The following is a 288,358-nucleotide window of genomic DNA, read 5'->3' as shown; positions in this document are numbered from 1 at the left end:
ATTGGAATGTTTTGGCTTTTGCTTGTGTATGCGGCACAAGCCTTGTGCACTGTACCCTTATGCTCACATAGGCTGCAGACCTAGAGCCCGCACTAGGTGCTTCTCGCCCCTGTTCCTGAGTAACCACTCTTTCAGGGTTTTCCAGCTTTCCCTTGCACCCCCATGGTCATTTTTACTGTGGTGTGCAGTTAAGCCAGAGGTTCAGAATTGGGGACTGTGCACAGGGAGTGACATTCAGCCTGTTCCCTTCTCCACCGGCCACCCTTACAGCGTCTGCCGTGTCCACAACTGCAGTTCCGGTGTCACACTTCCTGGGTGAAGTGACTAAAGGGGTGTCCCTGTGAGGGAAATACACTCTGCAGACTCCTCGTGGGTGGTCGTTCTTCAACGCCCATAGAGGAAGTGTCGTCTGGCGCAGCTTCTATTCCAGGACTCCACTGCGTGTGAGTTGACTGCTGTACAATGGACCCTCTACACCATCCATAGAGGTTGGGTCATCTGCTGCAGCTGCTCCCACGATTGACATATTGTAGGGTACCGAAGCTGCAGAGGTGACTGTTATTAAACCCTCTGCAATGCCCATGGAGTATATGATGTCCATGCCTGCAGTCCTGGTGCATGTGGGCATGTGTGCTTTGTCGGGAGGATGTCGTTCCATGCACCCAGGTTTCCCAGACATCCATGGGTGCGTGCTTTCCGCAACATCTGTGGCTGAATTCTGGACCCCTGGTACTGGTGGGAGACAACCAAACTGTGTCCCTGCAGATGCAATGGACCTTCTATGGCAGCAGCATCCACTTACATGGGTGATGTCCCGTTGGTTTGCCGTAGAATTGGTTTCTAGTACAAGGGATCCCAGTGGGTGACCCTGCGTATTCCTACGGCGCTCTGTGGTAATGGAATCCGCCTTTTTCACCCTTGGAGGGGTGGGGTGGGGATATCATTAGCCTCCTTGTGCCAGTGGTTTGCGTGTTTCCTGCTGTAGCTACATAGCAGAGGGTCAGTGGCGGGGTGCCTGCTCTAGCAGTTTATTTTCCCTCCTTATGGGTGGAGTTGTTTGCAGTGTCTCTGCTATTGCTGAGGTACCTTCATGTCAAGGTTTAGTTGGTTCTGCCTCTGGCTCATCCAGGGTTTCCATTCCCCACCCCAGGGAAGGCTCTTTAGTGGGCTAGGTAGGCCTTCTGCTCCGGCTATTTTCTGTCTCATTTTTCCTTCTATGGAAAGGGTGTATTAGTGAGATGCCTACTTTGGGATGCCTATCGTTGCTCATACGTCTTGGCTCTGGAGTTTGGGTGGAGTTTCCTAGGTTTCCGCTATGTCACGGCAGTCTTTGCATTTCTCCTCTTCTAGGCAGAGTGCGGTCAGTCTTCCTCCTGTGGCTGATTCAGCCATCTCGTTGAACCCTTCGGCTACCGGCTTGGGGGGTAGCTTATTGGGTGTCTGCTAAGGGGTTGTGTGGCCCTTGTTACGGTTCCTTCATTTGCTTTTGCAGCCGTTGTCCTCCAATCTCCTAGTATCAGAGGTTTTCTTTATTCCACTCCTGCCTTCGGAGTTCTGCTGGATTGGCTTAGTTGCAGCTGTTGCCATCCTAGCTTTCACATTGACCCTCTTTGGGGCAATTTTTTGGTCCTGCCGGGGAAGTTCCTGTTTTCTCCCCTCTTCCTCTGGGTGGGGTTCTGTTGGTTCTTGCCAGGTCCATACCCTGGCTTCTCCAGCCCCTTGTGTTGCCCCCTTTCTCTCTCCCTATCGGGGTAAGTCTTGCTTGGAAGCCATCCTGGTAGTCCTTGTGCTTCCTTCTGGATGTGGAGGCTTTGTTTGTTTGTTCTCTGCTCTTACTCTCCAGTGATCTTTCTGCATAGTGTCTCTAGGCCTTCCTCTTGAGGCCTTTCTGTTCTGGGTGCTATTGGCTCCCCTGGGTTCCTCGACAGTCTCGACTGTGGCAAGTCACTCCTCCTTTTTTGCAGTGTGTCCATTGTCCTGTGCTTGCCCGCCAGTCTAGGCGGGCTTCCTCCCGTGCCCTGGTAATGTTGTCTTTACCTCTCCTTGTTGCTTTGGTTGGGTTGACATCTCGCTGGGTCCCCTGTCTTTCGGTGACTGTCCTTCTGGGTTGTTACTCTCTCGGTCATGTGTAATAAAACTAAGTTTATTCCATAGTAATATGCAGTGACGGGTGCAGACAGGCTAGTTTACGCGTTTCAGCCCACATAGGTCATCCAGGTCATACACTCTCGGTCATCCAGTCTGTTCCGACCATCATTGACCCTGCTTGATCGGTCTTTTCTATCCCCTAGTCTCTTGTGTCTGCGAGTGCCGGGCATGGGGACCTCAGGGGTAGCGGTGCCTTTTTTCTTATGGCAACTATTCTCCCCTATGGCAGGTCACTCTTCCCTGGTGTCCCCAGAGTCATTTTGGTCCCTCTACCCTCGGTATTTTGCCATTTCGGGCTGCTTGACTTGGGCTCTCTTCCAGGTGGCCTTTCCATGCCTTGTTCTCCGTGGTGGTTCTTCCTGATGCTTCCACCATTCTGGGGGTTCTTGTTTCTGACCTCCAGCGGGGTTCCGGTCCCGCTCTTCTCTTCCATTTCTCTTCAGAGGCAGTCTTTGTTCGCCACTCAATGTCCTCACCCGGCCTAGGTGCTCGTCAGCCGGAGTTTCTCTGCCTCTTTTGGTAGGGGACTCCAGGGTCCCTCAATTTCTTCCTGGATCTGGGATCCTCTGTTTCTCTGGGTGACGGTTCCGGTGTTCTGGATGGCTCTGCTCCTTCCCTCCGGTCTATTTGCATTCCTCCTTCTCCCTCCAGAGTAGGAGGGGCCCGGATAGTAGGGTCTCAGGTAGAGGGCCTGGTTGCCCAGTCTGGCTGTACGGGCATAGTCCACCTTGTTGCTCTCTTGGCTATGCGGCCTACTTTGGGTTCTCCCTTCCTCCCGGTTTTTCGTAGGGTGGCTTTAGGATTGAGGAGTTGTCTGGCCCTCTTGGTTCGGGTGGTTGGCAGGTGCATCTGCTCTAGCCTTCTTCCGGGCGCTCGGGACTGTACATGAGTTTTGCTTTATTTCTTTGTCCCATTCTAGTGGGTCTGGTATCCACCTTCTAAACCTTGCCTTCTTGCTGGCGGTGTTCAGCTTTTATTTTTTTTTATTTTTTAAAATTTTGTAAAATTTTTTCTTCTCTCTACTCTGCCCTATGGTTGCGGTTTTGCGGTTGGACTCATGTCAGGGCTCTCCCTTCCAGCTTCTCCGGTGCGTTTCTCTTCTGGGAGTGGCGTTTCCTCGCCATGTTTGCCTTACTTGGACAAATTTCTGCATTAGGGGTTCTCTTATCTCTCTTCCGTGTTTGGGCCAGGTCTTGGTGGTCCTGCGTCTTGTCTTTTCATCAGAGGTGTTTTTCTTCTCTCCTGCCAGGACCGATTCGGCCCAGCAGGCCTCCAGGGCGACAATTTGTTGTCTTATTTGGTTGCCTGTCGGACTCCAGTCTCAGCACAGTTCCTTCTTTTTTGGGTGCTGGCTCACCCCTCATGTTTTGTGGGTGGTTGATTGCCGGATTCAGGTTTCCTCTGAGCCTCGTGAACTTTCTTGGGCGAATGGTTATGGCTCAGTCTCTGGCTTGACCTTTCCTTCTCTATCGGTTCTTTTTCCCACCCGAGGGACTGCTTTGGGACGTCCCATGGTCTGTGTCCCACAATAAGGCAACCGAGAAAAGGAGATTTTTTTTTTTTTTTTTATCACCGTAAAATCTTTCTCGTAGCCTTCATTGGGGGACACAGCACCCACCCATTTGCAGTTACCTTGTCAGGTTGTTTGTTGCCTTTTTATTACTTTTGATGTTCTTTGGATGTTTTGGTGGCTTCTCCTACTGCTTTGTAACACACAACTGATTAGCTCAGTGCTAGTGGGTGGGTGTATCCTGCTGGTAGGAGCTGACTTCTTTTTTTGCCTACTGTCAGCCTCCTAGTGGACAGCAGCATAATACCCATAGTCTGTGTCCCCCAATGAAGGCTACGAGAGAGATTTTATGGGGAGTTCAAAAAAATCTCCTCTTTGAATTTGATACAGCAGGTAAAATAGTATTTGTAATTTACTCCCTGTAAAAGAAAGCCTTGTCACTTTCATGGCCACTAGGGGTCTTCCTCTTTTTTTTTTTTTTTATGACCGTGCCAATTTAACTGAGTCATAACAAGTTGCCCCCTATGCACAGATTATATTTGCTTAAATGCCTTTTATATAAACTTATAGATCTAAGTAATGGAATATGTTAACCCCTTACCGGCTCCCGCGATATAACGCGGGGTCACGCAGTCATCTGGTCAGTCCCGGTGGCCATCAACAGCCGGGGCCAGAGGCTAATAACCAACATCACTGATCGCGGTGATGCCCGGTATTAACTTTTCAGACGCGGCGATCAAAGTGGATTGCTGCGTCGGAAATGAAAGTGAAACCTTCCCGGCTGATCGGGACCACCGCAGTGAAACAGCACTGTCCCGATCAGCTGTATGAATGCAAGGCGGTCCCTACCTGCCTCTTTGTTCTCCGATCGACAAATGACTGCTCCGTGCCTGGGATCCAGGCAGGAGCAGTCAAGTGGTGATAACACTGATCAATGCTATGCGACTTCATAGCAGTGATCAGTGTAGGAAATCGGTGTGTGCAATGTTGGTCCCCTATGGGGGCTATAGCATTGCAACAAAAAACGGAAAATAAAGTGTTAATAAATGTGATTTAACCCGTTCCCTAATAAGTCTGAATCAGCCCCCCCCCTTTCCCATAAAAACTATACGTAAATATAAACATGTGGTATCGCCGGGTGCGTAAATGTCCAAACTAAAAAATATATAGTTAATTAACCTCTTGGGGACACAGGGCGTATGCATAAGCCCTGCATCCCCGATCCTTAAGGACTCAGGGCGTACCTGTACGCCCTGGTCCCGTGTATGGTGTTCAAACAGTTCTCACCAGCAGAGAGCTGGTTAAACCCGGAGGATCCCGGTTGCCACTCGCAGCCAGGACCCACGGCTAATGCCGGACACGGCCGATTGGGCCGATGCTCGGCATAAACCGTTTAGACGTCGCAATCAAAGTTGATTGCGGCGTCTAAAACGAAAGTAAAAGAATCCCGGCAGCTCAGCAGAGCTGATCAGGACTATCGCCACAAAATCGTGATGTCCTGATCAGCTTACCGGACGACGGGAGGGTCCTCCTCTGCGTCGTCCGATCGGCGATCTATTGCTCCATGTCTGCGCAAGAGCAGCAGAGTGTCGGTTACACTGATCAGTGCTTTGCAATGGCTGAGCACTGATCAGTGTATGCAATCAGACTGCATGTTTTAGCTCCCTATGGGGGCTAAAAAAAAAGTGTAAAAAGAGAAAAATTTATAAGTTCATTAATCCCTTCCCTATTAAAAGTTTAAATCACCCCCCTTTTTCCCATTTTTTAAATAATGAAGAATAAAAATAATCATGTGGTACTGCCGCATGCCTAAATGTCCGAACTATTAAAATATTAGGTTAGCTAAACCACACGGTCGATGGCATACACGTAAAAATACCAAAGTCCAAAATTATGCATTTTTGGTCACTTCATATACCATAAAAAAAGTATTAATAAGCGATCAAAAAGTCCTATCAAAACAAAACAAAATGGTACCTATAAAAACTACAGATGATGGCTCAAAAAAATTTGCCCTTATACCGCCCCGTACACGGAAAAATAAAAAGTTATAGGGGTCATAAGATGCCAATTTTAAACATACTAATTTTGGTGCATGTAGTTTTATAATTTTTTTTCTTAAAGGGTACCTTTCCTGAAAAAAACTTTTGATATATTATAGATTAATGTATGCAGAATAACTTTCCAATAGCATGTTGTTAAAAAATATGCGTCTTTCTATTTAATTTTCCACTTTGAAAAAATGACCACTAGGGTCCCTACTAGTCCTTTTTTTTTTATTTTTTTTTATAGATTTCAGACTCATGCAGGAGTCCTAAATCTCAGACTGCATCCGGGACACAGATAAGCGCAACATTGCTCCCTGACAGTGAGCAGTGGTGAGTTTGTGTGTGTTCCGGATACAGTCTGAGATTTAGGACTCCAGCCTGAGTCTGAAATCTATAGAGACTGGTAGGGAGACCCCTAGTGGTCACTTTTTCAAGTGGAAAATTAAATGGACAGAAGCATATTTTTTAATAACATGCTATTGGAAAGTTATTCTGCATACATTAATCTATAATATATCAAAAGTTTTTTGATGAAAGGTACCCTTTAAGTATTAAAATGAAACCTACATAAACTGGTTATCCTTGTAACCGTATGGACATACAGAATAAAGAGAAGGTGTAATTTTTACCAAATATTGCACTGCGTAGAAACGGGAGCACTCAAAAGCTACAAAATGGTGTTTTTAATTTTTATCGCCCCACTTTTTTTTTTTTTTTTTTTTTGTTTCACCGCAGGTTATATTCTAAAATAAGTGATGACATTGCAAAGTACAATTGGTGACGCAAAAAACAAGCCCTCATGTGGGTCTGTAGGTGCAAAATTGAAAGCATCATGATTTTTAGAAAAGGAGGAAAAAGCGAAAATGCAACAAAACGAAAATTTGCTGAGTCCTTGTGGTGAAAATAGGCTGAGTTCCTAAGTGGTTAAACCACACGGTCAGTGGCGTACACGTAAAAAAAAAAAATCCAAAGTCCAAAATTGTGTATTTTTTGGTCACTTTTTAAATCATAAAAATTTTTAGAAAAGTGTTCAAATAGTCTGATCAAAACAAAATGGTACCGATAAAAACTTCAGATCACGGCGCAAAAACTGAGCCCGCATACATCCCCATATGCGGAAAAATAAAGTTAAAGGGGTCAAAAGAGGACATTTTTAACCCTTAAACCCCTTAAGGACAATGGACGTACTCATACGCCCCCGTTTCCGAGTCCTAAAGGACCGAGGAAGTATGAGTACGTCCTGTCCATTCCCGGCCCCCCGCCGCTAGCCGGAGGTGAGCCGGTGCCCGATACCTGCTGATATCGATCAGCAGGCATCGCGGCATGTCACCCAGGGGGGTCATGATGACCCCCCCCATGTCGGCGGGGGTCATCAATGAACAATTCAGCCCAGCGATCTGCGGCGGATTCCGGGTCAATCGGGTCTCCAGTGACCCGGAATTACTGGCTGATCGGGGCCTTCAGAGAACAGCCATAGCCAGCAGGGGTGAGGTGGCACTGGTGCCACCTCACGATCGCACTGATTCGTCGGCCGATTTACCGGCCGACCAATCAGGGCACCTGCTGCGGGTGTCACTCCCGCAACCCGCCCCGCCCCTCTTCCGGAGGACGTGATCGGGTGCGGGAAGAGGACCCCGGCAGCTGGGGACCCCGATCCCCGGTGTCAATGTTGGGATCGGGGCCCCAGGAGCGGAGGCGAGGGACTGACCTGCAGCGGCGGCGTGGATCAGCAGTTGGAGATGAGTGACAGCCTCCTGCTGCAAAAAGGGCATGCTGGGAGCTGTAGTTATGCAACAGCAGGAGGCAGACCACCACAATGGGCATGCTGGGACTTATAGTTATACAACAGCTGAAGGTACACTTTTCCATAGAAAAAATGTGTCTAGAGCTGTTGCAAAACTGTGCAAGCTGGGAGTTATAATCAGCTAAAGTGCATGCTGGGAGTTGTCGTGGTGCATCTGCTGGTTGCATAACTACAACTTTCAGCATGCCCGTTGGCTGTCAGTGACTGCTGAGAGTTGTAGTTTTGCAACAGCTGAAGGCACACTGGTTGTGAAACACTGAGTTAAGTAGCAAACCAGTGTGTCTCCAGCTGTTGCATAACTACAATCCCCAGCCAAAGTAGTATGCCTCCAGCTGTTGCATAACTACAAGTCCCAGCATGCCCTTCCACTGTCCGTACATGCTGGGTTTTGTAGCTTTTGCAACAGCTGAAGGCACACTGGTTGTGAAAAACAGAGTTTGGTAAACTCAGTGTTTTGCAACCAGTGTGCCTCCAGCTGTTGCAAAACTACAACTCCCAGCATGCACTGATCAGGGGTGTGGAAATTTTATAAAAAAACTACTTGTCCACGGGACTAAAATGGAGCAAAATCTACGATTGACGATCCACTTGTCCCGGCCAATTTTCGCTTTTACGCTCTAATTTTTTCCTCCTCGCCCTATAATGGCCATAACTACCTACTAGAATGACACCTTTTAATTTTTCAATAACATATTCTCTGAACCCAAAAAATATATATTAAGGGAAGTGAAATTGAAATAGTAAAAGATAATTGAGCAGATTTGGTGGTTTTCTTTTCTACGCCATTTACCTTGTGGTTGAGGTAACATGTTAGTTTTATACTTTAGGCCGCCTGATTACAGCGATACCAGATTTGTATCGTTTGTCATGTTTTACTAATTCTTAACTTTTTCTTATTTAATTGCCATTTTTTTAACCCCTGTAGCTTTATTTTTTTCCGCATACCAGGCTGTATGAGGGATCATTTTTTGCGCCATAATCTGTTTTTTGTATCGGTACCATTTTGGTATTGATCTGACATTTTAATCGTTTTTTAACTTTTTTTTTTTCTGGGATATTATAAAAATTGCAAATCTGTGGTTTGGTATTTTTTTTTACATTTACCGTACGGGATACATAATGTTACATAAATTACGCACGAAGCTATAACAAATATGTTTATTTTTATTATGTTTGCATGTTTTTTATATAGGAAAAGGGGGTGACTTGAACTTTTAACATGCAAGGGGTAAATGCAGCGGTCTTCAAACTGTGGCCCTCCAGATGTTGCAAAACTACAACTCCCAGCATGCCCGGACAGCCACCAGCTGTGATCTAGCCCACCAGGGAGCATACACATGTCCCTATAGATGCCGCTGTCAGCTTTGACAGTGGCGATCTAAAGGGTTAATAGCCAGCCGTGGCGATCGCAGCATGCTGGCTATTAGCGGCGGCCCCCGGCTACTGAGAACAGCCGGGGGCTGCAGAGTATTTAGCTGGCAGGAGTCCGGAGCCCACTCCATACTCCCCTGTGAGCGCCGCATGCATCTCCCCGTGCAGACGTGCGTCCGCTCCTCCCCCCAGCTCTCCGAATCTAGAGCTGGGGAGCGAAGGCAGAGGACACAGGTCTACACGGGGAGCAAGAAGCCACGCCCCCTCATCTCCCCCCGCAGATCTGCAGGGAAGAGAAGACAAATATACAGCTTCTCATCTCCCCTGCTCTGCTTCGGAGGACACAGTTTTTTTAACAGCCAGGGGCTGCAGAGTATGGAGCGGGCAGGAGTCGGGTGCCCGCTCCATACAGACTGCAGATCGCCACCGCGCTTGTCAGGTCCGGCCCTGCTTGCCCGAAGCCAGGCTAAGGGCCGGAAAAATTCACCTGCCCGGCACCACTGCATGTCCCGGGCGTCGGGCGATAGGAATTCCACATCCCTGACTGATAGACCGTACATGCTGGGAGTTGTAGTTTTGCAACAGCTGGATGTTTCTCCCCCCCCCCCCCCCAATGTGAATGTACAGGGTACACTCACATGGGTGGAGGTTTACAGTAAGTATCCAGCTGCAAGTTTGAGCTGCGGCAAATTTTCTGCCGCTGCTCAAACTGCCAGCGAGAAACTACTGTGAACCCCCTGCTGTGCGACTGTACCCTAAAAACACTACACTAACACACAATGTAATAAAACACTACATATACACATACCCCTACACAGCCCCCTTCCCCAATAAAAATGAAAAACGTCTGGTACGCCACTGTTTCCAAAACGGAGCCTCCAGCTGTTGCAAAACAACTACTCCCAGTATTGCCACTGACTGTCCAGGCATGCTGGAAGTTTTACAACAGCTGGAGGCACCCTGTTTGGGAATCACTGGCGTAGAATACCCCTATGTCCACCCCTATGCAAGTCCCTAATTTAGGCCTCAAATGCGCATGGCGCTCCTAAAGGTGACATGCCCCCCAAAAACCATTTGTCACTCCTTCCCTTCTGAGCCCTCTACTGCGCCCGCCGAACAATTTACATAGACATATGAGGTATGTCCTTACTTGAGAGAAATTGGGTTACACATACAAGTATACATTTTCTCCTTTTTTACCCCTTGTAAAAATTCTAAAATTGGGTGTACAAGAACATGCGAGTGTAAAAAATGAAAATTTTTAATTTTCTACTTCACTTTGCTGCTATTCCTGTGAAACACCTAAAGGGTTAAACCACTTACTAAATGTCATTTTGAATACTTTGGGGGGTGCAGTTTTTTATAATGGGGTCATTTATGGGGTATTTCTAAGATGAAGACCCTTCAAATCCACTTCAAAACTGAACTGGTCACTGAAAAATAGTGAGTTGGAAAATTTTGTGAAAAATGTAAAAATTGCTGCTGAACTTTGAAGCCCTCTGGTGTCTTCCAAAAGTAAAAACTCAAATTTTTTTTTTGGTTCACATATACAATATGTCTACTTTATGTTTGCATCATAAAATTTATATTTGGAATATCCATTTTCCTTACAAGCAGAGAGCTTCAAAGTTAGAAAAATGCAAAATTTTCATTTTTTTTTTTTCATCAAATTTTGGGATTTTTCACCAAGAAAGGATGCAAGTTACCACAAAAATTTACCACTATGTTAAAGTAGAATATGTCACGAAAAAACAATCTCGGTATCAGAATAAGTAAAAGCATTCCAGAGTTATTAATGTTTAAAGCGACAGTGGTCAGATGTGCAAAAAATGCTCTAGTCCTTAATGTGTAAAATGGCCTGGTCCTTAAGGGGTTAAGGAGGTACTCCGCCCCTAGACATCTTATCCCCTATCCAAAGGACCCATCTGGATATCCCTACTGCGGCAGCCCGCTGTCATTACAGCACAGAGCGAGTTCGCTCTGCACGTAATGACGGGCAATACAGGGGCCGGAGCATTGTTACGTCACGGCTCCGCCCCTTGTGACGTCACGGCCCGCCTCTTTCACGAGGGGCGGAGCCATGACGTCATGCTGTTCCGTCACCTGTATTGCCTGTCATTACGCACAGAGCAAACTCGCTCTGTGCTGTAATGACAGCGGGCTGCCGCAGCAGCCATCCCTGGGGTCCCCAGCAGCGGCACCGCGGCGATCTGACATCTTATCCCCTATCCTTTGGTTAGGGGATAAGATGTCTAAGGGCGTAGTACCCCTTTAAGGACCCGGGGTTTTTCCGTTTTTTTGCATTTTAATTTTTTTCCTCCTTAGCTTTAAAAAAATCATAACTCTTTCACTTTTGCACTTAAAAATCCATATGATGGCTTATTTTTTGCGCCACCAATTCTACTTTGTAATGACCCAAAATTCTACAGCGAAATGGGAAAAAAATTATTGTAAGACAAAATTGAAAGAAAAAACGCCATTTTGTAAATTTTGGGGGCTTTCGTTTCTACGCAGTACATTTTTCGGTCAAAATGACACCTTCTCTTTATTCTGTAGGTCCATACAATTAAAATGATACCCTACTTATATAGGTTTGATTTTGTCGTACTTTTGGAAAAATCATAACTACATGCACAAAATTAATACATTTAAAATTATCCTTCTGACCCCCTATAACTTTATTTTTCCGCATACATTTTTTGCGCCGTGATCTGAAGTTTTAATCGGTACCATTTTTGTTTTGATTGGACTTTGATTGCTTTTTATTCCTTTTTTTTTATTTTTTTCAATGGTATAAAAAGTGACCATAAATACGCTATTTTGGACTTTGGGATCCACCCCACTGAACCACCAGGGACAGGATCAAGGCACCTTTAGACTATCTAAAAGGTAAATAGCTGGCCGCGGCGATCATCGCATGTCTGCTATTAACGCCGGCCCCCAGCTACAGGAATCAGCTGGGGGCCGGCCGGTATGACGCGGGCTCGAGTCATACCCTATTAACGGCCATTGGACGAGCATAGACGTCCATGGTCGTTAACGGGTTAAACGTATTCATTTTACTGCATGTAGTTATGATTTTTTTTCCCAGAAGTAAAAAAAAAATCAAACCTATAGAAGTAGGGTTTCATTTTAATCGTATGGACCTAATAAAGAGAAGGGGTCCTTTTACCGAAAAATGCACTGCTTGTAAATGGAAGCCCCCAAAAGTTACAAAATGGCGTGTTTAAAAAAAAAAAAAAAAAATTATTTTGTCGCAAAAACTGAAGTCCTTAAGGGGTTAAAAACAGATCAGTCTCTTTACCAGATCAGTCTCTTTACCAGTGGTATGTAGACTTAGTGTCTGTTTTTTTTGTTTTTGTTTTTTTGAGGAGGAAAAAGTTTCAAAAGCAAATGTTAGTGACTTCCTGGCTGAGATTTTTAAGAAGATTGGGTCTAAAGAGAACACAAAGGAGGTAAGTGAAGTACAGACTATCTGATGCGTCTGAAATGCAGAAGGACCTTGTTGTTTAAAATATTGCCTTTTATAGGGTTTGGCAGAGCTGTATGAGTACAAGAAACAATACTCTGATGCTGACATTGAACCTTTCCTCAAGAACACCTCCCAGTTCTTCCAGAGCTATGTGGAACGTGGTCTCCGTCTCATTGAGATGGAGCGGGAAGGAAAGGCTCGCATTACCTCCTCTACAGGTAAAAGCCTTCAAAAAGGTGTCCTCCTTTTCTTATGTGGTTCAAGATTTCATTGATCTGACAGGCTGCTCTGTTACAGGTATAACTCCACATGTGACAGAAATAAATACTGGTCCACCAGTAACCAGTAGTGTTCCACCTGCTACAAATACTAATGGAGAGGAAGTGGGACCTTCTGTCTACCTGGAGAGGCTGAAAATCCTGCGTCAGAGGTGTGGGCTCGATAATGCCAAGGTAAAGACTACTTTGTGTTTAAAAGAACAAGTGAAAATCAGTTTAGCCTTTGCATGCGTTACTAATGTTTTATGTTCATTTACTGCTGTAAATGTTTGTTAAAATTACATTCCAACTACATACACAGCTTATATGCAGATATGTTTGCAGAGTTGCATTGGAGCAATAAAAGGCTGTAACTCCACTGGAAAACATTTTCTTTTAAATCAACTGGTGCCAGAAAGTTAGATTTGTAAATGACTTCTATTAAAAAAATCCCAATCATTCCAGTACTTATCAGCTGCTGTATAATACACAGGAGGTTTTCTTTTTTAATTGCCTTTGTCTGACCACAGTGCTCTCTGCTGTCACCTCTGTCCATGTCGGGAAATGTCCAGATCAAGAGAGGTTTGCTATGGGGATTTGCTCCTACTCTGGACAGTTCCTAAAATGGACAGAGGTGTCAGCAGAATCACTTGTGGCAGGCAGAGAGAAAATTCAAAAATAATTTCCTGTGTATTATACAGCAGCTGATAAGTATTGGGATTTTTTTTAATAGTTCATTTACAAATCTGTTTAACTTTCTGGCACCAGTTTATGTAAAAGGAAATGTTTTACAGTCGTCTAACCCTTTAAGCAAAGTTATTGTACCCTCTTTGCTGCAGTTTTTCTGTGCACTGGGCAGAAATGCTGTTCTGCACTCCACAGTTCAATACAAGTGAATGACTTAAAACTTCATACATACATGCAGGGAAGAATATTTGTATAGCAATGGGGAAATGAGGGATAGAGCTTGTCACAATTAATGGTGCAGATTTAGATTAAATCCAATCTGTGTGAACATGGCCTTTTTTTTTTTTTTTTTAAGGGGTTATCTGACCTTACAAAATTGATGCCTAGCCTCTAGATAGGCCACCAGTATTAGCTTGGTGAGGGTCAGAGTCTACATCTGCTCATCCTTGTGCTATTAGTACTGTACCTTTCATCACTGTAGCACCAATGCACGGACAAGCAGAAGTAAACACTGGCTGTCATTGTGAGAACGTGGCAGTCACTTCAGTCAGTTTTGGTATTTAATATGCTTTGTCTTATTTTAGCAGGATGAGAGGCCTCCCCTCAGCTCCCTGCTCTCAAAGACCTCTACCCCATCAGTGGTGTCCTCCACAGACATGCTACACAGTAAACTCTCTCAACTCCGAGAATCGCGTGAACAGTTCCAGCACTTGGATCTAGACTCCAACCAGACTCTTGCCAGCACCACATCATCCACCTCTTCCTTGGCCACTACAACGAATATCGACGACTTGAAAAAGAGACTGGAAAGGATTAAAAGCAGTCGGAAGTGATTAACCTGCACTAAACCTTATGCTGCTGTCTCTTCCTTTTACACTCTCTAGGAGTCTCGTTTTTGGCTCAGTGGCTTTGTCTAGGCCTATTGTAAACTATTGTTTTATGTATCATATTGTGCATTTCTTTGTTCTGGGGAAGGAGAGCAACATCTACTGTGGCTGAGTATTTGTAAATATATATATTGCTGTTCTAACTCCCCTATGTGTTTTAGTGTACAGACTGTCTACTTGTTCTATACCTAACTTTTTTTTTGTCTGGTTTTAATTGTCCATTTCCATGGCTCTTATATTTGTAGCTCCGTGGCTGTTTTGACTTGCTTTTAATTTAACATAAAGCAGTGGATCTCTGATTCTGTAGGGAATCTTAAGGCATGGCATGAAAATGTTTTTGTAAATAAAGTTTGAAATAAGTGAATGCATTTGTAAATTATCTTGTTTTTCAATTGCTCTGGTTTTTGTTTTGGTGTGTTTTTTGGACCTGTACATTACAGTAACTAATTTATAAAAGCCTTGTACCTCCAGCTAGCCATAAGCTCTTGCCCTGAGCCATAAAGTTTGGCATTTATTTTTGGGCCATTATAATCAAAAATATTGGTTTTAAAAATGAGAATTATTTTTTATTGATCTTGGTAATATAGGTACAGAATTCTACATCTGTATATACATGTTAGTTTCTGTATGCAAAATTGTACAGTTTACACTATGAAAATGAACCTCAAGAAGCAAAAAACATAATTTATATGGGAGCTACCTAATACGTGGCACTAGAGAGATGCCAGGTGATCTTCACAAATTGAAGCGATAACTAGTAGGTAGTCATTAGGTGAATTAAGTGCTCCAAATTCTGCACTGCAAACATCATGCTACATGTGGATGGGTTTTTGGAGATATGACCGTGACTTATAAATCTGGAGCATGCAAATCATGTTGTGGAAATGTTACTGATTTTCACAATGTATTTAATCTTTAGAATATTTCCTCCTGTGGATGTCTGTAGAAATTTACCTTCTGAGGGAAAGAGAATGCAAAATGGGCTCAAATTTCGGTTCTGCTCAAAGATTTTCTCAAATTGAAAGGTTCCTCAGCCTCCTAGTGGCAGCAGCATACATCCATGGTTCCTGACACAGATTGGCTTCTCAGCAGGACCATGCCAGCCCACTGGCACTGAGCCAAAACAGAATTCTCCAGACCTGGTCATTTGTTTGTGATAAGGGGGGGGAAATAAAACCTAAAACAAAAACAAACTCCCTGCAACTGGAGGTGTACCCTTGGTCCTGGTCCACAAACTGCCTCTGCTCACCTCACCACCTGTGGCCTGACGTGATGCAGCGTGGCCCCAGCTGGCTGAAGACATGGTGGGTAAATGTGCATTTCCCCCTTCTTCCCTGTTGCAATTCCCCTTTTGTGGACTTTGTCCTTTTTGCAGCTCTTTTTGTGACACTACTGCTCCGGGTTGTTGGACACCTCAAAGAGCCCTCCTTTCAATCAATGTGTGTGAGCTTTTACTTTCTGTGTTCAGCATTTGCAGACCCTCCTTTTATGGCCTTCCTGTTCAAGTCCAGGCAGACAATGCTACATCTGTTGTGTAAAGCAATCAAGGCAGCACTCACAGCAAATCAACCATGGCTGATGTGGTGAAGATTCTTGCCTGGATGGAACTGTGTCCTGACCATTTCTGCTGTTTTACATCCCCCAGAAAGTGTAATCTGCCTTAGTTTTCCAAAGACCGATTCCTGCCAATTACATCACCTGGAGGTTTTCGTTCAGATCTGGGATGGCTGGGGACGCCAAACGTGGACCTTTTTATGGGGTTTCTGCTGAATCGACAGGTTCTTTAGCTTTGTCTTCAGGACCCATCCTCTTGTACTGGTGATCCTGGGACCAAATTATCTCTCCCTTACCTGTTCTCCCCTCTTTCCCTCCTTCCCAGGACCTTGCAGAAAGGCTGAAGGAGTTCCCATCAACCTGGTGGCTCCGGATTGGTGCAGATGTCCCACTGCATCTTCTGTATCGACTGGACCAATTCACTCTGGGTTTCCTTCTTCACCCAAATTCTTAGCTGCTTCATTTAATGGTGTGGCTGTTTTTAAAGTATTGCGGTTTCTTGGATCGGGTTATCCGCTCACTATGCTTCCTGCCTGTAAACCTTCTTTCTTCAAAATCTACAGCCATAGAGCTCATTTCCAGTGGAGTGAGGACCTTGGCCTTTCTCCTATGGTCTTTTCCTTGCTAAATCTGCTGCCTTTGTACAGTCAATACAGGAAGTGAGTCTTGCTCTCCATTCTCTTAAAAAGGCACGTTTCAGCACTCTCCATCCCCTTCCAGAGGCCTCTGGCTTTAAAGGAGATGTCATACTGAAAAAAACGTACCCCCCTATCTGCAGGTGGTCAGACCTCTGGGACCCCCCAATCTCTTGTACGGCACCCTGCCAATTACATCACCTGGAGGTTTTCGTTCAGATCTGGGATGGCTGGGGACGCCAAACGTGGACCTTTTTATGGGGTTTCTGCTGAATCGACAGGTTCTTTAGCTTTGTCTTCAGGACCCATCCTCTTGTACTGGTGATCCTGGGACCAAATTATCTCTCCCTTACCTGTTCTCCCCTCTTTCCCTCCTTCCCAGGACCTTGCAGAAAGGCTGAAGGAGTTCCCATCAACCTGGTGGCTCCGGATTGGTGCAGATGTCCCACTGCATCTTCTGTATCGACTGGACCAATTCACTCTGGGTTTCCTTCTTCACCCAAATTCTTAGCTGCTTCATTTAATGGTGTGGCTGTTTTTAAAGTATTGCGGTTTCTTGGATCGGGTTATCCGCTCACTATGCTTCCTGCCTGTAAACCTTCTTTCTTCAAAATCTACAGCCATAGAGCTCATTTCCAGTGGAGTGAGGACCTTGGCCTTTCTCCTATGGTCTTTTCCTTGCTAAATCTGCTGCCTTTGTACAGTCAATACAGGAAGTGAGTCTTGCTCTCCATTCTCTTAAAAAGGCACGTTTCAGCACTCTCCATCCCCTTCCAGAGGCCTCTGGCTTTAAAGGAGATGTCATACTGAAAAAAACGTACCCCCCTATCTGCAGGTGGTCAGACCTCTGGGACCCCCCAATCTCTTGTACGGCACCCTGGCTCTTTCCGGGAATGCAGCATCCCATCCACTGCCTGAACCAGGTGCTGCCACGCCCACTCACTATCTCTATAGGAGAGACGTTCAGCTCACCAATAGGGATATATGGAGGGGGCGTCGTGGCGATGGTTGTGTCACTGCGTTCCCGTGGAAAGCTGGGCCTCGGTACAGGAGATTGCAGGGGGTCGGAGCAGTCCTGTGGCTAGGGGATATGTTTCTGTATGAGACTTTTCCTTTAAACTCACATATTTGGACCTTTTATGCAGGGTGTTGCCCATGAAGTTCCTTCCTATCATTCTCCCACTCCAGCCTGGGACCTCAATTTGGTGCTTGATGCCATGCAAGGCTCTCCTTTCAAGCCCCTGGTCACGATCCTCTATCCGAAGAGTTGCTTGCAGCTCGCTCTTGATGCTCTACCTTCCAAATTCTTCACCAGGACAAAATGGTCTTCACACAGTTCTGCCCTTCCTCCCAAAGGTAGTTTCCTCTTTCCACCTTAAAGAGTATATTGTGTTGCCTTTTTGCCCCGCCCCTTCCCATTCTCTGAAGCGTTCTCTCCACAAATTGGATGTGGTGGGTGCTATGCATGCATATCTCGCTAACTTTATCTTTCCACTGCATCCCTTTTCATGATGGCACCAGAATGGAGGTTGCTCCTCCCATCACTGTAGGGACAGGAAACAGAGGGTTAAAAGGGCCCCTCCTCAAACACACCCCAGTGTTTTTCCTGTCCCTACAGGGATATGGATGAGAGGGATGCATTCCAGGGCGGTGCTGCGACACGGGGATCCCCTTAAGTATGAGGCGGTCCCGGCTCGCACGTGGAACGCCACTGATCCATTGCACTGCTCAGAAGCTGGCACCATGAACGCTGGTTGTGCTGACCCTGAGGAATCCCAGGAGACGTCTGTAACAGTGAGTAAGGTGGTTCTCCACCCCCTTCCCCCTCCTATACACTGTTACTTATAGGCTTCTCTCTGTCCCTTTTTTTTTTTCTAGGTGGGGGGGGGGAGATGTGCTATGTGTTATTTCTCGAGTGCTTCATTGGATATACCCACCTCCTGGCTCTGAGCAACTCAGTTTTAGCTTAGTGTCAGCAGTAGTCAGACACAGGTCTGGAGTTCTCCAGACCTGGTCTTATTTCTCGTTTTTTTTTTTTTCCAATTTCAGCATCTAGTTAGTATTTCTCTCCTTTAGTTGTTTTTCTAGTGTGGGGCGACAGGAGCATGGCGCTGCCTGATTTCCCCACTTGTGAGCTAGGGGCACAGTGCATTGCTGGATGGGCCGTTAACACCTCACCACCAAACAGCACCTGGTGGTGTACCCCGGGTCCCCCTTTTGCCCCGGATTGCTAGTTGGGTCTGGCTTAAGGCCTGGTCTGGGGATTCTGTCTAAAAAGAAGCTTTGCTTAATTCCTTTCAGGGGCCTTCATAGGGCTGGGCGGTATACCGGATCATACCGAATACCAATTTTTTTAATATATTTTTTTTCCCTCACGATATGAATTTTGCCCATACCGCAATACCGGTTGGGCCCCTCGAATGAGTGAATTATCCGCCGCAGCGCGCTGTCCCCACATCGGAACTAATCATATTTGACCCGCGAGCGCTATTCTGCTTACCCGCCCCTTCCCCTGAATTATCAGCGCAGATAATCTGTTCCCACATCATGTCACCCGCGTGCGCTCCTCTGCTCATCCTCATACGATTTGCCGCTAGCTAGCGCTAGAAATCTGTTCTACAAATAACGCTGCAAAAATAAACAAAACAAACTTTAACTTGCCTTCCGACGTGGTCCCTCCGCTGCGGTCCTGAGGATGGGAACGTCACAGAGCCGTTAGCCTATCACCGGCTGCAGCGATGTCCCGCCTCGGCCGCTGATAGGCTGAGCCCACTGTCATGTAAGGAGCATACATGACAGCGCACTCAGCCTATCACCGGCCGCAGCGATGTCCCACCCCAGCCGATGATGGGCTGGCTCTGTGACTTTCCCGTCCCAAGGTAACTGCAAGAGGACAACAGCGCAGGACAGTGAAGACGGTAGCAGAGCAACGGGGGAACGTAGGCAGATTAGTTAAAAGTTTATTTTGTTTATTTTTGCAGCCCGGGAAACGTTATTTGTAGTATTTGTATGCAACTCATAGAAGGATGAGCAGAGGAGCACACGCTGGTGACATGATGTCCCTAGGAGCTATTGTCCCGCTTCCCTCAAATCAGGAAGGTCAGGGTCATTAATCCAGACTCTTTCTTGTGAAGAAACCGAATGGGTCTTATAGGACGATAATAAACTTAAAGCACCTCAACAAGTAGTCTACCGTCGCTTCAAGATGATGCAGAGAAGAAAAAACGACCCTTTAAATGGCGCTGCTGGTGTGATGAAAAGCAAATTCCAAGCCATGGATATTTTCAAAACACTGAAATGGTTTATTTGGAGCCTAAAACAATAAAAGTACAGATGACTCGTTTTGGGGGAGCCACCCCCTTCCTCAGATCAGAGACTGATCTGAGGAAGGGGGTGGCTCCCCCGAAACGTGTCATGTCTGTACTTTTATTGTTTTAGGCTCCAAATAAACCATTCCAGTGTTTTGAAAATATCCCTGGCTTGGAATTTGCTTTTCATCACACCAGCAGCGCCATTTCAAGGGTAGTTTTTTCTTCTCTGCATAATTTCCATCGGGATCGGTTCACTCCCTCTCCTGGGACCCGGGCTCAGCAGCTGGCTGTTCACATCTTGGCAACCCACTTGTTGGGTCTACATGCAAGTTTTCCTTTCGCTCATGGTAAGCGGCCACTACCTAAGGGCGAATACAGCCTAAGGACGGTGTTTGTCATTCTTTTATCAATCTATTTTTTGTGGTAACACACAAGGTGCCCCCCCCCCCTTTTTGGTCTCCTTTTCTTTCATTCCCAGGTTGCTTCAAGATGGAATCTCTAGCTACCATAGTTCCTCTGATTCCTCAGAATGCTCTGATGTGTTCGGTAGACTTGAAGGACACGTATTACCATGTCCCTATCCCTATTACCATGTCCCTGGTACAAGCATTACCTCAGGTTTGCAGTATCTCTAAATGGGGAAACTCACCGTTTTCAGTTATGTTGAATCCCGGGATCTACTCTGCCCCTCGCGTTCTTACCAAACTTGTAGTCTAGATGGTCGAGCACTTAAGGCAGCAAGGCGTCCAGATTTTTCCTTATCTGGACGACTTCCTCCTTGTAGCGAAATCTGGGGTAGAGATCCAATGTCACCTGTCAAAGTCCTTGGATCTCTTTCAGTTTCTGGGGTGGCAGATAAATTGGAAAAGTCAAGTCTAGCTCCCTCCATCCACAAGGTTGAGAATCTCTCTAGATTCAGTTGCCCAGACATCCTTTCTTTCAGAGACCAAGAAGGATGCTCTGGTTCTCAAAGTAGAGACTCTTCAGAAGAGGTCTCGCTCTTCTATCTGGGAGTGCATGAGGATCCCAGGTCTCATGACTTCCTGCAAACAAGCAGTTGCTTGGAGTCAACTCCACTCCAGACCCCTCCCCTCCAGGCAAATCTCTCCCACTGGGACAAGAGTCAGGAATCAAATTGTCTCGGGACGACTATCTCTTTGGTCACCAAGGGATCTCTGAAATGGTGGCAGGACAGGAGCAATCTTTCAGTAGAAGTAGTTTTGGTCCTGTTCCTCAGTAGTGACGTTAACTACAGATGCAAGCGGGATAGGCTGGGGGGTGATTTCCCAGTGATGCTCAGTCCAGGGATCCTGGACTCCAGAAATAAGGTGGAAATCTTCCAACTACAAGGAACTAAGGGCAGTTTGGGAGGCTCTTATGTCCCTTCAGAACCATCTTGTCGTGAAAAATTTTCTCAGACAACATGAGAACATGACAGCAGTTTCCTTCCTAAGACCTCAAGGAGACCCCAGACACCTTCATCTCCAGAGTGTCTCCAAGGAAATTTTTTCCTGGGCGGAGAAGACTGTCTACCCCTCTCAGGTGGACTGTGGAAATAGAGAGGACAATGTTCAGGCAGACTTCTTGAGCAGGAGGAGGATGGATCCCGGGGAGTGGGAACTTCACAAGGCCACGTTTGACATGATAGTCCAGGCTTGGGGAGTTCCTCAGGTAGACTTTTTCACTATGCGAGAAAACAGGACAGTACCAATGTTCTTTTCCTTGAACAGGAAGGACTTTCCCACAGATTTGGAGTCAGGACTAGCATTGGAACCTGGCCTATGCCTTTCCCCCTTTTCTTCTTATTCCAGCAGTTCTAAGGAAAAGGGAGAATGATTCTGGTCCAAGAGGAATAAGTTCCCTCTGTTAGAGACCCTAGCTAGTGCTCCTCCACTCACGCTCCCAGTCAGACCAGATCTTCTACACCAGGGTCCCCTATGGTTTCCATAAGTAGACAGACTCCACCTTGGCTTGGATTCTGAAGCAAAAGGGTCTCTCCGACCCTGTCACTTCTACAATCCAGTCAGGAAGAAAACCTTCTACAGTCTGTGTACACTAGAACCTGGCAAATTTAATTTCTGGTTGCGGAATAGACACTTTAAGATAAGAGGAATGTTAGGATTATCTATATCAGAGTTTTTGCAAGAGGGTCTACAAAAGGGTCTTGGTTGTAGCATCAAGGTGCAGGTAACAGCGCTATCTAACTTTCTAGGTATATCTCTAGCCGAGGATAGACTAGTAAAAAGATTCATTAAAGGGGTCAGTGTCATTAGACCCAGGTCCAGACCTTCAATACCTAATTGGAATCTCAATGTTGTCCTATCAGGGTTAACCAAAAAACCCTTTGAACCTGTCTCTGCTGCCGAAATTACTTTTCTTTCTTGGAAAGCGGCTTTTTTTAGTGGCCATCACTACAGCCTGCAGAGTGGGAGAAATCCAGGCCCTGTCTATTAGGGAACCCTTATTTAAGGTCTCAGACACAGTCAAGAGTTTTTTCCCCCCAAAGGTTTCTTCTTTTTTTTTTTCATAGAAACCAATAGATTATTTTACCTTTTTGTCAGAACCCCAAAAATCTAAGAAAAAGTTTTTTGTACCCTCGATGTTAGGAGGATTATTCTCAAATACCTAGAAGCTACAGCTGAATGGAGGTCAGATGAGAATCTTTTTGTTCAGTATGGGGGTAAGAATAGAGGCAAGAAGGCCTCTATAGATACAGTAGGCAGATGGATTAAAGGGGTACTCCGGCGCTAAGACATCTTATCCCCTATCCAAAGCATAGGGGATAAGATGCCTGATCGCTGGAATCCTGCCGCTGGGGACCCCGTGATCTTGCACGCAGTACCTCGTTATAAGTGGTCCCCAGAGCATGTTCGCTCTGGGTCTGATTACTGGTGATCACTGGGGCTGGAGCATTGTGACGTCATGGCCCCGCCCCTGTGTGATGTCATGCTCCGCCCCCTCAATGCAAGCCTATGGGAGGGGGCGTGACAGATGCGGAGGTGCTCTGATTCAAAAAAATAATCAATAGCAAGGAGCGAAGAACAAAAGATGTCGGCAACTCACCGCTTCTTCTCAATCTTCTTTATTGTTGAAAAATACTCACATTACCACAGATAGTGGAGTGGGACACATAACGGGGGGTTATGTAGAAGGAGACATCAGCCTTTGTTTCGCACGGGTTACGTGCTTCATCTGGCCTAGAGGTGGAATCAATTTTTTTTTTCTTAGTGTCAGCCTCCTGGTGGCAGCAGCATACACCCAGGGTTCCTGTGTCCCCCATGAAGGCTTTTTAAATCTCCGGTGATCATGAATGTGTGACTTTTGGTGAAAACAGGAATCATCATGTGACCATAGGGTGGCGAAAAAAAAAAAAAAAAATATATATATATATCAATGTTTTTCTATAGTAGGGAACCCACTATCCACTTATATCCGAAGGCATCTCAACACATCCAGAGTATGCAACTTTTTTTTTTTTTTATTATTATTCTGAGAAGGAAGGCAGGGTGAGGAGCCAGGACTGGCAGGGAGATGACTTGATTTAGATTCCTAAATGATGTTACCTTTGGTAGGTAGGTTGGAATAAACCTTAGAAGAACCCGGTCCTGGAGAATTTTGTATGAGGTTCAAAGGCTGAAAAGTCTGCAACTCACTCTCTTGGTCAATGTTATCGCCAGCAGGAGCCTCAACTTCCAGGTAAGGTACTTGAAGTCTCCTTCTTGCAAAGGTTCAAAGTGGGAGATGCAGGCCCCTTAAGAACAGTCAATAAATCCCATTCTGGAATGGGTTTGATGATTGTAGGCTTCAATCTTTCGACTCCTTTCAGGATCCGCTTGATGAGCGGGTCTTGAGAAATAGGCTTCTGCAGGCAAGCAGAGATAGCAGATACTTGAACATGAAGAGTATAAGGCAACAATCCCTTATCCAGGACTTCCTGTAGCAGTTGAAGGATAGATGGAAGGGGTTGAATGTGACAGGGTTCTCAAGACTGACTCAAATAGCCCCTCTAATCATGGAAGGGACTGGTCAACCTCTAGGCTGTCGGGTTGAACCTGGGCAGATCTGACAGCAGTCGCTGCTGTGGGCAAAGCTTCCAGTATTGCCCTCGAGTCATCTGAATGAACTGGATAAACCAGGATATTTTCAGCAAAAATTGATGGCTATGACAAATTTGATCCTGCCTGATTTTCATCAATACCCTAGGAATCAAGGAAAATGGAGGGAAGATTGAACCTCCAAGGAATTGACAGAACATCTACCTCCAATGGGTTGTCTTCCCTGTAAAGGGAGCAAAACCTCTCCACCTTGGCGTTAAACCGGGGTATAACACGCATCCGTCTATAACATGCACCCGAGGAAATTTAGGTAAAAAGGTTCTTTACCCAAATATCCTTGTTAAAATGAGAGTGCTTGTATACCCTGATAAATATTTCTGGCCACTGCGGTTCAATGACTTAAAGTAGCCACTTTAAATCAAGTAACTGCAGCGGCTTCTGCCAGCCAGAGTCGCGGTGAGGACGTCACAGCGAGGATGCCACCGGAGCCTGCAGGAGCGTGGCAACAGGTAAATATGAAAGCCAGGGATGGGGAGGGACTCTGGCCCTTAGAAACCGCTACAGTTACATGATTTAAAGAGGCCACTTTAAATCATTGAATCACAGCGGCTTCTGCAGGCCAGAAAGAGTTTATTGGCATATAACATGCAGATAGACTTTTAGCTTGAACTTTTAGTAAAAAAAAATGTGTGTTATATGCTGATAAATACGGTAACTAATGTTAAATAAACGTTATTAAAAAGCCTAACTATTGCCTCCACAGAAGGCAAGGACAAATGGTGGGCTAAAATTCAAATTTAACAAAGAATGAAGTGTGACAGCCGGACCGGGAGTGATGCGCAACGTCACTTCCAGCAAGATGGCAGGCCTCTGGAGCATGCAGAGCGGAGGAGAGAAACTGGCAGTCGACATAACAAAGGCATAAATAAAAAGAAATGGCCAAAAAGAAATAACATTCTCCAGAGGGAGATTACCACCATTCCACTGTCCGCAAGGACAGAAAAAAAACACAGTGGGTTGTGGGTGATCTCCCTCTTGATAGAGGTGTTAATGGGCATTCAATTAAACTTATTACTACTTAGGCTCAGTAAAACTTCCATCATCTTACCAGTCCACTGGGGTCAGTTAACCCCATCTGTGCTGCTGGTAGGATGAAAGGGAATGATGTATAACTTTATAAATGTGCGTTGTTCTTACAGCATGTTGCTTTGTAACAATGGGAGTTCTACAGGAGATGTGTTCTACAGGAGGGGTGCAAGCTGAAGTGCTTGGTGGGTAAGTAAATTAAAGCCATTGAAGTGTTTAAAATATTTTATTGATATGCACAAATACATAATTTGGTGGTGTTCAGTTGGATTGCTTTGAAAAGCCAAGTGGTTAAGAACCAGATGCTGGGAAATTAAATTTGATTTGAAGAATGGTATTAACGAGGATACTGCTCTATAATCTTCATAATCCATTTCCGCAAGCGATGTACATGGGCATAGAAGCCATACTTTCCATCTCGGTCGCATCCCTCACCCCAAGACACTATACCCATCTGGTACCAACGTTTGCTGATAGGATCCTGGAAAGAAAATTGACATGGAACAATTACATAATGTTGCCACACAGAACATTTATTGGTGTCATTGGCACCCAATAACCATTCGAAGAGGGGAGAATCCCATTAATTCCAGTTAAGTTGGTGCTAATCTTAATTGCTGGTATAAGTTTATCAACTGTTTTGCCATCAAACAATCTTGGCCATACCTTCATTACAAAGGGGCCACCGCTGTCTCCTTCACAGGCGTCTCCTCTCTTGCTGTCTTCTGGACTATAACCTGCAATAAATGCGTAACTCATAGTGACCTTGAATACCTCTTGAGAAAGTTCTAAAATTTTAAGGCATTTAAGATTACGCTTTGTATTGGTTAAGTTCTGAATAGAAGGTTGACCCACTATGACTGCTCAAAAAGCAACTAGATATTCCCCTTGGCACATTTACAGTCTAGATTGTTTTACACATCAAAGTCTTGCAGGTGCAAAGCTACTTACCTGCACAGAACATGTTATCTGTCACTTTAATCTTGGTGGAACTCTTGCATTTTTCCTGTTCAACCACAGGAAGATTTATTTGCTGCAGGGCTGAGGGTAACTGTGGTCCTCCTGTGCTCCATGTTTCCTGTAGATTACCCCAACCAGAAACACGTCCTTTAAATCCTGACTGCAGAAACCTGCAAAACACGGTCCATGTAAGGCATATGAGATTTAGAACTTCATATAAGAATGAAAAACTTTGCTTGGTATAATATGGTGGAGGCTCTTACTTCTGTACAATCTCCTTGGTAGGAAGACACACCGGATGAATATAGTTTGTGAAGGCCACTGGCTTCTTCAGCTGCATAAGTGCAATATCTCGGTCAAGATTTTCCTTCCAGTTATATTTGGGGTGGACAATGATCCGTTCAAGTTGCAGAATTTTTTCTGTTGTCCTCTCGTATCTGGATGAGAAGAGGAAATAGCAACTGGTAAAATTACATTCTTTAAAGAACTGTGGCTAGAGATTTGTGAAATTACCTGTTTTCAGGGGCGTAGTGGTGGCCCCCCTGATCCCTGCCCCCCAACATCCCCTCCACGTACCGCCAAGCTGGGGTGGGCCTGTAACTTTAAGCCAGCGCAACTGATCACTTGAAGACCTAACTATCGATTATGGGGTGTCTGACCAATGGGACCCAAAACACAACCCTCTTCCCTCCAGGACAGGACAAAGCCCTGGCTCTCAAAGAGACAGCATATGCTGTATGGGAGCAAAGATACCTTCTACAGCACAAGCTCTCTCTCAGAGCCAGTTCCCCATTCTGAGGATCATGGAGGGTCTCAGCAGTCAAACAATCCTCTATCCTGTGTGTGTGGGAGGGATCAGCACTCAAAAGTGCCTACGTAAACATGAATATGGGCCTACAAGGGAGCAGTCTCGGCAGAGCCAACACCAGAGCAGAGGACGGGGTGACACGTGACAGAGGTCTTCCACTGAGGTGATAGATCACTGTACATTTCTGCGGCCTGCCTTAAAAGGGTACATACTGTCTGCTACTGAGCTACTACTGCTACATACGGTCAGTACCTGACTACTGAAGCAAAAGTGCAGTGAGCTCCTGTGCTGGACTACCATCTGTGCTCCCCCTGGCTGTTGTAGTTTCAGTTAGGCTCTGCAGACAGTAGGAGCATATACGTCCTAAGCCTTGTAATTGTGGACCTCAAGCTGTTGGAAAATTACAACTTCCAGTATGCTTGGACAGCCAACAGCTGTCTGGACAAGCTGGGAGTTGTAGTTAAAGGAAATCTGTCACCAGTGTCACCTGCACTAACTTGTTGGTAACCACAGGTAGTGCAGGTGACACTGATGACAACTTACCTTGTCCCGTTCTGTGCAGAGGATCTCCGGTAATCTTGTCCGTTAACTTCAGCTCCGGGCACCCGGCTTGGGGCACAGGCAGAGCTTAATGACGTCACTGCTGCTGTTCTCTAGCAGGGGGACCCAGCAGAGAGCAGCAGTGAAGACGTCACTAAGCTCCGCCCATGTCCCAAGCCGGGTGCCCAGAGCTGAAGTTAACGGACAAGATTACCGGAGATCCTCTGCAAGGAACGGGGCAAGGTAAGTACCATTGTCTTCAGTGTCACCTGCACTACATGTCGGTACCGACAGGTTAGCGCAGGTGACACTGGTGACAGATTTCCTTTAAGCAACAGCCAGAGGTCCACATGGAATGTAGGAGGTCCACATATACTTCCTAGGTCAGTGATTTCCAACCAGTGTTCATCCAGTTGCAAAACTACAACTCCTAGCATGCCAGGACAACTGGAGGTCCACAGTTTGGAGACCACTGATATACCGCTCCTCTTGCCTCTTCTATACCGGAATAAATATTAGTATTACTTATAGATGCTCTTTATACATTATCTGCAGGGACGTAGTTAGCAGTTGCTCCGTGGCCCTGGTACCTAAGGGGGCCCAACAGCACATCTGCCCCAGAAGAGACCAGTATTATAATTGGCATATGGGGCCCTGTTTATGATTTTGCATCGGGGCCCAGAAGCTACAAGCTACGCTTCTGATTATCTGGGCATTAAAGTATGGGCATAGAAAATGACTATGCTAGCACTCTCCCAACAATTTCTCCTTCAGGGAATAATGGGCACTACCACAATCCAATGTCAATAATAGATTCATTAAAAACATACAATGTGTTTCTGGGCCGTTCTGGCCCCTTTCTTAGATATGACATACCAGACAGAAATCTGGGCAATGACATTACTGGAAGTGACATCACTTAAAAAAAAAAAAAAAAAAAAAAAAACACATTTCAATAGAATCACAGGAAAAATACATAAACACCAACAAAGAGGGAATCTTATTCGATTAATAGGATGCACAATTAAGGGACTGGAACATACTAGGATCTTCATTACTGGCACCCGATGGCTAAATCCACTGACAGTAGAAACATCTTGTTACGCCGGATCTGAATGTGCTGGCGTGTGTCTCACATGAAGGCACACTCTGTCCTCCCCAGCAACAAGTGCGATGACAGTTGAAATTGGAGAATCAGCAACCCTCTTATCACGAGAAGAGGAACTGACAACCCCCTATTAAGAGTAATCCCATTCAGATGCACTTACAGTTAAAAGTGCGACTCACCCACATCTACCGCAGTATTTAACTGTATGAGTGTCCTGAGGATGCCTATGCAGTCAATAGGGGCTCAAGGGGGTGGGTGAAACCATCTGCTTGTGTAACCCCCCCCCCCCCCCCCAGAATTAAACACGTGACCATTACATACATACACTTACTGTACATACATGCATATATCATATACATAAGAAATCCATGTGTGTAGTGCCTGCAGATGCTCAACCCAATCTGGTGAATGATCCAATTCCCCTGCTTGTTATTGACTGGACGATATTACACAAGGGAGTGTTCATTGTTTGTGAATATAATATTGCCATATGTATTCCATATAATACCACAATATAACATAGGAACCCAGTTTATATAAGATTTGAAACAAAACGAACACATAATTCCCCCAAATACTGAAATTCAATTCCAAATAAATGCCACTATATACTAGTTTTCAACTAGGTGTCCTTCTCTTTGGGAGGACATGGGCTATTGCCCTTCTTGGAGAAAATTCAGCAAATCTAGTGCAACGGAGAAGTATCTTACTTGGCACGATAATGTTTCCCTATCCGCACCAGGAGATCCTCAGTGGTGAAGTTTTTATCCCAAGGAGGATAGAAGATACAGTGGGCAGCGGTCAGCACCCAGCGGTCACTTATTAGACTGGCCCCACACAAGAGCTCTTGGGGACTCCTTTTAAACAACATCACCTGCCTAGAAACAGAAAATAGCAATGTTGTTAAAGACATTTCATTTGGCTTGAGCATCCGGTTATTTCACCTGTTTCAGAAAACTATGCATGATGTAATTCAAGAGACGAGAGGATGAAGAAACCAGCAGCAAGATGAATGATATTGCAGCTCAACCTTGAATTAAAGTTGGTTATGTAGTCCACTACGGTTTATCTACTTTTCTTTGCCGTTATGGCATATTTCATAGCTATGCTGTACAGTTAGAAATAATTATTCATACCTGCATTAAAACTGTCAACAAATAATAGGCCAGCTAAGTGCCTAAAGTTCAATAAATGTGTTCTCCCCGATAAAGGGAATCTGACATTAGGTCACTCATACTAACTTGCTACTAACTTTGTACTGGATAATAGAGCAGGTGATGGAAATCACAACAGGGTTTTTACTTTTTGCCTACTTTGCACCGTCAAGGATATACTGTATGGATGAAAATAGTTATATTTAAATTAGGATGCTTGGTGTGCTGGGGCACTCCCTAGCCTACACGACAGGTCCAGTAAGTGAACCCTCTAATAAACATGCATAAACTTTCTCAGCAGTCACATAGCTGCTATGTGCTGTCAGACAATAAAGAAAGTCATACGAAACTCGGCAGAGTTTTAATAGTCTTTTGGAACACCTATAGATGGCTTTTATTTCTTTTTTTCTATAAAGCTGGAGCGTTTTTAAGCCTTTTTTGAGTGTTGGAGTTTCCTGTTGTATTAGCCATCTGCTGTGCAAATAAGTCGGGTTGGCTGTAGTTCCCTGCACAGACAGGCGGCTGGGAGTGGAGCCATGCAGGAAAAAATAGTTAAAAGAATACAGTGCTGAATCAATACTGCGGTCTGTACTGTCAATGGGAGTCTTAGAGGTCAGATCCTTAACAATCATAAAGTAGTTGTGATATATCCTAACAATATGGCATTACTTGATAAGATGGAAATACTCCTTTAACCCCTTTACTCAATAGCCTGTTTTGACCTTAAAGCATACCCGTCATATTAAAAAAAAATTATAATTTTTGTTGGATCTATCACTCAGTACCTAATCCTGGCCATGTACATCAAATTTTTATGTGTCTAGCACCTTTATTTATTTTTTTATTACACTTAATTTAGCTCACTAGTCTGAATTCCTCTCAAAGGGAGGGGGCGTGGCCTCACTGTGCAGGTCTCCTCCCCCTCCCTCAGTATGCTGTCTGCTCACATCTCCCCTAGCATTAGAAAAACTACAACTCCCAGCTTGTCCTCACTGACATTAGCGGGACACAAGCTGACAGTGGGAGGTTTTTTTCCTCCAGCTGTGAGCCCTGCACTCACAGCTGTCAATCAAGGAAGTGTGTCCATGACATAGGTGATGACGCATGGACACAGCAGGACTAGTATGTGTCCAAGCCGGCAGGGGGGGCAGTTGTTTGACAGGCTTTTTCAGTATGAAATACTGAAAATTTTCTATTGAAAGCAATGGCAAAACCTATTGGTTATACATGCTTTACAACATATCAAAAGTTTTAGTATCTGACATATTTTGAAAATGTACCTTGGTCATTAAATGGGGACTGACATGTGTCCACATATTTGGTAATAACTTTGGAACACTTATGAAAGCGATTCTGAGATAGTTTTTTTGTGACATATTGTACTTTACATTAGTGGTAAATTTTGATTGATATATTTAGCTTTTTGTAAAAAAAAATCCCAAATTTTGCAAAAAAAATGAAAAATTGGCATTTTTCTAGACTTTACATTTTCTGCTTGTACAATAATATTTAATTTGGTGCGGTATAACTATTTAGTTCACAACTACAATATGTCTACTTTATGTTCCCATCATTTGATAAACATTGTTTTACTTTTTTGGAAAGTTAGAAGGTTTATAAGTTTAGCATCAATTTTCCAGATTTTCAAGTAAATTTCAAAATCAGATTTTTCAGGGACCAGTTCAGTTCTGAAGTGGAATTGAGGGGCCTGTATGTTAGACACCCCCATAAATCACCCCATTTTATAAACTGCACCCCTTAAAGTAGTCAGAATGACATTAAAGAAGTTTATTAACCCTTCAGGTGTTTCACAAATATTAAAGCAACGTGGAGGCTGAATATAAAAATTTAATTTTTTGGCAGATTTTTCATTTTAATCCATTTTTTTGTGTAATACAGTAGGTGTTGACAAAGAAGTACAACTCAAGATTTATTCCCTGAATTCTGACGTATTTAGAAATATCCCATATGTGGCCTTTGTGCGCTATGTGTCTCACACACAGGCAGGGCCAGATTAAGACTGCCTGGAAGACGGAGCACTTCATTATGTTGCCCCCCCCCTTCTTTCCCGTGTTTTCCCCTGCTCATCATTCTCCCCCCCCCCCTCCTACTCATCATTCCCCTCCTACTCATCATTCTCCCCCTGCTCATCATTCTCCCCCTGCTCATTATTACCCCCCTGCTCACCATTACCCCCCTGCTCATTATTACCCCCTGCTCATCATTACCCCCCTGCTCATTATTACCCCCTTCTCATCATTAAACCCCCTGCTCATCATTAACCTCCCCCCTGCTCATCATTAACCTCCCCCCTGCTCATCATTAACCTCCCCCCTGCTCATCATTAACCCCCCCTGCTCATCATTAACCTCCCTCCCTGCTCATCATTAACCCCCCCCCCTGCTCATCATTAACCCCCCCCTGCTCATCATTAACCCCTCCCCCCACTCATCATTCCCCCCCTGCCAATCATTCCCCCAATCATTGCTCCCCCCTCCTCCAGCTTTTTCTATATTTCATATTTCCTTACCTGGCCGCGCTCGTCAGGCTCAGGTGATGCGTTGGGTCTTGTGGGATGTGACGAGTAACGTATCATGCGGCTCATCGTTACCCTCCCCTGCTCATCATTAACCCCCCCTGCTCATCATTACCCCCCCTGCTCATCATTACCCCCCCTGCTCATCATTACCACCACCCCCGCTCATCATTAACCCCCCTGCTCATCATTAACCCCCCTGCTCATTATTGCCCCCCCTGCTCATTATTACCCCCCCCCCCCCCCGCTCATCATTAACCCCCCCTGCTCATCATTAACCCCCCCCCTGCTCATTATTACCCCCCCCCCTGGTCATCATTAGCGCCCCCCCCCCCCTGGTCATCATTAGCGCCCCCCCCCCCCCTGGTCATCATTAGGGCCCCCCCCCCACCGGCTCATCATTAACCCCCCCTGCTCATCAATAACCCGCCCCTGCTCATCATTAACCCCTCCCCTGCTCATCATTAACCCCCCTGCTCATCATTAACCCCTCCCCCCGCTCATCATTCCCCCCTTGCCGATCATTCCCCCCATCATTGCTCCCCCCCTCCTCCAGCTTTTTTTATATTTCATATTTCCTTACCTGGCCGCGCTCGGCAGGCTCAGGTGATGCGTCGGGTCTTGTGGGATGTGACGAGTTACGTCTCCTGCGGCTCATCATTAACCCCCCCTGCTCATCATTAACCCCCCCTGCTCAACATTCCCCCCTGCTCATTATTACCCCCCCTGTTCATCATTACCCCCTGCTCATTATTACCCCCCACTCATTATTACCCCCCCCCCCCTGCTCATCATTACCCCCTTCACTTTTTTTTTTACTATTATAGACATAATTCTGTGGAGTACACATCTGTACTCCATTGAATTATGCCTATGTCTGTCATAGACATAGGATAGATCAGTCACTAACTTAGGTAAAGACTGATCTGTTGCCATGACAACAGAGGACACTGTCAGTCCTCCGGTTGCCATGGCAACCATCGGCGCTTTGCTTTCACTTTGCAGAGCGCCGATCGGTGACAGAGGGAGCTCCCTCACTCTGTTACCCTAATAGATGCTGCAGTCACAGTGACCGCAGCGTCTAAAGAGTCAACTCAGGAGCGGAGCGCAGCTCCTCCGACAGGGCCCTCCTCACCACCGATTGCTTCACTGTGTGAAGTGATGGAGGAGAGGGGGAAGGAGGAGACCCCTGCCAGATCCCTGCTAGCAGTCCATCTGTACTGACGGACCAATAGCACCAATCGCCGGCCGGGGACCGCTGCGATTGGTCCCTGGCCGGCTTCAGGGAGGCTCGGCTGTGCAGCACAGCCGAGCTCTATAAACTTTCACAGCTCCATCAGGTATTTCCATCAGGTACATGTACCTGATTTTGCGTAAACGGGTTAAGGAGTTAATTATTATATAAGACCATAAGACCGGTGTTTAAAAATGAACATTATGCACTTACTACAGTACTAGATAAAAAAAAAAAGCAAAACAAATAAAAATAAACTGTCACCTCCTTGTTGATGGTTTCCACAATAATCAAGACAATATATATATATATATATATATATATATATATCTCACAATTATCACAAAGCTATTTGTCTATAAATAATAGTAAAACGTAGTCTCCTTAGGGTTACCATGGGGAACTGCCTTGTTCAGCTTCCTCTCCCTTAACAACCCGACCTTGGATGTAGGATTCCAGCAGCTCTGCCTCGCTTTTATCAGCTATTTTCTTCCCTTCAAAGAGTGGCCTTAATCCACAAACTGCAAATAAAACATAAGACAAAGATGACAACAGTGACGTCACTAATGCCTAAGTAGAATGATCTGTTTCACCTCTGTAGAAGGATATTACAGTCCATGTAGGATGTACTTATTTATACAGATGTCAAGTAAATTATCAACACCACGAAACATCTCTAAGATGTTCCATGGGATACCAAGGAAGGTTTTAGATTTGTTCTAAAGCTGACCATACTGATTAGATACATTTTTCTGTTTTTAATAGAAATGGCCAACCATCTAATGTGTATGGGGCCTCCTATCTCTCTCTCAGTGGAATGTGTAGAGGGAGAGAAGAGTCAGGCTTGGATTTCAATATGCCCCATCCTTTGTTTCTAGCATTATAATCCGCTGCCAGAGTTATGCCAGTTTAAAGCCATCATTTTTTATTTATTTACGACCCATAAGATATGCCAAATAAATCTGATAGAAGCTCCCGGCCACTAATGCAAAATCTGTAACTGAGCCCTCACTTACCATGTACATTTATAATACTGGTATCTTTTCATTTGGCAGACGGGTCTATGGACTCTCTAGGCACCAGGGTCTGAGTGCGACCTCTATACCCACTATAGTGACTACTGTTTCCCTACATCCCCATTGATTGGGAAAAAAGTAGTGCTTTCTAGGGCCATAGACAAGTCACCAGACAGGTAGGGATCCCACTAGTGGGATCTTATAAATATACGTTAAATACCCAGTGGTATTGGCCATATGGCTAGTCTCAAGGTAATTTCATTTTCCTTACCTGCTTCTCCTTGGCCAAAGCTTTTCTCATCAAAGAATAATTCATGTTTTGTTGAATCTGTTCGGCCTGCTTGGCTAGGAATGGGTTCTTCATCTAGAGGGCTATCTGCCAGAGACAGGGGTCAACCCAGCGACACAAGCAAAGTACAAGGTTTAGTAGAGATGGATTGATCATTCAAAATGAACAAAAGAGAAACAGTAAGATGAAAAAATGACAAATGATAATATATATATTGAGTGTTAACAGCAGTGCTCCCCAACCTCTGGCTCTTCAACATTTGCTAAATTACAACTCCAAACCTAAGGCTATTTAACCTTTTAGAGGTCAAGAGGATGACCCTACCAATTACCCCAACCCCCACTCCATTTCCTTACACAATGATCACAGGTGATCACATCCAATACACCAGAACAATACAGCAGTCTCCTCGTTGTCATCTCCATACTACATCTCTGATGAAGTCTTGGGACCCATGTAAATTAGTGACTGCTATCTTAGGCTAGGTTCACATCACGTTTTCTCCCATACAGGAGCGCATACGGTTGGGGGGAGCTGAAACCTCGTGCTCCCGTATGCCTTTCTATGCGCTCCCATATGTAATTCATTTCAATGAGCAGGCCGTAGTGAAACGTTTGGTCCGGTCGGCTCATTTTTACGCAGTATGCGCTTTTACAACCGGACCTAAAACCGTGGTTGACCACAGTTTTAGGTCCGGTGAAAAAGCTCATACAGCGCAAAAATGAGCCGACCGGACTGAACGTTTCACTCCAGCCGGCTCATTGAAATGAATTACATAAGGAGCGCATAGAAAGGCATACGGAAGCACTAGGTTTCAACACCCCCCTGCCATATGCGCTCCCGTATGGGAGAAAACGTGATGTGAACCCAGCCTTATTCTGCAGATGAATTACAGGATAAAGGGAGAAGATCAAAGCCAAACTAAAATGTGAGTGTTGAGAGTCAGATCCCACAAAGCGCCTCACTATTGCATTTCTAGTACTGATATGGCACCTACAAGAGGATGCATGTACATGTGAAGTCCTGAAGTTGAGGGAGAACAAGGGATAGATGGAGTAGGCAGTCAAAAGGTGCATATAGAGGGGGCACAATGGGGAGTGCATATAAGAATAAATGCTAGTCATTGATGCGTACATAATTGAATGTTACTTACCACAATAATTTAAGTTGCAGTACTCAAAGGTTGTGTTGCTGTGAGATACGTAGCACCATACGCCCTCATCATCGTTGTCGGGGTTCCTGCAGTAATTCTCTTTCAGGACTACATCTTTCCTGAAGTTTTTACGGCTGTACTCCTCCACGGATGGTGAGTTCCAGGGTAGACATGGAAGTCCTGACACTGTGACTGCCAGGGTGCCATCATAATCTTTTCCGCGGTCAGGCACACAGGGTAACTCCTCTTTCGGTGCAGTTTTGGCCACTTGTTGAACAATTGGCTCACTTGTAAACCCAGTTTTGCCTATGGGAACGATAACCAGGTATAAATAACTGGACGGGGCAATTTTTAATGCAGTGATCTGCAGCTTGAAGCTTTCCAGAAATTCTGGGCGTTGTAGTTTTACAACAGGTGGAAAGCCAGATGATTAGAGACCACTAGTATTATGGAAGTTACCTACTTGATGGTCATTGCATATGTAGTTTACCATTTCTTACGCTCAGAAAATCCAGTGCAGCAGAGTCTCTTTGGGGTCAGTGGGATTGCCCTGCACAGTGCACACTACCACCACCGTTGAAAGAATGCTCTTGATCATACATTGAGGTCTATGGGGACCGGCAATATATGTGCTGTCCTGGCAGATGCCCTTGGAATTTCAGCTGTTGGCTGCCTTTGGGATCGCTGGCTGGAATATTTCCTCAGTCTAAATCTAACCTTAGAAAACACATTTAAAAACTTGGCACCACTTACCACATAATGGCACTGAACATTCCTCTCTAGGTTTCTCCGGATCCTTGGTATAACACCAAGGCCCCAATGGGTTGTCATCTGGGTTTCTACAGTAGTTTTCCGTAAGGTTGTATTCTGGGTGGGTCGTTGGGTTAATCCTGATAAACAGAGACATTGGGGGAGATTTATCAAACCCTGTGCAAAGGAAAAGTTGCCCAACTGCCCATAGCAACCAATCAGATCGCTTCTTTCATTTGGCAAAGGCCTTGTTAAAAATTGAAGAAGCGATCTGATTGGTTGCTATGGGCAACTCAGAAACTTTATCTCTGGACAGGTTTTGACAAATCTCCTCCACTATTACATAATTTTGAAGGGACCTTGGAGTACCTGGTTTCATCTTACTCTGCACTTTCCACCAGACTGGCTGCTGAAAAAGTCACAGACAATTCCAAAATCCTGACCTATTCTTCATGATCTCTACCACTGAAATAGTACAGGGACGGGAGCCACTAAAGCAGCAACCAACCAGTACATACATGCATGCAGGTGAGTCACTTATCTTATCCCACATAGCATTACAAGAGAAAAAATCCCCACAAAAATATCTTAAATGTAAACTCATTCTAGGCAAGGAAAAATATAGGGTGAGATTTATGAAAACCTGTGTAGAGGAAAGTGGAGCAGTTGCAACCAATCAGATTTCTTCATTGATTTTTAAAAAGGCCTCTGAAAACTGAAAGAAGCGATCTGATTGGCTGCTATGGGAAACTGTACTATTCTTCCGCTATACAGGTTTAGATAAACACTTTTTTTCACACCCAAACGCAGTCACAAATTCTGGACAAACCATTCTGCCAACCCTTCCAAACTGACTGGAGAAGATTGACCATGAGATCTCCAGGACACGTTGAAGGACAAAAAAGTCACCACCCTCCCAATCTGGATTCTAAGCTTAGCTTTAGGTTTTATTATGTCATGTCATTTGTTCAAAAGCTAACAACCTCTCTGAAGGGTGTGTTTACTTTTGCATCTCCTTTCTTCAAAATATATCTAATGCATGATTGCAAATAGTTTTAAATTAAGAAGAGCTAACATTTTGTGTTTATAGCCCCCATGAAGACTACACTCACTACCTTTGTCCTTTTCTGCTACTGTCTGTGGGTTAGCATATATTCAGTCTGAAATCATGGAGGTTAATAGAATTACATAGGAGCTGTATGCACAAAACTGTAAGATTTTTTTACAGGTTTTTTTTTTTGGGGGGGGGGGGCATACTATTTTATTTATGCATAAAAGGTTACTCGCTGCAAAAATGTAGGATTTTTTTTTTTTGACGAATAGTAAATATGTACATTGAGATGAACAGTGTATAAGTTCTGCAAACCCAACACTTACTTTGTCCTATGTGGAAAGTGACTGGCCCAGTACTGACAGTCTCGCCCCGACCTGGTGACGCTGATGGTTCCTAGGTAATTCTGACCTATTCCCTCTGCACAATTACCTGTGAGTCAGGAATGAACAGAGGTTAGGTGGAGCATAGTATCATTCATGTACAGGTATCAACATAATGACCCAGATTTATCAAACTGTGTGAGAGAAATAATGGAGTTATTTTCCCACAGCAACCAATCACAGCTCAGCTTTCACTTTACCAGAGCTCGTTAGCTGAGCTGTGATTGGTTGCTGTGGGAAAATAACTCCATTATTTCTCTCACACAGTTTGATAAATCTGGGCCCATGTCTCCCACCATTATTATTATTATTATTATTATTATGACTACTATTACAGTTTAGTTACCATACAATGCATTCAGAAAGTCTTCACACACTTTCACTTTCTCATTGTTTTGTTGCAGCCTTAATCTGCACTCAATGCTCCATGATTTAAATCTTAAAAAAGCAGATTTTAGACAATTTTGCTAATTTATTAAAAAGGAAAAATTGAACATTTCACATTGACAAGTATTCAGACCCTTTGTTCTGACACTTGACATTTAGCTTTGGCTCCTCCCATTTGCTTTCTACACATTGATTAGAGTCACCTGTGGTAAACCTAATTTATTGGACAAGATTGGGAAAGACACAGCACTGTCTATATAAGGTCTCACAGCTGACAATGTATATCAGAACAAAAAAAAAACAAGCCAAGAGGTGGAATGAACTGCCTGTAGACACAGGATTGTTTGGAAAAGGTACCAAAAAAATCTGCATAGGCGTGCGCACGGGGTGTGCCGGGTGTGCACAGGCACACCCTAATCACCACGGCCCGCTGCTGCAGGACTTTTTTTTTTCCTCCCTACTAAACCCCAGCCACCGGACATCCCCGACAGTCACAATCATACATAATGGGGATGTAGTCCTGAGCTGTGAGCCTACATAATGTAGGCTCACAGTTCAGGACTACATCCCCATCATGTATGGCAGCAGGCAGCAGGGATAGAGCGGCCGGAGCCGCAAATAAAAAAAAAAATGCATTTTTAAACATCCAGTGTGCCCTGAAAGACTTTCAGGGCACACCGGATGTTTAAAAATGCATTTTTTATTTATTTGCGGAATTTGCGGCTCCGGCCGCTCTATCCCCTGTCCTCCGGCCGCTCTATCCCCCCCTTCCTCTGGGCCACTCTTTTCCCCTTCCTCCGGGCCGCTCCTCCCCCTTCCCCGGCCGCGCACACTGCTGCGCTAACTGCAGACGCAGGGGCTGCCCCGCAGCTGCGCACGTCTGCTTCCATTCCTGAGATGCTCCTGGCCGCAACTCCTGGCACCGAGTGTCCATTCCTCGGCATGAGGAAGAAGTGGGCGATGGTACAAAGTGTGCAGCAGATGGGAGTGGACGTGCCCGGCCTCTGACCCCAACATGGCTGCCACAGGTAAGAAAAGTGCACAGACCGAGAACGGGAGGGGGGTGGGATGTATGATGTGTGTATTATGTATGTATGGTGTGTGTAATATGTATGTATGTATGTATGGTGTGTGTAATATGTATGTATGGTGTGTGTAATATGTATGTATGGTGTGTGTAATATGTATGTATGGTGTGTGTAATATGTATGTATGTATGGTGTGTGTAATATGTATGTATGTATGGTGTGTGTAATATGTATGTATGGTGTGTGTAATATGTATGTATGTATGGTGTGTGTAATATGTATGTATGTATGGTGTGTGTAATATGTATGTATGGTGTGTGTAATATGTATGTATGGTGTGTGTAATATGTATGTATGGTGTGTGTAATATGTATGTATGTATGGTGTGTGTAATATGTATGTATGTATGGTGTGTGTAATATGTATGTATGTATGGTGTGTGTAATATGTATGTATGGTGTGTGTAATATGTATGTATGGTGTGTGTAATATGTATGTATGATGTGTGTAATATGTATGTATGGTGTGTGTAATATGTATGTATGTATGGTGTGTGTAATATGTATGTATGGTGTGTGTAATATGTATGTATGTATGATGTGTGTATTATGTATGTATGGTGTGTGTAATATGTATGTATGTATGGTGTGTGTAATATGTATGTATGGTGTGTGTAATATGTATGTATGGTGTGTGTAATATGTATGTATGTATGGTGTGTGTAATATGTATGTATGTATGGTGTGTGTAATATGTATGTATGTATGGTGTGTGTAATATGTATGTATGGTGTGTGTAATATGTATGTATGTATGGTGTGTGTAATATGTATGTATGTATGGTGTGTGTAATATGTATGTATGTATGGTGTGTGTAATATGTATGTATGGTGTGTGTAATATGTATGTATGGTGTGTGTAATATGTATGTATGGTGTGTGTAATATGTATGTATGTATGGTGTGTGTAATATGTATGTATGTATGGTGTGTGTAATATGTATGTATGGTGTGTGTAATATGTATGTATGGTGTGTGTAATATGTATGTATGATGTGTGTAATATGTATGTATGGTGTGTGTAATATGTATGTATGTATGGTGTGTGTAATATGTATGTATGGTGTGTGTAATATGTATGTATGTATGGTGTGTGTAATATGTATGTATGGTGTGTGTAATATGTATGTATGTATGGTGTGTGTAATATGTATGTATGTATGGTGTGTGTAATATGTATGTATGGTGTGTGTAATATGTATGTATGGTGTGTGTAATATGTATGTATGGTGTGTGTAATATGTATGTATGTATGGTGTGTGTAATATGTATGTATGGTGTGTGTAATATGTATGTATGGTGTGTGTAATATGTATGTATGGTGTGTGTAATATGTATGTATGGTGTGTGTAATATGTATGTATGGTGTGTGTAATATGTATGTATGGTGTGTGTAATATGTATGTATGTATGGTGTGTGTAATATGTATGTATGTATGGTGTGTGTAATATGTATGTATGTATGGTGTGTGTAATATGTATGTATGGTGTGTGTAATATGTATGTATGGTGTGTGTAATATGTATGTATGATGTGTGTAATATGTATGTATGGTGTGTGTAATATGTATGTATGTATGGTGTGTGTAATATGTATGTATGGTGTGTGTAATATGTATGTATGTATGGTGTGTGTAATATGTATGTATGGTGTGTGTAATATGTATGTATGTATGGTGTGTGTAATATGTATGTATGTATGGTGTGTGTAATATGTATGTATGGTGTGTGTAATATGTATGTATGGTGTGTGTAATATGTATGTATGGTGTGTGTAATATGTATGTATGTATGGTGTGTGTAATATGTATGTATGTATGGTGTGTGTAATATGTATGTATGGTGTGTGTAATATGTATGTATGATGTGTGTAATATGTATGTATGTATGGTGTGTGTAATATGTATGTATGTATGGTGTGTGTAATATGTATGTATGGTGTGTGTAATATGTATGTATGGTGTGTGTAATATGTATGTATGATGTGTGTAATATGTATGTATGGTGTGTGTAATATGTATGTATGGTGTGTATTATGTATGTATGATGTGTGTAATATGTATGTATGGTGTGTATTATGGATGTATGATGTGTGTAATATGTATGTATGGTGTGTATTATGGATGTATGATGTGTGTAATATGTATGTATGGTGTGTATTATGGATGTATGATGTGTGTAATATGTATGTATGGTGTGTATTATGGATGTATGATGTATTATGTATGACGTGTGCATGTGTATATTATGTATGTATGTATTATATATGTATGATGTTTGTATTTATTCATTATGTATGTATAATATATATATATACACATAATGTATAAATACAAACATCATACATATATAATACATACATACATAATATACACATGCACACATCATACATATATAGTACATACATAATACATATGCACACCATACATAATACAAACACAAATCCATAATATATACACATACACATCATACATAAATACATCATACATACACACAGTATATATGTACTGTATGTTATGTATGTATGATGTATTTATGTATGATGTGTATATGTATATATTATGGATTTGTGTATGTATTATGCATGGTGTGCATATGTATGTATGATGCATGCATTATCTACGTATGATGTATGCATGTATTATATATGTATGATGTATGTATGTGTGTGTATATATATATGTGTGTGTGTAGGTTATGCATGTATGATGTGTGTATGTATTATATATGTATGATGTATGTATGTGTGTATATATATATATATATATATATGTGTGTGGAGGTTATGCATGTATGATGTGTGTGTGTATATATATATATGTGTGGGTAGGTTATGCATGTATGATGTAAGTATGTATTATATATGTATAATGTATGTATGTGTGTGTGTGTGTGTATATATATATATATATATATATATATATATATATGTGTGTGTGTGTAGGTTATGCATGTATGATGTGTGTATGTATTATATATGTATGATGTTTGTATGCATATTGAATGTATTTATGCATTATGTATGTGTGTGTGTATATATATATATATATATATATGTGTGTGTGTGTAGGTTATGCATGTATGATGTGTGTATGTATGTATGACGTATGTATATATGTATTATGAATCAGAACAAAAGAAAAAAGAAAGTTTCCTCCAGCTCTTCCAAGGATAACAGTGCATGTAGTATTAAACCATCAAACCTTTAATCTGTATACATTAAAAATAGAAAAAGGTGGACATCATAAAAGAAAAGTGAAACTCCAGTGCGTTTTGGGCTACATATAGCCATGATTAAGAGCGACATTTTGCTCAAAACGTATTGGAGTTTCGCTTCTCTTTTATGATTGATGTCACCTTTTTCTATTTTTAATGCATACAGATTAAAGGTTTGATGGTTTAATACTACAAGCACCTTGAAAGAGGCAACTTTCTTTTTTCCTTTGTTCTGATACACGGGACACGGCCTGTTCTCTGCAGTCCGTGCTCTTCTACCAGCAAATATACTAAAAACTACTACAGCACCGACCCGGTAGCTGAAATAAAAATTTTAATGTATTATGTATATATTTTATATTATGTATGTATTATGTGCCCAATCCCCCACACAGCACCCATAGCACCCCTCAAACACACCCACACAGCACCCCCCCCCACTCACACACAGCACCTCAAACACACACACAGCACCCCCAGTGCAATATAATGGGAGATGTAGTTTTGGTCACCATATATTGTATCAGGGCATGCTGGGAATTGTAGTTGGTAACTGAAAATCCCAGCATTGCATTCCTTGAAGGAATGCAATGCTGGGAGGTGCAGTTACCAACTACAATTCCCAGCATGCCCTGATACAATCTATGATGACCAAAACTACAACTCCACACATCTTGCACTATATAGGAGTACAATTTAGATTATGGTGCAACATGCTGCAGCTGCAGACCCAAAACTACAACATGCACGCTTCTCCAAGCTTTCTGGGTGCCGCATCACTTTTTCAACCAATCTGGTGCAAAAAAAAATTCTATCTGGAATATTCCCCCCTCTGTGCCCCCATCTTATAGTAAAAGCGTTCTTCTGTTTGCCAAGTAAAGAAAAACATGAGTTTTACCATTCAACTTACAATTTTTTTTCAAATCCACATCAAATGCCTCCCTATAAACACCAGCAAACATACACACAAGTGGGAGGTCTAGTCAGGGCTGGTGCATGGATTTTTGACACTCTAGGCAAAACCTAATTTTGATAACCCTTTGGCTCCGCCCATTGAACCCCTTGGCAAATATAAGATCAGGGGTAGAATTAGTCCCGTAAGCATCATGGTAAATTCTAGACTTGTCCTCCTCCCTACAATTATAACTATACTGCACCTAATGTGGGGGAACTATATTGCACCTAATGTGGGGGAACTGTACTGCACCTAATGTGGGGGAACTATATTGCACCTAATGTGGGGGAACTGTACTGCACCTAATGTGGGGGAACTATATTGCACCTAATGTGGGGGAGCTATACTGCACCTAATGTGGGGGAACTATATTGCACCTAATGTGGGGGAACTGTACTGCACCTAATGTGGGGGAACTATATTGCACCTAATGTGGGGGAACTGTACTGCACCTAATGTGGGGGAACTGTACTGCACCTAATGTGGAGGAACTGTGCTACTAACTTAATGTGGGGAACTATACTACTAACCTAATGTGGGGGAACTATACTACCACCTAATATGGGGGAAGTATACTGCCAACCTAATGTGGGGAAACTGTACTACTAACCTAATGTGGGGGAACTATACTGCCAACCTAATGTGGAGGAAATATATTTCCATCCTAATGTGGGAGATTTATACTGCCAACCTAATGTGGGGGAACTATGCTGCCAACCTAATGTGGGGGAACTATGCAAAAATATAAAATTGTACTATTCTGACCCCTATAGCACTTTTATTTTTCTGTATATGGGGATGTATGAGGGTCATTTTTAGCGCTGTGATTTGTAGTTTTTATCGTAAAAATTTTTTTTTTTTTGCTTTTTAGATATTTTTTATGGTATTTGAAGTGACCAAAAATGTGCTAATCTGATTAGTGCACTATTACAACTTTTGGGACCCCACTTCTGATTTTGCCCAGGGCCATGCTAAGCCTAAAACCGGCCCTGGATCCAATCCTCCTACACTATGCAAGCAAGAGTGTGTGTGCGTATATGTATGTATGTATGTATGTATATATATATATATATATACATATATATATATTTATATATATATATATATATATATATATATATATATATATATATATATACACATAAACACACACAAACGCGTGCGTGGAGTGAGTTTGTGCTTTAGGGTGCACACCCTAATGCAGTAGGCTGCGCACGCCTATGAAAATCTGTGCTGCAAAATACCTACAAAACCTGTCTGGAGTTTGCAAATAAACACCTAAAGCCTCTTAGACTTTAATTTAGGTCTGAACTTCCTGGACTTAAAAGGGTAGACATTTTATACCCTATGCAAAGGATAAGATGTCTGATCACAGGAGTCCTGTCGCTGGGGACTCCCGCAATCTCGGTTTTGCACCCGGCGTTCATTTGAGTGCAGCTCTGGAGGCTCTTGACGTCACGGCCATGCCCCCTCAATGCAAGTCTATGGGAGGGGGCGTGATGGTGACGCCAGTCATCCGGCATGGAGCGAAGTTCGCTCTGTGCACCAGATGTCTGGGGTGCCGCAGCCGAGATCGCGATCAGACATCTTATCCCCTATCCTTTGGATGGGGAATAAGATGTCTAGGGGCAGAGTACCCCTTTAATTCTAAGCATCATGTCTAGAGGGACCCAGTACTGCTCATCACTTGCCCAGTACCATCTTTACAGTGAGGCATGGCGGGGGCAGCGTCATGCTGTATGGGTGTTTTTCAGCCATTGGGACAGGGGAACTGGTCAAACCTTGTGGCATTATCCCTAAAAAGACTGGAGGCTGTAATCTCTGCCAAAGATGCTTCAACATGTACTGAATAAGGCTAGGTTTCCATACAGGTATTTTTCTGGCAATTTTTGGAAAACTGCCACTACAGTTTTTGAGCCAAAGTGTATTCAAAAAGAATGGAAAATATACAAAAAAATAAAAAATAAAAGGACTTCCCCTTCCTACTGGATCCACTTCTGATTTAACCTGGGTGGAAACCCAGACTAAAGGGTCTGAATACTGAATGTAAATACATAGTTTAGTTTTTCTTTTCAATAAATTAGCAAAGATTTCTAACATTCTGTTTTTCTTTTGTCATTATGGGGCACTGAGTGTAGGTTGATGGATGAAATGGGATTTTTATTATTTTAGCACAAGGCTGCAAAATGTGAAAAAAGTAAAAGGGTCTGAAGACTTGCTGAATACGTTGTATATTTACTTTGTCTAATATTACTACTACTACTACTACTAATAATAATACAGAACTAGTGCCCTGCACTTACTGTACCAGCTTAACAACCCTCGCATGTGCATTTCAGAAATAGCCTTAGAGAACGCCTTTGTACTTCATGAGGTGGAATCTACCCAGAAAGATGAGGTCATGTGACCCACTTCCGAAAATGTGCATCAGTAGGGTAATAAAACCAGAAGAAAATATGAAAGGATGTTGTATTTTGAATGGCACTAAGACTAGAAACTAAGTTCTGGAAACCCTCTTTCAAAAGAGCTCATGTTGGAATAAAAAATTTTAATCATGTACTCATCTGCTGCCAATCCCATGCTGAAGCCATTCCCTATGTTGAGCTTTTCTCGCGACACATGAAAAATGCTCGCTCAGCCAGTCACTTGCTGAGGTGTGTATACACTACGGCCAGTGATTGGTTATGTAGGAATTTTCTGTGACAAAAGATGAGCATGACGTGCTTAGCAGTGTGGAGCCGCACCTGTAGAATGCACCGGTGAGGGATCAGCAGCAAGTGAGTACATGTGTTTTTACATCTTACCCGGAGCTCTTTTAAATAAAATAATATTTGTCAAGAAAACCCCTACTGCTCTTATCAATAGATACTATCAGTTTATTAATATTTACCACTATTATTTGTGTATATTTGCTGCTTCTACTATTAATAATTAAGCCACCTCCGATGATGATAATACTATTATATTACCTTAGGCCTCAGTCGACAATTTTTTTTTTTCAGCTTTCACAACAAAATCCACACCAAAAGCCACTGTGTACAGATGTGTCTTACAGATTTCTGTGGTTTTAGTATGTTTTATAGTAAAACAAGTGATGAAGAACAAACAGATATCTTCTCACCTGACATACAGAGATCAAGGGTTTCTCTTGGAGGCTTCTTTTCAGGTTGACAAGCTGTAGAAGTGTACAAAGCAATATTTTACTTCAATCCAATAATCATTACTTTTAGAAAGTATGGACAAATGACAGCCCTATATTACATAGAGTTGGACGCTAAGAATTTATAAACAACAATACACAAAAAGTGCATAGGTAACAGAGGTGTAGGCAGAGCTTCTGCCCTGAGTCTTGGTGCCAGCCATGTTCTCTGCCTTAGTGGATAAGGGAAGAAAATGACCCATGCATCAGGCGCTGTTCGGATTTCCAATATAAATGAGATCCAGATCCAAGTGTAGCATTAAAGTACCATGAGGCACTATGTTTATTTAGCACACCAATGACGCGTTTCGGAGGTGGCACCCTCCTTCCTCAGATTGGCAAGTCTATTTACAATGGATGCAAGTGGGTTATACACAAGCTGAATTTATGGACTGATACTATTATTTGATGATCAAAAGAAATTTATATTGTATTATGAAGGATACTATGTCTGAATGCATAATATTTATTTATAATTTTATGTATAATTTTTATTAGTACTGGATACTGATACAGTGGGACAAAAAAGTATTTAGTCAGCCATCAATTGTGCTAGTTCTCCCACTTAAAAAAGATGAGAGAGGCCTGTAATTTTCATCATAGGTATACCTCAACTATGAGAGACATAATGAGAAAAAAAAAATCCATAAAATTACATTACATTTTGTCTGATTTTTAAAGAATTTATTTGCAACTTATGGTGGAAAATAAGTATTTGGTCATTAACAAAAGTTAATCTCAATACTTTGTTATATACCCTTTGTTGGCAATGACAGAGGTCAAACGTTTTCTGTAAGTCTTCACAAGGTTTTCAAACACTGTTGCTGGTATTTTGGCCCATTTTTCCATGCAGGTCTCCTCTAGAGCAGTGATGTTTTGGGGCTGTTGCTGGGCAACACAGACTTTCAACTCACTCCAAAGGTTTTCTATGGGGTTGAGATCTGGAGACTGGCTAGGCCACTCCAAGACCTTGAAATGCTTCTTACGAAGCCACTCCTTCGATGCCTGGGCAGTGTGTTTGAGATCATTGTCATGCTAAAACACCCAGCCATGTTTCATCTTCAATGCCCTTGCTGATAGAGAGAGGTTTCACTCAAAATCTCACGATACATGGCCCCATTCCTTCTTTCCTTTACACGGATCAGTCGTCCTGGTCCCTTTGCAGAAAAACAGCCCCAAAGCATGATGTTTCCACCCCCATGCTTCACAGTAGGTATGGTGTTCTTTGGATGCACCTCAGCATTCTTTCTCCTCCAAACCCGACGAGTTGAGTTTATACCAAAAAGTTCTACTTTGGTTTCATCTGACCATATGACATTCTCCCAATCCTCTTCTGGATCATCCAAATGCTCTCTAGCAAACTTCAGATGGGCCCGGACATGTACTGGCTTTAGCAGGGGGACACGTCTGGCACCACATGATTTGAGTCCCTTGCAGCATAGTGTGTTACTGATGGTAACCTTTGTTACTTTGGTCCCAGCTCTCTGCAGGTTATTCACTAGGTACCCCTGTGTGGCTCTGGGATTTTTGCTCACTGTTCTTGTGATCATTTTGACACCACAGGGTGAGATCTTGCGTGGAGTCCCAGATCGAGGGAGATTATCAGTGGTCTTATATGTCTTCCATTTTCTAATAATTGCTCCCACAGTTGATTTCTTCACACCAAGCTGCTTGCCTATTGCAGATTCAGTCTTCCCAGCCTAATACAGGTCTACAATTTTGTTTCTAGTGTCCTTTGACAGCTCTTTGGTCTTGGCCATAGTGGAGTTTGGAGTGTGACTGTTTGAGGTTGTGGACAGGTGTCTTTTATACTGATACGTTCAAACATTAATACAGGTAATGAGTGGAAGACAGAAGAGACTCTTAAAGAAGAAGTTACAGGTCTATGAGAGCCAGTAATCTTGCTTGTTTTTAGGTGACCAAATACTTATTTTCTACCATAATTTGCAAATAAATTCTTAAAAAATCCGACAATGTGATTTTATGGATTTTTTTTTCTCATTCTGTCTCTCATAGTTGAGGTATACCTATGATGAAAATTACAGGCCTCTATCATCTTTTTAAGTGGGAGAATTTGCACAATTGGTGGCTGACTAAATACAGGGTGGGATATTTATATGGATACACCTTAATAAAATGGGAATGGTTGGTGATATTAACTTTCTGTTTGTGGCACATTAGTATATGTGAGGGGGAAAACTTTTCAAGATGGGTGGTGACCATGGCGGCCTTTTTGAAGTCGGCCATTTTGAATCCAACTTTTGTTTTTTCAATAGGAAGAGGGTCATGTGACACATCAAACTTATTGGGAATTTCACAAGAAAAACAATGATCTGCTTGGTTTTAATGTAACTTTATTCTTTCATGAGTTATTTACAAGTTTCTGACCACTTATAAAATGTGTTCAATGTGCAGCCCATTGTGTTGGATTGTCAATGCAACCCTCTTCTCCCACTCTTCACACACTGATAGCAACACCGCAGGAGAAATGCTAGCACAGGCTTCCAGTATCCGTAGTTTCAGGTGCTGCAGAATGGGCAAAGCAAAAATTGGAACAGGACCCTCAGTTTACGCAGAAGATTTTGTTCAGTGATGAGGCAAACTTTTATGTGAATGATGAAGTTAACAAACAAAACCACCACTATTGGTCTGGCACTAACCCACATTGGATAAATCCCTCCAAGACTGTTGGAACACAAAAATTGATGGTATGGTGTGGTATATGGGGTACAAAGATAGTGGGGCCAATCTTCATCAATGGAAACCTCAAGGCCACTGGATATGTGAAATTGCTACATGATGATGTGTTTCCCTCTTTATGCACTGAAGCTGGCACATTCCCTGAGTTTTTCCAGCAAGATGGTGCACCACCACATTATGGGTGTCCGGTCCGACCATTCCTAGATGAACAGTTTCCTGGAAAGTGGATTGGTCATCGTGGGCCAGTTGAATGGCCCCCAAGGTCTACCGATCTGACCCCCTTAGACTTTTATCTTTGGGGTCATCTGAAGGCAAATGTCTATGCTGTGAAGATACGAGATGTGCAGCACCTGAAACTACGGATACTGGAAGCCTGTGCTAGCATTTCTCCTGCGCTGTTGCTATCAGTGTGTGAAGAGTGGGAGAAGAGGGTTGCATTGACAATCCAACACAATGGGCAGCACATTGAACACATTTTATAAGTGGTCAGAAACTTGTAAATAACTCATGAAAGAATAAAGTTACGTTAAAACCAAGCAGATCATTGTTTTTCTTGTGAAATTGATGTGTCACATGACCCTCTTCCTATTGAAAAAACTAAAGTTGGATTCAAAATGTCCGCCTTCAAAATGGCCGCCATGGTCACCGCCCATCTTGAAAAGTTTCCCCCCTCACATATACTAATGTGCCACAAACAGGAAGCTTATATCACCAACCATTCCCATTTTATCCAAATAAATGGCCCACTCTGTACTTTGTTGCCCCACTGTATATGACTTTGCAAGTGACATTGAGAAAACAATTGTCTCCACCAAGCACATATTTTAGATTAAAGGATTACTCCGCCCCTAAACATCTAATGTCAAATCATGGGGTCTGGCCGCTGGGGTCTGGTACCCCCCCCCCTGCGATCTTCCCAGTCATCCGATGCAAAGAGCCAACTCTGCTCCATGCCGGATGACAGGCTATCACAGCTGTCATACCATACACTATCCATTCACGTCTATGGGAGGAGGTGTGGTGGCTATGTACTAGCCGAACCCCCCCACGATCAGATACCTTATGGAATAAGATGTCTAGGGGCGGATTACCCCTTTAAGTGCTTGGGTGATGAAGAGTGTCATCATATCCAGAATATGCCTCGTTGGCTCTACTTTTATGGGTACACTGTGGCTGCACTGTTATGGCATGGCTGGCATATGTACAGAGACTTGGATGTGTGGGAACTAGTATTGTGTATGCATGATCCTAAACTAGCTACACTTGACACCACTGAACAAAACAGGACATGCTGTGCCCATTACACAGACACATGTGTACTCCCCTGCATTGCTTCATAACAGTCCCTGGTGGCTTCTGAACTATGAGGAAATCAGTAAACAGACACCAGTGCACTGAGATGTTGTTTTCTCATCAATACTCACATTGATAACGGCGCCAGAATGCATCCTGTAACATAGAAGACACATAGCTGTAAGGCCACAATATATACCTTTCCACAGGCACAATGTGTTCTTGGCAAAAATGCCACAAGAACTGTTTCCTGTTAATACACATACAGTTAATCGCAAAAAATAATAAATACAAATAATAAATATGATCACCGTGGAGAGGTGTTTTTGACGAGTGTAATGATGATAACACTGATGATAATAATGACTACCTTTAATTAAGAAGGTAGTGAATGAGATACTTCACTGTGATGTCAGAATGGTTGGACTGGCCCACCCGATTACCAAATTATCCTTAGGTGGGCCCGAGCTCTGACAAAATAAAGAGCCTCAAAAGGTCCAACAGGAGATGACTTTGGAGCCAATCATTTGTCACTAGAGTTTATTTCTTATCCATTTTTAATTGCATCATCAGTACATGTGTATAGATGGAGGGTGGACCCTTAGAATCATTGATTCCAGCTGAATGTTTTTTATGTCTATGAATTATGTATACATATTAACATCACATAAGTATTATAACCTGATAATCTCACCGTCACAGTGTCAGACTCCTTAATCTCTCTTGCTTCCTCGTAGTCACATAATTCCTCCATACACTCTCTTTCCATATTTCCTTTTTTCAACTCTTCAAATATTGAATTAGCTCTCCGAGAACGTTTCAGGACCGACATTGCCTCTTGGTTGCTGATAAACACTAAAGAGATATAGTAAATTTATAACGTTGCCTTGATGTACACGGTGTCCCACTCACTGGAGGCTCCATCCATAATTCCAATGAAATCTATTATAATGATAATCTAGGACTGATGCATACTGGTCCACAGCCTTCTCAGAGACTATTCCTTTAGGTACAGTCCGAATGTAGGAGAAGAAAAGGAGTAACAGCCACTTTTGTTCCCTCATGTATTTGGTCTCTCAATAAAGCTTTGGGCCTGTGATCTTTGTTCCCTACCCCCTTCTTTTCCAACCTCCACCGCCTATCACTGTCAGCAATGCTTTATTGTTTTATTTTGTTTTAGAATGTGTGCAGGAATGTTAATGTAGCATGTGGTATGACGTATAGTGTAGGGAGACCTGTGCTGTATGTTGTACTGTTGCGCTATGTACAGTAATCATATTAATTTATTGTATGCTGCTTCCTAGCCTGCATTGCGTCGCAGTACATTGTATGTATGTTCATGACAATTGATTTCTAATAAAGTTATTTTCAATCAAAAAAGATAATCTTATAGAATACTCAATGAAAATCAGAAACCCCTCATAAACATGCACAAAGATTTTCAGATGCTTACATCTGCATATTGTGAGAAGTTACATAGCCGAATAAGTGATACCATGCCTTGTCTGTAAACCACGTTACAATATGAATATTCAAATTGTTGATGAAGAACACCTAAAACCAAGGGCAGTGAACAAGGAGATTGTTTTATTGGGACCTTAAATTCATGTACCTTAGTCACTCAATATGCATGAAGATGACCTTCCTATCTAGAACATGCTCTTGGATTTCCCCGTCTGCTGAGCCACTTTGTGTAAAGACTTTCTTGAAGAATCCAACAGTCCGTCTTAAAAGGGGTACTCCGGTGGAAAACAATGTTTTTCGAATGAACTAGTACCAGAAAGTTAAACAGATTTGTAAATTACTTCTATTAAAAAATCCCAACCCTTCCAGTACTTATCAGCTGCTGTATTCTCCACAGGAAGTTAAGTAGTTATTTTCATTCTGACCACAGTGCTCTCTGCTGCCACCTCTGTCCATGTCAGAAACTATCCTGAGCAGGAGAGGTTTACTTTGGGGATTTGCGCCTGCTCTGGACAGTTCCTGACAGAGCACTGTGGTCAGACTGAAAAGAACTACTCAACTTCCTCTGGAGCATAAAGCAGCTGATAAGTACTGGAAGGATTAAGATTCTAAAATAGAAGTAAGTTACAAATCTGTTTAACTTTCTGGAACCAGTTGATTTGGAAAAAGTATTTTTTTTTCCACCGGAGTACCCCTTTAATGCTGTGCATTTTAGACATTTTCAGCCTGTCTCCATTAGGTATGTTGAACAATGCTGGTCTGGGAGTCCATGTGTGTGTATGGTTGTGTGTCTTGGGCATTTTAAGCAGGACTTGTTGTCTTGGTATTTCTTTGTTTTTGGTGTACTGAAATGTTGCCTTCAGTCCTTTGCAAGAGGCCTTGCAGCCCTCCGACATATACCCGATACCTGACGGACACCTGCCTCCTGTTCTACACCGAGACTATAAAAGAGAATAGAGTTTCTTGTCTGAGAGCGCCAGGTGGGCAGCGTCTTTAATGTCATCCGTTTGCGTCAATCTTTTTCAATCTGTTTTTTGATCCGTTTTTACTTCTGAGCATTTTTTTGTTTGTTTATTAACTGAACGATAATGGATCCATACGGATACAAATGGATAACATCTGTTTGCCTCCGTTTTTGTATGTTTTTTTTTTTAAAGTCTGTTTTATTTTTGACGGGAGAAGAACGGGACGGGTCTAGACGACCGTGTGAACGCAGCCTTATCTTGTTTCTCAATGGAAACAGCACAGACTATATTGAAAAATGGCTGTAGGAGTACTGTACCATGGTATGGAGGGTAAGACTGCAGGCCTAGACACCCATAATAGCTGATCTCTCTACCTTGCTGGTGACCCCTGCCCTGCAGCAGTCAGGTGAGCGATTGACAAAGATGTTATGAGGGTTTCCTGTTTCCCATAAGTTACGTTCTGACTAAATTTCATGAAAATGTTCTCTTTGAATTGAGTGAAGCAACTTGTATAAAGAAAAAGTGTAGTTAGAACTTTATTTTGTATTAGTTGGACTGAACCATTGGGTTGTTTATATTTAGAATTCTTTTCCTTATTTCTCCAGAATGACATAAGTAGGGGTACAAAATTAATGAATTAATAATTTAATAATTATTAAAAAATAATTATAACATTTTGCTGTTTTACTTGTCACTAATCATAAATATCACACTTGTCCTGTAGAGATCCCTTTACAGTAATCGCTTAATTTGCATTAAAGGCAGGATAACAATAAAATGTAACCGAAATAGATATCAAAGGATCCCGCCATTCACAATATTACTGAAAAGACAAAAGAAACGGGGCTCTTAGTGTAGATTTGTCTGATCACCAAGTCAATAAGAAAAGAACATTTACAGGTTTGGACTAATTTTTATAGAGCGCTCACATTGTAATATCTATTGCTGCACCCTCGGGAGCCATCCACAGCATTACCAGCTGGGAGAGAACGTGTCATCAAACCAATGACAAGACCAGGCTGCAAAAATAAACTCCTCAAGCAAGATTAATGGGGAGATGTATCAAACCCTGTCCAGAGGAAAGGATGCAGCGCTGCTCATAACCAATCAGATCGCTTCTTTCATTTTTTGAAGGCCTCTTCAAAATGAAAGAAGCGATCTGATTGGTTTCTATGGGCAACTAGGCAACTTTTCCTCTGCACAGGTTTTGATAAATCTCCATATTTTTTTTCTCAACCTGGTCTTGGCTTTGGTTTGATGGCATCATTCAAAATAGGTGATGGCCACAGTTCCCTCCCCCACATTCCTGCACAATGCACAGATCTAGTAGCGGGCTACAGACTAGTCTGTCTTTAAAGCATATCTCAGAATACTATTAGCAGCTTAGGCAAGATGGCTGCTCTCATGATTATATAAAGAAAATAGAATGAAAAACAAATTACAAAGAATGAATGTCTGAACATCTGGTTTTCATATTATTTAAACAATAGAAGTGTTTTACATGCTTTAACTTACTGATTCTGTGCTGTTTCCACATCGATCCTGAAAGGGGTACTCCACCCCTAGACATCTTATTCCCTATCCAAAGGATAGGGGATAAGATGTCTGATCTCAGGGGTCCTGCCGCTGGGGACCCCTGCGATCTCCCTGTCCCGCTCGTGACATCTCGGCCACGCCCCCCCCCCCCCTAGACTTGCATTGAGGGGGCCTGGCCGTGATGTCACGAGCAGGGCATCGGATATTTGGGATGTCGCAGACGAGATCGCAGAGGGACCCCCGCGATCAAACATCTTATCCTCTATCCTTTGGATGGATTAATGGTCCTCAGTCCTTCCTGCTATCAATGACATAATGTCCTTGTGAATCTGGTGACCAGGTGACACCTGTCATGGTGACGTTTCACCCTTGTTCACTCTACAAGGATATCACATCATCCTACACTGTTTGTTAACAGTAAAATGCTAAGAGGGTTAAAGATCAGTGGTCCAAGGACGTAATTTCAAATGATGGCAATGTACCTGAATGCAAATCTCAAACATTGCATAACACCAAAGCTAAACCCTGCTCTTGTAATGCTTAAAGGGGTACTCCAGGGAAATATAAATGTTAAAAAAAGCCACCACACTTCCTGGATATGTTCTTTGTAAACCATCCTGCCTGATGTGCGTGGCTCCTGTGGCCTCTGTTGTCTTTTCTGGCTGCTTGATATTCTTTGTCATACTTCTCTCCCCTTGCCTACATCTTCCTGCAATCATTGCAGCTCTGCTCTGCCAGCCCCCACCCCCCCTGCTCTAAGCAGCAGAGAGAGATTCAGTGTCTGATTGGCTGCACACAACTCTCAATTCTCAGCACCAAAGAGAGCAGGACTCATCAGTGCACAACAGAAATCACATGGTCTGTGTGTCCCAGGAGGGTGAGGGCTGGATGATGTCATTCACTCACTTAATGCATGTAAGTGACAACCAAAAAGGGGAAACTGCTCTGTATAGCTAATTAAAGATATTTAGACAATAAAATAGGTTGATGAAAAGGAAAGGATGGGCTATGGGTTTATTTCCCCTTTAATTCCTCTTCTCGTGGAAAATGAACTCTTCCTGCCATGTTTACTCACAAATTACAGCTTATCACTGGAAGCTTCTGCAGGAATTTAAAGGGGAACACCAGTACTAGGCATCTTATTCTATCCACAGGATAGGGAAAAGGGTCTGATTGCAGGGGTCCGGCCACTGGGACCCCGATAATCCGATCTCTGCTTTGTGACGGATTACTTATTATGGTAAATCCGGAGATACACGAATGCTGTATTTCTGTCTTTTCCATAGACATGAATAGAAGGGGATTTCGACCACAGACACTCAGAAGCCTAGCGCAGTTGGCACCAGAGGGTCCTGGCAGTTGGACCCCCGTGATCAGACATCTTATCCCCTATTCTGTGGATTGGGGATAAGAAGTCTAGTACTGGAGTCCCCCTTTAATGATCTGTCTTATGTTAAGGAACCCATGTAATCAATAGGGATTGTCCAAAGTAGAGAACCCTTTTTGAAGGGAGGCTATCAGTATATAGGTTCACTTATTATGAACAACTAAGCTTTTCTGTGAAACACTGCAGCATTTATGGTTGATTGAGCTGTGGCACCAAGGAAATGTCTGAGAGGCGGAATCCCACCCTAGAGTCGGCTTCCTGGATAACCCCTTTAACTTGATTGATAGTTTCCACCTATATAGAAAGTCTCTCCAGACTTTCTATATAGGTGGAAACTATCAATCAAGTTAAAGGGGTTATCCAGGAAAAAACTTTTTTTTATATATCAACTGGCTCCAGAAAGTTAAACAGATTTGTAAATTACTTCTATTAATAAAAAATCTTAATCCTTTCAGTACTTATGAGCTTTTGAAGTTAAGGTTGTTATTTTCTGTCTAAGTGCTCTCTGATGACACATATCTCGGGAACTGCCCAGTTTAGAAGCAAATCCCCATAGCAAAACCTCTTCTAAACTGGGCGGTTCCCGAGACAGGTGTCATCAGAGAGCACTTAGACAGAAAAGAACAACCTTAACTTCAGAAGCTCATAAGTACTGAAAGGATTAAGATTTTTTAATAGAAGTAATTTACAAATCTGTTTAACTTTCTGGAGCCAGTTGATATATATATATATATAAATAAGTTTTTTCCTGGATAACCCCTTTAAGTCAGTCAGGGAGAAGGTGGGTAGACCGCCTCCCAACACTTCCCTGGTGCCATAGCTTGATAGATAGATAAATGAATAAATAAATAAAAAAGCAATATATCATTAGAAATCAGATGTACCAGACCTAGTGTCCACCATATGCCATTATATGGATACAAACAGCGTTCCAAACGATTCAATGAAAATGGTGTGAGATTTGACCCCAAATTTATAGGGCCTTTTTCTAGAAATACAAAAGTGTACATAAAGTGGTAATCTTTTTTTTTTTTTTTTTTTTACTAAATTGCTGTATGTCTCTATATGGATAGATAGATCTACATTTTGGGCCTTTGACCAGGGCCATATGGACTGCATGCACCACCCTACTTTTGATGTGCTGCTTTTCCCACTGCTAGATAGATAGATAGATAGATAGATAGATAGATAGATAGATAGGAAAGAGGGATGTAGCTAGGCTTGACTATCTGTATGTTTATCTAATCTGTCTATCATGTACCTTTCATATCTATCTATCTATCTAGTGTTGAGAAACAGCACTACCAAGATGCATAGGTGTAGGTGCCAGCAAACAAAACAGTCTTTGTCCAGGCCTCTTCAAAATATAAAAGAAAAAGTATTTGCAGCACTCTAACAAGGTTATGGTGAAAAAAAAGTGTGTAGCTTTATTCCATCCAAAGAAAGCGACATTTCAGCTGACTCGCTCTCAAGCCTTAAAGGGGTACTCCCGTGGAAAACTTTTTTTTTTTTTTTTTTTTTAAATCAACTGGTGCCAGAAAGTTAAACAGATTTCTAAATCCCTTCTATTACAAAATTGTAATCCTTCCAGTACTTTTTAGGGGCTGTATACTAAAGAGAAATCCAAAAAAGAAATGCATTTCCTCTGATGTCATGACCACAGTGCTCTCTGCTGACCTCTGCTTTCCATTTCAGGAACTGTCCAGAGCAGAAGAAAATCCCCATAGCAAACATATGCTGCTCTGGACAGTTCCTAAAATGGACAGCAGAGGTCAGCAGAGAGCACTGTGGTCATGACATCAGAGGAAATGCATTTCTTTTTTGGATTTCTCTTTAGTATACAGCCCCTAAAAAGTACTGGAAGGATTAAGATTTTGTAATTGAAGTGATTTACAAATCTGTTAAACTTTCTGGCACCAGTTGATTTAAAAAAATTTTAAGTTTTCCACGGGAGTATCCCTTTAAGGCTTTAGAATGGCTGAGTGAGTCAGCTGAAATGTCGCTTTCTTTGGATGGAATAAAGCTACACACTTTTTTCACCATAACCTTGTTTGAGTACTGCAAATACTTTTTCTTTTATATCTATCTATCTATTCATCCATCCTAACCAAAGCAGGGTGGATTGTTTCCGTGCCCCTTCTAGAACTAAAGTCATATGCCCAGCCAAATAGGTAGGTAGGTAGATATATAGATTCACATAATATATATTCTGCCACTGAGGCTGATTATATGAAACACCAACATAACAGGACCCTTATGATTTAGATCTACTAAGTATGACCCCACTCTACTGTTATGGGAAGGTAAAGAAATTTCAGATTACGTTTTTCATCTCCGGCAGTCAAACCTATCAGTCCACACTGTCTCAAAGTACAAGAGAACCAACCCTAACATGGCCATTTACATTCTACTGAGAATACTAATAAATTCCTTCTTTGCACACTATTCCCATTGTGAGACCACCCACTTCCTCTGGTCAGGACTGACATCTCCTTATGTTACAAAGTTGTATTCTTACCATTGTCTCCCAGAGCTAAAGGCAGAAAGGAAGCCAAAATTAATCCGCATATTATCTGGGTTCGGTGCGGCATTCTGGGGAAGAAAAGTCTTTGCATGGCAGCCCTGCAGCTGTAAGTCAACCAAGCACAAATTTGGAACATTGACCAGTGTCAGAAAAATAGAGACCCTCCTCTGGCTTTTTTCCCTCCCCCCTCATTCAGCCACTGGGGTCAGGACCAGTTACACATTGACCAGCAAACAGTGAGGCCGCTTCATTAACATAGTATTAACTGGTTTATTTACATGCACAAAGTGCCAGTCAGACAATTCTGTGAAATTACACCAATGGCTAATTTAGAATCCACCATTATACTGGATGAAGATGGACCCTACCACCAACCAGCTGCACATGTTAAGTGATGTCCATCTATCTACCATGGCATTGTTTCTACACTACTTTTAATAACAAACACAAATATAAGTACCATAAAAGGGAATAGAATAGTACATATTAATACCATATATTCATAGATAGGTTGCCCAGATGGCGGATCATGGTACCCTGCAGAACTGCCAGGTAATGTCGCTGTGCCTGGCTGTGGGAATGATGGTCTTCTTGGTTTTCAGCTACAACGGGAGATACAGATAATAAAGTGGGCACTGGAAGAGCCTCCAATGCTCTGACCGGTATCTGCTGGGGGAGAAAGAGATAAAAAGGGAGGTTTGGTGCCAGTAGAGTGGATAGTTCACGTGTAGAGCCTATTCAAGCTGCTCTTGACCTGTGCATTAGTGAGGTTATGCGACTGTTCCGCCTGGGAAGATTATAGTGTGCTGGAAAATAGTGCAAGCTATGGGTTACAGCATTAGTGGACAAGGGCTTTTTTTTAGGGACCTGTACAGAATATACATTATACTAGAGATACAAAATTGGTGTCAGCTGATGTCCAAAGGAGCAGCTCATCTTGGCAAAGCTAAAGAGTATTACAGAACTACGCAAAGAATGGTTTTAAAAAATAAAAACCACTCCATTTTGCCACCTTAGTTTATCTGGACTTTGCTGTTGGATCCATATACTATACAGCTAATATGTTTCTGTATGTGCAGTTATCGCTAGGGAACAATGACGTGCAGGTAAGCCATTGCTTGGAACCTCAGTGAGCCTATGTCATAGGTGTAGCCTACATCTTAGGGTGAGCATGCTTTTTACTAATGCCATTAGTTGTCTCTATGCCCTATATGTCACAATTTAATAGCCTAGGTTTTCTAAAATGTAGAAATGTTGAGGTGTTTCATACAATATGGCATAACCAACAAATAGGAATACATTCTGGGGTGCTTATGTACCTAAACACTTTGCTTCTGCACCCATTGGGATACTTTCACCATAGATCCACAATGTAGCAGCATGCAGAATTTTTGAAACTTACAGAAATTAGTTTCCACAGCTTTGCTTACAACCTGTGCTCTTCCATGTCTAACAGAATAAATATTTATTTTAGGACAAGAGGGAACTGACAGATGGGACAGAGGTCCAAAGAGCAGGGTCAGAACTAAGCCAGTGCAGAGGGCAGGGCTGGGGGGGGGGGGGGGGGGGGGGGCGCGTGTTTATGGGGCTGAATGTTGAAAGACTGTGCACCTACTAAATATTGCAGAGACACGTCTAATCCTATAAACAGGGAGGCATCTTAGGACTTGTACAGAGCACTGAATTTGTGGATAATCACAAATATAAAGTTGAAAAAAAACAACACAGCGATTAACATGATGACCCCTACCACAGCAGCTAGTCTTATTTACCACCCAATGGCAGTAAGCAGAAGCTGTAGATGCTTTTAGAGCTGCTTAAATGAGGAGCGGACACTCTTACCCTAGGCAATATTTGGAATTGTGCCATAATTGGAACCCCAAAGTATTATGTAAAGTCGAGAGCCACTTTAAACGGTGGGAAAACAAAACAAAAAAAAATCCACTGTAGTTGGAAAATATGTAAATTGTAATACAGGGGAAAAAATAAAACAATGGCCTTTTTAAAGCATCTGTAAAGTTAAGTCCCTAAGCTTTGGTACAGCCTACAAAAACACAGCTTTATTGGTAGTTCAGTGATGGCCACTGGAATTAGAGTTTGTCTACACAGTAGTGGATGTGTTCTTGCACACACATGCAGTGTCCACACATTCAACACCGGCAATATCATCTAATGAGATCTGTATAGTGCATACACGAATGTTCTTCCTAGTAAGAGGCCTCTATCAGGAGTGTAAACATGGCTGGCCTAATGTAAACCATCAAGTAGAAACCGTAAAGTCCTTGATACTAAGTCACAAGTAGGGGTGTGACATATCTATGGATTTCTTAAATGGTGAAATGGAAATCCGTACATGAATTTGTGTTACGAGTACCAGTATGAAGATACAATCAATATTGGCTATAAGACTCCAGGCCACTAGTTATTCTATAATCACGTCTTCCCTCTGCCTCTACCACCCATGGGCCTGGCTTGGATACTTGGAATGAAGGATATAAATTCAGTTAGTGACAAATGCCTGGTGTGCTTACTGGGGGGTCAAAATGTAATTTTGAGTGGGTACCAAGCTTTGTCACCATCGACCCCTGGCCAGGAAATTCTATTACTTATTGACCAAAGGAATAGCTAGGTTTTCTCATAATTGTATCCATTTTATTGTATCTGTTGGGTGTAAATAATCTGTTTAGTCATCTGTTATTTTTCTGTATGCACTGTGACTATTGTTTGTTCATAATAAATGTTCCTTTATTGAGTTTTGCCTGCGACTGGTGTAAAGGAAAAAAACAAAACACTCACATGACCTGAGTAGACCACATATAGATATGTTATTAAATAATAGTTTGTGGGGTTGTTCTAGTCTATTTGTTTGAGGGACCAAGGCCCCCCCCCCCCCCAGTCTTTAAGTTATATTGGTGGTGGCAGCGATAGTTCCTTGTGTAAAGGTGTGGGTGGTGTAAGTGGGATTTTTATCCTTAATTCCAGTCTAATGCAGACAAATAGTGAGTCTATAAACATCATACCACTTAAAAGATGTAATTTTGTGACAGATGGCACTTTGCCCATTTATTTGCAAGAGCCAGTGTGGGAATGGCAGACCAACTAATAGAGTGGTAGATGCTCTTACTTATGCCGTGGCTCATTTCTGCGATCCTCTGTACAACATCCATATGCTTTAATAGGGCTCTTGATGAGACAACTCCTTTAATTGTGTCAAGGTCTGAAAATGTGGTCAGACTATAAAAGTTGGTGCAAATAAAGTCCCAGCACTCTAGCCAGCAGAGGAAGACTACCTCCAAAACGCATCCTGTTTGATTTGAAAGATTTGCAATAAAGCTCCTAATTTCTGAATGTACTTGAGAAGTGCTGGGACTTTATTTACACTGTTTCTGGACCCAATACACCACGTGCACCACCCCCAACGGAAGTGGCGACCAACTTATATACTATAAAATTTGTGCATCCAACTTAGAACCTCAAACTATGGTTAGTACAGATGACTTTCTACAGACGCCCACATCTTTAGAATACATTCCTGTCTGATAAACACCTACACAATTCCAGTATCTGTGCCCGTTTTGTACCTATACCTGTTAATGTTTACATAGTGAAAGTGCGGCTTTCAGTGACATGGAAGAGATAGCAGTATAGGGAGGCAAATCAGTGTTTTTTTTCCACATTCATAGTCGTGGCAATATCTCCTAAGACCCTTCTGAATTTCACACTTAAGTTCACATTTGATGACCCCTCTCTGTACATACACCAATATACCAATTCTCTAATATATAATATATGAAACAAATTCCTTGCCCTGCAAGTCCATGATCTGACTGTGAAAATAACCGCCTATTCTCCTCCACATCTGATCTAATGCTAGAAATATATTGGGGATGTCTGAATTTAATAATATAGATAATTCATTAATATGCAGCCATACGGTTCCCATTGTATCGCCTTATATAGTTAGTACGGTCGAAAAAAGACATATGTCCATCAAGTTCAACCAGGGAATTAAGGGGTAGGGGTGTGGCGCGATATTGGGGAAGGGATGAGATTTTATATTTCTTCATAAGCATTAATGTTATTTTGTTCCATAAATGTATCTAATCCTGTTTTAAAGCTGTTAATTGTTCCTACTGTGACCAGTTCCTGAGGTAGACCGTTCCATAAATTCACAGTCCTCACGGTAAAGAAGGCGTGTCGCCCCTTGAGACTAAACTTTTTCTTCTCCAGACGGAGGGAGTGCCCCCTCGTCCTTTGGGGGGGTTTAACCTGGAACAGTTTTTCTCCATATTTTTTGTATGGGCCATTAATATACTTATATACGTTTATCATATCCCCCCTTAAACGTCTCTTCTCAAGACTAAACAATTGTAACTCCTTTAATCGCTCCTCATAGCTAAGATGTTCCATGCCCCATATTAGTTTAGTCGCGCGTCTCTGCACCCTTTCCAACTCCGCAGTGTCCCTTTTATGGACAGGTGCCCAAAACTGAACAGCATATTCCAGGTGAGGCCGTACCAATGCTTTATAAAGGGGGAGTATTATGTCCCTGTCCCTTGAGTCCATGCCTCTTTTGATACATGACAATATCCTGCCGGCTTTGGAAGCAGCAGCCTGACATTGCATGCTATTCTGTAGTCTGTGATCTACAAGTACACCCAGATCCTTCTCTACCAGTGACATCCTCTATAGACTGTACCGTGCTACAAAGCTTGGTGTCATCTGCAAAGATAGAAACAGAGCGGTTAATACCATCCTCTATATCATTGATAAATAAATTAAACAACAGCGGTCCCAGTACTGAACCTTGGGGTACACCACTAATTACCGGGGACCAATCAGAGTACGAATCATTGACCACCACTCTCTGGGTACGATCCATGAGCCAGTGTTCAATCCAGTTGCAAACTAAAATTTCCAAACCCAAAGACCTTAACTTACCTGTCAGACGTCTATGAGGGACAGTATCAAACGCTTTAGCAAAATCCAGAAACACTATATCCACAGCCATTCCTCTGTCAAGGCGTCTACTCACCTCTTCATAAAAGCAAATTAGATTGGTTTGACAACTTCTATCCTTAGTAAACCCATGCTGGCTATCACTTATAATACAATTATCCCCTATGTATTCCTGTATGTAATCCCTTATAAGTCCTTCAAACAATTTACCCACAATGCACGTTAAACTTACCGGTCTATAGTTTCCTGGGGAAAACCTAGAGCCCTTTTTGAAGATTGGCACCACATTCGCCTTGCGCCAGTCCCTTGGCACAATACCAGACACCAGAGAATCTCTAAATATCATGAACAGGGGTACAGATATTACTGAACTTACCTCTCTAAGAACTCTTGGGTGTAGTCCATCCGGCCCTGGGGATTTGCTTACATTTATATCACTTAACTTACCTTGTACCATCTCTACATTAAGCCAGTCCAGTACATTACATGATGTGTTACCAGCACTGACCTGGCCAATGTCAGCTCCTTCTTCCATAGTGTATACAGAACTAAAGAACCCATTCAGTAGCTCCGCCTTCTCTTGATCGCCCGTGACAACCTCCCCATTATCATTATTAAGGGGTCCTACATGCTCTGTCCTTGTTTTTTTTGCATTTATATATCTAAAAAAATATTTAGGATTAGTTTTGCTTTCTTTGGCCACCTGTCTCTCATTTTGAATTTTTGCTGTTTTTATTACATTTTTACAGATTTTATTAAGCTCTTTGTACTGTTTAAATGTTATCGCTGACCCATCAGATTTGTATTTTTTGAAGGCAATTTTTTTGTTGTTTATTGCTCTTTTAACATCATGTGTCAGCCATGTAGGATTTGGTTTTAATCGTTTATATTTGTTCCCCTTTGGTATATATTTAGATGTATAGTTATTTAGAGTTGATTAAAAGATGTCCCATTTACCTTCTGTATCAGTATTTGAGAACACCTCCCCCCAGTCTATGTCCTGTAGTGCAGCTCTCAGCCCAGGGAAATTTGCCTTTTTAAAGTTATATGTTTTTGCCTTCCCCGCCTGTCTTTGTTTTCTACATTTTAAGTCAAAAGTAACTATATTGTGGTCGCTATTACCAAGGTTTTCCCGCACAGTTACATTACCAATCAGCTCTGCGTTGTTGGAAATGATCAGATCCAGCAAGGCATCACTTCTTGTTGGGTCCTCCACAAACTGGCCCATAAAATTATCCTGCAATAAATTTAGGAATTGTCGCCCCTTTGTAGTTTTAGCCAACCCCGGACCCCAATCTATATCTGAATAGTTAAAATCTCCCATTATTACCACTGTACCTGCCCGGGTGGCCCTCTCTATTTGTTTATGAAGCCGAACATCTATCTCTTCAGTGATATTAGGGGGTCTGTAGATTACCCCAAATATTATTTTTTCAGTATTTCCCTCCTTTTGTAATTCTACCCACAGTGATTCCACCTCCTCAAAATCATCACACACTATGGCATTGTTCACACTGACTTTCATACCACTTCTTACATACAGACAGACTCCACCACCTTTTCTGTTTATTCTATCCTTGCGAAACAATGTAAACCCCTGCAGATTGACAGCCCAGTCATGCAAGGAGTCCAGCCATGTCTCAGTGACCCCAACTATATCAATATGTTCCTCCAGTATAAAGGCCTCAAGCTCCCCCATTTTATTTGCTAGGCTTCTGGCATTTGTGAACATACACTTTACATTTCCATCCTTTATGTTATTGGGGTTAATGGGATTCAAGGGTGTAAGTTTTATTTTCCTATGAAGCCTATTCCTATTAACTATTCTAACCCCTCCCTCCGCTCCACCCCCAGGTACATTTATAATTCCCACCTCTCTATCTACACTATCTTCCCCCTCTTTGCTGTAGGTTCCCTCCCCCCAAGTCCCTAGTTTAAACACTCCTCCACCCTTCTAGCCATCTTCTCCCCAAGCAAAGCTGCACCCTCCCCATTGAGGTGCAGCCCGTCCCTACGGTAGAGTCGGTAACCGACAGCGAAGTCAGCCCAGTTCTCCATGAACCCAAACCCTTCCTTCCTACACCAGCTTCTGAGCCACTTGTTTACCTCCCTGATCTCCCGCTGCCTCTCTGGTGTGGCTCGTGGTACTGGTAGTATTTCAGAAAATACTACCTTGGAGGTCCTTGCCTTAAGCTTGCGGCCTAAGTCCCTGAAATCATTTTTAAGGACACTCCACCTACCTCTTACTTTGTCATTGGTGCCAATATGTACCATGACTGCTGGGTCCTCTCCAGCCCCGCCCAGCAACCTGTCAACCCGATCCGCGATGTGCCGAACTCGTGCGCCAGGCAGACAACACACTGTTCGGCGATCCCGGTCTTTGTGACAGATTGCCCTGTCTATCCCCCTAATAATTGAGTCCCCCACCACTAGTACCTGTCTGGCCTGCCCTGTACTCCTCCCTCCCTCCTTACTGGAGCAGACACCCCCCTGGCGGTCAGAGGCGGTATCCTGCTGCAGTTCTGCTAGCTCTGTAATGGCATCCCCCTCATCTGCCAAGCGGGCAAACTTGTTGGGGTGTGCCAGTTCAGGACTAGCCTCCCTGACACTTTTTCCCCTACCCCTCTTTCTAACTGTAACCCAGCTAACTGCCTGACTGTCCTGCAACTCTGTCCCACTGTCCTCCCCCACCTCTATTCCCGAGAGTACCTGCTCAGTGAGCACGAGACTACTCTCCATGTTGTTAATGCTTCTCATTGTTGCCAGTCGCCCCTCTAGATGCAGGATCTGGGCTTCCAAACGGACAACTAGCACACATCTCGCACAACAATATGCACCCTCAAACTGTTGTTCAAGGATTGCATACATTGAACAGGATGTACATTGGACTGCATTTTCCAACATGGAGGCCATCTAGTTATGGGGATTTCACAAATGTATAGGAAAAAACAGACAGTCAAAATGACACTTAAAATTTTTTGTAGACCTTGTGGGTTCAGAAATTAACACTCACAGCGGTCTCAACCTCCTGCTTTCAAACTCCTGTTTTTGTAACTCCTCTTTCACGCCCCCTCTTACACAGCAACACTCAGAAGAGCATACGGATTGTAATATCTGATAACGGAAATCTGTTTTGAAATTGCATAGCATATGCAGGCAAGATGTTCCAATTATTAATGGATTGTTTATATGGTGCATCACTTACATAATTGTCGGCCACACATCCCGTTTACACAGGTGCATAAAAAAAAATAAAAGGAGTTCACTTGAATAGTATTGTAAAGCACCAAAGTTGTACAAAAATGAAAACCTTTAGGTGGCTACTAACCTCTGAGTTTTGTAAAACCATAGGCATAAGTCTCTGTACTGCCTGTAGAAACAGAAATCCAAGTGGGGTACTGCTACACATGCAGAAGAGTGGTATCTTTGTCCCCAGCCCTGAGTTGTAGTATCCATAAACCAAAACACAACAATCTAGAAATCTCCTTAATGCAATCAGGGCGCTTTGCAGACAAAAGGGATAAATCCTCATGTGGAGTCAGATCTTAATTCAATTTTTATAAATACCATAAAAACTCAACGCATTTTGACGCAGACTTTGTGCCTTCATCAGGGCCATACACTTCCATGTGAGAAATCAAACAAAGGAAGCATGACATCATGCTCTATGGCTTTACACATATAACATATGTAATATTTAGGATAAATTTAATGAAGAAAGAATTGCCACAAATATAGCAGGTGAAATCAATAATGAACGCCGCCATTTTTCTTACTAAATATATTTCCAAAGGTGCTATTGACCTGAAATTTTACCAGATTTTAGTAACAACCCAAGTAATACCTACATGCAAAGAAACCAAAACAGATAAGCTCTGAAATTAAGTTATGTGTAATAATGTGAAATCACAAAAGTATGTTGAAGCTCCTTTAACCCTTTAAGGAACAAGCCCATTTTAGCCTTAAGGACCAGGCCAATTTTATTTTTGTGTTTTCGTTTTTTCTTCCTCTCCTTCTAAAATCCATAACTCTTTTATATTTCCATCTACAGACCTATATAAGGGCTTGTTTTTTGCGTGACCAATTGTACTTTGTAATGAAACCTCTCATTTTACCATAAAATGTACGGCAAACCCCAAAAAATATTTTTTTAGGGAGGAAATTTAAATGAAAACCACAATTTTGCAAGTGTTCTTTATTCGGGATCCCCTGCATCACCAGCGCTCTCCTTCGTCATCATCCCGTCGCCACACACGCCATCCAGTAGGAGCAGCGTGCGTAGTGACGTGATGGCGGCGACGGAGAGCGAGGATCCCGGGGAAGCAGAGACGTCTGGAGCGTCGGGGACACCCCGGGGACGCAGCGACAGCGATGGAGGGCGACATCCAGGGCAGCGGTGACGGTCCGGAGCGGCGGGGACAGGAGAGTATAACTTCCTATTCTTTCTATTGCACAGATCCCTTAACATACGATGGTTTCAACAAACGATGGTTCATTTGGAACGGATTACCATTGTATGTTGAGGGACCACTGCATATGAGTGTATATATACAGTGGGGCAAAAAAGTATTTAGTCAGCCCCTAATTGTGCAAGTTTTCCCACTTAAAAAGATAGAGGCCTGTAATTTTCATCATAGGTATACCTCAACTATGAGAGACATAATGAGAAGAAAAAAATCCATAAAATCACTGATTTTTAAAGAATTTATTTGCAAATTATGGTGGAAAATAAGTATTTGGTCACCTACAAACAAGCAAGATTTCTGGCTCTCACAGACCTGTAACAACTTCTTTAAGAGTCTCCTCTGTCCTCCACTCGTTACCTGTATTAATGGCACCTGTTTGAACTTAGTTTAAAAGACACCTGGCCACCACCTAAAACAGTCACACTCCAAACTCCACTATGGCCAAGACCAAAGAGCTGTCGAAGGAACAAGGAACAAGGAACAAGAAACAAGACCTGCACCAGGCTGGGAAGACTGAATCTGCAATAGGCAAGCAGCTTGGTGTGAAGAAATCAACTGTGGGAGCAATTATTAGAAAATGGAAGACATGCAAGACAACTGATAATCTCCCTCGATCTGGGGCTCCATGCAAGATCTCACCCCGTGGTGTCAAAATGATCACAAGAACAGTGAGCAAAAATCCCAGAACCACATGGGGGGACCTAATGAATGACCTGCAGAGAGTTGGGACCAAATTAACAAAGGCTACCATCAGTAACACACTACGCAGCCAGGGACTCAAATCATGCAGTGCCAGACGTGTTCCTCTGCTTAAGTCAGTACATGTCCGGGCATGTCTGACGATTGCTAGAGAGCATTTGGGTGATCCAGAAGAGGATTGGGAGAATGTCATATGGTCAAATGAAACCAAAGTAGAACTTTTTGGTAAAAACTCTACTTGTAGTGTTTGGAGGAAAAAGAATGCTGAGTTGCATCCAAAGAACACCATACCTACTGTGAAGCATGGGGGTGGAAACATCATGCTTTGGAGCTGTTTTTCAGCAAAGGGACGAGGACGACTGATCCGTGTAAAGGAAAGAATGAATAGGGCCATGTATCGTGAGATTTTGAGTGAAAACCTCCTTCCATCATCAAGGGCATTGAAGATGAAACATGGCTGGGTCTTTCAGCATGACAATGATCCCAAACAAACTGCCTGGGCAACAAAGGAATGGTTCGTAAGAAGCATTTCAAGGTCCTGGAGTGGCATAGCCAGTCTCCAGATCTCAACACCATAGAAAACCTTTGGAGGGAGTTGAAGGTCTGTGTTGCCAAGCGACAGCCCCAAAACATCACTGCTCTAGAGGAGATCTGCATGGAGGCATGGGTAACAACAACAACAGTGTTTGAAAACCTTATGAAGACTTACAGAAAACTTTTGACCTCTGTCATTGCCAACAAAGTGTATATAACAAAGTATTGATATGAACATATGTTATTGAACAAATACTTATTTTCCACCATAATTTGCAAATAAATTCCTTAAAAAATCATACAATGTGATTTTATGTTTTTTTCTCATTATGTGTCTCATAGTTGAGGTATACCTATGATGAAAATTACAAACCTCTCATCTTTTTAAGTGGGAGAAGTTGCATGACTGGTGGCTGACTAAATACTTTTTTGCCCCACTGTAAGTATAGATATACAGTCATCGTTGTAAATGTTGGCCCCCTTGAAATTTTTCTAGAAATTTGAGTATTTCCCACAGAAAAGGATTGCAGTAACACAAGTTTTGCTATACACATGTTTATTCCCTTTGTGTGCATTGGACTAAACCAAAAAAGGGAGGAAAAAAAGCAAATTGGACAGAATGTCACATGAAACTCCAACAATGGGCTTGACAACATTATTGGCACCCTTTCAAAATTGTGGAAAAATAAGATGGTTTCAAGCATGTGATGCTACTTGCCCCAGGTGAGTTTAAAGGAGCAGGTGTGGGCCATATAAAAATCACACCTGAAAGCAGATTAAAAGGAGAGAAGTTCACTTAGTCTTTGCATTATGTGTCTGTGTGTGCCACACTAAGCATAGACAACAGAAAGAAGAGAAGAGAATTGTCTGACGACGTGAGAACCAAAATTGTGGAAAAATATCAACTATCTCCAGAAATCTAGATTTGCCCTTGTCCACAGTCTGAAACATTATCAAGAAGTTTACAACCCATGGCTCTGTAGCCAATCTCCCTGGGCATGGATGGAAGAGAAAAATGTATGAAAGGTGTCAACGCAGGATAGTCCAGATGGTAGATAAGCAGCCCCAAACAAGTTCCAAAGATATTCAAGCTGTCCTGCAGCCTCAGGGAGCATCAGTGTAGCGCAAACTATCCATTTAAATGACATGAAATGTTATGGCAGGAGATCCAGGAGGACCCCACTGTTGACACAGAGACATAAAAAAAGCAAGACTACATTTTGCCAAAATGAACTTGAGTAAGCCAAAATCCTTCTGGGAAAACGTCTTGTGGACAGATGGGACCAATATAGAGCTTTTTGGTAAAGCACATCATTCTACTGTTTACAAAAAACGGAATGAGGCCTACAAAGAAAAGAACACAGTACCTACAGTGAAATATGGTGGAGGTTCAATGATGTTTTGGGGTTGTTTTGCTGCCTCTGGCACTGGATTCCTTGAATGTGTGTAAGGCATCATGAAATCTGAGGATTACCAACAGATTTTGTGGCACAGTGTACAGCCCAGTGTCAGAAAGCTGGCCTGGCTTTCGAGATCTTGGGTCTTCCAGCAGGACAATGACCCAAAACATACGTCAAAAAGCACCCAGAAATGGATGGCAACAAAGCGCCGGAAAGTTCTGGCCAGCAATGAGTCCAGACCTAAATCCCATTGAACGCCTGTGGAGAGATCTTAAATTTGCTGTTGGGAAAAGGTGCCCTTCCAATAAGAGAGACCTGGAGCAGTTTGCAAAGGAAGAGTAGTCCAACATTCCGGCTGAGACGTGTAAGAAGCTTATTGATGGTTAGAGGAAGTGACTGATTTCAGTTATTTTTTCCAAAGGGTTTGCAACCAAATATTAAGTTAAGGGTGCCAATAATTTAGTCCAGACCATTTTTGGAGTTTGGTGTGACATTATGTCCAATTTGCTTTCCCCCCTCCTTTTTTGGTTTAGTTCCAACACACGCAAAGGGAATAAACATGTGCATAGCAAAACATGTGTTACTGCATGTGTTCCTTCTGTGTGCAAAAATTTCAGGGGTTCCAACATTTACAGCCATGACTGTATGTGTCTGTATTATGCATATATGGTTCTGTGTAAATATGAACATGTATTTATGCGTCTATGGGGGAGATTATCTCAGTCGTTGCGGTCAGCTTTGAAAGAGGAAATCTAAAGGTTTAATAGCCGTGGCCCCCATCTATTGAAATTAGCTGAGGGCCGCTGGATATGGCGCAGTCTCAAGTCAGGAGCCCGTGTCATACGTCTCCATGACTACAATTTAAGTCATGGGTCGCGAAGGGGTTAAAAAAAAAAAAGTTTTTTTTTGTACTCACCGTAAAATCTCTCTCGTAGCCTTTATTTGGGGACACAGAAACCATGGGTATATGCTCTTGCCACTAGGAGGCGCTGACACTAGGGAAAAAAAAGTCTGCTCCTCCCTGGCAGGATATACTTACCCACAGGAAGCGAGGTAATCGTTTTTTTCACAAAGCAGTAGGAGAAGCCAACCAAGAGACAAGTCCGAAGGACCCTAGAAAGGAATCCTGGAGAAACACCCAAGAACCGGAAAAGGCTATCTGGACAAGAATGAAGACATGGGTGGGTGCTGTCTCCCCCAATGAAGGCTAAGAGAAAGATTTTACGGTTTACGGTGAGTAAAAAAATAAAAAATCTCCTTTTCTAAGTCGCTCTTCATTAGGGGACACAAAGACCATGGGATGTACCAAAGCAGTCCCTGGGGTGGAAAGACCACCACCAGAGGAAGGGAGTCAGTCCGGAGACTGAATCCTAGTCGGCCGTAAGACTCACGATCGAGACCCTGGGCTAAAAAGGCAACCAAGGCCTGGAAATGAGCGTTTGACAGTTCCCACTGTCCATACAGATGGACTTGGATGCCAAGGAAGGGACCGTCCTTAGAAGAGACTCTAAACCAACAGGCCACAGAGAGAGACAAGAAGGGGCCATGCAGAGACGCGATGGGCCTAACCAACCTGGAAGGAGGTAGGAAACCAACTCCAAGAAGCACAGAACCAGATAGAGGGAGAGCCTGGTTGGAAACAAAAAAGGAAAGGGGAATGACAAGAGAACCCCATACAGAGGACCAACCGAAAACAGAGAACCTGAAAAGAAAACGCCAGGGAAAGCAGTCAAGATGAAGACCAGAAACTTCTGGAAAAGAGACGGGAACCATCTCCGAAGAGGCATGGTGCAGAGGATCCGAACCAAAAAGTTGTAGGCACCAAGGGGCACAGCGTGAGCACCCGGTGAGAAGAGCGGACTGGGAGAGAACGGCACACAGGCTGAACAGCGGGAAGAACCACAGCCATGCTGCAGCCGAAAAAATGGCCTGACTGAAACAACCCGGAAGACAGGCTTGCCGTCCTACCCCGGAGTAAATGGACCCCAAAGGAGGAAATTAAAAGTAAGGCGTAACCCAAAGTCTGGAACGGCAACATGGAACTTGAGACTCATGAGTCACCGGGATCCCGAACACGCAGCATCCCGAACAGCTTACAAGACAGCTGGAGCATCCCTACCTGCCTCCTCGCTGTCCGATCGCCGAATGACTGCTCAGTGCCTAAGATCCAGGCAAGAGCAGTCAAGTGGCAGAATCATCGATCAGTAGTTTCTTATGAGAAACCACTGATCAATTGTGCAGTGTTATAGGTCCCTATGGGAGCTATAACACTGCAAAAAAAAAAAAAAAAAATCATCATGAAGATCATTTAACACCTCCCCTATTAAAAGTTTGAATCACCCCCCTTTTCCCATATAAAAAAAAAAAAAAAAAATGTGTAAATAAAAAAAAACATATGTGGTATCGCCGTGTGCGGAAATGTCCGAATTATAAAAATATATAGTTAATTAAACCGCAGGGTCAATGGTGTACGCGTAAAAAAAATTCCAAAGTCCAAAATAGTGCATTTTTGGTCACTTTTTATATCATGAAAAAATGAATAAAAAGCGATCAATAAGTCCTATCAATGCAAAAATGGTACCGCTAAAAACTTCAGATCACGGCGCAAAAAATATGAGCCCTCATACTGCCCCATACGTGGAAAAATACAAAATGTTATAGGGGTCAGAAGATGACAATTTTAAACGTATAAATTTTCCTGCATGTACCGTATTTATCGGCATATAACACGCACTTTTTAGGCTAAAATTTTTTGCCTAAAGTCTATGTGCGTGTTATACGCCGATACACCCCCAGGAAAGGCAGGGGGAGAGAGGCCGTCGCTGCCCGCTTTTCTCCCCCTGCCTTTCCTGGGGTCTAGAGCGCTGCTGCCGGCCCTTCTCTCCCCCTGGCTATCGGCGCCGCTGCCCGTTCTGTCCCCCTGACTATCGGTGCCGGCACCGATAGCCAGGGGGAGAGAAGCGGCGCCGACAGCCAGGGGGAGAGAAAGGGCAGCGGCACGCATTGCCGGCGCCGCTGCCCCGTTGCCGTCATGCGCCGCGCAGCGCATAGCAACGACGCCGGGGACGCACGCCGGAGGCCTGCAGCAGCGCGGACCCGACCCAGGTAATTATGCCACCGGGGATAGGGGGAGGCAACGGGGCGCTGGCAATGGGTGCCGCTGCCCTTTCTCTCCCCCTGGCTGTCGGCGCCGCTTCTCTCCCCCTGGCTATCGGCGCCGGCAATGGGGCGCCAACACCGATACTCAGGGGGACAGAACGGGCAGTGGCGCCGATAGCCAGGGGGAGAGAAGGGCCGGCAGCAGGGCTCTAGACCCCAGGAAAGGCAGGGGGAGAGAAGCGGGCAGCGATGGCCTCTCTCCCCCTGCCTTTCCTGGGGGTGTATCGGGGTATACACGCGCACACACGCACCCTCATTTTACCATGGATATTTGGGTAAAAAACTTTTTTTTACCCAAATATCCTTGGTAAAATGAGGGTGCGTGTTATAGGCCGGTGCGTGGTATACCCCGATAAATACGGTAGTTATGATTTTTTCCAGAAGTACGACAAAATCAAACAGAATAAAGAATATGTCACTTTTACCGAAAAATTTACTGTGTAGAAACGGAAGCCCCCAAAAGTTACAAAATGGCGTTTTTTTTTTCCAATTTTGTCTCACTGATTTTTTTTCCCATTTTGCCGTAGATTTCGGGGTAAAATGACTGAGGTCATTACAAAGTAGAATTGGTGGTGCAAAAAATAAGCCATCATATGGAATTTTAGGTGCAAAATTGAAAGAATTATGATTTTTTAAAGGTAAGGAGGCAAAAACGAAAATTCAAAAACGGAAATACCCCGTTAGCCGCGTGGATAGGCGATAAGATGTCTAGGGGTGCGGAGTACCCCTTTAAGGCTCACTATACTCCTTGTTCTGTTCCATGAGGGGTTTAGTTTCCAAAATGGGGTCACATGTGGGTGTTTTTTTTTTTTGGGCATTTATGTAACGATCAGCCACCCCTGTGCAAATCAGCTCAAATGTACATGGCGCTCTATCACTCCTGAGCCTTGATGTGAGCCCGCAGAGCATTTTACGTCCACATGGGGTATTTCCGTACGCAGGATAAATTGCGTTAAAAGGGAATACTGGGAGTTGTTGTTTTGCAACAGCTGGAGGCTCTGTTTTGGAAACCGTGCCATACTTGATGTTTTTCATTTTTACTGCGGAGGGGTATGTGTATATGTAGTGTTTTACTTTTTATTTTGTGTAGCGTTTTTAGGGTACATTTACACAGGCGGGTTCACAGCAAGTTTCCTGCTGGGAGTTTGAGCTGCAGCGGAAAATCTCAAACTTGCAGCATGTACCCTGTACATTTTGCAACATCTGGAGGGCAGCAGTTTGGGGACCACTGTGCAGTGGTCTTCGATCTGTGCTATTCCAGATATTGCAAAACTACAACTCCCAGCATGCCCAGACAGTCCAGGCATGCTGGGAGTTGTAGTTTTGTAAACATCTGGCCCTTCAGATGTTGCTGAACTACTACTCCTAGCATGCCAGGGCAATCTGGGCATGCTTGGAGTTGAAGTTTTGCAACATCTTGAGGGCTACAGTTTGGACACCACTACTTAGCGGCCTCCCAACTGTTCTCCAATTTTTGCAAAACTACAACTCCCAGCATGCCCTACAGCTGTCTGGGCATGCTGAGAGTTGTAGTTTTGCAACAACTGGAGGCACACTGGTTGGGAAACATTGTTTCCTATCTCAGTGTTTCCCAACCCGTGTGCCTCCAGCTGTAGCAAAACTTCAACTCCAAGCATGCCCAGACTGCCTAGGCATGCTGGGAGTTGTAGTTCGGCAACATATAAATGGACCAGATGTTACAAAACAACTCCCAGCATGCCTGGACTTTCTGAGAGTTGTAGTTTTGCAACATCTGGAAGAGCACAGATTGGAGACCACTGCACAGTGGTCTCCAAACTGCGGTCCTCCAGATGTTGCAAAACTAAAACTCCCAGCAAGTCCAGGCATGCTGGGAGTTGTAGTTCTGTAACATCTGGCCCATTTAGATGTTGCCAAACTACAACTCCCAGCATGCCTAGGCAGTCTGGGCATGTTTGGAGTTGAAGTTTTGCAACAGCTGGAGGCTCACGGGTTGGGAAATACTGAGTTAGGAAACAATGTTTCCCAAACAGTTGTTGCAAAGGCTGTCTGGGCATGCTGGGAGTAGTAGTTTTGAAACTCCTAGAAGCAGCAGTGAATATCACTTTACGGCAATCTTCACTGCTGCTTCCACTTGCCTGCCGCCTCCACGTGTGCCTGCCGCCGGTCCCCGGTCCTTACTGCCGCGCCGTCCCTGCCGGTCCCCCCTCAGCTCCCGGGATCCTCTTCCTCCGCTCTTCCCGACTTCTAGGGGCGGTCAGAGTGGGGGATCTGAACTTTAACCGCCCCAGTCAGCGATCACTGTGATTGGTCCACAGGGACCAATGACAGTGATCACTGACCAGGACCAACCACAGATGGTCCTGGGGGAGCTTAAAGAAGTTGTGACCCGCTGGTAACAACAGGACTTCTGCCTGTTAACCCGTGTGATGCTGCGCATCGCCGAGTTAACTGCATGACATTTATAAATGTCATGATGCGCGAACTACCTGCACATCATGACATTTATAGATGTCATTCTGCGGGAACAGGTTAAAAGCTATATAAATTGGGTATTGCCATAACTGTACCAACCCACACAATAAGAATTTTTACCACACAGTGAATGCCATGAAAAAACACTGAAATTTTCTAATTTTTCACAATATTTGGGAAAAAACAAACAAAAAAACACATGTATCAGCAAAGATTTACTGCTTATATGAAGAAAAATATGTAACAAAAAAAACAATCTCTGAAATGTTTTTACTGAGTGAAGCAATTCTAAGTTATTACAACTTAAAAGGAGATTTGCAGCCATAGACACTTATCCCCTGGGGATAAGTGTCTGATCACGGGGGTCCAACCACTGGGACCTCCTGTGATCTCCTGTACGGGGCCCCAGCATGATGCCGTGGATGACACGCCCCTTCCATGTATCTCTATGGGAGAGGCAAATATGCAGCGTTCGTGCCTCCTCGCCTCTCCCATAGAGCTGTATGGGGGGGCATGTCTGTCAACCTCAGTAAGCATTAGCCTCAGTAGTCCCAGAGGTCGGACCCCTGCGATCAGACAGTTACCCCCTATCCTGCAGATAAAGGATAAGTTTCTATGGCTGCAGTACTAATTTAAAGAGACATGCTAGATTTGAAAAATTGGGCTTGGTCATTTAGGTAAAACTAGGGGCATCCTTATAACCATTGAACATTGTTTTGCTCTTGACACATATACATAAGTACAAAGATCATGTGTTCATTTATCTTAAGGACACAAGTTTACTTTTTTTCCTCCTCACCTTTTAATAGACACAATTCTTTAAATTTTCCACCTACAGACCAACACGAGTGCTTGTTTTCTGTGCAACCAAGTGCACTTTGTGTTGTTAAATGTCATTACAATCTACAGCGGGGGGGGGGGGGGGGGGGGGGGAAACAAAAGAAATTCTGCAAATATTGTGTGTAGGGTTCATTTCTATGCAGTGCACTTTACGGTTCAAATTCAATGCCATCTTTATTCTGTAGGTCAACACAATAACAATACCAAATTTATATTAGTTTAGGTTTTACTATTGTGAATTTTTTACTACTTTTTAAGCAAGTTAGCAATGCTTAAAATTGCCCTATTCTGACACCTATAAACTTTTTTAATTTTCCATATATGGGGCTGTATGAGGGCTAACTTATTTCACAGTGATTTGTAGTTTTTAGTAGCACTGTTTTTGTTTAGATGGGACTTTGATAATTTTTGAACAAAAATCAGCAATTCAGGCAGGGTTTATTTTTTTTTACATTTACTAATTACAGATAATAAAAGTTTTATTTCAATACTTTAGACTAATCTGCACGTGGCGATAGCACGTTTTATAAATAAAAACATGTAATCAAATACAAAAAAAAAAAAAAACATAAGAAACGTGTGTGAGTGTATGGGATTTAAATGTTTCTAAACCTTTTTTTGGTACTATTAAACTTTTTTTTTTTACGTCCCTATAGGGGATGATTATATGCAGTCTTCTGATTGCTAAACACTGTTCAATGCTATGACTGTACAAGCAGAAAGACTCGGAGGGGCACGGAGGTAAGCAGAGGGGCTCCGGCCGCTATCTCAGCTGATCAGGATCCTGCTTGGGAGGTCCTGATCAGCCCACCGGAATCCATATTTTTAGCTTTTAGATGTTACGAACGACATTGATCACAGCATCTAAAGGGTTAATGCAGGTCATCAGCCTGATTGCTGATGTCTTGCATTAGCGGCGAGCCCTGGCTGCTGATTACTCACTGAACTCGCTACAAAGTCCCTTAGCACGTTTAGGGGTTAAACATATAGCATGTCATGCCGTTAAGGGGTTAAACATATATCATACAAGTTTCCATGTATATATAGCATTTTTTATTCATGCAATATCATGGACTATATTGAAGAACATTCAGGTGCAAGAATGAAAATTTATTTGATATATCTTTCACATAATCTAAAAACACAAATATGTAAATATGCGTGTTTTTTTTTTTTTCTTTTTGCAATTTTACAATAAAGGAAAGGAATCCAAAAAACATTTTAAAACTCAGCCAATAAAGATATTCAACGATTAACTAAGTAGAACTAATAAGAATTGGTGGCCTTTCTTTCTTGCCACTATTACAAGGATGTTTCCCCACTGTATGCTGAGCAAAGCAGGCACAGTTTGTTTGAAGATTTACAATCAGTTGAGTTGTAGAGAGCCTGTACATGACTGGAAGGAGTCTAGTTTACCGAGGTGACAAGCCCCTGAAGCATGATCATCAGTCGTCTTGCAGACTTATGTAAGGAGGTATGAGGCTCCACCTGCAAGAACTGAAAGAGTTTCTGCCGCACTTGACTGATGATGCTTCCCATGTGATCTCTTGTTACAGGGTCGCTGTGATCAAGATGCATTACAGCTTCTTCCAAGTAGCTAAAAACACAAGAAAAAAAATAAAAAATAAAAAGAGGCTTATACAATATTTACTTAAAATCTTACAAACATGACCTCCCTTTCAAAATCCATGCAACCACACATAGCCTGTTACAAATAGACATATGAACCTCCCATGCTTAGGCTAAGCTTACATGCTGCAACAAATCTAAGATAGATTAAAAGGGTACTCCTCCCCTAGACAATAACAATTTCTGTCTATAACGTAACTGAAGAAAATCTTTGCAGAATAGAAGGCATGTACTCCACCCCTAGACATCTTATCCCCTATCCAAACGAATAGGGGTTAAGATGTCTGATCGCGAGGGTCCCACTGCTGGGGACCCCCTGCGATCTCCCTGCTGCACCCAGCATTCGTTTAGAGCATCGGGTGCAACACCTGAGTCTCGTGACGTCACGGCCACACTCTGGCATTGAGGGGAGCGGCCTTGATGTCACAAACAGTCTATGGGAGGGGGCGTGACGGACGCCACACCCCCTCCCATAGACTTGCATTGAGGGGGTGTGGCTGTGACTTCACGAGCCTCCGTCCCGCATCGCCAGTCATCCGGCACAGAGCGAAGTTTCCTCCGTGCACCAGATGTCTGGGGTGCTGAAGCCGAGATCGCGGGGGTCCCCAGCAGCGGGACCCCCACGATAAGACATCTTATCCCCTATCCTTTGGATAGAGGATAAGATGTCTAGGGGCGGAGTACCCCTTTAAGAAACCACCAACATGCCCTCTATTCTGCAAAGATTTTCTTCAGTTACATTATAGACACATTTTTATTGTACTGTATTATTTACAGATATCATCTTCTGTTAAGCTTAATATCTGCCACTATAGATTGTCATTTTGACATATTTGCCAACTTGGTCTTCAGAATTCTCAAAAAAAAAGTTTCAAGGGAATTTGTTATTGGCACTAACCTGTTTATTTATGGTAATAGTGCGGGTAATGCTAAATGTAATGCGGGTTATATATTTCTTTTTTATTCCGTTGTAGATAAATTCAAGCATGCAAATACTGGTGTTTTGTGCACAAAGGGCTGGCAAACAAAATGTTAAGCCCGCTGGGCTGGTCCTTGTAATCTGGCAGCTTCATATATGTTAATTTTCTGCATATATGTTATGAATATTTATGAAGGGTCTGGATTACAAGGGCCATAGGGCAGGCAAAACGGTGCACCAAGGAGCTGGAAACAACCCCCTGCACCAAGATCAGCATTTGCATATGATTTACTTTTCTCAGTAACAGCACAATGGAAAAAGTAACCAGCATTAGATTAAGTATCATCCACACTATTATAATGTATAAACAGGTTGGTGCAGGTGGTACTGTGGTATTTGATGCTGCTGGAGCGATTGAAAACATTCCAAAAAAGTAGGACTGCACGAGCCCTATAAATACATCTTTGTAGACATGCCTATAACACATATAATAGGATACATATTAAAGGGGTACTCCACTGGAAAAAATTTTTTTAAATCAACTGGTGCCAGAAAGTTAAACAGATTTGTAAATTACTTCTATTTAAAAATCTTAATCCTTCCAGTACTTATCAGGTGCTGTTTGAGCACAGGAAGTTCTTTTCTTTTTGAATTTCCTTTCTGCCTGACCACAGTGCTCTCTGCTGACACCTCTGTCCATTTTAGGAACTGTCCAGAGTAGGAGCAAATCCCCATAGAAAACATATCTTGCTGACAGAGGTGTCAGCAGAGACCACTGTCGTCAGGCAGAAAGGAAATTCAAAAAGAAAATAAATTCCTGTGGATCAAATAGCAGCTGATAAGAACTGGAAGGATTAAGATTTGTTTTTAATAGAAGTAATTTACAAATCTGTTTCTGGCACCAGTTGATTTAAAAAAAAAAAAAAAAAAAAAAAAATGCCCCTCTAAGGCTGTACTCCCACGTATCCTGCAAATATTTGATGTTGCAGATTTGAAGCTGTGTTCAGTCAATTGGTTTACATTGAAATCTGTAGCATCAAATTTGTGCAGGATACTGTAGAGATTGAACCTATCTATAACCATCGATCTGTAAGAGTACTATGCTGCCCTTTTTAACAAAGTTGTCTGACAAAATGAACATAAAAATAAATATATAAATAAGATCTTACTACACACATACATACATGTATTACACACATACGTGTTTGATTTATTTATGGAACACTTACCTAAGTTTGAGTTCAGTACGAGTACAAAGGTCAAAAGATAGCTGCTGGATGAGAGACAGCAGAACAGGTTGAGTAAGAGGGCAGGGATGCTGACCAAATACTTGCTGGAATCCACTGTCTCACAAACATAAAGGATCAAATTTAGATCTGAAGCTGTTAGAGCCTGTCAGGAGGAAAGAAAAATGTATAAATTAATGATATAATTCTGTTGCATACATAACACAAAAACTCACTATAAGTAACAAGGAGGAAACTATCACTGCTTAAAGCGTTACTGTCGTTAGAAACAACCGCTTTCCATTTAATACTTCCTTAACCCCTTAAAGGGGTACTCCGGCGCTTAGACATCTTATCCCCTATTCAAAGGATAGGGGATAAGATGCCTGATCGCGGGGTTCCTGCCGCTGGGGACCCCCTGTGATCTTGCACACCGGAACCAGTTAAAACCAGTCCCCGAAGCGTGTTTGCTCCGGGTCTGATTACTGTCGATCACAGGGCCAGAGCATTGTGACGTCACAGCCCCGCCCCGTGTGACGTCACGCTCCGCCCCCTCCCATAGGCTTGCATTGAGGGAGCGTAGCGCGACATCACACAGGGTGGAGCCGTGACGCCACAATGCTCCGGCCCCGTGATCGACAGTAATCAGACCCGGAGCGAACACGCTCCGGGGACTGGTTTTAACGGGGTGCGGCGTGCAAGATCACAGGGGTCCCTAGAGGTGGGAACCCCTGCGATCAGGCATCTTATCCCCTATCCTTTGGATAGGAGATAAGATGTCTAAGCGCCGAAGTACCCCTTTAAGGACCGAGGAGTACCCCTTAAGGACCAGAGCATTTTTTGCACATCTGACCACTGTCACTTTAAGCATTAATAACTCTGGGATGTTTTTACTTATGAATTTGATTCAGAGATAATTTTTGGTCGATACTTGCATACTTTCTTAGAAAAATGCAAAATTGTAAAAATGTCCATGAAATTTGGAATTTTTCACTAACTCTGAAGCTCTCTGCTTGTGAGGAAAATAGACATTCCAAATACATTATATATTGATTCACATATACAATATGTCTACTTTATGTTTGCAGTTGAGGTCTTCCAAAAAGTAAAAACATGTCAGGGGGCTTCAAAGTTCAGCAGCAATTTTCCAATTTTTAATTTTTTTTTCTAAATTTCTGAATTTTTCAGGGACCAGTTCAGTTTTGAAGTGGATTTGAGGGGCCTTCATATTAGAAACACCCCATAAATGACCCCATTATAAAAATTGCACCCATCAAAGTATACAAAATGATATTCAGAATGTTTGTTAACCCTTTAGGTGTTTCATAGGAAAAGCAGCAAATTGAAGGAGAAAATTTAAAATCTCAATTTTTTACACTAACATGTTCTTGTAGACCCGGTAAAAGGAGAAAATGCCCCCCAAAATGTGTAACCCAATTTCTCTAGAGTAAAGAAAATCCTCATATGTGAACGTAAAGTGCTCTGTGGGTGCAATAGAGGGCTCAGAAGTGAAGGAGCGACAATGGGATTTTGGAGAGTGAATTTTGCTGAAATGGTTTTAGGGGGGGCATGTCGCATTTCGAAAGTCCTGTATGGTTCCATAACAGCAAGAAAAAAAAAAAAAAAAAAACACATGGCAAACTATTTTGTAATCTACACCCCTCAAGGCACGTAAGAAGGGGTACAGTTGGCCTTAACACCCCACAGGTGTTTGACAACATTTTCGTTAAAGTCGGATGTGTAAATGAAAAAAAAATTCTTCACTAAAATGCAGTTTTTCCCCCCCAATTTACCATTTTTACAAGAGGTAATAGGAGAAAATGCCCCCCAAAATTTGTAACCCCATTTCTTCTGAGTATGGAAATACCCCATGTGTGGACGTCAAGTGCTCTGCAGGCAAACTACAATGCTCAGAAGAGAAGTAGTCACATTTGGCTTTTTGAAAGCAAATTTTGCTGAAATGGTTTTTGGGGGCATGTCACATTTAGGATGCCCCAATGGTGCCAGAACAGCAAAAAAAAAAAATAAAAAAAAAAAGGGGTCCAGTGAGCCTTAACACTCCACAGGTGTTTGACAACTTTTCGTTAAAGTCGGATGTGTAAATTAAACAAATTTTTTTCCCACTAAAATGCTGTTTTTCCCCCCCAAAAATTACTATTTTTATATATCATAGGAATAGGTTAGAGAAAAATACCCCCCAAAATTTGTAACCCCATTTCTTCTGAGTATGGAAATACCCCATGTGTGGACATCAAGTGCTCTGAAGGCAAACTACAATGCTCAGAAGAGAAAGAGCACCATTGGGCTTTTGGAGAGAGAATTTGTTTGGAATGGAAGTCGGGGGCCATGTACGTTTACAATTTTTCCAATAGATCACCCCTTGGGGCAATCTAATAGTACCCTAATTTCCCATATACCCACTAAAATATTTAACCTTTATTGTTAATTAAATCAAAAATATCCACACATTTAAAAAGTATCAGAGCAGTCCTCCCTGGTTGGATACAAACCAGGGAGGACTGCTCTGATACTTTTTAAATATGTGGATATTTTTGATTTAATTAACAATAAAAGGTTAAATATTTTAGTGGGTATATGGGAAATTAGATCACCCCTTGGGGCAATCCAATAGTACCCTATTGGAAAAAGTGATTGGATTAACCCTCCATATACTGGTCTTGACCAGTGCATTGATGTACGTTTACAAAGCCCCCCCCATGGTGCCAGAACAGTGGACCCCCCCCCCCCCCACATGTGACCCCATTTTGGAAACTACACCCCTCATAGAATTTAATAAGGGGTGCAGTGAGCATTTACACCCCATTGGTGTTTGACAGACTTTTGGAACAGTGGGCTGTGCAAATGAAAAATTATCGCCTCCACTTGTTCCTATATGTGTGCATATATATTTATTAATTTCTTTTTTCCCCCAATTCCGATTTTCTGATTCCTATAAGAATTTAGCTTTTATTTTTATGAAAGTGTATGGGGCTCAATTTGGCCCGATAATCTGTAGTTTTATCTGTACCAATTTGGCACTGATCAGACTTTTTGATAGTTTTTTTTTTTTCTCTTTTTTTTCTAGATGTGACCTCTAACCCTCCCCCCCCCAATGCCAGCATGTCTTTTATTAATTTATTACACTCACACCATTCACTGTATGGTTTTATTAAATATATATATATATTTTATATCTATATCTATACATATATCTATCTATACACACACACACAGACACACACACCCCCTCCCAAGTGAAGACACAGCATATGGGTGAGTATATGCTTGAGAAAGGCCATTTGGCCGAAACGTCGCATGTACTTGTTGGTGCAAATAAACTTCTAGCCACTTTATTCACCCATATGCCACTGCAGTTTGCTGTGTCTCCACTTGGGATGCAATTCGCTTGATCCAGCGTTGGCACGCTGGTTGGACACTTGCAGACGCACTGGGACTCTCGAGTGCTGACTCCTTTCTTTGCATTTATCAGTCAATTGCGCATGTGGCTAAATGTTAGTTTTTTTTTTTTAAAGTAGCCTGATAGGAGAGAAATACATTTTCTCTGATAACATATTACAAATCTCAGACTCCCTTGTACAATTGATTTATGAAAAGTTTGTTAAAACAATAGTGATCATTTTAAAATACCTGCCAAAGGGCTATGGGCACATTTAAATGGCATTTTTTATTGCTGTTTGTACTTACCAAAACCTGCTTCCAGCGTAGAGCCCTGCTTCCAAATTTCACATTTGCACTGTGCATACAAATTGTGCCCAGGTGTGGGATTTGGAAACAGGGCTCAGCTTTCAGCTGACCTTCAATCGAGCAGGGCAGGGATTGGAGGGAGGTGGGAACCAAGATGTTCCAAAGGCACTTTAGGTGCTTGGAAATGTCAATGAGAAATATGAAAACTGCATAAAACAGCCATCTTGGTATGAATCAATAGGAAAATATAAACAATGCTTATTGTGGTATTCAGTTTCTTCAGTTGTGGTATTTTTTTGTGGTTTTACAACAATTGAAAGTAGTCAGGATGCAGTTACATAGGCGATTTGTTTGTGTTCCCTTGAAAAATCTAAGGGGGAACACCAGTGGAAAACAGTTTTTTTTTCCCCAAATTAACTGGTTCTAGAAAGTTATACAGATTTGTAAATTACTTCTAGTAAAAAAATCTTAATCCTTCCAGTACTTATCAGCTGCTGTATATTCCAGAGGAAGCTAAGTTGTTCTTTTCTATCTGACCACAGTGCTCCCTGCTGACACCTCTGTCTGTCAGGAACTGTCCAGAGTAGGAGAGGTTTGCTATGGGTATTTGCTTCTACTCCGGACAGTTCCTGAAATGGACAGAGGTGTCAGCAGAGAGCACTATGGTCAGACTGAAAAGAACTACTCAACTTCCTCTGTAGTATACATCAGCTGATAAGTACTGGCAGAATTAAAGGACAAATGCAGTGAAATAATCGTATCCCCTATATAAGTGTCTGATCGGGGGGGGGGGGATAACTGCTGGGACCCCCGCAATCTCATTGTTGCGCTGTGCGCCGGCTAATGCTCGTGTGGTCTAGCTCATCCCCACCTCTCCCTTAGAGATACATGCTTTAAGAACGAATTATCTGAGAAATCATCTGCACAGGATTTTATTATTTGATTTGATAACTATGAGCTCCAGCTTGTTATGAAAAGATTTTCCACTCTGAGGTCTACTTTAGGTTGTACATACCTGCTGAAAAGCTTGGTTAAGGTGACCTTGTTGAAGTAGCTGCATGATGTGTGTCTGTTGTGACTGATAATCAAGATGGGAAGAAGGAATAGGTGTCCCTGCCGCAGATCTCATAGCATGCATAATGCTTGATGTAACTACTGCCTGCTGTTCCTTCATCGCATGATTTACTTCTTCTTTGATAATTCTTTGCACCTGAGAAAGGATAGAGTCTTGCATACTGCAAACAGAAGGAACATCAACATGATTTAGCCTAATGTATGAACTAAACAACCTACTTGAGTGAAGGAATCTTATTATCATGCAGCATATTTATGTTTGAACACACTAGTAATCTGACATTTATTGATAAAAATGACAGTATGTCCACCTTCACCATAAATGGTCTATTCACACGTACAGTATTCTGTGCAGATTTGATGCACAGGATTTTCTGCTGCAGATTTCAATGCAAACTGAACACCGCTTGAAATCCTGCGCATCAAATCTGCACAGAATACTGTACATGTGAATAGTCTCTAAAGGAAAACTGTCACCCATTCACCCACACTAAAGCCAATACATCCGGTTATAGTGCGGGTGAACAGGAGACCGATGCGGGGTCTCTGACTAATATACATACCTACAAGCCGACGCCCGTATCTGAAGACTGGCTTCCATCTGCGCTAAACTGTGCGCTGGAGGTGGGCGCCGCTGGCTGGATTTGAATATTCATGGTCGCTGGTCACGTGAGCGCTTGTGCCTACTGAGCACTCAATGTGACCAGCGACCATTAAATATTCAAATCCAGCCAGCAGGCCTGCTTCCAGTGCGCAATTCAGCTCAGAAAGAATCCGATTTTTAGAGGAATCGGGTGCCAGACTACAGGTATGTATATTAGTCAGAGACCCCGCATCGGTCTCCTGTTCACCTCCACTATAACCCGGTGTATTGGGTTTAGTGTGGATGAACAGGTGACAGTTTTCCTTTAAGTTTTATTATGTATAAAGAAAAAGATTAATGAAATTTTTTTTTTTTAAATAAAATATGACAATGTTGTTAAAGCAAGTTTTGGATATTATGTGGCCTTATAATAGTAGGATCACACAAAGTGAAAATGCTGTGGATTTGCAAGGAGCAAAGTCTGCAGCATTTACAACAGTAGTAAATTCAATACACATTAAGGGTACGGTCCCACATAGCGCTTATGCAGACTATTGTTACGCTGCGCAGACTGTGCTGCGCAGCAGGAAATACGCTGTGTATTTTGCCATGAGAATAGCTGGCGACAACCCTGTGTGTTCAGTGAAGTTTGGGGGTGGGGCAGTGAAATACACTACGTTCGAGCAACGTGGGATCGTACCCTTAAGAGACTGCAAATTTATTGATGATTTTGAGTTCACGGAATATCAATTTTGGTGCTGGATTTGCTGTGGATTTTCTCAACGGAACTCAAAATCATCAATAAGTTTACAGTCTGTGTTCTTGATGGAGAAAGTTTGCAGATTTTACTGTGGATCTTCAACACTCTACCCTAGTGTATTTTAATTCATTTTCATAATCTGCAAAATATGCAACACACCTGCACGATTTCTGCCACAGATGCTAATGCAGAAATCTAGTAGACTTTCTGCTCTGTAAAATCCGCAGCGTTTCTGCTGTAAATGGTCATACATGATGCAGCCATTGGCAGTAGTATGGCGCAGAGATAGCTATAGTAGAAATAGCATGTGAAGAAGAGGCCAGGCACAAAATGTGTGAAGTCCTTGTTCAGGGAGGGGTAGAGGAGAGACTATCAGGCATTTATGGGAGGTCTCACAAACCGTAAACACACACCAGGAAAATGGTTGTCTGATGGCATGCGAGACTGGCTTACACAGGCATTTTAGCACAAACATTTCTTATAATTTATATAACTTACGTTGCTACAACTACGTGTAATTGCTGCTGTACTTCAGATCTTACGTTTCCACTCAGGCTTGAAGAGAGCTGGTCAGTCGTAGATTGGAGAGAATCTATGAGCTGCTGTAGTTGTGCCACCAGGGGCTCTCTTATTTCTTGTTCATTTGCTTTTTTTGTCTGAAGGTGACTTTCCAATTGCTGCATATCTGAAAACACATAACACACACAGCAGATCAGCAGCAGAAGAAAATAAAAAATATTTTATTTATTATACAAGTATAATGTTACAAATATGCAGCTTATGATCCAAGCCATATAGGTGTGGCTCATACCCTCTGGTATATAATTAGTCCAAATAAAAACAATGGGATATTTCAACATGTTTTTGAAAGAATAGGAATTTTTTTTTTTTTTAAAGTTTTTATCAGTTAAGGTCCGAGTGTTCAGATCCCGACTGATCAGCAGGATCATACGGTAGAAGTGTGCGCTTTAAACATTATCTCTTAGCTCCCTATCATGTGGCTGGGACTGTCTCATCTCATTTTAGTTTGTGGAAATGTCCCGCTCACATAGGCACAGAGTGTGGAGAGAAGGATGGTCTATGTAGTCCAGTTAAAAGGGTACTTTGCCCCTAGACGTCTTATCCCCTCTCCAAAAGATAGGGGATAAGAGGTCTGATCGCAGGGGTCCCGCCGCTGGGGACCCCCGCGATCTCTCCTGCAGCATCCAGTCAAACGCTGCATAAAGCGAACTTCGCTCCGTGCCTGATGACGACGATACAGGGGCCGGAGTATCGTGATGTCACGGCCCCACCCCCTCAATACAAGTCTATTGGACTGGGCGTGACGTTACGAGGGTGCGGGCTGTGACGTCACTTCTCCGGCCCCTGTAACGCTTGTCAACAGACACGGAACAGATAACCGGGGGTGCTGCAGGAGAGATCGTGGGGGTTCCCAGTGGCGGGATCCCCGCGAACAGACATCTTATCCACTATCCTGGATAACTGATGGCCAATCCTCCAACTCCCCAACATCCCCGCCGATCAGTTGTTTGTAGGGGCTGAAGCCTCTTTAGGGTTTCCTGCGGCTCGTTGCCACACAGTCATACTTCTAGTAACAACAAGGCATAGTACTGCGGCTCTGTCGCAATTAACCCCTTAAGGACCAAGCGTTTTTCTGTTTTTTGCACTTTCCTCTTACCTTTTAAAAATCATATCCCTTTAAATTTTGCACCTAAAAATTAACATGAGGGTTTATTTTTTGCGCAACCAATTCTAATTTGTAATGACATCAGTCATTTTACCCAAAAATCTACAGCAAAACGGGAAAAAAAAATAATTGTCCGACAAAATTGAAGAAAAAAACAAAAAACACCATTTTGTAAACCGTAAATTTTTCGGAAAAAATGACACTATCTTTATTCTGTAGGTCTATACGAATAAAATTATACCCTACTTATAGAGGTTTGATTTTGTCGTACTTTTGGGAAAAAACTACATGCACGAAAATGAATACATTTAAAATTGTCATCTTCTGACCCCTGTAAAACTTTTTTATTTTTCCACGTATGGGGTGGTGTGAGGGCTAATTTTTTGCGCCGTGATCTGAAGTTTTAATCAGTACCATTTTGTTTTGATTGAACTTTTTAATCGCTTTTTATTCCTCTTTTTAAATGGTATGAAAAGTGACCAAAAATACGCTATTTTCGACTTTGGAATTTGCGGTACACCATTGACCTTACGGTTTAATTTAAGATATAGTTTTATAGTTCGGACATTTATGCACGTGGCGATATCATATAGGTTTATTTTTATTATGTTTATATATTTTTTATATGGAATTTGTGAAAAGGGGGGTGATTTAAACTTTTAATAAGGAAGGGGTTAATGTGTGTGTTTTTACACACTTTTAGTCCCCTTAGGGGACTTTTTGGAGGAATCATTTGATTCCTCATACAGGTCAATGGGGTTACGCATATTCCCATTGATCTGTGTGCTCTGCGCTGGATTGATAAAGCCTGGTGCTGCCAGGCTTTATCATTCTGAGCACCGGAGCCGCCGTGGAAAGAGAGGTAAGCCCTCCAGCTACCTCAGCAGTGGAAATCTCCCCCCCACCCCCCCCCCCCCCCACGATCACGCTGTGGGGGGGCGATCCACCCCAGTGGACCACCAGGGACGGGATACAGGCAACTTTAGACGCCCCTGTCAACTTTGACAGCGGGGATCTAAAGGGTTAATAGCCGTCCGCAGCGATCGCCGCACGTCGACTATTAACGCCGGCCCCCAGCCACAGGAATCAGTTGGGGGCCGGCTGGTATGACGCGGGCTCGAGTTGGGAGCCGGCGTCATACCCAGTTAACGGCCATTGAACGAGCATAGACGTCCATGGTCGTTATCGGGTTGAACATACAAAAATAATGCAGTATCTTGCGCTATAGCTACTAGAATTACAATAATCTGGACACGAGCAGCAGTAAACACTGAAGAGGCTGCAGCTCTCTCCCGAAAAAGAACCAATTGTGAGCGGCGGGGAGCAGGAGACTTCGTGTTTAATTCTTATATTGCCCTAAATAAGTTTATAAATTTATTTAATAGGTCAGGATTATTCATCAACATGTACCTCCAACATATTCCCCTGATATTTGGCACTACGCAGCCAGAGTGTGGTAGACATTGGTAACAATGTGAAAAAAAGGATACCTTTCAATGGATAACAAAATAAATAAAAAAAATTAAAAATGTTTCATTAAAGGCTTTGGAAACTGCTTATGATACTTATTTTGGAATGGTATCACAAAATATCTGAAGACACACAGATATAGATAGAGTATATATATATATATATATATATATATATATATATATAGATAGATAGATAGATAGATAGATAGATAGATAGATAGATAGAGAGAGAGAGAGAGAGAGAGAGATATAGAGATATATATATATATATATATATATAAAATCTATAAAGAACAGACATTTAAAAACTAACAAAACATATAGCCAACATATAGTGCTTATCTGTGAACTCAGGATGAATTTATTTACTAAACATATATATGTATGTGTGTGTGTGTATTTTTGTCATACCATGCCAGAAGTAATATATAAAAAAAAATTTAAATGTTTTTGTTGTATCCGACAGGTACGCTTTAATGTACTCTTTCCTAAGAACTTACACTCTTGGGTGCCTTGCTTGAAGCTGCCGTTTATTTGCTGGAACATAGACTGACAACCCTTCTCAAACGCTGGAAGCACGGTATTCTGGAAGGCTTCTCTGTAGGCTGTATGAATTTGTACATGAAGGGCATCAGCAACTGCTCGCCCAATAGCATCTGTAATGTTCTGAAAAGGCAAAAACAAACATTCATAGAAAGCCTAATTACAAAAAAAACTACTAAAGAAATCAATATAAAATGTGAAAAGGTTTTCACAAGTAGAATAACAACTATTCGTTACAATCACAATCACTAACAAGTATAAAGTTTTGCTTGGTATGACCTGTGTGTGTTTTTTTTTTTTCGATTTTATTGAAAAGTTAAAAATTACAGACATCACGGCTGGTTTCACACATTGTAGCTGTGAAACAGCCCAAAGCTTGTCTGTATGAATGTCTATATAATTTCCATATGAAAAGGCAGCTAAAAAAAGTTTCATTTTTTTATGGCCACATAGTATTACAGCTGAATAGTAGTTTATCGTATGTCCATCAACAAACTGCTTTTAGCTGCCGTCAACTTGAAAACTGGGCTGACCTAAGTTATCAGGATAGGGGATAATATATCTGATCGCGGGGATCCAGATGCTGATCTCCGGCCCGGCACTCTGAGCATTTATGTTAAGAATGCCAGCTGTGCTAGGCTTCGGGCTGCTGTGGTTGTAACGCACCCTCTATTAATGTCTATGGGAGATTTATGGAGGGGGCATGACAGCTGGGATGGCTCGAAATTTGGCATGAAGCAGAGATCGTTCTGTGTATATGGATTACTGGGGTGCCGGATGGAGATCGCAGGGGTCCCAGCGGCCAGACCCTCAAGATCAGACTTCTTATCCCCTATCCTTTGGATGTCTAGGGGCGGAGTACCCCCTTAATGTTCTTTTAGAATGATAAATAATCTGCTTATAACATGGTATTCAAACTATACAACATTTTAGACCATCATGAAAGACCTTTGTGAATCTTGAAAATTTTCCAGTCTCACCTGAATACAAGCAAATCCTGGAATAAAATTCAAATACCGTATATTCTCGAGCATAAGCAGACCCGAATATAAGCCGAGGCCCCTAATTTTACCCCCAAAATCCCAGGAAAAGTTATTGACTCGAGTATAAGCCTAGGGTGGGAAATACATCATCCCCCACACCCCCCCTTCATCATCCCCTTATCATCCCACACCCCCCCCTTCATCATCCCCTTATCATCCCACCCCCCCCTTCATCATCCCCTTGTCATCATCCCACCCCCCCCCTTCATCATCCCCTTGTCATCCCACACCCCCCCTTCATCATCCCCTTGTCATCCCACACCCCCCCCTTCATCATCCCCTTGTCATCCCACACCCCCCCTTCATCATCCCCTTGTCATCCCACACCCCCCCTTCATCATCCCCTTGTCATCCCACACCCCCCCTTCATCATCCCCTTATCATCCCACACCCCCCCTTCATCATCCCCTTATCATCCCACACCCCCCCTTCATCATCCCCTTATCATCCCACACCCCCCCTTCATCATCCCCTTGTCATCATCCAACACCCCCCCCCTTCATCATCCCCCTGTCATCATCCCACACACCCCCCTTTATCATCCCCTTATCACCACATGTCATCAGCCCCCCCCCCACCTTCATCATCACCGCTTGTCAATGTCTGATACAGTGGTCTTCAACCTGTGGACCTCCAGATGTTTCAAAATTACAACTCCCAGCAAGCCCGGGCAGCCATTGGCTGTCCAGGCTTGCTGGGAGTTGTAGTTTGGAAACCTCTGGAGGTCCGCAGGTTGAAGACCACTGCGGCCTTCGACATCATCCAGCCCTTCCTCTCACCCCCTTTAGTTCTGTAACACCTCCGCTCGGCGGGACGTTAGGGTGCGCTGGTCCGGTGCTGCAGGACTGTCCGGTGGGGAGGTCGTCCGGTGGGATAGTGGTTCCGGGCTGCCATCTTCACCTCGCTTCGGGCCCGGAATAGAGGCGTTGCCTTGACGACGACGCAGAGGGGCGTTGGTAATGAACGTCCCTCTGCATAGTCGTCAAGGCAACGTGACTATTCCGGGGCCGGGCCCCTGGCCGGGCTGGATGATGTCGAAGGCCGCAGTTGTCTTCAACCTGCGGACCTCCAGAGGTTTCAAAACTACAACTCCCAGCAAGCCCGGACAGCCGATGGCTGCCCGGGCTTGCTGGGAGTTGTAGTCTTGAAACATCTGGGGGTCCGCAGGTTGAAGACCACTGAGGGCAGAGAGTTCACTCGAGTATAAGCCGAGGGGGGCGTTTTCAGCACGAAAAATCGTGCTGAAAAACTCGGCTTATACTCGATCATATACGGTACTTAGAATGCAATATTTAAAAGGAGATATATTATGCAGAAAAACTTATCACTATCTAAAGGATAGGGGATAAGTTTTAGATCGTGGGGGGTTCGACCCCTGGGACCTCAGTAACTGGGGGCATGCCGACCTCCGCATGAAGCAGCGGCTGACATGCCCCCTTCATCAGACACACATCCATGTCAAGACATGAAGGAGTGAAGAAGTGCAGTACAGATAGACCGCTCCACCAAATGGGATGGTGGAAGAGTCTGGGCTGGATCACTACACGTGCCCGAGACTTCAATCATCACTAAGGCCCAAAGAACCGGGAGAGCTGCCTGAAATGAAGGCACGCCACAGCATCCTAGGACAGAGTCCAAGCCAAGGAGACTAACCGATCTTGGACCCAACTGGACCAGAGTACTCCGAAGTAACATCCCGCCAGAACGGGAACGGAGGGGGAAACAAAGGGGAACCCAGCTGGATGCTCAGATGCTGGGCACAGGAAGGTTACTCCAAGACAAAGGTGGCAGCGCAGCTGCAATGTCAAAAGGGGAAGGAAGAACACACTTTTCCAGGGAGATTGCGCCTAGGGAGGAGAAGAGCAATGGCAGGACCCAAAACAACAGACGGTGGCTAGACCGGGCCATACATGAATACATAAACTCCTCAAACAGAGAAGAGTGCCAAGGCTGCGTGAGCAGCAGTTGATAACCAAGAGACAGAAAGAGAGCCAGGCTGCAATGGTAAACAGTAAGCACACAAGCCCAGACAGCAAAAGGCTCAGTTGACTGCTCTCAGCAAAAAAAAAAAGGGTCCAGCCTAATACCCCACCTATATAGTGGGAACAGAGATGGCACTATCTTGGCAGCAGAAAATGCTCAACGAAACAGTCCCCCTAGTGAAGGGGAAACAAGAGTTGGTCAAGCTGAGACTCAGTGACTGACCATGCCAAGCTCCCTGATCACCATACCCCCTGTGGAAAGGGGATTGGTAAAGTGCACCAGGCACTGCAGGAGAAGGGAAATGCTGCCCCACGCCATCCCATAAACAACTGGATTGGTTACTCCACCTGAATGTACCTGTACGTCACAAAACAAACCCGGAGTTGTCCCCCTATTGGTCGCTCCTGTACCACGTGGTCCGCTAGCACTTGCTGCAAAGCGTTATTTTCTTAAAAGAAAACCAGATATACACCATTGGTCGCTCATACACCACGTGACCGAGTGACATCACCACAGTTCTGTTATTGCTCTTTTTTTACGAATATTTCAGCGGGGAAATCCCAATATTTTGTTTATTACATAAAAAAAATCCATCCAAAATACACTTTTACAGTACAGAAAACCCACAATGTCTCACTATGTATTTATAAATGTTAATATACTGATTCAACAACAACACATTTGATCCACAATGTAATTTGATTTTGATTTGAGTATCTGAAGATGTACGGCGCAAACCCCCAGTGCCGCCCACCCTGACCCTCGACCACCGCCATTTTTTGGCACCAAGAATATTTGTATATAATCCCACACTATGATGTTTTTTGTACACGCTATGCAATTGAGAAAGAGGGAACATACCCTCGAAGCGCGTCTTGTACTTTCCTGTACTAGTCCCGTGACCGGCAGACATGACATATGAGGACCCTTCAATAAGGAGACTCTCTCCTAGGACCTTTTCCAGCCCACCGGAGCACCTGAAAGCTGAACTACCTGAACTACAGGTATACCACGCACCGGCCTATAACACGCACCCTCATTTTGCCAAGGACATTTGGGTAAAAAAAGTTTTTTACCCAAATATCCTTGGTAAAATGAGGGTGCGTGTGTGTGTGCGCATGCGTATACCCAGATACACTGTTTCTCGCCCCGCAGAAGCCCCCAGGAAAGGCAGGGGGAGAGAGGCAGTCACTGCCCGCTTCTCTTACCCTGCCTTTCCTGGGGTCTAGAGCCCTGCTGCCGCCGCTTCTCTCGCGCTGGCTATCTGCGCCACTGCCCATTCTCTCCCCCTGCTTAAGGCCTCCGGTGTGCGTCCACTGCGTCGTTGCTATGCGATGCACGGCGCAATGACGTCATTGCATCTCGCAGCACATAGCAACGACGCAGGGGACGCACACCGGAGGCCTGAAGCAGCACGGACCCGACCCCGGCAACAGGTAATTATACAACCGGGGATGGGGGAGGCAACGGGGCAGCGGCACCGGCAATGGGTGCCGCTGCCCCTTCTCTCCCCGTCTGTCGGCGCCGCTGCCCCATTGCCGGCGCCGCTTCTCTCCCCTATCGGCTATCGGCGCCGGCAATGGGGCAGCGGCAGATAGCCAGGGGAGAGAAGGGTCGGCAGCAGGGCTCTAGACCCCAGGAGAGGCAGAGAAGCCGGCAGCGACGGCAGGTCTCTGCACCTGCAAAAGCCGCTGCAGTTCATTGATTTAAAGCACCCGGTTTAAATCACTGAACTGCAGCGGCTTATCGGCATATAACACGCAGATAGAATTTAGGCTAAAAAATTTTGCCTAAAAAGTGCTTGTTATACGCCGATAAATACGGTTATTTATGCAGGCTTAAGTCAGCAATTGCCGAGAATCACTGTAAGTTCGCTCATCTCTAGCAGTAACCACAGATCAGGAGACCCGTACCAGATCAGAAATAGTCTGTGAAAGGGAGTAGAGTGGGAGGCACAGGAGGGCTGGGGTGCGTGAAAGGGAGTAGAGTGGGAGGGACAGGATTGCTGGGGCGCTTCATCTGGCATCATGATGCATGATGAAGCTGCGCTTGCGCAGCGAAACGCGTTGCATTCTGGACAATAAAATCCTTTTAATTCTTCACCTGCTGTGGTCGTTCAGCGCCGTGGAATCGGGTTCCTTCTTTATCCTCTTGAACTACTGGAGGAGGGGAAGGAGGCACCTGGGAAATGACCCCCCAAAGCGCACTAATGTATCACAGGCCAGCAGGGGAGATGGGGGTGGGAGTCCTCCCCAGAATGCCAGTCAGATGGGGAGTGGGCGGAGATAATGCCTAGCGAGTAGGCCACAGCGGCGGCCTAAATTTATTCCCTCCGCAGCTCCGACCATCCTGCCCACAGAACGGCCAAAAGTGAAAGTGGCACAGACTGCCGTGCACCCGCAGTGCCTGGTGCACGTACGCCGTTCACCATATGGCCGGAAGAGGGAAAAGTACGGGCTACGGGGCCATCTGCGGGGTACTGTAATGCGGGGGGACCCTCTGGATGACCGGGCCCGCTGACACTGGGCTAAAACAGTATGGAAAAGGAGACCAGGGCAGCATGGACCCCATGAAACCTAAGGTATGGAATCCCCAGCGGAGAAATAAGAGGGGAAGGGGGGGGGGGGGGGGGGGGGATACTCACCCTGTCCTTGAATACTCACCTAGAGAGGTCTTCAGCCAGCAAGGGGTCACTTGCATCATGCCGGGCTGTAGCAGCGAGACTAGCAGGGATTATAGGGGGGCCCGGACCCAAGGTACAACCCCATGTGCTGGCTGGTGGCGAGAAGGGTTTAACAGTGCATACTTTATACCCTGTGCCCCTTCATCGCATATGGGGGGGGGGGGGGACGGGGACAGGTAGCACCATGCTCATGAACCCCCACCTGAAAATAGAAACAAAAGGGAGGAAAAAAAAATACTACATACACGGCCCTAACTAGAAAACAATAAAGCAAAAGACCAGGTCTTGATAACTCCAGACCTGTGTCTACCTCCTACTGACACTAAGCTACAATTGATTAGCTCAGGGTCAGTAGGCGGGGTATAGCCTGCCAGGAAGAGCAGACTTTTTTATTTATTTATTTTTTTATGTTGCCTAGTGTCAGCCTCCTAGTGGCAACAAGATATACCCATGGTTCCTGTGTCCCCCAATCGAGCCGATGGAGAAATTTACAATATACATTCTTCTGTATGCCAGCATATTGAACCTATGAACAGAAATATGAATGTGTGTGTGCGTATTAAGCTATAATAAAATAATGCTCTAATAAGTATCTTAAATCAACATTAAAATTGCAAAACCAAAAAATAAAAAATTGTGGAATTATGAAAATCACAGTATCGATAGATATAGATATATAGATATCTCTACATCTATCTTTTTTTTTTTTTTTAGTGAGCTTGTTGGTGTTGCAATTTCAATGTTGAGGAATTCATATCTATATCTATTTATATTATATTATATATTAAATATATATACTATATAACAGCCCTGGGGAACTTTGTTATGTCCACGGCTGTTTATGGTGATGGCATTTGGCAATTATACCACTAGGACAGACAATGCTCATCAACAGTGCAATGATCATGTTCGACTGTAGCACTTAAAGCGTACCTGTCATAGTGCAAAAAAAAAAAAAAAAAAAAAAAAAGAAAAAAAGTTATATGTTTCTCAGGACCCAATTCTGATCATGTGCATATAATTTTTATGTGTCTCGGACCTATATGTCCAGAGATATAAGCATTTATCTGCTGGTGAGTTACTTTTTCATTGTGCAGGCTGGAGGGGGCGTGTCAGTCTGTCTCCCTCACAGGAGCAAGCCTGTGCAGTCAGCCAATCAGTACTCTCTACTCTGTAACCCTTTCCTCTCTGGTTTTATGCTGTGTCATGTGTCAGAGGAAGATACTTGGAGCTGCCTGCAGTAATAAGAAGACATTATGGTGAATTCATAACAGGATAAAATGTATAAATATAAGAATAGATCTTTATAAAATTAGTGCAAGGATTTTTTAGATAAAAGTACAGCATTTTTATGAATACATGTTCTATCTGTTATCTTCTCCTAGTAAAGCTGGATGCTAATCAGCATAGCTGTCACTATGCGTGTCATTCATCTTTCACAGACTCCTGAATGTCTGATCAACTTCTTTGTCATTCAGGAGTCCGAGAAAGCTTTGACTATTTCAGCATGCTGGGAGTTGTAGTTTAGTAACAACTGAAGCTGCAGTGTTTGTAAATAGCTGTGTTAGAGCAGTGTTGCCTCCAGCTGTTTTAAAACTACAGCTCCCAGCATGTCCACACATCCTTTATCTGTAGTTTTGCATACACAATAGAAATCTCCTATACTGGATACCGGTATGCTTTACGGCCGGTATCCAGTATGCTGTAAAATCTAGACTAGTCTGTCTGGCTAAAAGACAGGCGACCCCTAGTGGTGGCTATTTTGAGCTTGAAATTCAGGTGAAAATTTAATTTTTTTTTTAACAGGTGTATATTGTGAAATGTCATATTATAATGAGTCCTGCAATATATGAAAAGTTTTTAACTATGGCAGTGCCTCTAAGCGATATCTAGTAAGAGGGTTGTTTTTCTGATTCTGGCAGCTGTGACAAGAACTGGGCTGTGGATTAATGCCCTGTTCCTACCATTGATCTCAGAAATGCACAGATGGCACCCTAAGATCATCACAATGGAAATGTACATCATGGAGCAGCAACTGAATGCCACCCATGTCGTACATTTTGTCATTGGTCACCTACAGGTTAATAGTTTAGTTCCTTGTAAATGAATATAATATCACACACAAGAGATATGATAATGTAGCACCAAATTTTGGTTTTGAGTGGGTGCTGAACTGTAAAATAGTCCCAACTAACAAGTATCACAAACATTTATAACAAAATAATTCTTTACCTTGGATTTCACCATCTTGGCAATGTTTTCCTTTAGCGACGCCTCAATAGAAGTCAGTTTTGTCCCAATTGTGCTACTAAGTTGCCCTGTGACTGGATCCAGACTCTTACTGATGCCTTACAAAAAAGAACACAAAATTGTTTCAAATGCAGAACTATATTTACAATATATTTTTCCGCTTTGTTTTTCATGTAATTCAAATTACACACAGAGAACATAGAGCAGGATTTTGCTTTTAGGTTTTTTTGTCTAGTAGAAACACATATTAGGTATACCTGTAGATTCAGCATTATCATCTCCTCCCTTTGTTAATTACAAATTGCTCTCCTGCATAAATGGTTATCTGGATGGAAAGTGACTTATATGAAAGAAGGGTCACTGGCCAGCGTCTTTTCATATGGTTGGAATTGTTTTATAATACATTATCATGCTTGTTTGAAAGGAGTACAGTATGTGGCATTTGGTATGTATACTGCTGTGTTCTCCCCAAAGGTAGGCCCAGAAAGAAGAATCATAACTTACAGCCCATCCCAATCCTGCAACAATCAAAATAATGCTCCTTTCATCACACACAAGTTGGGGAAGCAAGCAGACTAGTTGTATGTATGTCCTTTGGAGCAGATTTTACTTCTGCAGAGTCTGTGCAAGTCCTGCTAGATTATTAGCCTAAAAAGTCTACGAATAGTCAGAGAACATTTTCTGCTCTCCTCTTCCTTCTTTTGGAGTTTGAGATAACTGCAGGGAGATTGAACAGCTCAGTGTGGAGAGTTGGAAAGCCTAAATGGAGGGCAGCTCACAAAAGCTATAGATAGGAAGGAATGGACACACAGGGTGGTTTGAATGGAGAGAATTCCAAGGGCTTTTTTTTTTTTTTTTTTTTTTTTTTTTAGAAGAAGCAAAGCTGCCAAGGCAAACTAAACTCCTGAACACCAATAACTCATATTCAGTATGTATTACTGGGATGACACAACCACATGAAAAGAATCTGAATCTAGAAGCAGGTGAAAAACTGAATATCAGGGGGTCTGCAAATTAATAAAGGAATAAAGATTATCTGACTTAAAAAGGAGATATCCAGTACAGGGGATAAGTTTCAGATCGCAGAGGGGGGGGGGGGGGGGGGGGGCGGGAGTCCAATGGGGCCCCTCGCAATGTCCTGTGCAGGGCCCCGGCTCGCTGGCCAGATAGAGGGTGTTGACCACCGCACGAAGCGGCGGCCGACATGCCCCCTCAATAACATCACTATGGCAGAGCCGGAAATTGCCGAAGGCAGCGCTCCGGCTCTGCCAGAGTTGTATTGAAGGGGCGTGTCGGCCGCCGCTTCGTGCGGTGGTCGACACCCGCTATCTGGCCAGCGAGCCGGGACCCTGCACAGGAAATTCGAGGGGCCCCATCGGTCGGACCCCCCACGATCTGAAACTTATCCCCTACCCTTAGGATAGGGGGTAAGTTTTTCAGCACTGGACTACTCCTTTAAATTCAAATTTGACTGAGACATTTTAAAGTAACATATGTTCTAATATCTGTCAAATTACATTTAAAAAGCAATAGGCACGTTTGACATGAAAATATAAAATAATAAAGAAAGAATACTATTGGGAAACAAATGATCTCAGTATTAGAATTCCTTGATTGCACCATTGCACCTACTGTATGTTGTTTGTAAGACGGCTATCTGTATAAATTTGTATATATGTGCATGACAGGACAATGGCAGTTTTAGCAAAAGATACTATTCTCGAAAAGTCTGGATTTTCTTTTTAACCCCTTAACGACGAGCGCCGTAAATGCACGTCCTGGTCCCGCGGATGGTCCCGCGGATGTCCGCCATTAACCCCTCAGATGCCATTATCAATACAGATCACGGCGTCTGCAGCATCGCGGTCACTAAAATGGATGATCGGATCGCCCCAAGGGGACTATTAAAGTGTAAAAATAAAAAAAGTAGAAAAAAAAAAATTATGTGAAAAACCCCCTCCCCCAATAAAAACGTAAATTGTCCCATTTTCCCTATTTCACACACAAAAAGTGCTAAAAAAATATTTTATATACATATTTGGAATCGCCACATGTGTAAATATCTGAACTATCAAAATAAAATGTTAATTATACTGTCCAGTGAACAGCGTGAACGTAAAAATAAAAAAAAAAAGTCTAAAAAATAGATGCTTTTTTGTAACATTTTATTCCCAAATTTTTTTTTTATAAAAAATGGATTAAAAGTTCTATATAAGCAAATATGGTATAAACAAAAAGTACAGATCACGGCGCAAAAAATAAGCCCTCATACCGCTGCTTATACGGAAAAAAGTTATAGGTCTTCAAAATAGGGGGATTTTAAACGTACTAATTCGGTTTAAAAGTTTGCGATTTTTTTTTTTAAGCACAACAGTAATAGAACAGTATGTTATCATGGGTATCATTTTAATCGTATTGACCCAAAGAATAAAGAACACATGTAATTTTTAACGTAAATTGTACGTCGTGAAAACAAAACCTTCCAAAATTAGCTAAATTGCTGTTTTCTTTTAAATTTCACCACACAAATAGTATTTTTTGCTTGCGCCATACATTTAATGGTAAAGTGAGTGATGGCATTACAACGGACAACTGGTCGCAGAAAAAACAAGCCCTCATACTAGTCTGTGGATAAAAATATAAAAGAGTTATGATTTTTTGAAGGCGAGGAGGAAAAAACGAAAACATAAAAATTTTATTGTCTGCTCCTTAAGGCCCAAATGGGCTGCGTCCTTAAGGGGTTAAAGGCCTGACGCATTTTTAGTTAGATAGGCCCTTATACCGTCATAGTGTGTATCCCATGGTTCTCTTTTAGGTATATCAGGTGCCATTAATCTCTAGATCAGTGATTCCCAACCAGGGTGCCTCCAGCTGTTGCAAAACTTCAACTCCCAGCATGCCAACAGCTGGAGGCACCCTGGTTGGGAAACACTAATCTAGATAAAGAATCTGCAGTCTGTTATATTGGTTCATTGAGGGCATCAAAACTTACCAATTTTATCTAAGAAAACTCCTATAAAAACTCTCTAAATAGCCCATGGAACCCAGTTAGTTGAAACTCAGTGGTAACGTATACATACAGTCAATGGAAGAAAACAGAGGTAACTATGAATAGTCTGCTGTGTGCTTGGTTGCATTTCCTGAAGCCCTCCTTTCTTGGATTTATTTCACGAGCTCCTGCACTGCGTTGGTCCTGTTTTGTCTAAGGGCCCCAAAAATGTCTTTTTTAATGGTGTCCAGTGTACAGTAAGGCTGGTCCTACATCATTTAGAATTACATTTAAGGAGTAGGAGTCAAGATTGAGGGAAAACAGACATTTATTTTTTACTCACACTGAGGAACGGACTTCTTAAACTCTTCTCGGACAGTTTTATCAAGTCTATTGCAGAGTGGGCTAGAAAGTGAATGAGAAAGCTGTTGTGAAAGGTATTCCTGTAGTTGACCATTTCTCTGTTGTCCGTCACTTAGGATTCTTTCTAATCTCCTTTCTGGAAAATCTAGTTAAGGTTTTTTTTTTTTTTTAATGTCCAAAACCTATAAGGCTATAGCAGGGGTCTGGGGAAAAAACAGACTCTTTCTGACATTACAATATGGGTTTCTTCATTAGATTGGTCATCATCAGTTGTAGTTCCATGCTTTGTTTCCCCTCCAAATAACATTGTTAAAGTTTCCCTTTAATTTTAGACAAGTTCTTTTTTATCTCCATATTTAGTAGTTTTTTCTTGTTCACACTAAACAGTACAAAAATGTATTAGTACAAAAACACAGGTAACTAGAGGATCACCTAGCACTGCTTCAGTCCAAGTGGTCAGAACTATCAGCGCTTGTTCACGCCGGCACTCTGGTGGCAGTGCGCACGCTGGCTTGACTTGACCTATATATTCATAGAAGAGAATAGGAAAAAAGACGCAGATCACTCACCACTATTCGGATGCTGTGTTCTTTATTCGTAAAGTTAGAGGTGGCTATACATGAACAGATGGAATGGCAGGGCACTAGGTGGTAAGGAGCCCCGTCCGGAGCAACAGCGCCGTTTCACGCTCTCTGGGAGTTTCTACAGGCCCGGAATTGAATCGATTCCTGGCCTAAAGAAATGCCCAGAGGGCGTGAAACAGCGCCGTTGCTCCAGACAGGGCTCCTTAACACCTACTGCCCTGCCATTCCATCCTTCCATGCATAGTCACCTGTAACTTCACAAATAAAGAACACAGCATCCGAATAGTGGTGAGTGATCCGTGTCCTTTTTTCCTATTCTCTTCCATTTATTAGTAAAAACTTCTCTGCTTCTCATATGATACTACTGTGCCCCTAGACATGTTAGCACTGATCCAAAGGGCAGAGTACCCCTTTAAGTACCAGGACATCGGGGCGTACCTGTAGGCCCTTGGTCCTTAAGTGGTTAAAGACCAAGGGTGTACCTGTGGGAATTCCGGTCCCTGCCGCTCGCTGTGGCAACCACGTGCAACATCCCCCCCCATGTCGGCGATCGCCGCAAATCGCCGGCAGGGGTCCCCTCAGGAGCGGCAGCGAGGGACACGAGCGGTGGCAGTGGCAAAGAGCAGCAGCAGTGCAGGAGGCAGGATACAGCAGGAGGTGAGGCCTGTTCACATCCTGCTGTTGCTTAGCAACAACTCTCTGCATGCACAGCCAAAGGGCATTCTGGGAGCTGTAATTTTGCAAAAGCTAGAGTTCTAACTACAACTCCCAGCATGCCCTTTGGTAGTCTGCGCATGCTGGGGTTGTAGTTATGCAACAGCTGGAGGCAAATTTTTCCTATGAAAAAGTGTGCATCCAGCTGTTGCATAACTACAACTCCCAGCATGTACAGTCTCTCAGTGCATGCTGGGAGTTGTAGTTTTGCAACAGCTGGAGGCACACTGGATGCGAAACACTGAGTTAGGTCACAAACTCTGTGATACACAACCAGTGTGCCTACAGCTGTTGCAAAACTAAAACTCAGCATGCACTGACAGCCGAAGGGCATGCTGAGAGTTGTAGTTTTGCAACAGCTGGAGGCACACTGCTACAACTCCCAGCATGCCCTTTGGTAGTCTGTGCATGCTGGGAGTTGTAGTTATGCAACAGCTGGAGGCAAATTTTTCCTATGAAAAAGTGTGCATCCAGCTGTTGCATAACTACAACTCCCAGCATGCACAGACTACCAAAGGGAATGCTGGGAGTTGTAGCAGTGTGCCTCCAGCTGTTGCAAAACTACAACTCTCAGCATGCCCTTCGGCTGTCAGTGCATGCTGAATTTTAGTTTTGCAACAGCTGTAGGCACACTGGTTGTGTATCACAGAGTTTGTGACCTAACTCAGTGTTTCGCATCCAGTGTGCCTCCAGCTGTTGCAAAACTACAACTCCCAGCATGCACTGAGAGACTGTACATGCTGGGAGTTCTAGTTGTTCAACAGCTGGAGGAACACTGGGAGTTTGTTACTTTACTTAGGGTTTCACAACCAATGTGCCTCCAGCTGTTGCATAACTACATCTCCCAGCATGTATGGTCTTTCAGTGCATGCTGGGAGTTGTAGTTTTGCAACAGCTGAAGGTTTGGCCCCCCCCCCCCCATGTAAATGTACAGGGTATAATCACACAGGCGGGGGTTTACAGTGAGTTTTCTGCTGCAAGTTTGAGATGCAGCAAATTTCCCACCGCAGCTCAACTACCAGTGAGAAACTCACTGTAAACCCCCCGCCCGTGTGAATGTACCCTAAAACACTACACTACACAAAATAAAGAGTAAAACACTACATATATACACCCTTATACAGCTGTTGAAAAACAACAAATCCCAGTATTGCTGGTCAGCCATTGACTGTCAAGGCATGTTGGGAGTTTTGCAACAGCTGGAGACACTCTGTTTAGGAAACAATGCCATAAGGTATGCATATCCCCAATTTAAGCCTCAAATGCGCATGACGCTCTCTTGCTATGAAGCCCTGTCTTATTTCAAGGCAACAGTTTAGTGCCACATATGGGATATTTAAGTACTCGGAAAAAATTGCGTTACAAATTTTTTTTTGGGGGGGGGGGGGCTTTTTCCCTAAAGTTGGGGGTCTACACAAGCATGTTAGTGTACATTATTTTTTTTTTTTTTTTTACACACAATAACATGCTGGTGTTGCCCCATACTTTTAAATTTTCACAAGCAGTAAAAGGGGAAAAAAAAAATTATAAATAAAAAAAATAAATAAATAAAAAGACCCCCAAAATTTCTAGTGCAATTTCTCCTGAGTACAGAAATACCCCATATGTGGATGTAAAATGCTCTGTGGGTGCACAGCAAGGCTCAGGAGTGAGAGCACCATGTACATTTGAGGCCTAAATTGGCGATTTACACAGGGGGTGGCTGATTTTACAGTGGTTCTGACAAACACAAAACAATAGATACCCACATGTGGCCCCATTTTGAAAACCACACCCCTCACGGAACGTAAAAAAGGGGTATAGTGAGCCTCAACACCCCACAGGTGTTTGACGAATTTTCATTAAAGTTAGGTGTTAAAAAAGGAAAAAAAAAATCTATATATCTTTTTTCACTAAAATGCTGGTGTTACGCTACATTTTTCATTTTCACAAGAGAAAATAGGAAAAGTTCCCCAAAATTTGTAGCCCCATTTTTTCTAAATATGGAAATAACCCATATGTGGATGTAAAGTGCTCTGCGGGCGAACTACAATGCTCAGAAGAGAAGGAGCTCCATTGGGCTTTTGGAGAGAGAATTTATCCAGAATTGAAGGCCACGTGTGTTTACAAAGGCCCAGATTTTTGTAACAGTGGACCGTGAAAATGAAAAATCAATTTTTTTTATTTGCACAGCCCACTGCTCCAAAGAGCTGTCAAAGGCCAGTGGGGCATAAATGCTCACGGCACCCCTTATTAAATTCTGTGAGGGGTGTAGTTTCCAAAATGGGGTCACATTTGGGGGGGCACTGTTCTGGCACCATGGGGCTTTGTAAACAAACATGGCCCCCGACTTCTATTCCAACCAAATTCTCTCTCCAAAAGCTCAATGGCGCTCCTTTTCTGAGCATTGTAGTTCGCCCGCAGAGCACTTTACATCCACATGTGGGGTATTTCCTTACTCAGAAGAAATAGTGTTACAAATTTTGGGAGACTTTTTCTCCTATTACCCCTTTTGAAAATGAAAAATATGGGGCAACACCAGCATTTTAGTGAAGAAAAAAAATCTAATTTTTCATTTTCACGTCAAACTTTAGCAGAAATTTGTCAAACACCTGTGGGGTGTAAAGGCTCACTGTACCCCTTGTTACGTGCCTTGAGGGGTGTAGTTTCCAAAATAGTATGCCATTTCCCCCCCCCCCTGTTCTGGCACCATAGGGGCTTCATAAATGCAACATGCCCCCTAAAAACCATTTCAGCAAAATTTGCTTTCCAAAAGACAAATGTGACTCCTTCTGAGCATTGTAGTGCGCCCGGTGAGGATATAAATCATGCAGTACACAGAAATAAAATGTGTTTAAATGCAGCGGAGTTGAAACAAATAACATTGCTTGAATACAGATGGCAAGTTAGCATTATACACACACTTCTATAACAAAATTGATATGGATAAAGGATACGTTCTTGTTGCTGTTGAGATTCCATGACACGTTCGACATGGCCCATGATTGAACTTTGAACTGAATCCAAATGATTACTGAGTCTCTGCATAAGTTCTATCTGGTTTTGTCGAAGCTCTGAAAGTTCCCTTTGTTGAATGTACAGTAGTGACATCAGTTCCCCATGTTCGAAGTTTGCCTAAAATGAATTAAAAAACAAAAACAATAAAATGTTTTATAATTAACTTTTTACATAAAATCTGTAAATATTTTTAAGTGTTTCTGTCAAAATAAAATATATTATGATAATTATTATTTGGGTTTTTATTATGTTGACATATCCTAGGAACATGGCAAAAGTTTTTATCTGTCCAAGTCTGAGTGTTCAGACCCCAATCGTTGGCAAAAAAAAAACGAGAAAAGTGTGTGGCCACTGGCATCTCTCCCCAATTTAACTGGCTCATTCTTGTTATCAGTCAGCATCTGGAAACTCAGACCCTGACCAATCAAATGTTTTTTTGCAGGACAGTAACAATTTTATATTTATTTTCTCTTACACATGGCTTCAAATAAATCCAACAAATATTTTCTTGCATTTTGTTCCTAGATACCTACTTGGTTTTCAGTTTTTTTTGGCGACAATGGTAGGTCTCTGTAAAAGGAATAGAATAAATAAAAATAATTAGATAAAAAGTAAATAATTAAAGGAATGTAAAAAAAACAAAAAACGGAAGTTTTCTGGTTATCAAATAAGATGTTTAAGCCTACAACTTTGATGGCCTACACAACTTTCCAAGAATAAATTCTGCTTGAATTCTACTTAACCTAACACTGTTGATTAAATCTGTCTAGCAGATGACCTTCTTTCTTCTTCCAGCCAAGTGTGCATGTGCTATGAATGGGAAGTAAGCTGCTGCTAGACCGTTCTGGTGGCCACATACCATATATACTCGAGTATAAGCCGACCCGAATATAAGACGAGGCCCCTAATTTCACCCCAAAATCCCAGGAAAAGTTATTGACTTGAGTATAAGCCTAGGGTGGGAAATACATCATCCCCCTGTCATCATCCCATCCCACACACACACCCTTCATAATCCCCTTGCCATAATCGGGGGGATTATGGCATCCCCTCATCATCCCCTTGTCATAATTCCCCCCCACCCCCTTCATCATCCCCTTGTCATAATCCCACCCCCCCCCCCCCCCCTTCATCATCCCCTTGTCATCGGCTGTCCGGGCTTGCTGGGAGTTGTAGCTTTGAAACCTCTGGAAGTCCGCAGGTTGAAGACCACTGCGGCCTTCGACATCATCCAGCCCCCTCTCACCCCCTTTAGTTCTGTACTCTCCTCCGCTCGGCGCTGGTCCGGTGCTGCAGGACTGTCCGATGGGGAGGTCGTCCGGTGGGATAGTGGTTCCGAGATGCCATCTTCACCGTGCTTCGGGCCCAGAATAGAGGCGTTGCCTTGACGATGACGCAGAGGAACGTTGGTAATGAACGTACCTCTGCGTCGTCGTCAAGGCAACATGACTATTCCTGGGCCGGGCCCGAAACGCGGAGAAGAGGCCTCCCCGGTGAAGATGGCAGCCCGGAACCACTATCCCACGGGACGACCTCCTCACCGGACAGTCCTGCAGCACCGGACCAGCGCCGAGCGGAGGGGAGTACAGAACTAAAGGGGGTGAGAGGGGGCTGGATGATGTTGAAGGCCGCAGTGGTCTTCAACCTGCGGACCTCCGATGGCTGCCCGGGCTTGCTGGGAGTTGTAGTTTTGAAACCTCTGGAGGTCCACAGGTTGAAGACCACTGAGGGCGGAGAGTTCACTCGAGTATAAGCCGAGGGGGGTGTTTTCAGCACGAAAATTCGTGCTGAAAAACTCGGCTTATACTCGAGTATATACGGTATCTCCCAGGGAACCAAAAGGAACAACTAAAATCCTTTCTGGGAGCCGGGGTACCATTACATAGATTGCAGGGGTCCCAACAGTTGGACACCCTGCGAACGGATATTTACCCTCTAGCCCGTGGGGGGGGGGGGCAAGATAAAAAAAAAAAAATCTTATTAAAATCTTATCTTACTGTTTTACTACCCAAATCTGGCTAGCATACACTGAGAAAACTACTCTCAATCACTAATGGTGCCTGTATGCATAGGTGTCCTGAAAATCTAATCCTACCATCTCTGGCATGCATGTTTATTTGCGGAATATAAATGTAAACAAAATGTCTATTTCAATCCCAATAACTACAGTTATATAAACTATAATTACTTGGTATGTGATTTTTTTTAAATTAAACATTTTCAGGCATATGCAGTAATCAGTAGTAAAATGTATGCAATAGATAAGCATACATGTCATCTTTCATGGACTTCTTGTAAGGTTTTGGGGAAGAATGGGGTGATACTTGGGTATTCCAGTCCTTCATAAGTAAACGTGGACTTTGTCCCTTTCCTCCAAAACTATTTATAGGGGTTGCGAATGCGTTCACTTCATCATCACGGTCACTGAAAGACAGAAATGAAAAAAAAATTCTAGTTTTGTATTTTTTTTTTTTTTTTTTTTTTTTTTAAACCTAACCAAGAAGCCACTTTACTAATGGGCTTCAAAAATAAAAATGACTGAATGGCTAAGAGTGCTATCTACTTTAAAGTCCACACAGCTAAATTAAGTACATTTAGGGTTACATCAGAATAACACTGGTTGCTCTTTACTGCACACTGCCAACAGAGACTACAAGAATACTGCACTAGCATGATTAAAATAGCTTTATCTTGAATTTACATGTGTTTTAAGTCTTCTTCTCCTTGTCCCAAACAGTAACTGACTCAAAGATATAGTATTCAAATATGTCATGCCCTGTATAAGCAACCCCAACTGTACTAGATAACGGAGCTTGATTTTACATATCTGCATGCAATGTGTATGGCAGAAACACCTACAGTATTTTTCGCTGCATAAGTCGCACTTTTTCTTCAAAAAGTTGGTGCGTCTTATAAGGCGAATACACACGGCCGGGACCTGCGGCTAATACAGGACATCATTGATCGCGGTGATGCCCTGTATTAACCCTTCAGACGCGGCGATCAAAGCTGACCGCCGAGTCTGAAGCAAAAATAACACTAACCGGCTGCTCAGTCGGGCTGTTCGGGACCGCTGCAGTGAAATCGTGGCATCCTGAACAACTTACAGGACACCGGGAGGGACCTTACCTGCTTCCTCTGTGTCTGCTCCATGCCGGGATCCCCTGCATGGCCGGCGCTCTCCGTCGTCACGCACGACGTCCCGTCATCCAATAGGAGCGGCGTGCGTAGCGACGTCATGGCGGCGACGGAGAGCGAGGATACCGGGCAGCAGAGACGTTCCGGAGCGAAGGGGACACCCCGGGGACGCAGCGACATTGATGGAGGGCGACATCCGTGAGTACTACCTCCTATACCAGTGGTCTTCAACCTGCGGACCTCCTGATGTTGCAAAACTACAACTCGCAGCATGCCCGGACAGCCAACGGCTGTCCGGGCATGCTGGAAGTTGTAGTTTTGCAACATCAGAAGGTCCGCAGGTTGAAGATCACTGCCCTATACTTTACATTGTATTTGGTTCAGAATCTTTATTTTCTAGATTTTTATCCTATAAAATTAGGTGCGTCATATGGCGGAAAAAACGGGTAACTCAAATTATGACATATCCACATTTTTATGATGATGTTTGTAAATAAAAGAGTATACACTAAGGTGCCCAAAACGAAGCCTCATTAAAAAAAATACCTTTCTATTAAACTGCTTTTGGTTTCTCTTGTTATATCAGGTGCTGCTGGCCATGGCTGAGAAATAACTTCCTCTTTCTTATCCTTATGGTTTGAAATTTCTAGACATGGAGAACTGATCAGCTCACTATCAGACATGGAAGGCGGAAACTCTAGTGGCCTTAAACCAAGCTCAGATGTATTACGGCTGCGAGTTGATAGAAGCTGTAGAGCGGAGGCCGCAGAGCTCATGCTTGGTGCTTGACTTGATGGACAATTCTCTTCCTTGACAACACCGACCGATATAGATGATGGATAATTTCTCTGTAGTGTCTCAGAGGCAATTTCTGGAATATCTTGGGACATGACCGTGGAAGCACTTGATATGACATCAGGAGATCGTTCACGGGTAGGTGAAGACTGGGGTACAACCAGGGGTTCCAAACTTTGAAGTTCTATGGGAAGGTTAGATGTAGTAACCTATTAATAACAAGACGAAAACATTTAAAGTGATCATAAAATATATATTATTTACGTGATTGTATGTTGTTGGGTTCTAGCATTATCCTAGTCGCAACATGACCACATACAACCAATCATCTTGTTACATATTGTGAAAAAAAAATATAGCAGCTGACTTAGGTTCACATCTAATTCGGAGGCTATGTCTCCAAGACAATTCCATTCAGCAGCATTAAATGGAGCCGGCTGGTTCACCACACATCAACGCAGTCAAACAGACCTTGGATAATGGGGTACGTCAGGTTTCAGGTGTCTGTTCATTTGACAAGATTTGAATGGATAAAAACAAGTTTTTTGTCCAGTCATTTGGATGGATTCTGCGATAGAGGCCCTAAATGGAGCCTCCAGCGCAGATGTGAACCTAGGGAAAGATGTATTAAAATCTCTTAAGAGGCAAAATTGACCAGTTGCCCAGAGCAACCAATCATTTCTTTTATTTTTTAAAAGGCCTTTGAAAAATTTAAGAAGCTATCTGATTGGTTGCTATGGCAGCTTTTGTCTTTTCTTAGGAAAACAGTTACCTGTAGTAGTGAAAAGTCAGTACGGAAACATAAAGCCTAAGGGTAACTGTTAACCCTTACATGTGTTATTTATGCAATGTGGCTTTCAAAAAGACACTAGAGAGAGAGAAAGTGTATTTTCATTGTTGCCTATTAAACATAAAATACTACATTTTAGGAAATATGCAGCAGCCTTCAGCTTTCACTGCAGATGTAGTTGTTGTAACTTATCAGCTAAATTAAGGCTCCTTTCACACTGAGTATTCATCAGTTATTAAACATCTGTTTTCTGTGTAAAAACGGATGTATAATAAAGGATTAAATAACGGGTGCTAACAGCTGAATAACGTCTGTCAAAATAACGGGCATATTCATCCATTAAGACCAGTCATAACATCCCTCATGTATGGCCGTTTTAACACCTCTGCCTACAGACTCCCACAGCCGGGACTACTACTACTCCCATCATGCAACAGACTTGTTTCCATGATGGGAGTAGTAATTCCCCGGCTGCGGGAGTCTGCCGGTTGCTGGGGAGGCTACATTAGTGTTTGTACTACTACCCCCATCATAAAACAGACTCTGTTCCATAATGGGGGTTGTAGTACATGTAAACCCATGTTTTTCATCTTGCAATCCATTTTAGATGTTCCACAATCCTATCCTTTAGTAGGGTTTCCATTAATTTCCGCACAATTTAGGTCAGACTTATAGGCCTATAGTTGCTTGATTCCTCCCTACTACCTTTCTTGTGAATGGGCACAACATTTGCAAATTTCCAATCTTCCGGGATGACCCGTTACCAGTGATTGGTTAAATAAATCTGTTAACGGTTTTACTAGCTCACCACTAAACTCTTTTAATAATTTTGGGTTTATCCCATCAAGCCCCTGTGACTTATTTGTCTTCACTTTAGATAACAAACGTAGAACCTCTTCCTTTGTAAAGACACATGCATCAAACATCAAAACTTCTTTTTCTTCTGTAAAACTGAACAAAGGTATTCATTAAGGCAGTCGGCTAGCCCTTTATTCTCTTCTACATACCTTCCTATGGTCTTTTTAAGGCTTTTCTAACGGATGTTTATAATGATCTTTTTAATGGAACAACTTTATAGTGTGAAAGGGACCTAACTCTTAAGGGCAGGGTAACACTGGACGCAACCTCAGGGTATTTCACACTGCGGATGTGCTGACTGGCTGGGGCCAGGTAGCTCTGTGTGTGCACTCGTAGTGGTGGATTTCTACAGAAGGTGATGGTGCCCAGGACCACCAAGGTTTTTTTTATCCTGTCCTGATCTCCTCTGTGTTGCAGGGAGAGATCTGTTTCCCCAGGTCCATGAGCATTCAGATACTTTGAGATCTTCCATGAGCAGAACTCAAATTGAACTTCTAGTAATTTATAATCCAAGGCAATTTACCATCTGCTGAGTATGCAAATTAAGAAGCTGAAGAGAACTTGCTGCGATAAGTAGGTTGTCCAGACAAGGAATCCCTGTGTAATTTTGTATAGTTGTAAAAAAAAGAAAAAAAGGTACAAATGCTACAATTGCTTTGGTAATTTATATGTTGATGATATTCCTTATGGGAGAACCACAAACTAGAAATTTAAGCATATTTTCTTAGGATGGTACTGCAAATAAGATTTATGAGCTGGATGAAATGGAAGATTGAAACAAAATCTTTTAAATATTGCCTTTCCATAGCAGCTATTTCCCAAATCACAGGAACTTGACACCTTAAGGACCAAGCCCATTTTGACCTTAAGAACCCGGACAATTTTAATTTAGCATTTTCGTTTTTTCCTCCTCGTCTTCTAAAAATCATAACTTTTATATTTTCATCCACAGACAAGTATGAGGGCTTGTTTTTCTGCATAATGACATCATTCATTTTACCATGAGTATGGCGCAAAAAAAAAAAAAAAAAACTATTTGTGTGGGGAAATTATAAAAGTAAACCGCAATTTTGCAAATTTTGGAAGGTTTCGTTTTCCCGCCATACAATTTACGGTAAAAACAACATATGTTCTTTATTTTGTGGGTCAATACGATTAAAATTATACCCATGATTACATACTTTCTATTATTGTTGCGCTAAAAAAAAAAAAATATTAAACATTTTTTTTAAACAAATTAGTATGCTTAAAATCCTTCTATTTTGACGACCTATAATTTTTTCATTTTTTCCATATAAGCGGCGGTATGAGGGCTAATTTTTTGTGCCATGATGTGTACTTTTTATTGATACCACATTTGTTAATATAATACTTTTATTTAATTTTAATACATTTATTTTTGAATAAAATGTGACAAAAAAAAAAGCAGCAATTTTGTGCTTTTTTTTACGTTCACCGTACGGGATCAATAACATTATATTTTAATAGTTCGGACATTTACACACGCGGCGATACCAAATGTGTATTTATTTTTTTACACTTTATGGGGGTAAAATGAGAAAAAAAATGGATATTTTACATTTTTATTGGGGGGGAGGGGATTTTTCCTTTTTTTTTTTAACACTAATAGTCCCCATAGGGGACTATTTATAGCAATCCTTTGATTTCTAATACTGTTCAGTGCTATCGGCTAGCTTCTGCTCTGGTCTTCTCTATCTCAGACCAGAGCAGAAGACCCGTGGAAGGCGGCGGAGTTAGGTGAGGGGACCTCCGTGCGCCGTTCTGGACGATCGGATCTCCGCGGCAGCAATACAGGCGATCCGATCATTCATATTTCTGACCTCACTGCCGCAGATGCCGTGATCTGTATTGATCACGGCATCTGAGGGGTTAAAGGCAGACATCCGCGTTGGCCATTACCGGCGGGTCCCTGGCAGCGATCAGCAGACGGGGCAAGCAGCGCATGATCCGAGCATCGCTCCAAGCTCGTGGTCATGTGCAGGATGTAAATATACGTCCTGGTGCGCTAAGTACCGTATCACCAGGACGAAAATTTACGTCCTTGGTTATTAACCTCTTCAGGACATAGGGCGTATGGATACGCCCTGCATCCCGAGTCCTTAAGGACCGAGGGCGTATCCATACGCCCGTGGGAATTCCGGCCCCCACCGCTAGCCGGTTGGGGACCGGAGCCGGATGCCTGCTGAAATCGTTCAGCAGGCATCCCGGCATATCGCCCAGGGGGGTCATTATGCCCCCCCATGTCGGCGATCGCCGCAGATCGCTGGACAATTCAGTCCAGCGATCTGCGGCGATTCCGGGTCAATCGGGTCTCCAGTGACCCGGTGACCCGGAATTACTGGCTGTTCGGGGCCGTCTCTGACGGCCCCGAACAGCCAGAGCCTGCAGGGGTGAGGTGGCACTGTGCATGCTGGGAGTTGTAGTTATGCAACAGCTGAATGTCCCCCCCAATGTGAACGTACAGGGTACACTTACATGGGCGGAGGATTACAGTAAGTATCTGGCTGCAAGTTTGAGCTGCCGCAAACTTTCTGCTGCAGCTCAAATTGCCAGCGAGAAACTACTGTGAACCCCCGTCCGTGTGACTGTACCCTAAAAACACTACACTACACTACACTACCACAAAAAATAAAATAAAAAGTAAAAAACACTACGTATACACATACCCCTACACAGCCCCCCTCCCCTCCCCAATAAAAATGAAAAACGTCTGGTACGCCACTGTTTCCAGAACGGAGCCTCCAGCTGTTGCAAAACAACTCCCAGTATTGTCGGACAGCCGTTGACTGTCCAGGCATGCTGGGAGTTTTGCAACAGCTGGAGGCACCCTGTTTGGGAATCACTGGCGTAGAATACCCCTATGTCCACCCCTATGCAATCGCTAATTTAGGCCTCAAATGCGCATGGCGCTCTCACTTTGGAGCCCTGTCGTATTTCAAGGCAACAGTTTAGGGCCACATATGGGGTATCGCCGTACTCGGAAGAAATTGTGTTACAAATTTTGGGGGGTATTTTCTGCTTTTACCCTTTTTAAAAATGTAAAATTTTTGGGAAAACAAGCATTTTAGGTAAAAAAATAATTTTTTTTTTTACATATGCAAAAGTCGTGAAACACCTGTGGGGTATAAAGGTTCACTTAACCCCTTGTTACGTTCCCCGAGGGGTCTAGTTTCCAAAATGGTATGCCATGTGGGGGTTTTTTGCTGTCCTGGCACCATAGGGGCTTCCTAAATGCAGCATGCCCCCAGAGAAAAATTTGCGTTCAAAAAGCCAAATGTGACTCCTTCTCTTCCAAGACCTGTAGTGCGCCAGCAGAGCCCTTTTCACCCCCATATGGGGTGTTTTCTGAATCGGGAGAAATTGGGCTTCAAATTTTTAGGGGTATTTTCTGCTATTACCCTTTTTAAAAAGAAAAATTTTTTGGGAAAACAAGCATTTTAGGTAAAATTTTTTTTTTTTTTTTTTTTACATTTGCAAAAGTCGTGAAACACCTGTGGGGTATTAAGGTTCACTTTATCCCATGTTACATTCCCCGAGGGGTCTAGTTTCTAAAATGGTATGCCATGTGTTTTTTTTTTTTGCTGTTCTGGCACCATAAGGGCTTCCTAAAGGTAACATGCCCCCCAAAAACCATTTCAGAAAAACGTACTCTCCAAAATCCCCTTGTCGCTCCTTCCCTTCTGAGCCCTCTACTGCGCCCGCCGAACACTTTACATAGACATATGAGGTATGTCCTTACTCGAGAGAAATTGGGCTACAAATACAAGTAAAAATTTTGTCCTTTTACCCCTTGTAAAAATTCAAAAATTGGGTCTGCAAGAACATGTGAGTGTAAAAAATGAAGATTGTGAATTTTCTCCTTCACTTTGCTTCTATTCCTGTGAAACACCTAAAGGGTTAAAACGCTGACTGAATGTCATTTTGAATACTTTTGGGGGTGTAGTTTTTATAATGGGGTCATTTATGGGGTATTTCTAATATGAAGACCCTTCAAATCCACTTCAAACCTGAACTGGTCCCTGAAAAATACTGAGTTTGAAAATTTTGTGAAAAATCGGAAAATTGCTGCTGACCGTTGAAGCCCTCTGGTGTCTTCCAAAAGTAAAAACACGTCAATTTTATGATGCAAACATAAAGTAGACATATTGTATATGTGAACCAAAAAAAAATTTATTCGTAATATCCATTTTCCTTACAAGCAGAGAGCTTCAAAGTTAGAAAAATGCAAAATTTTCAAATTTTTCATCAAATTTACGGATTTTACACCAAGAAATGATGCAAGTATCGACAAAAATTTACCACTATGTTAAAGTAGAATATGTCACGAAAAAACAATCTCGGAATCAGAATGATAACTAAAAGCATTCCAGAGTTATTAATGTTTAAAGTGACAGTGGTCAGATGTGCAAAAAACGCTCCGGTCCTTAAGGCCAAAATGGGCTCCGTCCTGAAGGGGTTAAGAGAGACTCAAGATGGTGACTCAAGTAAAGAAGTGATAGAGAAATTTGAGATTTATGATGCTCCAAAAAAATAATAATAAATAAATAAAACGAACAACTTTTTCTGTAGTGGGAAAAGGAGCAGAACAATGGCCCCAAACAGAAGAAGATCCTTCCCATCTCATTAGTCAGAAGCAATTTGCAACTGGAAAAAAGGGTCATCACTGCACATAGTAAGAGGTACACTTGGATGGTGAGGGAAGAGCCATATGTCCTAGAAGTCCAACACTAACACAGCAGCAGTGACTCCACTCTCAACCTTGCTGCATCGTGCAGAGACTCGCAGCGGAAGCACAACATGAATCTGGGGAAAGCTGCACGCAACTGTCTTTTTCACTGTGTTTAACGTGGTGAAAAAAGTCATTTTATTACCTTTATGCTCCATGTAAATATAATTATGATGATTTAAGAAGAGCAAAAAAAAACAAAAGAATTTGGCAACTTTTGGTGGGGTTTAGTTTTTATGCAGTACACTTTTCAGTTAAACATTTTATAATTATTCTGGAGGTTAAACAGGATTACAACTATACCCAATTTATATAGGTTTTGTTTCATTTTACTACTTTTAAAAATAATTATAACATATTTTTAATAAAAATGTCAACCACCTATGTGCTGCAGATGCTATATAAACAGTCGGTCCCTGCTGTAAATAACAAAAGACACAGTGCTAAGCTTAAAGGGGAACACTGGTGGAACATTTTTTTTTCTTAAATCAACTGGTGCCAGAAAGTTAAAACAGATTTGTAAATTACTTCTATTAAAAATCTTAATCCTTCCAGTGCTTATCAGCTGCTATATGCTCCAGAGGAAGTAGTGTAGGTCTCTGCTGATACCTCTGTCCATGCCTGGAACTGTCCCCCATAGGTTTGCTATGGGGATTTGCTTGTACTCTCAACAGTTCCTGACATGGCGGCAGATGTGTCAGCGGGTAGCACTGTGGTCAGACTGAAAAGCATTTCAGAAAGAAATACAACTTCCTGTGCAGTGTACAGCAGCTGATAAGTACTGGAAGGATCAATATTTTTAAATAGAAGTAATTTACAAATCAATTTTCTGGCACCAGTTGAATTTTAAAACTTAGTTTTCCACCGGAGTACCCCTTTAAAGCCAAAGCTATTCAAACAACATAGATTTAAAAAAAAAAGTAAAGTATAGTTGAGTTAGTTTGCTAAAAGGTGTTAACGATTTTAAATAATCCTTAGGCTACGTTTCCACTTGGTTTTTTCTCTGTCAGTTTTTGGAAAACTGCCACTGCAGTTTTTGAGCCAAAGTCAGAAGTGGATCCATAAGGGAGGGGAAATGTAAGTCCTTCCTTTATATTTCCTATTCCTTTTGAATACACTTCTGGCTTTGGCTCCAAAACTGCAGTGGCAGTACTCCAAAAACTGCCAGGAAAAAAAACAAGTGGAAACTTAGCCTAAAGGCCCCACAAAAACCTTGCAGAGTTTACAAGCACCAAATTGATTGTAATATTAATTATTAATATTGACTATTGTAAAGTCAATATTAATAAAAAGTCTGAACAAAATACAATGAAGAGAAATCAAGTATACCTGAACAACTGATCTAGGTGAAAGGGAGTCAGACAGTCCTGGAATAAGTACTGCAGATGTTCTTGAAGGAGCTTGAAAGCTTCCACCACTTGATCCACTTATACAACCACTTATGCTATTCTCCATCTTTAGCTTTGGACTAAGTTCATCACCAGACCTTAAAAAAAAAAACAAAAAAAAAAAACATAGCCTGAGTTAGTTAAGAAAATGTTATTTGATGCCAATTTTCATTTTTGCATTTTTGTTTTTTTACTCCTCCCCTTCTAAAAATCATAAGGCTTTCAATTTTGCATCTACAGACCCATATAAGGGCTTGTTTTTTTTTTGCGTCACCAATTGTACTTTGTAATGACACTTATTTTATAACAATCTGCGTTGAAACAAAAACAAAAAACAAATTATTTGTAAATTATTAGTACATTTTGGAGGCTTCCGTTTCTATGCAGTGCACTTTAAAGTAAAAATGACACCTGATCTTTATTCTGTAGGTCCATACGATTACCAAAATTAGAATGTTTAAAATTGCATCTTCTGACCCCTATAAAACTTTTTTATTTTGGCACATACGGGGCTATATGAGGGCTAATTTTTTTGCACCGTGGTTTGTAGTTTTTAGAAGAACCATTTTTGTTCTGATGGGACTTTAATCCCTTTCAATTTTTTTATGATATATTAAGTGCACAATATTTATGGTATATGAAGTTTCACCACAATGGTCCCGATAGGCTTCGCTGAGCTGCCGGGATCCTTTAACTTCCATTTTAGACACCGCGATCAACTATGATCATGGCGCCTAAGGGTTAATGTCGGTCATTGGCCCGATCTGAGGTGCCCGCCATTAACCCTGGGTCGTGGCTGCTGATAGCAATTTGGACCCACTGGGTTTGAAGTGTGCTCAGCTCGTGAGCACGCTTTAAACCATGGTAAAGGGACCAGGAAGTACGCCCTGTGTCCTTAAGTACCAGGACGCATGGGCGTACCCATACGCTTTGCGTCCGGAACCGGTTAAAGTGTGGCACAGGATATAAATGCACATTTAAACACCATTTTTACACCACAAATTGAGACAAGGTTGGTCAAAAGTATGTGGACATACTTATTTGAGATATATAAAAAATCCCATACCAAAAACAATGGGTGAGTGAACATGGAGGCTGGCTAACTTTCAACTCAAACAACCTCCACTATCCCAAAAAGCTTTGCATACAATTCTGTATTGCATCTCTGGGTCTTTGTGTCCTTTCAAGCCAAGACAACATTTACGCAATGATGTTGCTGAAAAGATCTGGCTCACAATGGGTATTTTAACTAATCCAATAGGTGGTGTTCAGAGTGGTTAAGGCTGAGGCTCTCTTCAAGAAAAAAACTTCTTGCCAAAAAGATGAAAGGCTCTCCCACTGGTCTCTACGCCTTACAAAACTCTTTTTATGGCTATACAGTAAGCTAGCTAGCTCTGAATTGCTGTAGATTACAGCAAACAATAATTTCAATGTCACAAGAGGCCTTGCCACTTTATATTTTTTATATGTGCTATGTGTACTATTTAAATAGTAAAGTCAATAAAATACAAAAAACTATTAAAAGAAACTTGGTGGCATATGTAATGTGGGTACACTGCTTTAAACAATAAAACTTTATATAAAGCAATACTAAGGAGATAAAAGGTTACCTGGAGACAGACACATCACTGGTTGAGACATTATTTAGAGGAGTGACTGACGTGAGTGAACCAAGACTTGTGGAAGAGGAGGAGACAATCTGTTGCAAAAATAACGTAAGTATACAAATAAAAATCAATGAGTTCCATAACACCAACAGAGAAGCAAGTATCTTTCTATACAGTTTAATTTACACATTAGTCAGACTAAGATGTGTATCGTTGTGTGAACGGCCTTGGCCAGTGATTTACTGAGCAGGTATTTCCTGCAGGAATTAAACATCAGGGAGCAGTGGAAACCTGGTGCTGTAAGACCAGTAGATGTGAGAGATCCAGGCAGGTTAGTATGCGATTTTTTTTAAAGCATCCCAAACCCACTATAACTAACCTTGGTATGCCCAGAATAATCCTTTAAAAAATAAGGCTCTATTGACGCTAGTAGCCACGTGCTTCTGACCTTCGTTTTAGTCATCGGTGAAGGTCTCAGCATCCAGACCCTACTGATTCAAACTTCTGACACCTCACCATGACAGAAAGTATTTTTTTTGACGATCGACTTTAAAAGGGGTACTCCGGTGCCAGAAAGTTAAACAGATTTGTAAATGACTTCTATTTTAAAATCTCAATCCTTCTAGTACTTCTCAGCTGCTGTATGCTCCAGAGGAAGTTCCTTTTCGAATTTCCCTTCTGTCTGACCACAGTGCTCTCCCCTGTCACCTCTGTCCATGTCAGGAACTGTGCAGAGCAGGAGAGGTTTGCCATGTGGATTTGTTCCTGCTCCTGACAGTTCCTGACATGGACAGAGCTGTCATTAGAAAGCACTATGGTCAGAAAGAAAATAATTTCAAAAAGAAAATAACTTTCTGTGGAGCATTCAGCAGCTGATAAGTACCGGAAGGATTAAAAATTTTTAATAGAAGTAATTTACAAATTTGTATAACTTTCTGGCACCAGTTTAAAAAATATGTTTACCACTGGGAGAACCCCTTTAAGGGTAGGGTCACACGTTTTGCTGTATATTTGCTGTTAATGGATAGCAAAATCAGCTTGCTACAAAAATACATCCAAATTCCACCTAACGAGGGAGTAATGTATATACCCTCGCACATAAATTATAAATGTCCTTAAATGATAATTAATATTCTACTTACACTATCATAATCATTAATTAGGCCTAGATATATAAAACTAAACTTTATTTAAATCACAGATAAATTTAGACATAAAGACATATATAAATATAGAAAACATAAATAATTCTCATAAACAGTACAACATTGTGTCTTTCGACCAGATGGAAGTCACAAATCACAGATGTGGTAGGGAAGGGATAAAGGGTACAGGTGAACCCCTACTCAATAAAGAGTCCTACCTAGCCCTCACTAATCAATAAGTGTGGACAGGGACCGGGTGATGTAAACATTCCTTTACAGATAGGTCATAAACGGAACAGATTTATATGGCATCTCTTGCTCCCTTTTCAACGCGTTTCTCCCTTAGCAAATGACTAGGGTTCATCAGGGGCTGGAGAAAAAATATATCATATAAATATATATAGTATTGCAGATGGTGTACTGCAGTAGAGTAAAATGACATGATACTAGGGCACAGTTGAGTGAGTCAAGACTGTAAAAAATAATGACAGTCGAACATGCGAGATGAGTTCATTCAACAAGTGTACATAGGTAAATCCATTATATATGATAACGGCCCATTCCAGGAGGGTACCAACTTAAAGCAGGTAAAAGCTCTATATCAGTCTCACAGTGAAACAGCAAAATAGCGAGATGATCCCAGTATGGTTCAAACAGGGCTATATTGATAGGGTATAGATGACCTCAGAAGCAAGTTCAGTTCAAGACCTGGAAATTGATACAATCCTATAAGTTAAGCGTTGTTGGCCCATCCTGGTAACAACAGAGGCATTTCCCTTTCATACAGTAGTTACCTGATGATAAAGTCAGATAGATGAAACCGTTGAGAGAAAGTGAGACTGTGCGTCCCCGTTTTTCGACCCAATGGTCTTCCCGGACCAGATAGCTCAGATGCGTGGACCCACAAGATGTGCGTTCTGTAAAGGAATGTTTACATCAACCGGTCCCTGTCCACACTTATTGATTAGTGAGGGCAAGGGTATAGACTAGGTAGGGCTCTTTATTGAGTAGGGGTTCAACTGTACCCTTTACCCCTTCCCTACCACATTGTGATTTGTGACTTCCATCTGGTCGAAAGACACAAGGTTGTACTGTTTGAGAATTATTTAATGTTTTCTATATTTATATATGTCTTTATGTCTAAATTTATCTGTGATTTAAATAAAGTTTAGTTTTTATATGTCTAGGCCTAATTAATGATTATGATAGTGTAAAAAGAAAAATACATCCAGTGTGATCCTAACCTAAGGGTACGTTCATACGAGCGGACCCACAGCCTATTTTAGGCTGCAGATCAGACGCTGAAGGACCGCTGCTTGGTGGCTTTACATGTGCCTGCTCGGAGTAGCAATACGCCTCTACGAGCAGACACACTAAAGCAATGTGAGTCACCGTGCATGCGTGGTGTACTCGCACACATGGTGGCCGCTCCACCTGCTCCATGAGCTAGGCAGATAGCAGCTGTGACGTGAGAGTATACTGCGCGTGTGCATGTGTCTGCACGTAGCGGCATACTGCCGCTCCGAGCAGGCACATGTAAAGCCACCATGCAGGGGTCCTTCAACGTCGGATCCACAGCGTAAAATACGCTGTGGGTCCACTCGTGTGAACGTACATTTAAGCGTAAGGGTACATTTAAACGTACGTTCTTATTGGTATATAATCCGCTGCAGTAATGCCACTGTGGATTTTACAAAGATTACATAAGTAGGAGAACATTATAATTTATATTATATATATATATATATATATATATATATATATATATATATATATATATATATATATTTTTTTTTTTTTTTTTTTCTGTATAATTTGTCATTTGTTGATTAAAATCCACTGTCCACTGTTGTACAGAATCTTTTCTACTCAGCTCTTTCTGCTCTACAATAAGATGCAGATAGATTACACAGCATTTTCATGTTGACAAGTTTCCTTTAAAGCTAAAAAACATAAATGGGAAGCTTATCAAAACTTGTGTAGAGGAAGAGTGGTGCAGTTGCCCATAGCAACCAATCAGATTGCTTCTATTATTTTTGAAAGGCCTCTTAAAAATTGAAAGAAGTGATCTGATTGGTTGCTATGGGCAACTGCACCACTCTTCCTCTACACAAGCTTTGGTAAATCTCTCCCTTAAGAGATCAAATGTCTGCAACCCCAGTGATTGACCATGTGTAAAATGTATAAATCAAGTTTTTTTGATATAAAAAAAAAGTGATTTTATTTTCTAATTTTACTCTTTATAGTTTTAAACAATCTTTAAATGGTCACTCTCATAACTTATTTTTGCTATTGAACTCCTTATAATAAAAAAAATATTTCTAATATACTTTGCTAAAAAAAAAAAAAAAAAAAAAAAAAAAAAAAAAAACATTAAGTTTTCTATGTTTTATTTGTGCTTAAAAAAAAAGCTCAAGAGCACATTTTCCCCCATCTCATACACAGACTTTGGACCAAAGTCCAAACACAGGAAGTGCCGCCTGGAGTGCTGAGGGGGGTGTGTCCAACCAACAGAATATGGCATTTAAGTGTGAGAGGAGCTATGATTGGATGAGGCTGGACACACCCCCCTCAGCACTCAAGGCTGCACTTCCTGTGTTTGGGCTTCGGTGTATGACATGGGGCAAAATGTGCTCTTGAGCTTTTTTAAACACAAAACATCTAATTTGTTTAAATAAAGTATATTAGAAATATTTCTTATTTACCATAAGGAGTGCAATAGCAAAAATTAGTTTGAATGAGAGACCATTTAAATCTAGCAGTTTCCAGTAAGGCCACTAAGCCTTATAATCATATGATACCTTCTCTAGTGTAGAGAAAACTGTTCAGAAGTTTACTTAAAATCACGAGTAGGATTAAAATGATAGATAAGCAGCAGATAGACAAAATGGAATAAGGCCATTTATAAAAGCTGGCGATATGCCCGATTCCACGCTGAAGCTCCCATTTTAGTCAATGGGAGCTTCATGACCCCCACCACAGCCGTGCCCAGGCCCAAAGAGAGCTACTGTGCTGCACTTCACATGGGCACATTCTGTTCTCTTGTGAGCATACCCTTGGGCCACAGCCACAATGTAAGAACTCACCATTGAATAACATTTTTGAAAAAAAATATAATAAAATCGGTTCAGTGTCTAGTTTTAGCTTTTAAAAAATATATACAGTGGTCCCTCAACATACGATGGTAATCCGTTCCAAATGAACCATCGTATGTTGAGGGATCCGTGCAATGTAAAGTTTAGGAAGCTGTACTCACCTGTCCCCGCCGCTCCGGACCCGTCACCCCTGCCCTGGATGTTGCCCTCCATCGCTGTCGCCGCGGTCCCGTGGTGTCCCCGACGGTCTGGATGTCTCTGCTCCACAAGAGCCTCGCTCTCAGTCGCCGTCATCACGTCACTACGCACGCACGCCGCTTCTATTGGATGACGGGCCGGCGTGCGCGCGACAAGATGACGTCAAAGAAGAGCGCTGGCGATGGAGGGGATCGTGAAGATGACGCTCCGGAGCCCCGAGGACAGGTAGGAGACCATCACCGGAGCACACGGGCCACCGTAAACGGCTATCCGGAAGCAGCTGAAGCAGTCTGAGCTGCCGGATAGCCTTTTATGCGATAGCCCCGACATACAAAAGCATCGTATATTGATGCTGCCCTCAACATGCGATGGCCTCTGAGAGGCCATCGCATGTTGAAATTATCGTATGTCGGGGCCATCGTAGGTCGGGAGGTCACTGTATCTATATTCAGGTGATACATTACTTTTAAAAGAAACCCCACATCTTTGTCTAGACTGCTTACCCAGTAGCATTGCCAGGGAGGTGTGGGCCGCATCGGGTGACACCTGCAAATAGGGCGACACCACCAAGTAGGAAGCTATCCCACAATGGTGTCACCCCATTAATCCTTCACTGCCCCCATACAGCAGTGTTTCCCAAGTAGTGTGCATCCAGCTGTTGAAAAACCACAGCTCTCAGCATGCCAGGAAGGCGAAAAGCTGTCTGGACATGCTGGGAGTTGTAGTTTTGCAATATCTCTAGGCACCCTGCTAGGGAAACACTGCCATAGACTGAGCGATCTCGGCCTCCAGCTCAGCTCCTCACCCTGATGGGGTCAGAGGAAGGACCAGAGTGCTTGGAGTGAACAGTGGATGATGGCATGGCTGGCAGGTTACACAGGTAACACTATAAATACTGTGCCCTGACACCTGCCAGTCCTCATCAACCCCCCCCCCCCCCCCCCGCCCCCTTTGTGAATTCTATCCCTGTACTGTTCTGTGATTGCATATTAACCCTGTACTGTGTATCATCCCTGTACCGTGACACCACTGGCTGTATTATGCCTGTACCGTGACACCACTGGCTGTATTATGCCTGTACTGTGACACCACTGGCTGTATTATGCCTGTACTGTGACACCACTGGCTGTATTATGCCTGTACTGTGACATCACTACGCATTGTTATATTTTATATGTAGGGGGCACAGGACAGGGGCATTGTTATTATATGCGAGGGGCACTGAGTGTTTTGCATTTTAGAAGCATGGTGTTAATTATAAAAGGAATTTCTGGCGTTGTACAGTTTTTACGCAACAATATGTTGCAGTATTGTATTCAGAAGGTGCACTGTATGGCAAGGTTATATTCAGAGGCACAGTGTGGAATAGTGTTATATTCAAAGAGCACAGTGTGTGGTGGTATTTTATTCAGAGGGCACAGTGTGTGGTAGCATTATATACAGAGGATACACTGTGTGGTAGTATTATATTCAGGGGATGACGTGTGTGGTTGTATTATATTCAGAGGGTACAGTGTGTGGTAGTGTTATATTTAGAGTATACAGTGTGTGGTAGTATCATATTGAGAGAGTGCAATAGTATTATATTCAGAGGGTACAGTGTGTGCTAGGTTTATATTCAGAGAGCACAGTGTGTGCCAGGTTTATATTCAGAGAGCACAGTGTGTGGTAGTATTATATTTACAGAATACAGTGTCTGGCAGTATCATATTCAGAGGATACAGCGTCAGGAAGCATTATATTAATTATTTTTATATAGAGGATCAGACTCCGCTGACCTAGTAAGGAGCCATCTGGGCAGCAAGTTCTATAGAGAGAAGATTTTGCTGGATGAAGTCCTGGCGGTATGTACCAGCTGAATTAGATAAGGAAAGACTATAGAGAAGAAGTCACCTTAAGTCACTGATATCATTCTGTATTCAACTCACTATGTCCCATCAAAGCTGGAGTCACTTGTAAGTTCTGCAGTTATGATGGATGAAACAACAACTTCCAGCATAACCTTAGCAATGTTTAGGTCATACTGGGAGCTGTAGTTTTACATGGTAAAAACATCTTTAGCACTTTCCCATTATGTGGCAATTAGCATATTTGATTACTATTCTAGAAAAAAAAATTCGCAATGCGCTACATCATTGGCATCCATTGCAACAGGCTAGAAGATTACTTTGGTGGTGGTGGTGGGGGCGGTTTGTAATGGGTGACACCATTTTCTACCGCACCAGGTGACACAAACCGTATTTCGAGAGGTTCTAACCACATGGTCTTGAACATAAGCTATCAAACAGTCATTTCTAAAATAAAAAACATTGAAACAATTGAAAAAGGTTTACCTGTTGCACGGTGACACTGGGCATCATAAAAGCATCAGGTGTCATCAGTTTAGGTTTTGGGTCTGTTGACAGCAACAAGAAATCTGTGGTGTTTCTGAGACTATCAGACTGAGATTCATGAAGCGCTTCTGAAATAGGCAGCCGTTCAGTTCCAACATCAATTATTTGATCAGGAGTAGCTGAAAATAGACAGAATACTGATCAAGTTGTGATAACTATATAAGGATGCAGACTGGCCAGTTAGAACACAGCAAAACTGCATGCATTTTACCTTTCAGTATGGTATATGGCTGAGCAATTTTGAAAAGTGAAACTTTTTTTCTGTCCAAATTTAATATTTTTTTAATCAAAAAATTGCATTAAAAACAACTGCGGTTTTGCCATGTGGTAGGTAGCTCACTGCATAGCATACTATCTTTACATGTGATACCATCCTAACACTGCCCATACATATATACAGCAATATTTAAAAGGGTTATCCACCATAAGGTGATTTTAGTACGTACCTGGCAGTCAATAATGGACATGCTTAGGAAGGACCTGCGCTGGTCTGGTCTAAATGGCTGTCATGAGATTACCATAACACTGTGGCTAGCTTTTTGTGAACTGGTATTTCCTGTTTGAGTTTTTCTGACTACAAATCCCATAATTCCATTTTCCTCCCTCCCACACATCATCCACACATTCCTCTCTCCCATAAATCAATCAGGGTGCCTACAGCTGTTTCCTTAGTTGCAGATTGATCTCTCTGCCACCAAGTGATCGCTCCACCCATTGAAGCAGACAGGCTCCCTGTCATCAGCTGACTAGTGTGTCAGGTCTCGGCCGCATTGCAAGCTGGGGAAAATCTTAGACAGTCATTTTGTATGCTGATAAAAATAAATATTGGTGTGAAAATCCCAGAATTGTGAGAAAACCGTCACACACAGGTACAGACACTATATTATGAACTACACTAACTTTACAGCCCCTGTAGCATAGTCAAATAAAAAAAAAATCCTGGAATACCCCTTTAACAGTCAGAATGAGGACAAACAATTCTTTCTGTAGCTTATGTATTCATGGTGGGATCTGTGTGTTCTCAACGGAAGCAGACTTAAGTCAGTGTGTGAGTAGGCTTTCCTTGTGTCCCCTTGACATGTGGCAACTTGTATCTAGCAGGCTTGGAATGGTGAAAATAAAACAAGCTGAAAGACCAGAGCTGTATATGCTCTAGGTCAGTGTTTCCCAAGCGTGGTGCTCAAGTACCCCAAACAGGTAATGTTTTCAGGATTTCCTTAGTCTTTCACAGGTGACATAATTGTAGCAATGCCTGATGCTATGACCACAATTATGCCACATGTTAAAGACTAAGTAAAACCTGAAAACATGACTTGTTGCGGGTAATTGAGGACCAGGCTTGAAAACACTGCTCTAGACAACAATGTGTCATAATAAGTTATCATGTATACAGTATCTGCTCCATTCCATTCACAAATCCTTACAGCTTGCACTCAATTCCAATACCAGATGCTTTCCCTGCACAAGTTCCTAATTCCCCTATATCTCTATTGCACACCCTCAGAATCATAATGGATGGCATGAGAGAGTAGTTCTTAGCACTGTAAATCAAGCACTGGGGGAAGATATAACACTTACTACAAGCTGCTGCAGCCTCTCTGTATTCTTGCAGTTCCCTTCTCCTTAGACTTTCATGTAGCCTGACAGAATGGCCCTAATTTGCTAAGAGTGTTGTGTAGGTTTCTTTATGGGTTTTAATTCCCTACAATTTTTCTCTATGGTATTTACTAAGGTTTCCCTACTTTTTCCACTTTCCCTATTTTTTATTTATTTATTTTTTTTAAACACACATGCTCTGATCTGTAGGGTTTTCCCCAGCTGAAATACACCACATTTTCTGTGGAAACATTAGTAAATATGTTGGGTTTTTGTGAAAATGTCGGGAACACAGCGCTTTTTTGCAACCACGCCCCCTTTCCCCAACAGCCACGCCCCTTTTCCGGGTTTTCTTAGCAAAATGGAGAGTTTGTTGTTGTTTTTTTCAATTCTGGTGCAGACAGTATTTCTGGCACACAACCCGACAAAACATGTTGGGTTTGAAATAGAAAATGAGGGCCAATGTGTGTAAAAAATATTCCTTTCACAACGCAGCAGGTTGGGCCCCCATTTGCCTTCAGAACTGCATTCATTCTTAGTGCCATACTTTCTACGAGGTGCTGAAAACATTCCTCTGAGATTATGGTCCATGTGGGCATGTTGGCATCATGCAGTTACTGCTGACCCATCATGTAATTCTCCCGTTCCACTACATGCCAAAAGTGATCTATTGGATTCAGATCTGATGACTGTGGAGGCCATTGTAGTACAGTGAATTGTTTTCATGATCAAAAAAACAGTTCGAGAGGATGAGAGATTTAGGACATTGATTATCCTGCTGGAAGCAGCCTTAAAGAGAACCTATCATGAACTCATCTGTCCCTCATCTGTCAAAGAGGAAAAATAAATCGAAAGAAGGATATTTTTTAATAACATGCAATTGGAAAGTCATTCTGCATACATTAATCTATAATTTATCAAAGTTTTTTTGATGAAAGGTACTCTAAACTCTTAAGGACCCATGAAGTAAGAGAACGTCATGGAGAATTCCGTCCCCCGCCGCGTGTCGGGCGGGCATCAGACTGGGATGCCCAGGGGGGTCATCAGACCCCCCCAAGTCAGCGATAGCGGCAAATCGCAAGTGAATTCACACTTGCAATTTGCCTGATTTCGGGTCATTATGGGTCTATGGTAACCCGGAATATAAGGGGGACCGCGGTTGTCTAAGACCGCTCCACCCCTCCTGTCCCTGCTATTGGTCCCTGCCACCCCTCCTATCCCTGCTATTGGTCGCCAGAAGAGACAACCAATAGCAGAAAGGGGAAGGGGGTTAACTTTTAGGCGGGGCAGGACAGGGAAACGGACGGGGACTAGTGCCGAAGATCAACTTACCCACCCGAGGCTGCGGGCGACGGAGATCGGCGGGCGGTGATGTCGTGCGGCTGGATTCTACGGAAGCTGGTGAGTTGCCTAGCAACATCTGGAGGGTACAGTTTGAGACCACTATACAGTGGTCTCTAACTTTAGCCCTCCAGATGTTGCAAAACTACAACTCCCAGAATGCCCAGACAGCTGTTTTGGCATGCTGGAATATGTAGTTTTGCAACAGCTGGAGGGCTATAGTTTGAGACCACTTTACAGTGGTCTCTAAACTGTATCCCTCCAGATCTTGCAAAACTACAACTAGCATGCCCAAACAGCTGTTTGCTGTCTGGGCATGCTGGGATTTGTAGTTTTACAACAGCAGGAGGGTCACAGTTTGGAGATCACTTTGCAGTGGTCTCTAAACTGTAGCCCTCCAGATGTTGCAAGACTGCAAAACTCAGCATACCCAAACAGCTGACTCGGCATGCTGAGAGTTGTGGCTGCATACCTCCTGCTGTTGCATAAGTACATCTCCCAGCATGCCCTTTGGCGATCAGTACATGCTGGGAGTTGTAGTTTTGCAACAGCTGGAGGCACACTGATTGGAAAATACTGAGTTAGGTAACAGAACCTAAATGAAGGTTTTCCAACCAGTGTGCCTCCTGCTGTTGCTAAAGTACAACTCCCAGCATGCACGGTCTGTCAGTACATGCTGGGAGTTGTAGTTTTGAAACAGCTGGAGGGCTACAATTTGGAGATCACTGTGCAGTGGTCTCTATACTATAGCCCTCCAGATATTGCAAAAATGCAAATCCCAGCATGTATAAACCGCTGTCTTGGCATGCTGGGAGTTGTAGTTTTGCAACAGCTGGAGGCACACTGGTTGGAAAATACTAAGTTAGGTAACAGAACCTGTGTGCCTCCAGCTGTTGCAAAACTACAACTCCCAGCATGCCGAGACAGCTGTTTGGGCATGTGGGGGTTTGTGTTTTTGCAACATCTGGAGGGCTACAGTATAGAGACCACTGCACAGTGATCTCCAAATTGTAGCCCTCCAGCTGTTTCAAAACTACAACTCCCAGCATGTACTGACAGACCGTGCATGCAGGGAGTTGTACTTTTGCAACAGCTGGAGGCTCCGCTTTGGAAACACTGCCATACGGTACACTGCCCCCCCCCCCCCCAAATAAAATGAAAAACATATCGTATGGCAGAGTTTCCAAAATGGAGCCTCCAGCTGTTGCAGAAGTACAACTCCAATGCATGCACGGTCTGTCAGTGCATGCTGGGAGTTGTAGTTTTGAAATAGCTGGAGGTTTGCGCGCCCCCCCCCCCCCCCCCCCCCCCATGTGAATGTACAGGGTACATTCACACGGGCAGGTTTACAGTAAGTTTTCTGCTTCAAGTTTGAGCTGCGGCAATTTTTTTGGCGCAGCTCAAACTCCTAGCGGGAAACTCGCCATAGCCCGCCAGTGCAAATATACCCTAAACACACTACACTACACCAACACATAATAAAGGGTAAAACACTACATATACACCCCTTACACTGCAAGGCTGAAGCCCTGTTGCGGAGAGCCCAGGAAGCCCCGAGGGAATGAGCAGCTTGCGAGATGGCAGAACGGATCCACCGTGAAATAATTGCTTTCCAAGCAGGATGTCCCCGATGACGACCCTCCGCAAGCACAAAGAAAGAGTCACATTGGCAAAAGGAAGAGGTGACCGAAAGGTAAATCCGAACGGCCCGTACCACATCAAGACCATGAAGCAAACGTTCCCAGGGATGGGACGGAGCTAGACAAAAGGACGATATCCTTGTTGAGGTGAAAGGCGGAGACCACCTTAGGCAAAAAGGATGGGACCAGACTGAAAACAACCTTGTCCTGGTGTAAAACCAGGTAGGGAGAACGGCAGGAGAGAGCTGCTAGCTGCGAAAAGCTCCTAATGGAAGTGACCGCAATGAGGAAGGCCACCTTCCAGGACAGGATACAAAGAGAAATGTCCCGGACAGGTTCGAAGGGAGTACCCTGCAAAGCACTGAGAACCAGATTTAGATCCCAAGGGGGAGTAGGGGGATCTGTAAGGCGGGGCCGCATGAGCAACACCCTGCAGAAAAGTCCGGATATGAGGATCAGACGCCAGTGGACGCTGAAAGAATGGAGTGCGCTGACACCTGACCCTTAACCCCTTAAGGACCAAGCCCATTTTAACCTTAAGGACCAGACCAATTTTATTTGAGTTTTCGTTTTTTCCTCCTTGCCTTCTAAAATCCATAACTCCTTTATATTTCCATCTACAGACCCATAAAAGGGCTTGTTTTTTTGCGTGACCAATCGTACTTTGTAATGAAACCTCTCATTTTACCATAAAATGTACAGCGAACACAAAAAATAAAAAAGGGAGGAAATTTAAATGAAAACCACAATTTTGCACATTTAGGAGGGTTTTTTCTTCACACTATACACTTTATGGTAAAAATGACGTGTTCTTTATTCTGTGGGTCAATAAGATTAAAATGATACCCATGGCTAGATACTTATATATTTTTGTACCGCTTAAAAAAAAAAAATCTAAAACTTCTTGTACAAAATCAATCGCCCTATTTTGACCACCTATAACTTTTTAATCTTTCCATATATACGGCGGTATGAGGGCTAATTTTTTGCGCAGTCATCTGTACTTTTTATGGATACCACATTTGCATATATAAAGCTTTTAGATAATTTTTTATGAATTTTTTTTTATTTTTTATAAAATGTGACAAAAAAGCATTTTTGGACTTAATTTTTACGTTTACGCCAATCACCGTACGGGATAATTAACATTACATTTTGATAGTACGGACATTTACGCACCCGGCGATACCAAATGTTTATTAAAAAAATTTAGTTTTTTGGGGGTAAAACGGACAATTTTCATTTTTTATTGGGAGAGGGGATTTTTCACCTTTTTTTTGTTTTTTAACACATTTCTGTCCCCATAGGGGACTATCTATAGCAATCCTTTGATTGCTAATACGGTTCAGTGCTATGTATAGGACATAGCACTGATCAGTATTATTGGTGATCTTCTGCTCTGTCTGCTCGATCTCAGACCAGAGCAGAAGACCCCAGGAGATGGCCGGAGCCAGGTGAGGGGACCTCCAGCCGCCATGCTGGATGATCGGATCGCCGCGGCAGCGCTGCGTGCGATCCGATCATCCATTCAAAAGTACCGCGCTGCCGCAGATCCCCTGATCTGTATTGATCACGGCATCTGAGGGGTTAATGGCGGACATCCTCGCGATTGCGGATGTCGGCCATTACCAGCGGGTCCCCGGCTGCTACTAGCAGCCGGAACCTGCCGTGTATGACGCGAGCACCGTTCCGATGCTCGCGGTCATACACAGGACGTGAATGTATGTCCTGGTGTGGGTAGTCCCGCCAAACCAGGACGTACATTTACGTCTGTGTTCGTTAAGGGGTTAAGGGAACTGAGAGCCAAGCCTTGTTCCAGCCCAGAATGTTAAAATTGCTTAGGCGCACATGCGACTTTTTGTGCAACTTTTGTAAGCAAAAAAAAAACCTCTAAATGCCTTGATAAATCTCCCCCAATGTTTTTACTTCACCTGATTTTAATTTTAAGGCTAATCTTTGTGTACATATTTCCCAAAGACAGAAATAACATACCAAACTCTTCACGTTGGTCTTTTGAAGAAAGGGCAGCCGATACTGATGTGGGTCCCTGGTGAGGTTTAAACCTTATCTGTACATCCTGCAGAGCCCTTAAAAGCATGGACAAGAGTTTAGGAGACATCTGCTAATATAATTTACAGAACCATAATTGAGGAAATGCTAAATCATATTACACAGTCACAGGTAAGCAGAAAACTATATTAGTAGTTAAAGGAGTAGTCCGGCAAGCACTTTTCTTATTTTATCCGGTCCGGGCTGCAAAAAAAAAAAAAAAAAAAAAAACTCTTGCCAGCCTACGCGCCCCCAGAGCTCCAGGAATGGTGTTCGATTGCCAGGCTGTTTGCTTCTTACTACGATGTCCCGCTGCAGCCGGTGAGAGGCTGAAGCTCCGTGTGACGTGGCGGGCTAACAGGAAGTAAGAAGCAAACAGCCCGGTTACCGAACACCTGTACCGGAGCTCCGGGGGCACGTAGCCAGGCAAGAGAAAGTTTGTTTTCTTTTTTGTTTTGCAGCCCGGACCGGACAAAATAAGAAAAGTGCGTGCCGGACTACTCCATTAAATCTGATATTACAAAACTCTTCTCTAACTTAAACATCTGTGTGATTTTATAAAAACTCAACAGGTGCTGTGAAGGGAAAGTCAATAATAGGAACTTGTTAATAAAAAATGATATTGGAAAAACAAAAAACAAAAAAGGAAGTTGGAGAACCACGTTCAACCTTTTTAAAAAAGAGCTAAAATTGTAAAAAGCATAATGAATTAAAAACTCACTTTGTGTGTACACAGAAGAGCTTTATAAGAACAGCAGAGTCTTCTTCATCTATCTCCAGTGCATCATCTACAAATACAAGGAGGAAAAATAAAATTGTAAAAATAAACCTTTAGTGCAGGAACAATGTTAATTGATCAAAAAAATACAAGTCAATATAAGTTTATACATAAAAATTGGCAGAAGATGCTCAAGTGAACTCAGTGAGGGTATGAATGCACTACAATCCAGCCACCATTAATCATATCTGTCGAGATCCTGCCAAAAGGGGATGTTAACGTATAAGGTTAACAGTAGTAGCGGACCCCATTTATATCTATGGCAAAATGGGTCGCCTAGTGACGTATGCACTAGGTCCACTTATCTGCTTAAAATATCGTACACGTCATAAACAGAGTTGCATTGGGCAAAAGAAGTGAATGGAGTCTGCTGCTCCCTCTAACAGTATATATGTCATGTTCCCATTTTCGCATCAATACTCCTGTGTGGATTTTGTTACTCCTTCAACAGGAGACTGCCATCACTGTAGCCAGAGCCATGGGAATGCAAAAACTCAGGAAGGCGAATACTGTTCTGCTGAAATGTCCTTTTTTTGTGAACAATAAAAGCTAGATAAAGCTTTTCTAAGAGCATACATGGGAGTGCCTGTGGTATTTTTCTTATTCTTGTACTCTCGAGGTAAGATATGGGGGAGGGGGAGACAAAACCAGGACACTCCTGGTATACCAGGACTCCACAATCCTAGTAAGGAAAAAAAAAAAAGTGTGGTTCTTTCAGGTCAGGCCATTTATGGGCTACTCCTCTTACCTATTAAGTTGTTATTTATATCAATGACTTTAATTTGTATATTTTAATTTTGTCCTAGTAGGAAAAGGAAAACCCTATTGTGTGCTGCTGAGGGAAAACAGAAATCAAGATTTACTTAAAAGTGTATCTTTTTTTTACTTTTATATGCCAGCATTATGCCTATGTCTATGGCAAAGCATTATACAGTGTGATCGGTGATCCACTTATCTAGTCTGGCTAAGCCAAGCTTCATCATTAGATTGGCGGCAGGTAAGGGGACCCTCCTCCGCCATTTAAGCTCACTGAACCCCCCCTGTTTATGTTGCAGGGATTCAGAGAGACCCAATGAGCTACCAGCAACTTTGACTTTCATTTCAGACGCTGTGATCAGCATTGATAACCGCGTCTAAAGGATTAAATGATGGCAGCGGCGGTTATAAGCAGTGAGTGTCTACTGATGGTAGCCACTTCAGGGCGTAGGGGTACATCCTTGGTCCTTCATTACCAGAACACAGTGGCATACCTGTATACCCTATGTCTTTATCGGGTTAAGCTGACCACCCAAATTGCAGACAAAAAATATTTTTATATTTTATTTCAGTGGTGTTCTTATAGAAATAAGTATATAAAATGTGGGTCAAAGTGTCTAAGACAGACAGTGAGTATATATACAGTATACAGTGAGTATAATGTTAGAACCAAAAATCATGTCTTCATTGACTGGTCCTGAGCATGGATAGCCCCTCCCTATTATTCATGATCCCTACATGACTGCTCAGTAAGGAAAGTAACTGTAGTACAAGGTAGGTCAAACATATGCTAGTACTGGAGGTTTCATTTTAAGGGGAACAGACAGGGCAATCTGTCACAAAATAACTGAATTGATAAACAGTGTGCTGTGTTGGGGTGTGGATGGAGGGTGCCCCCTGAGATCAGACACTTATCCCCTATCCCCCACACAAAGCGGTGGCCAACACCCCCCCACCATGCATTTCTATTCAAAGGCCAAAGATATAGGAGCGCTGTATCTCCAGCTCTCCCATAGAGATACAAGCCGACCACCGTTTCGTGCGGTGGTTGACAGTAGTCTTTGCACAGTGTGGAGTTCACTCCATGCATGATGAGTGCTGGGCAGGAGATCGCTGTGGTAGGGGATAATAACTTATGTACTTGAGTTCCCCTTTAAAGGATGCAAGTAGCTGTAGACAAAGAAATAGGACCTATTGTTACCTCTTTAGTTCAACCCCAGCAGAGGCTGTGCAACAAAACTGAGGACATGGAAAATGTCCTCTCTAAAGTCCATACTACAGGAAAACATGAGGAAAATTAACATGTAGCATCTCTATGCGTTGAAATACATGGATGGAAAAACAGAAAGAGAAAAAAAAACAGATGGGTTGTTATAAAGCCACCAAAGATAACAAAACCCATAGAAAATATATTATAACAAATATTAGGTAGCAAACCACTACAAAGGTCACTATATCATTTTTTAAAATTATTATTATTATTATGAATCTTAATGGGAATTGTCCCAGAATTCTGTGTATTTCAACCCATAGAGATGTAAATTTTTCTCATATGTTTTCCTGTAGTATGGGCTTTAGACAGGACATCTTCCATGTCATCAGTTTTGTTGCACAGCCTCAGCTGGGGTTGAACAGAAGAGGTAACTATTAGGTCCTAGTTCTTGTCTAGGAATTGAATTTTTTATTTTTTATTTTAACACCCTAAATCTTCATTGGACAAAAAATAAATAAATCTACAGGCATTAATATGGAGTCAGTCCACACTGCAGTAATACCAGCTTCCACTTATATGGAAAAACCTTCTACAAGACTTTGGAGGGTGTTTGGGGGAATTTTTGCGCACTTATCCAGGAGCATTTGAGAGTTTGGGTACTGATGTTCTACTAGATCATCCAGGCCAATTGCCTTGGCATGCTGACAGCACCCCCTGTTATTAAAAGGATTAGTTCAGCTTAGAAAATAAATATATATATTTTCTCAGGAGGCAAGTGTCAGATCGAGGGGGATCCAACCTCTGCCGCCCACGATCTCCTGCCCGGGCCCTGGCTCTCCTCTGGCACGGAGCCGCGTCGACCACTGCACAAAGCGCTAGATGACACCCCTCTCCATGCATCTCTATGCGAGAGCTGTATATACATGAATACAAAGCTTCGGCTCTCCCATAGAGATGCATGGAGGGCGTGTGCAGACCACCACTGTGTGCAGGAGGAAAGCCGGAATACCGGGCAGGAGATTGCAGGGGGTCCCAGCAGTTGGACTCCCCATGATCTGACACTTATTCCATATTCTTTGGATAGGGGATGCATATTTTTTTTTTTTTTTTTTTTTTTACGTGGATAACCCCTTTAAAATTAGGTTCATGTCCAGCTGATTCCCTGAATTGTCAGACAAATTATAAAACCATCTCTCTCAGGAACAGAAGGGTGGATCAAGAAACAGTAAAAAAAATTATAAATTAAAAAAATAAAAATGTGTGTGATCAAGCTATTTAATGATGTAATATTTTTTGGGGGTTGGCCAAAGGTCATCCTTAAAAAGACATACATACCTCCACTGACATTGTCGCTTTCTACTTCTGAAGGAAGACCTTCTGTATGTTGAAGACGGCAATGGCTAACATCTTGTATTCCAAAACTCAGAACAGGATGAGTAAGCAAAAATTCTGAAATGGAGGTGAAGGCAGCTTTTCCATTCTCCTGATTCTGGTGTAGCTCCATTACATATAATACCTACAATAACAAAATCCACAACTATTTAAAACAAAATATTATTATTGATTTACTGTTTTCATTTTTAACTTTAGTAATATTTTCAGGCTGCAATCACACATGCAGTCAAAACTATACATTTCAGGCTGGGTTCAAATGTCCCCATAGATACATCTCCCCCAAAGTATTTTGGTCAGGAAAGACAAGGAAAGGGTTCAAAACAACAGTTTGTTAGTTCCACTCCTAGTTCACAAATACTGTCCAGAGTGCTGACTAAGATGTTGGCCAAAATACTGTGGCAGGGTGTGTTGCAGATTTTCAGCAGCAGAAATTCCATCACAAAAAATCTGCCATGGACAGCGGGAAACACTGAGTTCACAAACAAATCCACCTGTGTTAAACTAGCCCTTAGGGTACATTCACATGTGCTTACAATAGCTCAGAAAAATGTAATACTTACTTTTCTGTGAACATCAGTAAGTATCAGGAACTCTGCAGACAAATCCAGGGAAGCTTTTAATCCCGGTAAGGCACTGGAACTAAATGGGTCTGGGGAAAACCTGGTAGGAAACAATCAGTTAAAATGTTACTATGATTTAAGGTGAATCTGTCTCAGCTATGCAGCAGGTGCATATATTCATGTTTTTGTGTGGGTATTAGACTTTGTGAAGAAGAAACAGTTGACAGCTTCCCTTTAAGGGTGCCCAGTTTTCTATTCCTTCTTTCCTTTGTGTATATCCCCTTACTTCAATGTACTCCCTTTCTTAAAAATCAAAAAGAATTTCTACACACACACAAAAAAAAAAAAAAAAAAAAAACATTAACATTGGCACCACGGTACTGTTTTACCTAAAAGAGGCCCAATGGACACAAGTAAATGTGATCGTATATTCTGATCGAGGTTACCAACGCTGTTCAACAAATGCATTGCTTCTATGTTTGCACAAATAGGTTAGGACAGTGGTTCTTAACCTTGTTGGAGGTACTGAACCCCACCAGTTTCATATGCGCATTCACCGAACCCCTCTTAACCCCTTAAGGACCCAGCCAATTTTCACTGTAGGACCCGGCCATTTTTTTTGCACATCTGACCACTGTCACTTTAAACATTAATAACTCTGGGATGCTTTTACCTTTCATTCTGATTCCGAGATAGTTTTTTCGTGACATATTCTACTTTATGTTAGTGGTAAAATTTTGTCAATACTTGCATCATTTCTTGGTGAAAAATTCCAAAATTTGATGAAAAAATTTGAAAATGTTGCTTTTTTATTTTAACTTTGAAGCTCTCTGCTTATAAGGAAAATGAATATTTCAAATAAATTATATATTGATTCACATATACAATATGTCTACTTTGTGTTTCCATCATAAAGTTGACATGTTTTTACTTTTGGAAGACACCAGAGGGCTTCAAAGTATAGCAGCAATTTTCCGATTTTTCTCAAAATCGAAATTTTTCAGGGACCAGTTCTGTTTTGAAGTGGATTTGAAGGGCCTTCATATTAGAAATACCCCACAAATGACCCCATTATAAAAACTGCACCCCCAAAGTATTCAAAATGACATTCAAGAGGTTTGTTAACCCTTTAGGTGTTTCACAGGAATAGCAGCAAATTGAAGGAGAAAATTCAAAAATCTTCATTTTTTTACACTCGCATGTTCACATGGCATACTATTTTGGAAACTACACCTCTTAAGGCACGTAACAAGGGGTCCAGTGAGCCTTAACACCCCACAGGTGTTTGACGACTTTTCGTTAAAGTTGGATGTGAAAATTATTATTATTTTTTTTTTTCACTAAAATGCTAGTTTTCCCATAAATTTAAATTTTTTACAAGGGATAATAAGACAAAATGACCCCCAAAATGTGTAACCCCATCACTTCTGACTATGGAAATACCCCATGTTAGGAGGTAAAATGCTTTGAGGGCAAACTACAATGCTCAGAAGAGAAGAGTCACGTTTAGCTTTTGAAAAGCAAAATTTGCTGAAATGGTTTTTGGGGGGGCATGTCGCATTTAGGAAGCCCCTATGGTGCCAGGACAGCAAAAAAATAAATAAAATAAAAAACACATGGCATCCTATTTTGGAAACTACACCCCTCAAGGCACATAACAAGGGGTCCAGTGAGCCTCAACACCCCACAGGTGTTTGATGACTTTTCGTGAAAGTTGGATGTGTAAATGATTTTTTTTTTCCCCCACTAAAATGCTAGTTTTCCCTCAAATAATTTTTTTTTTTTACAAGGGGTAATAGGACAAAATGCCCCCCAAATGGAATGGAAGTCAGGGGCCATGTGCGATTACAAAGCCCCCCGTGGTGCCAGAACAGTGGACCCCCCCCCCCACATGTGACCCTATTTTGGAAACTACACCCCTCACAGAATTTAATAAGGGGTGAGGTGAGTATTTACACCCCATTGGCGTTTGACAGATCTTTGGAACAGTGGCCTGTGCAAATGAAAAATTACATTTTTCATTGTAAAAGGACCACTGTTCCAAAAATCTGTCAGACACCTTTGGGGCGTAAATGCTCACTGTACCCCTTATTACATTACGTGAGGGGTGTAGTTTCTAAAATGGGGTCACATGTGGGTATTTATTTTTTTGCGTTTATTTCAGAACCGCTGTGAAATCGGCCACCCCTGTGCAAATCACCAATTTAGGCCTCAAACGTACATGGTGCACTCTCACTCCTGAGCCTTGTGCGCCCGCAGAGCATTTTACAAGCAGTTTACAACCACATATGGGGTATTTCCATACTGAGGAGAAATTGCGTTACAAATTTTGGGGGTCTTTTTTCCTTTTAATGCTTGTGAAAATAAAAAGTATGGGGCAACACCAGCATGTTAATGTAACATTTTTTATCTCTAACAAGCTGGTGTAGCCCCCAACATTTCCATTTCATAAGGGGTAAAAAGAGAAAAAGCCCCCCAAAATGTGTAGTGCAATTTCTCCCGAGTACGGAGATACCCCATATGTGGCACTAAACTCTTTCCTTGAAATACGACAGGGCTCCGAAGTGAGAGAGCTACATGCGCATTTGAGGACTAAATTAGGGATTGCATATGGGTGGACATTGGGAATCACTGGCGTAGAATACCCCTAACAGGATGCCTCCAGCTGTTGCTAAACTCCCAGCATGCCTGGACAGTCAGTGGCTGTCCAGAAATGCTGGGAGTTGTTGTTTTGCAACAGCTGGAGGCTCTGTTTTGAAAACACTGCCGTACAATACGTTTTTAATTTTTATTGGGGTGGGGGGGGTCAGTGTAAGGGGGTGTATATGTAGTGTTTTACGCTTTATTATGTGTTAGTGTAGTGTTATTAGGGTACGTTCGCACTGGCGTGTTACGGTGAGTTTCTCGCTAAGAGTTTGCGCTGTGGTAAAAAAATTTGCCGCAACCCAAACTTGAAGCAAGAAACTTACTGTAAACCTGCCCGTGTGAATGTACCCTGTACGTTCACCTGAGGGGGGGGGGGGGGAACCTCCAGCTGTTTCACAACTACAACTCCCAGCATGTACTGACAGACCGTGCATGCTGGGTGTTGTAGTTTTGCAACAGCTGGAGGCACACTGGTTGGAAAACCTTCATTTAGGTTCTGTTATCTAACTCAGTATTTTCCAACCAGTGTGCCTCCAGCTGTTGCAAAACTACAACTCCCAGCACGTACTGATCACCAAAGGGCATGCTGGGAGATGTAGTTATGCAACAGCTGGAGGTATGCAGCTACAGTTTTAGAGACCACTGCAAAGTGATCTTCAAACTGTGGTCCTCCAGCTGTTGCAAAAAAATGTTTGGGCATGCTAGGAGTTCTAGTTTTGCAAGATCTGGAGGGATACAGTTAAGAGACCAATAGAGAGTGGTCTCAAACTGTAGGCCTCCAGCTGTTGCAAAACAACATATTCCAGAATGCCCAAACAGCTGTCTTGGCATGCTGGGAGTTGTAGTTTTGCAACATCTGGAGGGCTACAGTTAGAGACCACTATCTAGTGGTCTCAGACTGTACCCTCCAGATGTCGCTAGGCAACTCACCGGCTTCCGTAGGATCCAGCCGCACGACATCGCCGCCCGCCGATCTCCGTCGCCCGCAGCCTCCGGATCGGCAAGTGGATTTTCGGCGCCGGTCCCTGTCGGGTTTCCCCGTCCTGCCCCGCCTGTTGTGGGAGGGCAGGACGGGGAAAACGAAAGTTAACCCCCCCGCCCCCGATCTGATATTGGTGGTCGCATCTAGACCACCAATAGCATGGATAGGAGGGGTGGCACCCCTGCCACCTCACTCCTATCCCTTCAGGGGGATTGTGGGTGTCATGGACACCCACGATTCCCCTTCTATTCCGGGTCACCAGGTCACCATAGACCCATAATGACCCGGAATCGAGCAAATCGCAAGTGTGAATTCAGTGTGATCGCCGAAATGGGGGGGGGGAAATCTCTTTTTCTCGAAGGATCTATTGGGGGACACAGACCGTGGGTGTATGCTGCTGTCTCTAGGAGGTGTGACGCTATGGTAATAAAAATAGTCAGCTGCTCCAAGCAGGATATACCCGCCTTCAGGCCCTGAGCTAATCCGTTTAAGTTCCAGAGCAATAGGAGGAGACCAACATGTCAAAGAAAAACCCAAAACTGTCCGAGAACCAGAAGAAAAAACATAACTGAACACACCCTCGGACAGAGAACTCCCAAAAAGGGCGGGAGCTGTGTCCCCCAATGGATCCTTCGAGAAAGAGATTTTACGGTAAGAAAAATCTCCTTTTCTCTATCGGCTCCATTGGGGGACACAGACCATGGGACGTACCAAAGCCGTCCCTTGGGTGGGCAGATAAGCAGTCAGGAAAACGGCCGATTCACTGCCGCCTGCAACACCTTGCGACCCAGACTAGCATCAGCCGATGCAAAAGTATGGACTCGGTAAAACCTTGAGAAAGTGTGCAAACATGACCAGGTAGCCGCCTTGCAAATCTGCGATGCCGATGCTCTATTCTGGAGAGCCCAGGATGCCGCAACAGAACGGGTAGAATGAGCCACAACCCTAAAAGGAGGAATCTTCCCCTTGCAGCGATAGGCTTCCGAAATGGCGGACCGAATCCACCTAGAAATGGTGGCCTTGGAAGCAGGTTGTCCCTTCCGTAAGGACGAAAAAGGAATCACACTGACGAAACGAAGAAGTGATGGAGAGATAAGACCGAACTACATCCAGCTTGTGTAGTAAGCGCTCCTTAGGATGAGAGGGAGCAGGACGAAAAGACAGGAGGACAATGTCCTCATTGAGATAAAAGGCCGAAACCACCTTAGGCAAAAAGGAAGGATCTGGCCGGAAAACAACCTTGTCCTGGTGGATCACCAGAAACGGAGAACGGCAGGAAAGAGCTGCCAATTCAGACACCCTCCGGATGGAGGTGATAGCAACAAGAAACGCCACCTTCCAAGAAAGAAGGCGGAGAGACACCTCTCTAAGGGGCTCAAAGGGAGCACCCTGAACGGCACTCAGAACCAAATTCAAGTCCCAAGGGGGAGAGGGTGACCGATAAGGAGGAACAGCGTGCGCCACTCCTTGACGGAAGGTCCGGACATGAGAATTAGAAGCCAGGGGCTGCTGGAAAAGAACAGCAAGGGCCGAAACCTGACCTTAAAGTGAACTGAGACACAACCCCAGTTCCAACCCCGACTGCAAAAAGGAGAGAAGACGGGGAACCGAGAAGGTTACCGGGGAGAAGTCCTGAGCTTCCCACCAACGAAAATAAGACCGCCAAGTGCGGTGGTAAATTCTTGCGGAGGAGGGCTTAAGAGCCCTGAGCATGGTGTGAATGACTTGGAAAGAGAACCTGCGGGCCTTCAAAACGGTGGTCTCAACAGCCACGCCGTCAAATGCAGCTACTGTAAATTGGGGTGGCAAAGAGGACCCTGAGATAGCAGGTCCGGACAGAGCGGAAGGCGCAGTGGAGCGTCGTCCAGGAGCCTGACTACGTCGGCATACCACGACCTTCGGGGCCAATCTGGAGCTACCAGAATGGCGGGGACGTCCTCTGCTTTGAGCTTCCTCAGCACCCTGGGAAGGAGCAGAAGGGGAGCAAACAGATAGGGTAGGGCAAACCCCGCCCAAGGAATCACTAGGGCGTCCACGGCCAGAGCCTGAGGGTCCCGGGACTTTGACACAAAAGGAAGGATCTTCCGATTGTGCCGGGACGCGAAGAGGTCCACGTCCGGAATGCCCCAGAGGTCGCAGAGTTGCAAAGACCTCTGGATGTAGGGACCACTCGCCGGGGTCGGGCAAGGACCGACTGAGGAAGTCCGCATCCCAGTTGAGCACTCCCGGAATGTTAATCGCCGAAATGGCCGGCACCTTGCTTTCCGCAAGAATCTTGGTCACCTCGGCCACGGCTGCCGAGCTGCGAGTGCCGCCCTGTCGATTTATGTACGCCACGGCCGTGGCGTTGTCCGACACGACGCGGACAGGACGGGACTGAAGACGAGACTCCCAATGAAGAAGACAAAGAACAATCGCCCGTAATTCCAATATGTTTATCGGAAGAAGGGTCTCTCGGGGAGACCAGAGTCCCTGAACCGTCCAAACCCTGAATACACTGCCCCAGCTTGACAGGCTGGCATCCGTTGTAACTACTTGCCAGTGAAGGGGAAGAAATGACCGCCCTTGGAGAAGGGGGGAGCGGAGCCACCAGAGCAGAGACTGACGGACACTGCGAGGGAGAACAATCTGACGATCGAGGGACAGAGGAGACCTGTTCCATCGAGAGAGAATCGCCAGCTGAAGGGGGCGGTAATGAAAATGGGCAAAGGGTACGGCCTCCATAGTTGCCAACCATCCGACCCAGGACTTCCATACAAGTGCGGATGGGGACTGAGACCTGGGTCCGAAGGAAGCGGACCCCCAACAGAAGCGCCAGACGTTTGTCCGGCATGAGACAAATTTGGGCAGAGGCTGTGTCGAATCGAAATCCCAGGAAGGTTAGAGACTGGTTAGGACGGAGGACTGACTTATCCCGGTTGACCATCCACCTGAGGCGATCCAGAGTGTGGAGAGTGACGTCCAGATTCTCCAGAGTCTGGGCTCTGGTTGGAGCTTTGATGAGAAGGTTGTCCAGGTAGGGTATCACCGAGACTCCCCTCGACCTTAACAGGCCCATCACTGGCGCAAGGATCTTTGTAAAGACCCGAGGAGCCGTGGCCAGACCAAAGGGGAGGGCTACGAATTGAAAATGCCCCTCCGGAACCGCAATGCGGAGGTACAGATGATGGCCTGGAAATATTGGCATATGGAGGTAGGCATCCTTCATGTCCACCGAGGAAAGGAACTCCCCTTGTTCCAGGGACGCCACCACCGAAACAAGAGATTCCATTCGGAAGTGGCGGATAAGATGAAGGGTGAGACACTTTAGGATTGGTCACACCGAACGGTCCTTCTTGGGAACCACAAAAAGATTGGAAGAGAAACCACAAAACCGTTCCCCTGGAGGAACGGGAACGATAACCCCCTGGAGAAGCAGAGACTGGAGAGCCGCTCGAAAGTGCTTCGCCAGAGAAGGAGACTTGGGGGCCCGGGACCAAAAAAAGGGTTCTCTGGGAAGGGAGAGAAGAAACCGCGGGTGGGGGCCTCACTTCATGCAAAGTGGGTTTGCGGTTGCCTGATTTGGGCGCAAAACCGTTGGACCGGTTGGTGTCCGACTTCCAAGACGGGCGCGCCCGGAATGAGGGAGCCTTCTTGTCCCGCGAGGGCGCCTGCCCGGACCCTTTGCTGGAGCCAGAGGTCCGAAAGGACTTCCTTTGGGAAGTAGGGTGAGCCTTATTTTGAGGTAACAAAGAACTCTTACCTCCTGTTGCCTCAGATAATCTCATCAAGGTGTTTGCCAAAAAGACGGCCACCCGTAAAAGGAAGCTCCGTGAGAGACCTTTTGGAAGCGGCATCCGCATTCCAAGCCTTAAGCCACATAGAGCGGCGGAGAGCCGCTAGGTGACCCACAGCAAAGGCAGAATAACGGGCTGACTGCATGGAAGCTGCGCACAGGAAGTCCCCAGCTTTAGAGCAGTGAAGAGCCAGAGCAGATAGATCCTCTGGGGGGGGGGACCCTGACCGGGTACGCGGCTCTGGCGTGGCAGAGCGGCGACTCCGAGAACGTCCTCTGGAGGAGCGACGTTTGTGCCCAGATGACGGGGGGGGGGGGGGGGACCCACGAGGGGAACGCTCACGTCTATCTGAAGACTCAATGGAAGAGTCAGACGAGGCACCCCTAGTACGCTTGTGAGAGCCCTCTCAGAGGTCCTGCGCAGGGAAGACCCCTTCAAGGCGGACACCACTTCCCGGGAGGCCTCAGCCACCGAACGGGAGACTTGGGTCAAGTAAGCCATATACTGGGTCAGGGAAGACACCCAGGCTGGTGGAGCGGCTGAACCCACCGGAACCGAAGGGGCATCAGGGGGTCTGGGGGAGCAGTGGAGCAGGCAGGGCAAGTGTTCTCGGTAGAGCCAGGCATTTTGGTACTACAGTGCTTACAGACAAAATAAGTCACTGAGGTTCCAGGTTTCTGTTTAGAGGGGGGGGGGGGGGGGGGGACAGCTCTGGGTACGGACATTATGAGAAAAATAAAAAATAAAATAAAAGACAGGAACTTTCATGTCATTTTCGCAACAATGGCAGTGTTCCCCCCACATTAGGCAGGCCAGTGGTCTTCAACCTGCGGACCTCCAGGTGTTGCAAAACTACAACTCCCAGCATGCCCGGCCAGCCAACGGCTGTCCGGGCATGCTGGGAGTTTTAGTTTTGCAACATCTGGAGGTTCACAGGTTGAAGACTACTGATGTAGGCAGTGTTCCGCCACAGACATACAGCCTCCAGACATATACAGTGTATGGCTGGAGGCTGTATGGCTGTTTACTGCCCACTTCAGTGCTCCGACCACCACACCGGCTATAGCAGTAGGACTCGGGGCTGGAACACCAAAGATGACGTGCCGCTGGTCACTTACCAAGCTGGCCAGCACGCGTCTTCCTCCTTCTCTATCCTCCGATCCTCGGCACCTTCATTTCCATAGGCGCACGTACTGACGTCCCTGCGGCCATGCGTTTTTAACCTTAACGCGGGGCCGCAGGGAGTTAATAGTGATGGGGGGGGGGGGGGGAAATTACCCCGTCGCTACAGGACGGGTAAACACAGTCTCTGCTCGGGGCCCCCGGGCCAGCTCGGGGCCCCAAGCAATTGCTTGGTTTGCCTGTCCTGTTGTGACCTCCCCCGCCGAACCCCCGGGACTGACTCACCGAACCCCTGGGGTTCGATAGAATCCAGGTTAAGCTCCACTAGGTTGGATAGGATCTTTAAAGGGGTGCTCCAGTAGAATATTTTTTTTTCACTCTGAACAGTTCCTGACACAGATGTGTCAGCAGAGAGCGCTGTGGTCAGACTGAAAATAACTGCACAACTTTCTCTGGATCATACAGCAGCTGATAAGTACAGGAAGGCAAAAAAAAAAAAAAAAAAAAAAAAAAAAATAGATCTCTATCTATATCTATCTCTGTTTAACTTTCTGGGACAAGTTGATTTGAAAACATTTGTATTTCAGAGTAACCCTTTAAGCTCACTGGACCTACTCTGATCCAGAAAAAACATCCTGGCATGAGTACCAGTGGAAATTAGGTGTAATATGTTTTTTTTTTTTTAAACAAATTTTGTTGAATTTTCATTGTTATAAACAAACATCACACATTGATAGTTAAGTGCGGAATATCGTCGAATAAGAGCCATAAGAACATTCAATAAATTACAAACCAGAAACTGTAAACTCCACACAGCTAATGGATAACCCAAGTGGAAATGCGCGGCAGTATCACAATATTCATTCGCCTCGCTCAAATTAGGCGTGCCATGCTCGTAGTATGTTAGAAGTCAAGGTCAAGAGGTAAGTCGTAATGGACCCAGTGAATCACTCAAAACCCCAAGACAGTACCAGTCTGTCGAGCTAAAGGGCTTAACTATGTCCTCGATTTCAGCTGATGTGTAGTGTGCAACAATAAAATCTTGCCATTTGGCGAAATATTTTGCTGTGTTTGTGCTCATGTGTCGTTCAGTATCAAGCCTATCTATCCCACATAACAGTTTAAGTTGCGATATGACCATGGGGATGGTGGGAACAGAAGGGGAGAGCCAGGCTGCGAAGATACACCTAAGTGCCACTAAGAGGACAATGTGAACTAGTTGGGGTGTTTTGGTGGGGCCTTGGTCAGTCAAGTCAGGTGGTCTAAACTGATGAAACAATAGGGCTCTTGGTGTATGTGGTAGTGACATTTCCCATTTCTCTCTGATATATGATATAATCATTTGCCAATATCTTTCTGTATGGGGGCACGTCCAAACTCCATGCCACATATTCGTCAAAGGGGTAGCACATTTAGGGCAGGCCGTGATACGATCGGGGAAATCCGGGGAAGGCAGTATGTTAAACCCATATAAGGCTTTGTGAGCCATTTTGTAGTAGGTTTCACGCCATCTCTCATTGATAATACATTTACGGATGATATTCCACCCATTCAAGATACATTCCGAAATATCGTCTCCTGGTACCCATGAGGTCCACGCTGAAAAAATAGAAGAGGGTGTAAATTTCAGTAGTACTTTCCTAAGGGATGTGTATATCATAGAGATGGACAATTTACGGACCAATAAGATAGTCTAGTTCGTTCTTTGTGGCCTCTTTGGACAGGTTACGCAATCGACTAAAGAAGAAGGAGCATATCTGTTGTATAGGGAATGCATGAGACGGGGGAAGGTTGTGTAGGGAGAGCAGTGTGGTTGGTCGGAGCCATCGTTTCTGAGTAACGTCCATAAAGTGCTTGGCCTTCGTGAGGCCTTTGTCCGACCAAAGGCCAAGCACCTCATGAGGAAATCTTGGGGGAAACTCTGGATGTTTCGCCAGTGGTAGATGTTTGGATAAGAGGTAAGGCAGTCCATATAACTTCCTGACCTCTTTCCAAGATGCCACCGTATCCCTCAGCAGTACAGAGCGTTTCACTATGGAGGGGAGTTTAGAGTATGTAGTATGTAAGAGGACTGCTAGGTTCCATGGGGCCGCCAATTCACTCTCTAGACCGTAAAGAGCATGGTAAGAGGATCCATGTATCCAGTCATTAACAAATCGAAAAAGACATGATAGATTGTATCCTCTTACATTGGGAAAATTCAGTCCCCCATCAGACCTATTGAGCATCAGTTTGTTTAGTGCGATTCTGGGCCTCTTCCCCGCCCAGATAAATTTGGTGAATGCTGAGTTTAAGCCTTTCACGTCAGTATGTTTTAACAGAAGTGGTAGGGTTTGCAGGGGGTATAGGAGACGCGCAAAGCTAACCATTTTAATGAGTGCACATCTCCCCATAAAGTTCAGGGGGAGTTTTTCCCATTTACGTAATTCAGCTTTAATCTTGGAGAAGAGGGGAGTATAGTTTAAACTATATATGGTGTCGGGCGTTCTCCCTATTTTGATACCTAGGTAGGTGATGGAGGAGTCAGCAATGCGGACTCCCATACCTGATATTTCTGGAAGCCACTGGTGACGGAAAGGACCTAGGGGTAAAAGTTCCGATTTAGACACATTTATTTTGTAACCCGAGAACGCCCCAAATGTTCTCAGATGTTCAAGAATGCGTCCTAGGGAAGCAGTCGGGCCATCAAGGAACAATAAAATATCATCTGCGAACATTGTCAATTTTACTTCATTCTTCCCCACCTTAATGCCAGGATAAATATTTTCAGACAGTAGGGAGAGCGCCAGGGGTTCTAACGCTAAATTAAAGAGTAGGGGAGAGAGTGGGCAACCCTGTCTGGTGCCCTTAAAGAGAGGGAAGGGTGTGGATAGGATACCAGGCGTGTGTATTCTAGCCTTGGGGGTTGCATAAATCCCAGAAATGTAATTCCTAAATGACCCTTGAATACCAATCGCATCCAGCACCAGTCCCAGCCAATCCCATTTTACATTATCGAATGCTTTTTCAGCATCCAAAGTGAGCAAGGCAGGAGCTTCACCCCTCTGGGGCTGATGCTGTAGGCGATCTAGAACCGCCATAACCGTTCTCAAATTCATGGTAGCTGATCTGTTCCTAATAAAGCCCACTTGATGGGAACCGATTAAAGCTGGCATGAATCGAGAAAGACGGTCAGCTAAAATTTTTGATAGAATCTTGATGTCTTGGTTAATTAGAGATATCGGACGATAGGAACCTGGGTCAGTTAGGTCCTTACCCGGTTTAGGCAAAACTTTTATGTGTGCAAGAGAGGCTTCTGTGGGTAACGATCCCGTAGACATGAATACCTGAAACATATCCCTTAAGACTGGGGCAATCTGCTCTGATAGGGCTTTATAAAATTCGCCTGAATACCCGTCTGGGCCCGGGGCCTTCCCGTTATGGAGATGACCGATAACTCCCTGCATTTCCTCCACCGACACCGGTGCATTAAGAATCTCCCTCTGTTCTTCCGTCAGTGTGGGAAGTTGGACCCGTTTCAAGAAGGCCTCACCCGCCGAAAGGTCAGAGGGAGAGTTTTCATAAAGCGAGCTATAATAGGAGGACAGCAATTTGTTAATGGAGTGAGGGTTTTTGTGCGTGACTCCCGAGGAGTCTTTAAGTGCTGTTATGTGAGGGGTGGGTATCTTTCCCCTAGCTATACGGGCCAGTAGACGTCCCGATTTGTTACCGTGTCTAAAGAGATCTACCTCAAAGTGGGACCTCCCTAGGCGTTCCCTTCTATCCCACCATAATTCAAAATTGGCTCTAGCCGATTTCCATTCCTCCCGGTTCTGAATAGTAGGGTGGGCTACGAAGGTGGCATAGACCTCCCTTAGTCGAGCACTGGCTTCATTCAGATTTTTCAGAGAGGTGCGTTTTAGGTGGGCCACGTGTGCCATCAATTTTCCCCTTAATACTGCCTTCCCCGATTCCCAGAACAGAGTTGGGTCTGAGCGGTGTTCCCCATTATATACGGTATATTCTAACCACCAACCCCTAAGTAATTCGAGGAAGGTATCATCCTTGGCCAACAGTGAGGGGTAACACCAAAGAATATCTGTCCCTTTGGGGTAGGAGGGCAGGAGCCGTAGACAGAGAGGGGCATGGTCTGACAACGCCAGTTCTCCAATGTCTACTGAGCTAACTTTATGGTAAAGTTCCGGAGATGTCAGTAGATAGTCTATACGAGACCAGGAAGAGTGAGCATTGGAGAAATGGGTGAATTCCCTATCGTCCGGGTGGGACATTCTCCACACATCTAGCAGTCCCAATTGGTCCAAGAAAGGGGGCAATACACAGTCCCTGCTACGTATGGGGATTGCTTGAGATGTCGGGCCCTTTCTGTCCACTAGGGGGTCGAGGACTGTGTTAAAGTCGCCCCCCACTATTTTGTTCGTCGTGTTATCGTCATGAATTCTGTCTGCTAGAGCGTGAAAAAAGGACTTATTTTCCCCATTGGGACCGTATATGTTATAAATGCTAAAGATCTCTCCATTGTGGTCAAGTCGTAAATGTGAGACCCTGCCTTCATCATCAGTGTCGTGTGATATAAGACCAAATGCAAAAGATTTGTGGATCAAGGTGACCACTCCTGCTTTCCCATCATGGGCCTGAGAACCAAACACCTGCCCCACCCATTGCTGCTGTAACCTAAAAAAATCTGAGCCAGCTAGGTGGGTTTCTTGGAGGAGGACAATGTCCGGGTGGAATCGTTTCAAGTATCGTATAAAAAGTCTTCGTTTTTGGGGGGAGCGAAGACCCTTGACATTCCACGATATTATGTTAGGCATGGTAAATCAAGACAATCCAGACAATCCCTCATGGAGGGCTGTGCAGATATTATATGTGTAAGTAGATATGAAAGGGCACAGCAGCAATGGGGGCATACCAAACATGACCCTGAATAAGTAATACCGTGTAAAGTATCTGTAAGGCAGGATAGGTGCCCGATAATAAACTGGGCAGTAGTTTTCACTAGAGGTTCCGAGCTGTGGGAAAGAACAAACAAAACAAAAACAGTATACAAGCAAATAACAGTTAACCATCCTGTAGAATATCCTAGAAAGTGTTGCTAATTTAGCAACACCTTCCTTTTGGATGATGGACTTCCTTTTTTCGGCCGACATAGGCATCAAAGTAATATCACACATTTCTGGACGCCCATGCTCCCCCCCTCCCCCCGACCCCTTCTAAGATGGTCGAGTCCTTCAGTCAGGCAGGTGAAAGGCCAACCCTGCCGTGCGGCCGTGCAACATTACAGCACCAAAGCCGGGTTGGAATATGGCAACACTGGAAACCTTCTGTATAACAGCGCCATATAGGCGAGGAAGATAAAAATAAAGAGAAAACCTGGACGTCCGGTTCATCATTCCCGTAGTCCCAGCAGAAGGCTCAAAGGCAAGAAGGTGAAGTCATCAGGAACAAGGAACAGCTGTGGTCAGTCAGGTGAAGATCGCCTGTCGCTGTCATAGCCACGACCTGGAGAGCGATGACGTCTACGTCGGTGTCTTTGGCTTGCAGAGAATTGCGATTCTCTAGGTGCTGAGCGGGAACGATGATTCCTCCTTGGTGACCTTGAACGACGAGTGGGTGTCCGAGCCGGTGGACGGGAAGATGACGTGGAGGAAGAGGACAGCAGCTGGTCTATTGATGAAGATGCTTCCTCTGGAGTCTTGAAAGTGGTAGTAGAGCCGTCAGGATGGAACACCCTCAGGGTGGCTGGATACTGCAGTTGGAATCTATATTTCGCCTGAAATAGCTTAGTGCAAACAGTGCTGAAGGCCCTCCTTCGTTTCGCCACTTCTACCGAGAAGTCCTCAAAAATCAACAGGCGCATTCCATGAATTTCCAGGGGTTGTGTCAGACGGCGGTACGCCCTCAGAATATCAACTTTGTCGTTGTAGTCCAGTAGTCGCAGAATGACTTGACGGGGGCGGGCCTCCGGAGTGGAAGATGGTCGGTTAGGCTGGGGGTGTGAAGATGGGCCAATTCTGTGGGCTCGTTCCACCCTGCAGGGATGAGACAGGCCAAGCGACTTAGGAAGATCTCGCTCACAAAAGCGTTGCAGGTCAAGAGGTGCTACTGTCTCCTTAACCCCCACTATACGTAAATTATTGCGCCTAGAGCGATTTTCTAGGTCTTCCATTTTCTCGCCAATGCGGGTCATCTCTAATTCCATGTCATGTAGGCGTTTAGCTGCAGCCGTGTCGGTATCCTCCAATTGGGAGGTTCTGTGCTCCAATTCTGACAGGCGGCCAGTATGTTCCTGTACTTCCAGTTTTAGGTTTTGGAGAGTTGCTTTTAGGACCTCCTCCACTATATTTCGTACAGTTGGGGTAATACGCAACGCCATTTCATTCGCCAGGTGCTGGTAGTCTATGGAAAAGGCCGGCCCTGAGGAAAGTTGAGGGGTTGCAATAGTAATCCCGGGGAGTGAGGGGCCCACGGTGGCAGTGTGTGGTCCCAAGTGTGGGTCAGCTGGCAGGCTGACTTCCATTGCGGTTACCTCAGAGTTTAACTGCCCCTCCGTTCGTGGTGGCCGTGATGTCTCCCCCGATGCGGCCTCCGCCATTACTGCAGAGTCGGGCTGCGCCATTTCTGGGACTGCAGGTGGTGCCGGTTGTTGGGAGCCGCCATGCGGTGTCGCCCCGTCAGTCCCCGGCGTCCCCACGCGGGTATCATTCATTGGTGGCAGTGTGGGGACTCCCGAAGCGGGTCGCAGCTTCTGTCCCGCTGCCGCCGCCATGACAGGTGCGCTTTGTGGCGTGTGCTGGGGAGGCGCGGGCTGTGATGTACCGGAGGAGCCGCCACGTTGGAGGTACCTGTCCATCCCCTCGGTCTGGCTGAGGTGTCGGGCGGTGTTCGGGGACTTCTGAAGCCCGTTAGTGCAGCGGTACTTAGCTGATAGGAGTCGGGGGTGGAGGAGCACAAGCGCTCGCCGTCTACATCAGGCCGCGCCGGAACCGGAAGTTGGTGTAATATGTTTTGATAAAAACCATTTTTCGGAAGCATTCAGTTATATACATAATAAGTAAAGAAAAACATTCTACACAAGAAATGAATAAAACCAGCGTTTCTTATTGTGTCCAGGTAAAATTTAGTAGCCAGTAAAGATCTTCTAGATAGAGCCAAGTTTACTGTTTGGGTATATTCACGGGGTGTGAGGTATTGCATGTTAATAAAATGTATTGCCATGTGCACTCCATTCTAATAGGTCATATGTGGCAGGCACCTTGGTGGGAGAACGGGGGTTTTGGTCAGTATGTTATGAATGCATCTCGCAAAAGTTACCTTACCTAATTGTCTGTAGGCATGTCCAAGAAACGGTGCACCACATCTTAATTTGTCTATTCTGGTCAGCTCCTGTAATGAGAAATCTCCAAAATGGAACACTGTGAAGACACAGAACAAAATAAATAATTACTAAATCGCTCAACATTCATTATATTATTGATACATTTGAACAGGAGGTTATTCCAGGGTCACCTACAACTATGCAGAAAAGTAATTGTAATAAGTAAAAAAAGGTGTAGAATTTAATTCGTTTTATACTTTCATTAGTAGGTGTTTGGGCAAGAGTCCCACCAGAGCCAGGATGATGGCATGTAACATATTTGGCCCAGCTATGATCTCGGCAGCAATTCTTTTCGGTGCCCAATACTGTACATTGCATGGTCGGGATTTTACCTTGCATTTTTAAAGCAGGATAATGAACAAACAGCAAGGGTTTCCCAGGAATGTATCTGCCAGATTGCAACACTTCCTTGGCCTGTCTGGTCGTCAGATTTATTACCAATCGATCAGTTATTCGTCCAGCTAAAATGCCATTAGCAGCAATCTTAAAATGTAAAGGAAGGATGCTTGGCTGCAACAACCGTGGGCAAATGTGCAACAGGGGGCCATATGGAACCTGTATGCCTCCATGCCCAACCATATGTCATCTTGTATCCAGACTTGAAGAGTCTCAAACTGCGTACTAGAACCAAATGCAAAAGTCCAAAGGCACAGCACTATAAATGAAAAACTCAGTTTTGCATAACAAAAAAAAATAAAATAAAAATAAAAAAAACACACACACATTTCTTGGTTTCCCAAATTGGTACTAGAACCTCCTTAACAGTTTTTCAAATAAACGTATACAGTACTTTTTCTCGAATATTGTAATCGCTTACATTAGGGCTGGGTGGTATACCGTTTCACACCAAATACCGAAATTTTTGTCCTGCACGATATGAATTTTTCCCCATACCGCAATACCGGTTTGGCCCCTCCCTCTCAGGAGCGAATGAATTATCAGCCCAGTGCTGCGCTGTCGCCACATTGGGGAACTAATCATATGTGACCTGCAAGCGCTGTTCTGCCCCTGCCCCCCCCCCCCAATTAATTATCGTCCAGCGCTGCGCTGTCCCCTTTGGGGTAAATACTCAAATATCACCGGCAAGCACTGCCCTCCTGTTTGTTGCTTCATTCGATTTCAACACTTAAAAATGCCCCCATATATTAGGGGTTTTATCCCACTTTACCATTGATCAATATAACAAACATAATTAAGTACTTACTCAGGATCTTGTTTCTTATGGTTATCACAGAATAATAGACAAGACACCGGTCTTCCATTATGAGGCTTCCACTCGTGGAGACACCTGAACGGATTGCAAATTATTAATTTGATATTTTCAAACTATTTCAGGATGAATGACAGCCACTGCATAAATATCACAACATTGAAATTAAAAGGGAAAGTATAACACTAGACGCGGATACTAGGAAAAAAACTAAAGAAATAAGACCCGTGTCTGCCCCTTGCTGACACTAAGCTAAAACTCAGTTGTTCAGAGGCAGTAGGCGGGTATATCCTGTTGGGAGGAGCCGGCTTTCTTTTGTTTTTTTTTGCCTAGTGTCAGCCTCCTAGCAGCAAGCAGCATATACTATGGTCCTGTGTCCCCCAATGAAGCGCTCAAGAAATTATCAATGGAAATCAAATTTATCAACCCATGGAGGTCTGCATATGGAGTCACAATCAAAATCAAAGTGGAAAACCAGACTACAGGCTGATCCAACTTTGATGTCCTTAAAACTAGTTCAGTAGTGTGTGTGTGGCCTCCACGTTCCCGTATGACCTCCCTACAATGCCTGGGCATGCTTCTGATGAGATGGCAGATGGTCTCCTGTGGGATGTCCTCCCAGACCTGGACTAAAGCATCCACCAACTCCTGGACAGTCTGTGGTGGATGGAGCGAGACATGTTGTCCCAGATGTGCTCAATCTGATTAAGGTATGGGGAACGGGCGGGCCAGTCCATAGCATCAATGCTTTCCTCTTGCAGGAACTGCTGACACTCCAGCCACATGAGGTCTAGCACTGTCTTGCATTAGGAGGAACCCAGGGCAAACCGCACCAGCATATGGTCTCACAAGGGGTCTGAGAATCTCATCTTGGTACCTAATTAGCAGTCAGGCTACCGTCCTTCACGGTGTTGGGCTGTAAGCACAACCCCCACCTGTGGATGTCGGGCCCTCATAACACCCTCAAGGAGTCTGTTTCTGACCATTTGAGTGGACACATGCACATCTGTGGCCTGCTGGAGGTCATTTTACAGGGCTCTGGCAGTGCTCCTCCTTGCACAAAGGCAGAGGTAGCGCTCCTGCTACTGGGCTGTTGCCCTCCTACGGACTCCTCCACGTCTCCTGATGTACTGGACTGTCTCCAGGTAGTGCCTTCATGCTCTGGACACTACGCTGACAGACACAGCAAACCTTCTTGCCACAGCTTGCATTGATGTGCCATCCTGGATGAGCAGCACTACTTGAGCCACTTGTGTGGGTTGTAGACTCAGTCTCATGCTACCACTAGAGTGAAAGCTCCGCCAGCATTCAAAAGCGACCAAAACATCAGCCAGGAAGCATAGGAACTGAGAAGTGGTCTGTGGTCACCACCTAGAGAACCACTCTTGCTAATTAATTGCTCATACTTTCCACCTGTTGTCTGTTCCATTTGCACTACAGCATGTGAAATTGATTGTCAATCAGTGTATCTTCCTGAGTGGACAGTGTGATTTCAGAGAAGTGTAATTGACTTGGAGTTACAGTGTGTTGTTTAAGTGTACCCTTTATTTTTTTGAGCAGAGTATTTAAAAAAAATTAAAAAAAGGAGTCGGGTAAGCCCTCTAAACAAACAGCATGTTTACTTAGATTTGGATATATGTCAAATGTCTGTATTAGAACTACCCCCTGTAACTCATTTGTGGATTGCTGCACATGTTTGGGGAGATTTACCTGCGTAGAGGAAGAGTGGTGCAGTTATCCATAGCAACCAATCAGATCACTTCTTTCATTTCCCAGAGGCCTTTTTAAAAATGAAAGCAACAATCTTATTTGTTGCTATGGGCAACTGGTCAACTTTTCCTCTACACAGGTTTCGATAAATCTCATTGAGAGCTTCCAACTTTTTGCTATAAGTTGAAAAGCCGATGTAAACATATGTCCAGTGATGAATGTTGTGCAGTTCACATTTTTATTTCAATACACTTTCTGCTCTCTGGACAACCACAAAGGGAAGGAGGGGAGAGCCACAGACATGTGTGGCAACTAGAGATGAGCGAACTTACAGTAAATTCGATTCGTCACGAACTTCTCGGCTCGGCAGTTGATGGCTTATCCTGCGTAAATTAGTTCAGCATTCATGTGCTCCGGTGGGCTGGAAAAGGTGAATACATTCCTGGGAAAGAGTCTCCTAGGACTGTATCCACCTTTTCCAGCCCACCGGAGCACCTGAAAGCTGAACTAATTTATGCAGGAAAAGTCATCAACTGCTGAGCCGAGAAGTTCGTGACGAATCGAATTTACTGTAAGTTCGCTCATCTCTAGTGGCAACCACTCATTTTCTACCTGGATGCAGCAGCGGGTAGACCCCTCACCAGCCAGTATAGCTGTTGGGGACCCCACATCCATCAGACATTTATAGAATATCATGTGGTGTAAATACTCCGGTCAACATTAAAATGCAGATATTACGTTAACTTCACAAATTGAATAAATAAATTATGATTTTATGTTATGAGTTTATACCTAGGTTGATCCTGCCCTTCAATATAAATCTGCCAAAATTTCACGTAACCATCATGGCTGGCAGTTGCCAAAACTGTTCCATCAGGAGATAGAGCTCCTTCACTTAAACACTGGACAGAAAGAAAAACAAAATTGATATTTATTACTATTATAAAACTATTTTTCATTCACTTCAAATATTTTCATTTATTAAAAGTTGTTCCATAAAAGAATATTGTTATAGTTGAATCCAGACCCAAATTCTAAACATCTTTTTTGTATTTAGACTTATTAAAAATAATGCACAAATCACCAGATATAACCAAGGAATAAAAGTTAGTAAAACTACTGAAGAGAAAAAAAGTGAGTGGCGCTATACTGGTGGAGAAGACACCGGATGTGCACATGTTTAGCATTTATTCTAATAAGCAGAGAAGACTGGGCAGCTTCATAGGCATCTGGGCTCATCACACCTCCACACAGGCATGAAAAAAGAGAGAGAAGCGACGGAGAGTGAGGATGCCGGGGAAGCAGAGGCCTTGCCGGAGCGTTGGGGACACCCCGGGGACGCGGCCACAGCGATGGAGGGAGACATCCAGGGAAGCGGTGACGGTCCGGAGCGGCGGGGACAGGCGAGTACAACTTCCTATACCAGTGGTCTTCAACCTGCGGACCTCCAGATGTTGCAAAACTACAACACCCAGTATGACCGGACAGCCAACGGCTGTCCGGGCATGCTGGGTGTTGTAGTTTTGCAACATCTGGAGGTCCGCAGGTTGAAGACCACTGTCCTATACTTTACATTGCACGGATCCCTCAACATACGATGGTCCATTTTGAACGGATTACCATCGTGTGTTGAGCGACCACTGTATATGGCTGTATACAGTGGGACTGTTGACCTCTAGTTGACAAATTCCTAAAGAACTCCCCAACATATACACTTCTATTGCAAACAAACAAAAACATTTTTTTTTAATAGTTTACAATCTGCCATCACAAAAAGCATTTTAAGCATGATTATTTAAGTTTTGAAAGGGGGCGGTAAATCCCTTTAACTACACAGAAGCATAGCTGACAGTCTTCCCATGGGGAAAAACCATGAAAACAGAACTTCTAGAACAAGTATGTAACCTACACCAGAATGTCCAGTCACAGATATGAATCCTTCCTTGATGTCACTTATAAGAGTAGGCCATGAACTGTGGTTTGCTCTTACGATGTCCAGGTCCCAGACTTCAGCCTAGAATAATACAAAAAAAAAAAAGAGTGGAAAAAAAAAACATGGGAGGACACAGTGCTCTAAAAAATATTCACTATTTTCTGAATGTCGCCCATAATCCCTTTTGTCACAATGACTAGTTTATAAACCAGAAAAATGAAAGAATGAATGCATTTGTTTAAGATTTATCACAAAGAAAATGAAACAGTAATACTAAACTTTATCTGCTTAGCTTTGCACCTAATAATGTGCACAGAATGGGATTGCACCAAGTATAAAAGAACAGGGGCTAACTAACCTATTAACCCTGTCTCTGACAGTGGTCTTTGGACATATTGCAACTCTGACAGCCGAGACAAATGTCACACCTGAACAACAAAATGAAATAACACCCCGTTTTTATTTTTTTTATTTATCAACTGCACCTAACGTGTTTGTTGGTGTACTCACTGAGTAACTCTCTTCCTGCCGTGAACCTCCCACCTGCACACCACGGCCTGATGGTTGGGCTTCCTAACACATCGAAATCTCCAGACAGAATTTCCGCCAGAGATCCTGTGGGCGGCAAGAAGATCTGCTTAGGAATGAATTGCCGTCTATGAGGATGGCAATGCAGTCTAGCGGTCCCAGCACCGCCAGAGGGATCTCCGGTGAAAATCTGTCTGGAGATTCTGCAGTGTGAACCCAGCCTCAGAGTTTAATTCATCCTATAATTATTGCCAAGCTGACCATTAGAACTTACAGTAAATTTGATTCGTCATGAACTTCTCGGCTCGGCAGTTGATTTATCCTGCATAAATGAGTTCAACTTTCAGGTGCTCCCGTGGGCTGGAAAAGGTGGATACAGTCATAGGAGACTCTTTCCTAGGACTGTATCCACCTTTTCCAGCCCACCGGAGCACCTGAATGCTGAACTAATTTATGCAAGATAAGTCATCAACTGCAGAGCCGAGAAGTTCGTGACGAATCGAATTTACTGCAAGTTCGCTTATCTCTACTGACCATGTCTGGAGCTCTAGTCCACCTAGCTATTTTGTATGCCTTGATTCTGATTATTGTGTGTATACTGGACATGGGTAATCTTTTATGTCCCCTACCTCTCGTCATTTCTTCCCCCATATACCTTGTTTAAATAATGTTCTTGATGCTGATTCTTAATATGTTATCATTAGGATTCTACTTATTTCAATACTATGCATACAGAGATATAGAAATATAATGGAGAGGACTGAGGACTAAGTGGGTAGAATGATTAAAAAAAAATATAACCTATTTACTGAGGACTTTAGGGGGAGATGGGGCAGTTGGAATAGACTGGCTCCTTAAGGTGATAAACTGTGGTCCCCATTTTTAAAAACTGAATGTGTTTCACAATTATCACTGCTGCTATAAACAGCTTTAAAAAGGACACAGAAAAGTAAGGTGCATTACCATATCTTCATGCAATAATGCAAGAGTCTGGCTAGAATCCTCTGACAAATTTTCCTCATTTTCTTCAGGTATGTAAGGGCACCAAATTATCCTGCGGTTATTATTTAAGGGAGTGTGGTCTGGTCTTCTTATGTGTACAACAATCTCGTCTCTGTAATAAAAAAATTTAAATAAAACGTATACATATATGATGTCTTAAAAGTAATTCTCAGATTTAATGTATTGAAAAGAATATAAATAAATGTATTGTACTTTTAAAAAACACATACACACAGGCTACAGCAATCACATGTGCCACATTAAGAGGGACCTGAAAGAAGAGACTGGTAGGGATGATATGGGATTAGGGATCGACCGATTATCGGTCTGGCCGATATTATCGGCCGATAATCGCGATTTTGGGCATTATCGGTATCGGCGATTACCTTGCCGATAATGCCGCATCCCCCCCCCCCCCACCGTAGTGCTGGGCGGTATACCGTTTCTTTTTCCTCCCACGGTGTGGATTTTTTGCCCATACCGCTATACTGGTCGGGCCCCTCCTCCACCCTCCGAGTCAATAAAAAAAAAAAAAAAAAAAAAAAAAATTTAAACTTCCTGGAGTGTCCGGCGGCATTCCGGGTGGAGGGTGAACCGGTCCGGGCTGTCCTTCTCCGGGGGCCTCTTCTCCACTTCGGGCAGGCTCCGGCCTAGTACGCTGCATAGACGCCGCTACGTCCGTGACGTCAGGTGCGTCGCTGTGCACGGTCGTCACTGCGCAGCGGCGTCTATGCAGCGTTACTAGGCCGGAGCCTGCCCGGAGTGGAGAAGAGGACCCCCGGAGAAGAAGGACAGCCCGGACCGGTTCACCCTCCACCTGGAATGCCGCCGGACACTACAGGAAGGATGGATGGCCCGGACCACCCTCCCCGTACGGTCCCTGCAGCAACTGGGAAGGTGAGTCAGGGTTCTGGGATGGACAGGGGTCTGTATAATATACTATACCTACAGTAGGCCCTCCAGCTGTTGCAAAACTACAACTCCCAGCATGCCCAGACAGCCAATGGCTGTCCGGGCATGCTGGGAGTAGTAGTTTTGCAACAGCTGGAGGCACCCCTAGTTGGGAAACACTGACCTATACTATACACTACTATATAGGCCAACAAGCTGGGAGTTGTAGTTTTGCAACAGCTGGAGGCTGTAGGGTTGTTTGTTACATCTATTTAAAAGGGTACTCCACTGCCCCACTGTTCAGATCATTTAGTTCCAAAAGCCCATTTAGTTCCGCTACGCCACCTCAATGCAAGTCTCAATGTAAAAAAAAAAAAAAAAAAATTAGATTTATATTTATATATATATAACTGTGAAATACCGTGTTACCGTGATACTTTAGATGAATACCGTGATACTCATTTTTGGTCATACCGCCCAGCACTACCTCACCGCACCGGCCCCATTGCCTCCCCCATCCCAGGTTTTATAATTACCTGTTCCCGGAGCCCACCCTACTTCTTGCTCCTGCTGCGTCCTGCGTTACACTGTGCGCAATGACGAGTGACGTGCGTGACGTCACCATCAGTGCGCACAGTGACAGTTCAGGAGGACGCCACCAGAGCCAGATGTGGAGTGGACCCCGGGAACAGGTAATTATAAAACCGGGGATGGGGGAGGTCTCAGGTGATAGGTCTCAGGACCCCCGGACAGGCAGGGGGAGAGAAGCGGGTGGTGGCGGCAGCCTATGGCACCGCAAAAGCCACTGCAGTGCATTGATTTAAAGCACCCGCTTTAAATCAATGATCTGCAGCGGTGTCGCAGGGGGATAAATAGCCGATAACTTATACCGGAATATCGGTATAAGTTATCGGCTATCGGCCCTAACCTCCACCGATTATCGGTCCTAAAAAAACGATATCGGTCGATCCCTATATGGGATGTATCAAAACTTGTGTGGATAGGTGATTGGGACTGGCACATTTCATGTTACAACATTCCGAACAATTTGAGGGGGAAAAAAAAAAAAAAAAAAAAAAAAAAAAAAAAAGTTAAAATCAATGAACAACTGCTTTAAAAGGAGTAGTCCAGTGGTGACTCAGTGGTGAACAACTTATCCCCTATCTTAAGTATAGGGGATAAGTTGCAGATCGTGGGGGGTCCGACCACTGGGGCCCCCTGCGATCTTCTGTACGGAGCCCCGAGAGCCCGCGGCTCTGCCATTGAGATGTATTGAGGGGGCGTGTCGGCCGCCGCTTTGTGCGGGGGTCGACACCCGCTATCTGGCCGGAGAGCCGGGGCCCTGTACAGAGAGATCGCAGGGGGCCCCAGCGGTCGGACTCCCCGCGATCTCAAACTTATCCCCTATCCTTAGGATAGGGGATAAGTTTTTCACCACTGGACTACCCCTTTAACTAGATAATCCAAACATTTCATTGCTAACTATAGAAACTTACATTATTTTTCCATTCTCCATGGTGAGCCGCCATACAAAGAGACTTCCTGCTTCATCCAAACAGGCCAGCAGGTCTGAGTTGAGGTGAGCGAACGCCAAGTCTGTAACGCTACCAGTAATTCCTTTTAGCAATATTCGTTCTGCTGTGGTGATGCTTAGAACTCTTATCATAGCTGTTGCGTTGGAACCTATAAATCACAAACAAAAAAAAATTTTATGAGCACTAGATTATTTATGAGCACTAGATTATTGCCCATACATTTTCATACTTGCTCTAAAATATATTTTTGTGCAAATACATTGGGGAGGAATAAATAAAAACTGAAAACAAAAACTTTTTAAAATGAAACCTGAGCTCTGATTGGGTGCTGTGGGCAAAAACAGAGAGTTTATATTCATTCCACCAATGTAGTATCAGTTCATAGTGAAAACATTTTTAGCTTGAGCTCCCATTAATATTGGAAAAATATAAGTTCTATTTTCACTGTAATATAGAGGCTTGCCTCACCACTGCCAGACCACAACAAACAACCAGCACTTCAGCCTGTTCTTGGGAAGAGTCTAAGGTGAACAACCCCCTGTGTTCTCCACTGGAGCATGCCCCACAGCCAGACTGTCTTGGCTGCCAGGGGCCCAGGTTGTACCTGCAGTGCCCTGTGGAGAGAAGCAGGCGCAGGCAGGCAGAGCAATTCCATCAAAGGGTTATCCAGCCATTGGCGGGACATAAGGAAGGGGTTTTTGGCCAAACAGCCCGGCCATTATATTTATTCATTTAAAAATGTAACGATTATATATAAAAGTTAAAGGGGTACTCCGGTGCTTAGACATCTTATCCCCTATCCAAAGGATCCAAACGATCAGGCATCTTATCCCCTATCCTTTGGATAGGGGATAAGATGTCTAGGCACCGGAGTACCCCTTTAAGGTTTACCACCAGAGTAGCCCTTACAGGCCTATATTCAAATATTTTTTTCCCCATCTGATTTAACCACAGGGCTAGAGAGGACAATTGGGAATTTGATTTTAAAATACTGTCCGTTTACAATGCTGTCTGCACTAACCCTTCTGGTTACCCCAAGCTTTGGCATTTTGCAAGAGGACAGATTGGGAAACTGTGTGACTGCTGGGGGAGCGGCTTATTTAGACAGCAACAGCATTTTTTGTAAAAATAATTGTGTAATTTTTTACGCTTAAAATAAAAAAATCTATATCTACTAAAACACACAGGCCATCAACCAAATGCAGAAAAAGGCAGAAATCAGCTATAGGGAATGAAAATGCTGGTTACTTGAGGCTATCGGCCCTGCCCTGTGGGCACTTGCTGCTCATCTGCATATAAGTTGAAGCTATAAGTTGATATACACTTGGGTTTAATGGGCCTTCTGCTGGAAAACAATTATTTTTAAAATCAACTGGTGCCAGAAAGTTAAACAGATGTGTAAATTACTTCTATTTAAAAATCTAAATCCTTCCAGTAATTAGCTGCTTTTTGCTCCACAGGAAGTTCTTTTCTTTTTGGATTTCCTATCTGTCTGAACACAGTCCTCTCTGCTGCCACCGCTGTCCATTTTAGGAATTGACCTCTGTAGGAGCAAATCCCCATAGCAAACCTATTCTGCTCTGGACAGTTCCTGACATGGACAGAGGTGTCAGCAGAGAGCAGTGTGAGCACTGGAGCAAAAAGCAGCTGCTAAGTACTGAAAGGATTAAGATTTAAAAAAAAAAGTAATTTACAATTCTGTTTAACTTTCTGGCACCAGTTGATAAAAAATAATAATAATAATAATAATAATAATAATAATAATAAATAATAAATAAAAAATAAATAAAAAGCCCGATTTTACCTCTTTCCAGCAAGCTGCATAGATTATCTACTTTGTATATGAGACAAGCAATTTTTTCAACAGAAGTTCACAAAAAACTCTTCACTTCATTTATAATAGACTATAACAAAATTCTTGTAGGTCAGAAGTTTGCAATAATAAATTCTAGAAGGTAATGGTGAGACTCTTTTCCTGTCTATTGCGATTTTCGCTTGAGACAAAGAAAGTTTGTGGCATTATCTAAATAGCAGAGTACTCATAGCTGCATGCCTGGTGTCAAACCTTTTGGGGCCACTGGGGACCCCCGCAATCTTTCATGCAGCACCCTGCGAACATCGCTCCGGGTCTGATGACTCACGATCAAGGGGCCAGAATATCGTGACGTCACGGCTCCGCCCCCTCCGGAGGATGATGATAGCGGGGTGCTGCATGAAAAATTACGGGGGTCCCCAGCGACAGGATCCCCATGATCAGGCATCTTATCCACTATCCTTTGGATAGGGGATAAGATGTCTCAGCACCAGAATACCTCTTTAATGGTGCCAATGGGGTCTACACAGGTTCTAAGTGTTTTAAAAGGGGTATTTAGGTTTCAGAAAACTGTATTTAAATGAGACTGTTGTCACAAATTGCATTGGCTTCAGCATGATTTTGCTTGAACTACCCCTGACAGGAAGATGTGTAGTTCTTTTATTGTCAATGTGGTATTTTCTCCAGCATCCCAACTCCTCCCTCTGTCATCATTCTCTGTTGTCTTAGAAGGCTTGATTGGATCTCAACTCTGACCAGTCTTTACAGCGTACATCACCATCTCCCTGTATGTAAGTATGTAAATATATATATATATATATATATATATATATATATATATATATATATATGTATGGAAATTTAGGGAGAATAAGGAGAGTATACAGCATGCTGCCTTGTATCAAAAAATTCCACAGGCAGAGGAGCAGACAGGCAATGAATGCAACAGGTGCCACAACCTCAATGACTGAGGTAAAGTGTTGTGGAATAGCTCTGGGCGTGGGGCCTGTCAGGAGTGCTGTAGGAGGTGAGATCAGGGTGGGACGATTATGATTAAGAGCTGAGGGAAACCAATGCAATCTGGGAATTATAGTACTGAGTAACAACTTTACCAGGAAGGACAGAACTAGGACTCTCAAAACGAATAGATTTTTGACTATTTCTGAACTGGGAAACACAGGTAAGCAGTGCTATACGCTACTGCAGCATTTCTATTTTTTATTTTTTTAGTTATTTTTTACCAGATGTGAAAGTTTCCCTTTAAGCTGACATAACACATGCCACAGACTAAGGGTCTATTCACACAGCAGAATTTCCATATGCAGTACTCCACACAGATTCTGCCTCAAATTAAAACCCAATAGACTTCTATGGGATTCCGCACTCCCATTCACATGCGGATTCTGCACAAGCCGGAAACCACCAGTATGAATGCGGAATTGGTGCAGATATGCGGAAATTCTGCCGTGTGAATAGACCCTTATAGTAGCACTAGCTACCATTAAACCAAAGACCTGGGTTGAAATAAAAAAAACAGGTTTTAACTTTTCATTTTGGGCATTTTTCATCAAGATTTATCTTTCTAACTGAAAGCGATATTCTATACCATATTTCAAAATCTTCATTTATTTAAACTCAGGTCCCACTGATGATGGGGATTAGGAATTTCATTGTATATTCAACTATGCATTATGTGGCTCATATAAAGTTACTTCAAAAACCATAATACCTCGTGTAGCATATGCAAGGTAAGCATTAGACACAGCGATCAGGTTTCCATTGTAATATTTCTGTTCCCAGTCATATTTTGCCACAGGCTGTATTTTCACCTGTGTATAAAGAAAGAATGTTGTTTTATTAATCCATTGACAGCTGTGTGAAAGTAACAGACGGCAGGTACCACTCCAACTATTATAAAAGCATACTCAAATCATGTCAATGAGTCGAAGCTCAAACAATGCAATAGAAATCAAAAAAATGTGTGTGCACATGCAGAACGCAACAAATACTAACACATAATTTCTTGACAAACGCAAAAAAAAAAAAAAACGGACACTGTTAAAGACACTTAAAAAGGAATTCAAAACACATTAGTATGAGCTTATAATAAAAATAAAAGTCAATAAATAATTACCTATGTTAACATAAAATTTCCTGTTAAAAATAGTTCTAAGAACTTTAAAGGGGTACTCTGGTGGGGAAAAAAAAAGGGATTTCAAATCAACTGGTGCCAGAAAGTTAAACAGATTTGTAAATAACTTCTATTTAAAATCATCATCAGCTGCTGTATACTACATATATACTACAGAGAAATTTGTGAAGTTCTTTCCAGTCTGACCACAGTGCTCTCTACTGACACCTCTGTGGATTAATATTTTTTTTATAGAAGTAATTTACAAATCTGTTTAACTTTCTGGCACCAGTTGATTTGAAAACATTTGTTTTCTACTTGTTTCCACCTTTAAGGTATTTTCTTCAAATTTTCAAAATTACAGTTTCCTGTCTGGTAACTAAATCTAATAAACTGACACTTCCGGTTCTGTAGTAAAAAACATTTCATTTTATTCCTCCTCATCTCAGATAGGATAACAATGAAAGGTGACACCAGATATAAAGACAGGATCAGGCCACTCCCAATAGGCCATTGATAGAGCTCACCTCCTCCCTTGCCTGCATAATAGCGTCAAGCGCGGTCCAAGAGCATGCCTAGAAAACTCTCCCACAAATGTCAAGAGAGTCCCCTCTGGCATATGTGCCTACGTCCATGGGCCCTGCTGTAAAGCACTTTACTAAATGCTGATAAAAGCAGCTAAGGCAAAGTGGGCTGCGCTATAATGTACAAAAAAGAAGTGAAAAATAAAATGACAACCCAACAACTGTAATGGTATCTGTCTTTAATCAGTAATAAAAAAAAAAAAAATTATATATTTATATAAATTATGTGTGTGTGTGAGAGAAACACTAGGGGGAATTTATCATTCCCACAGATTGTGCCAAATACAAAAGTGTTTGGTTTTTCCAGTTTTTGCACAGGCCACGTTATACCTCTACTTTATAGGGTCAAGGCCAAAAAAGTCAATCACACTGCTGCTCAGGCAATCACAGTTTTTGTTTTGTTTTTAATGACAGTAAACACTCCGTTGTGGTATGGAAGGGTGTCACTTTTTAAATTTTTTTTTTGCGCCAAAGCAAAAAGTTAATTAAATAGGGTGCAGTTCCTGTTTGATCCACTTCTAGTGAAACCACAATGTAGAATTTTTTTTTTTTTTATAAAGCCAGGAATGGATCGTATATAGTGAACATGATTAAAACGGAAAGAGAAGCTTCTGTTTTAAAATACATGCTTGGCAAAAACTGCATCTATAAAACTGAACATTTGCTGTAACAATATATTCCAATAGCTCCGATCTATGAAAGTGGGATATATTTGGTAAAATATACACATAGCAGTTGAGGTACATTTAAAAATGAAAACTGTCACTAAACTCCCCCTGCACTAACCAGAGGTACTGGCTTGTAGTTCGGGGTACGCAGATCAATATGCTGCCTACCATGCCAGGATCCATCTTGCCGTTCGCCCATTATCTTCATTATTCTTGATATGCAAGTGATCTAACTGGCACGGGCAGGGTTTCATGGCTCCATCTGGCACTGTGACATCAGAACCGCTCGTCTGCAGCACTGCCCGGCTTATAAATATTCATCCCCTCCCTCCGCCCCCTCTCCTCCACGCAAACGGCTGGACAGATCCAGGCAAGGTAGGTAGCATATTGATCAGTGTCCCCTGCTCTACCAGCCAGTACCTGTGGTTAGGTCGGAGGGAGTTTAGTGACAGCTTTCCTTTAAGGCTAGGTTAACCATGGCCTTTTCTCCCATCCCGCTATTCTCCTGTCAATGCTGCTAAACAGACCAGACTAACAAACAGATGCAAAGGAATGCCATTTGAGTGGCATCCTTTTGCATTAGTTTTTAATCAGTTTGTATTCTTTATTGTCCGTTTTTATTTTTGTCTGGCTACTTTCTGGTTGCCCAGAAGTAATGGATTGGAAAAAATGGATGCAAACAGATGAAATTAAAGACTCAGCCTTTGGGGGTACAGTCGCCAAAAAAGGTTGAGAACCACTGGTCCAAGGCACACCAGAAGTCCAAGTGCATATGCGCCAATCTTCAAAGTGATTAGAAGCCTGGCAAATAACACTTTCCTGTATGATTATGACCAAAAAGGAAAGTTGAACTTACCTTGTTGCTTCCTCTTGCTTTGCTACAAATATTTGAATCACTACTAGCCACAATTTCAACATCGTTGCCTACGATCTCAATGCAAGGAGGAGAGTCACCCCCAGAAAGGCAGCTAAAGTAGGACAAAAAAAATGTAAGTTAATTATTTAAAGGCAATGTAGATGATAAGGAGGTTCTCTCATTTCATCAAGTTATCTCCTATACATAACATAGACGTTGTTAACTTGCTGATCCATGGGGTCCAAATGCTTAGATCACCATAACATCAGTGCTCCAAATGTACATAGGGGGCTGTGCATGTGAAAGTGAGTGCATTTTAGCTATAATCCTTTATGTCATTGTCTACTAAAAAAAAAAAAAAAAAAATTTTTTTTTTTTTTTTATGCTTACCGTAAACTCTCTCTCAGGATATATCTTGCTGCCACTAAGCATACAAAATGAAGTCGGCCCCTCCTGGCGGGATATACCCTACTGACCCTGAGCTAATAAGTTTAGTCCCAAAGCAGTAGGAGAGGACCGACAGAGAAATAAACCAGCAGGCATCCGCGGAAACCATACAAAAAAAATAAATAAATAAAAAAAAAAAACACTACCCCTCGGACAGAAAACCAAACCATAGTAACCAAAACAAAAGGGTGAGTGCTGTGTCGCCCAATGGATCCTCCTAGAAAGGGATTTTACGTTAAAACATTAAAAAAAATATCTACTTCTCTCGGTCGGCTCCATTGGGGGACACAGACCGTGGGACATACCAGAGCAGTCCTTAGGGTGGGAAAAATACCCAAAACAGAATCAGGCAGAAGACTGAGCCACTGCCGCCTGCAACACCTTGCGACCCAAACCAGCGTCAGCTGACACAAACGTGCGCACCTGGTAGAATCTGGTAAAGGTATGCAAAGACTACCAAGTGGCCTCCTTGCAAACTTGCAAGGCCGAAGCCCTATTGCGTAGCGGCCAAGAACCCCCAACGTAACGCATAGGCAGTCACCGGAATAGGCAGTCACCCAAAAGGATGGGACATTCCCCTTACGATGGTATGATTCAGAGATGTCAGAACGGATCCATCGCGAAATGGTCGCCTTAGAAGCCGGAAGACCCTTGCGACAACCACAAAGAAAGTGTCCTGCCGGAAAGATAGATCTGGACAGCGCAAAGATCTTCTCGTTCACGTGAAAGGAGGAGACCCCCTTGGACATGAAGGGAGGTGACCGAAAAGCAACCTTGTCCTGGTGAAGGACCAAGAAGGGAGAGTGACAAGAGAGGGCCACCAGCCCTCAGGTAGGGAAGACTGAAGGATGACCATGGAATTACGAGCGCGACCACCGCCAGAGGGCCACGTGACATTGCTACAAAGCAGGGAACCTGTCTGTTGTGGCGAGACGCGAAGATATCAAAAGAGGTCCCCCAAAGAGCACAGATCTGTGCAAATGCCTCCGAATGGAGAGACACCACTCCCCCGGATCCGCGCAGGAGCGCCTGAGAAAGTCCGCTTCCCAATTCGCCACACTCGGAATGTGAATCGCGGAGAGAACAGGCACTCAAGTCTCGGCCCGGAGCGGAATTTTGGAGATCTTCATCGCCGAGCATACGCGTGCCGCCCTGGCACTTGATGTAAGCCACCGCCATGGCGTTGTCCGATTATACTCGAACGGGATGACCCTGAAGGAGCAAAGAAAATCTCCAGAAGATTGATGGGGAGGCGAACCTCTTGAAGAGACTAGCGACCCTGGAACGTCAGATCCAAAACACACCTCCCCAACCCAGGAGACTCACATCGGTCGTGATGACCTGCCAGTGGAGGGGAAGAAATGACCGCCCCTGGAGAAGAGGAGAGTGGAGCCACCACAGAAGAGACCGGACGGACGGAGGGGGGCAGAAGAATCCAACGATCCACAGTGGAATGCAACTTGTACTACTGGGCCAAAATGGCCAGCTGGAGAGAAAGAAAGCGCCTGCATGACCGCCACCATCCGGCCTAGCACCTCCATGTAGTAACGAAATGGGAACAGGAGAGGGGCGCCATAGTTGACGGACAACCTCCGACAGGGAGTGCCTCTTGTCCTGCGGAAGATGAACACAGGCAGCTGCCATGTCGAAGAGGAGACCCAGAAAGACAAAGGAATGAGTGGGCAAAAGGTGGGACTTTTCACAGTTGATCACCCAACCGAAGGCGGACAGAGTCTGCAAAGCAAAATGAAGGCTCTCCAAGTTTTGGAACCGGGACGGAGCTTTGATCAAAAGATCGTCCAGGTAAGGGAGGATAGAGATCCCCCGAGCCCAAAGAATGGCAATCACCGCCGCCATGACTTTGGTGAAAACCCTGGGAGCCGTCGCAAGGCCAAAAGGAAAGAGCCACGAACTGGAAGTGACCCGCTGGAACAGCAAAGCTGAGGTAACGCTGATGGGCGGGAAAAAGGTGAATGTGCAGATAGGCGTCCAGGATCTACTGAAGAAAGAAACTCTCCTTGATCCATGGACGCGACCACAGAGCGTGGGGACTCCATCCGAAAGTGGCATAGCTGCAAGTGGTGGTTGAGAAACTAGAGGTCCAGAATGGGGCGAGCAGAGGCCTCTTTCTTGGGCACTACAAACAGATTTGAGTAGAACCCCGAAAAACACTCCCCTGGAGGAACTGGAACAATAACTCCCTAAGCAAGGAGGGTACTCAAAGCGACCTGAAAGGCAGCCACCAAAGAAGAGAAACGAGGAGGACGGGATCAAAACCGGTCCCGGGGAAAAGAAGCAAACTCTATCCGGTAACAATCGGATATTATGTCCCAAACTCAGGAGTCGTGAACCTGCGCCAGCCAAATGTTCTGGAAAAGAAACAGATGTCCTCCCACCCGAGAAGAGGATACAGGTGATGGTGTCCTTTCAGGAAGAGGAAGACTTACGGTTACCAGACTTGGCTGAGAAACCACCAGCATGGTTATGTTGTCTCCAGGAAGGATGTGCTTTGAAAGAAGGGCTTTGGTGCTTGAGAGGACGACCCGATGCAAAGTACCGAAAGGAAGCAGTCTTCCGACGGGGGTCGGAACGGTGAGGTTTGTTCTGCGGCAGCAGAGAGTTTTCACCACCAGTAGCTTCGGATATGATCTCATCCGTCCATTTCCCAAAAAGCCGAGAACCTGAAAAGGGCAACTCCGTTGGAGATTTCTTCGAAGCAGCAACTGCATCCCACGCCTTCAGCCACCTGAAGCGACAAATCGCAACCAAGTTACCTGAGGCAAAAGCTGTACAATGTGCGGACTCCAAAGCAGCCAGAGGAAATTCCCGGCCTGAGAGAGTTGACAAGCAAGATCCGCCAAGTCCTCCTGAGGAGTGCCAGACAGGATGCCTTAGCGCAGCTGAGAAGCCCAATCCGAGGCAGCATTGGATACCCAGGCGGAAGCGAAGGTAGGTAACAAGGACATACCTGCCACTTCAAAGGCAGACTTTGCAAAGTTCTCGATCTTCTTGTCTGCCAGATCCTTAAAGGACGCTGCATATGCCAGAGGCAGAGTAGTTGCCTTGGACAGATGCAAAACCGGAGGATCAACTGCTGGCAGCGTCGACCACTTGGAAATCAGATCCTGAGGGAAGGGAAACGGAGCTCGTATCTTCTTGGTCCCCTGGAACAGTCTATCCACATGCTTCCAAGCCGCATCTAGCAAGGTGTTGAATTTAGCATGAGAGCTAAAAGCCTTGGGGGGGGGGGGGGGAAATGATGAGAGCGGTGTAAAAGAAACTTCTGGATCAGGCTACAAAGTTCTTGGGTCCTCTAGGTTAAAGGGGTTATCCAGGGGGAAAAAAAATGAAAAATAATTTATATCTCAACTGGCTCCAGAAAGTGAAACAGATTTGTAAATTACTTCTATTAAAAAATCTTAATCCTTTCAGTACTTCGGAGCTGCTGAAGTTGAGTTTTCTGTCTAAGTGCTCTCTGATGACACGTATCTCAGGAACTGCCCAGTTTAGAAGCAAATCCCCATAGCAAACCTATTCTACTCTGTGCAGTTCCCGAGACAAGAAGAAATGTCAGCAGAGAGCACTGTTGCCAGACATAAAACAACAACTCAACTTCAGCAGCTGATAATTATTGAAAGGATTAAGATTTTTTAAATAGAAGGAATTTACAAATCTGTTTCACTTTCTGGAGCCAGTTGATGTAAAAAAAAAACAAAAAAAAAAAAAACCTTTAAACGTGTCCCTGATGGCTGACACAAAATCAGACATGGCAGAGTGCTCCTCTTGATCCAAGGTAGCAACCAACACGTCATCCGCTAATTCCCCTGGAAAGTGGGAATGTGTGGAGGTCGCCTTAGACTAAGGCGTATTTGACCTGGGACGAACACCAGGGGAGCACTGCCGGTGGGCATGGGGAAGAGGATCGAGATCTACAGGAAGAATGGCTATCCCAATTGAGTGGCTCAGGAGAAGAGCCTGAAGAAAGCACTTTTGGGAGTTTGTGAGAGCGCTGGAAGTGGGGGGGGGGGGGGGGGGGTCAGGAGAAACTGAGCGGGAGTCCCTGGGGGAAGAGCGAAGGGAAAACTGCTCTAAGGCCGAAACCACTGACCTGGAGACCCTAGCCAGATCGGAAATCGACCGGGAAAGGGAGGAAACCCACTCTGGAGGGGGGGGGGGGGGGATGGATAACGCATGTTCCAGGGGGCATCCTGAGAAGTAAGTACAGGAGGGATGGAGCGCGTGGTGGAGCAGGCAGATTCAGTGGAACTTCCAGGTATTATGGTCTTGCAGGGTAGTAGGTGACTATGGCTGCAGCCGCCTGTCTGGGAGTAGGTTTGGGTCAGACATAGGAGCTAATAAACTCACCTAGGTCCTGTATGCCGCAGCTGGAGCTGAGAAGCAGTCTAAGCTCTCGAGACCGGAGCTGAAGAGTCATGCAGCTGAAGATTGTCTGCAGAGAATGGAACAGGAGGAGCGAGCTGCACAGACCCAGGGAGTGACCTCCACACCAGGATGGACCCCATTGGAGGAGAAAGGGGAGGAGTAGCGCAGATGACCCCCCCCCCCAAAGCGTGCACACGTAGCTGATAGGTGCATCAGTAACCCCTGGTGCGCGTGCAAGAAGACTACAGGCTGGAGCAGGAGGAGGGCGGGGGAGATTGGGGAGTTGAGAAATATACTCACCCTGCATACAGCCATACTCAACTAAGATGTCTTTAGCCAGCTATGGTCACCTGCATCGTATCGGGCTGAGACAGCGGGATGAGCAGGGAAGATAGGGAGACCCGGACCCCAGGTGCTGGCCATTGGCGGGAACAGGTTAATGGTGCATACTCTATGCCACGTGCCCCTTAGCCGCATATGGGGGGGGGGGGGGGGGGGGACAGGTAGCGCCATGCTACTGAACCCCACCTAAAAAAAAAAACTGGAGAAAAAAAATAAAAAATAAAATAAAAGAGATAAAAACCTAGTTACAGGCCCTAGCTAGAAAATAAAAAAAGACTAGGTCTGGAGAACTCCAGACCTGTGTCTGCCTCCTTCTGACACTTACCTAAAACTGATTAGCTCAGAGTCAGTAGGCAGGGTATATCCTGCCAGGAGGGGACGACTTCTTTTTGTATGCCTAGTGTCAGCATCATATACCCACGGTCTCTGTGTTCCCCAATTGAGCCGACCGAGAAAATTGTCTAAAACTAAATTTCCTATACTTTCCCCCTTAACTGCTGTCGCTCTCCGTCCTGCTGTACCTCCTGTCACTTTCCCTCCTACTGCACCCAAAAAAAATTAATAAAATGGCATCCCCCCACCCCTTTTCAAAGAAAAAAAAAAAAACTATTTAAATATTAAATAATTTATGCCCAAACTATTAAATTCTCTCCTTTCTGGTCCTACACAGTCAGTCAATGGTGTAAACAAATTCCTGATTGCAAATTGCTGATTTTTGATCACACACAAAAAAGTTTTCAAAAATACTACAGAATAGTAGTACGGATATAAACTAAAGCTCATGGCACAGAAAGTGATAGATCACTGGTCACTGGCTCCTAGATTTAAAACAAATTTGACAAGCTGTGCTGTAGCATTTTTTTTACATTTTTTGTGTGTGTGTGTTTTTTTTAAACATTTCCAGAAGTAAAGCGAGAATAGGACAATGTGTGCCAAGTTTGAAAATAAGACGCTCATTAACATTTTATGAAGCACAGAGTGAGTCCTCAAACCTCCACCGATCAGGAGAATGAGTCGGGAGTCTGCACTGCCATGCACTCCTCTTCTGCCTCTGTGTCACGTTAGTGAGACGAGCTCATGAACTTATATTGCAAGTGTGTCTTGATTACGTGACATGGACTCGGGATAGAAAACGCTGAGCGCGAACATCTCCCGATTCATTCTCGTGAAAACTTAGACTCTCACCAATCCAAACTTTTGACATTTCGCTAGGGCAAGTCAAAAGTTTTTACATATAACCGTGGCCCTTTAAAAGAGGATATACCCAAACCACAAAATGAGCATTAAAAGTACTTACATCACTTGCTTCTCAGAAAATGGCATCTGAACATTCCGAAGAGAATTGTCCAGCAAGGTAGCATCAACACTGGTGGCATCTGGGTGTGCTACAGGATCAGAAATGAAGCCATTCAGTTCTCCATTAAAAGAGCTTGACTTTCGACAATTTTCATTTACAGGCTCTAACAAAAAAAAAAAAAAAACACAAAAAGTAGGGACACTTAGAAGCAAATAGGAACAGAAGGCGGAACTAGATTTATCTGCTGTGCAGGCAACCATCTAAAGAGCCATGTACATAATAAAGTCTAAGGTCAAAGCACCAAAACAGACTTTGGATCTGGTTAAACCTAATTGTTTATTGGTTCCCCCAACATGTTTGACTACTAATAAACAATCAGCTTTAACCAGAGTCTCTGTTTCATTGGATTTCATTACGTACATAGGGACACTTACAAATAGAGAGAGAGCATGACAGATATATTGAATTTAATAAGAATGAGCCAGATATGCTAACTACTGAGACTTGCTTACATTTTTTTACTATTTTAGTTTAAATTATACCATGACTAAGGCTGTGAACTAGCAGCCGAAACGCATCACCTTGTCTGCACCTGTCTTTTTGATCTGTTTAATAAATCCTCGCAATTTCACCGATACAAGCGCTGGGCCACTCGGTTTTGTTTCTATATTACTCAGGGCTGTAGTGGGAGAACTGGAAGTTGCAGCTCATTGGATTTTCTAGTACGGGAATATATTTAAAAAAAAAAAAAAAAAAACTGACCCCCCCCCCACCCATTCTCCAAAACCAGGATAAAACTGTCCCAATTATTAATGCAGCTCACCGTGTCGGCGTTGCTAGCCTTTATTCATTTTCTACAGTGCTTTTGAGCACTGCCGAACTATGCACTTGGAAATGTTCGGAAGCACCATGAAGAGCACTGGCCATGTAAAAATGCATGGTGCGCTAATTAAAGGGGTATTCCAGAAAAAAAAAAAAAAAAAAAATATATATATATATATATATATATATATATATATATATATATATATATATATATATATATATATATATATATATATATATATATATATATATAGTAATTATCAGCTGCTGAAGTTGAGTTGTTGTTTTCTGTCTGGCAACAGTGCTCTCTGCTGACATCTCTGCTTGTCTCGGGAACTGCACAGAGTAGAAGAGGTTTGCTATAGGGGATTTGCTTCTAAACTGGGCGGTTCCCGAGACACAAGTCATCAGAGAGAACTTACGGCTGGTTCACATCACGTTTTCTCCCATACGGGAGCGCATACGGCAGGGGGGAGCTAAAACCTCACTCTCCCGTATGACTTCGTATGTGCTCCCGTATGTAATTCATTTCAATGAGCCGGCCGAAGTGAAACGTTCGGTCGGCTCATTTTTGCGCTGTATGCGCTTTTTCTCCGGACCTAAAACTGTGGTCAACCACGGTTTTAGGTCCGGTTGTAAAAGCGCATATGGTGCAAAAATGAGCCGACCGAACGTTTCACTCCAGCCGGCTCATTGAAATGAATTACATACGGGAGCGCATACGAAGGCATACGGGAGTGCAAGGTTTTACCTCCCCCCCCTGCCATATGCGCTCCCGTATAGGAGAAAACGTGATGTGAACCCAGCCTTAGACAGAAAAGAACAACTAAACTTCAGAAGCTCATAAGTACTGAAAGAATGAAGATTTTTTTTAAATAAAAGTAATTTACAAATCTGTTTAACTTTCCGGAGCCAGTTGATATATAAAAAAAAAAGTTTTCCTGGATAACCCCTTTAATAAAATAGCATTTCTTCCTATACTCACTCTCTTTGCTCCCCCGCCACTATGTGATCCTGCAGCGCATCACTTTCGGTGGTCAGCATGTGAAAACTCCTGCTTAGTCAACCAGTGGCTGGGGTGGGGCACTGCCGTGGCCACTGACTGGCTGAGCAGCTAATTCCATGTTCTAACCCTGACGGTTCTACACCACAGGACTGGATATAAGAAAGCTAGAGATACAGATTGAAGTTATTCAGACATTTGTGCAAAGTGCTAAACAATTTTTTTTTTCCAGCATTTTTTTAAACACTTAAAAAAATACTTGATGTTGAAGGCTTTTTTACCTGTTTTTTTTTTTTGTGCCATTTCATACTATATAAAAAGTGTCCTACAGAGAAGTCAATGGCCAGAAACACCATAAACATTTTTATAACTAAAAACTAGGGATCGACTTCCGGTTCCGGCACAGGTGATGGCGGCAGCCAAGTGAAGAGGCTCCCGCTCCCCCGCACCTTCCCCTGCTAATTATACCTGCCACCACCGGACTTTACTACGCCCGCTTCTCCCCTGTGCTTCCCCGAAGTGCCCGGCATGGATCGCTATGTTGAGCGGAGCAGTCCGCACGCATCGTTGGCCCCGCTACAACCAGCCGGCCTCACAGTCTGGCGTCTCCATTATTGCCGCGGCCCCTGTGACAGGGATTGCGGCGATGAAACCGACTGACCAAACGGCCACAAAGGAAGGAAACAGGGATGCTTCCCTGCCACTTACTGCAGGTACCGGCGTGGATCCCGGGCCACAACGGAGCAGCCAGCATGCCTCGGGACCCTCTCAGCAGCCTCCGGTCTCCCTGCACAGCGCTCCTAATATGGCTGCGGCCCCAGCTCCAGGGAGCACAGCCACGCGCCCTTTGCCACAGCTGGTTACAACAGCTACAGTACCTGTCATACAAGAGGCTTCTCACCGCTCTACCACTGGCACAGGGGAAGGGGGAAAGGCTGTTACAGACCCTGAACAGATGGAGGTGGCATCCAGTACTCCTACTGACCTGTCCCTTACATTGCTGCCAGGTGGAGACTCCCTGGGTCCGGCTACAGTGACCATCACCTCACTGCTACTTCATATACCTATGGCCAAAGTCACTCCACAGACTATGCATTATTAGCAGCAGAGGGAGCATAAAGAATATCCCCAAGAGTACAGCGCATTGTGAAAGACGCTTTACGGTCTGCGCTCCAGAATTTACAAATCTAAGTAGCTGATCACTCCAACCGCTTAGGGGAAGCTGAACACCGCATTTCATCACTGGAAGATAACAATGTCACCTTGAGGAGGCGTGTACAGAATACTGAATGTGAACTGGCTCAGGTGAGCAAAAAATTGGAGGATCTTGAACATAGGTCACGGAAAAATAACCTACGCATTGTGGGCGTTAAGGAATCGGTGACCTCAGTGGACTTACAGAGCTTTTGCGAACGCGATGTACCTAAGGCCTTGGGACTTTCGCATCCATGCAGAGTGGAGAGGGCCCACCGGATTGGCTCAGCGGCCGAATCCTCCCCAGGGCCAGCGCCGCTGGGACACCGCCCTAGACAAATTTATATTACGACTATTGGATTTTAATGATAAAGTGGACATTTTGAGAGCATACCGGCGTAAATCCCAACCGCTGGTGGTGCATGGAATGCGCTTGCTAATCTTTGAGGACTTTTCCGCGGAGGTAGCGAAACGTCGCAGAGCCTTTAGTTCCATCTGCACCTCCCTCTATAAAGCCAACTGTCGCTTCTAGTTACAATACCCGGCGCTTCCCAGAGCGTTTCACGCTGATGGATCCATCTCGACTTACAAAACCCCGGAAGTGGCTGCTGCGGCCCTGGATCGTATAATGGCGCCCACTACCCCACCCCCACCCCGCAGGACAAGAAGTACTGCCAGTAGATCTCGCTCTTCCCGTGCCGACAGGCGTTCCAGATCATCCATTCGTGACGGTCCCAAGTCTCCATCTCCACTGGATAAGCGCAGACTACACCGCTCCCCAAGGAGCCAAAAGGAACAACAATGGACGACGTATGCCTAACTGAATAGTCACCTCTCTGCTGCCAATTAAATTGGGTGTCCAGGACTAAATCCAGCCTTCCGGTAGACCATCTCTGGTTTTGTGTTTTTGCTTCCACTGATTTTCTGCTATTATTTGATTGTTTTTGACCAGGACTGGGTGGCTCCTGCACTTATTAGAAAAGCGTTGCCCCCATCAGGGTTGTTCTCTTCAATGCTGTATTACAGGATTGGGGACAATTTTCCTTATGCCCTTGGGGGGGGGGGGGTAAGGGGTGGGTCGATTAGCCTGATGTTTTGTTTTCTTTTGCACAAGCGAGACTCTATGCCCTTTCTATCACCTGAAAAAAGGAAGTCACTTACCCTAAACGGCCGAACCCTGAGATTTACTGGGGTTCACACAGGGTCTCATAGGGACTACTACTGTTTATTTGTGTTGTTGTTTGGTTTTTCAATATTTTTCAGGCCACCTGAATGTTTTCCTTCAGGGACATGGTTCCTCATCACAACTACTGTGTTATTTTTTTTTCTCCCATGTACGCATTGCCACTTCCTGCACCTGTGTCGACACATTGCTGCTGCCCCGGTGTTCTCACCAGTTTACACTAGCAGTTAAGCCCATACCTCATTTTTCAATATGGTGAATTTTATCACATGGAACGTCAAGGGCCTGCAATCACCCCACAAACGCAGGCTCCTGCTCCATTATCTAACAAAAAAAATAATAATAATCCCGCCCTGATATAGTCCTGCTACAAGAGACCCACTTGTCCTCTGGTGATTTCTTCAGAATGCAGCAGCAATGGGTCAGACAGGTGTATTGGTCATCAGCGGTGGAGGGCAAAGCAAGTGTCCTCACCTTGGTACATAAGATGTTCCCGTTCACACTTCTATTCCATGACACAGACTCAGAGGGCAGACTGTCTCACCTACAGATTGAACATACCGGGGAAATTTTTAGCATATACAATGTTTACGCACCGAATGGAGATAACAGCTCGTTCTTTACTAATCTTACTGATCTACTTCATACTGATGGTTACTCCAGGAAGGTAGTTGGGGGCAATTTTAATTCAGTGCCTTACCCTCATGTAGATCGTAGAGGTTCGACTCAGGTACCTCGATTCATTAGACATACTGACAAGGTAATCCCACCTATGTTAGATTGCCTTAATTTGTTAGATGCATGGAGGGTGTCCCACCCAGATGACAGGAAATTCACTAATTTCTCTCATGCTCATCAGTCCTGGTCCCGTATCGATTTTTTTTTTTTTTTTTTTTTTGTCTCCGCGGACCTAAATGTGCGGGCGAGAACTGTGAGCATTGGAGAATTGATTATTTCAGATCACTCCCCGGTTCACCTGTCCCTTTCCCCCACGTGTCCTAGGGGTACAGATATCATTTGGCGTTTTCCTTCCTCTCTCGCTAAAGATGAATCTTTCGTTGCACTGTTAAGGGGCTGGTGGTTAGAATTTGATAACGACAATTCGTCCCCTCGGACTGATCCCCTGTTATATTGGGAGACGAGCAAGGCTGTCATTAGGGGTAAACTAATGTCCCACCTAAAATCCCTAAAATCTAACACTCATTCGAATTTTCTCACAGCCAGCAGAAGTCTACACCAGGCTTACACGCTCTTTCTTGATTCCCCCTCTGACATCAATAAGGAAGCGTGGAAGTCGGCCAGGGCTACTTTTGAGTTATGGTTAGACAGGCGAGAAAGATTGTCCCGATCGCATCTTGAAGTTGACCTTTTTCGCCATGGCAATAAGGCAGGTCGCTTGCTGGCGAACCTGGCTAAAGGTCGCCGTCAACTGACTCATATAACCAAATTGAAGGGCCCTGATGGTCTTGTTCATACTGACCCACAATCCATTAATAGCACATTGGCTGCCTATCTTACAAATTTATATCAGGATTCCTCCCCGGACACTACGGCTGTAGAGCAATTCCTTGGGGGGGATACAACTACCACGCTTAACGGCGGAACAGTTAGAAACCCTAAACACCCCAGTGACTGAAGTAGAAATTCAGGCAACAATTCGTACCATTCACAATGGCAAAGCCCCAGGTCCAGATGGATACTCGGGTGAGTTTTACAAGGCTCTATTGCCCCAGGTATCTCCCGTCTTGCGTGATGTATACTCTGTTTACATGAGGTCGGGTAGGATATCCACTGAATCCTCCATGGCATATATCAAGATATTGCCTAAACCTGGCAAGGATGCTAGTGACCCCAGCTCTTATAGAACTATATCTCTGATTAATCAAAATATCAAGCTATTATCCAAAATCCTAGCCGACAGGCTAGTTTAATGCCAAGCCTAGTGAGAAGTCACCAGGTGGGTTTTATTAGAAACTGCGCTGCCACAATGAATATTAGAACAGTGATGTCGGTACTAGATAGATTGCAGCACCAGCCCCGACCAGACGACCAACCTGCTCTTTTAGCTTTAGATGCCGAGAAGGCCTTTGACAATGTCAGATGGAGTTGGTGTTGGATCGGTATGGTATCAGAGGGGCATTCTGGGATTATATCTCTGGCATTTATAGGGCGCCCATGGCAAGAGTGCACACGCCGGGTATCCTTTCTGCGCCTTTTGCGCTTCATAAGGGCACCAGGCAGGGATGTCCACTCTTGCCACTCCTATTTGATCTAGCTAGAGAACCATTGGCCAAACATCTAATACTTTCCACTTTGTACAATGGCATCCACATAGGATCTAGCACGATTAAGTTAACTATGTTTGCGGAAGACATCTTGTTATTTATGAATGCCCCGGGCCGATCGCTAGAAAGAATTTTATGTTTCCTTGACTTCTTTGGGAGTTTTTCTGGTTACAAGACTAACATTCATCCGAAGTGCTTCCACTGGGCATTTCTCCTCCAAGATGGCTGCCGCTAGTTGTAGATCTGGGAATCAAGATAGCTTCATCCTGGATCACTTATTTGGGCATTCATGTAGGCAAAACCCCTGATACTCTTTACAGATTGAATTATCCACCGCCATTTAATAAAATATTAGCGGAACTGAGAAAATGGATGAATTTACCTCTTACTTTTATGGAACGCTGTCATTTGCTCAAAATGATTAGCTTTGCTCGTCTCCTATATCCCCTCCAAACTTTGCCCCGCCTGCTACGGTCATAATGATGTCCGTATGTTGAACTCAGCCTTTATCAAATTTATATGGGCGGGCAATTGCGCTTCAAAAACTCATGTTAGGTAAATTGGAGGGGGGGGGGGGGGGGTCTAAATAAAAAAGACAAGGGCTGGTGTACAGCAGGTGACCTGATGGACAGAACCGCTAAAAGTTGGATTCCCCCATCGACACTCCTAGTCAAATTTCAACTCCCACCGACACACTCATTCCTTCTGTAAATCTAGACTGCGCATTCTGGATAAGGAAGCCCCTACACATGAAATAGATATGCTTATTGGCACATCACCCAGGAAGATGTCCATTTATTCCATTTACCTGACGATAGAAAGTCCTTTTAAAATTCACCCCTGACACCCTCTTTTCCTCCTGGCACAAATGGATAACTGATGAGGACTTTTCGGAGTGTATATTACAGGAATGGCACAAGGTGCGCAAATGTGTCATTAATGAGAGGTGGTGAGAAACGCATTTTAAATTGGCCCATAGGGCATTATACGGCTTTAATATACTTCCCACTCCGACTTTCCCCAACAGGATCATGGCCTGCCCGAAATGCTCAACACCACTCTCTGACACCTGGCATGGAGTATGGACTTGCTCTTTCACACAAGCTTATTGGCGTATGGTTCTTGGATATATACATGCTATATGGGACATCACTCTTCCCTTCACACCTCGATCCTTGTTGTTCCATCAATTCAGACCACCGGAAGAGGTATCGCCCTCTCTCCCAAAGATACCCCAACTAGTTCATGTCACATTGTTAGTGGCACTCAAGGTGCCTATTCGCATCCTGGCTGACCTCCTCGACACCTACCCACGGTATGATATTATCCCAGCTAAAATTGTTCTGCAATGTTGACAGGCTAGATACAGAGTGACATAAGACGACACGCACACACAAGTTCTTTGAGAAGTGGGAAAGGTTTATAATCTGGCAAATAGACACAGTAACAGCACTGCTGCTGTGTGTGTGGCTATGTCCGTGAGTCAGACGTGTACCTCTGCTATAAGGCTGTGCGCCATTCAGACACCCGAAAACATCCACCTCCTTAAGCGGTGCTCAATCCTTCCAGCATTGCATAAACACAGTTCATAGAAGAGAAGAAAATGAGGAGGCACTCACGTACAGGTTCGTGGGAATCGGTTTTCTTTATTTGTTGGTTGTTAGGTTGGTTGGTTTTTAGTACAGAATGATGTTGGTTTGAGGGAATTTACTAAAAATAAACCTCTTATAGCATTTAGGAAGTCAAAAAGCCTCAAAGATGAGCTGGTCCAAAGTAAGTTTGAAACAAAAACTAACAGCAACTGGTTAAGTAAGACCCTTTTACCAGGAAATTATAAATGCAACACTTGTATTTGGTGCCGTTACCTATGTATAGATAAGGGCATCAATATTGGAGGGAAATGTATACAATTTAAAGATACTATGTGTTGTAGGACCAGCTTCGTGATCTATGCTATTTTATGTCTGTGCAAAAGATTTTATGTGGGCTGTACTAAACGAGCTTTAAACATCAGATTCAGGGAGCATTTTAACTCTATCAGAATCGGTCATGGAAGCCCCAGATTGATAAGCCATATTTTAGAAGAACATCAGGGTGATGCGACCTGCTTAATATTTTTAGGCTTAGAAAGGGTTAACCACAGAGAGGGGATAGATCGTCAAAAAGCCCTTCTGCAACGAGAACCCAAGATCATTTTAGAAATGAACGCCCAAGGTAATCTGGGGCTAAATGACCGGCTAGACCTTAGTGTATTTCTATAACATGTTTTATTCCATGTATTTAAGTTTGTTCGTACTTGCAGTATCTTGTTTTTAATTTGTCTATGTTATGTAATAGCTACCTCCCCTCCGTGACAGGCAAGGTGAGAGTACTTACCTGCACGAAGATCCGGAGGTGGACTTGTCTGAATAAACGCCCAGAGGGGCGTGAAACAATTGTCACGGTCCGCTGTCCTTCGCTCTGGCGTCCCACGTTTGCTGTCTAATGCTGCACCGGAAATAAAGAAAACCGATTCCCACGAACCTGAATGTGAGTGCCTCCTCATTTTCTTCTCTTCTATGAACTGTGGGAAAGGTTTATTACGACTGCTTACTGAGCGACAGAAATAGAGAACATAGTGAGGCCATTCAGCCACACGGAATGGTACTGCTTTAGGGTATTGGGAGACTCTCTAGGGGCTTTACGACTTCCAGACTGATACTCACCGGGGCATGACCAGTTTACAGGACTTGTTTTTCGTACACATTCATCAATATTTTGTCAACCTGCTGCTCTGGCATTGCTAATTAATACATGACAAGTAGTATTGTTGCTTGGACGACGGGCTGCATTCGGGTGGGAATGCTCTTTGATCTCTGTGCGGCATGGTATCTGTGTCACACTCAGCCTTCTTTTGTAACTGACACTCTTGCTACCATGTATTTGAGTTCACTTTTTGTACACGGTTTTGTTATGAAAATAAAACTTGTTTTAAAAAAAAATAAAAATAAAAAAAACTAGGGATGGACCGTTATCGGTAATTACCTTGCCGATAATGTCCCGTCCCCCGCACCGCCCCCACTGCACATCACGCCGCCCACATTGCCTCGCCTATCCCCGATTTAATAATTACCTGTTCACTGGGTCTGGGGCCCGCACTACTCCTGGCTCCTGCTGCGTCCTGCGTTATGCTGCGCAGCGCAGTGACGTCCTCAACGTGACGTCACCGTCAGTGCGCACAGTGACAGCTCAGGACGGGAGCCAGAAGTAACGTGGACCCCAGGAACAGTTCATTATTAAACCGGGCATAGGGGAGGCAATGGGGCAGCGGCGGTGGGGCGGCGGCGGTGGTTAGGAGGACCCCCGGACAGGCAGTGGGAGAGAAGCTGGTGGCGGCGGTGGTCTCTGATTCAGCCAAAGCCGCTGCAGTTCATTGATTTAAAGCGCCTGTTTTAAAACAATGATCTGCAGCGGCTTCTTCGGGGCCGGGGGGGGGGGGGGGGGGTTGCTGAAATAGCCAATGGCCACAGATTATCGGTATCGGCCCTAAAAAAACGATACCGGTCGATCCCTACTAAAAAACTAGGGATGCACCGAATGGGAAATTTTAGGCCGAAACTTTAGGCTGTGCTTGCCCGAAAACCAAAACCGAAAATGCATTGCCCGCCCCTTTTATAAATATAGTTATTTTAACATTTTATAACTTTTTTTGGGCTGTGATGTGACCAAAATCAGCAATTTGTGTGTTGGTTTTGTTTTTGCATTTATGCTGTTCACAGTGCAAGATCAGAAACATAATAAAATAGTTGGGACAATTACGCACCTGCCAATACCAAATGTTTATTTTCATAATTTTTTCATATTTTTTATATGGAAAATAGGAAAAGGAGGGTGATTAAAACGGGGTTAACGGACCTACCTCCACAATGAATTGACTACAAACCCCCAACCCCACCCCCCAAAGCAATCACTAGACCACCAGGGAGCATTTACATGTCCCTTTAGGCACCGCTGTCAGCTTTGACAGCGGCAATCTAAAAGGTTAACAGCTGCCCATGGCAATCTCTGCATGATGGCTTTTATCAGCGGCCCCCAGCTACAAGAATAATGAGTGGCCCGTCGGGTATGGTAATTAACCAATTAAATGACAGACATCAGAGCAATCTCCGATGTCCATCATTACAGGCAGATGTCAGCTGCTGATAGCAGCAGGCATCTCCCGTTTATGACCCGTGGGCCCACGTCATGTCCTCACCCAAACCCATGCCTTACATGTGCCGCCGAAATTATCGGCTGAAAATTCACCAAGCCAAAGGGGGCATTTTCGGCTGGTAATCTTCGGCCGCCGAAATTTCGGTGCATTCCTACAAAAAACCCAAATCAGCTGTGCATACAGCCTAGGGCTCATTAACATCTGCGTCAGAGCTACATACTGACATTTAATGGTGCCTGTTGGGTTTCTGTCTGCTGTGGTTTCACAGGAGTTGAGCGGAGGAAAAGAAAAAGGATCTGCAATATTTTTATTCATGGCTCCCCTTTTTGTCCATGGTTCCCCAGTACAGCTTCCCATTTTGTTCCCTGGTCACGTGAGCACTTGTGCCTACTGGGCGGTCACATGAACATGAATATTTAAATCTAGCCGGCGGGCCCGCCTCCAGTGCGCAATTCAGCGCAGATATAAGCCGATCTTCAGAGGGACGGGGTGCCGGACTGAAGGTACGTGTATTAGTCAGAGACCTGCATCGGTCTCCTGTTCACCCGCACTATAACCTGGTGTATTTGGTTTAGTGTGGGTGAATGGTTTTCCTGTTAAGGAAACTTACGCCCCTAGTCCCGCTCCCGTGATATAACGCGGGGTTACACTGTACTCCACATCATATCACGGCGGGCCCGGCATCATAGTGAAGCCGGGACCCGCCTCTAATAGCGCGCGGCACTGATCGCGGTGCTGCGCGCTATTAACCCTTTAGCCGCGTGCTCAAAGCTGAGCCGCGCGGCTAAAAACGAAAGTAAAAGTGCCCGGCTAGCTCAGGGAGCTGTTTGGGATCGCCGCAGTATAATCGCGGCATCCCGAACAGCTGTAGCACAGGAGGAGGTCTTCTTACCTTCCTTCCTGCAGTTCGATCGCCGAATGAATGCTTCAAGCCTGAGATCCAGGCTTGAGCATTCAATCGCCGAAAACACTGATTGATCCATTCCTATGGAGATGAATCAATCAGTGTAAAAGATCAGTACATGCAATGTTATAGCCCCCTATAGGAGCTATAATATTGCATAAGTGTAAAAAAATCATTAACCCTTTCAATTATCCCTTCCCCTAATAAGTTTGAATCACCCGGCATTTCCAAGAATAAAAAAAAAAACTGTGTAAATAAAAATAAACATAAACATAAATAAACAAATGTCCGAATTATAAAAATATACTGCTTTTGAAACCGCTTGTTCAATGTCGTACGCGCAAAAAAATTCTAAAGTCCAAAATAGCACATTATTGATCACTTTTTATACCACAAAAAGGTGAATAAAAAGTGATCAAAAAGTCTGATCAGAACAAAAATGGTACCGCTAAAAACTTCAGACGACGGCGCAAAAAATTAGCCCTCATAGCGCCCTGAACACAGAAAAATAAAAAAAGTTATAGGGGTCAGGAGATGACCATTTTAAAACGTATACATTTTCCTGCATGTATTCATGATTTTTTTTCTGAAGTGATACATAATCAAACCTTTACAAGTAGGGTATCATTTTAACCGTATGGACCTACAGAATAAATATAATTTTTGCCGAAAATTTTTTCCCCGTTTCACCGTAGATTTTTGGGTAAAATTACTAAGGTCATTACAAAGTAGAATTAGTGACGCAAAAAATAAGCCATCATATAGAATTTTAGGTGAAAATTTTTTAAAAGTTATGATTTTTTTAAGTTAAGGAGGAAAAAATTGAAAATGAAAAAACTTAAAAAGCCCGGGTCCTTAAGGGGTTAAGTTCTTGAAAAAAGTGTTTCTGGTCAGGTGGTCTGCTTATATAGGTAAACAAAAAGTGGTCTAGATGTGGGGTGTTTTCTTTGGACATTTACTGTACTGAATATCCCTCAGGTATTGTAAGAAGTCCCCTGAGCTATACTCACCTAGCCCAATCTTCTCCGGTTGTAATCACGCCCCCTAAGCAGGTGTAGCAGAGTGATAAAGTGAGCCGTGCCCGAACTCTCACCCACACTGAGGGGCATGATTACAGCCAGAGAAGACAGGACTAGGGGAGTATAGCTCCCTGCCCAGGGGAAATTATTAAACTATATACCCTCATCATCCCTGCCAGCGGGAATGTCTCCCAGGGATGGTGAAGAAGAACATTTTACCATATACAACACGTTGCCATGAGTTATATACAGTAAAATCTGAAGACAGGTTCACATAAAAGCACCCCAAGTTCCCTATAAAATGTTATACCCCCGGAATACCCCTTTAAGCACAATAAAAGAAGCAGATGCCTCTGAAAAAATGAAAGAAGCACTCTGATTGGTTTAAAGTAAAATACTCAACATGCAACTAAAAGTTTTCCCAGTCCTGCCTCCAGAGCAATGTTTCCCAAGCAGGATGCCTCCAGCTGTTACTACATACATGCTGGATAGTTTTACAACAGCTGGAGGCACCCTGGTTTGGAAACACTGCTCTGGAGGAGGACGTGATTTCCTTCATGGCTTATGAAGTAAACTTTTACAGTATTTAGGAATAAATCAGCTGCACCACAACAATCCAGCCCCGTTACTACCCTAACCCCCTCCTCTCTGCGATCCCCACAACCCGATCCCTACTCTAAACTTCCCAAACTCACTTCCGCCTCCTACACACGCCTCCCCCGCTCCTCACCTCCGGGACGATCCAGCTTCAGAATATCCCTCAGGTGCTGAGTGGCGTCCACATCAATGTTAGGAGCCGAAGCCATCATTTATCTAGCGCTCTCCCGCCTCGAGCAAAACAAGCACGTAAAGCCGTTCCCCAACTCTATGCACTTCCGCTCCGTTCTGTGCTTGTTTTTCTTCTTCCCCCTAGAAAACGAGAGCGCAGCTCAATGGTTCTTCCAGTTACAGTACTGGAGCTGCTCCTGCCAGGATTGACGATGTATGGGTCACGTGGTGTCTAGAGCGTCACATGATTTCTCACTACGTTACCTAGCTGGGCCGTGGTGGAGATGGGGTGATCGGCTGTGTATAGTGTGAGGGTCTGCTGGGGTCACTGGCTGAGGAGGACTAAAGGGGGTGTAAGGATCTTCTAGGTCACTGGGTGAGGAGGACTGAAGGGGGTGTAAGGATCTTCTAGGTCACTGGGTGAGGAGGACTAAAGGGGGTGTGATGGTCTTCTAGGTCACTGGGTGAGGAGGACTGAAGGGGGAGTAAGGGTCTTCTAGGTCACTGGGTGAGGAGGACTAAAGGGGGAGTAAGGATCTTCTAGGTCACTGGGTGAGGAGGACTAAAGGGGGTGTGATGGTCTTCTAGGTCACTGGGTGAGGAGGACTGAAGGGGGAGTAAGGGTCTTCTAGGTCACTGGGTGAGGAGGACTGAAGGGGGTGTGATGATCTAGGTCACTGGGTGAGGAGGACTGAAGGGGGTGTGATGATCTAGGTCACTGGGTGAGGAGGACTGAAGGGGGTGTGATGATCTAGGTCACTGGGTGAGGACGACTGAAGGGGGTGTGATGATCTAGGTCACTGGGTGAGGACGACTGAAGGGGGTGTGATGATCTAGGTCACTGGGTGAGGAGGACTGAAGGGGGTGTGATGGTCTTCTAGGTGGCTGGGTGAGGAGGACTAAAGGGGGAGTAAGGGTCTTCTAGGTCACTGGGTGAGGAGGACTGAAGGGGGTGTGATGATCTAGGTCACTGGGTGAGGACGACTGAAGGGGGTGTGATGGTCTTCTAGGTGGCTGGGTGAGGAGGACTAAAGGGGGAGTAAGGGTCTTCTAGGTCACTGGGTGAGGAGGACTGAAGGGGGTGTGATGATCTAGGTCACTGGGTGAGGAGGACTGAAGGGGGTGTGATGATCTTCTAGGTCACTTGGTGAGGAGGACTAAAGGGGGTGTAAGGGTCTTCTAGGTGGCTGGGTGAGGAGGACTGAAGGGGGTGTGATGGTCTTCTAGGTGGCTGGGTGAGGAGGACTAAAGGGGGTGTAAGGGTCTTCTAGGTCACTGGGTGAGGAGGACTGAAGGGGGTGTGATGATCTAGGTCACTGGGTGAGGAGGACTGAAGGGGGTGTGATGATCTTCTAGGTCACTGGGTGAGGAGGACTAAAGGGGGAGTAAGGGTCTTCTAGGTGGCTGGGTGAGGAGGACTGAAGGGGGTGTGATGGTCTTCTAGGTGGCTGGGTGAGGAGGACTAAAGGGGGAGTAAGGGTCTTCTAGGCCACTGGGTGAGGAGGACTGAAGGGGGTGTGATGGTCTTCTAGGTGGCTGGGTGAGGAGGACTAAAGGGGGAGTAAGGGTCTTCTAGGTCACTGGGTGAGGAGGACTGAAGGGGGTGTGATGGTCTTCTAGGTGGCTGGGTGAGGAGGACTAAAGGGGGAGTAAGGGTCTTCTAGGTCACTGGGTGAGGAGGACTGAAGGGGGTGTGATGATCTAGGTCACTGGGTGAGGAGGACTGAAGGGGGTGTGATGATCTAGGTCACTGGGTGAGGAGGACTGAAGGGGGTGTGATGATCTAGGTCACTGGGTGAGGAGGACTGAAGGGGGTGTGATGGTCTTCTAGGTGGCTGGGTGAGGAGGACTAAAGGGGGTGTAAGGGTCTTCTAGGTCACTGGGTGAGGAGGACTGAAGGGGGTGTGATGATCTAGGTCACTGGGTGAGGAGGACTGAAGGGGGTGTGATGATCTTCTAGGTCACTTGGTGAGGAGGACTAAAGGGGGTGTAAGGGTCTTCTAGGTGGCTGGGTGAGGAGGACTGAAGGGGGTGTGATGGTCTTCTAGGTGGCTGGGTGAGGAGGACTAAAGGGGGAGTAAGGGTCTTCTAGGTCACTGGGTGAGGAGGACTGAAGGGGGTGTGATGATCTAGGTCACTGGGTGAGGACGACTGAAGGGGGTGTGATGGTCTTCTAGGTGGCTGGGTGAGGAGGACTAAAGGGGGAGTAAGGGTCTTCTAGGTCACTGGGTGAGGAGGACTGAAGGGGGTGTGATGATCTAGGTCACGGTGAGGAGGACTGAAGGGGGTGTGATGATCTAGGTCACTGGGTGAGGAGGACTGAAGGGGGTGTGATGGTCTTCTAGGTGGCTGGGTGAGGAGGACTAAAGGGGGTGTAAGGGTCTTCTAGGTCACTGGGTGAGGAGGACTGAAGGGGGTGTGATGATCTAGGTCACTGGGTGAGGAGGACTGAAGGGGGTGTGATGATCTAGGTCACTGGGTGAGGACGACTGAAGGGGGTGTGATGGTCTTCTAGGTGGCTGGGTGAGGAGGACTAAAGGGGGAGTAAGGGTCTTCTAGGTCACTGGGTGAGGAGGACTGAAGGGGGTGTGATGATCTAGGTCACTGGGTGAGGAGGACTGAAGGGGGTGTGATGATCTAGGTCACTGGGTGAGGAGGACTGAAGGGGGTGTGATGGTCTTCTAGGTGGCTGGGTGAGGAGGACTAAAGGGGGTGTAAGGGTCTTCTAGGTCACTGGGTGAGGAGGACTGAAGGGGGTGTGATGATCTAGGTCACTGGGTGAGGAGGACTGAAGGGGGTGTGATGATCTTCTAGGTCACTTGGTGAGGAGGACTAAAGGGGGTGTAAGGGTCTTCTAGGTGGCTGGGTGAGGAGGACTAAAGGGGGTGTGATGGTCTTCTAGGTCACTGGGTGAGGAGGACTGAAGGGGGTGTGATGGTCTTCTAGGTGGCTGGGTGAGGAGGACTAAAGGGGGTGTGATGATCTAGGTCACTGGGTGAGGAGGACTAAAGGGGGTGTAAGGGTCTTCTAGGTGGCTGGGTGAGGAGGACTAAAGGGGGTGTAAGGGTCTTCTAGGTGGCTGGGTGAGGAGGACTGAAGGGGGTGTGATGATCTAGGTCACTGGGTGAGGAGGACTGAAGGGGGTGTGATGGTCTTCTAGGTCACTGGGTGAGGAGGACTGAAGGGGGTGTGATGGTCTTCTAGGTGGCTGGGTGAGGAGGACTAAAGGGGGTGTAAGGGTCTTCTAGGTCACTGGGTGAGGAGGACTGAAGGGGGTGTGATGATCTAGGTCACTGGGTGAGGAGGACTGAAGGGGGTGTGATGATCTTCTAGGTCACTTGGTGAGGAGGACTAAAGGGGGTGTAAGGGTCTTCTAGGTGGCTGGGTGAGGAGGACTAAAGGGGGTGTGATGGTCTTCTAGGTCACTGGGTGAGGAGGACTGAAGGGGGTGTGATGGTCTTCTAGGTGGCTGGGTGAGGAGGACTAAAGGGGGTGTGATGATCTAGGTCACTGGGTGAGGAGGACTAAAGGGGGTGTAAGGGTCTTCTAGGTGGCTGGGTGAGGAGGACTAAAGGGGGTGTAAGGGTCTTCTAGGTGGCTGGGTGAGGACGACTGAAGGGGGTGTGATGATCTAGGTCACTGGGTGAGGAGGACTGAAGGGGGTGTGATGGTCTTCTAGGTCACTGGGTGAGGAGGACTGAAGGGGGTGTGATGATCTTTTAGGTCACTTGGTGAGGAGGACTAAAGGGGGTGTAAGGGTCTTCTAGGTGGCTGGGTGAGGAGGACTAAAGGGGGTGTGATGGTCTTCTAGGTCACTGGGTGAGGACGACTAAAGGGGGTGTAAGGGTCTTCTAGGTGGCTGGGTGAGGAGGACTGAAGGGGGTGTAAGGGTCTTCTAGGTGGCTGGGTGAGGAGGACTGAAGGGGGTGTGATGGTCTTCTAGGTGGCTGGGTGAGGAGGACTAAAGGGGGTGTAAGGGTCTTCTAGGTGGCTGGGTGAGGAGGACTGAAGGGGGTGTGATGGTCTTCTATGGTTACTGGGTGAGGAGGACTAAAGGGGGTGTAAGGGTCTGCTACGGTTACTGGATGAGATGGACTGAAGGGAGTGTGAGGGTCTGCTGGGGGTCACTGAAAAGGGGTGTGAGGGTTTGCTGGTGTAACTGATGGGGAGGTTTTCTTTTTTTTGTACATCAGATGGTGATTCTGGTGTAAAGAAAAGTCAGGCTGCATTCACATTACGTTTAGGCACTATGGCTGCCGGGTCCGGCTGGGAAATTTCAAAACTGGCGCCGAAACCCATTCACTTTAAAGGGGTACTCCAGAAATCTTCTCCCCTATATAGTGGATAAGATGTCTGATCATGGGGATCCCGCTGCTGGGGACCCCAGAAATCTCTCCTGCAGCACCACCGTTCAACAGCTGCACGGAGCTAAGAACGCTCCTTGGCTGATGACGGGCGATACAGGGGCCAGAGTATTGTGATGTCATGTCCCCATCCCCTTAATGCAAGCCTATGGGAGGGGGCATGACTGCCACCACCCTCCTCCCATAAGCTTGCATTGAGGGGCGGAGCATGACATACCTCTTTAATGAGCCGACCGGAGATAGCCAACCGGAGTCACTATATAATTTTTTTCCTGTATCCAGTTTTGTGAGTAGACTTAAAGGAGAACTACGGGATTGAAAATTTTATCACCTATGCTAAGGATAGGGGATAAGTTTCCGATCGCGGGGGGTCCGACCGCTTGGGCCCCCCACGATCTCCCGTACGGGGCCACGGCTCTCTGCATAGAGAGCGCGTGTCGACCACCGCACGAGGCGGCGGCTGACACGCGCCCTCCATTTACTGCTATGGGAGAGCCGAAGCGCTGCCTTCGGCAATTTCCGGCTCTCCCATAGCAGTGTATGGAGGGGGCGTGTCGGCCGCTGCTATTGCGGTGGTCAACACGCCCTCTCTAACCAGAGAGCCGGGGCCCCCTACGGGAGATCGCGGGGGGGTCCGACCGCTGGGGCCTTAGGATAGGGGATACATTTTCAATCCCGTAGTTCTCCTTTAAACCGTGGTATGGGTTTCGGCGCCGGTCCAGCTGGCATACAGGAGCTCCCAGTTTTGAAATTTCCCAGCCGGATATGGCAGCTGTAGTGCCTATACGTAATGTGAATGCAGCCTTATTGGGGAATAAGTGTATAAAAAAAAATAAACTATGCAGAAGAAAAGCTGACCAGTTGCCCATCAAAACCAATCTGATCACTTTTTTAATTTTGAAAAGGCCTCTGAAAAAAAATCTGATATGGGCAACTGGTCAACTTTTCTTCTGAACAGGTTTTAATAAATATCCCCTATTTTTCTGTTTGTGGTATGGGAAACATGGTGTAGTGGGGATTACCTTTCAACTGGCATATGAGAGAGCTGGTTTGCATATTCTATCTTGCCAGAATTCCCAGTGGCGCATTAACCCCTTAAGGGCCAAGCATTTTTCAGTTTTTGCACTTTTGTTTTTTCCTCGTCACATTTTAAAAATCATAACCCTTTTAATTTTGCACCTAAAAATCAATATGACGGCTTATTTTTTGTGCCACCAATTCTACTTTGTAATGACATCAGTCATTTTACCCGAAAATCTAAGGCGAAATGGGGCAAAAAAAATCATTGTGCAAAAAAAAAATGGAAGAAAACACCATTTTGTAACTTTTGGGGGCTTCCATTTCTATGCAGTAAATTTTTCAGTAAAAATTACACCTTATCTTTATTCTGTAGGTCCATACGATTAAAATGATCCCCTACTTATATAGGTTTGATTTTGTTGTACTTCTGAAAAAAATCATAACTACGTGCAGGAAAATGTATACGTTTAAAATTGTCATCTTCTGACCCCTATAACTTTATTTTTCCATGTGTGGGGCGGTATGAGGGCTCATTTTTATGCGCCGTGATCTGAAGTTTTTAGCAGTACCATTTTTGTTTTGATCAGACTTTTTGATCGTATTTAAATTTTTTTATGGTATAAAAAGTCACCAAAAATACGCTATTTTGGACTTTGGATTTTTTTTGCGCATACACCATTGACCACGCAGTTTAATTAACTATATATATTTTTATAGTTCAGACATTTACACACGGCGATACCACATATGTTCTATATTTTTTTAATGGGAAAAGGGGGGTGATTCAAACTTTTATTAGGGAGGGGGTTAAATCATCTTTATTTTTATTTTTTCACTCTTTTTTTTTTTTTTTTGCAATGTTATAGCCCCGATAGGGGACTATAACATGCAGTACATTGATTCAATACATTGCTCAATGCATTGCAATGCAATGGCAAAGATCAGTGTTATCGGCGGTTGATTGCTCAAGCCTAGATTTCAGGCTTGGAGCTATCAACCGCCAATCGGGCGCACAGGAGGCAGGAAAGGCGCCCTCCTGTTGTGTTCTAGCTTATCGGGGCATCGCGATTTTACCGACTGAGCTGCCGGGAAGCCTTTACTTTCACTTTAGATGCGGCAATCAAGTTTGATCGCTGTGTCTAAGGTGTTAATGCCGGACATCAGCCCGATCGGAGATGTCTGGCATTAGCCGTGGGTCCTGGTTGCTTATAGCTTTTTTATAAACGTTTATAAATGTCTATATGCGGCATGTGGTTAAAGGGGTACTCCGGTGCTTAGACAGCTTATCCCCTATCCAAAGGATAGGGGATAAGATGCCTGACCGCGGGAGTCACTCCGCCCCTCAATGCAAGCCTATGGGAGGGGGCGTGATAGCTGTCACGCCCCCTCCCGTAGGCATGCATTGAGGGGCGGAGCGTAACGTCACAGGGGGGCGGAGGCGTGACGTCACACGCCGTCCGCCCTGTGGTCGCCCGTAATCAGACCCGGAGCGAACACGCTCCGGGGACTGATTACAAACGTGGTGTCGCGTGCAAGATCACGGGGGTCCCCAGCGGCGGTACTCCCGCGGTCAGGCATCTTATCCCCTATCCTTTGGATAGGGGATAAGATGTCTAAGCACCAGAGTACCCCTTTAAAGAGTACCTGTGACCAAACTAAACTTTTAATATATTGTTCCTTATGTAAGACTCTGCTATTTACTTGCTGTTGAAATTCTCTATAAGCTTTTATTGTGAAAAAACGGCCACTAGGTGGCTCTGTTCTGTTTGGTCTCTGTTCTGTTTGGTCTTCTCCCTGTTAGTTTGGTCTCCTCCCTGATTGGCAAGAGACCAAACTCAGGAAGTACGTGCGGGGCATGGTGAGGCACAGCTCTCACAGGCTTCAGTGATGTCGAGCCTGCTGGGAAACGCCCATTTTCTCCTGCCAGGAGCTCACACAATGTATGATACAAAGCTTTTTAAAGCTCGGGGGAAAAAATGTAAGGTCGGGTGTTCGGGGTGGTTAGGGAATATAATCAGAGTTAGTTTAGAAAATATGGTTTGATGACAGGTGCTATTAAAGAGTACCTGTCACCAAATAAACTTTTTTCAATTAACTCAGTCTATGATCCCTAACTCCACCTCTCCCATCGTAAAAAAAAAAAAAAATTCAGAGCTTTAAAAAGCTCTGTATCTTACCTTTATTTTTGCTCACATAGTTCAATCTCCCAGCAGGAGAAAGTACGTTTTCCCCAGCAGGTATGAAATCACTGAAGCCTGCTGGAGGACCATTTCTGCCCTCAAATCTTTGCAGTGCTGAGATGAAGAGAAGACCTCTGGCGGCTCTGTGCAGCTTTCAGTGAGGCTCTGTGCAGCTTTCAGTGAGGCTCTGAGCATCTTTCAGTGTGTGCAGCTTTCAGTGAGGCTCTGTGCAGCTGTCAATCAAGCTCAGAGCTGCAAGAAGCACTTCCTGAGTTTGGTCTCCTGCCAGGCCAGGAGGAGACAAAACTCATTGAATTAATTGCAGCAGGGACCAGAACAGAGCCACCTAGTGGCCGATGTTGATAATTTTAAAAACAAGTGAATGGCAAAGTGTCTGCTAATTACACAAGGAACACTATATTAAAAGTTTTATTTGGTGAAAGGTACTCTTTAATGGTCTATAAGTCTCCACACACCATTATGACTCTGTCCTCAAGGAACAACCTTACCCATCAAAGGAACAAACACGGGCCTGGAATAGATGCCATCTAGGCTATCATATGCACTGAATATTTCATACAGGATGGCTAGGTTCACACTGCAGAATCTCCAGCAGAAATTCCAAGTGCGACCAGTGACTAATTAGTCAGTGTTAGGACCGCGCATACATTGCTGCCCCCATGGACTATGGGGGAGATTTATCAAAACCTGTCCAGAGGAAAAGTTGCTGAGTTGCCCATAGAAACCAATCAGATCACTTCTTTCATTTTTGAAAAGGCCTCTGAAAAATGAAAGAAGTGATCTGATTGGTTGCTATGGGCAACTCAGCAACATTTCCTCTGGACAGGTTTTGATAAATCTCCCCCAATGTCCCCATGATTATAAAAGAAAAAAAAGTGCATTACAGCTCTTCTACACAGGAGTCTTCCTTTCCCACTTTTTTCTCTTTTAATTATACTGCTAACCCCAGCATTATTCTAGCTGCATCACAGTTCAGTTTTATCTATACATTTTGAACTTTTCATTATGACAGCTTTGTCAGGTGTTAATGTTGAGGCTACGCGCATTAGCCTCACACAGAGTGGCAATGCAGGGCCCCATTTGGGAGATCGCGGGGGGTCCCAGCGGTCAAACCCGCTGCGATCAGACACTTATCCCCTATAGGGGATAAGTTGTATTTTGCTGCAGATGTCCTTTAACCCTTGTAGGCTGACCAGCACCAGCTATAGGAGCTGCTTACTTCCCCTGACTGTTTAACCCGTTGGGGACGGAGGGCGTATGGATACGCCCTCGCGTCCCGTCACGTAAGGACGGAGGGCTTACCTGTACGCCCTCCGCATTTCCGATCACCGCCGCTCGCCGGACGGTGATTGGACCGGAATGACTGCTGAAATTATTCAGCAGGCATCCCGTGCCAATGCCCAGGGGGGTCCTGAGAACCCCCATGTCGGTGATCGCCGCATATCGCCGGTGAATTCACACCGCCGATTTGCGGCTATTCTGGGTCATAAGGGTCTACGGTGACCCGGAAAATAAGGGGGTGTCCAAGACACCCTCGATCCCCCTGAAGAGATAGGAGTAAGGTGGCAGGTGTGCCACCCCTCCTATCCCTGCTATTGGTCGTCAAGAAGCGACAACCAATAGCAGATCGGGGTCAGGAGGGTTAACTTTTTGTTTCCCCGTTCTGCCCACCCACAATAGGCGGGGCAGAATGGGGAAACCGAGGAGGACCGACACCGAAGATCCACTTACCCTTCGGCGGAGGCGACAATCAGTGGCGGGGATCGCTGCAGAAGAGGATGGCGATGCGGCTCCCTGGGTCCTATGGAAGCCGGTGAGTTGCCTAGCAACATCTGGAGGGCTACAGTTTGAGACCACTATATAGTGGTCTCTACACTGTAGCCCTCCAGATGTTGCAAAACTACAACTCCCAGCATGCCCAGACAGCTGTTTGCTGTGTGAGCATGCTGGAATTTGCAGTTTTGTAACAGCTGGAGGGCTACAGTTTGGAGATCACTATGCAGTGGTCTATAAACTGTGGCCCTCTAGATCTTGCAAAACTACAACTCCCTGCATGCCCACACAGCAGTTTGCTGTCTGGGCATGCTGGGATTTGTAGTTTTGCAACATCTGGAGGGCCACAGTTTGGAGATCACTGTGCAGTGGTCTCTAAACTGTAGCCCTCCAGATGTTGCAAAATTGCAAATCCCAGCATGCCCAAACAGCTGTCTCAGCATGCTGGGAGTTGTAGTTGCGTACCTCCAGCTGTTGCATAACTACATCTCCCAGCATGCCCTTCTGTGATCAGTACATGCTGGGAGTTGTAGTTTTGTAACAGCTGGAGGCACACTGGTTGGAAAATACTGAGTTAGGTAACAGAACCTAACTGAAGGTTTTCCAACCAGAGTGCCTCCAGCTGTTGCAAAAGTACAACTCCCAGCATGCATGGTCCATCAGTACATGCTGGGAGTTGTAGTTTTGATACAGCTGGAGGTTTGCCCCCCCCCCCCCATGTGAATGTACAGAGTACAAATTTTCCACCGCAGTGCAAACTCCTAGCGGGAAACTCACCGTAAACCGCCGCCAGTGCGAATGCACCCTAAAAACACTACACTATTACATAATAAAGGGTAAAACACTACATATACACCCCCCTTACACAAACACTACATATACACCCCCCTTACACTGCCCCCCCCCCCCCCAATAAAAATGAAAACGTATTGTACGGCAGTGTTTCCAAAATGGAGCCTCCAGCTGTTACAAAACAACAACATTTCCGGACAGCCACTGACTGTCCAGGCATGCTGGGAGTTTAGCAACAGCTGGAGGTACCCTGTTTGGGAATCACTGGTGTAGAATACCCCTATGTTCACCCCTATGCAATCCCTAATTTAGTCCTCAAATACGCATGGCGCTCTCTCACTTCGGAGCCCTGTCGTATTTCAAGGAAACAGTTTAGGGTCACATATGTGGTATTTCCGTACTCGGGAGAAATTGCACTACAAATTTTGAGGGGCTTTTTCTCCTTTTACCCCTTATGAAAAGGAAAAGTTGGGGGCTACACCAGCCTGTTAGTGTAAAAAAAAAATAATAATAATTTTACATTAACATGCTGGTGTTGCCCCATACTTTTTATTTTCACAAGAGGTAAAAGAGGTAAAAGGAAAACAAGATCATCAAAATTTGTAACACAATTTCTCCTGAGTACGGAAATACCCCATATGTGGGCGTAAAATGCTCTGTGGGCGCACAACAAGGCTCAGGAGTGAGAGCGCACTATGTACAGTTGAGGCCTAAATTGATGATTTGCACAGGGCTGGCTGATTTTACAGCGGTTCTGACAAACTCAAAAAATAAATACCTACGCGTGACCCCATTTTGGAAACTACACCCCTCACAGAACGTTACAAGGGGTATAGTGCGCCTTAAAACCCCACAGGTTAAAGTTGGATGGGAAAATGAAGAAAAAAGTTTTTTCAAAAAACTCACCGTACCCCTTGTTACGTTCCTTGAGGGGTGTAGTTTTCAAAATAGTATGCCATGTGTTTTTTTTTTTTTGCTGTTCTGGCACCATAGGGGCTTCCTAAATGCGACATGCCCCCCAAAAAACATTTCAGCTAAATTTGCTTTCCAAAAGCCAAATGTGACTCCTTCTCTTCTGAGCATTGTAGTTCACCTACAGAGCATTTTACGTCCTAACATGGAGTATTTCCATACTCAGAAGAGATGAGGTTACAAATTTTGGGGGGCATTTTCTCCCATTACCCCTTGTAAAATGGAAATTTGGGGAAAAAAAACAGCACTTCAGTGAAAAATTTTTTTTTCATTTACACATCAACACACATGTGGGGTGTTAAGGCTTACTGACAAAACTGAACTGGTCCCTGAAAAATTCAGATTTTGAAAAATTTGAAAATTGCTACTGAACTTTGAAGCCCTCTGATGTCTTCCAAAAGTAAAAACATGCCAACTTTATGATGAAAACATAAAGTAGACATATTGTATTTTTGAATCAATATATAATTTATTTGGAATGTCTATTTTCCTTACAGGCAGAGAGCTTCAAAGTCCGAAAAATTCAAAATTTTCTATTTTTTCATCAAATTTTTGAATTTTTCACCAAGAAATGATGCAAGTATCGACGAAAATTTACCACTGACATAAAGTAGAATATGTAATGAAAAAACAATCTCGGAATCAGAACAAAAAGTAAAAGCATCCCAGAGTTATTAATGCTTAAAGTGACAAAAAATGCTCCCGTCCTTAGGGTTATAATGGGCTCCGTCCCCCAAGGGGTTAGAGTGGAAAACTTATTTTTTTTTTACATCAACTAGTACCAGAAAGTAACAGATTTGTAAATTACTTCTATTAAAAAATCTTAATCCTTTCAGTACTTATTAGCTGCTGAATACTACAGAGGAAATTATTTTCTTTTTGGAACACAGAGCTCTCTGCTGACATCATGAGCACAGTGCTCTCTGCTGTCATCTCTGTCCATTGAACACAGAGCTCTCTGCTGACATCATGAGCACAATGCTCTCTGCTGACATCTCTGTCCATTTTAAGAACTGTCCCCATAGAAAATCCCCATAGCAAACATATGTTGCTCTGGACAGTTCCTAAAATGGACAGAGATGTCAGCAGAGAGCATGCTGTGTTCCAAAAAGAACCTCTGTAGTATTTACCAGATAATAAGTACTGGAAGGATTACAATTTTTTAATAGAAGTAATTTACAAATCTGTATAACTTTCTGGCAACAGTTGATTTAAAATAAAAAAAGTTTTCCACCGGAGTACCCCTTTAATCCACACTGGACTGCCATTACCACCAGGCTGCTGATCTGTTGGACCAGCCTCACCACTACCGTATCCCTGATGCTTGGCATCAGGGCTGTCTGGCCTGCCTAGCCAGCCATTACCAGCCATACCAGGACCACTCTTGGGGTAGCAACCTGGTATATTTTACCAGCAGAAATCCAGCATCCATATCCTCGCTCGGGTGAAAGCCTAGATGATACCCCGCTCCCTAGTTTGTCCCTAAGTCAAACCATTATAGGGGTGTAAAGTTAGTATAGTTCATAATATAGTGTCTGTACCAGTCTCTGATGGCTGGTCTCCCATTTTTCTGTGATCATTGCTCTGAATGTTCATTTTTAACAGCATACGAAATGACTCCTGTCTCAGGTATTCCCAGGATGCAGAGCGAGACACTACCTTAACCGAGCGTTTTTCCACTTTCGTTTTTTCCTCCTTACCTTTTAAAAATCATAAACCTTTCAATTTTGCACCTAAAAATCCATATGATGGCTTATTTTTTGCGCCACCAATTCTACTTTGTAATGACATCAGTTATTTTACCCAAAAATCTACGGCGAAACAAAAAACAAAATCATTGTGTGACAAAATTGAAGAAAAAAACGCCATTTTGTAACTTTTGGGGGCTTCCGTTTCTAAAAAAATTTCGGTAAAGTGTTAATAAGATCATTTAACCCCTTCCATACTAAAAGTCAGAATCACCCCCCCCCCCCCCTTCTCAATAAAAAAAAAACAAACGGTGGAAATAAAAATAGACATATGTGCGACGTGCATAAATGTCTGAACTATAAAAATATATTGTTAATTAAACCGCATGGTCAATGGCGTACGCGCAAAAAAATTCAAAAGTTCAAAATAGCGTATTTTTGGTCCCTTTTTATACCATAAACAAGTTAATAAAAAGCGATCAAAAATTCCAATCAAAACAAAAATGATACCGACTAAAACATAAGATCATGGCGCAAAAAATGACCCTCATACATCCCCATACGCGGAAAAATAAAAAAAGTTATAGGGGGTCAGAAGACGACATTTTTAAACGTACAGTATACATTTTCCTGCATGCAGTTATGATTTTTTCCAGAAGTACGGCAAAATCATTAAGGGGGTTAATGAATATATTAAATAGAATAGGACCCATGACTGACCCCTGTGGTACCCCACTAGTAACAATCACCAAATCATAATAAGTACCATTAATAACCACCCTCTGTTTCCTATCACTGAGCCAGTTACTTACCCACTTACACACATTCTCCCCCAGCCCAATCCTTCTCATTTTATGCACCAATCTTTTATTTGGCACCGTATCAAATGCTTTGGAAAAATCCAGATATACGACATCCAGCGATTCCCCCTGGTCCAATCTGGAGCTCGCCTCCTCATAAAAGCTGATCAGGTTAGTTTGACAGGACCGATCGCTCAAAGCCATGTTGATATGGAGTCATACATTTATTTTTATCACGATACTCCAAAATAGCATCTCTTAGAAAACTCTCAAACAATTTACATACAACGGAGGTTAAACTAACAGGTCTATAATCCTGGGGTCACTTTTTGACCCCTTTTTAAATATTGCGACCACATATGCTATGTGCCAGTCCTGGTGAGTCGTGACATCACGATACTTCGGCCCCTGGGTTGTTATGCACCTACCCATAGACTTGCATTGAGGGGGCAAGGCATGACGTCACATGGGGTGGAGTCGTGACATCAAAATACTCAGGCCCTGTGGTCGTAACGCTTCACACTCAGAGCCTCCAGCGCTGCAGAGAGCTCACAAAGGTGGGTGCTGAATGAAAGATTGAGGGGGTCCCCAGTGGCAGGACCCCCGCGATCAGACATCTTATCCCCTATCCTTTGGATAGGGGATAAGATGTCTTAGGGCCAGAGTACCCCTTTACACTCAACAAATCCCTTGTGTGTATGCCATGGTATACATTAGCATACTATTCTGGTGGTATGCCAATATAAACCATAGAGTATAACTTTTACACATGAACATAGCCTTAGGAGAGGTTCATACAATAAAAAAAAAAAAAAAATAAGGAAAAAAAAAATTGCTTCAAAAACTGCCTCTGTTTTTAATGCTTCTTTTGATGTGGTTTTTCATGTGGCTTTTTAGGCATTTCATTTAAAGAATACCTCTCATGATCTTGTTAAATTTCATAATCCTCCCAGTTCACTGCCCCCATCATGATAAACCACCCCCTGCCTTTATTTTTATTATTTTTTTTAGTTTTCTACCTTGATCATTTGAAGCCATACAGGGGAGAACTTCCTCCCTCACTCTGCTACACACAGCCCAGAGCAGTCCAGTGTGAGATGAGCTATGATTGGCTAAGACTGCACACACACCCCTCAGCACACCAGACTGCATTTCCCGTGTTTGGACTTCTGCCAGGCCAGCAGGAGTCCAATGTCTGTGAAAAGATGGGGCAGCTTTTTTAAACACAAATAAAACATAGAAAACTTTTTTTTTTAAACAAAGTACATTAGAAAGATTTTCTATTTACCATAAGGAGTGCAATAGCAAAAATTAGTTTTAATGAGAGAGCCCATTAAAGGTCCCATTAATTTCCACGTGAATTAGAAGTTGCGCCTGACACATGCAGTGCGCATCTCTCTCACTGGCCGCCACATATATGAAAGCTTCAACTGGCAGACTCTTTGTCTCATATTATTCTCCATATTGGATTCTTCTACTTGCACGCTACCTGAGGAAGGGCATATTTACCCGAAAATGTCGTACATCATATGCACAGCTACAGTATTATGGTATAATAAAATCATCATCCTGATGTGCTGTCTTCACCTATATTGATGCGGTTCTGAGGCCAGTCACTAAGGTCGGGCGCCCTGCCAGTATAACACATAAAGGGAGTTGTGCTCCCTGGTGTATATGACAATTTGTTAGAGTAACATTCCTTTTTTTTTTTAACGCTGAATTTCAACACTGTTTTAATGCTTTCATGACCATTCTGAATTGAAGTCAGTAGAGGTTTGAAACCGCATGTTTTTCAGGTGTTTTAGGCTCTTTTTTTGCCCATCATAAGGGACAGAGCTGGTTCTCTCAGTCAGTGCCGGTCCTAGAAGTTGGATCCTCTTTCACAAAGTGATGGCTAAGGATATGAGCACACTGCGTTCCTGCCCCTGTTAATTGTATTCGTCGGCATACCATCAAATATAGGATGCTAACATATACTGTTAAAGGGGTAGTCCAGTGGTGAAAAACTTATCCCCTATCCTAAGGATAGGGGATAAGTTTGAGATCGCGGGGGGTCCGACCGCTGGGGCCCCCTGCAATCTCTCTGTACGGGGCCCCGGCTCTCCGCCGAGATAGCGGGTGTCGACCCCCGCACGAGGCGGCGGCCGACACGCCCCCTCAATACATCTCAATGGCAGAGCCGGAGATTGCCGAAGGCAGCGCTTCGGCTCTGCCATAGAGTTGTATTGAGGGGGCGTGTCGCCCGCCGCCTCGTGCGGAGGTCAACACGCCCCCTTCCCGCGGGCTGTCGGGGCTCCGTACAGGAGATTGCAGGGGGCCCCAGCGGTCGGACCCCCCGCGATCTGCAACTTATCCCCTATCCTTAGGATAGGGGATAAGTTGCTCACCACTGAGTCACCACTGGACTACTCCTTTAACAGGAGTAGTGGACCCTATTGACTACTATGGCCAAACAGAGTCACCTAGTGATTCCTTTTGGGACATCTGCACTATTTTGACAACAGCCCCTGTTATAAGTCTGCTTAAAAGTGGATATGTCCCGAATGGAGTCGCTAGTGGTGACACTGTTCGGCCATAGAAGTGGATGGGGTCCGCTACTCCCATCAACAGTATACATCGGCGCTACTCCCATCAACAGTATACATCAGCGCTACTCCCATCAACAGTATACATCGGCGCTACTCCCATCAACAGTATACATCGGCATCCAGTTTTCGGTGGGATGGCGACAGATATGATTAACAGGGGCAGGAATGCAGTGTGATCGGACCGTAAGGCTAGGTTTACACTGTGTTTATTTTTCCAGTCATTTTATTTTTGCTGTGTGCAAAAAATGCAGTCAGGGCTGGTGCAAGGACTTTTGCCACCCTAGGTGAAAGCTAATTTTGCGGCCCATTGACCCCGCCCTTTGACATGCCCCACCTTACTACTGGGGTTAAGAACGGTAGAAAATTCCACCTCTAGGCGCAAAATTCTCTGAACGGAATCAGGCAGAGTGATGCATTTAAAATAAAGTATTTTATTAGAACCAATGACGCGTTTCGGGTATACACCCTTCCAGAATGCCAATCTGAGGAAGGGTGTATACCCGAAATGCGTCATTGGTTCAAATAAAATACTTTATTTTAAATACATCACTCTGCCTGATTCCGTTTGGAGAATTTTGCGCCTAGAGGGGGAATTTTCTACCGTTCTTAGCCTCATCAAGTGTGGACGGACACCAGCCCATATCCACCTGCCTTGCAACACCTCCAAGAATCCAGAAAACACCTGTACTCATTGCTTTGGGTTAACATAACTCTTGCGCTCCAGGTGAGCACACTGCTACCTGCTCATTTTATCTGATTATCTGGGATAATACACTAGGCGCCTTGTGTGGTCTCCTTTTTTCTCTCCTTACTACTGGGGTGACACACTGTAACAAACCTCTTCCTCATGTAATCACCTTACTACTGGGGTGACACACTGTAACAAACCTCTTCCTCATGTAATCACCTTACTACTGGGGTGACACACTGTAACAAACCTCTTCCTCATGTAATCTCCTTACTACTGGGGTGACACACTGTAACAAACCTCTTCCTCATGTAATCACCTTACTACTGGGGTGACACACTGTAACAAACCCTCTCCTCATGTAATCTCCTTACTACTTGGGTGACGGGGTGCGACAGGGGTGCTGGCTGGGCGGGTGCTTCGGATGCTGGCTGGTTACTAACTTTCTTGCAACAGGCTGAGGGGCGCCCCCATCCAGAGGGCACTTTAGGCAGCTGCCTAAATTTTGCTTATAGGCAGAACCGTCCTTGAACGCAGTCAACTACACTATTGTGTACGGTAAATAAGTCAAAGGGAAACAGATTGATGCTTTTAGCATTAATTAATGTGAGGTGTTTTTACTATTTAAGGGTACGTTTACATGTACAGGATCTGATGAATATTTTCTGCTGCTGATTTTGCTACCCATTGAAGTATGAGTAGCAAAATCAGCAGCAGAAAATATGCTAAAGAAAATAGGGTACGTTCACATGTACAGGATCTGCTGCATATTTTCTGCTGCTGATGATTTTGCTACCCATTGAAGTATGAGTAGCAAAATCAGCAGCAGAAAATATGCAAAAGAAAATAGGGTACGTTCACATGTGCAGGATCTGATGCATATTTTCTGCTGCTGATTTTGCTACCCATTGAAGTATGAGTAGCAAAATCAGCAGCAGAAAATATGCAAAAGAAAATAGGGTACGTTCACATGTGCAGGATCTGATGCATATTTTCTGCTGCTGAATTTGCTACCCATTGAAGTATGAGTAGCAAAATCAGCAGCAGAAAATATGCTAAAGAAAATAGGGTACGTTCACGTGCAGGATCTGCAGCATATTTGCTTTTGCATATTTTCTGCTGCTGATTTTGCTTCTCATACTTCAATGGGTAGCAAAATCAGCAGCAGAAAATATGCATCAGATGTTGTACATGTGAACGTACCCTAAAGGTATAAAACATTTACCAAACAGTAGCTATCTATGGGTTCATTTTCTGTCATAACAACATCCATTGTTTTGTTTTTTTCCCTCTTTAAACTGAACGAACCCAAATCCAGTCACCAGCACTAATACTAGAACTACTGCCCCTCAGGCGAGGGGGGGGGCCTGTGAGGAAGCCCCCCGGTAAGTTTTGTCTACTGACAGGCTATGCTAAATTCGGCGCTTCCCTCGTAACGTGTCGCCATCTGGAGGGAGGGGTCTGGAGGAATATGTGAGGGCTCCGGGAGGAAGTGAGGCGATGAGTTTGGAATTCATGTGGAGAGCGGACGGATTTGTTTGGCTGGAGGAGTGAAGTTTGGCTGGCAGGAGAATGCCGCACTTTACTGTGGTCCCTGTGTCCGAGAGGCAGAAGGATGACTACTGTTCCGTGGAAGGGATTAACTACGTGGATTACCACGACCCCCGGGAGAACTCTCACGACGTGTATGACACTATGAGCTCAGATGGTGAGTGCATGGCGGGGTGAACGCTGCATGTCTCCGGGAGCGGAGAACTCCCCAACCCGCTGTCTGCCCTGTCTCTGTGTCTCCTCCCTGTTCTTCCTGAAGTGATTCATGGCTAAAGTTAGTATGGAGAGTGTTCTCCTAATACTGCGAAATATGCGAGTCCTGGGGCTAATATATATATTTTAGGCTCAAGTCCTCCAGGAACTCATGGGAACGGAGTTCCTGCACTTTTTCCACAGCAGGTACACAGTTCCCATTAGCAGGAGTCCATAGACTTTAAGTCACGAGCCTCTGGTGCTGCACCCAATGCTCTAAAGCAGTGGTCTCCAACCTGTGGACCTCCAGATGTTGCAAAACTACAACTCCCAGCATGCCCGGACAGCCGTTGGCTGTCCGGGCATGCTGGGTGTTGTAGTTTTGCAACGTCTGGAGGTCTGCCGGTTGAAGACCACTGCTCTAAAGGAATGCTGGGAGCAGCAGGTAGAGCGTCGGGGTCCCCAGCGGCAGGACCCCCGGGATCAGACATCTTATCTCTTATCCTTTTGCATAGGGGATAAGATGTCTAGTACCCCTTTAAGTGGAAATCTAGGGTGAGTTCCCACACTTTTTTTTTCACAGGACTTGACCCCTATCTATCTATATATATATATATATATATGTATATATATATATATATATATATATATATATATATATATATATACACTGTGTTTCCCAACCAGGGTGCCTCCAGCTGTTGCAAAACTACAACTCCCAGCATGACCGGTCAGCTAAAGGCTGTCCGGGCATGCTGGGGGTTGTAGTGTTGCAACAGCTGGAGGCACCCTGGTTGGGAGACACAGAATATATATATATATATATATATATATATATATATATATATATATATATATTTTCATACACTTGAGTGCCATGACATGATTCCCAGTTGCCACCCAGCTATTGCAGAATCTGGACACTAAGGGTACGTTCACACGAGCGGATTTTCACAGCGGATTTAGCTGCGGATCTGCTGGTGAAGGCCCGCTCTATGCTGTCTTTACATGTGCCTGCTCATAGTGGCAATACCCGATACCAGCAGACGCACTGTGATGTGGGAGTCGCAGTATACACTCACATCGCGGGAGCTCTCTGCCTAGCTCAGAGCAGGGAGAGTGGCTGCGATGTGTGAGTACGCCGCGCACATCGCTGCAGTGTGTCTGCTCGTCACGGCGTATTGCCGCTATGAGCAGGCACATGTAAAGACAGCATAGAGGGCCTTCACTAGCAGATCCGCAGCGTAAAATACACTGTAAATCCGCTCGTGTGAATGTACCCTAAGGCTGCGTTCAGACCCGTCCCATTCTTCTCCCATCAAAAATAAAAATGGACATAAAGGGGTACTACCATGCTGACAACTTATCCCCTATCAACTATCTAAAGGATAGGGGATAAGTTGCCTGATCGCGCAGGGTCCCGCCGCTGGGGACCCCCGCAATCTCTCATGCGGCACCCCGCTCTCATCAGGCCTGATGACTGCCGATCACGGGGCCGGAGTATCGTAACGTCACGGCTCTGCCCCCATGTGACCTCACGTTCCGCTCCCTCAATGTAAGTCTATGGCAGGGGGCGAGACAGCTGTCTCGCCCCTGCCATAGACTTGCATTGAGTGGGCGGAGCGTGACATCACACGGGGGCTCAGCTGTGACGTCATGATCACCGGCCCCGTCATCAGACCCGGAGCGGATGTTCGCTCCGGGGCCTGATGAGAGCGGGGTGCTGAGTGCGATCAGGCAACTTATCCCCTATCCTTTAGATAGGGGATAAGTTGTCAGCACGGTATTACCCCTTTAATAAACCAAAAAATATATTTAAAAAAATTTTGTTCTGAGCGTGCTCAGAAGTAGAAACGGATAGAAAAAACGGATGCAAACGGATGACATTAAAGGCACATCCATTTTCCACAGACCTCAATGTTAAATTTACCGAATCTGGTTTTTCTTCCGTTTTTTGGACGGAAGAAAAAATACTGCATGTGCCGTTTTTTTCTGCCGTCAAAAAAAATGGAAATGAGTGCAGACGGGTACAAACGGATGTAAACTGATTGTACAAAAATCCCATTGACATGAATGGAATTTTTTAAAAACCGTTTTTAATCTGTTTGCACCGTGCAAGGACGGAACCGATACCGGGATAAAAAAAATGGGGACAGACGGCCGTGTGAACGCACACTTACGTAGTGACTCGCTTTGTACTAAGGCTGTGTTTACACATAGCGGTATTATGCCACCTAGCAGGGACTTGGCTTTGTGATGCGGATATCTTCATGTCATTTCATACACGTGAAACCTATTTGAAATGTGTTACTAAAACTGCGCTGAAAATGACCAATTCCAGTGTATGCAGTAAAATGTCTCCACCCCCTGGAATAGTTCATCATTAATAAATAGACCAGTTTTCACTTTAGCATTTTTATTTTTTCCCTCCTTTCCATAACTGTTTATTTTCCCCATCTACAGTAGTGTTTCCCAACCATGGTGCTTCCAGCTGTTACAAAACTGAAACAGCTGGCGTCACACTGATCTACAGAGTCCTATAAGGCAGTGTTTATATATATATATATATATATATATATATATATATATATATATATATATATATATATATATATATATATATATATATATTTTATAAACAGGGAGCCTCCAGCTGTTGCTTAACTTGCTGGGAGTTGTAACAGCTGGATGCTCCCTGTTTATAAAAAGAAAGGAGGCTCTCTGTTTAGGAAACACTGATAATAAGGGCTTGTTCAGTTTACCATAATATATATACTGTGAAACTGAAAAAAAAAAGCATGTAAATGGGGGTTGTTCGTTTTTCCACAGTGTATTTTGCAGTGAAACTGACATGTTCTCTTTATTCTTTTGGAAGAACCATTATATTGGTACCCAATTGTTGTTTTTAGTGCTGTTATAGAATTTTATATATTTTTATTTACAAAACTAATATGCTCCAAATCATCTAATTCTGACACTATTGATTGTAGCATTTATGGTACGTTTACACGTACGCAGGTTTGATGCACAGAATTTTCTGTTGCAGATTTCAGTGTAAACTAAATGACTGAGCACAGCTTCTAATCTGCAGTTACAAATTCTGCGCATCAAATCTGTGCAGGATCCTGTACGTGTGAATGTACCCTAAAGGAGTATTCCGCCCCTAGACATCTTATCCCCTAACCAAAGGATAGGGGATAAGATGTCAGTACGCCGCGGTCCCGCTGCTGGGGACCCCTGGGATCCCCGCTGCGGCACCGCGCTCTCATTACAGCACAGAGCGAGTTCGCTCTGCACGTAATGATGGGCAGTACAGGGGACGGAGCAGCGTGACGTCACGGCCCCGCCCCTCGTGATGTCACGGCCCTCCCCTTTCAATAAGTCTATGGGAGGGGGCGTGGCGGTCATAACGCCCCCTCCCATAGACTTGCATTAAGGGGACGGGCCGTGATGTCACGAGGGGCGGAACCATGACGTCACGCTGCTCCGTCCCCTGTACTGCCCATCATTACGTGCAGAGCGAACTCGCTCTGTGCTGTAATGATAGCGCGGTGCCGCAGCGGGGATCCCAGGGGTCCCCAGCAGCGGGACCGCGGCGTACTGACATCTTATCCCCTATCCTTTGGATAGGGGATTAGATGCCAGGGGCGGAGTACCCCTTTAAGGGTAAAATGACCAACATAGGCATCATTGATGGTAGATGTCTTGCTCCTATTCTATGAATGAGGGACAAGTAGCTCATTGGTGGGGGTCCGACCATTGAGATCTTCACTGATCCTGAGAATAGGTGACAGTTGGCCCCCCCGCATGTATGAACAGCATTCTATTCATTCTCTATAGGGCTTCACAAAATTGCCAAGCATACCCCTTAGTTGGAATCCCCGTGAAGATTGAATGGAGCAGTGAATGCACATGCGTCATGTTCTCTCTTCATTCCAGGGGACATTTTACCTTACATTTTGGTTAGGGATACATTTTAATTGTGGAATAATCCCTTTAAAGTAGTAGCCCAGTCCTGAAAAACTTATCCCCTATCCTTAGAATAGAGGATAAGTTTTTCAGGACTGGGCTACTACTTTAAAGGGATTATTCCACAATTTAAAAGTTATCCCATTAACCAAAATGTTTCAGATTGCAGGGGGTCCGACCGCTGGGCCCCCCGCGATCTCCTATACGGGGCCCCGGCAGCCCGCGGGAAGGGGTGTGTTGACACGCCCTCTCAATACAGAGTTATGGCAGAGCTGGAGATTGCCGAAGGCAGTGGTCGGACCCCCCGCAATCTGAAACTTTTTGGAAAGTTTTCCAGGACTGGACTACTCCTTTAAGTATACCCCTGATGTAGGTGTACATGTGTTCAATCCAAACATCAAGTTTTATTGCCAGCTGCTTACACTTTACCTGCCTCCTCATGCCGGTAGCCATCTCCTTCAGTCTTGTCTTCCACCACTTCAGAGAGATCAAAGAGCCAAGTGGGAATGAAAGTGAAGCACCAAAGCACCATCTCTCCTAAAATAACCAACTGCTCTGGAACCTTTAGGTCTGCCAACGTCTCCTTTCGGTCCTCCAGCATATACCACTTGGTAGTCATAAACAGCTTCATAATATAAAAATATCCCAGCAGAAATTATTTTAATTTCCAAATTTCTGACCCTTTATCTTTCTGTTTATTTACCTCAAGTCTAATAAGATGTGTTTAAGTTGAGGGGTTCCTGTAATGTCGGGATAGTGTTCGATAACCAATACTTGAGGAGGCATCTATTTGCTCCCAAGAGAATAACCTGCGCTACTAATGGCAGGTAAGAGACCACCTCCCTACCCCCAACGTCTGGGTGTCCCACATGAAAGAGCTGCCATGGGGCCTAGCCTTTCTTTACCTAATCTGCTCACTTCACCTATCAGGTGCGCAACTTGTTTCCAAAATCCCTAATGTGAGGAAAGCTCATTTAGCTGTGCCATATTTGGTGGTATTTGGAAAGCATAGATGGCATAGTGCAGAAGCTTAAAGGGGGACTCCACCATTTTAAGACTTATTCCCTATCGACAAGATAGGGCATAAGTGTCTGATCGTAGGGTATCGCACTGATGGGGACCCCCCCCCCCCCCTGCAAGCTCCTGAATGGTTCCCAGCTATAAAAATAAATACAACACAGACAAAGCTGATTGGGGGTTTACGATCTACAGAATAGTATGTAAATATCTGGCAAAAATGAGCCCCCATACAGCTCTGTAGACAGATTTTAAAAATCATAGGGGTCAGCAGAAGTTATTTACAGGTAGTAAGATAAATCTACCAAAGAAACCAGGTATATCTGTAATCCTACTGACCCACACAGTACACAATATAGTAAAATAAAAGGTGTAATTAAAAAGTACAATTCTTAATGCTGTATCTCCAACAGGTTAAAGTTTCTCTTTTGTTCTGTTGAAGGGAGTTTTCCGGAAGTTTATCTTTATGACACTTCTGTAAAAGAATTTGTTTATTATCCCAACGGTCGGCCTTCCACCGGTCAGCTTATTATCCTCTATCATGTGAATAAGAGAGAACCTTTGATGTGAGGATAACTCGTCTAAATAGGAACTGTAGTTTTGATAGATCAGCTGCTCATACAAGTCTATGGAGAGGGTGGCTAGGGAGAACCAGAAGCAAACAAATAGCGTACACCAGCTTACTGAGTATTAGCTTTCATTTTAGGGGTTGATTCACATCTCGGACTACTCTGTACTATTTTCCATGCTGCTGTTTCTGGGGGTGTACTTCAAAGCAGAAGCTTTACTTAGCGGGGGTCAGGGGGTGTGGTAGCCCGGGGCCAACTTACGTAGGGTGGGGGGGGGGGCACTTACTATGCTCAAGTGTTTAAGAGGCTACACAGTAAAAACTGCCCCTAATTATGCAAGTGAAGTTGAATCCTGTGACAGAACAAGGAGACATCAACCTCCGTGTAGGCTGCAGGCCACTTTAGGCCTGCTGTCTACAAGACAATGCAGGCTGCACTATGTGCTATGGCAACATGGCAGTGATGGTGCAGTCCTATGGCTTGAATTGCTCCACTTTTTATGTTGAGTTTATTTTTTCTGTGGCACTTTTTCTCTTCTTTGAAAAAGGCACAAAGGGGCATTATTGCTGTGTAGAGGCAGTAAGGGGGCACTATTAATAAGAGGTAGCTCTGAGGTGAACTTTTCGTGTTCAAGGGCAGTTAGAAGGCACTATTACAGTGTAGAAGGGCAGTAAGGGTGCACTGTTAGGGCTCGATCACATTAACGTCGGTCCCCGTTAATTTTGCAAACGGCTGTAAATAGATCCCATTGATGTCAATGGGATTTTTTTACAGTCCTTTGTCACTCGTTTGGTTCCTATTCTGTCATTTTTAGCAGAGAAAAGACGTTGCATGCTGTATTGTTTTTTTTTTCTCCATCAAAAATAACAGATTAGAAACGGATATATGAAATTTAACATTGAAGTCTATGGCAAACGGAGGAGCCTGTAATGTCATCTGTTTGCATCCGTTTTTCCAATCCATTTTTTATCCGTTATTATTTCTGAGCATGCTCAGAAGAGGTGTGAGCAACCAGGAAGTAGCCAGACAAAAATAAAAACCTGACAATAAAGGATACAAACCGATTTAAAAACTGATGCAACAGGATGCCGCTTAACCTGTTATGGCCTACAGGTATGCCATTGCGTCCTGGTACTTAAGGACCAAGGACGTACCTGTACGCCCTGTATCCTTAAGCAGCTTCGAAGCGAGCTGAACCTCTAGCTATGTCTCTGCTTTGAAGACCCAGAGAAGCAGGATAATTGTGTGTATGGAGGATAGCATCAAGACAAGGTTCAACCCACTAGCTAAGGGACAACTAAAAATTAGAGACTGAGTCTGCACAGGGGAAAAACTGGTGAAAAATACCTAATACAACTTACCTGATTTCCAGAAATAGCACCACTTCTTGGGTACACCAAAGAATCTTTCTAGAAATTTAGTTTTTTTCACGTGGACTGTAATGTGGTGAAACTTGAACCGCTTACAAGGTTTACGGGAAATCCTTGCAGCACTTCCAGCAGTAACAGAGGGGTAAATATAGTTTACCTCCAGTAACAAAAAAATTAAGTTGGGCCAAGCGAAGTACAGGAAAGTAAAGTGCGCTGTACATTGCACTGGGACTTTTTATATTGTGTTCTCTGTACTGAGACCCTTTTGCTGAATCCAGATACTTCAGACTTACTGGAACTATAGTAATAGAAATATTAAAGGGGTTATCCAAAAATGCTAAGTTATGCCCTATCCATACATCCCCTTGTTGGAAGGGGTTTTCTAGCTTCATGAAACATTGCAAAGTGGTAGAGGATGGTAGAATAAATAAATAAAACCTCATTGATGTTACCTGAGGTCTTAATACACACTGTACAGGATGCTGCAGCCAATGGCGGGCCTCAGTGGTCCCATGGAGGAGGAAGTGTGCTCAGCTTTGGTCTCCATGTTTATCACAGATGGGGAGTAGTATTATAGCTGACGCCTCTTTTCGGTGCTATATGATTACAATGGAAGTTACATTGTCTTAGGTCCCCAGCGCTGTGGCTTCGGCCTTCTCTTGTCCGCATTGGGACACTAATGTCCTGTGCACGATCCTGCAGTTTTGTAGACCACCACTGGCATGTGACCTTTAGAATGGTAGGGAGGCTATATCCTATCTATTTACTTCCTGAGAACATGAAACATTAATGGGGCACCTCATGGGAACTTTGTTGGTCCTCACATGGGGATGAGGGTCCTGGCAGTTGCTCAGTTTGCCTCCCCTCCAGCAAACCCTGACTATACTTAGCAGACACTTTGGTGGCAGAAATAAGTTGCTTCTTGTGGAATGTGAATGCTGTACACTTGCCAAATCATTAATGGTTATGTTATACACACAGTTCCTGTACATTAAATTTCAGGAGCAGAGGGAAGTGTTTATAATATTTTGCTGGAAGTATGCATAAAAGTTAGCTTACTCCTTATATTTTAAATTAAATTCTTGGTTTTATATAAATTCATTGGTTATTTACTACCTCAAACTGGCAATAACTATGCCTAAGTTAAATTGATGTTGTTTAGAGTCCTTTAACCCCCCCCCCCCCCCCCCAGGCCTACTTAAAGACAACCTTGGCTTTAGCACAGAAAGCCTTTTGCTAATTCCAGATTAATTCACTTTGCTGTTGCCTCAATGAAGAGCAGCCGGACAGGCATAGCATTGAAGAAGTCAAACGTTATCCATTCATATTCTACCTCTGGAAAATATTTTATTGGCAGTGCTGAACATGGGAGACTCATGCCTTAGCGGACAAAAGGGTAAGATCAGGGGGTGTTTGTATTAGGGGAACAATTTGTTTCATTATTTTTAGCCTAGTTCTACTCTATTGCTCCTTTTGTATGTAATTTGTATTTGTTGTTTTTGTATTTTCATAATGGCCATTTGCAGTCTCATACCAATGTAACAGCTCTGTAACTATGAATAAGAACTTGTCATAAAATTGGTAACGTTCTTTCTTTTCTGTTGATTTTTAGTTTAACATGGTTCTGCTTAAATAGTTAGATGTACTTTTGGAGCATTTGTAATATTTCTTTATTTTGTTATAGTCTTTGTTCTTTGATAGGTGTCAACAGCATTTGTGAAATATTTAGGCATATATCGGTACTGAACAAAGCTATATAAGCAGGGTTGCTCTTGCTACTTAAAGTGGTATTTCATCTAAAAGATAGGGGATACGATGTCTGATCGATCCACTACTGCTAAAAGAACAGAATGCTGGGAGCTGCATTGAGATCGCAGGGGGTCCCAGCGGCGGGACCCCAGCGATCAGATATCGTATCCCCTAAGACCGGTATACCCCTTTAAAATTGTTAGATGTCAATAATTGTTGTTTAGACTACCTATCTCCAACACTTAAAAAAAATAAAAAATAAATTAAAAAAACTCCCGTACTCCATTTCTATAATGTCACCAGTTATTGTGTTATAATTTCAAGATTTAAAATTTTGAAATTTCATTGCCAGAAAGTACACCTTTAAATTTGTGTGTGTGGTTTGGTTTAGGCAGGACTACTTCTTTCCTTAGGAAGCATAAAATGCTTATTTAATTCTATTTCTGCTTCTTGTCTTGCCAATTTTTTTTCTGGAAAGCATAGAAACATGTACCCATTTAATTTTTTTAACCCCTTCATAACATCTGCTGTACCTGTGTACTCTGGGTCTGTAAAGTAAGATCAAGAGCTGCACTCGCTTTATAGATGGTAGGTGCAATATCAATGATAACACTGATGTTGGTCACTTGACTCCTTAAAGGCTGAAATCGATAATGATTGCTGCATTGAAAAGCCTAAATGCTGTGTGTGTGTGTGTGTCACAGGCCCGGTTTTAAAGGCCCCTTTGCCTGCCATGGTAGATCTGCTTGGCAGGCTATATTAGCAGAGTGCCAATTTAACTGATCAATACAATACAATTAATTTGTCACTCAAGACCAACCAAAATAGCTAAAATTTAACAACTTTTATTAAATCCAGTTAAAACCTATAGTTACTATAAAATGGATACAGAGTCATCGGTCTACAATACATAAAGACTCAAAACAGGGTAGATTCCCTCCAGGGTCGATCCCCTATTTAACACCCTTATCAAACCCGACGCGTTTCCCCGTGGGTTAGATATGTCCACGGTTCATCAGGGGTTATACTTAAACCCCGGATACACAGTGGAGATGTATATCTTATAACTTATTCTATTCAATGTATAACAGGCAGGAAGAACACACAGAACACACAGCAAGCAGGGTTAATAAATGTACGATATAGTCTCTGTGGGATTCCTCTTCATGGATAGTCTCCAATAGTGTCTTTGATAACCAATAGACCCAAGGTCCTTGATATGACCTCCAGGTTTAGTGCCACCTCCTGAATGTCAGAGTACATCAAAGAACGCCCATATGATATAAAATAGGCTAATAAATACAATTATTTTCTTCCTCAGCAATGGCCCCTATTAGCTCCGTGTGTATATACTGATGATAACCAGGGTACTGTTGTAGCTCCCACAGAATCCACACTTTAAAGATAGGTTTCCTCCATGTGAGGGACTATGTAGCCAATAATAATTCCCACACTTCCTATACTTCACAGCAGAGAGGCTCAATATATCCCTGACTGCCACAAATCCACACAGGTAAAACTCCCTTGCTTGCTTAAGGTCTACCCTGTCTCCACTATGATCCGGGTACGGATAATGACCATACCAGACTCCGATCCAGGCTGGCGGCAATTAATTTGGCACATTTAGCATGAGTATTGTTTCTTTGTGGGATTATATATGTTAGCATACCAGTCAGTCTGTTTGCTAACGTATATCAAAAGAAAAAGGCTTCTTTCTGATGTGAACCTTTTATGAGTAGATTATCCACCCTAGGCGACCACTATAAATTGTAACTTGTATTTCTTGGTTTACATCATGGTTCAGCTTTATATAGTGGATTAAAAACTTTATTAGCAAAGTGGAAAACGGAAAGAAGTTGCTGTAGGCCAATTACTTATAGCGAAAGCATTTTCCGACCGCTTTCCTGGGATCCAAACTATTTTGTAAAGAGCGAAAACTGTGAAAAACACAAAACTCTCCGAAAAAATTAATATATTATATGCCTGACTGAAACATCAGAATTCTATGCTCTTGGAAAATGTAGGTGTCTCCTACAACTTAAAGGGGTATTCCAGGCAAAAACTTTCCAATAGTTATTAGCTTCTGAAGTTTTCTCTCTAACTGCTCAATGATGATACCACAGTTAGACAGAAAACAGCAACTCAACTTCAGAAGCTAATAACTATTGGAAGGATTAAGATTTTTTTAATAGAAGTAATTTACAAATCTGTTTAACTTTCCGGAGCCAGTTGATATATAAACATTTTTTTTGCCTGGAATACCCCTTTAATTTTGTATGTGTAAGGCCATGGCAGAATGTTAACAAAAAAAAATTCAGCATGGACAATCCACTGCAGCAGAGTTCCATTGATTTCAATGGGATTCTGCTTCGCTGTGCACAAAGCGGAATTTCCTTGATGTTTCGTCTGCTGAAAGAATAGACATGTCTATTCTTTCTGCGGATTCTGCTCAGAAATGTATTGCTGTCTATGGAGACAGCTCATTTCCGAGCGGTCGTAGTGCCGGCATGTTCTGCCTAGGCGAACATTCCGCTGTTTAAATATGGCCTAAGGCTTTATAGTTTCTCCTTTTACTATAATTGGTTACTAAATTATATGCATATATAGTAGGTTCTTGTATTTTTCAATTAATGACATTTATAATTACAGGTCATGGGACTGTCAGGGAGAATAGTCCATTTCTCAGAAACTCTGAGGCACACAAAGGCAGTGAGTTCTATGACAGGAACTTGGCGTTATTCGAGGTGAGTCTAAATACATACATTTTTAGATTTTCCTATTGGGCGTTATATACATAATTATATGCACACAGTTTTTTTTGTCTAGTTTTCCTGTAAACCGACCATTTTGGGTTGTTTTATGGCAAAAAAAAATAAAAAAAAAATAAAATTGAATAATGTGTGAAAATAGCATATTAGTCACAGTGCTGCAATACGTACCGATATGGATAATAATCGTAAAGGTATTATGCAAATAGCTTACAACTACAGAATGCCCTTGAAATTTGTCACTGGTTTACAACATCTTTAGGGGTATAGAGACTTTAACAAATGTAAGGCTCCATATTTTAGATCCTTTGTAGGTAATATTGCTGTCATGTAGCCTCCAACTACTTGACTTATGTGTATGTCACTAGATTTCCAGCCCCCTGGTAAACTACAAGAAGAAAATAGAGTTAAACTGTACCGGGGCAGCCGCATTGGCTTCTATACATCCCACCAGCTTTCAATGATAGATCTGTGCCTATACCTAAACAGCGAGCAATCTGTCAATCAATAAACAAAACTAGAAGGAAACCCATTTTTATATATTAAATTAAAGCTAGAAGAAAAAAAAATTCGAATTTGTATAAAACTGAAATGTTCAGATTATATATGTTTTCCCTTTTTATAGGAAGAACTGGACATCCGACCTAAAGTTTCTTCTCTCCTGAGCCGCCTTGTAAACTACACAAATCTAACACAGGGAGCAAAAGAGCATGAAGAAGCGGAGAGTGGAGATGGGGCTCCTAAAAAAGTATTCAAGGTAAATTGAATGCAGGATTGATTCATAATCTGAAGTTGAACCAATAAACTGTTAATAAAGTTATGTAGACGTAGGGACCCATATGACAGGCAGGAGAAAACTCAACCATAAAGTGTTTTATTTTTCATAAAGACGTTATAGCGTAATAGCAGATTCAAATTGACTTGTACAAATCTGCTGTTAAATCAGAACCATTTCTGCAACATAATAAGCAGGATTTCAGCATCATAAAGGGGTACTCTGCATCTAGACATTTTATCCACTATCCAAAGGACCCAGCGGCGAAACCCTCGCAATCTCGGCTGCGGCACCCCAGACATCCAGTGCACGGAGCGAACTTCGTTCCGTGCATGATGACTGGCAATGCAGGGCGGACGCTTGTGATGTCACGGCCATTCCACCTAAATGCAAGTCTATGGGAGGACGGCCGTCACGCCCCCTCCCACAGACTTTCATTGAGGGGAGGTGGTGGTGACGTCACGATTGGGACGAGGCCATGACGTCACAAGCCTCTTGCACGGTACCAGATGCTCTAAATGAATGTCGGGTGCAGCAGGGAGATCACGGGGGTCCCCAGCAGCGCGACCCCCATGATCAGACATCTTATCCCCTATCCTACTCTTCTTCTGAGGTGTGGCAAAAGTTTAGAGTATTGCTACGGTTTCCTATATTTACTACTTATTCTCCTCTATGGTAAAATCCTGGCGCCTCTGAGTTAAATTCAATGACGGATGTTACGCTCTGGATCTCATTTGGGATCCTGTATCTTTCTCAGTTATATGATGGACCGGCCTTGAAGTCATTTGCCCAGCTGCAGGAAGAATTTGCAGTACCTCACTCACATTTTTTTCATTACCTGCAGCTGAGGCATGCTCTTGAAGCGCAGGCCCGGGCTTGTGACTTGACGGTCGGTTCCTCGACTATAGTGAATGATCTCTTTACCACATTATCCACTAAGGGTGTCATCTCAATGTTATATAGGGAATTGTTATCCTCTTATCATGCTGCCTATCCTCTGACTATTAAGGAGAAGTGGGAAGGGGATATCGGTCCCATATCAGGTGAGCAATGGGAACAAATTTTAACCGTGACCCCGAGATTGGCTGTATCAGAGGCACACTGGGTGTCCCAAATTTTTCTATTACATCGGGTATATTGTACCCCTGCATATCTACATAGAATTGGGGTGCGTCCAGACTCCTGCTGTCCCCGTTGTTCATTACCGGATGCTCACCTATTGCACGTGATGTGGGATTGCACCCATCTGGGTCAATTCTGGACTGAAGTGGGGCGGTTGGTTCAGAGAGTGTATGGTTGCCCACTTGACTTATCAGCCTTGTGAGTAGGACAAGCAGAGCTCCTGACCTGTCAATCATCCTTCTGTGTGAGATGGGAGCGTGTCAGAGCCTCAGTGTACAGAGCCCTGCTTGTCGTCGGTGCACAGAGAGCCCTGCTTGTCGTCGGTGCACAGAGAGCCCTGCTTGTCGTCGGTGCACAGAGTGCCCTGCCTGTCACCTCACATTTCCTGTATTTGGTCTCTTTACAGAGACGCACAGGCAATAGCTGCAGGGACAAAAATATACACCTTTTTTAACCAATGTATATTACAAATGTTGTTTTCTACATTTATATAAAAAGTTTTTGCTAATGACAGGTACACTTTTTAATGGACCCTTGTGTTTTTTTTTTTTTTTTTTTTTTTTTTTTTTTTAACTTTGTCAACTATGTAAAGCTGACTGTATGAAATGGCGGTCAGCCATAGAGGTATCTCTCTCAATCCTCACCATACACTTAAGAGGGAAGAATTAAGAGGCCATCATACATGCTTAGCCGATCTCAACAACATAAATCTAATGTGTGTGGCTAGCTTAAAGCAAAACTGTCATTTAAATTAACTTTTGACATGTTACACAGACATGTTAAATATGAAGATTGGTCAGGTTCTCAGTGCACAGACGGACTCCAATCATTATTGTCTTTGGAGCCTGTTTCAAAGGCCAAGCAAAGGAATGAAGCTGCTGCATTCATTCGTCAGCCTGTTAAGCTTTAACCCCTTACTGAGCAATGAACTATATCCCTCATGGGGCCATTAAGCCTATATTCACACACAGAATTTCCGCATGTGGAATTCTGCACAGATTTCACATGCGTATTCAGCATCAAATTAAAAATCCCAATAGACTTTCAATAAGATCCCGCACTCCCATTCACACTTCAGAATTTCCATATGCGGCTTCCACACGGAATCTATACAAGCCAGAAACCAACCAACTAAATAAATGCGGGTGCAGAATTGGTGCAGAAATTCGGCTGAGATGCCGAAGGGCCGCTGGACCACCGATGACTCCTTTAAAAAACTCTTTAGATGCTGTGACCACTAGTGATCTCCGACTTGAGTCATTACCGGCAGATGTCAGCTGCAGATAGAAGCCAAAACCTGCTTGTTATGGCACAGGCTAGGAGCTTTCTGTCTGGCCATGTAAAAGGGCTCAAAATAGAAACAAAAGCAACATAATCTTAGATTTGTCAGAACCTGTGTAGAGGAAGAGTGGCGCAGTTGCCCATAGCAACCAATAAGATTACTTCTTTAATTTTTAAAAAGGCCTCTGGAAAATGAGAAGCCATCTGGTTGCTATGGGCAATGGCACCACTCTTACTCTGCACAGGTTTTGATAAAACTGCCCTAAATTTTACAAGTTTTTTTTTAATTATATTTTGTCTATGCACCACTCAAAGCCCTGTTGTGTGTGTGTGTGTGTGTGTGTGTGTGTGTGTGAATATACCAATGTTCCACGGTTTACATACAGCCCTGTGTAACCCTGTTTTACAGTATGTGAATCTTTTAAATCCTGGACAGCTGGTATTTCCTGAGGATTAGTTCCAAAGGCACTAATCTTGTATATTTGACATAATTAGTGATCTCAAAGCAGCACAAGATCATTTGCTGTAGCCGTGACTGTCTTTAAAGGGGTACTCCGGTGGAAAACTTTTTTTTTTTAATTATTATTATTATTTTTTTTAATTAAATCGACTGGTGCCAGAAAGTTAACCTCTTAAGGACGCTGGGCATATCCATACGCCACCGTTTTAAAGTCCTTAAGGACTGAGGGCGTATGGGTACGCCCGTGGTAATTTTGGTCCCCGCCATTTGCCGGGCGGGGACCGGGGTGACTGCTGATATCCATCAGCAGGCAACCCGTGCAAACCTCTGGGGGAGGGGAGGGGGTCAATTCAGACCGGCGATTTATGGCTTTTCCGGGTCAATCGGGTCTCTGACTCGGGGGGGGGAGAAAGGGTGAATGGGGCTGTCCGAGACCGCCCCATTCACCCTTACCCAGCAGGAGTGAGGTGGCACGGGCCACCTCACGATCACGTGATTGATCGGTCGGAACGACCAACTAATCACGACCCTGCTGGGCGGTGATCGGGACGGCGATCATGGCGGGGGTCTCTTACCTTCCCTGTTCCGGCGGGGGTCTACTCTGGTGCAGTGGCGGCGACAGGAGCAGCAGGATTGGTGGTGGCGGTTCCGACGGCAGGATACAGCAGGAGGTGAGGCCTGTTCACCTCCTGCTGTTGCTTAACAACAACTCTTGGCATGCAACGCCAAAGGGCATTCTGAGAGTTGTAGTTTTGCAACAGCTGGAGTTCCAACTACAACTCCCAGCATGCCCTTTTGGTAGCCTGTGCATGCTGGGGGTTGTAATTATGCAACAGCTGGAGGCACATTTTTTCTATGAAAAAGTGTGCATCCAGCTGTTGCATAATTACAACTCCCAACATGTACAGACTACCAAAGGGCATGCTGGAAGTTGTAGCAGTGTGCTTCCAGCTGTTGCAAAACTACAACTCTCAGCATGCCCTTCGACAGCCCTTCATGCTGATTGTTGCAGTTTTTCAACAGCTGGAGACATATTGGTTGTGAAACAGAGTTTGTTACCCAACTCAGTGTTTGTTACCTAACTCAGACTGTACATTCTGGGAGTTGTAGTTTTGCAACAGCTGGAGGTTTGCCCCCCACCCATGTGAATGTTCAGGGTACATTCACATGGGCGGGTTTACAGCGAGTTTTCTGCTGCAAGTTTGAGATGTGGCAAGTTTTCCGCTGCAGCTCAACTTCCCAGCGAGAAACTCACTGTAAACACGCCCATGTGAATGTACCCTAAGAAACACTACACTACACAAAATAAAAAGGAAAACGCTACATGTGCACATACCCCTACCCATTTACCCCCCCCCCCCCCAATGAAAAAAAAAAGTTTCCAAAACGGAGCCTTCAGCTGTTGAGAAAAAAAAAACAACTCACAGTATTGCCAGACAGCTACTTACTGTCAAGGCATGCTTGGAGTTGGGCAACAGCTGGAGACACCCTGTTTTGGGTGTCTGGTTTTACAGCGGTTCTGACATAAATGCAAAAAAGTAAATACCCACGTGTGACCCCATTTTGGAAACTACACCCCTCACGGAATGTAACAAGGGGTATAGTGAGCCTTAACACCCCACAGTTGTTTGACGAATTTTTGATAAAGTTGGATGTGAAAATGAGGGGGAAAAATGTTTTCCCACTAAAATGCTTGTCTTGCCCTACATTTTTCATTTTCACAAGGGAGAATAGGGAAAAAGCCCCACAAAATTTGTAGCCCCATTTCTTCTGAGTATGAACATACCCCATATGTGGATGTAAAGTGCTCTGCGGGTGAACTACAATACTCAGAAGAGAATGTGTTCGAAATTGAAGGCCATGTGTGTTTACAATGGACCCCCCACATGTGACCCCATTTTGGAAACTACACCCCTCACGTAATGTAATAAGGGGTGCAGTGAGCATTTACATCCCACAGGTGTCTGACAGATTTTTGGAACAGTGGTCCGTGAAAATGAAATATTTAATTTTTCATTCAACAGCCCACTGTTCCAAAGATCTGTCAAATGCCAGTGGGGTGTAAATGTTCACTGCACCCCTTATTAAAATCTGTGAGGGGTGAAGTTTCCAAAATGGGGTCACATGTGGGGGGGGGGGGGGGGTCCATTGGTCTGGCTCCACGGGGGGGCTTTGTAAACTCACATGGCCTCCCACTTCTATTCCAACCAAATTCCCTCACCAAAAGCTCAATGGCGCTCCTTCTCTTCTGAGCACTGTAGTTCGCCCGCAGAGCACTTTACATCCACATATGGGGTATTTCCATACTCAGAAGAAATGGGGTTACAAATTTTGGGAGGCTTTTTCTCCAATTACCCCTTGTGAAAAAGAAAAATTTGGGGTAACACCAGCATTTTTGTGAAGATTTTTTATTTTACACGTCCAACTTTAGCGGAAATTTGTCAAGCACCTGTGGGGTGTTAAGGCTCACTGTACCCCTTATGTTCCTTGAGGGGTGTAGTTTCCAAAATAGTATGCCATGTGTTTTTTTTTTTTTTTTTTTTTGTTTGTTTGTCTTGCTGTTCTGGCACCATCGGGGCTTCCTAAATGCAACATGCCCCCTAAAACGTTTTTCAGCTAAATTTGCTTTCCAAAAGCCAAATGTGACTTCTTCTCTTCTGAGCATTGTAGTGCGTCCGCAGTGCACTTGACATCCACACATGGGGTATTTCCATACTAAGAAGAGATTGGGTTACAAAGTTTGGGGGACATTTTCTCCTTTAACCCCTTGTAAAAATATAACATTTGGGGGGGAAAAAATAAATAAAAAAATTAATTTAGGAACTGTCCAGAGTAGGAGAAAATCCCCATAGCAAACATGTGCTGCTATGGACAGAGATGTCAGTAGAGAGGACTGTTCCAAAAAGAAAAGAATTTCCCCTGTAGTATTCAGCAGCTAATAAGTACTGTAAGGATTAAGATGTTTTAATAGAAGTAATTTACAAATCTGTTTAACATTCTGGCAGCAGTTGATTAAAAAAAAACCAAAAAAAACATTTCCACTGGAGTACCCCCTTTAAATCAGTCTTTATAAGGAAAAAAAGCAACTTTACGCCCTTGTAACTTTGTTTGGCTCCAACTATACATTTATAGCACATTTCGTTGTCCTAAACTACTTTAATGGCTATACACCTAGGATAAGTCAGCGAAACTCTGCATGATCGACCATTAGTCTGCATTGTGATTCATGAAGCCTCCATATAAATCAGATGTGATGAAGAGGGATCGGGAATGCTGCAGTTCATCATGGCTAATTCTTTGTTCCTATAAATGTGTCAAGCTTAAGGTATACGTTTATGAAGGAGGCAGAATAATTATGTGGTCAAAAGGTTCAATGTAAGGCTTGTTTTACCCATTAGATAAAAAAACAAAAAACAAAAAAAACAACCTTGTTTGTGTTGGCAGTATTTAAAAATACCTTTTTTATGCTTTATTTATAAGGCTATAGTCTAGTATAGTCTAACTATGGGACTTTTGATTAGAATATAATTTAATGGTAATGTTGTCTGTGAAAGAGCAAATGCAGGATAATAATCTAGGATAAACCTTGAGACTTCATAGTTGTAGTAGTTATCTTGGCATTGATCCTTGGCTATGTTGCGGCTGAGGATTTGTTCTGGGGAGAAATGGAATCCAGAGTTACCTTTTTGTGTTGGTTACTGACCTGTGTAAACATTAAAGGTTATCTTGCCTTCTGATGTATTGCTTCACTTAGTATTTATAGTTGTGTAGTGCAGATCGCTGCTTATCCCCCCCCCCCCCCCCAACCATCTTGATCTGTTAGGATGTGTCCTCTCTGTTTGTTTTTTTTTTTTTTTTTTTTAAATGGCTCACTCTTAAAGCGCTGAAACCTGTTTTTTAAAGGTTTCCTTGTATCTTTTTTTTTTGGGCAAAAAGACAACAAAGTCTACTCCAACAGATGGTGGTGTAAAACGATCGTATTGTTGCTGTAAACTTGTAAAATTCATTGCCCTGTGACTTTAGAGCAATAAAATGACATATATTAAAGAAATGGACGTCATTGTTTCTATGGGTTTTAGTGTGGATTAGTAGTAAGGTTATTGGGGGATGATTTTTTTAAAATATATTTTATTTAGAGGTGAGCGAATCGAAGCTCACTAACACAAATTTGTTACGAATTTCAGGAAATATTCAATTTGCAATGAATGCGAATATCACCGAGATTCTGTTGCATGAATCGCTTCATTTAACTCTTTATTCACTGCGGTGCAGGCTCCAAGGCATCTAAAATGGCGGATCCACATGTCAGTACATGGGGCAAGGAATGCTGGGAAGGGAAGTAGGCAGGATGACCCTGAATCACATGCAGGATACAGCCTATCAGCAGCCAGTCACCCCTGTGATGTCACAGCCCTATATAATCGGCAGCCATTTTTCGTCTCCTCATATCATTCATTACACTGCATACAGATAGGACGGACAGCGTGTGTGTTACACAGAAAAGCTCATTCCAGCAGCGTTTCACATCCTAGTCACATCAGTGTTCTGGTGGACAGAGCAGTGTATATATTTTTTTAACTGAAAAGGATTTTTACTGCAGCTGCAGGCATTAACCTCCAAGTCACTTTCTTCGGCATAGTATTACAGAGAGGGGCAGATAGCTGTATGTTGCCTCAACTTTATAAAACTCAGCAGAGGAGGCAGGAATAATTTTTCAGCGCAATTCAGTGTCTTTGTTCCACAAAAAATCATCTACTGGTTATACTAGTCTGTAGACGGTATAATACCCAGCAGTCCATTCCTAATAGTCTTTGACAAAGTGCAATTTTGTGTTTAGTACACAGCTTATTTTGGCTGCAGCACTGTTGTGTACTGCTGGTGTTTTACAAAAATATGTTTTTGTTTTTTTTAAGGGTACTGTAGCGCATTTTTTCTGCCCTCATCAGTGCATACTACATTTCTACATCTAAGTAGTGTACTATTTTGTACCTGTATACTGTTTTAAGCGTAGTGAAGCCTATTGTACTCCCCTCATATACGCAATAAGTATGTCAGGCAGAATAGTGACAGGACATGCACAGAGGAGTGGCAGAGGCCTAAATTCATCAGGCGCAGGCAGAGGTCGCAGGAAAGTAGGGGTGTGTGGCAGCCGGAGTCGCAGTGAGAGGTCTGCGCTCCCTCTGTCAGCTAGCAGTCGTGTTGCAACCAGCAACCCAGCAGCCGTGATTGATCGGTTCACTCGGTCATCCACTTCATCCCAAGTGACATCCGACACCCCCAGTCAACAGTTGGTGGGTTCCTCAGACTAAACCCTCAGTTGGCATGGCCCTCATGCTGCTGCTTCCACCTCTAGGCTCTGTCATTGTGCTTCTCTATGGTCTCCTCATACTGATGCTGCCACCTCCAGGCTCTTTGTGCTGCTCTATGGTCTCCTCATGCTTATTCTATCACCTCCAGGCTCTCTCATTGTGCTGCCATGGATACTGCAAACATAATTAAGGTACTGGTCCCCAGTTTCAGAAATTCCTTGAATTAGGGTCACTTTCAGGACTCCTGATGCCACCTCCAGGCTGTGGCATTTAGCCACTATATGGAATCCTCATACTGATGCCACATCCAGGCTCTGTCATTGTGCTGCCATGTGACTCCTTGTTAGATTTGGTCCTTTGTACCCACACGCCGGGGCCTGGGTAACTAAAACTTGGGAGTTAAAAGTTCAATTAAAAAAAAATTCAATTTCAAAATCTTAAATTACTATTTAAAATTCTTAAATTTCAATGGTCTCCTCATGCCTCTGCCAACTCCACGCTGTGCCATTCAGACACTTTATGGACTTCTCATGCTTCAGCCACCTCCAGGCTGTGTCATTCAGCCACTATATGGTCTCCATATATTGACTGTGTATTGTAGGAAACATGTGGGTATCCTTGAGTTACTCTGCCAGCTTTATTGCCATGTTGATACCAGATCAGTAATAAAATGAATATTGCCAAGGACTAGCAGAAAGAGGGAACTGTGGATACTGACCACCTGCTGTTGGAATTGACTGACTATCCAAGGTGGTAGATTTACCATTTTGAAGTTCCTCAGTTCCAGTAGGCTTTAAAGAGGCACTGTCATTGTTAAAAACTTTTCATATATTGCAGGACTCATTATAATATGACATTTCACAATATACACCTGTTAAAAAAAAAAACAAAAAAAAAAAAACATTTCACCTGAAATTCAAGCTCAAAATAGCCACCACTAGGGGGGTCGCCTGTCTTTTAGCCAGACAGACTAGTATAGATTTTACAGCATACTGGATACCGGCCGTAAAGCATACCGGTATCCAGAATAGGAGATTTCTATTGTGTATGCGAAACTACAGATAAAGGATGTGTGGACATGCTGGGAGCTGTCGTTTTAAAACAACTGGAGGCAACACAAACCTTGCAGCTTCAGTTGTTACTAAACTACAACTCCCAGCATGCTGAAATAGTCAAAGCTTTCTCGGACTCCTGAATGACAAAGAAGTTGATCAGACATTCAGGAGTCTGTGAAAGATGAATGACACTCATAGTGACAGCTATGCTGATTAGCATCCAGCTTTAATAGGAGAAGATAAAACAGATAGAACATGTATTCATAAAAATGCTGAACTTTTATCTAAATAATCCTTGCACTAATTTTATAAAGATCTATTCTTATATTTATACATTTTATCCTGTTATGAATTCACCATAATGTCTTCTGATTACTGCAGGCAAGCTCCAAGTATCTTAGTCTGACACATGACACAGCATAAAACCAGAGAGGAAAGGGTTACAGAGTAGAGAGTACTGATTGGCTGACTGCACAGGCTTGCTCGTGTGAGGGAGACAGACTGACACGCCCCCTCCAGCCTGCACAATGAAAAAGTAACTCACCAGCAGATAAATGCTTATATCTCTGGATATATAGGCCCAAGACACATAAAAATTATATGCACATGATCAGGATTGGGCCCTGAGTAACATATCACTTTTTTTTCTTTTTTTGCACTATGACAGGTACGCTTTAAGTCGTTCATTGTTTGTTGGGGTTCTTCAGTTGCAAAATTAAGTTGTATCATGTTTTACTGTTCCTCCGATGAGCTAATGTCACTGGAACACACACTGTACCTATTGTCATCTAATGATGGATCCTTTTCTTCAGAGAACTTATGTATTTTATTATTTTGAATGTCAGGTGGTTTTCTGACAATTTCTGATTATAAAGGAATTTTGAAATCTTGGACAAAGGTAAAAATAAGTATTTTTAAGCGTACTGTAGCACATTTTTCTGCCCTCCATAAGTGCATTCCACATACCTACATCTAAGTAGTGTACTATTTTGTACCTGTTAATCTGTCAAGGGTCTATATACTGTGAAAGGACAGACAATAGTACACACCTGCTGCTGTTCTAGACAAATACTGTTTTGAGTGAAGTGAAGCGTTTTGTACTCCCCTCATATACTCAATAAGTATGTCGGGCAGAGTAGTGAAATTTCAATTTCAAAATCTTAAAGGGGTTATCCAGCATAAAGTGATTTTACAAATTCCATTTTCCTCCTTCCCACACATCAGCTACCCCACCCATTGAAACTAAATGAGCTGCAGACCTGTGGTCTTCAATCAGGATGCCTACAGCTGTTTATTAGTTGCAGATTGATCTCTCCACCCATTGAAGCAGACAGGCTCCCTGTCATCAACTGACTAGTGAGTCAGGTCTCTGCCGCATTGCAAGATGGGAAAAATTCAGAGACAGCAGTCATTTTGTATGCTGGTAAAAATAAATATTGGGGTGAAAATCACTGAAGAATTGTGAGAAAACAGTCACACACAGGTACAGACAGACATTATATTATGGACTACACTAACTTTACAGCCCCTGTAGCATAGTCAAATAAAAAAAATTCCTGGAATACCCATTTAAATTTTAATTCCAGGCTGTGTCATTCAGGCAATATATGGTTTACTGATTCTGCTGGGTCTGGGAATAAAAATGTTGTTCTGGTAGCACTAGCTACCATAAATCTTCAATTTAAATGTAAAAATTAATGTTTTAAAGCGCAACTCTCATGGAAATTATACCCCCCAGACTAATAACATGATAGTATAGAAGATGATACGTGTAATGCAGCTGCACTTTTGGCTGCTGTTTATCACACTCTATCAGAAGGAAAATAGATTTATCGTGCGGTCAGCAACAGACGGATAGGCGTGGCTGGGGATCGTAATGCCCCACCTCCGCCACGCCTATCCCCTGTAAGTGAGCGCTGGACCACTGTGTGATTGACACACAGGTCCCCCCCCGATGTCCAGGATGTGCGGGCTGGCGTGACTCCACTGAGCCTATACATATAATGTGCACCTTTATGTTATATGATATACAGTGCCCGTACTCCTTTCTTCTCATGGTGCCGGAGACGCGCTGCTTCTGCTTTCACTATAGGTAGAGAGCTCGCTCCCCGTCTCTAGCACTTCGCAGGCGCACTGAGCTGGCGGCAGACAACGGGAGCGAGCTCACTACCTGTAGTGAAAGCAGAAGCAGCGCGTCTCCGGCACCATGAGAAGAAAGGAGTACGGGGGAGGTGATGACCTCACCACATGGACTTGCACCTTGTTTGGCTTTCTATGGATTTTAATAAGGACGAATAAAATGGACGTTTTACCAGTGCTGTGAATTTCTATTTTTCAGTTCTACACCCCTGTTGAGGCTCTCTGTAGGCCATAAATAGCCATTTATAATATAGATTTGCCGCAAATAAATTCAGATCAAACCAAATTTTTTCAAAAAATTCGGTGAAACGTCCGAATCAAAATTCTCAAAAGTTCGCTCATCTCTAATTTTATTGATAATGTAATAGTTTTATGTAAAGAGACATTGACATTTTCCTCTGGTTCAGTAGCTGGTTGTGTACTGGTTGATGCTTGTTCAGTGTCACAAGTTAGTGACCTATTTTCACTGGTAGTTATTAAAAAAATTGACTTCTGATTAAAGCTTTCCTCACCTCAGGAGTCCTGCAAAGCGTGACAGAGAAATGTAAAATTTCCTGAGATTGTGTGTGGGTCACATTCTGAGTTGAAAACGTCTTGCTCTTTAGGATTGAGTGAAATTCGTGTCTCTCTTACCTTGTATTATGATTTTTTTAAAGTAAGCGAGATTCACGCTCATGCAGTGAAGTTCACCTTAATGCGTGCCATATTGCTTAATACGTGCTTTATTGGCATTAACCCTACTTGCCAATAGTTTAAAATTTTCCAAGGACACTGCCTCATATTGAAAAGCAAACGCAAATTTATGAAAACAGAGCCCAAAACTTAGCGCTTTACAGCATTCCTGCAGTGTCAATGGCGGCCTTAAATGCTTTTCAGAACTTTAATTATGACAATTATGTGTAAGGCCACGTTTTTTATCTGTGGCACTGCTTCTATTCTGTAAGACTGTTCTATGGAGATAACTCTCACTCTTGCTGTATATCCTGATATTTAATTACCATATATTCTGTTTTACTTTTTTGTCTTTCAGTCACCCAGTATGGGCACACTGATGGGTGTCTACCTTCCGTGTCTGCAGAATATCTTAGGAGTGATACTGTTTCTTCGACTGACATGGATAGTGGGCACAGCTGGAGTACTCCAAACCCTCCTCATTGTTCTAATATGCTGTTGCTGCGTAAGTACATTTTTAATATTCAAAAGAAGAGTGTAATGTCCGGCACTGCTGCTGATATTCTCACGTTACTGGACTATGGGACGTGTAGGAGTGTTCCCCGAAGTGTTGGTGGTGCTCTGACTGTAAGTGGTGGATCACAAATCTTGAAGCAAAGAGGAATGGTAGAAAAAGTCGGCAGACTCACCAAAGACTTCTTTTCCAGGGTAATTTCTTTATTTCATACTCACATATAAAAAGTAGATACAAAAGGTGGGAGAGAGGGATCGCAGTGGGGGGTATTCACTGTCTGGCGACAGACTCTGTTTCGCTCGGTACTCGAGCTTCTTCTGGCCAGAAGAAGCTCGAGTACCGAGCGAAACAGAGTCTGTCGCCAGACAGTGAATACCCCCCACTGCGATCCCTCTCTCCCACCTTTTGTATCTACTTTTTATATGTGAGTATGAAATAAAGAAATTACCCTGGAAAAGAAGTCTTTGGTGAGTCTGCCGACTTTTTCTACCATTCCTCTTTGCTTCAACATTTTTAATATTGGCTATTAGTTTTGCAATAGCTGCAGGCACCCTGGTTGGGAAACACTGATCTTGAGGGTTTAAAGCAACTGCCAATTGTTCAGACTAGCGAGCAATGCCAGAAAATAGGGAGGGCACAGTTGGACTCGCTTGCATCATTCTGCTTTGGCCAGGCCTGACTAGAATAGGCAAAAATAGCATGGGACTGGGGCATGTGAGTATTCTCGGGGACATGTTTCTCAACCTGTGGCTCTCCAGTTGTTGCAAAACTACAACTGCCATCTTGCCATTCCGTCGGTGCACGATGCGCACTGCAAGCTGTTATGGTGGAAATGTCTCTATTAACATACACAGCAAGATGGAGAACATGATGTGGGGGCAGGGCTAAACTACTGTTTGTAGCTGCAAGCTCTGTCCATTCTCCGAACGAACTGCACTATTAGAATTAAATAAAGGCTTCCCTGTCATCTCAGCATTGGTAGTTTGTGTGTGTTTGTTTTAATTTTACCTTTCCAGGCTCCAAAACATTTTCTGAAAATTCCTGACTAGACCCTTTTTAATCCCTTCCCACATAAGGACATAGATGTATGCTCCAATGCTGTGAAGGTCATATGGAAATTGCTCTGGACTCAAGTTTAGTCCATATATGGAGCAGCCCAAGGGCCGCAACTATTAGATGGCAAGGGGCGCTGCTGGCTATTAACCCTTCAGCTGCCTCTGTATTAAAGGGGTACCCCTAGACATCTTATCCCCTATCCAAAGGATAGGGGATAAGATGTCAGATCGCTGGGGGATCCCGGCTGCTGCACCCACCTTTACGGTTTCCACCTCACACTGGCAACGCTGGAGGCTTCGGAGCCCGACCACAATGGCGAACGAGCGTCACGACTCCGCCCTGTGTGACATCACGCCCCGCCCCTCAAAGCAAGTCTATGGGAGGGGGCTTGATGGACCTCCCATAGACTTGCATTGAGGGGGCGGGGCATGACATCACACGAGGCGGACTCGTGACGCTCGTCCACCATTGTGGTCGGGCTCCGAAGCCTCCAGCATTGCCAGTGTGAGGTGGAAGCCATACAGGTGGGTACAGCAGCCGAGATCCCGGGGGCCCCTATCAGCGGGACCCCGGCGATTTGACATCTTATCCCCTATCCTATGGATAGGTGATAAGATGTCTAGGAGTGCGGAGTACCCCTTTAAGACTTGAGATTGAAGAGGAAGAAGACGTAGGCTCTCGCGCCATCTGGAAATTAGAATGAAGATTGAGGAATATTAAACAGATGGGCCAGCATATATGAGGAAGGAGACAGGGAAGCTAGGAAAGCAGACTCCCCTCTCCATTGCGAAAAAGACCAGATTAGCTTGTATTCCGCTTAGAGCAGTGATTGGCCAAACGGTGCCGGACAATCTCTGCTCTGAGCGGCATTTATAAATCAGTGATGTGAATTTCTCTTCACATCAGTGGCCGGAGCACAGAACAGATGTGCTCTGCATCTCAGGAATGTAAAGTACTATCGCAACGGGTGTCAGGAGTGACAACTACTGCGATCTGTCCCATACTGCAGGTACTACTGCTCCCAACATGGAGCACACTCGGTTATATGCTGGGAGCTGTAGTACCTTCAGACAGACAGATCGCAGCAGGTGTCACTCCTGACACCCATTGCGGTCGTCCATTAAAATCTGGAAAAGCGGGCGGCACGCCGCACCACTCCGGTACCCTGTCTGGCACTGTACTCGGCTGTGATGTGAAGTTCTCTTCACATCACAGGTTCATATATATCGCTGACAGGTGTAGTAGAAGTAGTACCTAAATAATGTTGAAAATAGAGAATAAAGTTGAAAAGTATTATAAATAAAACACACTTTATAAAACATTACTAAAATACATTACAAATAAAAAGTTTAACAAAACTATTAAAAAATATATATTTTTACAATTACATGCTCTTTTATACATTTTTAATATTGACTATATTTTTAGGTCACTGCCTGCTTACATACATTGGTCCCTGATTGAAAATTTATTAAACTTTAGTTCTAAAAAATATAAATTTCAGTGCTTACAATTTTTTTTCTATCCCTACTGTATTTTTTTATATATTTTTTTTAATGGTAACCTACAAGGAAAAAAAAGCTAATTCCATAATAAAAAATAAAATAAAAACTGCCCGCAAAAATGTAAATGTTCTTTATATTAAATTTTTTTTTTAAATAAAATAAAAAGCCAAAAGGGCTTTAAAAAAAAAAAAAAAAGGCTAAAAATGTCAATTTTTTTTTTGTTTCACTGTAGATTTTGTGATTAAAATAAGTGATGTCATAACAAAATACTGTTGTTCCAGTATAAAACAAGCCCTCTGTTAATGTAAAAATGAACGAGTTATATTTACTAGGAGTAAAATCGAAAAATGAAAACTGGCATGAAGGGTGTAACATTCATTTAAAAAATAAATAAATAAATAAATGTGTTTATTTGCTGCGTGACTTGTGAATGGGCTTCTAGAAAAGGGTCATCTGATGGAATTGTACAAATCACATGGTTACTATTGGCAAATGTCTATGTATTTTTAATGTCCCACTTTTATTTATTTAATGTATTTTTTCTTTCTCCTGCAGACTCTACTCACAGCAATATCAATGAGTGCCATTGCTACTAATGGTGTTGTACCAGGTAACCTTTTTGTGAAATAATCCAAAAAGCAATCTGTCACATGTTTTCACCAAACTGAACTAATCACAGGGCCTGATTTGGGGGGGGGGGGGGGGGGTTACAGTTCTACCTCTGAGTTCCTGAATTTCTGCTGTTGAGACATAGAAATCATGTCTTATATGTAAAATATGTGCAGGTACCCAGTGCCTAGCCTCTTAAAGGGGTACTCCAGTGGAGAACAAACTTTTTCAAATCAACTGTTGCCGGAAAGTTAAACAGATTTGTAAATTAAGATTGGGAGCACTCCCTTCTTATCTTAGTTCATTACCTGTGTAAATGACACCAGAGAGCCAGAAATATTGCTGTGGCTATGTTTACATCAGCATTGGGCAAATCCCTTGTGAAATGTCTGTTATTGTCGGACGTCAATGGTCCTTTACATTTAAAAAGATTTTGTTAAAATTAAGATAATGGACCGTTAACATCTCTTGTTATCCATTAAAGGGGTTCTCTGTTGCTTACACATCTTATCCCCTATCCAAAGGATAGGGGATAAGGTGCCTGATCGTGGGAGTCCCGCAGCAGGTGACGCCCGTGATCATGCACGCGGCACCTGTCGGGGAAATATTAAGTTGTCACATTGCCTTCATATTGTGCGATATTGCGTAGATTCATGTGTTGTCAACTGACCACCATAGCTGCAGATGTGTTTTTTTTTTGTTGATGGCACATGGAGGTGTGTCATATCTTCTGTAGTCTGAATCACCTTGTAACCTAATGCTGACTGTATGTATGGGCGTGGCTCTGTACTGTATGTATGGGCGTGGCTCTGTACTGTATGTATGGGCGTGGCTCTGTACTGTATGTATGGGCGTGGCTCTGTACTGTATGTATGGGTGTGGCTCTGTACTGTATGTATGGGTGTGGCTCTGTACTGTATGTATGGGTGTGGCTCTGTACTGTATGTATGGGCGTGGCTCTGTACTGTATGTATGGGTGTGGCTCTGTACTATGGGAGTGGCTATTGAAAACCCTCCTTTTGTTGTCTACATAAATAAACTGAACACTGACCTCCTCCAGGGATTTCTTGCTATGCTGGAGGAGAAATCAGTTGCTGGACCACTGACTCTGTCTGTCTGTGTTTTTTCAACTATTGCGAATTCGCTATCCTGGCAGACACCGCTGGATAAGTCTGGATATTCTACAACACACCCCGTTTGTAATCAGTCCCCGGAGCGTGTTCGCTCCGGGTCTGATTAAGGGCGACCACCGGGCCGGCGGCGTTTGACGTCACGCCTCCGCCCCCGTGTGACGTCACGCTCCGCCCCTCAATGCAAGCCTACGGGAGGGAGCGTGATAGCTAATCAGACCCGGAGCGAACACGCTCCGGGGTCTGATTACAAGCGGGGTGCCGCGTGCATGATCACGGGCGTCCCCAGCTGTGGGCCTCCCGCGATCAGGCATCTTATCCCCTATCCTTTGGATAGGGCATAAGATGTGTAAGCACCGGAGAACCCCTTTAAAACATCCGGTTATTATTGTTAATGTCAGTTGTTAACAATTTCCATTCTCTTCTGTTTTTTGAGCATTCAGTAGCAATAATGGATGTAAAAAATAACACCATAGACTTCAATGTTAAATTACTAATCTACCTGAGCATATCAGTTATTTATAAGAAAAATACTGCATTCCCAGTATTTTCCTCTGTTAGAAATAACAGCAATTAAGTATAATGGATGAAAACTGAGTCCAGTGGAGATTAAAAAGCCCATAGAAATGAATGGGATATGTTACCTTTTTTTTATTGTAATTTCTCTAATTCTGTAACGAAAATGGAAAAACACTTATGTGAACACATCCGGAAAGAGGATCAAATACGTATTTTAAAATGCGAATCAATCCATAATTTTTTTGAAATCTGATATTCTGTCTTTTTCTTTTAAAATAAACCTATTTTTTTGATGCCAGAAAGTTAAATAGATATATAAATTACTTCTATTAAAAAAAAAATAATAATCTTAATCCTTCCAGTAGTTATAAACTGCTGAATGCTTCAGAGGAAGCTCTCTGCTGACACATCTGCCCATGTCAGGCACTGTCTTTAGGAGAGGTTTGCTTTGGGGATTTTCTCCAGCTCTGGACTGTACCTGACATGGACAGAGGTGTCAGCAGAGCGCACTGTGGTCAGACTGAAAAGAGAAACTCAACTTCCTCATGAGCATACAGCAGCTGATAAGTACTAGAAGGATTAACATTGTTTAATAGAAGTCCTTTACAAATTTGTTTAACTTTCTGGAGCCAGTTGACAAAAAAAAAAAAACAGAGTACCCCTTTTAAAATTATAGACTCATCATTTCCTAGACTGATCATTTCCTTGTCCGTTGGCCAATGTACAAAAACAGCAGGGGATAGAATACTCATTCCCTTCACTGTGACATGGAATTAACTGCCATGGTGGAATATTGGAACATACTGAATTTTTTGTACCGTATTCTCTTTAGCGTTCAACTGACAGCTATTGAAAGTGTATGGCCAGCTTTTTAGTATTACCGTATTTTTCGCCGTATAAGACGCACTTTTTCTTCCCAAAACTGGGGGGGAAAAGTTGGTGCGTCTTATACGGCGAATGCACCCCTATCGCGGCGGTCCCTGCGGCCATCAACGGCCGGGACCCGCGGCTAAAACAGGACATCATCGATCGCGGTGATGCCCTGTATTAACCCTTCAGACGCGGCGATCAAAGCTGACCGCTGCGTCTGAAGGGAAAGTGACACTAACCCGGCTGTTCAGTCGGGCTGTGAGGGACCGCCGCGATTTCACTGCGGCGGTCCCGAACAGCCCGACTGAATAGCCGGGTTAGTGCTTACAGAACACCGGGAGGGACCTTACCTGCCTCTTTGGTGTCATCTCCGTTCAGGGATCCCCTGTATGGCCGGCGCTCTCCTTCCTCGTCATCACGTCGTCGCGTACGTGCGTCGGCGTGCGTAACGACGTGATGACGGCGACGGAGAGCGAGGATACCCGGTCGGCAGCAGAGACGTTCAGCAGCAGGCCGGCAGCAGAGCGACGGGGACACGGCGACAGCGATGGAACGAAATCCAGGGCAGCTGTGACGGGTCCGGAGCGGCGGGGACACGTGAGTATTACCTCCTATGCAGTGGGCTTCAATCTGCGGACCTCCAGATGTTGCAAAACTACAACTCTCAGCATGCCCGGACAGCCAACGGCTGTCCGGGCATGCTAGGAGTTGTAGTTTTGCAGACCACTATTGGGTTCAAAATCTTTAAGTTTTTTAGATTTTGCACCTAAAAATAGGGTGCGTCTTATACGCCGGTGCGTCCTATAGGGCAAAAAATACGGATATGAGGTCTATTGATTTTAACCTTTTTAAAGGACCTGTCTAGGTATACACTCTCACCTTTCTAACTTTATTTTTATTTTTTTAAATGTACAGCTGGTGGCTCATATTTTATGATCTCGAGATCCCTTGGACCAGAGTTTGGTGGAGCTGTAGGCCTCTGCTTTTATTTAGGTACCACATTTGCTGCAGCAATGTACATTCTTGGTGCAATTGAGATTCTTTTGGTAAGAAAAATTAATAATATTGTTTTATTTTATTTTTTTATTGAGTTACGGGTGCTTCTCTGTAAAACCACTACCTCATACAGCGTCCAATGTTTGCACAATTTTATTAATACCCCCATTTATTAGTAATAACAGCATGTTCTTGTCTGCATACGGCAGCCATATTACCCCAGTTTAGCAGGTGTGATATGGCTGATTTGATAGCAGAGAAAGAGTCACGGTTAAATATGAAATTATTGCTGTAATGAACACACAAGGTTTCATGAGCTCAGACTTCATTTTTAGGGTAGGGTCACACGTGCTGTATTTTGCTGCTTATTTGCTTCTGCATATTTTCCTACCCCATTGAAGACAATGGGTAGCAAAATAGGCAGCTGATTTTGCTACCGTTTGACTTCAATGGGTAGAAAAATATGCAGCAAAATACCGCACGTATGACCCTACGATTGTTGTGGATACATAAGTTAATTCTGTGGACAGTTACAATTACAGTAATACCAAATTTAAATATTTTTGTTTTGCTATTTTTGCAATTTAAAACACTATTTTGCTCTTTCGCTCAGGGAAAACATTTTTTTTTTTTTCTTTCTTTTTTTTTCTGAACACTTTTTAGGTTGTTGTCCTCCTTGTGACTAAACTCAATCAAATATATATGTGTATAAACTCTCTGATCCCATGCTATACTATATACCTTCATTGTTTGATAAAGCAGTTTTTTGTGACTTATCAGCTGCTGTAGTACAGTCACTTCTCTCATGCACTCGTATCGCTGTGTTACTCTTGCAGACAGACCGTCTAGGTACAAGCAAAACATTACACACCATCCTTCATACACAAAGCATCCTGTCTGTGTTTTTTAATTGTTTAGCTTTGTAGATTAGTGATTTCTTGTTTGTCTATAGAAAGTTATGTGTAGTTTACTGAAGGGGTCTCTGAGACCTCGCTTTCAGGTCAAATAAACTGTCCCTGTAATGGTCTCATGTAACACTGAATATTGCCCACTTCCTTTATTGTGACTTGGGTTAAGTTGTATTTAAGTCTTTGTTTATACAAAATATTGCCTTTGAGAACATTCACCTTTACCTCTGTTTACATGCATGTAGATGTCTCTTATTTTGATAACAAAATTGCTTAACTACTTCAGAACCAAGCTTGTTTTGACCCAAGGTCAAACCCAGGTCCATTTTTCTTGTGCTGGTTGTGACTAGAGATGAGCGAATTTACAGTAAATTCGATTCGTCACGAACTTCTCGGCTCGGCAGTTGATGACTTATCCTGCATAAATTAGTTCAGCTTTCAGGTGCTCCGGTGGGCTGGAAAAGGTGGATACATTCCTAGGAAAGAGTCTCCTAGGACTGTATCCACCTTTTTCAGCCCACCGGAGCACCGGAAAGCTGAACTAATTTATGCTGGAAAAGTCATCAACTGCCGAGCCGAGAAGTTTGTGACGAATCGAATTTACTGTAAATTCGCTCATCTCTAGTTGTGACCTAAAATAAAAATTATAGAAAAAAAATGTTGTTTTGTTTTTGCAAATGAATGCTGATGATCTATGTTAATGTCACGCCCCCTCCCATAGACTTGCATTGAGGGAGCGGCGCCATGAAGTCATGATCCTCTTTTGGATAGGGGATAAGATGTCTAGGGGCGGAGTACCCCTTTAAATCCCATTAAGCTCTCACTCCCTTGCAGAATTTTACAGAAAACGTTATTTGAAACTATGGCACCATCAGGGCTTTCCTGATTTGTGTATAGAGAGACCTATCAGTCAGGGTGAGCTGGGTGGGGAGACTGCCCTGAAGACATTTTACCCAAGGAGTTTATCTATAACAAAGGGACATCCTCCATGTGTAGAAGACAGAAGTTTTCTATACCATCATACAAGAATAATCTCTAGAGCAATGAGACTGCGGAACTCTCTGCCAGAGGAAGCTGTTATGGTGAACTCCATACAAGAGGCCAAGTGGCCTGGATACATTTCTGGGGTATATTATTATTGACAAATAACAAGAAAGAGAAAAACGGAGTCACTTATAAAACATATATCATTTTATTAATTCCGTAGAGTGTAAATACATAAAAATTGTATATATATTAGTTAAAAATATTTTATTTTTCAAGGAGGAATAAGGCTAAAAGGTGGTGTCACCGGCTCTGCAATGAAGGCTGGGTATAGTGTATATATTACTGGATCCACCACAATGAGATAGAAAAGATACGATAATCTTGCACACAAATTTGCAAAAACAGGATGTTTAGCAGCATGTAGAAAACATGTATATAAATCTCACAGTGAGAGCAAAAAATATATATGGCATGCAAAATAAAGTGCAGTGTGCATGCGAAGGTTGCGTACCGAAACGTACGTTGGAGTGGTGCTGTCCCGGTCTCTGCTGATTGCTGTTATACTCTGGTATATCGCCATACTGTTTTGTATCCCTGCAATGTTATGTTTGTTTACATGCACACTGCACTTTATTTTGCATGCCATATATATTTTTTGCTCTCACTGTGAGATTTATATACATGTTTTCTACATGCTGCTAAACATCCTGTTTTTGCAAATTTGTGTGCAAGATTATCGTATCTTTTCTATCTCATTGTGGTGGATCCAGTAATATATACACTATACCCAGCCTTCATTGCAGAGCCGGTGACACCACCTTTTAGCCTTATTCCTCCTTGAAAAATAAAATATTTTTAACTAATATATATACAATTTTTATGTATTTACACTCTACGGAATTAATAAAATGATATATGTTTTATAAGTGACTCCGTTTTTCTCTTTCTTGTTATTTGCTAATTCTGTTTGGAGTTCACATACCTATAGCCAACACCAGTACCTGGATTAATCGATAGTGCTTGGTCACTTACATACTGCTTAGTAACAATAATAATTTTTCACTTCCAGGTCTTAGTTGTCCGTTTGGGTATTATTATATTATTATTGAGCAAAGTTACTAGATTATGGAAAAGCATTGTTGGTCCTGGGAGTGCCACATTTAGGGTTGAGAAATAAACAGGGGTGTGATGAGGGAAACAGTTTTTTAGTTCATGGTGGTTTGTAAGTTTTTGCTTTGTCTTGGGTCCATGTTTGTACCTTGTACCACTTTTTTAAGTGTTTTTTAAGGCAGTTTTTTATTTTTATTTGACAAACACTGTGGACAGATGTTGTTCTAATACATATAAAACAAAATATTGAAAAGTCTACATATGCAGCATTATGGTGTTTTGGGGGGTTATTAATATTGATACACCAGCGCTAAATCTGAGGAATTGCGTATATCCACTGTAGCCTGAAATCCCGTTTACCACCTATATGTGGGTACTATAAATAAAAATAAACATTAGCGCATATGAATATTACACAAAATAATTAAGAAATGGGTATATGGGTACAAAAGTTCTTGCTAATAAATACAGTAAGTGCACACATAAGGACCCATGCACCTTGCTATGAAATACAGCATTGCCACCAATCACACATATGCATACAATGAATGGACAATGGTACCAGTCTATGGTCTCTGTATAGACTGCAAGGTTTACCATCCACGGTAGGTGGGTCAGTGTGCCGTCTCCCGCCCAAATATACATGCTCTGATCAGGAACCACTGCAAATACTGACAATACCAATGGATTACCTTAAACAATCTCTTCATATGCAGGCCTTGTGTGTAAAGGTGCCTCATGAAAAACTCAACGATATAATCCAACTGCACAGAAGAACCCCCCCCCCCCCCCCCCCCCGGCTGGCAGCGTCTCAAGCCAGTACATAGGTACTCTTGGAATTACATTTTTTGTCATTTTTCTCTATTGGAGTTCAAAATGGCAGAAAAATAGGCTGTAAAATTAGTTAGAAAATAAATAGTACCATCAAAAATGCTTAAAATGCCTGAAATAAATGTCATTATTTACAAGTGTTTTTAAAGCTAAAACAAAAAAGTATGTGTGAAGGAATGCTAAATGGTTTGTTAAACTCTACAACATGCTTATTAGGTGGTGGATTATCATAAGTTTATCATCAATTCAAGCTTGAAATGTATTCTCTGCATTTGACATGTTTGTCCCTTTTAGGTATACATTGTTCCTTCAGCTGCCATATTTCATTCTACTAACTCCCATGACGACTCAAGTTCTAAGCTGAACAATATGCGAGTATATGGGACAATCTTCCTTACACTGATGGCATTTGTTGTATTTGTCGGAGTGAAATATGTGAACAAATTTGCCTCCCTATTTCTTGCTTGTGTCATCCTCTCCATATTGTCCATCTATGCAGGAAGCATAAAGTCTATTTTTGACCCACCGTTGTTTCCGTAAGTAAATAATTGTTCAATGACACAACTTTCATATATATATTACAATTATTCATAATACAGCCAAGATAATAATGAAGCAAACTGATCAAATGTGGTCTGCATTATTTGAACAGAAGTGTCTAAAAAATCAAAAAACAGAACAGTGGAGTGAAACAGTAAGAAAGTTGTACTTGAATTTAAGGGGTAGTACAGGGAACTGAACTTTTTAGACACTTATCCCCTAGCCACAGGATAGGGGATAGGTGTCTGATCATGGGGGGGACCAAACGCTGCTCCTTCTCGGCACACTCTGCCCCCCACCTTCCTGGACGAATGCCGGTGACTGCTCACTCAGCCGATCAGACCACAGCGATCTCCAGCCAGTAATTTGCTCAGCGGGCAGTTTCTTTGTTTGTCTAGGAAGGTGGGGGCCGGAGTGTACCAAGGATGAGTATGTAGCCAGGGTCTTGTACAGGAGATCAGTGGTTGTCGCTCCACGATCAAACACTTATACCCTGTTCTGTGGATAGGGGATAAGTGTGTGATCAGTGTGTAAAAGCTTACCATTTGTCATAAATGTTGTTATTTTTACTTAGCCTTTGAGTTGGTTATTCAAGTTTCTAGAATGGATATCCTATCCCTTTAGGATATTAGATTCATGGGGAAAACTTGGCAGCTCAACTAAACAGCTGTTTGAATGACACTGCATTGCTACCATTCAGTGATCAGTTACTATATAAAAACTACTTGCCTGATATTGTGTATTCCGCTGTAGCAAATACAAATTACACAAAAAGAAGTTTGCATTAGCACTCTATATTTCATCACAAAAGTAAAAAATTTTTTATTTTTATTATTATTATTATTTTTTTATCAAAACCTGTCCCCATCCACCACGCGGAGGTGGCCTCATTTTGTTATCAAATATAGAGTGCTTGTCGTCTTCCCATAGTACATCTTCATGTAAGTTCTTCAGCAGGTACTGTAAAAGACACACACTGCAGATGCGCCGACTGCAGTCACAAGAATGAGCTCTCTGCTGCGGCTGCTGCGGTAGCTCTGTGTTTCCATTTGTTGTGGCGGATTTCCATCTGTAGTGGCGGATTTCCATCTGTAGTGGCGGATTTCCATCTGTAGACACAGTGCCTGCTCGTAGCAGCAGATGAGCAGCGGGAAATCCGCCACCACAAACGGACAGACAGAGCTACCAAGCCACAGCAGGGAGCGCACTCTTGTGACCTCTGTCGGCGCGTCCGCAGTGTGACCCTACCCTTAAAGGGGTACTCCGGCCCTAATACATCTTATCCAGTATCCGAAGGATAGGGGGTAAGATGTATGATCGCTGGGGACCCCACAATCTGTCATTGCGCACCCACCTTTGTGAGCTCTCCGCAGCTCTGGAGGCTCAGTGTGTGTAGCGTGACGTCATGACTCCACCCCTGTGTGACATCACGCTCCGCCCCCCTCAATGCAAGTCTATGGGAGGGGCTGTCACATAACACGGGGGCGGAGTCGTGATGTCACAATACTCCGACCCCATAGTCGTCATGCTACACACTCGGAACCTCCAGCGCTGCAGAGAGATGCGCAATGACAGATTGCAGGGGTCCCGAGCAGCGGGACTCCTGCAATCATACATATTATCCCCTATCCAAAGGATAAGATGTATTAGGGCCGGAGTACCCCTTTTAAAGTAAAATGGGTGGCAAGTCTTCAAATGGAGCAGAAGCAGCCGAACTTGACTGCTTTTTTATTAAAATTGTTTACCATGGTTGTGCATGAGGACAGTCAGTCAGGTCATCAGAAAAGGATCTAGAATTCAAATCAAAGTTTTATGTTAAACATATTTTTTTTTTAATATTTTTTTTTTTGTATTCCCCCCCCCTTCATATTTACCACCTAATTGTATTTAAAGACAAAAACAAACAATTTTTTTTTTTTTTTTTTGCTAAGCCTAAATAATAGGCTGACTCCTTATGTTAGGTGATACATTCCCTGTGATTATATTTTGTGAATGTTTATAAGGTTAACATGTTTTTATTCTTAAAAGGTCCCTTGTTGAGTTCGCAGGGAGGCTAATTTTATGTGTTTCTCATTTCTTTTTATTCATTATTTTTTCTTGTATTTATTACTTTTGCATAGTACAAATTCTCGATGGTTCTCATTTTAGGATATGTGTGCTGGGCAATCGAACCCTTAATAGGGCCCAGTTTGATTTATGTGCCAAGACCATAAATATAGATAATGTGACCGTGGCAACAAAGTTGTATGAAATGTTTTGTGGGACTTCAAATTTTTCAAGTGGCTCGTGTGATGAATATTTTCTACATAACAATGTCAGTGAAATCTCTGGTATTCCTGGAGCAGCCAGTGGCATTTTGTCAGGTGAGTATGAATAATACAATTTAAGTTTAATACTTTTTACCTAGTCTTTTAACATATTTTGAATACGGTATTAGGGATCTGGAGGCAATATACATGTTTCAGCATCTTTTGTATTTTAAATTTAAATATAAAATGGTAATAAGTATTTTAATTGAAATCAGGGGTGAATCTCTGCTGCCAGAGACAAACTTAAAGGGGTTATCCATCATAAGGGGATTTTTAGTACGTACCTGCCAGACAATAAGGGACATGCCTAGGAAGGATCTGTGCTTGTCTTGAAGCTAAATGGTTGTGAGATTACCATAATGCTGAGGCTATCTTTTTGTGAACTGGCTATTTCTATTTTGAATCATGGGATTTGTAGTTTGAGGGAACAAACTCCTTGTTTGTAAGTATAAGGTCACTTTTCTCCCTCACACACTTCAGTAACTTACCTATTGAAACACACCTTTGATCCGTTTAATGCAATAGACCAGTGTTTTCTGACCAGGTTGCCTCCAGCTATTGCAAACCTACAATTCTTGCAGAACGATCTCAGTCCTACCCAGCGGTCGCTCCACCCATTGAAGCAAAGACAGGCTCCCTCTGAACTGTATTCAACTGACCTGGATAGCATGCAGCGAGCTGTACAACTGCACAAGAAAATTTAGATTAATTACTCGCAACCACCACGTTCGGGTCTTCTTGGAACTTTGTGATTCTGAAAATAACATATGAATTAAAAGCAAAGTTCCAAGAAGACCCGAACGTGGTGGTTGTGAGTAATTAATCTAAATTTTCTTGTGCAGTTGTACATGCTCGCCGCATGCTATCCAGGTCAGTTGAATACAGTTTGCAAATATACAAAAAATGTGGGAGCTCAACGTAAAAAAGAGGGAAAACCTATATTGAGGATACTGCGTTGCACATACCTATGTGCCAAAAAAGAGTACTAATAGTATAAAAAGGAGGCAGTCCTGCTAAGCTAGGTAAGAGTAAAAGATATATGGTCAAAAATGAGAAAGAAGAGAAAACGTGTCTAAAATAGCATAAAATGACATTTATTTAGAAAATGATGTGAGGTCTGCGGCAGGGCCCTTGTCGCAGACTGGTCACTAGATAAAATGTTTACAATGGTATAAAATACTAAAAATATAAACAGTGATATTGCACTTCAACAATTGGACAATGAGACAATGAAAGTGGGGCAATGGGACAGTGCAAACAGTATCTGTTTAGTTATACTGTAAAGTCATATTATAGGAGCCGGGATTAATTCAGATGAAAGTGCATGGCAGAAAGTTAATAATCCAGTAGGGTAATTTTCAGTAGCTCTGGAGCCTCCCAGATTGGGGCCCACTATAAACTTTTTTAGGTGCAGAGATACAGGCGATGTCCCCTCTACCCCGGCTGCACGGGGACAATCGCTATACAGTTTAGGCACTTTGTGCCTCTTACCGGCTACAGTGTGCACGGTCAGATGTGTGCGGCTGTACTTTCGATCCGGATGCACGTCCCTCTGTCCCGGCGGCACGGGAGAAATGTAGGAGGGGCGATAGGATCTGGTGCTGTCGGTCGGAGATGATGGCTGGGAAGCAGCGTGTGGCAGTGCTGTGAAGCCTAGCGATCGTAGCAGCGCATGGCAGCGCTCGAGGTATCCTCTCTACACCAAGGGCACTGTGAGCAGGTGAGAGGGTAGGTGAGGACCGGCAATGCGGTAACGATTGTCTCAGATGATGTGCAGGGTTGTCTTAAAGGAGTAGTCCAGTGGTGACTCAGTGGTGAACAACTTATCCCCTATCCTAAGGACACAAATCCCAGAGGAATTGCAAGACCACAATGAAACACAAGTACAGACACTATATTATGAACTACACTAACATAACAGCCCCTGTAGCATAATCAAATAAAAATAAATCCCAGAATACCCCTTTAAGAAAGACTATATATCTCAATGTTTTCACATAGGATAGTATTTGAATCATAAGTCACTTTTACTTATGTTTATTGTTTTAAGACTACTGACTGATCAAAGATAAACAGGGCATTAACAACGAAACTGGTTCTATACACTTTCTTCATGGGCAGAACTCCAAGGTTTTTGACAAAACTCTGCATGAGACAAAAACATTTCAGAAGTAAAAACCACTGAAGCGCGAGAGAGGATGAAAGGAGATACAATCAGACACATTTTGTACCTGTTTTTTTTTTTTTATAGGACAGTATATAAGGATCTTAAACCGAGGTCCCCCTCTATTATGTCACAACTAGGGTAAATTGGACAACCCCTTTAACCTTGTCATAGGCTCAGTCCCTACACACTTGATGGCATAGTGGTACCTTTAAGACAAAATGGCTAACAATCTACATCTTAAGGTGCTTAACACATTAGTTTGCTGTCCCTACCATGCTCAGGTGAAAATGCATGAGTTTTCAATTGGAAAAAGAGAACCACAACCAGACTAATCTGCCAATTGGTTATCTCTCAGGGGAACTAGAGGATCAAGGGGGAGACTTATCAAAAACTATGCAAAGGAAAAGTTGACCAGTTGCCTATAGGAACCAATCAGTTCTCTTTTATTTTTCAGAGGCCTTTTTTAAAAATTAAAGAAGTGATCTGATTGGTTGCTATGCCCAACTGGTCAACTTTTCCTCTGCTTTGATAAATCTCTCCAGGAGGCTTTTAGATATGGTTTAAAAAATTAAATTAAATAAAAAAACAGCCTTGCAGCCTCAACACAGAGGCAGATGTGGCATTACTTACAACCAGATTTAAAGTGTGAGCATTGCAAGGAATGAAGAAGGCCCATGGGTTCATTTGTTGCACACATACCTGTGCCCTATTAATTCTTCTTTTCATGGAGTCATTGTTCTAACATTTATCGAAAGCCTTATACGAGCACTTTTGTCATGCCAGCTCCTGCTAAAGCAACTATTTCCGTGAACCCCAAAAAGAAGTGTTGTATTTTTGCCGGAGCTGATTTGTAACCGTAGATTTCCTTGGTTGTAAATAAACATACCCTCAATGTCCTTTACTCCATAGAACTGTTATCAGGACTATAGCCCAGCATTACAGAATAGTATTTAGCTGCAAATATTGTACAAGATTTTTTATCTCAATTTGTGCAATACTTCCAAAGTCGTTTATTTAAAAGGTTTTATGTTCCTTAAGAACTGAATCTAACTCCTATTGCCTCCACAAATTTGAGGATGTTGCCCTTTTATTCTTTTGTAAAGTTTTTTTTTTTTTTTTTTTTTAAGATTTCCCACACAATGCAATGTTTTTAACTGCCATTGTTCTTATTACAACAATTGAACTTAAGACATTTTGCCAATGCTGGGTTTTGGATGCTGTGTGTCCTCAATTGTCAGCTGTAACCTTAGTCTAGTTTCCAGGTGCTTCCATTTGAGGAACGCTCTCGCATGATATTCTGTCTCGCAGAATTTTCCAGTCACGTGTCCCAGTAGAGCAAAACACAGATAAGACAAAAGCAGTATACAGAGTTGTTGGTTGCTGAGTGCATTAGCCCATTGCCCTTCTGATAATTCGATGTTAAGCCATTCTCTAGTATATTGTTTTTGGCCAAATCTATTGTTTCTCTCCTTTGGAAATCTAAATGAAAAAATGTTCTGTGCACCATTCAATACAAGGAATTCCTGCTTTATATTCGGCCATAAACCAGGACCTTGTAGTGTACGGCTGAATCTAAAGCTAGGGTCAAACTGTGTTTATTAGCCCTCTCTCTCACTTCATTATCTCTTCTATATTCTTCAACTTCCACATCCATTTCTGATTGTTGCTGCAGGAACTGTTTTTCCTGTAACTTGAAGATCTATTTCTGGTAAAGATGCAGTTACAAGTAATTCACCATCTGCACGTGTGTTGTTCAGGTGCACATGAGGGCTGGGAAGATAAGGCAGGTCTTCATTTACTGCCTGACTGCTAGAAGAAATACTTGTGGCCGCGGTTATTCCCTCCCTCTGGCCTACTTATTCCCTCCCTCTGGCCTTTCTGTTTTTGAAAGAGCAGACACATGAAGAATGCCACCCCTGAAGAGAAAATTGTAAAAATTTTGATATATTCTAGGTTGCTTATACACAGAGCTTAAAGGAGAAGTCTCATGTATAAAAACTTGTACGTTTTTAGATTTCGGGGGTCCGAGCGCTGGGGGCCCCCCGTGATCTCCTGTATGGAGCCACTGTTCTGTAGCACAGGAGTGTGTCACGACCCCTGCCCGAAGCTGAGGCCGCCACGCCCCCTCCATATAGTTCTATAGGAGAGCCATTCGGCAACCTTTGGCTCTCCGATAGAACTTAATGGAGGGGGAGTGGTGGCCTCCGCTTCTGGCAGGGTTCGTGACGCACTCCTTTGCTACAGCACAGGGGTTCCGTACAGGAGATCGCGAGGATCCCAAGTGCTCGGACCCCACCCCCTGCAATCTAAAACTTTTCCCTATCCTTGGGATAGGGGATACGTTTTTATACATGAGACTTATCCTTTAATGTAGAAATATGTAAAGCTTCAAAGGAGTTGTTATGGAATAACCATTTATCAACAGTCTACAGGCTCGATGATGATGATTTGATTTCTAGTGGTATGCTACTGCTCAGACCCCCACCGGTTACAAAAAAGGGTCTGTCCTATGCTACCACACCCTCAGCATATAGAAACAGATGGCTGATAACTTTCCAGAATAACAGGATAATAGGATAATAGATGACGATCTGGGGGGGGGGGGGGGGGGGGGGGGGGGGGAACAGTTTGTTACATATTCTTACTGTTTTGTCATCCTACAAGCATTTACTACTTTTATCTAATTTGTTCCGCACAAAACACTCCTAACACTCCTAGCCACTGTTATCACAGCATTTAAAGTGTTAGTTTGATCGGGTGTTCAGACCCCTACTGATGGCTAGATCGAGCTGGGAGAAGTCCCTAGCTGAGCTCTTCTCTCCCCAGCGCGCTGCCATCCCTGTTTCATTACAAGGAGAGGTATGGACAGGACAAGGTACTGCTGTTTTTATTTTTTATTTATTTATTTTAACCAACCCACATGCAGCAGGGTTTCATATTGTGGAATTTCACAGATTAAGTTTTGTTGCAGATTTTCCCTGTTGAGTTTAATGAGAAAGTGAAAACTGATTTTATCTATCTAGCTATGAATCAAACCTTTTAGGCTGGTTTCACACATGATATTCTAGTCAGTATTTTGGTCTGTACTTAATCTAACCAGGAGTGAAACAGACACTAAGTAAAAATAGAATGGAGCAATTTGCTTTTTTTCCTGTGTTTTTGACCCACTCCTGGTTTTGGCTATCATTACTGACAAAAATATTATGTATGAACCCAGTCCTAATCTGCAGAAGAAGGAAAGCAGGTAGAAATGTATGTTAGCCAGAAAAATACAAACAACAAAGTGATGGCAAAAGATCCTATGGAAAAAAAATCTCTTTATGTACCCGCTTATCTACTGAAACCCCAGATTGAGAGAAACATGTAGGACTGCATTCTAGTTTTTGTTTCATTTATTTTCTTGTTTACATAGATGATTGATTTTTACTATTCCTTCCTTTTTTTTAATTTAAACTCCAACAGAAAACTTGTGGAGCACATACCTAGAAAAAGGAGAAATCCTTGAAAAATCGAACATCCATTCTTCAGAAGTCCTGGGCGCCAAAAGTAAACTTAACCTGTATATCTTGGCTGACATCACAACTTCATTTACAGTTCTTGTTGGCATCTTTTTTCCATCCGTGACTGGTAAGACCTTTTGATGTCTACCACATTATTTAAAAAATATATTTAGAAAATTTGAATTGGTTTATTATCCACTTTTTAATGTCTTTAGGAAAAATCTGCAACATTTGTGAGGATTTCAAATCTGTGGCATGAAAATTTGTGTCAAAGTATTTCTGCAATGATTTAGTGTGGATTTTTTGTGTGCAAATTAAATATTTTAAATTACATCCACTTGGCTGCTCGTATACATACTGGGGGTTTTTCCACATGGAAATTCTGTGACACGTGTTCTGGTTTTAAGGAACTTTCATATAGGTAGGATTTGTGTGCGGAAAATCCACAGCATTGTGCTGTACAGCAACGTATATAAGACTTCAGGAGATCTTTAATGTGTTGCTTAAAAACTATGCACAGAATCTGTGTGAAAATCGATGTTTTAGTATGTTAATTTGTTGTTTGTGTTGTCGATCAGTTGCAGATTTTTTGCATTGCCTTTTGATAAAGAAGGAAAATTTTCAAAAGTCGGCAGTAACTTTTTATTATTGTGGATTTTGCTGCAGTTCTACAGCATTTCCACAGGAAACTGCAGATTTTTTTTTTTTTTTTTTTTTAGCTCTGGAATACCTTTTTTGAGTTTTATTTACTGTCCACAGGGGGGATACGTGTATGGTTACGGGGTGTCTGACCTTTTGGAACACCTCCGCTACGCGCTTCCAGGTGATCGCAAGAACAGGGACCTGACTAAATGTTGTAGCGGGTGCACATGCCCCATTCATTTTCTATAAAGCTACTGGAGGTAGACAAATGTTGTACTTGGCTATTTCTGGCAGCGCCATAGAGACTGAATGCTGAATCATTTTTTTTATACTGTAGAGGGGGATACAATTTTATCACTGATATTTCCCATTTTGAGTATGTTCATACCTACGGATTTTGCTGCAGATTTTCTGCAGCAAAAAATATGCAGGTAGAACCCACCCTTTGGGGGCATTTACACACACTGGATTCTCTGGATTTGAAGTTGTAGAATCCGCAGTTGTGGATCCACAACTTTGTATTTTAGATTGGTATGTCAATAAAGTGATTGCCTTGTAAAATCCACAACTGCATGTTCAAATCTGCAGCAGATCCGGTGTGTGTATGCTGTGAATACACCAATAAAGGGGAACTTTGGTACATACGTTCTTATCCCCTATACGACTGCTGGGACCCCCGCGATCTCCTGTCCGACACCCTGGCTCTCCTATGCGTGCACAAATTACTGTCGTCCACCGCACAAAGTGGTGGCCAACACTCCCCCTCCATGTACCTGTTGATAGGGGATAAGAGCATATGTACCAGAATTCCCCTTTAAAGGGTTATTCCGGAGGGAAAAAAATGTTTTCATATCAACTGGTGGCAGAACTTATCCAGATAAGTAATTACATCTTTTTAAAAATGTTAAACCTTCCAATACTCCATGCTGCTGCATGCTCCAGAGGAAGTTGTGTAGTTCTTTCCAGTCTGACCACATTGCTCTCTGTTGCCACCTCTGTCAGAGTCAGGAACTGTCCATAGCAGGAGCAAATCCCCATAGCAAACCTCTCCTGCTCTGGATAGTTCCTGACAGGGACAGAGGTGGCAGCAGAGAGCACTGTGGTCAGACTGGAAAGAACTACACAACTTCCTCGAGAGCTTACAGCAGCTGATAAGAACTGGAAGGATTAAGACCTGCCTCTTATCGAACTATCAAGACCATACTACTTGTACCAAATTTTGTATTCTACCATATATTATACAGAAGACCACTTTTCAGATCTATTTTGATCTGTCCCTGCAAGGTTACTTGTGTGTTTGTGTGTGTGTATAAAATATATATTATTATTATAATAATATAATTTTTGTTCTTATACAGGTATAATGGCTGGAAGCAACCGATCTGGTGACCTTAAAGATGCTCAGAAGTCAATTCCTGTTGGCACCATTCTAGCTATAATCACTACTTCTTTGATCTGTATCCTGCTTAGAATTTGCAGAGCCACCATGAAGATTGCAGTGTAGGAAAAAGCATTGGGTACCTAAAAGTAAAGCCATAATTATAACTTATTGGGGTTATTAAATTTTAGAAAACCCATAGTCGGAGACCCTGTAATGGAATTTTGAGTTCAGAGGAAGGAGTTCTCTCTCTTACACAGACAATCCACTGATTTGAAGACCTCTGTGTAGTGGTGCATTGAAATTGAACACTTTTTTTGTTTGCTAGGCTACCAAACATTATAGTTAATCTCAACTAGAAATTGTCCACAGGGACCCCTTTAAAGGAATTTACCATATTTCCATTTGCATCTGCATGTGTGGCGCATAATAATTATCCTATTCTACCTATGGTTTAGTAGTCTGTTCAAAATGTATAATTATACCACATCAATTGCAATGTAAGCAAATCCAAATATATCAGTAGGACTTTGTTAGTGAAACATCACACTGTTACTAGAAGTACCAATCATGCGATGGAGTCACGGCCGGGGTGGGATGGGGAGAGCATACTTGCTAGCTCTCCTAGTGACAGTCTTGGGACATCACCACTTTAAAACAGCAATGCCCACAGGCAGCAGCCCGTCCAGAGGGAAGGACTCATCAGCCATCATCACTGGCCAGTGCTTTCTAGCAGTGGCTGCTGGGAGTTGATGTGAGGAGTTACCAGCAGCCACTGCTAGAAAGCACTGGCCAGTGATGATGGCTGACGAGTCCCTCCCTCTGGATGGGCTGCTGCCTGTGGGAACTATTACATTGTGAGGCAATATTGATGGGAAGCTTGTATAAATGTAAGGATAATGCTGGAGAAAGGAAACTAAAATGTTGTGTCTGTCAGATTCTGTGGCTACAAGCCTCAAGCTTTCCTTTTGAAATGCCCATCTGAAGGGTAAATGCCAGGACAAACTTTCCACTAAAATAGCTGAGGGGCCTAATTTTATGTAAACTGTCATAATTAAGGTAATCTCGTTGTGGAAATTGTGCATTTTCACTATAGTGTAGAAACCACCATTAGTAGGTGGTATTACTATATTCATGGGCTAGTAGGCCCTAATTCTTCATTGGCCATAGTGTTTAATAAAAGGCCTCAAAATGTAATCCTTTTTTTTGCATAAACAAAGTGCTGCACGCACTTGTCCAGTTCGGACCTGAAATGCGTTGGATGTACTATCTTGTTTTATGCTATTTATCTTGGAATAACATTTTATCTCTGGAGAAGCGCCATCACTGGGATAATTTGCCTATCACCGTCCTCCATATATATTTTGCATAAACCAGGGTTGGTCATTAGTAGATGTGTGGTTCTGGGGGATAAATTGTTAGGCATTCTACCATCAAGTTGATCAATGCAAAAGAAAAGAAGACCCTAAAGTCTTGTTTCTGATCCCTGACATGTTGAACTGTTTGCTTTCCATATTATTTTTGTGTTCTTATATGAAGTGCTTTAGACATGTACCGAGAAATATTGTGTCAAAAAATTACAATGTACAAATCACCAGAAAAATTGTTGCATACTGATAAAGTATTGGAAAAATTGTGATATACAGATTAAATACTAAAAAGATTGTGATGTAGTGAAAAATTGTGTAGTAGAGATCAGCTGCAGGGGAGCATGTGCACTGCTGCTCCATTTAAAATTTGTGAAACTGAAATCTATTTACCCTTAACATAGAAATTCTAAGATTTCAGCACTGTGATTCTTTTTGGAGCATGTGTCGAGGGAGTGGTTCTGAGAGACAAGTAAGTAATTTTTTCACTAATTTACCTTGGGTTATGTTTTAAACATTTATGATAATTTTTATATGCTTTCTTTCAAAGTGGATTTTGCACAGTATGGGGACAGTAATACTCATGTTTGCCAAAATGGTAGATTTATTGTGCCATTATCTAATAGGAGTGATAATAGGATTCACCTGTTTCATTGTTATGAGTCCAGTTTATACTTGAGGAGAGTCATCACAGTGACTGCTAGACTGCTGCTTATGGGGATACGTGATACCCAGCTGTCACTCACAACTGAGTTGGGGGGGAGCACTCTTGTCATGTGTGCTTAGTCTTTTTTAGTCTTCTGCACTTAATTTGGCTGAAATGTGGAGCAATTTATTACTGGCACGTTTTTAGATTGTTTACACATGATTTTTGCTTTGTTTGCACCATAATGCTACAAAAAAAAAGCATGACCTTTTGTAAAATGTAAAAGTGGATGGGGCTTAAATGGGTACTCAGGTGGAAAACAAATATTTTAAAATGAACTGGTGCGAAAAAGTTAAACAGATTTGTAAATTACTTCTATTTAAAAATCTTAACCCTTCCTGTACTTATCAGCTGCTGTATACTACAGTGGAGGTTCTTTTTGAATTTCTTTTCTGTCTGACCACAGTGCTCTCTGCTGACACCTACTGTATGTCCATGTAAGGAATGTCCAAATCCCCATAGAAAACTTCTCCTGCTCTGCACAGTTCCTGACATGGACAGAGGTGTCAGCGGAGAGCACTGTGGTCAGACAGAAAAGAACAATAAAACTTCCTCTGTAGTATACGTAAGCTGGTAAGCACTGGAAGGATTAAGATTTTTAAATAGAAGTAATTTACAAATCTGTTTAACTTTCTGGCACCAGTTGATAAGAAAAAAAGTTTTCAACCGGAGTAACCCTTTAAGGGGGTACTCCGCCCCTAGGCATCTTCTCCCCTATCCAAAGGAGAGGGGATAAGATGTCTGATCGCAGGGGTCCCGCCGCTGGTAACCCTCGCAATCTCTACTGCAGCACCCTGTCATCTGCTGCACGGAGTGAACTTCCGTGCCTGATGACGGGCGATACAGGGCTCAAAGTATCGTGATGTCATGGCCCCGTCCCACGTGATGTCACTGCCCGCCCCCTCCCATAGACTTTCATTGACATCAGTTTGTGAATATCTCCCCCTGTGTATTCATTGATCACTCCTGTTGGCCTAATACCATAGTGACCTGAATTTATCAATGCTGTTTAAGGTTGTTCTTACACAGTGCAGTTTTTGATGCAGTTTTGAATGCAAACCCAGCTGCGAATCATAGTAAATTGGATAATGTAACAAACAGAACAGATTCTACTGCTACCGTTTTTTTTGTTTAGTAAACTTTAGGGTAAATTGTGTTTTGTCAATTATTGTAGCATGTATTAAATCAGCTGTTCTATGTAATAAATCCCACATGCATTTTTTTTGCTGCTATTTGGATGTGGTTTTTAAAAATGTTGTGAAAAACTGCACTGTAAAAGAGCACCCTAATAGACAATATAAACCTGAACTAGATAGTCCAAGTGTCAGATTCATCTCAGAGGCTCAAGCTGTTTAAGAAACTGATGGCACATCTTTGAGGTTGGCTTAAATATCTGTGCCTAAATGTTGTTGCATTTTGGGTCAGTATGTTGCACATCAGGGGACAACCCTTAAGTAAAACCACATCCTATTTTAAGTTAGTGTCTAAAGCACATCATTTTTATAGTTGAAAATGTGACAAGATGCTCATATTTTGGCACAGTTTATGCCAAAGTCAAAGAAAATGCACAGTAGTAAATCTGCCCTAGTGTTTTTGTGCTGTTTTGGCTAATAAGAAAGGAGAATTGTCCCCATATTAGGCTGTCCCTAAAGGGTAGTCCAGGGTACTGAACTTTTTAGACACTTAACCTCTATCCACAGATGGGAGATAATTGTCTAATCGCGGAGGTCTCAACTGCTGAGATCTCCTGTACAGGACCCCGGCTTCTTGCACATCCTCGGCACACTTCGGCCCCACCTTTCTGGATGAATGCAATTGACTGCCTGCTCAACTAATCACCGGCTAAGGCGGAAAACCGCTGTGACCAGTGATTGGCTGAGTGGACTGTCACTTGTATTTGTCCAGAAAGATGGGTGCCAAACTGCTCCAAAGTCGAGCAAGTAGATGGGGCCGTACAGAAGACCGTGGAGGGGGGCCCCCCCAGAGGTCAGACCCTCCCAATCAGCCATTCCCACCTCCACCCCACAAGCATAGGAGAGAAGTGTCTAAAATGTTTAGTTCCCTAGACTACCTGTTTAAGTGAGATGGCAAAGTCTGATGACCAAATTCCAAGGCAACGTCGGCCCTTTGACATACCCTGCAAACAGCTTTATGGATCATGGCTGCCATGTCCTGTTAGCACATTATGCTAGAATGCAGAATTTAACTTATTTAGACCCATTTCACACTACCGTTATGCCCTGTCAATTACGTCCTTCAACCTGGAGACAAACGGCAGTGTGAATGTAGCCTTAGCTGAATGTTTAGTCTTTTCACAAATATTAGTTTAGCTATTTATTAATTCATTCTTTCATTCATTCCTAGGTATGGTGATGCAGTGAACCAGAACCTAGTAGTAGGGACCCTGTCATGGCCTTCCCCGTGGGTTATAGTTATAGGATCATTCTTTTCTACTTGTGGAGCTGGATTACAAAGTCTGACTGGTGCACCCCGGTTACTACAAGCAATTGCCAAGGACAATTTAATTCCATTCCTGAGAGTGAGTTGGCAAGCTGTACATATCTATCTATCTATCCATCTATATATCTATCTATCTATATATCTATACACAGCAAACTGTAGGAATAGCTTTCTTTTAAGTTATTTGTGTTTTGACAGTAGGGTCACATGTGCCGAATTTTGCTGCATATTTGCTGCTTAGTATTTTCCTACCCAAGTCAATAGGTAGCAAAATATGCAGCTGACTTTGAATTACCCACAGGAATCTTTAAAAAACTGACTTGTGGTGGGTTCACTTGGTGTGTCTGTCAACACAGTCCTAGTAAAAATATTTTATTGTGTACAGCAAAAATATTAATAAACTGTTTTAAAATTAAGACATTTTATTAACCCTTTGTTTTAAAAGCATATAACCCTTCCAACAATAAATCAAAACACAGGAAAATGTAGACAATAAGATCATATTCAGCTGTGTAAAATATGCAAAATAGAATCAAATGAGAGCGGTTTTCCATGGATCAGTCACCTAGATTATTTTTTTTAAACTGATCATAACAAGATACTTTTCTCATATTGTTTATATTTTCTGATTATGTTTTTAATTTTTTGTACTTGATTGTGGGGGCAGCCAAATTACCTTAAAGGGGTATTCCAGGCCAAAACTTTTTTTTATAGATCAACTGGCTCCAGAAAGTTAAACAGATTTGTAAATTACTTCTATTAAAAAATCTTAATCCTTCCAATAGTTATTAGCTTCTGAAGTTGAGTTGTTGTTTTCTGTCTAACTGCTCTCTGATGACTCACATCCCGGGAGCTGTGCAGTTCCTATGGGGATATTCTCCCATCATGTACAGCTCCCAGGACGTGACATAATCATTGAGCAGTTAGACAGAAAACTTCAGAAGCTAATAACTATTGGAAGGAATAAGATTTTTTAATAGAGATAATTTACAAATCTGTTTAACTTTCCCGAGCCAGTTGATATATAAAAAAAGGTTTTCCCTGGAATACCCCTTTAACTTTGTACACAGCATAGAGAGATGCTGTACAGCAAAAAGACTGTAGACTGTAGGTGACCCATTGGTATCTATGGGATAGTTTTCTAGACATGAACTGTGACCTGTGCAATACATTTATCATGTTTTACAGCTTGAATAATTGCAGCGTTATTATCCTGTATGATGTAGGGTTGGCATATAAAGGGTGTAATTAACTTTTGACAGGTATTCGGACATAGCAAAGTAAATGGTGAACCCACATGGGCGCTTCTTCTGACTGCCTTTATTGCTGAACTGGGAATTCTTATTGCCTCCCTGGACATGGTAGCACCAATATTGTCAATGTAAGAATGTATGTAAATGTGTTTTTAAGTATAATATTTTAAAAATATTTTTGTATACAAAGATAGCTTTGTTGAATTAAATTGGCATTGTGTTTTTTTTATATAGAAAGGTAAATACACAATCTAAATTACATTATTAATGCACATGGACATCATAGAGTGGAGTCTCCCTCTTTTGGACACCCCTACTAGCCATAGTGGAATTCCACTAGAACAACTCTTACTCTCTACACTACTTTGCATGGCTGCTTTTTTGTGTGTGTAAGAGGCATTTCACTTTACATTTTATATATTATTAGAGTAGTACCTTTTTGTAAAGAGTTTATAATAGTATCAATTTAAACTAAAGTATAAAAATAAAAAAATACACTGGCATATACATACACTTTGGATCCCATATGCTAGGACAACCTCATCACTGTCCTGTATTACATGATGGTAATCATGGGGCTGTGTGTTTTGTTTGTCTTTTTATATTAAAGATCCAGTTAACTGTGTCTTTTAGATGTGAAATTGGTGTATGGTTTATTTTATGAATACTATAAGACTTTGTTAGCAACTTTAAATACCTTTTAAAGGGGTTATCCAACAAGCTAAATAAAAAATAAATAAAAAACAACTCAGATCAGCATAGGACATAAACCATGCATCTATTCTACTGTGACCTTTGTATCTTCTGTACATGGCTCTAATAAACCTTTTCGCCCTCCCACTTGTTCACTTCCCTGCACACTGTCTATAAACTACAGTTCCCAGCATTCTTTGCTGCCGCTCTGTGCTCACTTCCTCATAACTCCCAGTCACCTGACCAGCCCCAACACTCACAATGTTACTAAGCAACAATTCCCATCCTGCTTTCAATGATTCACAGAATGGGGGGTCTCAATCTGTTGCAAAACTACAACTCCCAGCATTCCCAAAAAGTCAAAGTCCATCTGTGCATGTGTGGAGTTGAAGTTTTGAAATTTTTAAACAGCTGAAGGCACAGTTTTTGGGAAACACTGCTACATACAATATATGTGTGTGTGTATATATATATATATATATATATATATATATATATATATATATATATATATATATATATCTATATTAGAGAGAGATCTCCCCAATAAAGCTCTACTGAAACATTATGTAGGTTGTGTATATACATTACATTATATAGGTTGTGTATATACATTACATATAGACACATATATATTTGAATAAATATACATATACACACGTATGTATTTTAGATATCTTTTATATATAGAAAAATATTTTTATATAATATTTATAATCAGTGTTTTCTAAACAGGGTGCCTTCAGCTGTTGCAAAACTAAAACTCCCAGCATGCCTAGGCAACCAGAGACTGTGCGGATATCCTGGGAGTTTTAGTTTTGCAACATCTGGAAGGCCACAGTTTGTAAACCACTGTGCAATGGTCTACAAACTATGCCCCTGCAGATGTTGCACACCTACAACTCCCAGCATGCCAAGACAGTCCAAGCATGTTTGGAGTTGTAGTTCTGCAACATTTGGCCCTTCATATGTTGCCGAATTACGACTCCCAACATGCCTGTACAGTGTGGACATGCTGGGAGTTGTAGTATTGCAACATCTGGAGGGCAAAAGTTTGGTGACTACTATACAGTGGTTTCAAAACCGTGCACTTCCATCTGTTGCATAAATAAAACTCTCAGCATACACTTCAGCTGTCAGTGCATGCTGGGAAGTTTAGTTTTGCAACATCTGGAGGGCAACAGTTTGGAGACCACTGTGCAGTGGTCTACAAAATGCACTCCTCCAGGTGTTGCAAAACTACAATTCCCAGCATGCCCAGACAGTCCAGGCATGCTGGGAGTTGTAGTTTGGAAACATCTGGCCCTTCACATGTTGCCGAACTACAACTCCCAGGATGTCTGGACATGCTCTGAATTGCAGTTTTGCAAGATCTGAAGGAGCATAGTTTGGAGACCACTAGTGTGTGGTTTCCAAAATGAGCCCTTCAGCTGTTGCATAACTACAACTCTTAGCATGCCCTTCAGCTGGCAGTGCATGCTGGGAGTAGTTAAAAAAAATAAAAAAATATAAATATATATATATGTGTGTAGGCGGCAGTTCCCCCCCACGTTTAGGTAGGCGGCAGTTCCCCCCCACGTTTAGGTAGGCGGCAGTTACCCCCCCCCCCCCCCCCCATGTTTAGGTAGGCGGCAGTTCCCCAACGGGTTAAATGGGCAGAGACTGGTGCTGATGAATGTGCCGCCGGCAAGCTGAGAACTGGGGTGGGGGATGCTGAGGGTCATGGTGTCACCCAATCAGGCTGGTGTCACCTGGTGTAGCCTGCACCCCGGTCGCTACTATATATATATATATATATATATATATATATATCTATCTAATCTATCTATCTATCTATCTATCTATTCTCCAATAGGAAGCAAACAGCGGCACTCCAGCAGTTTCAAGAAGAAGAAGAAATTCCTTTATTCACCCATATGGTGCTACGTTTCGACCCACTCAATGGAGTCTTTATCAAGCTTGATAAAGACTCCATTGAGTGGGTCGAAACGTATCACCATATGGGTGAATAAAGGAATTTCTTCTTCTTCTTGAAACTGCTGGAGTGCCGCTGTTTGCTTCCTATTGGATTTTCTGTTGTTCATATACCTGTGGTCGAGGTTGGAGCTGACTGAGCACCTGCATTGATACCTTTTAATAGGCTTGAAGCCTTGTCACGGTGCTCCTTCATCATATTATCTAATATATATAATATACACACACACAACAGATCATTATTCTCCCTCACAGAAAGACTCAGCTGGTCCTTCTCGGCAGTTGAGTCATGTGATCTCTGTCTCGGAAGGTGGGGGCTGTAGGAGGAGGGACAGCAGCCGAAACGGAGATGGAGGGAGGCAAAAATGAGTTTTGATGACTTTTCACTAAATATAAAAAATACAAAAAATAATGGTGGTAGGAGTGTAAATTTTATATGAATGTTAATTGCAAAAATAAAAAAAAAGCCATGAAGGAGTAAACTAATAGATGAAAATTATTAACTGAACTAACCCTTTTAAACTGTATTTTAATGTTCAGCTTTTAGTTTATCGGCATAACCTATATAAATGTAAGTATGCATATTTTTTCTTTTAGGTTCTTTTTGATGTGCTATTTATTTGTGAATTTAGCATGTGCTGTGCAGACACTACTGAGAACACCAAACTGGAGGCCGAGATTCAAATATTATCACTGGTAAGTAGTGTGTACAGACTGTATGTAGAAGAAAAAGTTATGTGGACAGGGCCTAATAAGCATTTAAAAACGTCACCTGTTTGTGCAAAAATTGCATGTTGGCGTGATTTCACCATTATTTTTATACACTGAATGAAGTTCCGAGGTGTCCACATGTTAAGTCATCTGGATTATTTACAATTACAAATACAGTGATTTTGATCATTTCTAAACAGTAACTTGTTTAATCTTTTTAACATTAATAGGACTCTCTCTTTCTTGGGAATGAGTATCTGCCTGGCTCTGATGTTTGTTTCTTCTTGGTATTATGCTCTTGTGGCCATGCTAATAGCTGGGGTGATCTATAAGTACATAGAATACCAAGGGTAAGTTTTAATTTCTGTATGTCTTAATTATAAGTGTTGCTACAGGTTTAGGTAGATTGTCTGTCTGTAGAGTAGTCTTGAAAATGTATTTTGAGCCTGAAGACTGCTGACAAGCCACTGCTTTGACAGATTTTACAACACTAACAAGAAGAAAAGAAAACAGGAGTAAAGAAAACAAAAAGTAATGTCTAGACAACGGCTATAAAATAAGCATGGTCTTTTATTGAAATAGCCTTAGTCAAATATGCCTTGTATATGACTGACAAAGGCTCTAACTCCTAGTACTATTTTATAGACCATTTCTTTCCAGAGGAGCTGTCATCTTTGTACTGTTATTGCTATACAGTACCTAAATTTGTAATTTTTATTGCTGTTTATCAATAGAGCAGAGAAAGAATGGGGAGATGGAATTCGAGGACTCTCTCTTAGTGCCGCTAGATATGCCTTGCTAAGATTGGAAGAAGGACCCCCTCACACAAAGAACTGGAGGTAGTCTGGTATTTCTTAAGTATAAAGATTTAAGTTTTTCATCTTCTAATGCTCTATTGCAGGGGTCCTCAAACTTTTTAAACGGTGGGCCAGTTCACGGTCCCTCAGACCGTTGGAGGGCCTGACTATAGATAACAAAACATGAACAAATTCCTATGCACACTTATAGATCTTATTAGTGGACTACCACTTTAAGTATGCAGCACAGTTCCCCCCCCCACATTAGGTTGGCAGTATAGATCCCCCCACATTAGGTTGTAGTTCCCACACATTAGGGTTGGCAGTACAGTTCCCCCACATTAGGGTTGGCAGTACAGTACCCCCACATTAGGTGCAGTACAGTTCCCCCTCATTAGGTGCAGTACAGTTCCCCCACATTAGGTGCAGTATAGCTCCCCCATAGACATTCAGCCTCCAGCCATACAGTGTATGGCTGGAGGCTGTATGCCTGTGTTCTGCCCCACTTCAGAGCTCCAACCACCACTCCTCCGGTCCGGACATAGCAGTAAGTGCCCTTACCGAAGGAGCGGTGGTCGGAGCACCGAAGCTGACGTGCCTCTGGTAACACTTACCTAGCTGGCCAGCACACGTCCTCATCGCTGCCCCGCTCCTCCGCGCTCCATTGCTATGGGCGCACGCATGGCATCAGTGACGTCCCTGCGTGCGACACCTTCCCGGCGGCCCCTGCATTTTTAAAGTAAACGCGGGGTCTTTCGGGACACAGGGATGTCCCAGACAGCCGCGGGCCTGATAAATGTCCTCGGCGGGCCGCATGTGGCCCGCGGGCCGTAGTTTGAGGACTCCTGCTCTATTGCTTCTAATAAAACAATAGCTTGACCATTTGCCTTGTTGGAAGCCATACAGATTGATTGATAAGGGTGTGGGACACTGACATCACCACATCTCCATTATCACATAAATTATTGGCAAGGATGTTTACAACACCTCCCACACAAACATTTATATTGATAGTCTAAACTAAGGGTAGGCACTCGCTTTTAATTTCTAAGATAATCCCTTTGTCATCCATGCCATTGCATGCTCATTTATACCATTGTTTTGTGCAGAACCGCATCAGTTGTCTTTGAAAAGTTACATAATTAACAGCCTTATTGAGATACAGTTTAACCCCTTAACGACATAGGACATAAAAATACGTCCTTGTGCCCTGGTACTTAACGTACCAGGACAAACATTTTACATCTGGTACATGACCGCGAGCACCGGAGTGGTGCTCGTGTCATGCGCGGCAGGTCCTGGCTGATATCAGCAGCCAGGGACCTACCGGTAATGGCGCACATCAGCGATCATGCTGATGTGGGCCATTAACGCCTCAGATGCCGTGATCAATACAAATCACGGCATCTGCGGCAGTGCGATCAGTAAAATGGATGATCTGATCATCCATAATGGCGGACAGAGGTCGAACAGACCAGAGCAGAAGATAGCCGATAACGCTGATCATTGCTATGCCCTAGCATCAAATGATTGCTATAAATAATCCCCTATGGTGTAAAAAAAAAAAAAAAAAAATGTTAAAGAAATGTAAAAAAAATTTGTAAATCGTCACTCTTTCCTATTTTAACCCCAGAAAGTGTATACAAAATAAATTAATAAACATTTTTGGTATCGCCGCATTTGTAAAAGTCCAAACTTTCAAAAATATGATGTCAATGATCCTGTACGGTGAACGTCGTAAACGTAAAAAAAAAAGGCCAAAATTGCTGCTTTTTGATCACATAATATAAAAAAAAAAAATTAATTAAAAGTTTAATACATTTCCAAATTGTGGGTAAGGCTGGCCCAGGATCTCTCCACGAGAACGTTGGCTACCTTGCCATGGACCTGGTCCCCCTCCCGTCAAGAAATGTTCCCGTCTTCGTTTTCCACTCGTCAAACTCTAGCTTCACTGCATGCGGTGGGTGGTGAGGAATGCCTGATTGATACGCTGGGCCCACTGGTTCCTGTGTCTAGCAACCCATCTTTCCCGCCTGGTGATCTCTCGGGGGGCGACTTCTTTGGGGCCACCCTGATGAACCCTCTTAGGCTCTGGCACATTGTGACAGAGGGGAGGATGAAAACTTTAGAGGAGCTGCTTGCCGAGAGACCATCCTCCAGACGAGCACCGTTTGCTTATATCCAATTGCGTCATTTTTTTTCTTCAATCTTGTCCCAGGTTAGAGCACACCGCCCGCTGGAAACTTTTGAACGCCTTTGTCTTGCCTCCTCCTACCCTGGGCATGCCATTTCTCTGATCTATGGACTATTACTGTCCACTAGGTTACGCTCCCTTCCGGCGTATTGTCGAGCCTGGGAAACTGAATTGGGTAAATCATTCTCTGAGGAAGAATGGTCACGCTGCTTCCATCTGACACACAAAGCGGTTATCGCCTCGAAATCCCAGGAAACCTGTTACAAAGTTCTATCTAGGTGGTACCGAGTGCCCTCGATGTTGCATCGTTGGTATCTCTCCGTACCTAACACGTGTTGGAGATGTGGCACTGCGGAGGGTACGATGAGGCATATATGGTGGGCTTTCTGGAGCACGGTTCTCCGGGTGGTGGCGGAGGTTACGGGGGTGCGGATACCCAACACTCCGGAAGCTACACTACTGTTTGTTTCCTATGGCGCAGGCGAGGTATAAACGGTCCCTAGTGAGACACCTCCTTCAGGCGGCCAAATCAGTTACAACCCGGCGATGGAAGTCTCCTGACTCTCCTACTATTGAGGAATGGTTGGCCGAGGTAGCGCAGACCCGTCGTATGGAGGAACTGCAGTTCTCCCCCTGAATTAAGATTTTGCTTGTGTATGCATGTGCATCTGATGAGCAGCTATTGATTTTGATCTTCTCATTCTATGGTTTATTGAAATGTATACTTGCTCACGGTTCTATCCAAATTTCTGTCACGTTCTTTCTATATTTGCCGTACCTTGCGGACTGCTTGGTGCACCTGCTTCTGCTTGTGTTTTTCTACATTGTTGTGACTTGTAGCCTTCTGTATACCTGGCCTCACCTGGCCGTAGGGGTTGATTGTTATTGTATTGCTTGTCTTTTCTTATGTTCACAAATTTTTTCTGAATAAAACCCTTTTTGAATTTGGGAAGAAAAAAAAAAAAAGTTTAATAAATGCAAATGGGGTATAAAAAGTACAGATCACAGCGCAAAAAATTAGCCCTCATACCGCCGCTTATACAGTAAAATTTAAGTTAAAGGTCAGGAAAATAGAGGGATTTTAAATGCACTAATTTGGTTAAAAAGTTTGAGATTTTTTTAAAGCGGTACAATAGAAAAGTATGCAAGTATTTTTTTTTATTTTGCCATGCATTTTAAGATAAAATGAATGATCTTATTACAAAGGACAACTGGTCGTGCAAAAAACAACCCCTCATACTTGTCTGTGGATGGAAATATAAGAGTTATGATTTTTAGAAGGAGAGGAGGTAAAAATGAAAATGCAAAAATAAAATTTGCTGCGTCATTAAGGTCAGAATGGGCTGTGCCCTTTAGGGATTAAATATTAAAATTATGCTAATTTTTTTTTTTTGGGAGCATCTAATGTGTAAGCTTATAGAGAAGCAGTCTGCTCTCTTTATGGTATACCATAACCATAAGTGTCCTGCAATCCAGGTTTCTGGATAAGCAACTTTAACCCCTGCGCCTAGTATGTGGGCATGGGGGTGGAGCTGCAGCAGTGTAGTGTCGCTGATTTTGGTTTTCTCCTATAAAGTGCCCAGCGCTCATGGTGTCAATAATGCCAGCGAGAGAGGCAGCCTGACTTTCAGGATTAAAGTTGCTTATTCTGAAAACGCTGCATAGAAAGAAACGGAACTTCATCTTTTTTTTTTCAACTACATATCTATGTTGCCTCTTTCTATGTATTGTTATTGCTTATGTTAATATCTTTTAGGCCTCAGCTGCTAGTTCTGCTAAAATTGGATGAGGATTTACATGTTAAATATCCACGCCTGTTAACATTTGCCTCTCAGCTGAAAGCTGGGAAAGGGTTAACTATTGTTGGTACAGCAATACAAGGAAACTTCTTGGAGAGCTATGGAGAAGTGCAAGCTGCTGAACAGGTAGATATCTGTACTAAATATATTCAGATGTACATATATACATGTATCTGTTAGCTAGTGTTATATAATATTATTCCTTTTCTCATATCCAAGCCTCATGCACACAGTGCAGGCTTGATCACTGTCTAGAATCAGTTTTTAGATAAATGTATTTAATAAAATACAAAAAAAATGCAATTTTTAAAGCAGACAACCTGATTATTGTAATAGTATTAGGGTTGGTTCCCATTACGTTTTTGCCCATAAGGGAGTGCATACGGCAGGGGGGAGTTAAAAACTTGCGCTCCCGTATCCCTGCGTATGCGCTCCCGTATGTAATTCATTTCAATGAGCCGACCGGAGAGAAATGTTCGGTCCGGTCGGCTCATTTTTGCTCCGTATGCACTTTTTCTCCGCACCTAAAACCGTGGTCGACCACTGTTTTCGGTCTGGTTGTAAAAGCGCATACGGGGCAAAAATGAGCCGACCTGACTGAACGTTTCACTCTGGTCGGCTCATTGAAATAAATTGCATATGGGAGCGTATGGGGAAAAAACGTAATGGGAACCCAGCCTTACACAGTTTTGTAGATCAATGGTCACCTTTGTGCAACTATGTGAATTTATGTATTTGTGTATGTATGTATATTACAAACCAGATACATCAAAATCTATCTAGAAGACCACCCCCTTATCCAGACTAGATTTTTAGTTCTACCATAAATTGTATGTACCAGCACGCTGTCTTTCCGCTGTGAGAGTGCACTGCGGGGGGACAAGTCAGTCTTGCTTCTGGTCCCCGATCGATCTCGGATGGGGGTACCAAAGCTCAGCTCAGCGGGAGACACACATTCTCTCTCACAGCTGTAAAATACTGAGTCTACCTAAACAGCTGAGCTGCAGAACACCCTCCCTCACAACCAATAGCAGAGAGAGGGTCTGCGCGGCTCAGCCAATCACACCAGGTGTGCTTACTCGTGAGCAGCTGGTCAGGTCACATTCGGCCACAAGGAACAGTTTTCTTCACTACGCTGGCATCTGTATTGTGTCTACCCCTTTTAAGGTGGACACACAATACTAATAGCAGAGACTATAGTCTTATATCACTTTCCATCAATTTCTAAATCTACACATTTTCTTTTACCTTTCTATGTACAGAAAATCTTTTTATTACTGTGCAATTACAAATGTGTTTTCTTATCATTTCAGACCATAAAAAATATGATGGAAATAGAGAAAGTGAAAGGTTTCTGCCAAGTGGTTGTTTGCAATAAAATAAGAGAAGGAATTTCACATTTGATTCAGTCATGTGGACTTGGAGGAATGAAACATAACACTGTAATGCTGGGATGGCCTTATGGCTGGAGACAGAGTGAAGATCCACGTTCATGGAAAACTTTTATTGGCAAGTCTTGATTATTTGCCTAAGTAAATAACTAAGGGCAAAGCGCTATAAAATATTATTGGTCTGTGCCTGTTCTCTGGGGTTGTTGCCAAAATTTCCATAGCTTTTGACCTGCACAATGTGTCTCCGAATGACCTACTTTGCCGAGAACAGCACCATTGCTTATGCCATTATTCCTAATGGGGTGAAAACCCCGTTAACCCAACATTTAAATCGCTGTGTCTGTTTTTCCCTCACACAGAGACTGTACGATGTACAACTGCAGCTCATTTAGCACTGATGGTCCCTAAAAATGTCTCTTTCTACCCAAGCAACCATGAACGTTATCTAGAAGGAAATATTGATGTCTGGTGGATTGTGCATGATGGTGGGATGCTTATGCTGCTGCCATTCCTATTAAAACAACATAAGGTATTTCTGTATATATTTTTATCAGTAACAAATTATGATACACAATGTTATTGTTTGACTGTTCAGCTCCAGGGAGCTTCATTACAAACCTCCTTTCTGGGCCACATAATGAAGTTGAGCAGGTCTATTGCACAATGGACACCATTCCATTAACTTTTAATAGGATCTGACTGGTTTCCGTCTGGTGTCAGTTCATTACTGCTTGCAGGCTAAGTTATCCCATGGCTTCTCTTCTGTAAGATGCATTATGATGCCTTAAAAAAAAAAAAGATTTTTGAGCCTCGCTGGCTGATATTAGGACTACATCCTAGTAGTTTCATGAAGTGCAGGTAATCTGGACTGTGAAATTGGTGCAGCCACTTGTAGTAGGTGCGCTAGTTTTATGCTTGGTTACATGCCTGTTTGTAAAGATGTTTTCTAATCATTTGACAGGTTTGGAAAAAATGCAGAATAAGAATTTTTACTGTAGCACAAATGGATGATAACAGTATCCAAATGAAGAAAGATCTTGCAACCTTCCTTTATCATCTAAGAATTGAAGCTGAAGTAGAAGTAGTTGAAATGGTAAGGCAAGAAAAATTTGGCATAGGTTTATTATTACGGAGTGTAGCCATATTTTCTTTTCTAATCTTTCTCTATTCTCATTGTAATGTTTTCTTAATTTTTAGTACAGTATATTATTTTGGTGGCCGCCATCTTGCCTGAGATTTGAACATCATTTAGAGAAGCTTTATAGTATGCCACATGGACATAGACACAATAGACTGGCCCAGACCCTATTCACTAAAATGACCAATGTTTCTTGACATTCTCTGTGACCTGTCCAGGGGTAATTTTTCAGAGGGAGGGAGGGGGGGGGGGTAGGTTGGCCTCTGAGCTTTAGCTATTCTTTCTATCTGTCTATCAGTGTCACCTTTTTCCGGTCATCCTGTTTGTGGACACTGCTGTGAAATGGTCTATAGAGAAAAGGAAGTCTCGGCTTTATTTATGGCCTGTTCATAGAAGAGAAATCAATTACTACGAACATCCAGCAGTTTCTCTGTATGTGTAAAGCGCAGGAAGGGCCCTGGACTAAAGGGCAATCACATACTAAGAATAGAAGAAGAGTCTCTTACAGCTCAAAAAAAAAAAAAAATCCTAATTTTGTCATGATAAAAAGTTCATCAGTATAGCCAATGCATTTTGGGCCCAAAGTCCATAGTCTTGGCTAAAAGTAAACAGGCTAAATATTTAAATTACACTGTCACATATTAAAACAAAAATCACTCAGAACATTCGAGAAAAACTAGAAATTCTAAAAAGTTAAATTTGGATTTGGTAAATTCTCCCACCACAAAGATAAAATAAGAATTTAGTGAATGTTTATAACACTGGGAAATGTCAGATGATAAAATACTTGTCCTTGTGACCTCAAGGAGAAATGCTAAATAGACATGCAAAATGGATGGATGTAAATGCACATACACAAACATGCATACACGCATGCATGACCACATACCTATTGTAAAAAATGACATATATAGTAACCATGAAAGAAACTATTTGCTACTAAAAACATTTTGTTCTTGTTAAAAACAGTGAGTAATGGCTGCTTGCAGCAGCCAAGATCCACCGCTAATTCCATTTGATGGATTTATCTTCTCTCTGTTTAAGAGCAGCAGGAAGGGTGAGTGGTTACACGCCAGTGGTAGAGGGGAGACAAACCTTGAAGGACAGTTAACACAGGCTTTAGAAAGGTAGCAAAGCAACTACAAAGCAGTTTGCAGAAAATAATTACTTAAAGAGTACCTGTCACCAAATAAAACTTTTAATATAGTGTATTAGCAGACACTTTCCCATTCACTTGCTTTTAAAATTATCAGCATAAATATGTTTTAAATGTTCTGTTCCCTGCCACAATTAATACAGTGAGTTTGATCTCCTCCCAGCTTGGCAGGAGTCCAAACTCAGGAAGTGATTCTCTGCACGGAGCTTGATTGACAGCTGTACGGAACCTCATTGAAAGCTGCAAAGAGCCTCACTGAAACATGCATAGAGGCTCAAAGCCTGAGGTCTTCTATTCATCACAGAACTGCAACGACGTGAGGGCAGAAGTGGTCCCCCAGCAGGCTTCAGTGATGTCATGCCTGCTGGGAAACGCCCACTTTTTCCTGCTGGGAGATTGCACTATGTGAGCAAGAATAAAGATATGATACAGAGCTTTTTAAAGCTCTAAAAAAAAATTAAGGGGTGGGAGTGGTTTTAGGAGTAGTTAGGGAACATATATTACCTACAAGCCCAACGCGGCTAATAATTTAATCAATAACCTACAAAATTAGCCCAGTTAGGGAACATTAGTTAGGGAACATAGCCTGAGTTAGTTTAGAAAAGTTTATTTGGTGACAGGTACTTTTTAAGCTGTTCAGAGAATAGAGCTTACACAGCAAACTGTATAGGCTGTAGAAGAGAGAGTTGTTGGGGAATGTTGTTTTTTTGTTTTGTTTTTTTTTCACTATAAGAAGTACAAAGTAAGAATAAAATACACTTTGTGTCTTTAACCTTTAAAAATATTCTTTGGGCTTCCAAAATTTAAGAAAAACAGATTTTTCGCTTGAGTGTCAAATTGTATAAATTATACCATAGAATCTCTGTATGCTCAATATTTTTCACACTTATCAAATATACTATTGCAAATAATATTACTCAAATAATGTATTTCAGGATGATAGCGATATTTCTGCTTACACGTACGAAAGAACTCTGATGATGGAACAACGTTCTCAAATGCTTAGACAAATTCGCTTGACTCAGACTGAGAGAGATTGCGAGGTACTTTTTTTTTGTTTTTTTTGTTACATTTGAGTTGTTTTTAATAAATAGAAGTGTTATTTTTTTTTAAATGTTGTTTTATTTATCTGCATTAAGAATGAGATTTAAAGAGAAATGGACAGCCTGTTTTCCCACACTCAACCCAATATACTGAGTAAAAGTGCGGGTAAACTGCTCTAAAGAGGGTTTACTCACATAATAGGTGTAGTACTTGAAGAGTTATGTCCCTTTTATTCATCGATTCCTATTGTGGTACAGTGCGCAATGGAGTCGTGCATCCGGCTTGCTGAGCTCCCCTGCCTCCTCTATATTCTCTGCCCAGCCCACCCACATGATCAGTATGCAAATGTATTTACTCTTGCGTCACTAGAACGTAAGAGCCCACCAGTGGGGTTGAGCACTGTGCTCTCTGAACAGAGTGCAAGCGCCACTGCCTCACTACACATGGGCAACTTCAGAAGTCTTGAAGACATTTGCATATTTATTATGAGGGCGGCCCGAATGGTGAATACTGAGGAGGCAGGATAGCTCAGCAAACCGGCTCCCCGCCTCTATTGCGCACAGCAATAGCAAGAAATAAATAGACATAACTATGCGAGTACTACACCGATTAATGTAAGTAACCCTGCTTTTCAGAGCTGTTCACCCACACTATAACCCAGTATATTGGGTTTAGTGTGGGTGAACAGTCTGTCAGTTGCCCAAAATGCTAAATGGAGCAGCTCTGCAGTTTCTTACACCCCTGCTGCTAAAAGTATGGGGAATGCAATGATGAGTGCACGTAATACCACAGCTTCTTCATTTTGTAAGAACACAGAAAAAGCAATCGGCACAAGTGTCAACTAACTCCAATGATCAGTCACTGTTCAACATAGAGGAGATGTAATTAAAGCCAAATGCGGACCTGTAAGCAGCGTGGATCCCACTGGCGTGGTGCTCAGTCCCAGGAACATGCAGCAATGCAATCAAAGTAACCACGAAGGAGAGGACGGCACACATCAAATAGGCGGTGAAACAAGTTTCCTTTATTCGGAGTAAAATGTCACAACGTGCAGGTTTAAAAGCTCATTCGCTAGCAGGAGGTTATAGCCATTTCACGCCTACACTGCCTTTCTTCAGACCACGGTGGTCTGAAGAAACACTGTATAGGCGTGAAATGGCTATAACCTCCTGCTGGCGAATGAGCTTTTAAACCTGCACGTTGTGACATTTTACTCCGAATAAAGGAAACTTGTTTCACCGCCTATTTGATGTGTGCCGTCCTCTCCTTCGTGGTTACTTCTTCATTTTGTACATACAAACACCACAGCCCTATTAATCGATGAGGGTGCTGGGAGTCAGAGCCTCGCCGATCTAATATTGATGGCCTTTCTAGAGGATCTGCTATTAATTTTGATGTCCTCACATGTCTTTTATTTTTGTATATATATCATTTTCTTTTTTCTTTCTTAGCCACAGTTAATAAAGGATAGACATTCTATCATTCGCCTGGATAGCTTGTATTCTGAAGATGAAGAAGAGATTGAGATAGACCAAGAGAAAATTCACATGACTTGGACAAAGGAGAAGCACATTGCTGAACAACAAGGAAAAAATAATTCATCAGAACACTTCAGGGAACTTGTTCACTTAAAACCGTACGTTGGCCCATGTGTGGATGCAGCCTTTGGTTGTTTTAAAGTGGATTTCCATGGTTGTACTATCATAACACAGATATTGACCCAGCTACTCCATTAGTAACTCACATGGCCACTGTATAACATAAGCCTATTTCCCAGTTGCTGTAGTACTGGTCATAATTTTATTACAAACCATCCACAACTAAGGGATTTTTTTGTATTTAACCCCTTAGGCTAGGTTCAGACTACGGAATTTCTGCCTGCAATTCCTCTTTTGAAACTGCAGGCAGAAATTTTGCTTGCTAAAATGCACAAACCTAGTGAATGGGTTTTCCATTCACACTTCAGAACTTTGGAAGCGGAATTTGTGAACGGAAAATCTGCTTTAAAATATCCGCCTGAAGAATGGCGTTGCTCATTCTTCAGGCTGATATCCTCACGAAACACATTGCACTCTATTGGGGACTGCAATGTCTGCGCGGTCCTGGCCGCACTCAGAATCTCCGGGAAGAAATTTTCCATCTGGAGATTCTGCAGTGTGAACCTAACCTTAAAGGGGTACTCCGCCCCTGGCATCTTATCCCCTATCCAAAGGATAGGGGATAAGATGTCAGATCGCCGGGGTCCCACTGCTGGGGACCCCGGGGATCGCCGCTGCGGCACCCCGCCATCATTACTGCACAGCGCGAGTTCGCTCTGTGCGTAATGATGGGCGATACAGGGGCCGGAGCAGCGTGACGTCATGGCTCCGCCCCTCATGACATCACAGCCCCACCCTTAAGACATCACGGCCCGTTCCCTTAATGCAAGTCTATGGCAGGGAGTGTGACGACCGACATGCCCCCTCGCATAGACTTGTATTGACGGGGGCGGGCTGTGACGTCACAAGGGGCGGAGCCATGACATAACGATGCTCCGGCCCCTGTATTGCCAGTCATTACGTGCAGAGCGATCTCGCTCTGTGCAGTGATGATAGCGGGGTGCCGCAGCGGCGATCCCCGGGGTCCCCAGCAGCGGGACCCCAGCGATCTGACATCTTATCCCCTGTCCTTTTGGATAGGGGATAAGATGTCTAGGGGCGGAGTACCCCTTTAAGGTTGCTCCCCTGTTTAAACCTTAATGACCAGGCCCAATTTTTCAAATCTGGCATGTGTCTCTTTATGTTGTAATAACTTCGGAATGCTCTTACCTGCCAGAGTGATTCAGCAAGGTTTTTTTTTTTCCCGTCCTTTTTTGTTTGTTTTTACCGTTACATATTGTACTTTTATATTAGTGGAAAATGTTTTTCTCCATGCAGCATTTTTTGTGAAAAAAACTCTAGAATATTGTGGAAAATTGGAAAACACAAATGACAAATGTGCCAATACCTATTATGTATAGGTTTTCTTTATTTTTATTTTTATTTTTTTTTGGGGGGGGGGGGGGGGACTGGTTTTTCAAAGCTTTCATGTAGAAATTTGCAAACTTTCCTTTGATATATTTTCATATCTTATACAGAAAGAAAACCCCCAGAGGTCACAGTGACCCAATGCTATATTACCAAAACACCAAGAAGACAGATGTGTTTGTACGGGTCAAACAAATTCATATTTTAGTAATGCAAAATTGAACATAGAATCGACATGACCCAGTAAGAACAGGCTAAATCATAGCATAATTCCAAAGATGATAGTCTGGTGGACAAGAACTAATGGGCGGTGGCTAAAGCAAAAAAATACAATTGGTAAATAGATCACCAAGTGCTCTCCATCTGGGTCACCAGAAAGCAGCAGTACTGATAAATAAAGTGCAATAATCAACAGTGCATGCTATAAAAAACATATACCTACATAATAGTAATTGTATGTTGAATCCTAGTGGGAAAGATTGCATACAATTACTACTATGTAGGTATATGTTTTTTATAGCGTGCACTGTTGATTATTGCACTTTATTTATCAGTACTGCTGCTTTCTGGTGACCCAGATGGAGAGCACTTGTTGATCTATTTACCAATTGTATTTTTTTGCTCTAACCACCGCCCATTAGTTCTTGTCCACCGAAGTATCATCTTTGGAATTATGCTATGATTTTAACTTGTTCTTATTGTGTCATGTCAATTCTATATCCAATACTGCATGAATAAAATATGAATATATTTTCACATCTAAAAGGTATTACTAGTTAGATATACTCCGCCTTTAGACACTTATTCCCTATCCAAAGGATAGGGGATAAGATGTTTGATTGCAGGGGTCTGGCTGCTGGGAGCCCCCGCAATCTTCGGCCCGGCGCCCCAGTAATCCGTTGCACAGACAGAACTCTGCTCCATGCCAGATTACGAGCGACCATAGGCCTCTCGCCTCCTCCCATACTCCTTAATGGAGGGGGCATGACGACCACGGCTGCTCGAAGCCTAGCACAGCTGGCGTTCTGAACATAAATGTTCAGAACGCCTGGGTGCCCGATATCGTGGGGGTCCCAGCAGAGGGACCCACGCGATCAAACATCTTATCCCCTTTCCTTTTGGGTAGGGGATAAGAGGTCTAGGGGGAGAGTACCCCTTTAAGTATTTTACATTTTCTCTGCCTTGATCCCCATATTATATGTACATAGTGAATATTTTGTATTCATCTTATTTTCCACATTACTTTTTAATTTTATATATTTGTTTTTTCTTTACTCTTGCTTCCAGAGAATGGAAAATACTGTAAGTGATTTTTGACTCTGTGATTTCTGCCTCCACCACCATATGGGCTTACAGAATACTAAAATATATATTTGTTTTTTTTTTAGTAATCAGTCCAATGTCCGGAGGATGCACACTGCAGTGAAACTGAACGAAGTTATAGTAACAAAATCACATGATGCCAAATTAGTACTACTCAACATGCCAGGTCCACCTAAAATCACTGATGGCGATGAAAACTGTATCCTTTCTATACACATTGATTTACCAGTACTTATGTCCAGAAAATAGATGATCTTCTACAATTATGGTCTTTCTTTTACTCACACTTTATAGTTACTTGCACAAGTGCAATTTCCTATGGGCATTCTGCCTCTGCACTCCCTATTAAAGGGGAACTTATCAGACAACAGGAAAGGGGATAAGTGTCTGATTGCAGGAGCTCTGACTGCTGGGACCCCTGAATTCTCCTGTACGTGGCCCTAGCTACTTACGCATCCTTAGCGTCCTCTGGCCCAAGGATGGCCCTTTCTTTAAAAAAGCAAGTGACTGCCAGCTCAGTTATTCACCAGCTAAAGCAGTATATTGCTGCAGCCGTGATTGGCTGAGTAGGCTGTTGATTGCTTTTGTCCAGAAGGGGGGTTGTCAGAATGCATCGAAGACATGCAAGTAGCCGGGGCACCGTACAACCTTTTGTACCCCTCGTTTGGTACATGGCAGGTTTGTTGCAGAAATTATTTCTGCGATTTCTTATTCAGAAATTATTGCAGATGCAGCCTCATTTAAATGTGTTGTGTGATGCCGATTTTTAATCGGACATTTGTTTTTTGATTTCTTTTACAAATAGAACACTTTGGATCTCCTTTTAAGATGTATATGAATCCTTATATTTAATCTGTATAGACATGGAGTTCCTCGAAGTGCTAACAGAAGGTCTGGAAAGAGTGTTGCTGGTCCGAGGAGGAGGGAGAGAAGTCATCACAATCTATTCATGATGCTGGAGAAAGCATACCGAAGTGCCTTCAGATCAAGTTTTACAACAAAGAATTTTAGGAATCTTACACATTTATATTTCAACATCTACCCTTGTGTGTTTATACAGTCTGAAATTATTCCACAGGTCATCAATCCAAATCTACATATGAATGTTTACTTGAATAGATGGCAGGCTATCTAGAATTATTTAGTTTAAGACACATTTTTTTCAATAGCATGGCATACGATAATTTGCACTTCAATGCATCTGTGCAGATTGTTAGCACTTTAATAAATATAAATAAATATTGTATAGCATTTAACTAATTTATGTATTATAAAAAATAATTTGAAGGCACCAAAAAAGAATTCTGCAGCTTTAACATTTTTATTATGGACTTGCCAGTCCATACTGCACTTATTTTCATATGGTTACCAAACTGTTCACCAAAGTATATTGCAAAACGCATTAGTTTGTGCTGTACTTTATTATTTATTAAAAAAAAAACTGGGTGTACATTTTAAATACTACTTAAATTAGTAATGATAAGACAAGATAAGGTATCAGTTTAAGCCTTACTCTGTATAAGATTAATAAAGTCTCACTTTCATTAAGTTAATAATTGCATTGTGCCCACTTTACAGCTCCTGTCCATACAGTGTACATGTCATTATGAGACCGCCTCAGTCATGTGACACAGAGCCGGGAGAGCACATGCCAAGCACACACTTCTCCCAGCTTGTCCTACTGATCAGCCGATAAAAACTTTTGATATCTGTCCATACAACTTATAGAACTGTCAAATAAATACATGTTTAGCCAATAACTATTACTTCTGACCTCTTACACACTTGGCCTAGCTGATTGTGTATATGTGTTCTCAATAGGAAGAGGGGAATAAGCCTCTGTCAGACTCTAGTGGTGGCTTATCTTATATTTATGCTGAAATCTACAGTTTGGGTAAAGTAAAGCAAATTACTTGTAAGTTTTATCTCCATCTAAATTATGGGGACCCTTCGAGCATGTATGTGGGAATTGAAAGCATTCAAACACATGCTCAGCTGATATATATGCATCTATACATGTGCTCAGCAGCTATATACAGTCATCGCCATAAATGTTGGCACCCCTGAAATTTTTCAAGAACATAAAGTATTTCTCACAGAGAAAGATTGCAGTAACACGTTTTGCCAAACACTTGTTTATTCCCTTTGTGTGTATTGGAACTAAACCAAAAAAGGACTTTTGTCCAGCCCGTGTTTGGAGTTTTATGTGACATTATGTCCAATTTGCTTTTTTTCCCCCTCCTTTTTTGGTTTACTTCCAATACACACATAGGAAATAAACATGTGTTTGGCAAAACGTGTTACTGCAATCTTTCTCTGTGAGAAATACTTCATTTTCTTGAAAAGTTTCAGGGGTGCCAACATTTAAAGGGGTTCTCTGGTGCTTAAACATCTTATCCCCTATCCAAAGGATAGGGGATAAGATGTCTGATCGCGGGAGTCCCGCCGCTGGGGACCCCCGGGATCATGCACGCGGCACCCCGTTTGCAATCAGTCCCCAGAGCGTGTTTGCTCCGGGTCTGATTACGGGTGACTACAGGACGGGCGGCGTGTGACGTCACGCTCCGCCCCGCAATGCAAGCCTACGGGAGGGGGCGTGATAGCTATCACGGCCCCTCCCGTAGGCTTGCATTGAGGGACGTAGCGTGACGTCACACGCCGCCCGCCCTGTAGTCGCCGGTAATCAATCCCAGAGCGAACACGCTCCGGGGACTGATTACAAACGGGGTGCCGCGTGCAAGATCACGGGCTTCCCCAGCTGCGGGACTCCCGCGATCAGGCATCTTATCCCCTATCCTTTGGATAGGGGATAAGATGTGTAAGCACCGGAGAACCCCTTTAAGGCCATGAGTGTAGGTGTATGGCCAGCTTAAGCACCAGTTATATCAAACTTTTCAGCTTTTTGTTAACTGTACCAAAGCTTTTTTGCTATACCATACTACACTGTATATTACAGGTCCAGAATAAGATGCTGATCTCTTTTGACCATTTTTTATTTATTTTTTCGAGTAACAGTGGTCCAGCCTGGTCCAACCACAGTAGAGTACTTTCAGTAATAGTGGGCATACCTTGAAATATATCTCTTGTTATTGGCTGCACTTCTGGTGACCCCACCAGGCATATGGCCGCATTCCAAACTGTTAGTATAGACCAAGGTAGCAAATGTTTTTTTTTTTTTTTTCAAATGATAATTAAGCCATATATTTTTTTTTTTTTTAGTATTTTTTGTAGATTTAAACTTTTTTGGCAATTTTCCCTTTTCACCATTATTAGAAATAGGTTTTGCAGTGCATATTAGAAGTATTACAGTTCAAATGTATAGCTTATAAATAACCCTTTATCATAGTTCAGCTCCTGTTCATTTTTAAAGGGAAACTGTTACTAGTTTTGTGCCTCCTAAACCTAAGCAACATGAAGCACTGACAGATTGCCTTATCTCAGTTATCATTTTATTCATGCAGAATGGCTGCTCCATATACGAGAAATCATAGTTGTACCTTCAGTTGGGAATAGGCAAAAATGCTGCTTTAGTCAGGCAGGATGAAACTAGTGCCAGGTTCCATTTTACAAAGCTGTCTCCAAAGTTTATTAAATTAGAGAGTCATATTGGTTGAATAGTCACATAAATTATTTTTATAAAGTTATACACTTTATATGCTTTAACATGTAGTGTCAAAGATTATAGAAATAAAATTGTTATATTCTTTTTCTACCGATCAAATCCATATGGCAGTATTTTGGGAGTTTTTCAAAAGAAAAAATGTAAGTTATTAAATCTTGATGGTAAATAAGGAATGCTGAGTGTTAGAAAATAAATAAAAAATAGAGAAATTGTGCATTGTCCCAATTCAAGGAACCAATGGCAAATGCCTCATCCTTAAATTGTCATTGGGAGTACCAGTGTTTTTTTTGTTTTTTTTGCCTTTGTCAGTGCAGTTACAAAATATTTTGATGTGTTCAATTTACCTTAAGTCTATTTAATGGTTTAACTTGTTTTTTGTTCTAATAGATATGAGATGTTTATTTTGCAATGTCTTAATATAATAAACTGTTGCTTTTTTACCACTATTTTGTTTTGTTGGATTATGTTCTGCATGTATATTTGTAAAGCACTGTTGAAAATGTACCCAATCCACATTTAAGTTGGTAGCAGTATAGATACTTATGTTATATACTGACCAAATTAATGTCACTTGGTATACATTTTGACTAATAGTCTTTTTCTACAGACTTAATGTGAACTGCACGTAGGCTATCATTTATAGTAGGGGAACAATAAAGGGGACAATAACTGGCATTAGAACCACGCTACTTACTTTCCATGCAAAAGTTTTCTTCTGAATCAGCTTTATCTTTAAATACTATGGAAATAAATAAAGTGGAATTTCATCTCTGTGCAAGGTACAGAGCTAAAGACTCCAGTGGTTAGGTCATAGCAAGATAAAACAGACCTTTTGTTTACTGTGACAGGCATTTATAAAGTTATAAAAACTCTTTGTACTGCTACAGAGTCAGAGAGGTGGTGCTGACCTGTAGCGGCATGCCTCACCCTCCTTACCGCCTTGCCCAGAATGACTGATGGTACAGAGCTCTGCTTACAGCACAGGGGTGGCAGGGAGGAGGTACAGTCTGTTTTATCTTGCTATGACCTAACCTGCTGGTGCTTGCAGCTTCGTACCTCAATGCTGACATTCCTTTAACCTTTTAATGTTAACATGTGTTAAATAATTACATTGTGTCCTTCCTTCCTTTTCTTTTTCACATGACTATATGGTATTGAGAATGGTTGGGAACTTTATTAATCCAAAATATAATCTGTGTATAGTGACTTTTATTTAACATTAGTATGGTGGTATTGTTTAGTCACTGCAGTGATATGTGGTCCTGGTATGGCGGTATTTTATCTCTTATTTTTAACCCATACTCCTTAACGACGAGCGCCATAAATGTACGGCGCTACTAAGCGTCACGTAGTGCACAACACCGTACATTTACGGCGCTGTGTTCCGTGATCACCGCGTCTCCGGATGCAGTGATAAGGCCGGGAAGGCTGCTGTTATCTAACAGCAGCCATCCCGGCAGGCATATCGCCATGCCGGCTAACGCCGTGATTCATCTGTCAATTCAGACCAGCTAATCACAGCGTTTCGGGGGCCAATCAGGTCTCTGGTGACCCTATGGCCCGGAAAATCGGACCTTGAAGTATAGGAGTGAGGTGGCAGGGGTGCCACCTCCTCCTATCCCCTGCCATTGGTCGGTCAGAACTGCTCTGCCCAGACTATCAAAGGTGGGCAGAGCCGGGGGGGGGTTGCGGGCAGCGATCTTGTGCGGGGGGCTGCAGAGGGCTCCTGTGCGGCATTTCCTGTCCGGCGGCGATCGCTGTGAATATGCTGCTAGGGGTTTGCAAAATCTGGAGGGCCACAGTTTGAAGACCACTGTGCAGTGGTCTCCAAACTGTGCCCTTCCAGATGTTGCAGAACTACAACTCCCAGCATGCCTGGACAGTCTCAGCATGCTGGGAGTTGTAGTTTTGCCACATCTGGAAGAGAACAGTTTAGAGACCACTCTACAGTGGTATCCAAGCTGTAACCCTCCAGATGTTGCAAAACTTCAACTGCAAGCATGCCCAGGCATGCTGGGAGTTGTAGTTCTGCAACATCTGGCCCTTTAGATGTTGCCGAACTACAACTCCCAGCATGCCGTAGCAGTCTGGGCATGCTTGCAGTTGAAGCTTTGCAACATCTGGAAGGCCACAGTTTGGAGACAACTACACAGTGGTCTCCAAACTGTTCTCAAGTTGTTGCATTACTACAACTCCCAGCATGTCCTTTGGCTGTCCGGGCATGCTAGAAGTTGTAGTTTTTCAACAACTGGAGGCACACTGTTTGGGAAACAGTCTGCTTCCTAACTTAGTGTTTCCCAACCCCTGTGCCTCTAGCTGTTGCAAAACTACAACTCCCAGCATGCACTGACAGACCATGCATGCTGGGAGTTATAGTTTTGCAACAGCTGGAGGTACACTGGTGCGGAAATACTGCAGTAGTCTGTTACCTATCTGTGTTTCCCAACCAGTGTGCCTACAGCTGTTGCATAACTAGAACTGTAGTATGGTAGTTTTGCAACAGCTGGAGGTCGGGTACAGGGTACATTCACATAGGCGGGGGTTTACAGTGAGTTTTAAAAAGCTATTTGAGGCCTAAACTGGTGGTTTTGCACAGGGGTGGCTGCTGGTTTCAGAGATTCTGACACAAACGCAAAATAAAAACACCCACATGTGACCCCATAAACTACACCCCTCACCGAACATAACAATGGGCCTTAACAAAAAAAAATTTCGTTAACCCCTTCCTGCTATAGGACGTATGCATACATCCAATCATCCGACACGTTTGCGCAATTGGATGTATGCATACGTCATAGCGATCTCTGGCACTGCCGCGGGCAGCGCAGGAGATCGGCGACAGGACCCGGCTGTTAATCACAGCCGGAGTTCCGCGCAGATGGCGAAGCCACGATCGCGCCGGTCCTGGCAGCATTAACCCCATAGATGCCATGATCAATCCTGGTCACGGCATCTATGGTGTTGACAGGGGGAGCGCTCTCCCCCTGTCCTCCAATGGCGGCGCCGCGATACAATCGCGGGTTGCTGTTGGTTGCTATGGCAGCAGGAGGTCAGATCATGACCTCCTCTCTGCCTGCTACGGAATCCTGTGAGATCCAGCCAGAGATGGATCCCACAGGCTGTAGTGTCTGCAGCTCATTTGGTCATACTGTGCTGCAGTACAAATGTATTGCAGCATAGTATAACCTGTAAAAAGTGTAAAAAATGTAATAAAAAGTTCTTCAATAAAAGTATGAAGTGTAAAAAAATAAAAAAAATAAAATAAAATGCCCCTTTCCCAATAAAAGCCCTGTATAATCACCAAAAACACAAATCCTATACATAATAGGTATTGCCACGTCCGTAATGACATGTACTATAATTTACATAATTTACATCCTTTCGAGAGGGGATAAGATGTCTTAGGGCCGGAGTACCACTTTAATTGTGCCTGAAACCAAAACTTTCTGGTTTTACCCATAGTAAGCAACCACAGCTCAGCTTTCAATTTTATCAACTAGATGGTTTTGGTTTCAGGTAGGGTTTCATTAAATCTAGGCTTATATACAGTATAAGAAATGTATAATGGGTAAATAGAGGGTAGGTCATTTACAAGCTAAACACAAATATAAAGTAATACTATGTACAAATTATATTTTACTTTATTTTGCATATGAGTGTTATGCCGCCTAAACATGGGACAGCTTTGTCCCTTAGGTTTGTACATTTGACACAATTACTTTTGTTGCTACATTTGGGTGTTGTTAATGTGTAAGTAGTTTTTAAGAAGCATATCAGATATCAAACAGATATTTGTGTTTTTAATTAATTTTTTTTCTTAACTTTAATCCAAAACAAACCAAATATTTAGGGTATAAAGGCAACAGACACAATTACAACCATTGCTCCAAGACCTGAAAGGCTAAGTGCTCATCAGCCTTCGGCTCCATTCAGGGGTGCTCCGTTATCCTCAACCGATCTTTCTGTCTGGATATAAAATAGAAATAGATCTTGTTTGCTCTATACGTAGACAAATAGAATATTTTGAATGCATACTTTTTGCCAAGCTGCTTCATTTTTTATTAAATATTAATCAGAACAATGTAAACTAAACTGGTTGCAGAGGGGCACCTATCCTTTATCATGGTGTTAGGGAAAACATATCATCAGTGAATATTCATAGTTATCAAAATACATGACAATATATATGTTATCAGAGGGAAAGCGGACACACTACTTTCATGATAGCCAGATGCATTTCTACTTTGTCGTTCATATTTCCGCAGATCTAAACGGCATGAATAATCTAGCTCATCTTCTGGAATTTCTACTTCAGAGGCTTTCAAGTTTTGCAGATCCTCTCTAACCTGCAGATTTGAAAAGAACAAAACAAAAAAGAAAAAACAAAAAATAAACAAATAGAAAAATGTAATATTCTTATACACATTACCACAATCCATATACAGTAGCATAATACTGAACAGCAGATCATGAATGAATTTTCCCCTAGTATAGGCAATGTGGAATCTGCCTCGTAAGGGTCTGAGAACAATTATTTTTTTTTTTTTTTTTTTTTTTTTTGGGGGGGGGGGGGGAAATAATGTACTGTTTCTAAAACAGACATACCACAAAAAAGTTAAAAATCATAGTTCTTTATGCTACTACTTTAACCCCTTAAGGACGCAGGACGTAAATGTACGTCCTGGTGAGGTGGTACTTAACGCACCAGGACGTACATTTACGTCCTAAGCATAACCGCGGGCATCGGAGCAATGCCCGTGTCATGCGCGGCTGATCCCGGCTGCTGATCGCAGCCAGGGACCCGCCGGCAATGGGCGACGCCCGCGATCTCGCGGGCGTCCGCCATTAACCCCTCAGGTGCCGGGATCAATACAGATCCCGGCATCTGCGGGAGTTCGCGATTTAAATGAACGATCGGATCGCCCGCAGCGCTGCTGCGGGGATCCGATCATTCATAACGCCGCACGGAGGTCCCCTCTCCTTCCTCCGTGCGGCTCCCGGCGTCTCCTGCTCTGGTCTGTGATCGAGCAGACCAGAGAAGGAGATGACCGATAATACTGATCTGTTCTATGTCCTATACATAGAACAGATCAGTATTAGCAATCATGGTATTGCTATGAATAGTCCCCTATGGGGACTATTCAAGTGTAAAAAAAAATGTAAAAGTAAAAGTAAAAAAAAAGTGAAAAATCCCCTCCCCCAATAAAAAAAAGTAAAACGTCCGTTTTTTCCTATTTTACCCCCAAAAAGCGTAAAAAACATTTTTTATAGACATATTTGGTATCGCCGCGTGCGTAAATGTCCGAACTATTAAAATAAAATGTTAATGATCCCGTACGGTGAACGGCGTGAACGAAAAAAATAAAAAAAGTCCAAAATTCCTACTTTTTTAATACATTTTATTTAAAAAAAATTATTAAAAGTGTATTAAAAGTTTTTTATATGCAAATGTGGTATCAAAAAAAAGTACAGATCATGGCGCAAAAAATGAGCCCCCATACCGCCACTTATACGGAAAAATAAAAAAGTTAGAGGTCATCAAAATAAAGGGATTATAAACATACTAATTTGGTTAAAAAGTTTGTGATTTTTTTTAAGCGCAACAATAATATAAAAGTATATAATAATGGGTATCATTTTAATCGTATTGACCCTAAGAATAAAGAACACATGTCATTTTTACCATAAATTGTACGGCGTGAAAACAAAACCTTCCAAAATTAGCAAAATTGCGTTTTTCGTTTTAATTTCCCCACAAAAATAGTGTTTTTTGGTTGCGCCATACATTTTATGATATAATGAGTGATGTCATTACAAAGGACAACTGGTCACGCAAAACACAAGCCCTCATACTAGTCTGTGGATGAAAATATAAAAGAGTTATGATTTTTAGAAGGCGAGGAGGAAAAAATGAAAACGTAAAAATTAAATTGTCTGAGTCCTTAAGGCCAAAATGGGCTGAGTCCTTAAGGGGTTAAAAATGTCCTTTTATCTTTTAGGAGGAAGGCTTATAAGTTTAACTGCAATGTATTAAAATATTCAAGAAATTTTCTAAAAGCTATTAATCTAATTATCAATTACGTTTTGAAATTATATTAGAAACCCCCCCAATTTCTCAAACCAAATTTCCACAGGAAATACAGTATAACACCCTCGTGTGCACCCAAATATATTCATGAATAATCTTTATTCAATACACAGAGGCAAAGTAAAAAAAAATACAAATAAAAGAAACCTTAAAGTGTCATCAACAAAAACTTTTTATATAATGTACATAATACCATTATATGTCTTTGTAATATGCATTGGTTAAAAAAATGTGTATGCCTCTATGCGGACAGCATTTTTTCACCCAAAATTATAAATATTTTTTAACCAATGTATATTACAAATATACATATAATGTATAACTGGGTAACTCTCCGCACAGGTTTTGATAAATCTCCCCCCAGTATCTTCACTTAGTGCCTCTGATAGATGAATATTGCTCTGAGGCCAATAAAGTAAATTCTTTACAAGTACATAGTGTACAGTACATAGCTTAAAAGGTTTACCTAGTCCAAACTATAACCCCACTCTGCTGATCTAGAGAAAATCGAAACAAAAAAAAAATCCTTATGAAGCAGAGGCCACATTTCCCACATTAGGGAAAAGATTTCTTCATGACTTCAAACGTGGGAAGTAAAAAACCTAGTCTCGAAAAGTCTAGTATCTAGTGTTGCTTGAAATTACAGGAAATGCGGCAAAAGCCAAACTTGATGGCTTAGCCGTTGATTGATAACTAATTTATGCAGACTAACACACCGTACCCCAGTTGCCTGGAAAAGTCAGAGATGATCATCTTAGGTCTCCTAGGACTATATCTGTTTTTTCAAGCATGCAGAGCACTTAGAGGAACTAATTTATGCAGACTAAAACAATCAAAGGCAGGTTATGCCCTATTTACTCTACTAGTACCCAAAACATGTAATATCTTTTGAAGAAGGCATCTAGGCCCTTTTTTGAACACCAACAGTCCGTTGAAGAGCTGATTGCACGAAACAGCTGTAACCACTTCCAGCGCCGCACCGGCTGGGGTACGGGAGCGCCTGGTTTTCCCCTCCCCCAGCCGGATCTGGCAACAATAGGCTGAAAACGAGGTGTGAATGCAGCCTAAGGCAGGCTGTACTGGTATTTTGAAGTGGCAGCTTCAGTGTGATAGGTCAGTCTTTGCAAACCAACAAATGAAAGCGATTAGGGGAGGCACTGCTGTTAGTACCGCCTGCTTGGTAGTTATTTGACTAACATTTTACTATGTCCTGCTGTCAGCTAGAAGGGGTCACCATGTGTAATGACTAGGTGTCTTACATGTCCCGAAAATCCTTCCTGAATATGATGTACGTGTAGGTCAAATGTCTGGAAGGGGTGAAAAACTTCTCACATATATTTTTTTAAATAGATTGACCAGGGTCTCATACACATACGTACTCCATGTCAGAATAAATGATCACTTACATAGAAAAGGAATCAAAATAAATTAGGAACCAATATTCACACCCACTTTTCCAACACCTCCTACAAACATTTTAAGCACTGAAAAAAATCCACCTACCCTTTTGTACCATAATGTAAAAGGAAATGTGTTAATGTTGTAACTAAATATACTTTTTATTACTATACATTTAGTAATATATTGTCACTCACTTTCTCCACTTGTCTAAAGACTCTCAAGAAATTTTCCCTCAAAATGCCTTTAATTTCTTGATCTTGCCATCCTCGTCTCAGCAGCTCCTGAATCAGCAGTGGGTATTTAGATACATCCTCAAGACCTTCAGGAAACCTATCAATGTAAAATGTTTGGTTAATACAACTCATTTAACATTAAAGAGGTTGTCTAGCATTTAGAAAAATGTTTTTTTTCTTTTTTGCAAAAACAGCACAACTCCTGTACACAGGTTGGGTGTAGTACTGCAGCTTACCCCCATTCACTTCAATAGAGCTGAGCTGCAATACCACACACAATCTGTGGACAGGGATGGTACTGCTTTTAAAAAAAAGAAAAAAAGGAAGCGGCATTTATTATTATTTTTAAAATTAGTACTGGACAACCCCTTTAAGTTACCAAAGTTAAGTTATACATTTTGTTTACTGGGAAAAGAAGGTTTATTCTAATGTGTGTACTAATGGCTCTACGTGGGAACCTTATATTTAGCATCCAAAGTTGGATTGGATATTGAGATGAGGAACCAACAGTGCTGCTCACCAATCACTGGCTGAGGCGGGACACTGCTGTGGTCATTGATTGGCTGAGCGGCACTGTGATGTCACATCTAAAGCTCAGGCTGGCTCTGGTGAAGCAGGCTGCCAGCGAAGACCAGCTTGAGATGGGTTGTCCTGATCCCGGAGATGAGGAAGGTGAGTTTTTTTTTGTTATTTAATTAGGCAGGCAGGGGACAATAAGAAAATTAAACATTCCACTGAAATAACCAATTTAAGATAAAGCTTTCCTCCAAAAAAGTTTGGCAGTACAGATTCTGTTTTGTGCCATTAATAACTTTATCCATATATACTATATTATTTTTATGAACGGTTTAGTACTGTACATGTAAATTTTCCATAAGCAATTCTAAAAAGAATTACTTACCCATTTACCCCATCATAATCTCCTCCAATTCCAATATATTCAGGTCCTGTTAGGTTCTTTATGTAGTCAAAATGGTCTAAAGGGAAAAGAAATAGGTATTGGGATGGGTACACACAGTCAGTTTCACTGGAAGTTTTCATTCCCAGTTAGTAAAGTGCTAAAAGATGCTCCAGAATTGTCATTTTATGTGGAATACAATGGTTTAGTAAAACAGACTTGGTGTCAGGTCCTTTAAAAATAATAAATGTTGTAATATACCAGTTTCTGTACTACAAAATGGTAGAAGGAAAAGCTTGCATCTTCAATCCACTTTCAAAAAGACATCACG

At 43.1% G+C, this 288,358-nt stretch overlaps 5 protein-coding genes across 12 annotated transcripts in view; 2 read left to right on the top strand and 3 right to left on the bottom strand.

Annotated features, from left to right (window-relative positions):
- CKAP5 (cytoskeleton associated protein 5) overlaps positions 1 to 14,548 on the top strand; it is a 135,626-nt gene extending 121,078 nt beyond the window's left edge. Inside the window, 4 exon segments of the mRNA XM_056526452.1 lie at positions 12,253 to 12,336; positions 12,412 to 12,571; positions 12,651 to 12,805; positions 13,882 to 14,548. Of these exon segments, the coding sequence (XP_056382427.1) occupies positions 12,253 to 12,336; positions 12,412 to 12,571; positions 12,651 to 12,805; positions 13,882 to 14,130 (648 nt within the window). The 3' untranslated portion in view covers positions 14,131 to 14,548.
- A 10,497-nt stretch (positions 14,549 to 25,045) lies between these two features.
- On the bottom strand, positions 25,046 to 58,615 carry F2 (coagulation factor II, thrombin). Of its 3 annotated transcripts, XM_056526449.1 has the most exons (14): positions 58,513 to 58,615; positions 51,337 to 51,497; positions 50,774 to 50,798; positions 46,572 to 46,625; positions 37,751 to 37,856; positions 36,377 to 36,513; positions 35,624 to 35,929; positions 34,453 to 34,557; positions 33,560 to 33,686; positions 28,952 to 29,119; positions 26,049 to 26,222; positions 25,777 to 25,955; positions 25,492 to 25,562; positions 25,046 to 25,306 (listed from the first exon to the last, which is right to left on the bottom strand). In XM_056526449.1, exons 1-14 carry the CDS (start codon positions 58,607 to 58,609, stop codon positions 25,163 to 25,165), a joined length of 1,854 nt encoding a protein of 617 aa, XP_056382424.1. In that variant the 5' UTR covers positions 58,610 to 58,615; the 3' UTR covers positions 25,046 to 25,162. The 3 variants fall into 3 exon arrangements, with proteins under 3 accessions (XP_056382424.1, XP_056382425.1, XP_056382426.1); XM_056526450.1 differs by lacking the exon at positions 58,513 to 58,615 and having other exon boundaries at positions 51,324 to 51,429; XM_056526451.1 differs by lacking the exons at positions 50,774 to 50,798; positions 58,513 to 58,615 and having other exon boundaries at positions 51,337 to 51,357.
- Positions 58,616 to 78,126: 19,511 nt separating this feature from the next.
- Positions 78,127 to 188,526, bottom strand: EDC4 (enhancer of mRNA decapping 4). The gene is given in 29 exon segments (XM_056526448.1): positions 78,127 to 78,626; positions 80,807 to 80,915; positions 80,918 to 80,969; positions 85,524 to 85,743; positions 87,424 to 87,610; positions 90,585 to 90,750; positions 98,569 to 98,684; positions 101,919 to 102,074; positions 106,173 to 106,350; positions 106,767 to 106,803; positions 108,505 to 108,657; positions 109,918 to 110,375; positions 117,891 to 118,047; positions 119,560 to 119,648; positions 126,328 to 126,506; positions 132,957 to 133,051; positions 133,735 to 133,801; positions 137,096 to 137,276; positions 137,716 to 137,815; positions 153,558 to 153,653; positions 154,821 to 154,904; positions 157,329 to 157,438; positions 158,446 to 158,550; positions 159,961 to 160,111; positions 162,387 to 162,573; positions 165,968 to 166,067; positions 168,478 to 168,589; positions 174,947 to 175,109; positions 188,282 to 188,526. Coding segments are annotated over 29 exon segments (4,077 nt in total). The 5' UTR covers positions 188,361 to 188,526; the 3' UTR covers positions 78,127 to 78,436.
- An 18,070-nt stretch (positions 188,527 to 206,596) lies between these two features.
- Positions 206,597 to 278,052, top strand: SLC12A4 (solute carrier family 12 member 4). 2 transcript variants are annotated; one of them, XM_056526445.1, is made up of 24 exons: positions 206,597 to 206,913; positions 218,272 to 218,366; positions 219,016 to 219,147; positions 231,562 to 231,708; positions 234,834 to 234,888; positions 238,322 to 238,452; positions 242,533 to 242,774; positions 244,927 to 245,141; positions 250,717 to 250,881; positions 252,755 to 252,853; positions 254,556 to 254,613; positions 257,212 to 257,386; positions 258,570 to 258,688; positions 261,825 to 261,923; positions 262,169 to 262,288; positions 262,673 to 262,777; positions 266,686 to 266,854; positions 268,042 to 268,237; positions 268,479 to 268,648; positions 269,081 to 269,212; positions 271,349 to 271,456; positions 272,909 to 273,093; positions 275,851 to 275,984; positions 276,647 to 278,052. In XM_056526445.1, the coding sequence occupies exons 1-24, from the start codon at positions 206,778 to 206,780 to the stop codon at positions 276,736 to 276,738; spliced, it is 3,279 nt and encodes a 1,092-aa protein (XP_056382420.1). In that variant the 5' UTR covers positions 206,597 to 206,777; the 3' UTR covers positions 276,739 to 278,052. The 2 variants fall into 2 exon arrangements, with proteins under 2 accessions (XP_056382420.1, XP_056382421.1); XM_056526446.1 differs by lacking the exon at positions 206,597 to 206,913 and adding an exon at positions 215,150 to 215,269.
- A 4,988-nt stretch (positions 278,053 to 283,040) lies between these two features.
- LOC130276714 (dipeptidase 2-like) overlaps positions 283,041 to 288,358 on the bottom strand; it is an 82,357-nt gene continuing 77,039 nt past the window's right edge. For 3 of the 5 annotated variants that reach the window (XM_056526440.1, XM_056526441.1, XM_056526442.1), the window contains 3 exons: positions 288,031 to 288,106; positions 287,091 to 287,226; positions 283,380 to 283,753 (listed from right to left, as the gene is read on the bottom strand). In XM_056526440.1, the coding sequence (XP_056382415.1) occupies positions 283,553 to 283,753; positions 287,091 to 287,226; positions 288,031 to 288,106 (413 nt within the window). In that variant the 3' untranslated portion in view covers positions 283,380 to 283,552. The other 2 variants (XM_056526443.1, XM_056526444.1) reach the window with 2 other exon arrangements.

This window comes from Hyla sarda, chromosome 6, assembly GCF_029499605.1.
Source record: "Hyla sarda isolate aHylSar1 chromosome 6, aHylSar1.hap1, whole genome shotgun sequence".
NCBI lineage: Eukaryota > Metazoa > Chordata > Amphibia > Anura > Hylidae > Hyla > Hyla sarda.
The sequence above is the reverse complement of the archived record's forward strand: the minus strand, read 5'-3'. Positions and strand labels throughout refer to the sequence as shown.

Coding starts and splice junctions, on each gene's coding strand:
- F2 (XM_056526449.1), bottom strand. CDS start 58,609: ATGCAAAGACTTTTCTTCCCCAGAATGCCGCACCGAACCCAGATAATA. Junction 25,956..26,048: donor ACCAAGGAGATTGTACAGAA/GTAAGAGCCTCC, acceptor CGTGTTTTGCAG/GTTTCTGCAGTCAGGATTTA. Junction 25,307..25,491: donor GTGGCCCCTTTGTAATGAAG/GTATGGCCAAGA, acceptor TTTTCTTTCCAG/GATCCTATCAGCAAACGTTG.
- SLC12A4 (XM_056526445.1), top strand. CDS start 206,778: ATGCCGCACTTTACTGTGGTCCCTGTGTCCGAGAGGCAGAAGGATGAC. Junction 219,148..231,561: donor CTCCTAAAAAAGTATTCAAG/GTAAATTGAATG, acceptor TTTGTCTTTCAG/TCACCCAGTATGGGCACACT. Junction 271,457..272,908: donor AGACTGAGAGAGATTGCGAG/GTACTTTTTTTT, acceptor TTTCTTTCTTAG/CCACAGTTAATAAAGGATAG.